The sequence below is a fragment of the Drosophila albomicans genome, chromosome 2R (genome assembly GCF_009650485.2).
Source record: "Drosophila albomicans strain 15112-1751.03 chromosome 2R, ASM965048v2, whole genome shotgun sequence".
Lineage (NCBI taxonomy): Eukaryota > Metazoa > Arthropoda > Insecta > Diptera > Drosophilidae > Drosophila > Drosophila albomicans.
In genome coordinates this window covers 22,507,656-22,739,051 of record NC_047631.2, presented here as the reverse complement: position 1 = coordinate 22,739,051, position 231,396 = coordinate 22,507,656, and the positions used below count along the sequence as shown (strand labels likewise).

The window sequence follows — 231,396 nt, the reverse complement described above, 5'->3', positions numbered from 1 at the left end:
GTCTGTGTATTTATCTAAGGCCATATCAGTTATTACAAGTAGTTGCCACACACACGCACATATTCACACCCGGTGGATGCAAACACGAGTGTGCACAAGATATATACGAAATACATTTAACGTTGCACAGTAATATTGCAATGTGGACAAACTTCAACAACATCAAAATTTGCCTAACCGCTGACTAATAAACATTTGACTTTGCTCTCGGTCAACGGCAACAATAATGTCAACAACTGCAATAACTACAACATCAATTGGTTTTGAGAAAAGTATCCAAGCTGCAGTAAGCATCACACACTCTTAGAGTATGGTATGATTTGTGGTAAGTGCAGGCATTTTGCAAGAGAGACGACACAAACAAACTTTAATTAATTAAAATTCATTGCCTGAGAGAGGCAGGTAAGGAGAAGGGAAAGGTACGACGTCTGGCATACAAATCACAACATTCAAATGGCATATTAACTTACTTAGATAAGCACAAGCAGTTGCCAGGATATGCTGGATATGAAGGATATGCTCGCATGTGTCTAGGCAACAGCGTTAAGTAGGTTCAACTATGTTTGGGCTGCAATTGTTGGTTTATGCATTGATGGGCCTCTCATATTGTCTGTGCTGAACACAAGTAAGAAGGACATACACAGACACATACACACAAACACACACACACACACACACACTCACATCGAAGTGGACGACCTACCGAATGGATAACTAATATTTGGCCAACTGACGACAGGACAACAACACGAACTGGGCAAGGCAAACACAGCAGCAACAACAACAACAACAACACTCTATGCCATCTGTGTATCTTTGGTCCTTTGAAGACTGACAAGCCTACAGCTACAGCTACCACTAGTTGTAGTAGTTGATTATTTGGTTTGTATTAACTTAGCCAGTTTACCAGTGCTTGACCCAACATCTGGGCATAAATATTTTTCGATTGCCAGCCTAATTATGTATCTAATGGCTTCTCGTTACAAATATCTATCTCCTAGCCTCAGTCTCGATGTTCAATATTCTCGATATTCAAATCACAATCATGGCAATTTTAATCAAATCTGTTTAACAGCTATCAAATGTTGAATGGAAATTTGTTCAATACTATTTCTCATGCTCGTTCTGTTCCGATTCAAATATCAATTTCAACAATTCAACAGCAATTTGAGAGTGCGATAACATGCCACATTAACTTCTATACACCTTCGCAAGGTATAACGACTTGCGCATTAAATATGTAACACATTAAAATAGGAACAGCTTCTGATATCATCACGCTATTGTTTAGTGCATTTCAAATTCGTCAATCAGAATATTTAGGTGAGGGCATTTCCCTTGGTTTTATGTGCCATTTACATTGAGCATTTATTATCATTTCGTTGACCCAAATACCGATATCCACAATACGAAAACTAATTGAAATAGTCTAAAAATTGTTTTATTTCAACACTAATTTGGGTTAAATTTTAATGATGATTTGCCGAAACCTTTTTGGAGTTGTATGAATGTGTGTGTGTTGACTCTGTTGATTTTCCAGTCCAACAAGTAAACAAAACAGATTTGAGTATTTGTGTGTGTGTGAGTGTGTTTGTGATTTTTGGCAAAATTTATAATTATTCATGCAGCTGTTTTTGGTTCCCACACACAATTAATCACGGGCTCAGCAAATCTTTTGGGTCTTTGCCACCCATAAAACTATAAAGAAAAAAATATATAAAAGTCGAGAACTTCTAACTTACGAGTAGATTGCTCGACACTTTCACATTACGCCCAGATTTCTTCACTCCTCTTTCCCCGTCCTCAGAGAAATATAAATTGTGGCAGGCAAAAGGTTGTTAGACTGTGGTTAGTCTAGGCATGGTGCTACATTTATGAGCCATGTGCGACAACTGTCGAAAATGCCAACAGGCGACGTGCCTCGCACCCAAGTCAAGTCAACGCTTGACATTTGATTGAAAACTTTGACTTTGCTGCATGTGGCAGCCTTCTCTCTAAAAGGATGGCTAAAAAATGCGAGGCAGGTTGCCATCCTCCTCAGGTTGTCAGGTTGTTGTTGGCAAAAAAGCAAGTACCAAGAGAGAGAGCATCACTCGGTTTTGCGGTTGTGTGAGAAAACTTGTCAAAGTCTCGAGTTTTGTGGCATTGGCAGCAACATTTGAGTGTGCACGTGTGTATAAGTGTGTATGTGTGTAGTACTTTGGTTAGTTTTTTTTATTAAAAATGCTTCTGTTTTATGACAAATTCTGCACAAAAAATAAAAGCAAGCAAGCAACATAAAAGAAAAAACTAATGAAAGTTTCCACTCTTAAAGTTAAGAAGAGTTTCTGAAGTGATTTCAAGTAAAGCTGTTATCAGATAGAATATATATAATATTATACCTTTTATGATTAAAGTAAACATCACAAGACCTAACAATTAATAACAAGATAAACAGTATTAACCTGAACCTGAATTGTGCAGTTCAAAAACCGAAATTAATAGCATATCAATTAGCGAATGCAATAAATCTTCCATTGTCCTACAATTTGATAAATACACAAATGCATTTCATATGTGTGTGTGAGCGTGTTTTGATTGGATTAAACAAAAGAGGTTGCAACAGTATTAAGTGTTATAAAAGGCATTCCACAATTTGTGTCAGCGACTTTAATCAAGTTGATTAAAGCGAACAAAAGGGACATGCAGATGAATTACATATTAAAAATGATTACAACAAAATTGTGTAATTACAATAAATGCGACATTTAACTGCCATGCTTATCGAGGCGCAATTACAATGACAACGATGTGCTCAGCAGCATCAGCATCAGCAACAGGAGCAGCAACAGCAACAGCAACAACAACAACATCAGAATGAGAGACGACATTGGTTGGCCAAGCGATTCGCATTAATGCGCATAAATATGAAATCATGCGTTAAGATCAACAATTCAACAATTAAAACTTAATTGCATTAACATGAAATGTGCATCATCAACAATGGAAGAGAACTATGCCACACGCATGCACACACACTCACTCACACTCACTCGCTACCCGAATCCGATCCATCGTCCAGTTCCAGAGCTCAGTTCCAGAGCAATCACTTGCGAAAAATTATGCGATAAGCTGGCGGCCAGACACTTGCAAAGAATTTTCAATTATGCAGCGAATGGAATAAATTGCCAGTCTGTTCGGAGTAGTTGTGCCCTGTCATAAAGGATATCTTGGTGAACACACCTTTATAGCAGCGTGGCAGCGAACAGAGGCGGAGGCGAAGGCGAAGGCAGTGGCAGCGCTGCTCTATTAGTTTAATTTATATAAAATTGTTTTGTGCAGCATTAAAGTCATAAAAAAGTTTGGCTCAAAAGGTAACACACACATACTAGGGGTATATATTAAAAGGGATCAGGGATACAATACACAGCTCCGCACACACACACAAACACACATGGAGTATGCGCTATAAAATTGTGAGGTTATACTCGTAAAATTCACCCTCCGCCCCATAACACGCCCCCTAAAGGTAAGTTAAGAAAAGCATCGCATCGCAGCGCTGCGCAGCTGACGTCGCTGACGGCGTCGCCAACCTCAAAATGCTTAAATGGCTTTTTTGTTACACGTAGCAAAATACTTTGTTGTCTGTATACGCTTGTATGTGTGTGTGTGTGTGTGTGTGTAAGTAAGTGTGTGCGGTAGTGTGCTGGTGATTGTGTTGGTAGCAGCGGGACATCAGGCCAGCGGGGCAGTGGGCCAAGGCGGAGGAGCCTTTCTACGTTTGCGTTTGGCATTGGCGTGCTGGTGTGAATTTATATTACAAACTATTACTGTCAAAAAACACGTTTACATAGCACAAATACACACACTCACCCACACACACTAATACTGCCTCACATGCCAGACAGTCATGTGCGGCGCCCCCTCGGGACAGTCTCCAAGCCGATGCCCCAACTCCGTGCCACTGGCAGAGGCAGCTTGTGGCTAGAGCTAGAGTTGAGGTCGGGGTTGGGTGTACTTGTAGAAGGTTGTGGCATCTTGGCGTTTGCAGCACACACAACAACAAGTAAAAACGCTGAAACTGTCAATAAAATCGACTACAACTTATCCTGCGGTGGATTAGAAATTACTTGCAAATTGTTGTTATTTTCGGACAAACATTGAATTCTATGTTGAATCAAATAAAAATTATGCAATCAAATAATATATACATATTTTTTAAATGCTAACAATGCAGATAGAATTACAAGTAAAATTAAATGTATTTTTAGTGCTAAACACATTATATTGAATTATGCTATATTCATAAATTTAAATATTTGTTAAACATAGAAGATAATAATAGTAATAACAATTATTATTAAATTAATTTAAATTCTATGTGTTAAATTTGATTACGAAAAAAATTAATACACAAAATAAAAATATTTCAGATTCTTTTTATTCACACATGTTTTTGTTGTTGGAAACTTTTATTTATTGCCTCTTTATTTTGTAAATTTGTGGTAAGAATTTTATTAATATTCTTAAGCTATACCATTCCGAAATTTGATTGAGTTTTAAATTATTACCCACACAAATTCTTAAGCTAAATTATCTTGCATTTCAAAACTCAATTCTGATCATTTTACTTTAATTTATCTACACTTTGGCATACCCCATGATAGCTTTTGTCATGTACAGGGTATAGAAATTGCTTTGCTGACACAGTTTGTGGCAATGGCTCTGAGCTTTGGCATTAGGCAATGTGGACGTGGCTGCTACAAGGTGTTAACGGGCGGCCTTATGGACTTGTCCGTAAGCTCCAGTCTAAGACTGTTTGTCACTCACCCTGCCGAACTTCAGCACTCCTCCTCTCTCTCTCTGGCACTCTTTCTTTGCCTCTTTCGCACTCCTCCTTCGCTGATATAGTTGGGCCAGCAGCTTGCGCTGCTCTCAGACGTCGCATCAGCATTAGTTTTAATGCGTCTTCTCGCTGGGGGCAACAAACTGCGCACCAGATGCACACATACACTACGCTAGAACAATGCTCATCTCATTTCACCTCGTTCGGTTTGAGTTGGAGCATGGCTTTTAAGCCTACTTACTATATATGCCACGCCTACGACGACCAGCTTGTGGGCAGTAATAATTTACATAAATTTCATTAGCACAGTTTGCAATCTGCATACGGCTCAGCATTCCATTCATTGTTGTGTTGGATGAGTGTGTTGGGTGTGCGTGTGTGTGAGTGTCTGTGTGTGCGTGTGTGTGAATATAAAATTTCATTTAATTTGCAAGTTGTTTAATTTATTGCATGTTTACAATTTGCAATTTGTACAATTCGATTTAAAATAACAACCAGAGCAATGAAGGCAACAAAAACACAAAAAAAAAAAGAAAACAGAGAGACAGAGAGGAGAACGCACGACAAAGTTGCTAAATGAAATTAAATGTGAAACAGAATTTCAGTCTGGCCAAAAACATGGCAGGCTTAAATGTATTTTGTGTTATTGTTGCTGTTGTCGTTGTTGTTGTTGTTGTTGCCGTGTTGCGTGTCAACGCTCAACGCTTTCACTTAACTGTCTGTGTCATTTGGGGTCACGCCCCCATTTCCCTCATTTCGCATTTACCAATGCCTTTGCCTCTGGTTTGTCTACCAAACAACTCCCCCCAGTCTCTTTGACTGCGACCTCAGATTACGTAGGCAAAACCCATACACATACACTTTAACTAGTTTGTCTGTTTGCTTCGCTTGTTTGACTCCTGCGTTGCCCAGCGTTTGTCCTTCTCCCTTCCCAAGCCCCAACACCTTGTCGCATGCAATTTTTGTGCATGTCCTCTTTATGGTAGCAACAAAATGTATTTACCTCATATTTAATTAAATTGCCAACGCAACTGAAATTTCAATGCTTTATTTGCATAGTTAAGTATTTGAGTGCGCATTTTGTGCTCTATGCACGCTACCCGAAAAGCCGCTTTCAGCAAATTCTCCGCATGCTTTCGACTTTTTCAAGTATTTGTTTCACAAACCCATCAGCAATTTATTCTTTGTTTTTGTCATATATATTTCACCAAAGTAATTATCAATGTAACTTTTAGTTTGTAGCACATTTTTGCTAACTCTAAAGCCGAATTATTTTAGTTTTAGTTTCGCATTATGGTTTTTGTAAATTATCGTTTGTTTTTGCTACACTTGTTTTGCAATATTTATGGTATTGTTATCCCTACAAAATGGTCATAAATTCAAAATGTTCCAACTGAAGGAGAAACAAGCAAATAATAATAAAACTTAATAAACAAAATGGGGACGAAAAGAAAAAAACAGCAGTGAAAAATGGACAGAAGTGACACATTGAAAAATTCATTGGATTCTTTTTAATGCGGCTGCAAACTAAGCAAATAAACCAAGAAATTCCATCTCATCGTAATTTGGCTAATTTAACGGCACATTCAGCACACAAATAGCTGCCAATCATGACCCACAGCAGCCCTTTCTCTCTTAATTTACTTCATTTTCCCGCTCTCTCCTTTCCGCTCTCGACTCTAACATACGCATAAATTGGACCCAGAGAGTTGTTCTTGTGTGTTGCTTTCTGTGTGAACTTTGGCATTGCTTGCTCAAAAATTTATGTGCACGTATACGTAATTTATTTATTAACCCCTTGAACGTTGAGTCAAAGTCGGAGTTTCAAGTCACAATGGGTGGGAAAGGGGCTGCTGGATATTTTAACCAGAGAAAGAGAGCAAACATGACAGAGGCCCAAAAATGTTTTTCTGCCTGCCACAGCATCTTGGCAAATTTACACGAATGAAATAAATTTAAATTAGTTTTAACACATTAAGCGTAAAAAGGCAGGCCCTAAAAGTCAGAAATCGACATTGTGCTTGTTCCCGTTTGTTACATTTGTGTTGCTCCCTCTGTCGTTATCTGTGCTCTCTGTCTCTGTCTTTCTTCCTCTCCCTCTCTCTCGCACGCTGCTCATATGAAAAAGAGGGGAAGAGGAGGAAACGCTGTAAAACTGTTGAAACATACGCAAACATAAACTTTAATGAATTTTAGCAAATCCAAACGCACACACACAACGACATCGTTGCCTACACACATGTGTGTATGTGTGTGTGTGTGTGTGGGTGTGCGTTGCTTTTGTTGTGCTCACGCGGCGCGTATGAAGTTATTTTGTTAACCTTTCGCCGCCATTTTGTTGCCATAGAGCTGCCAAATATTTGCATGAGCGCGAAGAAAAAACACACGTTTCTACCAAAAACATTTTAGTTTGGTGAGAAAATTAAACGCGAACTCGCACACACACACACACACACACACTCACACACAAGCTGGACAGTTATATTTTTCGGGTTGCCGTTGACTGCAACTTTTTGGCACTTCACTGCCGACGGCAACAGCGACAGCGACAGCGACGTTGACGTCGTTGCCAGGCCTCTTCAAAGTTGTAAGCCGCAGCGTCAGAGGTAGGCAACAACTTTCTCCGGGTAGAGGCGTGGCCGGAATGCCTGTGGATGGGCGGCTTGGGTAACGCCCTCACATTACGCATAAATTTTGCACTTTACAAATTTGCCACGCACACGTTTGCGGCATTTTGTGTTACATTTACACAACGTGTATGTTTGTGTGTGTGTGTGCGTGTGAGTGGGGCCCACACATCAAGCAGAAGAGGCTGAGATGGCAGGTGTGTGGTTGGTGGGTGGAGGGGGATCTGCGGACAACTACTATACTATACTGTACATATGTAAAACGTGCGCCATTTGTCACAATACAATCGCACAGGGTGACAGCGAACAAAGTTTGCCATGTGTCTGTGTCTGTGTGTGAGTCTTACATGCCATTAAAACAAGGCAAATCGAAAGGAGAATGATATTTCTATCTAGCAGTTAGTTTTCCCTTTCTAAGTTGAGTTTGTTCCCAAATGCTTTAAGTTTGATTTAAGTCTAGTTTTTACTCAGTACACTATTTACTTTATTAGATCAGGCAGCGCACCTCATTAACCCCTTGAAGTCTTTAAGCGTGGAAGTAAACTCATAGATATTACCTTCTAAGTTATTGTATTACCCAAAAAACATTGTTAGTTTTTGGCAACGAAAATTACTTAAATATGCATAATAGTCGAGTAAGGCAAACAGCAAACATAATAAGACCCTAATAACGCAGCAAGTACTCGGGAAAAGTTTATAACAACTCTCTAGCACAGTTTTCTATCTATACTAAAAACTTACTCCAACCCCAAATGGAAGACAGACACACAGACAGACAGACATATACACCTACATATAAACGTGTAGAGACGTCTCACCTCAGTTTTAGTGTTTTGGGGGCGCAGTTAAAATGTTGGCCTAATGCCCGTAAACAAATTAGAAACCAAGGCCCACTTTCCCCACCGCCGCCAATGCGGCGTATGCGTAATGTGAGAGCGTGTGTTGTTAGTGCTTGTAAACTTGCCGCGCTGTCAAAATGTCAAAATTCGCCTGGGTGGCCCGGAGCTGCTGCTTCTGACACCGACGCACAGAGCTGCAAACGCCGAGCAACGAGTAGAGAGCAGCGAGCACCGAACACTGAAACACGGCGCACGAGGAGCTAAAAAATTAAGCGAAAGTGTAATTGGGCGTCGCTGGGTTAATAGAGGTTGCAACGCGTTTTTCAACGCCCGCCACTTAGTTTTAATTAGTGGGTTACCTTTTTCCTCCCACTTCATCTCGCACACACACACTCACAGTCCATGGCGACCCATAACAAGATATAACGCAAAACGGTAACGCGGCTACCAGATTATAAAAGTTAAAGCAGTGCTGCCTGATTGGAATTGAGAGCGAGAGAGTAAGAGAGGGGAGAAGTCCTCCATTATCCATAAATAATAAGTGCAAGCCAGCAAAGCGGGGTCAAAAGTAATCAATTGCCCAATAACCCCGAAATGCAATTGCACAATTAATTTATTATTAGCTGCGCTTGTGTTAGATGCCATGCCAGCAGACTCGCCTCCTCCTCTCTCCGTCTCTCTCTTTATTCCCCACTCACACTTTTTGGTGCTGTGTTAAAGTGAATTATTGCCCTTTGTCGCCGGGTGCCCGATGCATTTTACTGGTGCGACCTAATTGGAAAAGTGTTGCGGCATTTGGCGGCTTAAAAATGTGCAGCTGACGCAGGCGCTGAAATAATAAGCGGCACTTCATCAATTTATTGGGTGCAATGCGCTATTTATTGGCATTTGATGCAGAAATACTTAATATGATAGATATAAACAAGAAGCTGCATTGATTTAATTAATAGCTTAGAAAATTGCTAAAATTCTCTTTCAACTATTTATGGAAACTAGAGAAATAAAAGGTGTTTTATGTTTATGTTAATCGCATTTTTATAAGCTGCAGTAATTGGTATAAATTTTACAACTGCTTTTTCCGCATATAATTTAAAATGCAATAAGATATTTTGTTAGCATATTATTTTTCAATTTATTGCAACACTCTGACAAGCCAGTGCTTGGCATTGTTAGCAAGCATCAATCAATGAGCGCCCCATGTTGTGGCAGCTGCGGCAAGCCGAGCTACACTTGTAATTACATGCGATTCATTCAAATTATAAATGCATATACTTTTACTTACGCAATGTGTGCGGCAAAAGATTGTTTATTAAAAAGGAGCGCAAAGAATGCTGAGAGAGCTGGAGGCAGCAACCACAGCCTGGCAGCAAATGGCAGCTATTACTTACCAGTGGCAGACAGACACGCCCACACCCTCGGCCAGCCGCAGCACAGACAACAAGGCATTTAAATTGTCATGGAAGGCAAGCGTGGTAGGCTGGCAGCGACAACAGCGACAGCAACAGCGACAGAGCAACAGGGGGACTACAAGGATATACCATAAGCACAAGGACACAACAGACAAACAGCAAAGGCTTGTCGCTAGACAGCGCAGACACGGTGCAAAAGCAAAAAAAAAAGGACTCGCAAAGGAGCAGCTACAACTGCTGCGATTGCGACAGCATGAGCAACTGTGGCTTGCTGTGCTTTTGCTTTTTGTAAGCGTTTTGCTGGGCATAATACAACGCAACACAGAAGAAAAAAAACGAACCGAAACGAAGCGAAAGAAAATATCACAACATGACGGCGGCAACCGTATTTACACCTTGTTGCTGCTGCGTCCTTGCCATATGCTTAATGAGTAGGCCGGATGAGGCATAGCCTGGGAACTGAGTTTGGGTTACGTTCAGCACCCGCAACAATTGTGTTCGCTTATTTTTTTCCCCCCATGTTTTCTTTATGTTGAATTAACACGTTGCCAACTGTTGCTAGTTGTCTGTTGGTTGTCGCAGGAAGTTGTCAACTTGGCGCCGTGGCATAAATTCAATTAGCAAAGTGTCCTCAAAGTTGCCGTACACGTCTAAAGCAACAGGAAAGGCAATCGGAGATGCCTCTGTTGACCCTCGGCAGTTGTCGAGAATCGTGAGATTGAGACTGCGACTGCGACTGCGAGTAAAGCAGTGTGTGTCCTTGGCCATTTCTATTATGTATACGAATATGGTCACATGGTATCGGTATTGGTATTTGTATTTTGTTAGCCTTTTCGACTCACAATCAGCGCACTGAAGCGCACATCCTGTCAGCCTGAATGATTGTCGAGATCTCGCACTAGGCAGCACCCAACAATAACGAACTGACTTTATTGTGGAGAGCACGCCGACGGGCGGTGGTGATGCCGATGGAATGAATATATCCAGCTCTTGATTTAAACACAAACTGAAATGCACACAAATGGAATTCGAGTTTGAGCGAAGCTTCTGTGACCCCTCACTCTCTGCTGTTTTTGCTCGGTTTCTATTATTACGCCAGCTTATTTATATATGATATCTAACCAAGTTGCTTATATGTATACCCTGGCAAAAGGAAGGTATCATACCCTGATAAGTTGTTCTAAAGGTTCATTCAATTTATTTTTGTTAGCTATGAAACGAACTTATTTCCCTTGCAGGGTATTTCTTGGTCACCTCTTGTTTGATTTTTTCCCTCTCATTTTGTTCAAGTCAATTTCGGTTTGGTTTACTTTGAAATGATTATGATTTGATGCGTGGCATTGCAAGCTAATGGACTCGGATATAGCAAATTGTATTTCTCTTCTACTTTGTTGTTGTTGTTGTTGTTATTGTTGCTGCTGCTGAAGTTGTTGCTGTTGCTCTTAGTCCGACAACATCTTTCGATTAGCACCTGCACTTTGCTGCAGGCAAACCACTAAAATGTGTCACTAAATGCTCTTCGCATGCAAAACGCAATTCCAAGAATTTTACATAGTATCACCAATCAGGCAACTAAACATGAAACAACACTCTACAACTGCAAAAGTTCTCTTGGGAATATGAAATGCATTAAATAGTATTGAGCAATTTATGAAGGAGTTTAATGTTTTTTCATTTTTCTTATTATCTAAATTATGTTTGATAGTGGTATAATATACATATATATACATATATATATTTTCATTTTTCATTTTCATTTAGCATTTATTTAATCATCAATTAAAAATGTAAATTGTTTTCTAGCTGAATAAAGTTACATATTGTATTCCATTTCTTTTATATGATGAATTCAAAATTAAAGTTAAGCGAGCTTAGTATATTTAAAGCGTCTACTATGCCCCAATTGTTTATGCATTTGCTAAGCTAGTGGCTAAAGAAACTGCGACTTGCAACTCGGAACTCTCGCAATTCTCACAGTGTTCGCACAGTTGAGCTCTTGGTTGGCTGGTGGTAAAGGAGATGTTGGTGGTGTTGGGTTGCTGAGTTGCAACCTTGGTGTACGACTACTTCGCCATAATTGCCAACTTTGTGCTGTTGTTGTCCTCGTAGCAGTTGTTTTTCGCTATTGCTCTAGATGTCGTTCAGTTAACGCTACTGCCCGCCCACTTACCCACTGATGTTGTTGTTGTTGTTGCTGTTGCTGTTACTGCTGCTGCCACTAAAAACAACCACAACACAAAACTATTTTGTTCACGCAATGCGAAAATGTTTTGTTGTTGTTTTTCTTGCTGTTGCCGTTGTTGTCGCTCTTGGCGCTGGCATTTGGTGTTACGTATACGCAACGTATGCCGGGTCGCAATTTGCATTTGTATGCACATTGTTGTTACAATGCACGAAGCAGCCATCCTAGCTGGCCAGGTTGGTGGTTAGCGCAGGCGAAGGCGGCGGATTGTGCTGCAGTTTCGCTTGGTCTCTTGTAATTGCTTTAAACGTCATCATCACTCTGGCTCTGACTTGTGCTATTGTTGTTGCTTGTGTCGCAACGCTTGTGTGTGTGTGTTTGGTTTTGTTTTGTTGCGCAAGTTTATTAAATTTCGAATATCATCAAAAGCCTTTGGCACTGATTTTCCAATCAAAATTCAATTTTATTGCAAATGCTTACAAATTTTTAAGAAATGCTTGATCCATGGATCGAATTTCGCAGCGACGGATCCAAGAGTAGCAAACTGAAGGAATTCCAGCAACTTCTAATAACGCAACAGAAACTGTTTGTGGAAAATCAAATAAAACTGCTGATGCTAAAATCGCGTATACAGGTTAAAAAAAGGATGATCAGAGAGCTGAAGAGGTCACTGAAAACTAAGAGAAAAAAAGCAAAGCGAAGAAGGAAATAGACGATCAGGAAACGTACATAATCAACGCGCACTCATGGCATAATCATATACAGCAGCCAACAAGTATGGGATTACGCTATAAGTGCACTTGAATATGGGGAATTGAGGGAAAGTAAAGCCACTTTAAGTAAATCTACAGTCGATAAAAATAATATGTAACTGCTATTATATGTAACACACTCACTCGCACACTCAAACTCTTCGCTGCTCTGCGCTTCCCCGTCGTTTTATTGATCTCTTTCACTCGCAATGCCATAAAAATCAGAGCTGCCCCCGGCAACAAATCGCATCTACTTAAACCCGAAAAACTTTCACGGCATTAATAAATATTTACAGGCACATCGCGTCCTCAATGCTGTCCGTTCACTGGCGAGAGGCGAAAGAATGGGGCGTGGTTGGCAATGAAATCAAATCAAATATGCACGCTGACGCTTTATATATATACTTCGTATATGTATATCGCATCGCGTCCAAATTCGTCTGGCGTCTGTCCATTTCGACTTGGCGTGCTCACAAGAATTTAAATCATGCGCTCTCCGGGCCGACTTACATGCTACTTACAAGCCAAAGCGCCTATATATGTAAGCCCATAAAATGTGAGTAGAAATGCGTTGGCCGACCAAAAAAAAAAAGGAGTCGCAGCTGAGACTGAGGACCGAAAATGAAATGGAATGGTCTCTGGCGGGCAGTTTCGGACGCAGGCCAGCATAGAATAGATAGATAGCCCCTTGTCTGTTGCAGCGGCAAAGGCAACGGCAACGGCAGCAACAACAAAGTTATTATTCAGACTGCTTTTGGCTGCTGGGTTTCTTGCGTTTATATGCACACGGAATTTTTATGAGTTAATTTAATTTATAGTTTTATTATTATGTTCAGCACATAATGCTAGGCACCCCATGGCCCCCATCATCATGGCCCATGGCATGCTCCATATGAAAATTGAGTGTCCTGCAGCCACAGTCGATCCGTCGGCGGCGGCGTCGGCTTAGCCATCCTTTTGACCTTAGCCATATTACTCAAGTGTGAATCTCTCTTTGAGTTTTTGGATGAGTCTCGAGTCTCTTCTCTGGACGTTTCACGCCCCGCAGCAATTGCATTAAGTTGGCATGGCTACTGATTCAAGTGCTGGCAACTTGTAAACAACTCGAAATGATGCATAAATTTAATTTAAACAGTCTGCCCAAGAGAAAGAGCAAGAGACGGCGCTGCAAAGTGTGCTAAGATTTTTGCACTGTTGATTTATACGCTAATAAAAGCAATTTTACTGAATGCCAAATGAAAGCAGTTTCCGACCTCTACGCTGACAAAGAAAGCAACATTAACTGAGGCTCTGGCAGTGGGACTGAGATGGAGAATTCGAGACTTTCAACTGGTGCCTGAGAGTCAAAAATTTTTGGTGGACGGGAGACTGTGGACTGAGACTGGGGCTGAGACTGGGAACTGGGAACTGGCAACGTCTGCTTTTGACATTGTAGACAAGCGATTCGAGTGTTGTTTCTGTTGTTATTTTGGTTGTCAGTTGTGCGCAGATGAGCAGCGGACAGTTGAGTCATGGCAAAAGGCGGCCACTTGAACTTTTATTTACGCAGCAAATTTAATTATTTACTTTGGGTTTTGGCCCTCAGATTGGACTTGATCTCCGGATTGCTGTTTTTCGGCCATCTCTTTGCTTAACTTGACTTGCTGCCAGCTTTCGCTTAAATTGTTCTCTGCAAATTCGGCGAAAAGCGCTTAAATTTTAAACAATCAATTGATTAACATTCAAATAAATTTGAATACACCATTTTATTAGCGCCCAAGGTGATTATTACGTGCAGTACAGAAAAATACAATATAGAAATATTTATTAGATTAAACTCGTTTTGGGGGCATAAATCATTTAAATATTCCCTCTACTGCATAATACAATTAGCTTTATAATAAAATTAACATTTTAAATGCACTTTGCATAATTCTATTGCGATTTTATTTAATGTATAGTGCTCGCAAATCATGAAAACTAACATGCACATTACAATTTGTAACAATAGAAAAGAACACACAGTAAAACATTCACACACATATTTTCACTTTTTATATTCACATTGACATTCGCACTGCATTTAGTATTCAGTGATAGAAATGTTTGGTTGTTTCAGCTAATTCAAAATGCGCTTTAAATGAATTGTTCAGGCGCTTAAAGCCGCATAAAATAACAGCCATACAAAAATGAAAGCAAACAACAGTAACAGCCAACAATGGAAATATGCGAGCGATGCTCGTTAATATTTCACCTGACAGACAGAGCAAGCGAGAGTGAGAGAGAGAGAGAGAGAGTCAGAAACATCGAATCATACTCACACATATGTACATATGCCTTTGGGTATTAAGCTTTAATGAAGCAATAAATTTAAAATACGCACTTTTTTATGTCCAAGTGTACAAGAAATAAAAAAAAAGTAAGTTAAAGAGCAGTTTGCAAAATGGCAACTGACTAGTAGATACTCTATAAAATGGTTAATTGAATAAGTAAGTAAAATAAAAATTAGATATGAATTCAAAGAAGTTTTTATTTATTTAAATGTTCTTAATTTATTTAGGTTGCCATTTGGTCAGTCTCTTATTTCCAGGGTATGTAAGCATCGCACTCTGTTGGCCCCTTTGGCCTGTGATCCGCATTTGTTCTCGCTCTAGACACACACATGTTTCGCTTGTTCGTTTGTATAAATACATAAACCTTTTTAAGCTGTCAAGTGATATGTCAAAATTGATATCCGAGTCATTTAAAATGCATGCAAATATGGCGCATCGACAACAGCAACAACAACAAGAAAAAAAAACAGGAGGCGAGTCACTCAGCCAGTCAGTTAGTGGGCAACAAGCATAACAACAGCAACAACAATGGCAATAAGGGCTTTACAACAATAACTCGTGGGAAGCAAAGTTCACAGCACATTTGCATAAATACGTTTATGTAATGTAAAATGTCAGCGACAGCGTCAAGAACTCCACGTTGCTACAGACTGAACTCATACACATACATGTAGGAAATATCAAGTTGCTGCTGCCTTTGCAACTTTTCCACTCAACAAAAAAGCAGCACAATGCATACAATTCTGCAGCGTCATCGCTGCTGTTGCTGTTGTGCATTGTTTTGCTTGCTTTCTGCAGATGAAATTGTATTGAAATTCATAACACATCTGATGCATAAAACGCCTGCAAGCAGCCAATGCAAATTTTACGCATTTTATTGATGCCCCCAGAAGCGGGTTGCAGTTACACTGCAGAGTGTCGTAGCTGTGTGTGTGTGTGCCTGATGGATTTATTAATTATAATTTCACTTTCGAATTGCTTTTTTTGCCCATCTGTGAATTGCATTTTTACACACGCTCTTAACTGACATGCCACCAAAAGATCATCAGCAGCCACTTGGTAGTTTATTTCTTGACTTCACTCCATCTGTGTCAGAATTTTTTTTCGGAGGGCAACAAGCAACAGCTAACTGACAAAGCTCGAGGAGTTGCATGTGGCTTGTTGCATGCTGCTTGATTTTGTTGTTTTTATTGTTATACCGACTACGCTTTGGGTAGAAGTGTATTATAAGTTTGTTCCTACAGAAAATTGTTGAACGGTTGAAACGGTTACTGCTGTCAGGTATAAAATGTTTTGGTTGACAATTTGCTATATTTTGCATTCGTTGGTATATGTTGAATGTATTAATATATTACAGTATTTTTCCGCATATTAAAGTGGTATATTTTTATAATAATACCGCACTGTTTTGCATTTACTGAAAGTAGATAGCGGGTATATCGCTGCCGAGAGCACTCGGCTCCAGCTTACTAACTTGTTGTTATTGTCTCTGCCGCTGGCTGGTTGCACAATTTTGATGCATTACTTTCGACTTAACGCGTTGATTGTGAAATATATAAAGCGCTCCAAACACACAACACAAACACCCACACTCACACATAGACAACATGATGCCATTGCAAAATGTTGCTTATGAATTATTATGAGGCATGCACGCATTTTGCAACATTAAATGGCACTAAGTTTGTTGTTGTCTGTGCGTCTATTTGCAAATTGCCAGCGCAAAAGTTTTCCTCCCACTCTGCACTTTTGTGCCCCTCCCGGCCCCAAAAATATGTGATGGCCCGTTTCAGCTGCAGCCCCATTCTGCAATGGTTGCCATATGCTCCGTTGGCCATTTATGAGTGATTTGCTGGCTGGTTTCGGTTTATGGCCATGGTTTGAGCATCAGCGCAACCACGGCGTTCCAATTTCACATCGCCAAACTTATTTCCAAGTGCATAATTCATTGTTTCGCCCACATTATTTTGCCTGTCATAAGTTGAAAAGCTGCTTCCACTGCTGTTAGCTGCTTTTTGCCGTTTCTTCTTCTTTAGCATTGTTGCGATTGCAAATTGTGCAACTAAATTTGGCTACAAGGCATATGAAATTAGTTCTGTTTTCTGACTTTAGTCGCAAGTTTTGCGCTTTGTCGCTGCGCAACTTGTCAACAGAGGAAAACAGTTGAAATGCAATTTTCCTGCATATTTAATTGAATTCATACCCGCAAACCATAAGCAAATGACAGGCTTCTTTGCAAACAGTTCTCTTCTCGCGTATCTGTGTTTGCCACGTGAGGTACGTCGCGCATTTAAAACTTTCGCCCGCATCGGTGACATTCTTAGCATATAATAATAAGAAAACTTGAATTCATCTGATTATTTAGTTATATGTTATATATGTAGTAAGGTGCAGGCATTAAGCCAATTTCTACAGCTACACCTGAGACTCTGGAGCACCTTTAAGCAAATGCAACAACTCGATTTGCACTCTAAACTAAATGTGTTTATCTTGCACTCGCCAACAAAAACTATTGACAACACGACAGACAGACAGACTGACAGACAGTCAGACAGACAGGCGTCGCAACCAATCTTCTTGGCAGCCTGAGGCTTGCTTTTGTTATTTACATATTACAGATACCCGTACCCCATTTTAGAATGCTGCAGTGGAAACCTGGGGCAACTATGCAATCCACTCAATTATCTACAATGTGCGCCATTTTGTGCACTTTTGAGCGCCGTGGGGCAATGTCAGAATACTCGCCTTGCAATAACAGCAGCAGCAGACTAAGCAGCTCCTCACCGACATCAATCACACGCAGAGCTACAGAAATAGAAAAGACAGCTAGCTGATTGTTTCGAGAGCATCCTTTCTCAACCAACTCTTTCCCTTCATCTTCCCTCTCCGTTGCACCTGCAACAGCATCTGCTTATTTCAATAGTAAATAAAAGTAAAAACAAGCAGTTCAGCTCTGCTGGAACTTTCACCCTATGCTCTGCTCTGTCTCCAATTAAATCGATTAATTTGAGAGCAACAAAAAGTTCTTATAAATGGCAGAAGATTCGGTTTCTTGATTAGCTACGATGCAATCAAACAACTACTAAGCAATCTGGAATTTTTCGCTCAATCGTTGCACTAGACTGCACATTTAAAACGTAAAAGAAAAAGTTTTCGGTATTTCGCTGCAAGTTTTGAATAGGTGCAATTTATATTTATTATTTATAAATATTTTGAATTATAATGAATAAGAAAATTAAATCTGTTTGAAGATTTTTCAGTAGTAAATATTTGTATTTATTAATTTAAAAATAACGTTTCCAAAAACCATTTTCACATGAGTTATACTTCAAAGCCAAAGCACACTTTGATATTTTCTGCGCAGTTGTTTACGTTATACGCGAGCCGTAGTCGATAAATATTTTAGTGTATTGACAGTTTTTTGGGCAATAAGCCAAGAGCATCCATTAGCATCGTTATTATTATTGTTGTGACGCAAATAAATTAAATGCAATTGACACAGTTGTTGAGCTTTGTTGCTGCTCTCGGTGCAAATGATGCTGCACAATGGCGTTAAATTGACTTTTTTTTCGAGATGTGAATGCTACTTAAAACTTTTAATAGTAGTCACTTTTAGCAAGATACATTTTTTAATAAAATATTTTAAAATTACAGCAGTTAAATTATCAAAATACAAATTTAGAATATTTCCGAAATTTTAAAGTTGATTTTTCAATTATTTTTAATAATTTGAAGAATTTCTCATAAAATCTCTAAGCATGCATATTTACCCCATTGTGAAAAGTTGAAATTTGTATAGGCTAATCACACTAGAGACAAAGCACGCACTCTCTCATTCTCGAACACACACATGCATATATTTAACGATAATTAAAGTCTTTCATGCGCATTACCAATACAATTAAGCGCATTAAATGCACACAAATGTGTATATAATAGATGCAGACTGTGTGCGTGTGAGTGTGTGTGTGAATGAAATAGGGTATACTAGAGTTTTAAATGGTGCACGTTGATCGCATTTCGATTGGAGATAGTCATTGAAAGCGGTTCAAATGACCTACAAAGTGGCCGTCCGTAAATGCGCCTAATTTTCTATTCCATTCTGTGCCACAAAGTGTGACTGCAACGCAGCATTCGCTGATCATGATGTCCATGATGCCGATGATGATGATGGCATTGCACAAATTTGTGGCTATTTTCACTGTTAATCTGTTGGGGCACTTGCAAATTTATGGCAATCGCATCGCTTTGGTACACACACACACACCCATAGTCATCTACTATGCCAATTGCCCAGAGTACCAACAAATTGGCCAACTGAAAATCTCAAATCGACTTAAAAGCACCACACAAATAATGCGAAAGCCTCACAAACTATATACAGACGTTCCTCAATCCAATCAAGGACATCTAAGCCTTATATTTATGTATATGTGTTGCATATGTACAGATGGTCCCTGATTTGATTTGAGCAACAATTTTAATTAAAACGAAGCATTTTTAAAAGAGAGAGAGAGATGACGAAAAAAGAAAGCTTTTAATCAAGCATCTAATTAAAATGCTTATGATAAAAAGCAAAGCAAAGCTGACCAAAATACACACATATTCTCACTCACACGCATACATTTCAATTTACTTAAATTGCAAAAACATTTGAACAACAAATGTGGCCCCAAGCAAAACACAACAAAAAAACGGCACACACAAAAAAAAAAGAAGACGAAAATTTTGTAGAGCATGTGAAATGGTCGACAACAACAACAACAAAATATCATGTAGCATGTAACCATAATTTCTGGCTTGAAGTTCAAGCTCATTGCTGCTGTTGTCGCTGCTGTTGCTGTTTGAGCCATGCGAACAAGTACTAATCTCATATTTAACTGAGAAATGAAAAAGGAATTGAGTTCTTGCTGTGCTTGCGGTTGCCGCGTCGAATTTGAAATGCGCTGCAAAGACTGATTGAAGAGCGACCAAGCAAAATGGTGACAGCCACAAAATCCATAGCTTAAGCTTATGCTATCTGTAAGCAATGATAAGATCGAAGAGATCAGTCGCCAAGATGCGAGCGAAAACCAATAAGCTCAACAGTTGAAATAAGCATGTGAAGTTGGAGCCATTAAATCACCTCAGTCGAAATAACACGAGCTAACAAATATGGGAATCTAAGCATACTTACTTATGGGAGTACGATGCTGTTGTGTGCTGTGTGTGCTTGCTATAGCTATGGCAAACAACATCGCACGATGAACGCAAAAAAGTATGCTACATAAAAGTCAACAAGAAGAAATCAGCAAAATATACATGAAAGTATATCCCCCCACACATATAAAGAAAGAGGAAAACAAAATCACACATACAACATACATACGCAAAGAAGAGCAGCTGCGGGGTTGGAAGTGGAAATAAAAGTAAAAACGAAAATCTTAGCTCACACACTACAAACTAACTTGACCCAAAACTACAAGAACAAATAGCAAGGCAAAGCCAAGCAACAACAGCTAGTATAGCGGTCAGCTTTTAGAAGCTGCCAGAAAGACTTTCTCAAAGCAACGGGGAGATGGAGAGGTGGATGAAAATGGCATGGACTTGGTAGGGAAAGCTGTTCATATTTTATGCGCATAGCGGCACATGTTTAAATTAACATAAAGCGAAATTGAGCCGCTGCCTGGGCGTGCCTTACGTTGACATTAGGCAGCATAAAATTCACACTCATACACACATACACAACTACACAGATACACACACACACACACACACACACACACACACACAGATACAGTCACACATAGAGAGGGAGATAGACTCAAAAATTCAGCACAAAAGTTGAATTTTATATGAAGGCAAAGAAGGGGAAGGGAAGTGGGAGATGTCGACGTAGATTGCCCGATTTGCCAGGCCAAAAAGGATTTTTACGCGGCCTTTTTACATATTTTTGGGTCAGGCACATAACTGTGCATGGCATAATAATGATGCGAGCCCAGTTTAAGTGGGTGTGGCAAAAGACCAAAAAACGACAGCCGGCGCAACAGACCACAGCACAGGCGGTCAAATAAAATACTACATATAAAAAATGTTTAACCTCGCATCCCCTTCCCCAGGCTAACCAACAAAAATCAAGTCGTAAGTTCAAATCAAAGCTGAGTAAAAGAGAAGTCAAAAGGAAATCCGATTGGAAATGCATATATAATGAATAAATACTAGCTAGCCAGCGGATTAGAGCACAGAACCCATATAAAGAATAATCCTATACGCTGTTTATTACATATAGTAGAAGAACTTTAATTAAACTTGATATTAAATTAGAAAATCCAAATATATCTCACATCGATTTAACTGCAACTTTAATAATACTGATTTTTTTTAAATAATATGGAAAAGCACTTCTCATATGTCTTTGGGAATTTATCTTTTGATTAGGCGTGCTTGAGCGACGACCAAATTGTGTGCCAGCCCGACAATTTCCGGGTCGGGGTAAAAAGGACAACACATCAAATTTATGTGCGTCGCCCGTTGGGCTCAATAATGAGCACAAATTTTTTCTTTTTTTTTTGTCGATAATTCGGTTTTTCAGCATTTTCTGCTGAGACTTTCATTTTGTGGCTGCGCTTCGCTGAACAGTCCCACTCATCTGTAATTCACTTTAACTGTCCTACTCTCTCACTATATACTAAATATATAAGTATATATACATCTACAATTTATTATGAAACACAAGGAAAATGAAATGCCAGCTCATTGGATTACCGCTTCGACTTTGATTTGCTTTAAGCTCTGCTCGCAAGGATGAGTCGAGCAAAAAAAAAAAAAAGAGGGAAAAAAAAGAAAAAGGCCATAAATGTTAATTGCATGCCAAGCACCATACCAAAGTACGAACACACCACAGCTTAGCCTAACCGCCTTTGGGCCAACAGCTGTGCAGAATGAGTTTGACAATTATGTGATATACAAACACACACACACACACACACATACACAGAGAGGCACACATGCACGCATATGACAATAACTGCCCCCGAAGCCAAGGCCAAAGAATTTTTTGGGGACATCAAATTCATTAGAGCCGCTTCAAAGTGCCAACGTGCAGAATATGTTCTCTGGCCCAACAGCTTCTTCTCGACAGCCTTCTCTACACTTGCTTGACCACTGTTGATGCCAATGCTGATGCTGATGCTGTTCCTGCATGCAAAACGATGTTTTAATATGAAATTAGTTGAGTCCTTTGGTTTTTGGCTTCGGTGCGTGCCCATTCTCGACTCTTGACTTTCTCTCTCTCTCTCTCTCTCTCTCTCTCTCCGTCTCTCTTTGCAACTCTGTTGGCTGTCGTTTCATTCGCTTCGCAAAAGTAAAACAAATACAAATTGCTTGCCATGTACTTATTTGGTCAACAAATGACAGGACATTTAAGCACACACACACACACACATGTTGAAGCTATGGTGCAGACATAAACGCTGAGTTAGAGAGGAGAAAACGGGAACGGGAACGGGATCAAGGAATGGAGACTCTCTGAGGGACATAGAGAAAACATATAGCCAACATTAACACAACATTGCGACTGTTGACTTACGCAACAAGAAACAGTTACTGCCACAGACTGCCAGCCAAATATCGTTACTCTAACCACTAACTCCTCCAGTCTGCAGCAAAGACAAATCAGAGACGGAGAGATAGAGAAAGAAAGAGAGACACACTCTATATGGATATGGAATTCCTTTTCTGCTGTACGACGCATTAAGGCAAATAATGCGTATTCCATTGACTTTTGAGCACAACTGACGTTAACTGGTGAACACACACATTTCGAAAGCCATGAAAGGGCAGCCTAACATAGTCGAGTGAAACATCAAAACCAATTACTGTGCTTTCAGCTGGAATTGGTTTTTGACAAAAGGATAATTATTCAATTAAAATTGAAACTGCTTTGTTAAGCGAAATCAAATCTATTGCATCAATTGACATTAAATAAATATTTGATTTGATCTGTTCAGTCTAACAATATTTCGAAGTAAATTATTGCTTTTTAAAGACTTTATGAATTTCTAGTAATTTAGCGAGAAAATGTTGAATATCAGTTGCGAATTTTTCTCGTTTCCTTATAGCTGCTGCCGCTCATTTTCAATCGACATAAATGTAACGGAGTTGCTCACGTTTATTCATACACTCGATGCTCTCGCCCACACAAACACAAATACATACCACATGTCAAATGCCAGCCTGCTGAAGTTTTTCAACTGTCAATTAAAAGCGAAACTAATTAAACTTTCCAAAAGAGCCGAGACGTGTAATTAATCGACACAGAGCGAGAGCGAGCGAGTGAAATGAGAGAATCGTGCCAATAGAGTGGGAAAGAGGTGCAAAGAAAATGAAAGAGAGAGAGAGAGAGAGAGAGAGAGAGAGAGAGAAGAGCGCGAGAATGAAATGTAACAAACGCTTAAAGTTTAATTAAACTTTTGTATAAACAAAAAATATATATATACACACACATACAAAGTGTTGACGATGACGATGACAACGATTATTAATCAATTTGTGATTGAATTAAATAAAACTCGATAGAGTTTCGCGCAAAAGGATAAACGAATTTAACCATCGAACAGCAGTCGTATGTGCGTGTGTGTGTGTGTGAGTCTGTGTGCGCACAGCCAAATGATGTGCCATTTGTTAACTTATTTGTGGCATTTCACAGCACTGCTTAGCAGCTGAGCCAATCGCATTGTCATCGTCAGATCGGCTTGGGCCGCGACAGCCGGCTGCCGCTTCCTCAGTAAATGACAAAAGCACTAAAAACAATATGGCGTCACTTCCGGCACGCATTAACAGCATGGCGTACGCCATTGTTTTGGTATCGTTCCCGTTGCAATCTCACGCTGTATACGGCAGCTTAACGTGTCATTGTCATTGTTCTCATTGTTGTTTATTGTTGCTGTTTGTGGTTGCTGCTGTTGTTGTTGTTGTTGTGTTTGGCAGTTAGGCATCATCATCATCATTAACAACAGCCGAACATTGGCGTTCGCGTTGGCGTTGGCTACAAAAATAATTTGATCGATGTACTTACACCTTGCAGTCATATACACATCCATTTTAAATTCGATTGGGCCTCGTTTTTTGGCGTGGGCCACAAATTAGATTAATGACCTGGGCGTTGCTGGGCAGCGTGCTCGGTTCAAGCCCCCTAGAAAAATGCCGAGCACTCATTATGCGGTGCACGAGTTCGATTTGATGCTCATTTAGTTGTTTGTCTGCCACTGATTCTTTTTTTGGTTTTCCCTTGGTCACTTTGGTTCGCTCGCTACCGTTTGCTCTCTTTCTCTGTTTCACTCACTCGGCGCACCGCAATAATTGGAAAAGTTTTCATTTGAGCGCCATCAACGACACCAACAAGAACAATGGGGCGTGTTACGGCAACAGCAACAACAACGAGAAGAGCATCAACAGAAATTGCGGTTTGCACCACCGACAACAGCCACAGCAGCAGTAGCAGCAGCAGCAGCAGCAGCAAGCAGAAGAAAAAGAGCAACGCTATCGTCGTCGTCGACGGCGAAAAGTCATCAAAAGGCTACTAAAGGTTGACGTTGCTCGTCCTGGCCATTCCCTGTCCAGGACAACTTTTTGCGGCCATCGCACGCTCATGGATTTGGCACGCAACGGACCACGAAAATGAAACGAAACGAAAACACTTTACAGCTTTGAGCTGGGCTCCCAAAAGAGGCAAATAGTGAGAGAGACAGGGAAAGGCAGAGGCGAAAGAGATCCAGCCAGTCAGCAGCTGCTCAGTTGCAACTCTATGCACTATCCACAAACAAGATTATATGCACTTGTCGACAGCATGTGCTACACATTTATAATGATAATAAAGTTTCATGAAAATGAATATTATATAAATCAAATAGTACATAGATATATTGCTGACATAATTTAATATTTACCCACCCTAGTGAGGAAGTGTATTTCACAGTCTGTTTGCATTTGGTGGAGCTTCATTTTGTTGGTGTTGCTGAGGCATGCAGTTTGCCTACAATGATTTAAGTTTTCATTATCGAGGCGAACTCCACACACCTCTTTCTCTCGTATCTCACGCAGCAATTGTCTGGCTTTCTTCTTGCCGTTGCATGTGTGCAGTTAAATGTGAAAAGTTCCATTTCAACTGGATTACATCGTTTATCCAAGCAAACAGGCACGCACACCGACAGATGCAGATGCAGATAGAGATAGTCGAGAGCAAGAGGAGATGGAGATAATGAAACTGGCTAGCCGACTGGGCTGGACTGGGTTGCCTGGGAAACGCTTTCGATCGCTGACGTCACCATCAACCGCGCTGCAAATGCATTTTCGACGCGCTTCAAATGCGACGCCAGCTCAACCAAGAAAACCAATGAAAATGTTTGCCAAGCTACCCACGACTGTTGGCCAGGTTTGCACTTGCTACTTCCTTGCCAACACACTCTGTTCTATGTATTCGGTATATCGAGAGTGTGTGTGGGTGCAACTGGTCGGCCATATATGGCTGACTTTCTGTGGTATTTGGCATAGCAAATGCTAATGAAAACTTGCCCCGTTGTGCGTTGCACGCTTGCCTGCTTGCCACTTTATCCAGTTGTCCAGTTGTCATGCTACCGTCCAAAAAACAGGAAAAAAAAATTTAAGGAAAAACCAAAAAGTTTGTCATTTGAATTTGTGTCTCTGTTGGCACATTGCAACAGTGCAACATTTGTTGACCCGCACCATCGGTCCATAGCTAATTTGAGCAAAAGCGTTGCCCAAATGATTCCATACTGCTGATTAGGAACTTGGGCAACTTTTATTCTCTGGACGCCACTGACAACGAGATAATAACAACAGTCTAGTCAATTTATAAGGCATCATCATTCATGTGCAGATGTGCATAAACACCTAGTTGTCAGCTTATTGCAGCCCTTAAAAAAGAAAGCAAAACCAATATAAATGTAAGAAATAAATGCAGAAATAATTTCTTCATCGATTCCAGTTTCAATTTCACTTGCACTGGATTATTTAGTTTAGATTGTATCCTTCAAACTAATGTTTTTTAAAGCTCTCTCTCAGTGTGACAGAGAAAAACTAAAAATATTATTGGAAATTAATTCTGTGGCAAAGAAATTTGTTTTCAGTTTGCATTGAGACGACAGCCGAGCAGGAGGTGGCCACAAGTTAACAAAACATGCTGTTCAGCACACCTTGTTGAAGGCGAACATTTTGTGTGGCAATAAAGCAGCTCAACTGCTGAACTCCAGGGAGTCGCTGCAGATTTGCTTATGCAACTTCAACTGCAACGGCAATGGGCAATGGGCAATGGGCAATGGCAAATGGCAACAGCAATGGCAGCAGCATGCAATTTAGTTGAATTACCAAGTGAAACAATGGCGACTGTTAATTGGTTTCCTTTGTCCTCAGAACCGGTGCCGGACCGGATGCCCGAGCTGGCGATGTTACAGTAACAGTAACAGTTACTGCAGCTGGCAATAGCTGGCCAGGGGCTTCAAGCTATAACTGTGTGGCAGTTGCAGTGGCAATCGTTGCTTCTGCTGCTGTTTGCCAATTGCTGGAAGAATTTGAAATTGTCTTTACCAAGGCAAATTTATTAAACAAACAAAGCCAACGCCAGCGTCACAGCCACAGCCATAGCCAAGACTTAAACGCACCAAAAGATTGTGAGAGCGAGACGAACTTTGAAGCCAGTGAAGAGCCAGAAGTAACATTACAACAATTTGCATACTGCACTAACTAAGCAGTGCTGTCAGCTAAAAGCTTGCCCAGTGCTAATGAATGAATATAGTATATAGTGTAGCAAAGCCAGTTCAGTTCAGTACAGACTTGTAGCAGAAACCTTCTCTTATCTTTATGATGTCGCATAACTAAATGGCCAATCAGTGAATCTGCAGCTGACAAATGAATTGCTTGTCTTTGTGCCACCCAACCTTCAAGAAGGTTAACTCTATGCGAATTCCTTGTCTCAACTGACAATATCATTGCTCACATCAAAATAATCCAACATTCTACATCTAGGTAATGCCCCTAAGCGCTTTCAAAACATTTCATGCAGTTGACCTTATAAACTAATGTTAATGCTTACCTTGGCTTACGTACAATGAAATGAATTAATTCATTTGATGAAGAGAATAGTTTGTTGTTGAGTTTAAAGACGTTGCTTAAGTTGTTTTAAATTTATTGAAAAGATTTTGCAAATACAACTTGTATTGCTTTCAATAGTAAAAAGTAATTAATATTTATTAATTTATTTTAAAATATTTTCTAAGTAACTCTAATATTATAAGGACGATTGATTTTTTTTTAATTTAAAATATATTTTAAATTTGCCGATCTTCATTCTAATATGACGTTCGATTATTATTTCAAATTTAGTCAAATATATGTGCAAACTAAATCTCTTTAAATAAATACCTAGTTCGATTGTGTGAACAACGGGCAACTTAGCCAGTGTTCGTAAGCCCTTAGTTATCGGTATCGATACTGCATACAGTATTGGTATCGCGATATTTGATAAAATACTTAAATATCTATCGATAATTAATACGAGTAGTATGAAGCACGCATTCGAGCAAGAAGCAAGTCACCGGAAAATATTATAATTTTAAAATGTTAAAACACATCAACTCAAATATCCAAATATACCTACAAATACACTCGAAGGCCTATTAATTCCTCTAAGCCCCCTCTCACAATTGTGAATAATGATTTTGAATTTATTTATAAATATATTTTCTAACTATCTCTTTTAACAAATATCCATTCTAATAACAGATATGCTATGTTTAGCCAGACAATACACTTTCGTCGTTGCCAAAACTAGCTGTGAGTCCATCTAAGACATATCAATAATGCAATTGATTTTAAACTGTTGTTAAATGCAGAAGACGACAAGTGGCAACAGGCTCGAATAAGTTACAATTGTTAAAAGTTTTTGAGCTGTTGAAAATATTTGCATATTTTGGCATTATTCTCCTCGCTTCGCAAAAACTTTTTGGCTTTTGTGCGAGGGCCATTTGTTCTATTCTGACTGCCAGCCATGGCTATAAGTCAATAAGCGTCGAGTGCTGAGCTGCAAAACGCCCAAAAGTTTTTTTTGTTTTTCAGTTGAGAGAGAGAGAGAGAGAGAGAGAGAGGGAGCGTTTCGGGGACGTAGTTTGAAAAATGAACTGTGCTGTCCAAGGCTGCGCGAAGGCATAATTTGTCTGAAGGAAGTTTATTGCAGCGCATAAATCGGCTGTGCGAGTTAACTGATGGATATTGTGATTGGAATTGGGGCTTTTGGCTGAATGGCATTGATGACAGACCCTGTGTGATGCAGTAGGAGGCATCGACATCGACATCGACATAGACATAGTAAATCAATTATGATTAAAGCTCATTACAACACAATGCACGCGCCCAATACTTAGTACTAAATACAAACTTATTGGCAAGCAGAAGCCACAAACTTGTGCGGAAATTGCTTTGCTCGCCCCCGTCCACTCGCCCACTCTCCCTTCATTCCTCATTCCTCTTCTTTCCACGTCTTCAATCTGTTACAATCTGTATGTATATATTTGTGTGTGTGTGTGTATGGGGTGTGCGTGCGGTTACGCCCACGTAATGACAATGATTTGCTTTACCATCGATTGTAAACGCTTACAGTTCAGTTTGTAATGATGCTGCCTGCTGCCTGCCTGCTGCTTGCTGCTAGCTGCCTGTTTGCAATTTCAATGCGTTGTAGCTACACACACATTTACACGCACCCACACCAATACACACACACATACACACAGAGAACGGTCCAAAAACAACACTTGAAGCTCTGGGGCGTTTAGCCACAGAATGATGGATTGAGGGGGTAAAGGAGCGCAGTTACGAGGATTTATAATTGAGAGAATAATTAGATGAGTGTACTGAGAGTGTACGTGTGTATGTTTCTGTGTGTATGTACATATAAGTGTGTGTGTGTGTATGAGCGCTTAGTGTTATTTGTATGCGTTTGCAGAATGTAATTGGGTTGTACTTAATGAAGAACTAAAGTCTTCAGAGTGGCAAATAAATTGTCTCTATACTGTGTAACAACAACAGCTGCTAAAAGTTGCAAGTTTTCATTTTGATTACGAAACTTGAAACCATTAAATTTGTTTTAAATTCTGTCATTACATACCAAAAAATAATTATATGAATAACTATAAATTTCATTTAATTCATTGAGTATTATGCCCTCAATTAGTTTTAGAATTTCGAAGAAGCAATAAATTAATAACCATTTCTGAATAAGAAAATGTGGAGTATTTATCTTAAAATATACCAACAGTGTTTTAAAATATACCAAATAACAGCACTATATTCAAAATATACCATACAAATTAACCCGATTGTCAGACAAAGCCCCCATTTCAAATCATAACAGTTTTCGTCTTATTTTTTAGTCAGATCAGAGATCGAATCTCAACATTCAAAATGATAATTATTTTTGCTTCGACAAAAATGATGAAAAAGATGCCTAAGAAACCCAATTAAAATAAATTTAAGTTGACAGCTTCTTAAGCATATTTGTGGTAAATCCAAATTGTAACAATATCTATGCGAACTTTGTTGAATGCGTGGCTAAAAAAAGGAATGACGTTGTATGTGTGGGAAAGGTCCATTGAACATAATGACGGCGTCAGCTTTCTTTAGCATCAGCGTATATGTATATCTGTGCATGTCTGTGTGCGTAGGTGTGAGCATGTGCATGTCAGCTTGAACTTCTTTATTTCTGTTGTATTATTTAGCTTGCGTTTATTTCTTTTTCAATATTTGTTTTGTGTGTGGCAAAAGACAAACTCCAGCACAAACAAAACGCAACTGAGACTAAGGTTGAGTTGAATTCAGTTGAGGTTGAAGCCAAGGCGGAGACTGACTTGCTGACTGTCGACAGTCGACTGGGTAAATGAATATGTGGCACATACTCATAGCATACAACATGTATAGAATATGTGTGTGTGCGAGTGTGTGTGTGTGAGTGTGTGTGGAAGGGCACTGTCTTGCGTTGTATATAAATGCCTACTTATAACGACATTTAATTTCAAGGCACGCGCGCACAGGACGAAGTAAGGCCGAGTTGCTGTTGTGTCTGCAATATTCAATATTGTAGAACGCACATACACACACACACACATGAGCACACATTATTGTGTAGCGGGCCACATTTGCACCTACACAAGTCTGCTTATTTAGTGTCAGCTCCTACGCCGCATTGTTTGCTCATCGTTCGCCTCCACAGGCAGTCAATTTATTTGCAACACATGCAGCACACCACAGTCAACGGCAATGGCAACGGCAACGGCAGAAGCAACAGCAATAGCTACGGCTGTAGAGATGGCAACGCCATCAACCGAAAATTCGTGTCCTGTCTTTTCACCTTAATCCAGGCCCAGTTCGACGAACACTGGTCGACGCTCGCTGGCTGCGCATAAATCTCGCACGCACCACATAATTATCCAGTCAACAAACGCTAAATAGCCTCCGAATGAATGGAATTGGCTCCCCATAAAAGCCATGGACAGTGAGTGCTTAGTGGTCGAAACCTGTCAAGTGCGACCCCGCCCACAAAACTTCCATAGCGCCGGCGATTGCGACAAGCCAAAGCACTGCCAAGGCATTGAAAAGCTAGCCACAACACAAATACATTTACTTACTGCCTTGTCTTTATCTTGCCATTAATATATAGAGAGAAAGAGAGTATAGTACAGTATAGTATTTTGTGTGAATATAAAAATGTATAAAAACAAATTCTATACCCTACGCCTTCGAGTGAAGAGCTTTTCAGTTCAAGTTACTAGAGCAGAAAATCACATAAACGCAAATGAAGTAAGTTTCATGCTTGCCAAATGCTTAAAAGCCTGCAAAAAGCAGCTAAACAACAACGAAACAACTAGCAAAACTGTTAAAAACAAGTAAGAGGGCACTTGTTGAGAATGATAGACTAGTAAATACTACAAAGCAGTTTAATTGAATATTGTTAGTTAAATGCGATTAATTCTAAAGCAATTTGTACTATGTTTTATTTATATTTACTTATATTTTATTTATCATATGCTTCCAATACTTCCCCATATTCCCTTCAGCCATTTTTAATGAGAGCAGGGTATGAAATCTACAACAACATAATGAAACAATTCAACTAAGGACTGTGCAAAAAATACAACAAAACGTGCAAAAACAAACTACAATAGCAATAAAAAAATGCAAGCAACAAACACAAAACAAAAAATTGCAAATGCATTGCGCGCAAGGTGAAGGTGGCAGAGTTTTTGCCATTGCCAAAGCAAATATGCAAATTGTTGATTACAAACTTTAGTTTCAACTGTTTTTTGCTTTTGTTGCTGCAGTGGCTGTTTTTGTTGTTGCTGCTGTCGTTGTTGTTGATGGTGCTGCAGCTCTTTATATAAATATTTAAGTATCTTCGCATTTTAGCTGCGAGTTTTTCATACAAAATGGCAGTTGCCAGGCAAAGCCCTCAGCACAATGGGTAACTGTCTAAATTAGACTTTTGAGTATTTTGCATATTTAATTGAAATTGCATTTCTTAAATAACTCACTGTCATTTGCACAACTCTCTCTCGTTCTCCCCCTTTCTACAGAGCAGCAGAAGCTAGATAGATAGATAGATAGATAGGCACGCCTGCTGTCAGCATTTGCTTTTTATTTGTGCATTTAACTACAGTTTGTCTTTGTGTGTATTTATTTAGTTTTATAAGAGTTTATTCAAGTGCATGTCTTACCCAAGGCTTTGTTTGTTTATTTTGGCCAACTCACATAATACAGAGCGACAACAACAAGAGCAACAACAACAACAGCAACAACTACAAAAAAACAACCGAAACTCATTTGCAATTTGTTTAATCAACACTCAACGCACAAGCAGCTGCTACAAATACAGACAAACACACACACACGCATACGTAGAAATTACACATACGTCCCGTATTCAGTCTCCGAGCCAGTCCCAAAAACTTTGCGCTCACTCGTACAGGCAAAGTCAAATAAACATGCTAATTAAAAGGCAGGCAGCAGGCAGAAGGCAGTAAGGCCCCCCAAAAAATCTCAGTCAAGCATTTGACCCAATTTATGGAAACGGGCACAATGAAAGCTCGTGTATAAAAGTAGGCTCGCTTTATTCTTGAACTATTGGTAACAGATTTTGGAATTGCCACTTTAAAGCATATTTTTGAACATCATCTAAACCTAACAAAATTCCACCTTTTGTGGACATTTTTTTGGGAAAAGCTCTTTAAGTTTTGCTGCCTTCCATTTCGGAATCACTGATGGCAATCTAAATGCAGCTAATGAATGTCATTAATTCGCTGGGAAATGCAATGCAGCACCTGGGACTTGCAAGTCGATTGAAATCGGATTAATAAATGAGCGAGGCGCTGAAAAATTCAATTAGACACGGCACTGGGATTCGGATTCGGATTGGGATTGGGATTGGGACAATGTAGGGCAGTAAAGCACAGTTGGAAGAGGCAGCTTGCAACCGGCAACTGGCAACTGGCAGCTGGCAGCTTAACTGCCAGCAATTTTTCTGGCTTTAATGCAATTACTTATTTTACCCCGGTGCGCCGGCGGATGCAGCCCGCTGACAAAACGGACACTTGGCTTAATGGGCAACGGAAGCAGCTGCAACGGCTCATTTTTAAGGCTGACATGTTGTGGTTATACACACACCAGTCCAGCGTGTGTTGCTGGCCATTTTGAGAGCTATTGATTTATGTCTGCTGCAGTTCAATTGACATCTGAAGGGTCATTGGCAACTGGCATTGGGCTACTGCACCAGCACTTATCCGCATTGGTCAAGTGCGGCTCTTGAAAGAAGCACATCGTTTGTAAGTTGCTCAAATTTACAGAAAATTGGTTACTCCAATGTTCAGCTACCCCAGCCATTCGGCTGTCGCAGAACTACTCGACGATGCGAAAGATACATTATGTTTGAGTGCAAGTCTTCAGCACTTAACTGCAAGCAATTGAAGTGAAGTATCAAAGCGACAAAGCACTGCATTTATTTTCATAATAAAGCACTCTACTTTTGCAATTGTTAACATAGTATGTTTATATGTGGATAAGAGTTGTTTAACAACTCTTTATGCTAATTGTGTGGGCTTAATCTTATTCTAATTAAGTGCGAATATTTTAAATGCCAAACTTTCCCAATCATATGCCCCGACTTATATCAGTTTTTGGCTATCCGCCTTCTGTGTTCATTCTGTTCGCACAGAAGCCATTGCCTTCTGGCAGAACTGCAATCAAGTGGATTCAGTATTAAGAAATTATCAGGCCAAAAAGTTGGCCAGGCACGCCAGCAATTCAGCCAGCTCAGCCAGCTCAGCTAGGCAGCCAAAAAGGTAATTAGAGGCCATGCAAAACTTGTTCAACTTTCCCGTTCAGGTCGCAGGTTTTTGGGGCAGGCAAAAATATGAAATACATTTTGTATGTTGTGATTGTATATACAAAATCGTATATAGTACTCGTAGGTAACCACGCCTGAAAGAATTGTTTTTTTTTTTAACTTGACTGGGGCGCTGTGCGTGCAACAATTGTGGCTGCAACTTGGCCATTCTGCCACAGCCACACGCAATGCAGCCAAATCCACAGCCATCGCTTGTTGCTGTTGCTGTTGTTGCTCGAATGAGTTCAAGGCTTCTTCTCTTTAGTCCTTTTTTGCAGACTTTAATTATAAAAAACACTCAGCCCCGTTCAAGTGGGGCAATTGCTGAAAATGTTGTTGCTCTTGTTGCCGCTAACCATCAAGTTCAAGCGGTTAAAAGTTTTAGCCCCGCAGCTACAAGACATTGCTTTATTGCCCAGCCATTTGAGTTAATGCGTCATGTGGCACGGTGGCACAGTGGCACGTTGGCAAAAGGTAAAAGAGGCAACGCCACAAAGCTGCACAAATCTATGCCAGACACAGAGCCATTATGCAGCAAATGCGTGTTAATGGCCAAGTTAAAACTTTTGCTGGCTAATTATCGACAGTTTGGCAGAAGCAGAGGCAGAGGCAGAGGCAGCTGAAGCTAAAGCTATTCCTCGTGATTTGGTTGTTTTGACTTAGTTTTCCTCATACATGGAGTACGTCTGCAGTGCTCCGATTACAATTTTCGTTGCTACTCCAAAAAGTTAAGCGTCGATTTTGCTTGGAGTTTAGCAAAATTAAAGGTTCACCTCACACACACTGCTAAGCAAATTTGCAAAGTTTAAGGTAATTAAGCCATACACCAGGCCGCATAACACTGATGCGCTAATGCGGATGAAAAAGGATTTTACTGAAGCTCGAGTGCAGCATGTGGCATATGCTTCATATTACTAGTTTTGATAACTGTGTGCTGTTCAAGGTGTTATCTAATTAGAATAAAACTGGTCATAAGCAGTAATGAATTCGTAGAAATGCAATAAAAACAAATTGCAGAATCAAAATTATTATACTAAGTTCTTCGTTGTACTAAAAACCCTTATTTTACATTGAACTGAATTTCAAAAGTATTCAATATATTTAATAAAAACACACCATTACATTTCTTGAATTTTTAATTAAGAAAAGTATCGAATCCGAAAGAATTATTAATACATTAATTTTATACAAGTAATTTTTACAAACTACATTTCACAATTTTAGATAATTATGGTTTTCTCATTAACCGCGTGATAGTTGATTAGCAAACCACATCTATAAAAGCTTTGATTCCACTCCATTGTGTTTCTCATCTTGCGCACTTTCGTGATATTTTTTCTACTTCCAATTTTAATTAAATTCCTTAATACCTTGCGTTGATTAGCTTGATTACCTTTGAAAGAAATCACCAGCAATGTCTCTATAAATGCTCATCATGCAATTTCTTGAACGTGTTTCTTTCCTCATTTCCCTCGAAGTCAGTCAGCAACTATGAGACCACTAAATTTTTATGCAAGCCGACAAAGTGCTGAGCAAATAGCCGGGCAGCCATTTTAATTGAAAAATATTTACCCACACTAAAGTTCGGCGCGTGTTTGACAATTTGACGCGTCTCCTTCGTGACTCTGCGACTCGCGCTACACTGTGCAAAATACTTGGTGGACGATTGGTAAAAGCGAACTCTATTTAATTAGTGACCAGGCCGCCTATTTTTGTCGCTGTGTAAACTTATATTAATAAGCGAATGAAATCCGCTTAGACAAAAAGCAGCAGCAGCAGCGGCAGCAACAGCAACGGCAACGGCGACTGGAAACAACGGCAATCAGGGCAAGAGCAAAAGGGCCAAAACTGCCAATCAAGCGAGCGAGACCCAGCGAAGTAACCGCCCCATTCCCTCCTCGATTGCCATGAAACCTCCCTCAGAGCAGCAGCCCCTTAGTGATTTGCGACATTTTGTTATTTTCGCTGATGCTGATGCTTGTGACGCTCGCTGCTGCTGCTGCTGATGCAAAGCCGACACTCGATTGAATGAACGAGAACATTCAAGTACACTAATTAAGATCAAACGTTTCGCTGCGAAATGAGATTCTATCGGTTGGTGGCATTGTTGTATACATATATACGTATATAGTATATATACTCATATTAAAATCACATAATGAAGTGTCAGCGAAACAGGCGCCTCACACTCTCAGCGCAAGATTAACGTCAAAACTTAAGATGCGAGTGTTCAATCAAAAACCTCGACTCTCAAATCGAGTACATACTCGTATACCCAATTCATCCAATACACCCCCGCAGTTGCTACATTGTATTGCTGCTGCTGCTGTTGTTGTTGTTGCTGTTGCTGTTGTGTGCTTTGTAAATTACTTGACACCGGGGGCCATCAAAAGGTAAGAAGCATCTTAAAGTGGTCGCTGGTTGCCCTGACAGCTCGGTAATTAATGAAAAGTAGGCACGTTTTTCTTTTCTCTCCGTTTTGCACTCCGTGGGCAGTCGCTTTTTTGTATATAAACTAATTAAAGCCTCTTAATAAACTTAATGGAATTCCCCCCACTTTTGGTCTCGGGGTCTCACAAGTACTTAGGATGCCATGCCATTCCATTCCATTCGATGTCCGCGGTGTCCAATGAGCTGGAATGCAGCTCAAGATTATGCACTATAAATATCTTTTGACATTTCATTGTCTCATTATTTCAAACGCATTTCTCGGTGAGAGTGTGTGTGTGTGTGCTCATTGGGTAATTAAATTAAGTGACGTTTGGCGATTGAAGTTTTCCTCTAATGGTAAGCAACGAATTTTCTGTAATTTAAAACTTTCCAATTAACGAAACGGGGCAAATTGAAAATTTCACTGTTACAAAATGCTAATTGGCTTCAGGTTTATTGTACATCTGCAAATACATTGGAAAATCACTTTGAAACTTTAATTCAAGCAGAACTTGAACTAGTTTTATTCAATCAAAACAAAACGTTTTGTAATTCTATGAATGACTTTTGCTCTCTGTCATCGTAAAAACATATCGTTTATTCTGGATTTTAATTAAAATTTTAAAAACCAATTAAGAGAAAGACAAGATTTAATAACCGCTACAAACTCCCGGGTGCGAAAAAATGGGTTAAAATTTCATAAATTTTGCAGAATATATGAACCAGCGTTGGACAAGCCAAAAACACAGAAAAAAAGCAGCAACAGCAGCAGCAGAAGCGAGTCAAAAATGGGAAACGAGGCGACATGGTTGCGTTTTGTGTGTATATGTGGAGCAAAAGACAAGGCAGCGTTTTACACTGAAATGTATGAGGAATGAAATTGTTGCGGCGACGCTTCACACACACAAACACACACACGGATAGATAGATAGACACACACACGCACACACGTTTGCAGGAGGAGGACCATCAATGTCATGGCATACAAGAAGATGGACAGGAGATGCAAGGAGAAAGGAAGTGACTGAAGAGAGAAAGAGTGGAAACTGAAAACTGGGAATAGGGGTTGTCAGTAACGTCGCTGAGTTGGCACCAGTTTGAGCTTTTCGTTTCCTGCAGTCACTCGACTGATTTAAAATGTTACCGTTATTTATACACGTAGCCAGGCTATATAAACAGCAGGAGCTGTTCCCCTATGCGTTTCTCTCAGTGTGTGTGCGTACGTCCTGTGTGTATCTCCGTGTATCGGTGTGTGTGTGTGTGTGTACAATTTTTGCACATTTTTCATCGTTTACTGTGGACGGCAACGATGTAGCTGCAGCTCGACAGCATCGTGCAAGTGACTGACTGCGACTTGGCAGCGCAGAAACAACAACAACAACAACAATAACATCAGCTGAAAAAACAACAACACAGCTGCGCCTTTTGGAAGAGCATCCCAGCACCGCTCCGCCCCGCCCCGCCCCGCCCCCTCAGCATATAACAGCCTCCTGTGCTACTACGGCTCACCCGCCGTGCACTGTCAAAAGAGATTTTTTCAAATTAACTTTTCATATATTTATGTATGTTTAAATTTCAGCTCAACCTTTTTTGTCAGTTTACAGCAACACACGCCACATAAGCATACAGCTACATATGTATGCGTATATGTTTACATGTAGTATATATGTATATATACATATGAGAGATCCTACATACTTTACGTTCACCAATAGTGTTAGCTTCGCAGAGTGTTCTTCAATTTGTTATTTTCTCGGGTGAAACCTTCTGGCGCCCGAATGAATGTGTCATAAACGTTTGAGTTGCTAGCAAAAAGCATCAAGATAAATACGTGGAAAAGGTCCAAGTTGGTTTTACAACACTTTGTAATACTCTCTCATTACTTCAAGAAAATTCACAAAAGTTTCCAAAATTATATTCCGAATTAAAAAATGTAATTATTGAATTTTAATAAAAGTTTATACTGCTTGCTTTCAATACATCTTCTCTTTCACCACTGTGAATGATGGTTTTTATAACATTTGGTTTTTTGTTAACACCTCGAAATATGAGATGAAAGTTGTCAAGATTCCACGAGAATATAGAAAAATGTTTTTGTAATGTCGGTAGTGCCCGTTTGCAGCTGTAACACGCAATTTCTTCACATTTGTTTTGGCCCCCCATAGAGTAAATTGAGAAAAAAGAGCGTAACGAAAATGGAACAAAAAAACAAAAATATAAGAGAAAAAATATTTTTGCATATGATTTGGCATGCTCCGGCATTCAGTGGAAAAGATGTAGGGAAAAAACTAAACTAAAGCTGACATTTGTGCGTTGCGAAAAGTCAACATGGTGTTTGCTATTTTTGCTGCTGTTGTTGCTGTCCCTCATGCATTTTTGAAGCGCTTAACAAAATTTCTGGCATAAATATTTGATAATGCGCTTGGCATGCGGCAAAAGTTTGGACCTTAGATTGCTTGGATGTTGGCTGCCATGTTGTTATAGCAAATTATGAAAATTTATAAACTCAAAAATCTGCTCCAATTATCTAACTGTCTAACTGAATGGGCAGAATGTCAGCAATTTAATGGAAACTGAATCTCCAGTTTTTGCAACGCTTTGCTATGCATTTCGTAACAAAGTGTATCTGAAATACTTACTTGATAATAATGTAGTTGAGAATAACTTTTTGACGTGTAACAATTGAAACTAGTTTGGAAATAAATGTACAACAAAGTATCCATGAACTATATATACAATTCTGATACATTTTTATAATTATAAATTGTTTTGATGTTCAAGTAAATAATTTGTTTTTTATTATTATTATTAGAATGTATGCCATGTAAGTTACGCATTGCTATTAAACTAAGACTATACTAATATTAATTCACAACAGAACTCGATATCTTAAAAGTCCCTTGCAGCGAAGTACTCAATTAATTCTGCATGGGAATCAACGTGTTTTATGTAGACCAATGTTATTACAGAGGGCTGATTATTCCAAATTCGTAGATGGTGATGAAGACAGGAAATCCTCAAAAAAATCTCGCAGCTTTGACGATGAAGAAGAGGAAGACTATGATGACGACAGTAAACGACATAGTAAGAAAGGCAAGAAGAATCGAAAAGGACCTACAGGACCGAAAATCGAATTGCGTATTATTCCTGCGCTTTATCCAAGACTGGGCTATGATGAGAAGAATATGAAGCTGGGTCGACAGTTGTCACCCCATCTGCGCATCTATAGGAAACAGTTGACTTCTGTGATGTCAATATTTCTGCGAATTAGTGGATTCATATTAGCCTTAGGCATTTGGATAATTGGTTTGTCGGGACTGTGTTGTAATTTGAAAGTCGATGCGTTAGTCGAAAAGATTGAGAAATGCGAATTCAAGAGAGCAGTATTTAATGTTGTCAAATTCTGCATAGTACTTCCATTTGCCTATCATATGGTAGCTGGAACGCGACATTTGATCTGGTATTTAAATGTCTTTCTCAGCAAGCCGGCGATTTATGCCACCGGCTACGTGGCTATTGCTCTAACCTTACTGCTTGCCGGCGGTTTGACAATCGTAAAACCTGGTGAAAACGATGATAATTACCCGAAGAAAGTGGATTATCAAGGTCAAGTTGAGAGACAAATTAAACATCTAATAAATGACAAAGGCGATCGATATGAATACATAGATCTATCTGAAGAAGATAAAGATGAACAAAAGAATTCCCCTGAGTCATAGTTATTTTGTCAAAGTGACGTTTAAAATTCTAGTGTAGAAACGAAATTTGCAATTGAATTGAAGTTGTGCTTACCGTTTTTCGATTTTACTATGTCACAATATATGTTTGCTATAAGCTGCATTTCGATGTTATTAAAGAAACGTTAAAGCTTATACTTGGAATGGGGTAAAAAAGTACATTCGAATTTAAAGCATCAGCAACTTCCAACTTCATTGGCTTAGCTTGTGCTGCAATGTGGAAAATTAGTTTCAGCTTTTTGCTTCATCCGACTGCTTCAACTGGACAGGTCTTTGCATATTCTGCACATAACAGAGCACGAATGTTGTTCTACCGATTGCCTCATAATGGAATTACCTGGCTGCGACAAGACAAGACTTCTCGAACCATAGTTGTCCTTTGCATATGTCATAAATTTATGCGACGATTGGCTGAGCTTATTTGATTAGATATCCTGCTGCTGTATGGATAGAGAGATACAAGCATTACTTGCCTCTTCATTATTAGATTTCCACTTATGATTTCTTTCGCCTCAAAGCGGATAATTTGAATAAGCAACGCTAAAAGCAATGCTACCATAAATGTTGTATTCCCCGAACAGAAGAACCTAAATTTTCCATTTGGTTCTGTTTGCCCAAAATTTGATTTGTGGCTTTCTCTTTTTGCGTGCGTCCTAAATTTGGCTAAATAAATACGCTGAATGCGACTAAAGCATTAAATAACACATACAGTAGAATTCGCTTGATATGCCACAAAGCATAACAATTTAATAAAATTTTATTCAACTTGAGTGTTTCGAGATTAAAATAACTTCTAACATATGTTTCGTATGTGCGAAACAAAAATTTCTGTGAGTTATCTAATTTTAAAAGTGTTTGTCAGAAAACTTCACGCCCAATTAGAAATGAAATCTTTGATTTCAACCAATGGCACATCAAAGACTTTTAATCATCAATTTTTTAGCATAAATTGTATATTTACAAACATCTCGAAGTAACTTCCAGCAAAGAAAAAAGATTGGGCACAACTGAGTTTTATTTCTTAATTTCCTAGGTCTTATATAAATAACAATAGTTTCGTATCTTTAACTGACTTCCTTCGCATAGAGGAAAACTTTTGTGTTCGGACAGACGCAGAAATAATTATGATATCTGTAAAAGATTCATAGAGAAAAAATCTTGATTACATAATTTTTTAAGATAATTAATCTTTTTATAAGATCGATAAGCTCTCCTAAGACAAGATTTTCAAATCTTGGAAGTGCGAATACTGGAATTTCCCTCACTTCAACACTTTATAACATTTAATCTTATTTTAAGAATTTGCCTTTTAGGTTCAATTTTAAGAATTTTCAATCTCGTAATAAAACTATAATGTTAGATATATTTTTATACCCGCTACCCATAGGGTAGAAGGGTATTATAACTTTGTCCCGACAGGAAATGTATGTAACAGGTAGAAGAAGGCATCTCCGACCCTATAAAGTATTTATATTCTTGATCAGCGTCCACAGCCGAGACAATCTAGCCATGTCCGTCTGTCCGTCTGTGTGTCTGTGCGTCTGTCCATATGAACACCTAGATCTCAGAGACTATTAGAGATAGAGCTATAATTTTTTTTCGACTGCATTTGTTATGTTTGCTCGCAGATAAAATTTGTTTCAATTATATTGTGCCGTCTATTGTATATTTTGAATGCGGTACTATATCGATATACCACATATACCATTCGGTATATTTTTAGTATTTTTTGCAGTATATTCGGTATATTTTGAGAATAATACCGCAAAATATATTGCTTTTATTCAAAATGGGTAGCGGGTATCTCACAGTCGAGTACTAAGTAACTTCCTTACTTGTTTTCCTTGTCTTAGAGACGATTTACCATCTAACGATTTAACTGCGCAACGAATTTTATATTCACATGAAAAGATTTAGTTGAACTATTAAGGATAGTTTGAAAAACAATGGCAAAGATGAGGATAGTGAATTAAGGCAAATAATTATAATATTATTATTCTTTGGTAGACTTTTCTTAGCAACAATTTAAGTGGAGTATTTATGAAGACTGAGGTATTGAGATCCAATTATCTAATTGATTGATATGTGATTAATGATTGGTTGATGTAATTTGATTTATTTGAAAAATGTTCAATATGATTTATATTTTTGTTTTTATACTTTGAAACTGTTCGTCAAGTGAGAGACTGTTTAAATAGAATTTTACGTTCCCTCTTTATAATATTATATAACATTGAGAATATTAGTTATATTGAAAAGTCAGAGATTTCTATGACAAACAGACAGAAGAATTTTAAGAAAATAATTGAAAATAAGCAACTCTTCACTATACTAAAGTTATAAAATGTTATGAGCAGAGTCCTTTTCTTATGGATTATGGATTATACTCTGAATTAATTAATTCCTAGAATTTGAATCAGAATAACAATCTTTATCCTCGATTAGTAAAAGTTTTCTCATAAGAAAGATCTACATAGGATAATATATAAAAGGAAATGCATTTCTCTATCAGCTGAATTGTCAATCAAATCGCAAACTTGAATAACAATGTAGTTAATTTACTTAAAGCGTCGTCAAGCTTTTATTAGATTATTTTCGACAGTTAAAGATGAACGTGATATGAATCGATCTACCATAAAAATTGATTAATCGCAAATATAACAAAATGAAATGAAATTATAATAAAAACCTGAGATTAACAATCTTGTTTCCTTAAATATGCATCATTTGAAATTCAATATCAAAACTGAGAAAATTTGATTGTGGTAAATAACCTTAGAAGTTCAAAGGTAATTATAAATTGATGGTTTTCTTGTTTGATGTTGTGAATTTTAGTTTTGAAATTCAAAAAAACTCAGCAATTACAATAATAACGCATGCTAAGTAATATTTCGAATCACTAAAAGAATGAATACAATAAGTGCAATAGGTTTTGACAAAATAAAATACAAAATTAAATTAGAAGTTCATTTAGGTTTCAAATTTTAAAATGCTGCTCGATTTTTGTATTTTATTTTATGTGTGCGTGCTATCTAATGCCCTCAGTTTTAATACTCTTCTACACTTTGAATATAGTGCATAAACATATAAATAAAAGAGTAGAGAGAGAGAGAGAGAGAGAGAGAGAGAGAGAGAAAGAGACAAAGACGGAGAGAGAGAGAGAGAAAGTGAGGGAATTGCAATAATAGAATATCTTTGTTTTGAGAGAAATGTTGCCTCTTCTTTAAAATATAAAATAAAATAGCAAATATTTTAAATTTATATAACAGAAGCTGTCATCTTAATGCTGATACATGGGGAATATATTGTTCTTGTATTGATAAGGTTCTTGTATTTATTGTTTTTTATTTATTCAACATGGAAGTACACTGTATATATTGGGAGACTAATTAATGACAATATAAGAAATATATAGAGCACACTAAGTAGGATCTGCATTTTGAAGACTCCAAGCTTTGAATCTTTTCTTAACAACACGAAAATAAATCCAATCACTTCTATGTTGTGACTATCAAAAACTGATAGACCAAGCCAGACTGACCTTTTTAACCTCTTGTGTCGGCTGCTTATATACATAAATGCCTAGATTTGATTGGTGTAGTTTCCAACACAAATTTGCAATTGGTAGAATAGTACAAAAAACACACATACTCTTAAGACTTCTCTTATGTAGTATATAGATAATCATAAGCTTAAATTCGTCTAGTTTATATTTTAAGCTTCATAAACTTAGAGAGTTTTTGATACGTATTTAGTATAGCACTAAGCTTCAGAATGAACAGAATTGCGATATATTCAGTCTTGATTCTGGTTGTTCAAGGAATATCCTTTGGAGGAGCAGCTATCAATCCAGAGGTGCGAATAAATATATTCGATAAAGATTATACAGTGTGTGTTAAAACTAAAATCATTTCCCATTCATCAGAAATGTCAACTTGCAGAACCAAATCAACATAATTATAACGTTGTGAAGTCCTTACTAAAATATGTGCGTCAAATTAAAATTGAACTTGAAAAAAATGAATTGCAGAATAGAAATAACGAAAGTATTATTAAAGAATTGAGAGGTCAGATAGACGATCTTAAAAGAAATATTGAATTTCAAAAAGAAACTATTCACAAACTAACTCAAAGTTCAAAAATAACAGACGATGTAATTTTGAAATTAAGTGACAGGGATGAAAGGCTATTCAAATGTGAAAATAATTTTAGCGAGCTTAATAGAACTAACGAAATGTTAAAGATAAATGAGAAAAGGATTTCACATAGTTTCACTTCGAGTATTCGTTCAATATATGTACCTAACTATGGTTCATTTGATGTGCTCTTCGATAAGCATGAAACAGGTGAAAAAGACTGGATAGTAATCCAACAGAGAGTAGATGGAAAAGAAAATTTCTTTCGCGATTGGAATACTTACGTAGCAGGCTTTGGATCTTTTGAGGGAGATTTCTTTCTAGGCCTAGAGAAGATTCATCGACTAACGTACTCGACACGCTATCAACTCCTGATTCGCATGGAATACTTCAATGGGACAATACGATATGCTGACTATGATAATTTCAAAGTTGACGGAAATGAAGCGGACTACACATTGAGCAGTTTGGGTGAATTTTTTGGCAATGAAGATGGTGAACTCTGGCGCGGCGACAATTTGCGATGGCATGAAGGCTTGAAATTCTCAACGTTCGATAATGAGCATGATCTGTGGAATAAGGAGTGTGCACAGATTCATAAAGGAGGATGGTGGTACAATCATTGCACAGCTAGGTAAATCTTCATAATAGTTTTATTAATTGGCTGAACTTTAATATTTGTTTCCTGTACAGCAATTTAAATGGATTATACTCAATGCACGGCAGCAAATACACACAAATGTATTGGACACACTATGTGCCTCTCAAAAGTGTTCAAATGATGATACGAAAATATCAACCAAAATAACAAAATAATGCTGTTGATTATAACTGTATCAGCTGTCTAACGCACTTTCCGTTTGGATCACAAAAAAGGTCAGCATGTTGACACTGGGCGTATACGTGATATGCTGATTATGAGCATTCAACCGATGACGTTTGCCTGGCAGATTACTTCATTGTCTACACTACAATAAATCAAATTATAATCGCGAGTAAGAGTAAAAATACAAATCTTTTATGAGGTTTATCGACTAGCTAGTTAATAAACAATTTGAAAGCTTCCGCTCTGTTTTGCTTTTATTCAAAATATGTATCGGGTATGCCATAGTCGAGCACACTCCACTGTAGCTTTCTTATTTGTTATATCGTATAATTATCAAAATTACGATAGCGATTTTGTTCTTGATTTATCTGTTCACGAAATTAATTCTTATGAAAGTTATCAGTTGTAGTGGGAGTGGTAGCACGCTCAATAATTTTGCTTATGCAAATCGTTCGTTTTTAAAAAGGAAGTTATTGTAAAAAAAATATTATTCTGAAAGAGAGAATTGTACGAACCTAAAATCACATACTCATGGCATTACAAGCTTTCCTTATATTCTCATTCAGGCATGTGCCCCGTTACTCGTTCCTCGTCGCATTTTCCACTTTCCACTTGGCAAAGTGAGTCAGAGTCAAACGAATGATTTTCCTTTCAAGGAACTCAATATGCGTGTCTGTGTTTAATTAAGATTGAGTTTATGTGTGCGAATGTGAATGGGATTGTGAATATGTGTACGAGAGTATATTCGTATTAAGCCATGAGTGAGTGTGTGTGTATGCGTGAGTGTATGAATAAATGTATGAGCGCATGCATTTAATTTAATTTTCATTTCAATTGATTCGATGACTTTACGTTTCATTTCACGTCTCGATGCGATTTCAATTACAATACTCACACACACAAACACATGTGAGCTCGAGAAGCATTCGACTACAGAAGAGCCAAGGACAAATACGCACCTAGCTTCGTTTGAGGTTGTTTGTCAGTCAACCAAGCTGAATCTCAACTTCAACTTGATTCACGGATTTGCATATTTATTTACCCAATTCGCCAGACTTCGCAGCGATAATCGAAAAACCAGACGGAAAAGGCGACACTCGCCACGAGAGAAGAGAAATGACGAACAAGCTCATTAAGTGGCTGTCAATACAGCGGCAGCTGTCGATGATGGTCGATATGTGAAGGTGCACTTAAGTAACAAGATATGTATACTATGTAGTATATATGGCCAACAACTCTACTCGACTTAACAACCATTTTTATGCACTGTATTCATTTAATTACGCTACAACATGAATGAAGTCTACTCAGTTTATTATAACTCTTTATGAGCAGAATTTTTTACAACATTGCTTCACTTTAATTATCATCTCTTTAAGGCTGAATCTTTAATCTCCCGCTACTGTAATTTATCCATCAGTTTAGGCTTTTTACTGACTAGAAGCTTTCCACAGTTTTTTGCATGGCTTCTACTCAGGGCCAGGCTTAAAAGTTTATCCACAACTTTCAGTGCTAAGTCCGTACTCCGAACGTGGCATGCCACAAAAAAGCAGCCACACAAGCTAGACACCGCTAAAACCACCCACAACCCACATATTTGCCACACAGATTCAGTTATTCAGTTCACTGCCACTCCCACTCCCACTCCCACTGACACTGACTGCACTGGGTGCATTTAGCATTGCATAGTTTTGGCTGACATTTAACTTTGTCGCTATTGTTACGCATTTTTTGCTGCTGCTGTCGCTGCTGCTTGCAAACGTGATTTGCCATCCTTCGCCATCTAGGCTTTCACTACAACAGTCCCAAATTTTTTTCTATGCGCTGCTTTTGGCAAGGACGTGCTCTGCCTAGCCCCCGAACTCTCTTCCCGCTCTCTGTACTTTTTTGGGTAACAAATGCAACGGAAAACCTATTTCCTTTGTAGGATATGAGAAGGAAAATGCTTGTTAGCGCCATACGAGTCACTCACTCTCCCTCTCTCACTCTCTCTCTTTCGTGTGTGAGTTTTGCCAATGTCTGTTTGCGGAATGCCATTTGCCATTTGCGATTTGCATGGCACTATTTGCACAACCTTGAACTTGCTGCTACTTCTATACTATACTAGATTACAGGAGGTCGGTCGGTCAGCGGTGAATGGGCGGGGGGCAGGTAATTTCAACTTGCAGTCACGTTAAGCTAACAGGGCTAATTTTGAAGCTGCAGCTGACACAAATGAGCACAGGGCCACACAATTTACAGTTAACAGTTGCTGTAGAAGATGACAATTAAAGTTGTCGTCCCGGCCACAGCGACGGCCAAGGGAGAGGAAGTAAAACTTTTAATTGCGCATACGACAGGTGGAACATCAGCAAACAACAAAAAACAATTTGTGTGCGATGTTATCCATGTCAATTAGTGAAGTGAAATAAATTCACAAATTTCTAGCATTTGCGATTGACAAGTCTTAAAAAAAATATCGTTACTAATTAATACAACATTTATTTACGTAAGAGTCAGCCCAGGCTATGTCGAACCTGTGGCCAATGCCTTGTCTCAGTTGTCAGTTGTAAAATTGAATTCAAGTCCCCGTTTCGTTTGGCTTTTCAAAGATTTATAACATAGCTCCGCACGGACACTGGCCATGGCATGCCAATGGCCTCGTATTGATAAGCACAATGCCCGCTGGCCGATCGACTTCGTTCTGTGTATGTGTGTGTGTTTGTGTGTGTGCTATGCGCTGTGTGTCAGTGACAGTTACCGATACATATAACGACCCACACACATAGCATATAGAGTATACTCTACACTCGGCACACAACGCTGGCGACAAACTTTTTAATCAAATTTTTTTAACGCAATTTCTTTTCCATACTTTTTTGTTCGACTCGCATACTGAGACATGCCGCTGTTGCATATGCATGCTCAATTGTGTTTGTATTGGCAAAGGACATGCTTTGTGATTTATACACACATCACACTCACCCACACACGAATACACTCATACAGACACAAAGCACACCCAGACATAGAGTGGGTGCGCCTGTAAGCAAACAACAGCTTTTTTTGATTTATGAGCGCTTTGGGTGCCGCCGCCGACGACGACAACAACAACGAACAAGAGCGTTCGAAACGACAACAACAACAACAACGACAACAACAAATAGCAAAAGAATCGAACCAACAATAAAGCGACAGCAAAATATATTGAACTCAGAACTTTTAAGCAAGTTCAAACGTGCAAGTCAATAACAAAAAAACAAAAATCTGTAGAAAAAACGGGAGAAATAAATGCTAAATACGGATAAACCATAAGATAGAGCTAAAAACAATTCATTTCGTTAAGCTGTAAATAAGCATTATATGCTTTGAACAATGCACTCGAATATTGTGAGGAAAACTGTTTTTGTTTTTACTTACTTTTCAGAACATTGAAAATAAATAAAATATATTTGTAATATACTGTAATTTAACACACATTTAAACTGAAGTATGCTTCGATATAAATTAATCCTCTGCACAATTTTTTTTTAGCATCAAACTTTATTTATTGCAAAAAAGAACATTCTTCAGTTACTGCCAGTTAGGTAATGTCTATTTTCTTAACGGAATCATCAAATTGTCTATCGATCTTTATGACTCCCACTTGACAAAGACACAAAATGTTATTTATATATATGATATAACGTAGCACATGAATTTTAATTAAGCATGCCCGCAATTGCTGGCCCAGCTTACCGATGGTCTGGACATGTTTGCTCTGGGTTTTGTGAATGTCAGTGGGAATGAGATTGGCGCAGGCATGCTATTGGACATATGAAATTTTGATTGATGGCTCCCAGAACAGCGAGTGCACTATGGCTTTATCTGACTATCGATTGTCGCTGTCATAAAAACGCTAAAAAACAGAATAAAGAAAGAGGAGAAAATCCAGAAGCGAGGCTTATGCAAATCAAGACATGCCGCATACATCACATTGTTTCCCCGACGCCTGTGTCGGTGTGTGTGTGTGTGTGTTTGCCCTTCTCCACCCCTCTCCATCCCTGGTCGTATCCACACAACTTGTCAAAACTTGTTGTGCCTTTGATTTTCTTTTTTCTCTTTGGTGTTTTAAAGAAACTACTAGTGGAAAAAATATTGCCAGTGCATATTGCTTTCCGTTGTTTGGCAGCCGAGCACTTGCGGCACTTGCAACAGCCGAGTTGATTTTTGCATATTTTTTGATAGTGACGGCATTAGTCTCCAGTGGGTTGGCACATAAAAGCGCAGTTATAGACTGATTGTCGACACATACATCCAAACCACGTTTGCCATATAAACAGAAACAGATGGCTTCGCACTCTACTAAAATACTAACATACTCACAAATACTCACTATACTATATACTCGTATATATGTCTGGAGGAAAGGAGGAAAGATTTATGTGAGTGACAGTTTCGAGTTTTCTAAATAACCTGTAATTGGTCTTTAATGTTTGTATGTAATGTAATGTATTTTAAATTTTATTGGTAAGTTACGAATGTTTCTTGAATGGAATATTTATGAAATTAAATGAACTTTTTTTTTGATTCGCTATTTAATTTAAATGTATTGTTAATATTCATGTTTTAATTTAATATTCCAATTATATTATTATGTCTACAATATATATATTTGCCATTAGTTACTTCTTATATTCGCCAAAGATTTTATTATACTGCAATCTGAGTATTTCGCACAATCAACTTGGCATAAGTTCGCTGGAGAAAACAATACGAGATGAGGGAGGACTTTTGCCGCATTGGTGTTGCCTGCAATAGAAACCACTGAAGTGGCAACTTTGAGAGGCGAGAGTGAACTGCACATTGTACACCTTGTGCATAGTTTTGGGTATAGCTATAGGTATAGGTCTAAAATAATTGCCTGCACTTTAAGTGTGCCATTAGTACTAAATTACAGACAGCAACCAGCCCAGCCAGCAGCTACCAACAGCTGCAGCAAGCCAGCTAACGGCACGGTCTAATTACGCGCCAAAACTGGAAAATGTGTAAAGCTGGTGGGAGAGAGAGCGAGAGAGAGAGAGAGAGTCTGGGGGGGAGAAAGGCGTTTACCTGCCTAGCACCCATTCATGCAATCCTCTCACTGCTTTTGCTCATCCCGCGTGGCATCAGCAGTAGCTGGAAAAGTAAAGTGCGCTAATGGCAATTAGAAGTTTACCGAGTGCAGTCAAAAATTGTAACGGCTGCCTCGCATAGCTGCATTATTGAACATTCTGCTAATTGCCGTATAATTATTGCAGTTAAAAAATTTAGCACGATTTCCAGCTGCCTCTTTGAGCTGGCAGAGACAGACATTGCCCCAAAAAGACCCGAAATACTTGACCGTATAAGCACACATTGAGCACAATTTGCAGCACAAACTCGCACATATTCATATATGTAAATTACGTATACGCAATGTTTGAGCCAAGCCACAAACATTTGCATTGACCCCAGATCGGACAATCCTGCAAACAGACAGCATTGCGTTCGTGCAGTAGCTTCAGCTAATCTAAATATTTTGGCAAAATCTTATAATTAAGAAAAGCATTTTGGTTGAGTGGTTTTAATGAAAAACAAATACGGGAGTTTACACATACATATATCTAAGCAATTCAGTTCCCGTGCCCTACAGACATTCAACTGAGGCTTATGACAATAACCACACCCTCTCTATTAATCTAATTTAATATTTAAATTCTTAAGGCTTTTTTAATTGCCGTATTAAGTATTCATTTAAAGTATTCGGTTGACAAAATGCAAAGTTACTACAAAGTCAATAAAGATTATATTTAAATATTAAATGTCAATTTTTATATTAATTTGCAAAAATTGTTTGGCTTGCAATTGAGGTCGATTAAAAAAAAATGCATTATGCGTAGCGATAATTGACTAAAGTTGACTGCAACATCAAATCCTTCAAGAAATGTGTCACGCCATAAAGTATGCAACGTTGTCGACTTTCGAGCTGCTTATAATTACGCCTTAATTGAACCATACCTTCGTCGTCGTCGTCCACGACTACGTCGTACTCTCCGTCGTTTTCTTCGTTACCTGCCACAACTCGCACGTAAGCAAGTTAATGATGCAATCGTTTACAAGCCTTTGACACGACATTCCCGGGTTACGCCCGATTGCACCCGGAACTTAATTTGCAATCTGTTAAAGTTTTGGACTCATTTTTCAGGCATTCAGCGAAGGGATTTCAGACTGAGACAGAGAGAGAGCGAGCGAGAGAGAGCTATAGATTATCTGCATGTGCATAATCTGGCACAAGTTTATTAAAACATTTGCATGGAACAGTTGCAGGTTTGAACCAAAGTGAGTAACTCCTAGCTTATAACTGGCAACTGGTAATTTAGAGCCATCTGTTTGGTCACGCCCACAAATTGTATTATATGAAATATTTTATTACAGTCAAAAAGTTGAATATATATGCAATTTTTTGGGTGGGCTGGGATGCACATTAACCCGTTTTGTTGGCCGGCTTCTAAAGTTACCTTTTTCAAACTATTTAGCATAACGATGGGGGCTCATTATGAGGCCATGGGTCCAACGGTCGGTCCTGACAGCCAGCCAACTTTATTTGCACCATGCATTTGGCTCAACCGATTCCAGGGCCTTCCTCCCAAAAACTGTTGGAGTTGGAGGTGAAAACTGAACGTTGGCGTCCTGGGCGCCAGGCACGTAAAATATGCGCAGTTGTACACGGGCAGTGTATGCCAGAGATCACTTGACTATAAACGAGATTAAAAATTCAATTACGTTGGAGTTGGAAGCTGAACCTGAAACTGCAGCTAGTGCACAGCACAGCGAATGGGAAAAAAAAAACGAAAAAATAAAAATAAAAATCTAACAAGCGAGCCAGAAGTTTTTCCGAACAAAAAAGACAAACGCCCTGGACCTGGCCAAGTGAGTTGCTTTCAAGTCAAAGCGTACGCCACACGGAGTATAGTATAGGAAGCTGGACGCAGGAGCACTAGAAGTGGTCAGTGCCGGCGACGTTGTCGCAGCCAACGGAAGTTGACAACAATTTATGTGCCTGAAACGGATACAATTTACAAGCCGGGCGCGGTGTATAGTACGTGTAACTAGAAGGCGGCCACCAGGTATATGCAACCATAGAGGAAACGATTCAAGAGGGAGAAAGAGCATATGGTGATGGGGCACATTGGCTCTGCAGGTGTGGCCGGTGCAAACTTCAAACGGAATTTTGTGTGTGAGTACTTAGTGCAAAGTGGCCAGTGCGACTTTTTCGGCCACCCGGTTGTTAGTGGCAACTCCCACACCCACTAACAGAGTGAGAGAGAACGAGAGAACCAAAAAGCGAGAGAGAGCGATACAGAAAAAAGCGAATGTAGCATTTGAATTCAGTTTCAAAGTTAAAGTTGATAAAAAGCCAGTGATTTAGGGGCACATGTTCTGGCAACAACCGACACATGTAGCACTGTCAACCAAGCGTAAGGTAAAAAAACGAATGAAAAGAAAAATAAATTCGATACAAAAACCTGTCTGCAATTAAGATAAAGTTTTGACTTGTTAATTTCCATCAACTTTCCCAGCTCAAACGAACTGTGAATAAATTCAGCAACAAGAATATAAACAAACGAGTGAGTGCTGTGTATAAATTCATTGCATTCGTTTAATATTTTTCAATGTCAATTCGATTAATGTTACGTATACGCACCAAACAAGCAACCGCTGTGGGCACTTTGCTTCAATTGCTTTTATTTTGTTTGTCGCAGAGCTATATGTGTTAAACATTTCCCACACATCCACCATCCAAATTAAGCGCGCTACTTCACAGTAATTCATAGAGTAGGTTGATTAGATTAAACGGGTTTTTAGCTTCAATATATATTTAGCTTGAATAATGAGTTAATTTATGACATGTTTTGACATAAAACTTGTTGTTGTTTATTTAAATTTTTAGATTGATTATTTGTTTTTTAAGAAATAACTTAATTCATTGTGTTTCATTACTTTTTTATTACTTCTAATTAGTGAATGTATTATGTTTATTCGTAGATAAGCAGTCGATAAGAACTATCTCATCTATTCTCGCAGCTTTGTACTACTTAGTGAAGGTCAATTACCTTTTATCTTGGTCTACAAAATTTCAGTATACAAACCCCTTTTCTATTCTGCTTATTTATAACAGTGCTTTTAAAGTTTTGTATTGTGAAAACATCTTATCAGACTGTATGGCCCCAATAAGTGACAGATAATTTCACAATACAGCAGTTCAATTTAATACGATTACTTAATTCGTAGCACTTACACAATTGATAACAAAATGATAATTTGATAGCTTTAAATGTCCCTAATGCTTCTTTTGCTTATCAGTTCGTTTTTGTTTAGTGGCAAAGACTTTGCTAAGCAGCCAACAGCTCAGCTTGACCAGCACAACAAGTGCTAGAAGTGGCAGCCCAACTAGCACCGCCGAGGTATCCCAGCCATGCAGTTGGAAGAAATTCAAATCTCGCGACGTCGCCCTCATATGTGGAGCTCCCTTGTGGCGGATCACGTATTCCGTCCACCAAACTGCACGTTCCAGCGATGATTCTGGCTGATCGCGATAGCGTTCTGAGATGAGGGCGGCAGCATTTCCATAGCTTGGCGTGGTCAGCAGAGTGTTGATGGTTTTCTCCAACTCGGCCTGATTTAGGTTTTGCAAATCTAATCCCAGACCAAAGCCCATGCGCTCGGCGCGTTTGACGTTCATGAACTGATCGTAGAAAAAGGGGATTCCCAAAATGGGCTTGCCAAAGAATACACTTTCAATGGTACTCAGAAGTCCACCATGACTGATGAAAAGCTTAACATTTTTGTGAGCCAGAATGTCGGGTTGCGGGAACCATTTGCTGAGGAACACATTGTCTGGCTTGTTGGGCATGTTGTCATCCTCAAATTTCCAAAGTACACGTTGCTTGAGACCTCCAAAAACTTTCAATAGAGTATCACGCGTTTCCTGTGGCAAATCTTTGCTCTTCACATTCGATCCCAATGAGAAATAAATGACACCATCACGTGAACTCTCAATAAACTGTTTGACATCCTCCGGCAGTGGCTTCGGCTTGTGAGCAATGTGAAGTCCGCCCACTTCAATCATGTTGGGCAAATAGGGTCGTGGATAACTCAGAGTAAAATGCTGGCCCAGCAACATGAGATCAAAACTATCCAACACTTCATCGAGGGTCTTCTTCGCATTGGGGAAGTATTTGGCATACTGCTTTTCCATAGCTGGCGAGTGAATCCAGTAATGAGCTGCTCTTTCTACCCAAACTTCCCATTTGTTACTAAGACGTTCCGAAAATGTCATTGGATTCGATAGTGACAAGGTGACAAGTGGATTATAGGAAAGCGGTGATATATTTCCCATATGAAGATCAATATGATAATCATTGCCATAGCTTGAGAAGCCAATGAGCGATGCATTGAAATGTTGTGCCAGTCCAAACAAAGATTCTGTCTGCACCATCTCGGCCAAGACAACATCGAACTTTTCGCCGGAATGCATCAGTTTCTGAACAGCTGGCTCAGAGAGAACACAATCAATTATATTTTCAAGCATCTCTGAGAAGAATTTCTGTTGTGCCCAAACGCCAGGAATATTCATACCCGCAAGCATTTCTATAAATGAATAGAATATTGTAGTATTATTTTAAATCAAAATCTTTGTTTATTACTTACCATCGTAATGATCATTAATTTTGGGAGCGAGTATGAATCTAACATTGGGAACAGGTTTGTTTACAAAGGGGCTGATGACGGTCACTTCATGTCCACGGGCTGCCAATGCTTTGAAGTACGACTCAACAAAAATATACTGGGAGCGACCCGGAAAACCCAAAGTCAGCAATATTTTCGCCCCCTGCGTCTGCGGCGCAAGGTGGAAAAGACCTAGCAAGGTCAGTAACAACAGCGGCAATAGTTTCATGATGAGCTTTTGTTTGTGTAACTCGTTTGATCTCACAACATTAACTGAGCTCTCATTCGCTACAAACGCAAGTTTTATAGCGAATAACTAGTTGTCTCTCTGGCTCGAGCTTTTCGTTGATAAGCAAGCTTTCGGTTTGACGAAAAAATATGTCTAATCACGCTTACGGAATCTACCCGCTAGCAAAGTTTGCTGATCAGCTTTTTACTTGCAATCATGATGTCAGCTATTTTTTCACGGCACGGGCTTTGGTTATTAAATAGGCAAGAGTATGAAAGAGAGCAAATTATTGTTATAGAGTGGGTGTTTCCCTTACTCTTACATACATTTTATTATTAATTATATTGTGGAATAAAATAAACATAATTAAGAATTAACGCAAATACTGAAAATATTTGGTTTAATAACCATCAAAAAGGGAATTTCCTTGCAATTCCACTCAATAAAGGAATTGTAGATAAGATAGTCTTAGCAAAGTTGCAAGATTGTGGTCAAACATTTCATCATTCATGAAAAAACTTAATCGGATAGTAACCTATCAGGCGTTCCTCTTCATCAGCTCTTATCACATCATTATTTACCTTATATTAGCAGTAATAAAAACAGCACAAGTTCTCCAAGTGGAAACATGTACAGAACACTTTAAATGTTAAATCAATCACTACGTGAACTAAAATATCAGTTTTGCCAAAAGTACATTTGAAATTAGCATTCAAGACGCTCACGCATTAGCCAGTTATTTACAAAGTAATTGCGAATAGTAATAAGGCAAGTTCTTAAAGTTGATCATATTTTTAAAGAGCTTCTGAAGACGAGGACAAAAGTGCTAGGTAAATTCCCCAAAGTGAGTGCGTGCGAAGTGCAGGCCAAACAAGCGAAGGCAAAGCAGGCAACTAAAAACAAAACGCAAAAACAGGAAACAGGACGACACAAATACCACACCAGACCACACCATAGGGACCATCGGATGGTCCAATGCAGCAGTAGGCGGCCATCTGGAAGTGGGCTGTGGCCAATGCGCGTGAAACTGGCCAAGCAGAAGAGCTGTTGCTGTTGCTAGAGCTGTAGCATCCAACGATGCCTAAGAAAAGAAATTATTTGCTTAAGCGACGGTAAAGGACCTTGTCCGGGTTTCCTTTCGCCAGCAATGCTAACAGGAAAAACGGAGCAAAAAAAAAACAGAGCACAAAATAACGAAGAACAGAAAAAAAAAAAATATTAAACTTTTATGCTCGCAAAAATGTTAAGTGTATGTCCGGCGGGAAAAATTGTTACTGTTAATTTATAAATAAGGTCGAGCTGTTGTGGGTTACTGATGGAACACCCACACACACACACACACAGCTCTTCCACCCTCATGCTCGTTCTTGGTCTTGTTCTCATCTTCATCTCAACCCCTGGCAGCGAACGGAGTGGTCTATTTGTTTTCACTTAAATTTTATTTGCCTTCTTGCGCACATTTTCACTCCTTTTTCACGAATTTTGTGTTTGCGTCTTGTTCCTGTCGTTGTTGTTGTTGCTGTTGCTGTTACCGCTGTTGCTGTGCTTTCATCTGGCCTTTTCTTTTGTCGCCTATTATGCTTTGCCTTGCCTTGTTACTTAATTCCATTAAGTTGCCTGATTATTTTCACCAAAAAAATAAAAATAAATATGAATACAAAGCGTACCACAAATTTAAAAGGGAATGAGTTCACCATCTTCTTATGTTTTGGTTTTTTTATTCTTCTTGTCCCAATTCGGTTTACAATTCTTTTTATTTTTTCCTTAAATGGAATCATTGTTGTAGACGAGCGCTCTACAAGTGCTTAGGGATGAGTTTTTGGTCCATTGTCGACTCTAAGTCACTTATATAAATATCCACAGTTAAAAAAGGTGTTTTTAGCCGCATGTGGCCAACTTCCTAGCAACAAGTTTAATCAAAAGAATAACTCAAAATAACAGGATGCTTTGAGGAATATAGAATGGAGAAATAGCGACTGCAAGTGCTGAATTTTATGATCAAGTGTCTGGACTATTATTAACCAGGCTTATGTTGCTAGGAGTCCAAGATAAAAGATATGGCTTCTACAGCTGCTCTGTTGACAAGGCTTTAAGTATTGTTTGCAACAAGCACTTGGCGCACATGTCTGTCCAAACACAAATAGCAATAGCAACAGCAAATAGCAAAGACAGCAAAGTCGGCAACTACTGGCAAAAACAACTTAGGATTTTCAAGGAAAATACCCAAATGGCATTGGAACAATTTGTGAATCAACGAAAATCATTTTTCATTTGTTTTCATTTCCGTTGTATGATGCATAGTTTGTCAGTTCTACCCAAGTGCGTGTGTGTGTGTGTCTTGTGTGACTTGACAAAATGTTAAGTGACAGTTGCGTGTTGCATAGTCTGCAGTTTCAGGTGTAACTGAAGCTGCATACTGGCAACTCGCTCAGGCAGATACAATTCTTGAAATTTCTGATAGGAACAGAAACTAAAGCAAAGAAGAAGATAGAGAACAGAAAAAAAAAACTAGAAAACGAAATGCCAGACAACACTGACAATTGACTTTTATTGCTGTTGACAGGCGAACGGATTGCACTGGGCATTGCATTGGTAAGATGCAAGTTCAGATTCCCCAGTAGCGACTTTGTCAATTCCCAGCTATTACGTTTTACTTAACATTTCAGCAAATTACGCACCATTGTCTATGGCCCGAGAGTTGAGCTCGCAGCCGTCCAGTTGCAATTTCTCGACATTTCCTTTTATGATTGCTCACTTTTTTTTTGCTTTTTGTCTTTTCCAATGCGGACGCATTGACATTTTTGAAGGGGCGTTGCCTTTTTGGCCGGATATGGACAAGCACCCGTGCACTTACGCCAATGACAATTGCATAAGCACAATTTCCGGATTTCACAAAAATATCTAGACCAAGATGATGGCATTGGTGTTGCCAGCAAAAGCTTCCGAATAGTTCAAGCTAAAAGCAGAAATTAACTTCATCAAGTCGCGCAAAGAATACTCTAATTTCGTTTGTAAAAATTATATTTTGATATTTTCCACAGTGAAATTAATTTTGTTATGTTTTTTAAAATAAATACTCGTTGCTTTATTAAATAAGAATTTTTAATAATATTTAAAGAAGAGTATACTTGTAATATAATTTTTCTTTTCAGAGAGAGCACACTTCAAGCAATATTAATATTAATCTAAATTATTTCTTTGCTTTGATATTCAGCACTTTATTGATATTGTTTCTTAGTGTTTTCTCTCAAGTAAGTTGTAAAACAAAGTCAGGTTACTCTCAAAGTAATTGGAATCACTTTTCTCTATATTACATGCAACAGGAAATTAAAAAGCGCTCTCGCTGTGCAATGACTATGACTATGTACTAGTCTGTGTGTATGTGCGTGTGTGTGTGTGTGTGTGTGTGTGTGTGTGTGTTTGTGTAAGACCTTCAGCCTGCAAGTATGCTACAAATTTATGCGTACGTCTTAATCAAGTGTGGATGGTACACACGGCGGCGGCCACAAGTATGCTGCAAATTTATGTGCATCGTGTTGAAGGTGAACTGAAAACAAGAAGTAAAAGATGCCGAACATGAGCCAAAGTAGCATACAACTATACTTGCTGCCTTTGGGGCGTGTAAGAGGCAGTTTGCTTGGCTTAAAGCAAGTATTTGCTAAAGCACAATTCGCCTCTCATTGTTTCTTATCCAATTTTGTTGCGCTCGACTGCGTCCGCACTTCAGAGACTGGTCTCCATATCGGACCTCAAGCTCAGGGAGTTCAACGGCGTTCAGCTACAGTTCAAGAATTTTTTACGCTCGTTCGTTTTGTGTTCACGTTATAATCCATCCGGGGAATAATTATTGTGTACATACTCGTATTATGATAGTGGCATAAAAACCAAGGGTTTATCGTTGACTTGATGGACATAGGGCGCCATTCAACGAATGAATCCGCCAGCCGCCGACGCCGCCGCCTTGAGTCGCAAGCCAGCAATGCGAAGATGGGCAATAAATTTGCGTATTTTTAAGTGCTGCTCACTGAAAGGTTATTTACGTTGGAAAGTAACTACCCAGAGCATGGAGCGCATTGGGTTTTTTCGTTTTTTTTCGGTGGATACTTCACTCAATAAACAAGCTTAAATCGCTAGCTAAAGGACGAGCGAATAACTGCGTTGAAAGAACTCTCAAGTATCTCTACTTAACAACTCTTTTGCTTTAATGCCCATAGATCATCATGAATTATATTTTTGCTACTCTTTAAGACTGACGCTCATAATTTTCTGGTCCACTAAATGGAGTCATTTACTTGCACGCAGTGGGGCCGCGGGCAATAGGCAGTAGGTAGGTATAGGAAACTGAAAAATTAAATCTAATTATGTGCGGCTAACAGCTTCAGCCACAACAGCAGCCAGCAGAGAATGGTGCAGTTTTCGCAGTTGGTCAACGTAGCCGACTTTGCTTTCTTTTTACTCAACTGACCCGCACAAATGCGGCTATTGACGGAAACAATGCGGATAAAAGCGACGCTGCATGCAATCAAACAGGCCAAACAGGGTCGGACCATTCCAGATGCCAGGTGGTAGGTGGTAGGTGGCGGTTGCCAGGTGCCAGGTGCGCCAGTTGACTAACAGTTGGCTCTAATGCAACGTCATCGGAGCGCAGCGATGGCAGTAAGTGAGAAACAAAAGAGCTTAGTGGATGGAAGGAAAAACAAAACAGAATTAAAACAAGAAGATGTAGATGGGAACTGAAACTGAAGCTGGAATTGTGTGGAAGGAGTCATGAGGCAGGAGCAAACTGTGGCCGAGTTATTGCCTGCAGTTAGACGCACTTGGTGGGGTGTGCAAAGCCGGTAGTGGGAAGAAAAAAAATCCATATTTATACACAAAAGGGGGCTCAGTTTCATTATGGTGATGCGGCTGAGCGTAGTGGGTGTGGCTCAGTTACTTACGGCTCAATGGCGCTGGAACTCGTGTGGCGCAATTGCGGTAAAATATGTTTGCACAAAAGGAAATCGCCAAAGCCATGTGTGCGGGAAATGCTGAATTTGTCTGCCGGGCACACTAAAACAAAGCTGCACTCGTGGGTGTCCTGGTCAATTGCATGGGCACCAACAATTGCCAAACGTTCAACACATTCCAGAAATCGTATTTACGGTTGAAGATTAACATTTTTCATTTTAGAAGCATTTAAATAACTTCCACAAATTTCTCTGAAATTATTTTTTTTTATACAAATATTTCAAAGTGTTATGTACAGATTAGTTGGGCATTTAATAAAGTTATTATTAAACTTAGAATCATAATAAGATGACATTTATATAACATATTTATAATAAAAATATTGTCTACAATAAATATTAATTCTTAATATTAATTATTATATTATCTTAGATCAAAATTAATAAACAGCTTTTTGAGCGAGAGTTTGTCTATCGGAATTCATATAAATGTGCACTATTTCTTTTCAAGTATTATGGCAATATGGCTGCCGGAACGCCAGAAACTATGCTATGCTATATGTCCAACTATGGCGGCACTTCCGTTGCCGCTGCCGTTACTGCTGCTGCAGTTGTCTCTTCGCATCCTTTTCGTTGTCCACATCGTCATCGCTGTCGTCGTCGTCGTCGTCGTTGTCGGCATCGTCGTCGACGTCTGGACTGGACTGGACTTTTGGGAATATTATTGAAAAGTTTAACCGCAAGCTGTGCTGAGGCTGCAGCAGCAACGGCGCAATGGCAGCAAAAAACAAACGTATTGTTCGCTAGCTTCTGCAAAAACGAGGATTAACATTCTTTTTTCTTGTTTTTTATTTTTTTTTTTTGTGTAGCGCAAAGTTTCAGTTTTGTTGCAACTTTGGCCACAGACACCACCGATACCACAGTGCCACAGCCAGCCGCATGCTCGTTCAGTTCTGCCCACCACACTCAACGGGGCAGTACATAAATTTTCTCAGCAATTTTCAAGCATTTTCCCACTGCAGCTGCATTTACTTTGCGCCCCAATCAGACAACAAGTCGACAAAGTAAAAACTTAAAATGACAAGAGCCAAACGAAACTCCAATGCGCTTCGCAGCAAATGAAGAACTCCCAAAACAAAATCTTATGGAACATATTTATTTTAATACAAAGTACCATCAAGCTAGCCCACTAATGTATAATACAATTATGTACTATAATAAAGTAAAAGATATAAGCTTGTGGTTTAAAGCGTAGCGTATATCTACGCATAGGTGTTTGTTTTAGGGCGAGCAGTTTTTTTACTATTTTCAGCTAGCAAGTTCAATCGCAGGCAATAAGTTTTCGGAATTTATGGGAAAAGTTTTTGAAGGCAATAATTTCAAAGCATACGAGGCGAAGGACAGTCTGTATCATATGATCTACAAGCTTTTGATGAAATTAGAAGCAAATATATTTAAGCTAATTGGATAGTTTTCATTTTGCGACTTGTGACCAATCAAATGAGTACACTAAATTGTCATTTTTGAAGTACAATATCCACAGCCTTGACATTTTATATCCCTCAATCAATGAAGGCTACAAATGGGTATGCCACTGGTAGTATAGCAGCAAAGGCAAATCTAGATTGATAAATATAGAAGAAATCATTTTGCTGGGTATCTCTATCAAGATTACAAAACGGCAAACCAGAATCGTGGCCAAATCCAATTGGTCGAGGGTCAACTATGCAATTTTGTGTGTTCCGTTTTTGGGGGCAAAATTGAATCCATCAATTATAGAAAATCATAGTCAACGTTGTGGCAAGTTCGATGCTTGGTTTGTCATATGAAATAAGTTTTCTGAGTTAAGCTAGTGTGTGTGTGTATAGTGTGCCAAGTAGTTGGCAATCAATTTTTGGCATTGTTACAGCCACTGCCTACTTACTAGTACAACAACCCTCTCCTGCCACCCCTTTTGGACAGGCGACCCTTGTCAACAGCATTGTGGCAAACAGGCACGTCAATTTCAATTGAATGTGGTGCAGCCAACTACCGGTCTGGCTGACCATTGTCCAACGTGTAGTGTGTCCAGCTCCATCCATTATGACACTCGGCACACTGTGGCAAACACAATCGCTGGCTGGCTGCAGAGCCACAGTTTCGTTGTGCATCTCTCACTTGCCGTTGACACTTTGTGCTCTCTCCATCTCCTGCCTTCACTGCACTATTCTGCTCGTCGCCCATCATAAGTAAATGACGTGTGTTGTCCAGCTCTTTGCCACTTGTATTGTAGGTGAACGACAGTTGGCCTCTGGCACATATGAATCCCGTCAGATTGTAGCTACCTGTGCTGCATGGGGCATGGCATTCGAGTAGTTTCAGCAGAGTTGCTTGTTGCAACATCAATTCCCTTGACATGTATGCAACCCTCAGGCACTCACACAGAATGCTGACTTTAACTTCGTGCAAGGATTGAATTTGGATTTCGCAGATGCTCATCATTACATTGTTCTTTCAAAGAAGCTTAAGCTGTCAAAATTTGACATTTTCTAACAGTTGCTAAACTCTATAGAACACAAGACCAACAAAATCACAATAACAAATAAATCACATATTAAAAAGGTGTTTGACCATGTCCACTATGATCTTCGCTCAAGCCGCAAAAACAGTGCCAAAACTCTGCAGAAAAGCTGTTGGTCCATTGATGAGCCAGCAATCGTACAAGAGTTCTAAATCCGACGCTGTTCCTATGGCAAACCTTGAACCAGATACTGTTTTACCTTACAAAAAACTCAATGAGAATCTGGAATGCATTAGGGACCGCTTAGATCATCCTTTGACTCTTTCCGAAAAGATCCTCTATTCTCATCTAGAAGATCCCTATGAACAGGAGATTGAACGAGGAAAATCATATTTATTGTTACGCCCAGATCGCGTGTCGATGCAAGACGCAACAGCTCAAATGGCGATGATGCAATTCATTTCATCTGGATTAAATAAGGTGGCTGTACCATCAACTATTCACTGTGATCACTTGATCGAAGCTCAAACATCTGGTGAGCTCGATTTACAACGCGCAATTGAAAATAACAAAGAAGTCTATGACTTTCTGCAAAGCTCAAGTGCCATGTATGGATTAGGCTTTTGGAAGCCAGGCAGTGGAATTATTCATCAAATTCTTCTTGAGAACTACGCTTTCCCAGGGCTATTGATGATAGGCACCGACTCTCACATTCCCAATGCGGGAGGCTTAGGTGGTGTCTGTGTGGGAGTAGGTGGAGCTGATGCTGTAGATGTCATGGCTGGAATGCCTTGGGAATTGAAGTGCCCAAATATAATTGGAGTTCATTTGACTGGCAAAATCAGTGGGTGGACTTCACCTAAAGATGTTATTTTAAAAGTAGCCGAGATACTTACAGTTAAGGGGGGAACGGGAGCAATAATTGAATACCATGGAGAGGGTTGTGAATCAATCTCTTGTACGGGCATGGCGACTATATGTAACATGGGTGCCGAGATAGGGGCAACAACGTCAGTGTTCCCTTTCAACGAGAGAATGGTGAAGTATCTGTGCGCTACCGGAAGAGGAGCCATTGCTGAAGAAGCCGAAAAGTATGAGGAGATGCTAATACCAGATGAAGGGTGTAAATACGATAAAGTTATTAAGATCGATCTGGATAAATTAGAGCCATTAGTAAATGGACCTTACACACCCGATTTGGCACATCCAATTAGTAAACTTGGGGAGAACTCTGAGAAGAACGGTTATCCGATGAATATAAAAGTCGCACTTATCGGCTCCTGCACCAATTCTTCATATGAGGACTTGGGACGTTGTGCCAGTATTGCTCAAGATGCAATTGATCATGGTCTGACAACTCAAGTACCATTTAATGTAACTCCAGGCTCAGAACAAATTCGAGCAACAATTGAACGTGATGGAATTTTGGACGTACTCCAAAAATTTGGTGGAACTGTTTTGGCTAATGCATGTGGACCATGCATTGGTCAATGGGATCGCAAGGACGTAAAGAAGGGAGAAAAGAACACCATTGTCACATCGTATAATCGAAATTTTACCGGTCGGAACGATGCGAATCCGGCGACACATTGCTTTGTGACTAGTCCTGAGATGGTAACCGCCCTCGCTATTGTTGGATGCTTAAGCTTTAATCCATTGAAAGATGAATTGACTGACAGTAAAGGAAAAAAGTTTAAGCTTAAAGAGCCTAAGGCTGATGAGCTTCCTTCTGATGGATTTGATCCTGGGCAAGATACTTATACAGCTCCTCCCAAAGGTAAAAGGAGCAAAGTTACAGTGAATCCTAAGTCAAAACGTTTGCAGCTTTTGCAGCCTTTTGAAAAATGGGATGGCAAAGATCTAACCGATCTCACAGTTTTGATAAAGGTGAAAGGAAAATGTACTACTGATCACATCTCAGCCGCCGGGCCCTGGCTCAAGTATCGTGGACATTTGGACAATATATCGAACAATATGTTTATTGGTGCTGTGAATGCTGAGAACAACGAGATGAATAAAGTGAAGAATCAGCGAAGTAATGATTGGGGAACAGTGCCCGATGTTGCTCGAGACTATAAAGCTAACAAAATTAAGTGGGTTGCAGTCGGAGAGGAGAACTACGGAGAGGGTTCTTCCCGAGAACACGCTGCACTAGAACCTCGACATCTTGGTGGAGTGGCAATCATAGTTAAGTCTTTTGCTCGAATTCACGAAACTAATCTGAAGAAACAAGGCCTACTTGCTTTAACATTTTCCAATGCCAGTGACTATGACAAGATCCAACCAAACAGCAAATTATCCCTACTCAATCTTGCTAAGTTGACACCTGGAGAACCAGTTGAATGCGAGATTAAAACCGGGGGCAATTCTGAGAAAATAAAACTAAATCATTCGTTTAATGCGGAACAGATTGAATGGTTTAAGGCTGGCAGCGCTCTTAATCGAATGAAGGAGACGCTAAGTAAATTAAAATAATAAGTAAAATTAAATGTAAATAAATTATATGTATAAAGTATTGATTGAAATCATAAAATACACATTAAAAATTGTTTATTTTTAATATAATCTCTTTGTTTAAATTAAGTAGAAATAAAACGTGAAGATAATAAAGAAATGTAATGTTGGAGTTCATTATCGCTTTTTTTAATATATATATATTTTAGAATTTGAAGTATCCAGCATTTTTGGTCAATTGTATAAACATATGAATGTGAGTATTTGTCAAATGTATTTGTAATATTCTAAAGCCCTTGTTCCCTACAGATTCAACAGTTATTATATTGACGTAAACTGTTGACTTGTTTACTTTTTCTAAAAATAATAGACTTTTCAAATAACTTCAAATTCCCCTATTCTTTATAAAGAGTTTTAGTTTTCATTCAACATTGTGACAAAATTAATACAAGTTTTTGATATCTCACATTTTGTATTTTATTTAAACAATATTATTTTTACTTACCATGTCTAAAAAGATAATTTCACAGACCGCCGAAAGGGTGCGCAGACTATGCCGAAAGGCTGTTAAACCCTTGATGAGTCCATGGAATATGTCAATGAGCTCGAAGGCTTCTGGTGTTGAAATGTGCAGGCTCGAAAAAGGAAATCCCTTGCCATATAGACTGTTAAGCCAGAAATTGGAATGCATAAAGAAACGTTTAGATGGTCCACTTACTTTATCGGAGAAAGTTCTATACTCTCATATTGAAGATCCTAGCGGGCAGGAAATTGAGCGAGGAAAATCATATTTGTTGTTACGTCCCGATCGAGTAGCACTGCAAGACGCAACAGCTCAAATGGCGTTGATGCAGTTCATCTCATCTGGATTAAGTAAGGTGGCTGTGCCGTCAACGGTGCATTGTGACCATTTGATTGAAGCACAAAAATGCGGCGAGCTGGACTTAAAGCGAGCGATTGATATGAATAAAGAAGTATACGATTTCCTAGCTAGTGCATGTGCCAAGTATGGATTGGGCTTCTGGAAACCTGGTAGTGGTATTATTCATCAGATTATATTGGAGAACTATGCTTTCCCAGGACTACTGATGATAGGAACAGACTCTCACACACCGAATGGGGGAGGTCTAGGTGGTCTCTGTGTTGGAGTAGGTGGAGCGGATGCTGTAGATGTGATGGCTGGAATGCCTTGGGAATTGAAGTGCCCAAAAGTGATTGGCGTTAATTTGACTGGCAAAATCAGTGGCTGGACTTCGCCTAAGGATGTTATTTTAAAAGTAGCCGAAATACTTACTGTTAAGGGAGGAACGGGAGCTATAATTGAGTACCATGGAAAGGGCTGTGAGTCCATCTCTTGCACGGGCATGGCAACAATTTGCAACATGGGCGCCGAGATAGGGGCAACAACATCAGTGTTCCCTTTCAACGAGAGAATGATAAGGTATCTATGTGCTACCGGAAGAGGAGCAATTGCTGAAGAAGCTCAAAAGTTTAAAAAGTTATTGGTACCAGATGAGGGGTGTAAATACGATCAAGTTATCGATATCGATTTGGATAAATTAGAGCCCTTAGTTAATGGACCTTACACACCGGATTTGGCTCATCCAATTAGTAAGCTTGGGGAGAACTCTGAGAAGAACGGCTATCCGATGGAAATTAAAGTCGGACTGATTGGATCATGCACAAATTCATCTTACGAGGATATGGGACGTTGTGCCAGCATTGCCCAGGATGCAATAGATCATGGACTTAAGACGAAAATACCATTCAATGTAACTCCAGGCTCAGAACAAGTTCGAGCAACGATTGAACGTGATGGAATTCTGGAAGTTTTTAACAAATTTGGTGGAACTGTTTTGGCTAATGCATGTGGACCATGCATTGGGCAGTGGGATCGCAAGGACGTGAAGATGGGAGAGAAGAACACCATTGTCACATCGTATAATCGAAACTTTACCGGACGAAACGATGCGAATCCGGCAACACATTGCTTTGTGACTAGTCCTGAGATGGTAACCGCCCTCTCTATTGTTGGATGTTTAAGTTTTAATCCATTGAAAGATGAATTGACTGACAGTAAAGGAAAAAAGTTTAAGCTTAAGGAACCCAAAGGCGAGGAGCTCCCAGCAAAGGGATTCGATCCCGGTCAGAATACTTACAGTCCTCCACCAAAGGATACCAGAAGCAGCAAGGTTGTCGTTGATCCTAAATCGGATCGCCTACAGCTTTTGCAGCCTTTTGAAAAATGGGATGGCAAAGATCTAACCGATCTCACAGTTTTGATAAAGGTGAAAGGAAAATGTACCACTGATCACATCTCAGCCGCCGGGCCCTGGCTCAAGTATCGTGGACATTTGGACAATATATCGAACAATATGTTTATTGGTGCTGTGAATGCTGAGAACAACGAGATGAATAAAGTGAAGAATCAGCGAAGTAATGATTGGGGAACAGTGCCCGATGTTGCTCGAGACTATAAAGCTAACAAAATTAAGTGGGTTGCAGTCGGAGAGGAGAACTACGGAGAGGGTTCTTCCCGAGAACATGCTGCACTAGAACCTCGTCATCTTGGTGGAGTGGCAATCATAGTAAAGTCTTTTGCTCGAATTCACGAAACTAATCTGAAGAAACAAGGCCTACTTGCTTTAACATTTGCCAATGCCAGTGACTATGACAAGATCCAACCAAACAGCAAATTATCCCTACTCAATCTTGCTAAGTTGACACCTGGAGAACCAGTCGAATGCGAGATTAAAACCGGGGGCAGTTCTGAGAAAATAAAACTAAATCATTCGTTTAATGCGGAACAGATTGAATGGTTTAAGGCTGGCAGCGCTCTAAATCGAATGAAGGAAACGTTGGCAAAATCAAAAAAGTAATTTGAAATTTACTTTTGTTAATGTGTTCCATGTAAATCGATTGTGTTTTCGTAATGCTGAAATATATTTGTTAATTTATTTTATTGCCAATTTGTTTAGCTTAATTTTTGTTTTTCACAATAATGGCCAAATGATTATTGAAAGCTAAAATAACACTTGCATTGGGTTTTTATGCGAACTGAAAAATTTGTGAGACCCAATTTGAAATTTAAAGAACTTCAATTATTAGCCTATAATAGTGGCAGGCGAAGAACATACAAGAAATATGTTTGCAGCCAAGGCTGATATTCATATCATAGAGTAAACATTTTCTGAAATTGAATTTAGTTGAAAAGACACAAAAACCAAGCACACATTCATAAGAGTGTTAGATTTCTAAACAGCAAACGGCAAACAGACAAGCCATGCAATTTGACTTAAACATATTTACGAATATTTTCTAGCTTTAGCTTCTCGAACTAAGCCAGATAGTTGAAGCATCTCTATCGTTGCTCGCCAACAATGTGAGTCTCTGTCATTTGCATACTTTGCACTTATATGAATTTAATCCTTGCGTCATTCTATTCGAATTCCCTGTGTAAGTGTGTTTGTTGCTTATACAGGAAAAGTTTATTATCTTTCATTCGTATAGATTTTTAATATTGTCTGTTATTTGATAGTCTTTGAATATGGACAATGTTTTTTTTCCTTTCAACTTTTTGTGTTACAATTTTAATTGCTTTTGGAATATTGAATTTTTTCTTGTAATATTTGTGCAAATATTTGAATTGTTATGAGAAATTGCAAAATTTTTAAGAGAACTGTACTCGTAATTAACATTTCAGTACATTTTTCTTTATTTTTGAACTTTTTGGCAAGAGCTGAACGACAATATTATTAAGTTTCATAAAGAATTTTATTCAGCTGACAAGCATCGAGAATTACTCACTTGGTTGCTACGCTATAAGCGTAAATCACGCAAATGACAAGTGGCAATAACATTGGATGAGCGTAAAAGAAAACTAAAATTGAACCCAAGCAGAAGAAAAAAAAACAAAAATCCAACGCACATAAATTGCATTTTAGCCGCTGGCGAGGTAAACAGCCGCAAATGCCACAGAATGAGAGAGGAAAAAAGCACAAGAAAGAAAATGGAAGGAGAAAAAACCAAAACTCAACAATAATCGAAAAATTATATCCACACACTGCGCTAGAGAGAGTGTGTGTGTATGGGTGAGAGAGAGAGTTCGAGTCTGATTCTGAGGAGGGGTAAATCAAAGAAACAAATAAAATGGGCAAATACAAGCGAAAAATCCATAATACACACACACATACATGCAGACGCTGCCACACACTTCGTGTGGGGGAAAAACGTTTTGAACAGCTCGAATTAAGTTAAGCACTTTTATTTATTATTAAAAAAGTTTCAAGCTGGCAGCGTGCAAAACAGAGCAAAAATCTGTGTGGGTAGAGAAATCAGCAAAATCTGCGCATAATGCAAAGAAAATCCCAAATTTATCGTATCACTTAGATGGAGTGTCATATGGGGAATGCCGGTGGCTCAACGTTGTTGGCCACAAACATTCTCTATCCTCTATCCCTCGACGAAAGGGGTTAAAATGCGCATTATGAGCACATCGCATATACTTTACTTTACTCTACTATACTATACTATGCATATGTATGTATGTACTTGTGTGTACTTGTCGATGTGTTTGTGCATTCATAATATAACTGTTGATTATTGCGCCAACACGCACTCAGTGTAAGTGAAGCAGCAGCAACAGCAGCCAAGGAGGTTTGGTGCCAGGCGCACAGCGCGTATGCGCAATATTATTAGATATTGAAAGCAGCCATCGATGGCAACGTTGATATCGTGCCAAAAGCAATTGAAAGCAGCAGAAATACCAACATATGAATTTTTTTTGCGTTTTCTCTGTCACAGCATAAACATCTATAAAAAGCATACATATATCCATACATATATATAGACACATAGTGCTTACTATGTGTTGGGTCGAGTAACGGTTTTAAGTGGGCGCATCTCTAGCCTTGATGCAGCAGAAGAAAACTCTGGCAACTCCTTCAATGAATGTATGCTATACATACATATATAAATGTGTGTGGCACAGTATTAAATCGATGGCAATGTGGCAAAAATTTGTGGCAGATTATTTATTAGCGTAATGGCTTTAAATTGCAATTGCTGGCAGATGGCCGAGTTGGGGTTATGTCAAATTATCCAATATGTCAACTTAAATGCTGGCAAATGTTAAACGAGAAATGCAACAATTTTTTGGCAAATTACAGCTTATGCATTTTTTAATCAAATTTAATACGAGCAAATCTTTAAGAATAAACATTGTACATATTTACCCGAGTTAATGTCTTTGCTTATCTAATACAGTGGATCTTTAGTAGGATCATTGCCTGAGCACACACTTACTCCACTACTATCTCAACATCTTGCTCCTTCATTCGTTATACGATTTGTTTTCTTTTCTGTTCCATTCGCTTTTCGTCTGGGCAATTTCAAAATCAAATCTCACAAATTCACAACTGGCAAAACTACCAACCAACTACGATGGACGACGGCACACGATGAAAAAATATAAAGCACAGAAAAAAAAAATAACGAAGAAAAAATGCAACGAAATTGCTAACGCCAAGCGAAAATCTAATAAAAGAATAGCTCAAAATCGGTGTGTAAAAATCAAATAAACGCTGCAACTGCAATGCCAAACCAAGCTGAGTTTTTCTTTTGGAGCAGCAAAAGTTTGTTTTTCGCCTTGTGCCCAAGTTTTGTGCGTTTTTAAATGGCAGAGCTGTTGGCGCAAAAACCATTGGAAACACATGTCCAGCAAACAGAGGACGACAAAAGGATGAGCAGCAAAAGCATCAGAAGGAGCTGTTAGGAAGGAGCATCACAAATGTTTGTGTTGGTTTGCTTTCTTGCTTCTTTTGGCCATTACATTAAGTTTGCTATCTCACAATGCGAATGTGTGTGCGAGGGGGAACTCCTCCCTTCTATTCCTTTTTTGCCTTTCGCTTGCCACATTCATACATATCAGCATTAAGTGGTTGCCTTAGTCGTCGTATCTGTATCTGTATCTGTAACTGCGTCTCTGCTTCTCTCTGTGTATCTGTGTCTGTTTGGCCAGCATCTGTGTAAAGATGTGTCTGTGGCTCTTCAACTGAAGAGCTCTGAGCAACGGCTGCCTTTAATGGCCAGCGATTCGTAATATTTTTAATATTTGCTCAATAAAATGTCTGACAATTTTTGTCGTTACCACTTAGACTCATTACATTTATTTGTTTGTTCGCCTGCTTGCCTTACTGCGATAATCCGATTTGGTCAGCACGAGAAACCAAACGAACCAAGTCATTTGCTTAACACTTTACCGTGCTCAGCTATAAAAATATCCTGTAAATAATAAAAAGAATTTTAACTAAATTTGTTAATATTAAAAATACAAACATATACTTTAAAATTCTTAAATGCAATTCAATATTTTAGTTTTAGTTTGTCTAATTATTTTATATTTAAAGTCTACTATACTCAGCTGCGAATTTTTTGGGGGTATGCGACAAGCCGGGTTATAACAATAACGCGAGAATCCACGCATTATTCTTCATATGACATGTAATCCTTTTTGTAGTTCTCGCAAATCCTTTTGCTGCTGTTGTTTTGTGCTGTGTGGCAAGTCATAAAGTTTAATTTAGTTTTAAGCTTTTGAACTGGAAAATTGCATGACCAGCCAACGCTGAGATCTGCAACAAAAGTGGAGTGGTGTTCACTTACTTTTTAGCAGTGCACACACACAATGTCGACTTGAGGCAGAGCAGCAACAACTACAAAAAAAAAAAAAAAAAAAAAACAAAATAGAACAACAACGAGTGGCAGTACACTGACTACCACAAATGTCAGTCAGAATGACGTTTCATGCGCCATTTGAAGAGGACGCGTTGACCGTCCCGCAAGCCCGCCATCCACTGCAATGAAAATTGACAGCGCCTTTGTGGAAAACGCACAGCTTTAGCCGCAGAAGGATGGGTGCAACAGAGGCAGGAGCAAAAGTTGAAGCTTGAGCATAGAGGGAGATGGCATCATGGCTGTTGGCTGCTCTAAAATTAACACACGTTTAATATGCAAGTCGTGCATAAATTTTCGTGCTGCCATTTTGCGCTCTCTCACTCACTCCTTCTCTCGCGCTCTCTCTTTCTCTGTCTGTCTGATGGCAGTTTCGCTTGTCCGAGAGCTTTATGCTTTTTAATTTACCGTCAGACGTCAGGCCAACAAGGACGACAAGGACCACGACATTGCGGGCGACATGTCAGCGCCACTGGAACGCCCGCGTTCGCAGTCAACGCCAGAGTCAGAGGCAATCATGGGCAATGCTTTCTTTTTTCTCTGTCTCTCAATTTTGATGCGACTTTTCTCTCTCGCTCCCTCTTGCACATCTGTTTTTGGTCTCTTTCTATAACCGCCATTGTTGTTGTTGGCATACGTGCAATGGTCGACGGCAGCTCGTTATCATCATTATTATCATGGCCAGCATTAATGTTGATGCGCTTTAATTGGCAATTGAGTTGATGCAAGTCGCCGACCCAGACTCAGACCCCAAGTCAGGCCCAGGACCAGGCTCATGTCCAAGTAGAGCTCACAGTGACCTCTGCCAAATAGCCTGACAAGTGCCACCTAGCGTAAATTTTATAATTTCATTATAAATTGCCTTTACGACCAGCAAGCAATCCCTGCATGCATCTATTAAAGCCACAAGCTGGCTACTTTCAAACTGTATTTAAGCCTTGCCATAACTCAACGAGTTGAATGCATTTATTTATCTCTAATTTTCTTACTAGAGGAATTTAATTAAAAATAAAATTAATGAGCCTATCAAAAGGTATTTCAAACTGAATTTATTAAATTAGCTAGTTGGCATAGTAATAAATGGATAATTTTATTTCTATCCGGAATATTTTCTACATTTTATATTTTGAAAAATAGTGCTGTAAACAAGTGAATTTATGTGTTTTGCACAATTATGCATATAGGCAAAAACTATTAGGCAAGATTTGCATTTTGCTTAAGCCAATTTCGAGCAAAATCCAAAAACTGCTGCTGCAGCCCTCAGTCCGAAATTCATTGCTCTGGCCAAAGCCTTAGATGTTGCCTGCCAAATTCCCTTTTGGCAACCATAAACGACAACTGTTGCCAAGGAAAGTGGCATAAAGCAAATCGGTATCCAGCATTCAGCATCCGGCGTCATCATCATCGTCGTCGTCGTCGTCGTCGTCGTCCGTCTCTGTCGAGGCAGCAGCATCTAATTAGATTGTTCTTGGCAGTCGAACAATATTCTTGAATTTGGTTGGGTTGAATTTGAGCCAACACAGGCTGACTGGCAGTCTAAAATTGTTAAATAATTTAAAAACAAATTAGCGCCAATTTTTGCGTGTATGTGAATGTGCGGACAACGCTACATAAAAAAATGCCGTAAAAATCGTTACCAATTTCAGACATAACAGTTAAATAAAATTTAATTTGGCAGAAAAATGAAATCATTGGGACTTAAAATGAGACCCGCAAATATGCAAACACAAAAAAAAACTCAACTGGAAAAGTGACTAAACGAAATAAAAATCTCAACTATTTAGTAAAGGAAGAGAGAATGCGCGTGGTTTGAATGCATTTGAATTAGACTCCAGAGAGTAAACATCACAAAATGCTTAGCTCATTATGAAGATTTCACTTTACTACATCAACAGCAGTAACAACGACAACAACAGTCAGCGGAAACACTAATACAAATGAAGGCCGTTAGCATTCATTATTAATTTTAATATTTCAAAGTGCGCAAGAGCCAAAAAAAATGAAATAAAATAAAAACAATAAAAAAAAAAAACTGGCAAAAACACATAGGCAACTTGGCACGCGCTTCACTCTTGGCTTGGAGTGAGCATTCTCACATTTGTTGCCGTTGTTGACCATCGGCTGCTGTTGGCCATAGGCCCTGAGACAATTTCGAAACTTTGGCTATATGCCCGTAGGCTAATTTGATGGCTTCTGCTCCCTGGCGCAATAGGAGGTCGCTCTGGGGACTGGCTCTAAAATACTTAATATGTCTTTGGCATTTAACCCCAGTGGGTGCATCTAGTGAACCTTGACGTGGGCCGTTTAAAGTTGTGGAAACTCGCTCCACTTTAAAAGACGATATTCGCTGAAATGGTTTATTGTAGAAATTGAGCAATCAAAGGAAGTCTATATTAATGTATTAAGTACAAAGCTAAATAGTATTATATAGTATTGTGTTACTTTTATTTATATTTATATAAAAAACTAATTCGATAAAATAGAAATTACTGGCATCATTAATTTAATTTAAAAAATGTAAATGATTAAAAATTCGAGTTCTTAAGTGGCAAATAAGAGTTTATTACAAGACCCATAGCTATGCAGTATAAGAGTGTAATTTTAACAGTTGCGGAAATCTATCTGTCATCTTGTAAATTGCGCGTGTTAAATGCAGAACCAAAAAAAAAAGAGAGAAAGAACTAAAAAGAACAATGTAAGAGATAAAACGAACTTAATTTAAACGGCTAACAAAAAATAAATGCTGACAAAATGTAAGAGCGGGGATGAGGAAATACACACAAAAAAAAAATATAACAATGAAACCCACAAAGCGCTGTTTTTGTTTGCGAGTGTCGCATGCAGTCACTGTTCATGTGTGTGTGTGTGTGTGTGTGAATATTTTGCCTGCCAATCAACTCAACAATCGCAATCAATTTGCTGCTGCTGGTGCTGGCGCTGCAGTCAATGGCCACCCCTTGCGGGCTGGAGCGCCCTGTAGCAGAGCTCACAGCTCGAGGATATTGTCATTGTGCAACTGCAACTGTCATTCCAAGCGCAATCTGGTATGAGAGGCAGTCAGTCTGTGTATGTGTGTGAGTGTCTCTGTGTAATATATCAGAAAAAAGAAATGAAAGTAAAAAGTGTTGTCGCCGCAATGCCTTTTTTAATTACGTTACTGCGCCATTAAGGACCGCAGTGTCTGGCCATGAATCACAATGAATAGGGAATGAGCTTAAGATTTGCGGCAAACGCTTCAAATGCGATGCCGCGACGCGACGTCCAAAGCAGATGCTCGCCACTGAAATTATTGTTGTCAAATGAGCAAATGAATTTCATATTCAGAAATTACGAAAAAAAATCGTATTGTGTGGGTGTGGGTATCTTTAAGATTGTGCGAAAATGTATGGGCATTATATTTAAATCATATACATAACATACATAACACGCATACGCCGCGCATGCGAGCGTATACAAATTGCAAAGTATTGTTATGCTAAATTTATTTGCACTCACATTGAAATGCTTAGGGCAAGCCACATGTGTTGTGAGGCATTTCAGTTGCTGCTGTTAGTCATAACTTCATCAGGCGCACACGATTGAAACGCAACTTCCGCTTCCGCTCGCAAAATGTCTACCGAATGCGGATGGCGATGGAGTGTATGTGTGTGGCTATGCTTGTGGCTGCTCTGACTTTGCCTGCAAACAAATCAGCTTGAACTTCCGTTTCATTTCGCATTTTTGTCATTTCATATTCTTTTGCAAGTTACTCTCACACTCTCCACCCACTCACACACCGTTGGAAATATCTTAAATTTTTTGCGCTGTGCATTTCAGCGACTTATGCGTAAATTTACTTTTCACTTTCAGCGCACCATCAAAAAGTTTTTTGCATAGCTAACTTTCAGCTCACATAACATACATTTTCATATTTTTTTTCGACTGCTTTTCAATGTCATTGCACACAGAGACAGAGAGAAGGACACAGTCAGATTGGTGCGGGCAACGGAAACTTTGTCTTTTTGGCATTTCATTTCCTTCAATTTCGAGCGTTTGCACCTCGAAGCGATGGCAGTCGATGAGCGTGTGTAAAGGTTTCAATGGAACTGTGATTCTGTTTAATTTAATGCTCTGTTGCTTATTTAAATTTTTTTTTCCATCTCCCTTGTCTGAATTTAAATATTGTTTATTTTCGTTGACATTCTATTTCGAAATCAATCAACGGGCACGTGTATTGTTTGCGGCTGAAAGCTTTCAGCATCAACAACAATAACAACAATAAGCATTACAATGTATTTACCATATAGACATATTGAGTTTTCAACATAGGGCCCCATAATGGTAGCTGCCATATAAATTAGCATCTATTTTTGGGCCTGCCAAGCGATGCGTAACCGAAATTGGCTTTGTATATAACGTTCAACAGCCAACCCAAAATATTCGCACAGACTCGCATAAAATATTATATTTGAATTTAAGCGCGTAATGGCTTTTTATGCATGCACGTCTATTTAATGTTTTTCGGATTTGTTCATATTTTATAAATATTTTGATCGAGTTAAGTTTTCTCTTCACACTTTCTCTTAATCAAAGAGTGACAATTAAAGAGTTGGTTTTTTTGATAGGGGAAATTTTACTCAATTTTGGGTTCTAATCTTTTTGACAATTGAAAAATCCCCAAGTGTTACTTCTTATCTCTTTAAATTCCCTCTTTACTTGAGTATATAAAATCGCATAACGGGTTTGATCGTCAGTTGTATGGTAGCTTTGTTACTGGAAATAATATCAAAATGCAGCTGCTCTATTTGTGCACTTTATTGTTGGCCAGTCTTGGCCATGTGTTTGGCTACTCCTACTTGATGGTTATGCCAACAACAGCCAAGTCGCATTTCTATGTTGGACAAGCTCTGGCCAAGGGATTGGTGGCTGCAGGACACGAAGTGACGGTGCTCTCGGCATTTCCACAAAGGAAACCTATTAAAAACTTATTGGATGTGCCCTTACCGGGCATAATACCCATTATGGATGGTAAGTAGCAAATGGATTTTACATTAAAGCCGGCACGTAGTTGTTATCACTGAAACGTCGACTGATATCGCAAGTACAATCAAATACGTGTGCTCAATTTGGAGTTTATTTCTATTAAGAGTTAAATAAATATTATTAATATAATAAATTCCTTTTTTCAGCGCACAAGGCGCGAATACTCGAGAACGCAAAAAAGCCTCTTATAAAACGTCTGCCTACTTTCCATGGAATGGGTCTGGACATAACCAGAGCTTTGCTGGAGGAACCAGCTGTTCAAACACTGCTCAAAGAGAATCGCACCTATGATGCAGTTATATGCGAGGTCTTCATAAATGAGGCACATTTTGGATTCGCAGAACATTTCAATGCACCACTCATCGGACTCAGCACATTTGGCGCCTCCTCGTGGACTACTGACATGGTTGGCACACCTTCGCCGCTCTCGTATGTGCCAAATGTTATGCTGCAGTTTAGTGATCGAATGAGTTTCTGGGAACGCACTCACAATTTCCTGTACTCAGCCTACGAGTTTGCCTATCAGCGATTGTTCTATCTGCCCAGGCAGGAGCAGCTCTATCGCAAATTCTTTCCGAACAACAAGCAAGACTTCTACAAGATGCGTGGAAATGCGTCACTTGTGCTGCTAAACAATCATGTGTCGCTCAGTTTTCCACGACCATATGCACCCAACATGATTGAAGTGGGTGGCATGCATGTGCAACGCCAACGCAAACCGTTGCCCCAAGACATCGAGGAGTTCATTAACGGTGCCAAAGACGGTGTCATCTACTTCTCCATGGGTTCCAATTTGAGGAGCGCCGACCTGCCAAAGCCCAAACGTGATGCGCTGATTGCCACATTCCGTGGACTAAAGCAGCGCGTGTTGTGGAAATTTGAGGATAAAAATTTACCCGACAAACCAGAGAATGTCTTCATCTCAACGTGGTTCCCCCAGGACGATGTATTGGCACATGAGAATGTCAAATTGTTCATCACTCATGGCGGTCTGCTGAGCACCACCGAATCGATTTATCATGGCACGCCTGTGCTGGGTATTCCCATGTTCGGTGATCAGTTCATGAATATGGCACGTGCCGAACAATCTGGCTACGGAGCTGCAGTCAGATTTGATCAACTAACAGCCGAAAAGCTACGCAGTGCAATAGATAAGATTATCGGAGATCCCAGCTATACGATTCAGGTGCGTGCCATGTCTGAGAGGTTCCGTGACCAGCACGAAACACCTTTGGAACGTGCTGTCTATTGGGTGGAACATGTGACTAGGCAAAAAGGTGCCAAGTACCTTCGTAGTGCCTCACAAGATTTATCGTTCATACAGTACAATAATTTGGATGTGCTAGCACTGATCTTTGGTGGGCTGATCCTAACTTTACTTACTATTATTGGCTTGTTGGTGTTCATAGTAAAATGCATTAAAAACAAGAAAAGTCAAAAAAAGGTAAAAAGAAATTAGAATAAATTATTTATTGATATTTTACATAATTAACTTAGTAAATTTTTGTTTTTAAAATTTCATAAATAAAAAATTATTTTAAAAAAGTTTTAAGAGCATTCAATGCTCCCACTTATTTTCGTTTTCAAATAGCATGTTTCTCTTTGAACACACAACATCTAAGAGAGAATGCCGCTCTTGAAGAGCTTGTAAAGTGCGAAGAGCGCATTTGAAAATAAAATATTTTGTTTACTTGTAATATATAATGATTATAAGAATCTTTTAGAAAACAAGAAATTAATCAAAGTACAATATGATCGTCTGGTTTGAGGCCGTCTGACTCTTTTTTATAGATTGTGTGAATTATTGCGTCAGAACCCAAACAAGCAATCTATTTATTTCGGTATAGAAAGCCGGCTGTGCACAGAAACACGAATGAGAACAAAACAAAATAAAGAAAGAAGAGAAACAAGATAAAGACGACAAAAAGCGCTACACATGGTTCCGTCTAGCCTGCTCCCAAAGGCACTTCTCATTCAAAATTCAAATAATTAAGTGTCCGACCCAAACGATAAGAATTAACCTAGTCATTGTGACTTTGACGACATAACATAACAAAACAAAAAAAAAAACGAGTTTGTAGCGCAAACTAACGTTCGGTATAGCCGAACAACCTCCATGAATAGCAGTTTCAATCCCTGGCATGTGTTTCACATACCGAATAAAATCACATATATATTTGCGTGACTTCTGAGAGAGTTTCGTCAGTTTACTGCGGAACGATCGTGCGTAAAGATCGCCGCCTGCAAGTGCTTTTAAGAATACAAGTGTTCTGCGTTCCAAAATCACAATAATTACACAAATTATTATTTTTATTGTTTATCGAAAAACAATAGTGAAATAGTGAAAAATGTCACGCAATAAAACCAGTTTGTACGCGCTCTTGCTGCTTGGGTTGCTGGGCTCCGTGACAGCTTACAACTATCTAATGGTGCTTCCAACTGGTGCTCGATCTCACTATAATGTCGGGTCAGCGTTGGCCAAAGGTTTGGCAGCCGCTGGTCATCAGGTGACTTTGATCTCGCCCTTCCCGCTAAAGAAACCAATTCAGAATATTAATGATGTGCCCGTTCCAAATATTTTGAAATCCATGGGAGGTAAATATTTTAATGCAGTCTTAATTCTGTAATATTGATAAGCAAAAAGCCGCGGGGCTTATCACATTTCTATATAATTTCAACTATGAACAAGTTTAAGTTTGTGTAGCAGAAAATACATGATGATGTGACCACTACCTACTTGTGAAAATTAAAGCCTTCATATTTAATTATATAGTAGCTTACATTTGTATTTATTACATAGAACTAACAGTTGCAATAACCTTCTCATGAAAAAATATCAAAGCTCAACTGTCAATTACCTTAATGAGTTTTCGCTAATAGTTTGATACTTACGCGTTTATATATATGTTTATTTTACAAACATTCAAACAATAATATTTATTCTTTACATTCCAGGTGACATAGATAATTTATTGAAAAAATCGGAACAGCCAATTATACAACAAATTGTTGGATTCTATGACATGGGTAAGATTTCGCAAGAATTGTTAATCTTAACTAAGCTTTGCTGATTATTATTCTCGGACTACATTTTAGGTATACGTCTGACCGATACGCTGCTTCAAGATCCAATTGTTAAGAAATTGAAAGATTCCAATCAGACTTTTGATGCAGTTATCAACGAAGTATTTCTGAACGAAGCGCATTTTGGATTTGCTGAGCATTTCAACGCACCACTTATTGGTCTCGGTACTTTTGGCGCCATCAGCTGGAACACTGATATGGTAATCATTAGAATTAAAATACTTTATTCAAATCGACTGACTTTATTTATTTTAGGTTGGCTCGCCATCGCCCGCCTCTTATGTGCCTCATGCACTGCTCAAATTCTCCGATCACATGTCGTTCGTCGAAAGAGTCATCAATTTGGCCTTCCTCACCTACGAGTATTTGTTCATGAAGTTTTACTACTTGCCACAACAGGAACAGCTCTTCAACAAGCACTTTCCCAATAACAAACAAGATTTCTATGAGACGCGCAGTAATGCTGCCTTGGTTCTGCTCAATCAGCATGTTTCACTGAGCTTCCCCCGGCCATATTCACCCAATATGATCGAAGTGGGTGGCATGCACATTCACCGTAATCGCAGTCCTCTGCCCAAGGACATCGAAGATTTCATCAAGGGTGCTAAACATGGTGTCATTTACTTCTCCATGGGTTCCAACCTAAAGAGCAAAAATCTACCACAAGAAAAGCGACAAGCTTTAATTGACACCTTCAGCCAGCTGAAGCAACGCGTGCTGTGGAAATTTGAAGAACCCAATTTGCCGGGTAAACCAGAGAATGTCTTTATCTCGGACTGGTTCCCACAGGACGATATATTGGCCCACGAGAATGTTAAATTATTCATCACACACGGTGGTCTGCTCAGCACCACAGAATCGATTTATCATGGCAAACCATTTGTGGGTATTCCCATTTTTGGTGATCAATTCCTTAATATGGCACGTGCTGAGCAAAATGGCTATGGCAAGACAGTTAACTACGAAGAGCTAACAACGGAAAGATTACTGGCGGCGATCAACAAGCTGCTTCAAGAGCCACAGGCCATTGAACTGGTCAAAGACATGTCCGCTCGCTATAGAGATCAGCCACAACTGCCACTGGAACGTGCAGTCTACTGGGTGGAACATGTAACCAGGCATAAGGGTGCCAAGTATTTGCGAAGTGCATCCCAGGATCTCGATTTTGTGCAATATCATAACCTGGATGCTATGCTGGTGCTCTATGGAGGCATCTTATTTGTGCTCTATTGTATTCTCTTGCTCATACGCCGGGCATGGGGAGGACTGCAGAATTTATTCTTGGGTCGCCAGACAGCGAAAGCAAAAGTGAAACGTAATTGAGATAAGGTTCAAGATTAAGTATTATAAGATAGTCTGCGTGTGTATATTGTCGATAAAATCCAGCCACACTTTAAGTGTTTGATTTTGCTAATAAAAATTGCAGCGAGATGTCGGTTTGGGTTGCCGCCGGCATTGAGATTGTAAAATAAAATGGGAAATATTTTTGTATAGCTATCGTCGATTTTAACTGCACCCAAGCCCAGTGTTTCTCTTGAACTTTTTGCCCATTCTTTTTGGGCTTTTTCTTTTTCTTCTACTTTTTTTTTGTTTGCTAGTTTCGCATAGTTAACGCTTCAGTTGTAAAAATGCCCATCAGCGCGTTCAAATTTTCAGCAGCGAGCCCAGCAAAAGCAACGCTAGTGGCAGTGCCATGGTCACGCCCATGTCCATACGTCCGCCCAACACTCAACGCTTTTGTTTTCTTCGTCTCGTTTTATTTTTGTTTTGTTATTTTTGTTTTTGTGTTTTTTTTTTCGACAATTGTTGTTGCTGGCAGCATAGTGAAAACTAGGCGGCGGGTGGTGGGTGGTAAAACGGTGGCCAAAGGGTCTCGTGCAAAAGGCGTATAAAAGTTTTTGCGCAACTTATTGCAACTGTTTTGGACCATGGCTGCAGTGGAAAATCAGCGTCCGCTCCGGAAATGTTGGCGGCTGTAATAGCGGCCATATTAAAAGTGAACAGCAAGAAATGTATATACCTAAGCAAACACAACAAAAAAAGACAAGCATGAAAAGCTATAGACGAATTTACTCGGCTACTCGAATTCAATATTGAATGTTGCGATTTATTTAGTTCTACTAATCGATTTGTTACTTATCTTGAAAAAGCTAAGCTTTTTATTTTATATATTATATTTAAAATATAAATTTTGATGTATAATATGCATGCATTAAATTAACAAAGATACTCAGACAGCTTTGCACATTTCATATCTCAGTATCTTTATTAATTTTATCTCATTGCAAGATTTGAATATAAATTATATGTGTCAAATCCCTGTCCAGGGGGCTTTTTCTTACAACCTGTATGTATAAAATGAAATTATAAAGATATTTTATTTTAAAGCCCATACTTAATGAAGTTAAGGCTTAGGAAATAACAAGATATTGTGCCTCAAATGAAAAATATTTTTCGAATTTTGAAAAAAACATGTATTTGTGATTTTCACATAATTAAAGTTAACGAGAAAGTGTTTAGAGCTAAACATGATTCCAAATGTTCAAGTGATATTTTAAGATACTTTCTTTGATACTCTTTTATCGCAGGAAATCATGAATACTTTATATAAATATCAACAGCAGCTTCAGCTTTTTATGCAAAATACCATTGCTAATAGTAACCAGCAGCCAGAAACCAGCAACCAACAACATCAACTTCAACAAATAGCATATTCAACTCATGAATTTTTGATTAAGCATTTGATGATGCGGCCAAATAAAACCGTTCGAATACAACGGAAATGGTACTGCAATTTAATATTATGCATACGAAACGTATGCAACTGATTGGACAGCGGTTAATGCATATTTTTCGTATATTCTTGTGTTATCCATACCATAATGAGCTGCATACAAATGAGTGATAAATATGTACAATCAATGCCAGACAGACAACCAACGATCAATACTTTCTACCATGTGTACAGGGATTATATAATAATTGCGACTCGAATAAAGTAAACGATTTATTACTGTAAGTCTTAATGATTTTATTGAAAGCATAAATTCCTATAATAAATTTCAGCATTATTTACTTTTTAATTTTATTTTACTGAATACTTTTGGACTATTGCCAATGCCCAAAAACTTGCGTACAATCACAACAAATGCGCAAACAATTATAATAAAAATACCGACGAACATTCCAATCACATCCAAATTATGATATTCCACAAAACTAAGATCCTGTGCCGCAACCCGCATGTGATGTGCTCCCTTATGTCGCAGAACATATTCAGTCCACCAAATAGCTGTTTCTTGCGGACTCATTGGCTGATCTTTATAGCGACCAGATAATTGTTGAGCTGTCTTCGCAAAACTGGACTCAGTCAGTAGTCGACGAATCGCAATTTTCAGTTCCTCGGATGTCATCTCTTTGTGATCGAGACCGAGTCCAAAACCAGCTCGTTTAGCACGTTCCACGTTAAGAAACTGATCGTAATGAAATGGTAATCCGAGCACAGGCTTGTCATGGTGAATACTCTCAATCGTACTCAGCAAGCCTCCATGAGTAATGAAAAGTTTCACATTAGGATGCGCTAGAATGTCGGGCTGTGGAAACCACTTGCTAAGAAAAACATTAGACGGTTTTTCAGGCAACTGATCATTTTCAAATTTCCACAGAACACGCTGTGGAAGACTTGCAAAAGTTCTGAGTAGCATCTGAGTTCGCTCTTCAGGTAAATCATTGCTATTGATATTTGAACCCAATGAGAAGTAGATGACACCAGCCGATCCAGCTCCCTCGATAAAGTCTTCAATATCTTTCGGCAATGGGGCAGGTTTGTGAGATATATGTAGTCCTCCCACCTCGATCATATTTGGCACATAAGGACGAGGGAAACTGAGCGAAAAGTGCTGATTAACTAAAATTAATGAAAAGTTCTTGGATAGCTCAACCAATGGAACTTTGTTGGCGACATGAGGAAAGAATTGCTCATACAGCTTGACGTGAAGTGGATGATATTTCAGTTTCCAATTGAGCCAAGCTACAGTTGTCTCAACAAAATTATGAACTCGCTCCCAGTAGGTCATATAATCACTTAGTGCAGTTGTCACCAATGGTATATAAGAGAGTGGAGCAGTATTGCCTACTAGCTCATCAATATTCCAGTCGGAACCAAATGTAGAAATTCCAATGATGGGCGCATTGAAATGTGCAGCAAATCCATAAAGTGCATCCTGGCGAAAAACTTCGACAATGATCAAATCATAGTGATCTTTAACGGGGCTTAGCAACTCAAGTTGAACGTCAGCATTGTGTAACACTGCCTTTGTAACACTGACAAAGAACTCGTTTCGTAAATCATTTATTTTCCACGAATTTGTAGCTCCACCAATCTTACTATTTATTTCTGAAAAAGACACCATCAACTATAGAAGTTCTAATGTCTGTAGGTTTGATTGATTTATTTACCGTCGTATGACTTAAATACTTCCGGAACGGCAATATCACGAAAGTTGTTCAGAGGTTTCTTTTGTGGAAATGCACTTACTGAAGTAATTTCATGACCTCGCGAGGAAAGTGTTTTTAAATATGGTAGCACATTAATATACTGCGAAGGACCTGGAAAGGGAAATATTGCCAGTATGCGAGCTCCTTCTAATAGGCTTGGCAAAACTATAATTATGGGAAGAAGACTGCACAATCCGAACGCGAACATTTTTGTACGACCGCATTATAGACACTAATTTTAATTCACGACAGAATTAAATAACTGAGCGAATCTGGTGTCGCGTTTGTGATTAAGAGATAAGATAGCTTCCCCGACGCATGCAGGCAATAACAATTGCCTCTGTAACAGCGTGCCAGAACAGCTGCTCGCACTTAAATCTAAGAGCGTGCGCAACATATGTATGTATGTTTGATAGCTACTTTAGCTACAATAATTTTTTCCACACATCCGCTGTAAAGAGTAAAAACTTTCAGATAAGAGTAAGCATTCGTCTTAGAAATTTTACAATGTTGTGTTTATTTATCAAATAAATTTTAAAAGGGTAAAAAACAAATACAGTAATAGATTAAAAAAAAATTTTAGCTGTTCTAGAATGTCGGGTTGAAAAAAACATTTCACATTTAATATATTCTATTTGAACTAGAGTTTAACTAATTTCAACACATTGTCGATAATATATTATTGATCCTTCAATTTTTTTCTATTGCACACCTTCTGACTTTTGCCCAAACCAAAGAGCTTACATACGATCAAAGTAGCTGCAACAAGTACTATAACAATAATACCTACGAACGTTCCGAGCACATCTAGATTATGATATTCCACAAAACTAAGATCCTGGGCCGCAACCCGCATGTGATGTGCTCCCTTATGTCGCAGAACATACTCTGTCCACCAAACAGCAGTCTCCTGAGGACTCATCGGCTGATCTCGATACCGAGCTGACATCTGTTGAGCTGTTGTCGCAAAACTGGACTCTGTCAGTAATCGTTGAATCGTATTTTTTAGTTCCTCGGATGTCATCTCCTTGTGATCGAGACCGAGGCCGAAACCAGCTCGCTTAGCACGTTCCACGTTAAGGAACTGGTCGTAAAAGAATGGCAAACCGAGCACAGGTTTGCCGTGGTGAATACTCTCAATCGTGCTCAGCAAGCCTCCGTGAGTAATGAAAAGTTTCACATTAGGATGCGCTAGAATGTCGGGCTGTGGAAACCACTTGCTAAGAAACACATTAGACGGTTTTCCCGGCAACTGATCATTCTCAAATTTCCACAGAACACGTTGTGGAAGACTTGCAAAAGTTTTAAGAAGCATTTGTCTGCGCTCTTCAGGTAAATCCTTGCTTTTAATATTTGATCCAAGTGAGAAGTAGATAACACCAGCTGATCCAGCTCCCTCGATAAAGTCTTCCAAATCCTTCGGCAATGGGGCAGGTTTGTGGGATATATGTAGTCCTCCCACCTCAATCATATTTGGAACATAGGGACGAGGGAAACTGAGCGAAAAGTGCTGATTGAGTAGAACTAATGAAAAATTCCTGGATAGCTCAACCAATGGAACTTTTTTTGCGACATGAGGAAAGTATTGCTCATACAGCTTGACCTGAACTGGGTGATATTTCAGTTTCCAATTGACCCAAGCTACGGATGTCTCAACAAAATTATGAACTCTCTCCCAGTAGGTCATTCGATCACTTAGACCAGCGGTGACCAGCGGTATGTAAGAAAGAGGAGCAGTATTGCCAACCAACTCATCAATATTCCAGTCGGTGCCAAATGTAGAAATTCCAATGATGGGCGCATTGAAATGTGCAGCAAATCCATAGAGTGCATCGGTTCGTAAAGCCTCTACAATGATTAAATCGTACTGAGCTTTACCATGTGGAAGGAGCTCGCGTTGTACTTCAGCATTGTTTAACACTGCCTTTGTTACACTGATAAAAAACTCGTTTATAAAATTGTTTTCATCCCACGAATTTTTGGCCTCACTCACTTCACTGATTATATCTGAAAGGGGGTGACAACATGTGTTAATATTTTTGAAGCTTGACAGTAGCGGAGATAAATCTATTCACCATCATAGGACTGAAATACTTCCAGAACGGCAATATCACGAAAGTTTTTTACAGGTTTCTTTTGAGGAAATGCATTCACTGAAGTAACTTCATGACCTCGCGAGGCAAGTGTCTTTAAATACGGAACAACATTAATGTACTGCGAAGGACCCGGATAGGGAAATATTGCCAGTATGCGAGCTCCTTCTAAGAGACTAGGCAAAGCCACAATTATTGGAAGAAGGCTGTACAGTCGTAACGCGAACATTTTATTAAAACCGTGTAATGCGCACTGAGTCCAATTCTCGACTGAATTTGAAAAAATTGAGATAGTTTTGAGGAGAACTTTGTGAGACGGAGGCTAGACCGTTTTACAGACGTGCATGCGATAACAATTGTCTCCAGCGATTACAGTCATTTATGAAATTTATAATAGTTTGCCAGTGTAGTCGGCCTTACCTCAATCAAATAGCGTATATACATATATACATATAGTACGATTATATTCACACCCACAAACACTCACACAGTAATACTATCACAGAAATAATGCCGGTCATGCTCGACTAATGACTTTTTCATCAAACATCTGATGTTGAGAACTGGGCCTCATCTTATCTGTAATGAATTTAGAGCAATTACAATATTGTGATTTTTCTAGAATGTCGAATAAAAAATAATCTACATATTATATATAATATAAAAACAAATATATTTATTAGTTAGTAATAGAGGTTTATGATAAACACCTTGATTTCACAAAAAAATAAATTAAAAGAAAACATTGATTAATTCTTTTCAGAATAAGTGAGTATTAGACTTTAAGTGTCAACAATGTATTAATTGTTTTAAGTTATAGTTCCTCAAATATTTTCTTTGTCCTTTTATGTTCTACTGCTTCTTTTGCTTATCTTCAGTTTTAAAAAATTTATGTAGAATGTATCGCAGTATTTGCAGAAGCAATGACAATGTAAACAGAATTGTCAATCCGATCAGCGAAGCAACACCGCAAATCAGTCCCCAAGTATCTATGCCGTGCAATTGCACAAAGTTCAAGTCGCGCGAAGCTGATCTCAAATGCTTAGCACCATTGTGACGGATGACATACTCTGTCCACCAGACGGCCCTCTCGAGTGGCGTATCCTTTTGGTCCTTGTAGAGTTTCGACTTTAGTTGCACAGCCTGCGCATAGCTAGGATTGGTGACCAACTCCACAATTTGATTCTCCAACTCGGTGCCATTCAAATTCGTCAGATCCAGCCCAAGCCCGTAGCCAGCTTGCTTAGCACGCTCGACATTCAAGTGTTGATCGTAGAATACGGGCAGACCCAGCACTGGCTTACCGAAATAAATGCTTTCTATGGTGCTCAAGAGACCGCCGTGAGTGATGAATAGCTTGACATTGGGATGGGCCAGAATATCGGGCTGAGGAAACCATTTGCTAATCAAAACATTCTCTGGCTGATCCTCGAGTTGTTCCAGCTCAAACTTCCATAATACGCGCTGCTTTAGATTGGCAAAAGTTTTCAGTAATATCTTTCGCGTAGCGACTGGCAAGTCGGAGCTTTTTATGTTCGATCCCATGGAAAAGTAGATGACACCATGTTTGGCGTTTTCCACAAATTTGGCAATCTCATCGGGCAACGGCTTTGCTTCTCGCTGCTGCTTCAAGTGCAATCCGCCAACCTCAATCATATTTGGTAGATAGGGACGTGGATAGCTGAGTGAAAAGTGCTGGCCGAGTAGCATCAGCGAAAAATTGTCGAGCACCTGCTCCAGTGTTTGGCTGGCATCAGGAAAGTATTGCTTATAAAGCCTTTGTTGGCTTGGCAAGTGAATCAAACGTTTATGTATCCAGGCGACACCTGCTTCCCAAATATTCCACAAACGCTGCTCATAATTCATATGCTCGGTGCGACTAGATAACAGCATTGGATTGTACGACAATGGCGAAATGTTTCCCATCAAATCATCGATATGCTGATCTGTGCCAAACGAAGAGATGCCAATGGTCAATGCCTTGAAGTGCTGAGCCAAGCCAAAGAGCGCTTCAGTCTGAACAGTTTCCAAGATAACCAAATCAAAAGTTTCCTCCGACTCGAACAGCTGTTTTACTCCGACATCGTCAAGCACATTCGCTGTGAGCAAGTTGAGAAATTCCGTCGTCATCGTCAGCATTGTCCACTGGCTGGCCGGTTGGAAAAAGTCCCCGCTGCCGAAAGCTATTTTATTGTAGTATGTACTCATATCTTATCATATGTATTAGCAACCACTTACAAGCCATTATCTCGTGAATTTTGGTAGCACCAATTACCCTAAAATTGGGTACAATTTCGTCGCTGCCAAAAGTATTTATTACTGTCACATTGTGATCTCTTCGTGCCAGTTCTTTCAGGTATTGCTCCGCAAATATGTACTGCGATTTACCCGGGAATGGAAACACTGCCAAGATCTTTGCACTTTGCACCCTGACTCCAATGTCAGTCAATAGCTGACAATAGAGCAGCGCCCACAGTAGCCAACGACAACGACGTAGTAGCTCCATTTCGTAGCCAACCACCGAATTGCTTCGCGTTTCGACAACAACTAAAAACACATTATCGAATAAATAACAATTCACTCATGAAATTGCCTTAATTATTGCCAAAAAATACAAAACAAAACACTCTTGATTATCAAAATGTGGACGGTTGTGAGAGAAATTCGCAATAAAACCATTGAAGCCTATCGCATTTTTCTTTATTCGATTTTATTTCTTTTATTTTTCTCTATTTGTTTTTGTTTTATTTATAAAACCGCTTAACTACGAGTAGTTTGTGCGTCGTCATTCCGGGCGCGTCTAACAAAACAATTTCATTTGTTTACTAATTCAACTAGTTGTTATGCAATTAAGAAGCTCGCGTTCTCATTTGTGTTCTCTTGGTTTTTATTCTCTCATTCTCTCTCTCTCTCTACTGAACAATCTATCTCATGTTCTCTTTATTTCACTATAACATGTCAAATTGAGCGTAAAAAGCGTGAGTTTGTAAACATAATACTCATACTCTCTGAAACTTAAGCTCTCTCAGATTGTACTACACTGTGCTACAAAATATTAGGTTAACAAGATTATATGAAAATATATGTTTGTCTTTAGAATGGATCTTTTAGTTTATTTAATTTACTAATATTCTTATATAATGTAATATGTATTATTTTACCTTTTTTGTGTTGATATTTAAAAATGTAAATTTATTTTCGAATATTAAAAACATTTCCTAGGTTTATATTTTTATGTAAATTCTATATAGTATCTCGCAGACCAAAACATTCGATAAGTATTTGTTTCGAATCTAAATTTAATTGACTTCCAGAAAATAATTGAAAGCAAAGAGTGCGATAAGATAAGAACTATAGTACTGATTTTTAATAAGTAATACACATAAGTAGATTAGATAATAAAATTTTAGTATAGCTTAAACGGTTACTTCATTAGTTTTGTTTTTCTCTCTTTTTATTTTTTAGAGTTCAAATTAACCTAAGGAGACGAGAGAATTTTTCACGGTACTGCAGCAATTTGCGAACAATATAAACAACTATACCAATACTGAAACTAAGACGTGCAATGATCATTAACAGTTTGTCCACGCAATAGTAATCTATGAACTTCATATTGGAGGGAGACACTCTCATATAAGGAGCACCTCTATGGCGTATGATATATTCGGTCCAAAATACTGCAGCGTCCAGTGGATGCATTGGCTGGTCACGAATTCTTTGAGATAATGTCTGAGCATTATGCCAATACTTAGGGTGATCAAGCAATTGCTTAATAGCTGATTCGAAATCATTCCTTGTCAACTTAAGAATATCCACAATAATAGCTGCACCCGCTTCATTCATTCGATCCATATTGCGGATCTGATCAAAAAATAGAGGCATGCCCAAGACTGGCTTGGCATAATAAGCTGCCTCGAGGGTACCCAGTATTCCACCGTGGCTGATGAACAATCGTACATTTGGATGCGCCAATAATGCTTGCACTGGAAGCCATTCGTTCATGTAAATATTACGACTAATATTTGGTCGTTTGTTGCCTTCAAATTTCCAAATTATCCGTTGCGGCAATGACTCAAAAGTTTTCAATATTATAGACAAGGTTTCCGTTGATAAATCGCTGCTGCGTAATTCTGTGCCGAGGGTCATCAATATAACACCATGTGGGGAGTCTTCAACAAACTTAGCAAGATCAGGTGGCAACTCAGGCCGCTTCTTGGGCACATGCATGCCACCAACTTCAATGAGGCTAGGCACATTTGGACGGGCATCGAATAAGCTGAAGTGTTGGTTCAACAATATCAGCGAAAAGTTCTGACGTATATCCTCAAAACTCTGTGTTAGATGACCAAAAAACTGATCATGTAGAGCTCGTAGACCTGGTAGAAAAAACAGTTTGTGCATCATCCATTCCTCAGATATAAGCATCCAATTGTAGAAGCGATCAATCAAAGTTATGCTACGTTTGAAGCCAATAGGCATAATAGGTTCAAATGTCGATGCAGCCGAATGTCCCACCAAAGAATCCAAGTTCCAATCGCCACCACACGTTGCAAGGCCCATCAAGGTGGCATTGAAATGTGCTGCCATGCCGAAGAGTGCGTCCGTGTGAGATGGTTCCATTACAATTAAATCGTAGCTAACATTGGAACGCATCAACATCTGAACTTCCGCATTGACTAACACATTCAGGTTGATTTTTACCATAAAGTTTCGTATAGACTGTAGTTCATTCCATTTGGAAAGGCTCCAAAAATCATCGTAATTTAATCCTGTTTAAAAATGCATTAGGCAAAAAAAATGACTATCAGGAGAAAAGAATCAAGACGTTGTTTCTTATCTTCAAAAAAAAAAAATTGTAGCTCAATACACGAGTAACTATTATCAATTGAAGATTGCAACTTACCTGTTTGATACTCATCATTTACGAAAATAGAGTGTATTTCTCTTGTGATTGGACAATTTGCAAACGCGTGTATTAAAGTCAATTCATGACCACGATCCCTCAGTGCCTGCAAAAATGGTGTCAAGAGACTGCACTGCGAATGCATATCGTAGGGAAATACAAGAAGTATTCTGGCAGCCCATGTTTGACCCACGGGAAGCAAGAGCACCGCAAGGCCAATCACCTCAAGGGGCAGGCGTTGCAAGCGCATTCTAAACTTAAATCACTTTTAGCGAAGTAGTTCCAATGCGAAGCAAATGTGAAATTCAACTGACTATATCAAGTGTTGGTACTCAAATCGCTCACCAATTCGCATTGATATACAAAAATGATAAGATTAGCACACTACGCTCTTTAACATTGGCAACATCAAGCTATCGGAGTAGTATCACAAATTTCAAAAATTAGTCTGTCTATTCCTTAGTGGGCGGTATGTGATAGAATTATGCGTGATCTGTTTTATAGATATTTAATAGGAAAATAATACTATTTTAAATTCTCCGATGGTTGTTTCAGTAACTAATGGGACATACTATCAGTAACCCAATCCATCATTTAGAACTGCAAATTGAGCGGATTTATAATGCGTATCAATCTTATAGCCCATAACCTTTACCAGGTGGTAATTCCTTACTTTAACTTTATTACCATCTCAAAAATACAAAATACTATTGACTATCAAACTACAAATGATCGTGAGAAATATTTTTATCAATTACATTCATATTTGTTTTATTTTTTTGTTTTGATTTTATTTATAGAATTGTTATTATTACGTTCGCCTCTGACAACAATTTCATTTGTTTACTAAATCTAATATGTTCTGATGCAAGCAAAAAATTAACTCTCACTTAAGCTCTCTTGAATTCTTCCACCCTCATTTTTTCTCTCTCTCTCTCTGTTAAACACACCATTACTTATTCTCTACATGCTTCACACAGCACTAACCTACTCAATGTATACTATAACTATATACCCACAGTGTTAGATTGAGCGTAAAAATAGCAATTTATGATAATAGAACTCACACTCTCTGAAACTTAAGCTCTCTCAGATTTCATTGCACTTTGATACAAACAATTGGATTAAGGATTGCTTTAAACTATATTTTCATTTGGAATATATAAATATTTTTGGAGAATTACTTGATTATTAATTAATTTTCCCATTCTAACTCTGATCTAACATCTAACTGATCAAACACTAAGATCTGAAGTTTTCATATGACTTATGACTTAGGCATTTCACATTGCAGTAAGGTGGTTCGATCACTGAAACATCCGGATATATCGGGAACAAATTATAAGTATGTAATGTAACATGAAATATTAAAAAAATTTAATAATAATATATGCAAAGATGTAAATTTGTTAACTTATAAAACTAAATAACAGATTTTATGTTATCATTTAATACGTTAAAAATAATATTTTATTAGGTAATGAAAATAATCCTTAGCAACTAATAGATTAATTTATATATAAGAGAGTAGTAGACTGAAACATTCGATAACTTTTCATTTACAATCTCAATTAAGTCGGTTGCCAGAAAAGAATTGAAAACAAAGAGTCCGATAAGATTAGCAAATAAACCGAGTTGTAGTACTCGTTTTGCGTATTTGTATGTACAATTATGGATATTCTACTAAAATTAATTGGTAATTATCATACACAAGATTAGATAAGAGAATTGAAGAGTAACTAAAATGGTAAATTCATCAACTTCCTAATTATACGTTTCCAGTTAATAGTCTGCAAATTGAAATATAGAGAAGAACAAATTTTTCACGGCACTGCAACAATTTGAGAATCACATATATCATGATGCCAATAATGAAACTTAGACGTGCAAATATCAGAAACAAACTGTCTACGGAATAGTAATCCATAATCTTCATATTGGAAGGAGACACTCTCATATATGGAGCACCTCTATGGCGCACAATATATTCAGTCCAATACACAGCCGTGTCCAGTGGATGCATTGGCTGGTCCCGAAACCTTTGTGATAATGTCTGAGCATTATGCCAATACTTAGGATGATCAAGCAATTGTTTAATAGCTGATTCAAAATCATTTCTTGTCATTTCAAGAGTGTCCATCATTATGGCTACACCTGCTTCCTTCATTCGCTCTACATTACGAATCTGATCAAAAAATAATGGCATGCCCAAGACTGGTTTGCCATAGTATGCTGCTTCTAAAGTTCCCAGCATTCCTCCATGACTGATAAATAGTCGTACATTGGGATGTGCCAATAATGCTTGCTGAGGCAGCCACTCGTCCATGTAGATATTCACACTTGTATTTGGTCGTTTGTTGCCTTCAAATTTCCAAATAATCCGTTGCGGCAATGTCTCAAAAGTATTCAATATTATGGACAAGGTTTCCATTGATAAATCACAGCTGCGTAATTCCGTGCCAAGGGACATCAAGATAACACCATGTGGGGAGTCTTCAACAAACTTAGCAAGATCAGGAGGCAACTCAGGCCGCTTCTTGGGCACATGCATGCCACCAACCTCAATGAGGCTGGGCACATTTGGACGGGCATCGAATAGGCTGAAGTGTTGGTTCAACAATATCAGCGAAAAGTTCTGACGTATATCCTCAAAACTCTCTGTTAGATGACCAAAGAAGTGATCATGCACTGCACGCAGTCCTGGAAGAAAAATGAGCTTGTGCATCAGCCATTCCTCAGATATAAGCATCCAATTGTAGAAGCGGTCCAAAAGAGTGAGGCTACGTTTAAAACCAATAGGTAACATGGGTTCAAATGTCGATGCAGCCGAATGTCCCACCAAAGAATCCAAGTTCCAGTCACCACCACACGTTGCAAGGCCCATCAAGGTGGCATTGAAATGTGCTGCCAAGCCGAAGAGTGCGTCTGTATTAGATGGTTCAATCACGAATAAATCATAGCTAATATTGGCGCGCATTAGATTCTGAACCTCTGCATTGACTAGCACATTCAGACAGACTTTCACTAAAAAGTTGCGTATAGAGTGCACTTCACCCCATTTGGTTAGGGTCCAGTAGTCATCGTAATGCAATTCTAATTATGGAATAAACAAAGCCAGAAAACAAAATTTTTTTTTCAATTACTCGTAAACACTGTAGCTTGATTATTTCTTATCTTGCACAAAATCGTATCGTACGTCGTCGTCTGAAGATTGGAACTTACCCTGCGCTGTTTCATATTGATCTTTTACGTGTATGGAGTGTAACTGTTTTGTGATTGGACAATTTGCAAACGCGTGTATTAAAGTCAAGTCATGACCACGATCCAGCAATGCTTGCAAATATTGCGTCAAGAGATTACACTGCGACTGCATTTCGTAGGGAAATACAAGTAGTATTCTGGCAGCCCATATTTGACCCACGGGTAACAAGAGCGCTGCAAGGCCAACCACCTCAAGCGGCGGGCGTTGCAGGCGCATTCTAAACTTAAATCGCCCTTAGCGAAGCAGAACCAAAGCGAAGCACATGTGGAATTCAACTGACTATATCAAGTGTTGGCACTCAAATCGCTCACCAACTGGCAATGGCATTGCAGAATGATAAGATTAGCGAACTACGCTCTTCAACATTAGCAGTCAAGCTATGGGAGTGGTATCAAAAATTTCAATAATTAACCTCAGTACACGAATGAGCTGTGAAATGTACGGACGTTGTGCAACATGGTAGGGCACATAGCCAGTGCTTTGGCAGTCCTTGGACTGTGCTTGTCATTGACTCATGCCGCTCATATATTGGCAGTGTTCTCATATAGTTTCCCAGCGCCTTTTCTGCTGGTGGCACCGTACATGAAGGCCCTTGTTCAGAATGGTCATCAGCTTACCATAGTCTCCTCATATAATCACTTGGAAGATATTGAGGGTGTGCGGCACATTCGAATTAAACTAATGGATCAGCTTTTAAATGGTAAGCAAATGGCTAATATATTTTTGTTGTAGATAACTCGAATTGAATATTTTATTTTAGATTTGCTTGACTTTGACTTTGAAGGGACTTATCCCTTATCGAAGTGGGGAAAATCATCAATCATATCGACGTTTTTCCGTAATTCTTCGTATTATATTTTAAGCGATCCCAAAGTTCAGGGATTGTTACGTGATCCTAATGAACATTTCGATATGATCATTGTACAGGCCTCTCATACAGATGCTCTTTACGGTTTCGCGCAACATTTTAAAGCACCTTTGGTGGGACTTTCGGCCTATGGCACAGCCTGGAACATCGACTATTTGGCCGGCAACAAAGCTCCCAGTGTGTACGAGCCAATGCAGCCCGAGGGATATTCAAATGGCATTAGCATGTTCGATAGATTCACAAATTGGGTATATATCACAGAGGAGTGGCTTATAGATAGCATGGTTTTTCTGCCCAAGCAAGTTCACCTGTACAAGCACTTCTTTAATCGACCTGCGGAGAGTCTCTATGAAATCCGGCACAATTTCTCACTGATGTTGATCAATCATCATTTTAGCTTAGGACGTGCAAGATCCAATGTACCCAACGTAATTGAAATTGCCGGTATGCATATGAACGGATTCATTGAAGATCTCGAGCCGGAGCTCCAACGTTTCATGGATGAGGCAGTTGATGGTGTCATTTACTTTTCCATGGGCTTGGAAATCGTAAACAAATGGCTTCCCCCGCACATGCTGAAAATATTAGAAGAAGCTTTCGAACAATTACCGTGGCACATCATTTGGAAATCAGAGCTAGAAAACCCTATCCATAAATCGGATAAAATTTATATGAAGCAGATGTTACCTCAGCGCAAGCTGCTTTCGCATCCGAATTTAAAGCTGTTCATTACACATGGAGGAATTCTAAGCATTATTGAGGCGGCGTTTAGTGGTGTACCAATGATTTGTGTGCCGATGTATTACGATCAATTTGGCAATGCGGAACGCATGAGACAAGCTGGCGTTGCCCAGGTTTTAGACATAGGCACAATGACTGTGGAGAGTACACTACAGGCAATCAAAGAGGTGATTGAGAATCCCACATATGCCCAGAAGGCCAAACAGATGGCCACGCGTCTTCGAGATCAGCCGATGACTCCTCTAGAAACTGCAGTTTGGTGGACAGAATATGTGATACGACATAAGGGAGCCCCACATATGCGTCTCTCCGATCAGGATATATCCTTTATGCAATATTACAGTTTGGATATTATTTCTATGCTCTTTGGTCGCATTGGATTGTCCATAATTCTACTTAGCTGCTTCAGTGTCAAATTATTTAAGTTATTGAAAAAGCCCTTTCAAATGCGACTGTATCACATTCCCTAAAGCAACTGCAAGTTTGCTTATCAAGCATGTTGTAAAATGACTAAGTAAACCGAATCGAAAGAGCATGATTAAAAAGCCACAAAGAGACAAAGAGAAAAAAATTAGAGAGTCAATATTTACTCTTTACTGATAAGGGTTCAATGAATTAATAGTTATCAAACAAAAAATAAAACATAGGTTTGTAGTGATTAAACAGTGAAGTCAAAAATTATTTTCTTTTTTAAAACAAAAAATTAAACTAGCAATGAAAAACATATTAAAATATTAATGATTTAATACTATAAATAATTTGAGAATGGTGTATGTAATTTTATCTATGTAAATGATGCTATTTAAATGCTGCTCGCTTAGTAATAAAATAATTATTAATAGATAAGTAAAGTTTATTTTACGTAATTTACATTAACTTATAAACCAATTTGTTAACCAGCTTGCGTTTCGAAAATAAATATTAAATGGTATTATGTAAAAACCATTGAAAAGTATATTAAACTGCAGTTCAACTATAATCAAAGAGTTAAAACATGTGAAATGGATTAAAGCTCTACAACAAGTAGTATTAAAAAAAAAAACCTTTTTAGTATTGTGGCCTTTTTATTGACATAAATACAAATTCTATGATTGCTTCTAATTGGTCCATTGAAGCCATTGCTAAATTAAAAAAAAAAGGTTGGACAACCTTCTAAGTACACTTGCAAACAGCCACGTATATTCTAATTAGGAAACTTTCCATCATCGGCCGGCCATTATCTGTCCATACCCAAAGCATAGCCCCTTCCCATAAGTATAACCGCACTCATTACGCATTTTACATCAATCAGCACGTGCCCAGCATGCTTTGAACTCTTTGCTAACCATTTTTTTTCATTCCACGGATTTTGCCACAGCAAAATAAAAACGGGAAAGGAAAAATTAAAAAAAGGGGGGGCCACATTAAAATGCGCAGCTCAAGTTGGCAACAATAAGTGCGCACAATTGCTTTTACAAATGCTGGGTAAAATACCCAGCGTGAAACGTGTCCGCGAAGTACACAGACAAGGACCTATTAAAGGTATAGAATTCCCGGACATTATGGCATTTTACAGCTTCTTCTCTTTCCTCATTTCTATTATTGTTTCCGTTCATAGGCTTCTCCTTCAATCAAATACAATAATACCCATGCTCAATGATAAAAAAAATTACAAATAAAATAAGTAATGATATAAATTTATTATTGGCAAACAAAGTTATATTAAAATTCTTAAAGTTTCACATAATTTACAACCAAAACTGGCACAAAAAATCAAACAATGTTTAATTATTTGTTCACATAAATTCAAAACGATTGTATTCTTAGATCAACCGGACGCAGAGCCAGCAAATGGTCGCAACGTGTTGTCAATTTGATGTTTATTGCAGATTTTTATTTGATTTTATGATGCAACATTTGAATTTATGTGCTGGCCATAAACTGGCCGAGTGTCTAATCCAAAAATTCTTGTGAATTTACGAAGTCGCGCGTCCCTTTTGGATTGTGTTTCGAGCTGAGCCAGTTTTATTGGCCATTTGGCAGGCCAACAAACTTTTTGGTCAATGCTCAAGTGGATGGCTTTCATTGGCGCTTAACTAACTGAAATTAAGTAAACTTTCTTTTGACTTTCATAAGCCTTTTAATAAGCCATAATCCCGCAGGCCTTCTCTGGATTGTGCGCACACACAAAGGAAACACATACTCACACACTGACATCATAAAAACTAATTAACATTCTAGCGGGCCATGAAAAACGCATGCAATAAATATCATCAATGGTAGCAAAAGAACTTTATTAAAAGTACTTTTAATCAAATTCCATCGGGGCGCTTCTGTTGCTCCAGCTTTGCACTGGGGATAACATTTGAGGCCTGATTAACTTTGTAACTCGCATGAAAAGCATGTTCACAACTGCGATGAAACTATTCTATGTTAGCTGATGATTCTTATACCTGATTTTACTAGGGGTCACTTTCTTATTAAAAGAGATATTTAGATATAGATATAGATATAGATATAGATATAGATATAGATATAGATATATAGATATAGATATAGATATAGATATAGATATAGATATAGATATAGATATAGATATAGATATAGATATAGATATAGATATAGATATAGATATAGATATAGATATAGATATAGATATAGATATAGATATTGATATAGATATAGATATAGATATAGATATAGATATAGATATAGATATAGATATAGATATAGATATAGATATAGATATAGATATAGATATAGATATAGATATAGATATAGATATAGATATAGATATAGATATAGATATAGATATAGATATAGATATAGATATAGATATAGATATAGATATAGATATAGATATAGATATAGATATAGATATAGATATAGATATAGATATAGATATAGATATAGATATAGATATAGATATAGATATAGATATAGATATAGATATAGATATAGATATAGATATAGATATAGATATAGATATAGATATAGATATAGATATAGATATAGATATAGATATAGATATAGATATAGATATAGATATAGATATAGATATAGATATAGATATAGATATAGATATAGATATAGATATAGATATAGATATAGATATAGATATAGATATAGATATAGATATAGATATAGATATAGATATAGATATAGATATAGATATAGATATAGATATAGATATAGATATAGATATAGATATAGATATAGATATAGATATAGATATAGATATAGATATAGATATAGATATAGATATAGATATAGATATAGATATAGATATAGATATAGATATAGATATAGATATAGATATAGATATAGATATAGATATAGATATAGATATAGATATAGATATAGATATAGATATAGATATAGATATAGATATAGATATAGATATAGATATAGATATAGATATAGATATAGATATAGATATAGATATAGATATAGATATAGATATAGATATAGATATAGATATAGATATAGATATAGATATAGATATAGATATATATATAGTGTATGTTTACTTCGCCTTCTTCATCACCTATTTTCTGTTACTTGTTTGCTAGCAAACTTGTGCGGCAGGCTTTTAATTAGCGTCTACCGCCTAAGTCCCAGTGCGCATTACGCATACGACGCGTTGGCTGCTGCTGGTGCTTGCTGTTGCTTCTGACGTTGCCGGTGCCGTTGCCGTTGCCGTCGGCGCGTTTGTCGCGTTGTCAGTGCTGCTGAGCGGCTCGAGCACGATTTTAATTAATTAGACTTTTATGAGGCGTGCATGCAGCTAGGCGTCGGGTTAAAGCCCAGTTATTGTTTTTGGCTTAATAAGCGACTTTGTCGTGTCCGCGTTTTGAGCTTTTACACCACCAATAGATGTAGTATTTACACACACACACACACACACACACACACACACGACGCATGAACACACAAAAATTCACATATAAAAGTGTAGCCCCATTTTTTGGTGTTCTTGTTGGTTTTAGTAGACATGTCCAAAGGGCTGTGTTCGCTGTGTGGTAATGAAAATTGTGGTCGCATTATGCTCAGCATTCGGCATAATTGCAGTCAGGATATGCGTTTATGCTCAGAGATTACTTTTTGTGGCCGGCCGTTGACCAACCGGGAACAGCAACAGCAATAACAACAACAACATCAGCGACAACGACAACAACATGGGGCACATAATATAATGCCACTGAGCTGAATGCCCATAATAAAAGCCAGACGATGTCGCATTTGTATAAAGAAATAAAAATAATACCCCCATTCTTTCTGTGTGTGTGGTAGTCGTTGGAGTTCTCTGATTCGCATTTCTGTCGCTGCCTTGCATGTAGCCAGGCAAATTAATTTCCACTTCTGTTGTCTTTTCTGATCTCGTTTTTTTCCTTGCTCCCTGACAAATTTGCAGATTTTTGTTTTTAAGGAAGTTAGGCGGTCGTTTGTTTGGCTTTGTTAGCCACACTAGCAGTGGTTGCGCTAGTGGTACATGAACCACTCTAAGAAGGGTCAAAATATTTGATGACCGCATAGCGTGAAGTATTAAAATTAAAATTAGTAAAAATTCATTTAAAATAGACACTCCAGAAGATATTAGAAGATATTTTCCAAACAATTCGTGATAAAAATCAATTTTTGTTTACGGTTTTTAAATTTTAACTAGTCACATCGAATTCATAATTCTATAATGATAAAAAGTTTTTTTTTAAGCAAATCTATTGTATTTATTTTGTTCCAATGTTCGTAAATTAATATAAAATAGAAAATTGTCTATTCATACCAAACACATTTCCATTCTTATAATTCAGTATGAGATGCATCCGTAGAAAACATGATTCCTGGTAGGGCAGTACCCATCAGATACAGAGAAAATTTAATTACCAGTATATTTACAAATAATTTTACAATATTTAATTTGGATATAATTACAAAGTTGTGTAAATGTCTCATTCATTGAGGTGCAAGCAGTTTTTGAAATCGCTTTGTAGTTGAAAACGGAATAGTGTGGAGAATGAAATATGATAGTCATAACTTTTGAAAACCAATCAGACAATTTTAATTGCCAATTAAAACAAATAATTCATTTACGAACAACTGCAGTATGTACACTCTTAACTCAACTTGAACTTATCTTATGACAATCGTATTTTCCATTTGAAACTCATGGAGAGCAGAATTTCATTTTAGACATGATGGTTGGGGTTGAAATTTAATTACGAGTACTTTTCGAATTTTAAATTCTGAAAAAAACACAAAACGCATAGAAAAAAATCAATGGAAACATTCTATTCAAATGCATAAAAATGCTTTTTAAATAATAATTAAAATGCACGCAAGAATTATGCGTTGAGAGCATAAAAAAACTTTCGCTCGACATAAAGAAAGGGGAATAAAAATAAAAGAAATTATTGTTATGATTATTATGCATTATGCTGGCAGCAACAAAAGAAATGAAAACGCGACCCAAGCACCGGCTCAAAGCTATTGCATAGAGACAGAGTTATAAAAAAAAAAATATTCAGTAACAACAACAACAACAACAAGACCAGCAACAACGTGGCAAAGAAGTAATCCGCTTGTTAAAAATAAACGAAAATAAAACGTAGCACAACGGAGGCAGAGACAGAACCGAGGTGGAAGCTTAGGGGTCTGAGGCCTTAGGGGGCAAGTGGATGTAGGGGGATGGCGGTGTGGTGGCGCACAAAACATAATCATCATAAACCGGAAATATCCCGACGGCGAAACATCCGCACATAAATTTCTTAAATAGTCTACAATTTTTCGTTGCCGTTCGGCATTTGCCGTTTGCTGTTTGCTGTTTGCCGCTTGCCGTGTTTGTTGCTTATTGTTTGTTATTGTTGTTGACCTTATTGCTCTTGCTGTTGTTGGTATTGTTGTTGTTGTTGTTGTATCGCGTGTAAATACATTTAAGTATCTGCTGGCCTCCCACGACGCGTCGCCCGAATACAAAACTCAAACGCAAAACTTGGCCAACTGCAATAAACACACAAATTAACCCCTAATACCAACAAACGGACCGACAGTCTGACCGAACAGCAACAGCAGCACCCAAATGACAATGTGCCAGGACAAATGTCCTGCCTCAGCAGTTATTGTGGTTCTTGTTGCTGGAGTAACGACAACAACACCAACAACAACAGTAACTGAAGCTACAACACAACTCACATAAATAAAATATTACAATTTTAATTTGTCTCTAATCCCAACGGAGCAGCAACAAAGTCGAGGGCGTGGCATTGGGCTCCTGGTTCATTGGGGCGCATTTTGTGGTTCGAGGTGTCCTTTCATCCACCCTCCCCCACCCTTCCCCTATCATGCGCTCAAACCTCACACAGCCCCAATGGCTTTCATAAATTGCATGAATGCCCTTAGTAGCACATATACTTAGCTCTGTTTATTTGTAGAATACTCATATTATACCCAACAACAACGCATAAATCAAACAAGAAATAAATAATTTCAGAGTCCGCTGACAGCGTTTACATGTTTTGGCCCCAGACAAAAGGTAAACTGAAGCCAGCTTCAGGTACTTGGATAATTTAGTCTGGGATATAAAGCCTGAGATGAATTTCAAAACAGAATCAGTGATACTTGTATCTATCAGATAAAAAGTGAATGCAAGTTTATCATTATTGCGAAACTTCAAAGAAAAGTGTATTGTATGTTGAACTCATTTTCGAGTACATTAGAATATATTTTTAAATATACAAATAAAAATAAAATATAAAGTATATTTAATTTCAGGTCATAATAAATGTTATTTAAGAAACTTAAGTAACTTATTGTTTGCGTCCTACTCTTAAGTAACATAATTAATAGAATAAATCCCTTTGTACAAGTTTTACAGGCAAGTGGAAGTCACAAAACAAAACCTGCCTTTATTTGATTTCCTTTCGTTTTGTCTCGCACTTCACTGCGTTTACGCAATATTCGCAGTCACTTACTGCTGCTGCTGCACACACTGCAAAGACATCAGGCACGCAAAAAGACGGAACTGAACTCAACTCAAGCTGACTCGACTGGGCCATGGCCTGCAGCATACCAAACAACTACAACGCGAACAACAGCAGCAGCAGCAACAACAATATCAACAACTACTGGGGCAATATCAGACAGCAAAACTCAACAGCCTTTGGGCTGTGTTGCCCATTGCCCATTGCTCGTTGCCCGCTGCTCGTTGCCAGTTGCGATTGCGATTGCCTGGTCGCTATTGCTTTCACGTCGCTTTTATTATTTCACGCCATTTCAACAGCCGTGAGGCAACAAGATTATTTATGCGTTTCTCACAGTAGACGACGTCGACGAAGTCCCAGGCACGCTTTAAAATTCCCCGGACGTGGCTCCGGACACGAACACAGACATAGGACACAGCACTGAAATCCGTATCCGTATCCGGGTGGAAGGGAGGATGCGGCGTGTGCCACGAGTGTGGCCAAACGCATTTTGTAGACGCGCGTGTTTGGACACAAGTTAGCGTATTGCGAAGCCTGGCACAGCATACGCGAAATATTCGTTAAGCTGCGCAAAAGGGAAATTGGTACGCTGGCACTTTATGCTGCCTACTTCGCGGGCACTGTAACAATGAGCCAAGCATCGAATATCATCGCAAGGCAACGCACAGAGCAGCGCAGCGCAGCGCAGTTATTGTGATTTTTGGCAATGAATACGAAATACGAACTGTTGCCCTCCCTTCGCCTTATTCTGAGCATCTTTTTGGGGGAAGCTGCTGCTGCTGTTGCTGCTTTTGACAAATGGCTTCGATGATGTTTTTTATTACACAGAGCTATCTGCTGAACTGTGTGTCTATAGCTTGTGACAGCCATATATATAGCTGACGACATATACACAAACGAACATAGAAGTCTATCACACACATATCTATCATATATATAAGATATATGTATATATATATGTATATGTAGCACGCATTGCGCATACGTAAATTTCGACTGTTCATCATTTGCGTCTGGTCTGACCAAATATTTGGTTTTTGTTTTGTTTTGTCTATCTGTCTGTCTGTTGCTTCTTTCACTTTCTGTTTGTATTTGTTTTGTTTTTGGTATATTCTTTTTTTATTGTTGTCATGTTGTTGCTTTGCCCGTAATGGCAGCTCGTAAAAATGTTTCATTTATGCTAAATTCATTTTTGTGCCTGCGAAATCTGTTGCCGCGCCAAAGTAATAAAAGGATTCCCTACATTTCTTGCCGTTTTCTTTTTTTTTTCTCTCATCTCGGATACTTGATTCTATTTTTGTCTCTTCCCCATACTTCCGCACTTCTTCTGTATGCTGTCTAGCTTGAATTTCTGCTGTATTTTTTGTGGCTTCCGCTTTCTTGGTCCCTGCTTATTTGCTAAGACCATGTTACAACAGCGGGCTATGGCTATGCGAGTAAATATAGCAAATTTATTGGGCTACAAATTATATTTGCTTTGTTCGCAGTTAATGAGTCTGTTAATGTTATGTGTTTGCATTTTGAGTGTTCATAAAACGAAAAGAGAATGGAAAGAGAAAACTGCTCTCTTTCGAGCTGAGGTAACTAGACAACCGTAATAATAAGTTTGCATTGACTGACTTGATGTCTGATGGGTGGATGATTTACCTTCTGATGCCGCATAATTACTCAATAATGTGCTGAAAAATCGTAAAAGACTGAAAGTGTGAAGGTAAGAATAGCGACTGCGAAAACGAGTTGCACTCGGCTAGGCCGTTAAATTAAAATCAGGTGAGTTTAATGTGCCAACGGGTTAATGTGCCAAACACTAAAATCTGTCTCAGCTGCCAATCAGCTACGTGACAATACTTAAAATAAATCTAGCACCAGATATACTCTGTAATTGAAGTTGTTAGTAACTTTATTTGTAGAAATTTGTTATCAAATTATAGTTCATCTTTAAAATATGTTTGCGTTATTATTCATTTAAATATTATATTTATATATATTATTATATTACTTATTTAAATAAAGCTTCTAAACTTTTTCTCCTCTATCTTTATATGTCACATTTTCGCAGCTCTTTGCTTTTTTAACAACATTTTTTACGTTAATCATTGAAATAGCTAAAAATCACAGCTGCATCAGTATTAGCTGAGTGCTATACCAACATTTTATAGCTTACTTTTATGCATAGATTTTCATATTTGACAATCTCAGTTTTGCGAAAGCCAGAGAGCTTCACAATGAGCTTATGGGGAAGTACACAAATCAGAAACCCAACAAGCTGTGCAGCAATTCACACCCTCTCGCCCTCTCTCTTCGGACGTGGACTACATAATCTTCAGCGAAGCGTTGACTTTGTGGGAGATGGAGAGAGTGAGGGCATTAAAACAGAGAAGCAAGAAGGACAATTGAGCTGAAGCTGTATGGCTCCTACAGAGAGTAGCTGACTGAGGCTGTAGTGATAGCTGGAAGGTGGAGCAGGCAGGAGGCAGCATGTCATTAAATGCGAGAATCCATTAAAAGCCGAAAATCAAACCAACTTTATTGAATATCAAATTAACATGTTCATAAAAATGCGCACATTAAATTAAAAGCCAGCAGCAAAAGCAGCAACAGCACCGAAGACGGCAAGAAGAGAGTGAAAAAGACTGGACAATGTCAATTTCATTGGCTGTAGCGCGCGAAGAGGAAATAATAAAAATTAACTATCGGCCCGTAGCTTTGGGTTGCTGCACACAAATACACTCATTTATACGCAATGTTTATGCGCCAAGTTATATCGTGAAAAGTCAATTCACGTAAGTAGTCCGTCAAGTGTTAAAGCAATAAAATATGCTCTTAATGAAATTTACCATTAATCAAAAAACTAGAATGAGAAATTGCTGTGTTTTTTATTCCACAAAATGCAGTTAATGTTAATGAGTAGATAATGTTGTTATTTAACGTTAGCAACCAGATTGAAACAAGACACAACGCATAAACCAAGTCAGAATTCATGTCTCTGGGGCGATTACAAGTTGCTCGTTGGGCTTGACTTTAGTGGCGTTGACATTTTATTTATTTATTTCGCTTAGGTGACAAGGACGCTAAGGACATTGCTACTTTTTCACAGTTGTAAGGCGACAAATATCGACACTCCCAACTCGACGTGGATGTGTGTGTGTGTGTGTGTGTGCGTGTAATTAAGTGAGGCATAAATAAAATGCCTTTTTAGTATTCATCACAATTTATGCTAAGCTCTCAAAGCGTCAAGTCATATAGTCCTGAGTCCCGAGTCCTGAGTTCTGAGTCCTCAGCGTTGCGGCTGTTTCTTGTTACTATTGCATAACTAAGTGCGCCAAGCGACAACAACAACATAAGCAACAACGACAACAACAAGGAGGTTGGCAAAGGACCTCAGTGTTGCGCCTAGCCAGCCAGCCAGCCATCCATTTGGCCGCTGCCTCGCAGCTCATCAAATATGCAATTAAATCAGTTTCCGTTTAATTAAACCGGAAGTGCGTTGGTTTGAGCGCACACGCACACGCAAACGCATAGCCATATTGGCTATGGATTGGTGGCTCACCCATACACACACACACACACACACTAACTCCAATTCCAATAGACTTCAACTGCGGGAGATGGAGTGCGATGCGCATTGTGGTTTTGCGTGTTTAAGTGCTGCGTGGGGTGCAAAAATTTTTACATTTTTATGAGGTTCTTCAACAGCGTTTTCTTCATTTGCCATGCAATATTTTTGCATTTTATTGAATCGAAAATGGCGCGATTTGCTGCCATTGTCTTGCCCACTCTATCTACAGCTATGTGTGAATCCAATGAGTAGTAGAAGCTTTTGGGCTTGGTTAATGGAAACGCAAATGGTATTCGGTCTGGGAGCGAAGGAGACCAGCAATTAGCTGGCCATGGCCATTTCCATTAAGCTGCAAAAGTGCTTTGCTTCTACGACTACAGCTACGGCTACGGCTTTAAGCTGAGGCAACAGCCAGCTGGCTAATTAAACCACGTGAATTGCCCGCCTAAAGTAATGCCACACTCTCAGCTGCAACAACGACAATGAGAACAACAACAATAACATTGTCGCCACTGCTGCCGGTTGTCATGCTTATTTCTTAATTAATAATTAAGAATGAAAACAAGCAAAAGTAAGTTGCAGGCGCGCACTTTCGCTGCACAAAAGTCTAGCGAAATTGCCACAATTTCCAGAGACGCCCGTAAGCATGCAACGAAAATTTTACCTACGTTATCAACTTTTCATGCGGGCATAGCAACTATAGCATTGAGTTTGTGTCACTATAGTAAATAGATTAATATGGTTAGACTGAATATTCTATACTACATTTTTATTAGTTATTAAATTGCAGATCAATTTAAAAAAAAGATTTAAAAAAATGTGAATAAATATGTGTTTAATGTTACAGAAAGTATGATATTTATGATTCCTGAGAATTCGATTGCGAAGTTATTTAAGAAACACTTTTGTATAGCAAATTACGCCTAATGCAATCGGGTCTTAGTTGCTTTGGCTGACAATTTGGTATATCATATTTTGCACTCTACGTTGTATTTTAAATGTCGCACATTATCAATATACCACTTGTAGTAAAGTTGTAGTATTTTTGCTGTATAATATAAAATTAATACTTTAATGTTTTGCTTTTATTCACAATATGTAGCGAGTATTTCACAGAACATAAACATTGTCTGTAGTTTTCTTCCTTGTTTTTTTGATAATTGAGTTATGACGTCTTAAGAAAATCTATCATATTTATCATGAAATGATTTATTGAATAACAATATCAAACTATAGAGCTGAACCGAAAATTAAGAAATACATATTTCATAAGTACTTTGCGTATGTTTTATATTTTAAATTTTCGTCTTTAAAAGAAAAATGATTTAATGGTTTTATTAAGTTTCTTTGAATTGTTATTTTACCTTTTAACTTTTAATTGAAAAATAAAATATAAATACAACAATTAAATTAAAACCTTCTCGTAATATTTTTGATTTAATTAAAGAAATTTATTTATAGAGCATTTGTCGTTTCGGTGATTCACGAATAGAATGTCTTGCTTATTGTTTGCTATTCAACTACTTGGCTGCATCGTCAAGGCATTTGTATAATAACTATGCCACTAGTATATATGTATGTACGTATGTAGGTATATGCATACATACCTAGCATACATTCATGGCGTATATAGCATACTGGCAGACTGGTATACCTAGCTATTATCCAGCATTCTCAACGGCAGGCAACGACAACAATGAAGGCGACGACACCGAAGATGATGAAGATGATGCTGAAGATGCTAAACCTGATAATGATGTTGGCGATGCCGATGACGATGACGATGATGTGGGCGATGCCTGAGATGCGCATTGTTGCCATAAGTTAATTTGCATCTCAGTTATGCATGTGTGTCAGTGCGAGAGTGTATCTGTGTGAGTGTGGTTTTTGCATTAAAACTTGCAAAACTTAAATGCCCCAAGTGATACATGCATCTTCAACTGCCTAACAAGTAGCTCGTCTCTAGATGTAGTAATTAGCATGAGCATAACTTTAAACAATTTTTCTTCAACAATCACACACAGAGAGAGCGAGACAAAAGCAGACGAAAAGAGTGAGAGAGAGAGGAACTATACTGTAGGTAATTGAAACAAATGCATATTTAATGGAATGCCATAACTGTTAATATGCCACATGTCAATAAAACAAACGCAGCATGGCCTAATAATTGATTTTGCGTATTTATCACTCAAATTACTGCTAATTGTCAACTAATATGCAATGGAATTTATCAATGCCCTCTGCAACTTATATACATATACATATATGTTCAACATATGATTGATGGACGTACCAAATTTCCTTGGGTTTTACTCACAAGTTTTGATTCCATTATGTGTGCGAGTGTGTGTGTGTGTGTGTGTCTTGGAAAATTGGTCAGGCAATTATGCTTCGCCTTGATAACTGCGGGCAATTACAAGTGGGTTGCCAAATAGGGGCTATCATCATTATGTCCGACATATGTTGTACAAACTATATAGTTAGTACTCTAGATATATGTATAAAGGGTGCTCCCAGTGTTTCCATTACTAAATGACGTTGAAAAGCTTCAATCATGCAGACAGAAAGAGAAAGAGAGAGAGAGAGAGCAATTGGTCAGAGTTCCCGGAAATGATTTAGCCACAATTGCGCCAATAAGCAACTGAAATATTTGCCAGAAATGAAAAGTTTTTTGCCAACAAATTTGTTGAATTTCATTGCAAGAACATTTCACTGATTGTCTTCCACACACACACACGAAGAGCGAGAAAACATTCTCCACTCCATTCGGGACGTATTTTTTGCTCTTGTTGCTGTATTTTCTTCAATTTTAATTATAAAACTTTTCATTTCGCCACGCTGCGCCTCGGTTTTTCGGGCAACGAATAAAGGAATGGGGTCTAGGCTTGATTACAGGGCGTGCTTATGCGCTGATTGCTTGGCTATGAGTTCCGCTTCTTCTCTCTCTCTCTCGCTCGCTTTTTGCTTTCTTTCATTGAGGAAACACACACACATATATGTACTATATATATATACATATATATAGAACTCAGAGTAGCCTGACTTTGCCATCATTATTGAGCAATGGCTCTTTTACTTTTTGTTTGATTTCGCTTTTGTTTTGTATTGTGCTCGCATAGTTGTCCTTTTTGTTATTAATTTTCTTTTGGTCAAAGTTTAATTTTTTTTTCTTCTTTTTTTGACTTTGGTTTTGTGTTTGTGGTGGACCGTTTACAACCTTTATCATTGGAGCAGAAAGCATTTCGGCGATGTTTTTATTACTTTATAAATACTTGTTTGTTGGGCCACGATTATTTGCGCAATGCCACAAGAAAATACTTTTAACAATCATCATAATGGATTTCATGACTGATTGCGCCAAAAGGGTTTTTTCTCGGCTACCTTTTTTACCTTTTCACAGTCGCAACTTTATCGCTAGATCCTTGTTTCGGCTTCAGCTTCAGCTTTGGCATGACTGGCATTCCAGGCGGCTTATTGATGCTCTCTCAAGTTTAATTTGCCAAATTAATTTGACAAAAGTAATGGCTACCTTTAGCCTCCATTTCTTCTTCCTCTCTCTCCCTCTCTTGCTTTCCCTCTCGTAGCTTTCTCTTTCTAGGTTGTACTGGAAAATGTAAAGCATACATATATTTGTTCTGAATGAAATGTTTCAAAAATGAAGGCAGCCGAAGGAAAATTTGCATATGTTATGGCAGAATATGCTGAATTTTGTAGTGCGGTTGTTTTTTGTGCCCAAGCGGATGGTCAGAGGGTGGGGGGATTGACAAAGAGTTGACAGTGCCTGATGCGAGTCAGACAGCTGCCATACACTCCACACACTCTTGTAGGAGCAAGGGAGAGAAAAAACAGTAGCAACAACAGCAGCAGCAGCAGACGACGAATTACAATTATGATGACACAAATTGGTTATGTTTTGCGTATGTGTTTTTGTTCCTGGGGTTCCTCATTTTTTGGGGACATTTTTCGTTTTCGTTCAGCATTTCTTTTTGCTGTTGCCGCTGCTGCTGCTGTTGTTGTTGTTGTTGCTGTTGCTGTTGTACTGGTTACCAAGCAACAACCCACAATGTCAGGCTACCTAGAGAGAAACAGGAAGAGAGGACATTGGACACATGGCATGTCAGGTTTGTCGTCATTCACTCCGTTGCCTTCCCATGTTATTTTATTTGTCTTGCTTCAAAAATTTTATGCAGCCCGAAACGAAGTTTGTGCTCTGTGTGTGTTTTGTATACCCTGCACGCATGCTGAATTCCAAAAGAGTTTAATAGGCAGAAGTGTGATGAAGAGTAGATTTTTATATGCAATTTCTAGAAGCTCACCACATAAAGTATCTCGCAGCATATCAACCTTAATTTCTCTTTGTTTTTTGTCGGTCAGGCTAAAGTAAATAAAAACAAAATCGTAAAAAATCATAAAGTATAATGCTAAAATATTTATGCAAAAATTGCTAGCTAACCGTCTAGCTACAGTAAGGCAAAGGCTACAGTGTGCCTTCAAAATGTTGGCCCAAAAAGCATAAAACATCAAATTACATATCATAAAAAATCAAGTCATAAAGTTCTGTTGCCGTTACATTTGCGCAATGTATTTTCTGTCTGTCTCTCAATCTCTGCGTGTGTGTGTTTGTGTCAACAGGCCTTTCCTTTTAGGGTTATATGCCAAGTCTGGGTCATATGCCAGATTTAGGGAAAGTAACTAGAACAAATTTGATTGTGATTGGATCACGTTGAATGCGGAAAAAAGGATGGGGCAACGACCCCACCTGCAAGGCAACAGGATTTTACATTTCCACAGAAATTTTAATAAGCGACAGAAACATGTGGAATACTTTTATATTTGCGCACAAATAGAATGTTTATCAGTTACTTATCTGTTTCTCAGTTTGAAGCTATTAGCCAATGGCTATGGCTGCAAACCGGGAGCGTTTGCCTGCATTTTCCCGCTGGGGAAAACCATTTAAACGCCAGCGCAAAAAATGCCACGTAAACGGTTATTACAACCTGCCCCGCAAAGTTTGCACCTGCTGCTGCTGGCCGCAAAAATACCAGAAGCAACAGCAACAGTGAACAGTGAACACATAAATAATATTGTGCGAGAATTGTTGTTGTTTTGAACAGCAAATGAAAATTGTTTACGCTACCAACGCGCAATTTTTGCCTTTGGCAAAACTGAAAAGAAAAGCAGCACAAAGAAGATGCTATGGGAGCAAAGTAGAAGAAGACATTAACTTATTAAATTATTGTTTCGACCATAATTTCAACGACACTAAAATTAAAAAACCATTACCCAGCCAAGAGCATTATTATACGAGTATTTGCTAAAAGGACCAAATGGAGCGAGACACCAACAACAACAACGAGAACAACAAGAAGAACAACAAGAAGAAGCAACCTCCCGGCAATGGCTGGGAAAATATATTTCCGCTTAATTTATTAACGATTTTTGTTAGCTATAAACTTTGCATGTATCTGTGTGTGTATGTGTGTGTGTGTGGGCGCCAAGCACACTAAGTGATTTTTATCTAAGGCACAAGAAGGTGGCGTCTCTTTCTCTCTTTTGCTTCGTTTTTTTTTTACGATTTGCACATAATTATAATTGAAATTGCGACGCATTGAGGCAGCCGCATGCCTCTCTGCCGCTGCTTTCCGCCCTCTATTCGAGTGCCAATAAATAATAGAATCAAGTCATAAACTGATAAATGATGTTGCCAGGACGCGGCGCGTCCTTGTTGCGTCTGCAAGCCACCACACAGCCTCGCAGTGTAATAAACAAAGTTAATCATTTAGGATAATTGAAATTTTTACGAGACACTCAATGTTATAGTAGATGCGAGTGTGTGTGTGTGTGTGTGTAGGATTTTTCTTTATTGTTGTTGGCTTCATTCTTTTTGGGGATTTTTTGTCGGCAGGTAGCTTTTTGGGCTCTCATTAGCGGGGTTGTTGGCCTCTTAATGTTATTTATTGATACAAACTGTTGATTGGAATTATGTGAAACATAAAAAATGCTAAACAATGGAGGCAATAAACAACTCACACACGCACACAGGTGCCACATCAAAGAATGTGTGTCAGCGAAATTGGGGCAAGCGAATGGCCATCGTCTACACTGTGCAACATTAAATATGCAACAAAGGTGAGTTGCTTAAGAGTAGCAAAATGTAACAGACGATTAGCAGAGACTTTAAAATTTACAAAATTTTAATAATTGTTGGAAGCTGCTGAAGCAGCGAAGTGTTTTAAATAAAAATATAAAAATGATCACAAATTTTTAGGATAAAATCTTAAGTTGATTTTGCTGGCCGGAGGTAAATTCAACAAATAATAATAAATAAATAAACTACACGCCCTTAATGCACATATATGCAGTGTCTTAAAATGTAATAGGTAATTGGCAAGACAATCAAACTTGAAAAATTGAGACAAAAGTAAGTTAACTTTAATAAATGAATTTGAAGGCTAAACTTTGTACCACAGAATTGTCTTCTACAAATAATTATAGATAATTCAATATCACATGTTTTTTCACCTTAGCAGTGTATCACAATATTCGCCTATGATTGCTTTATTTACCAACTTGACTTTTGTTTTATGCCATGGACATGTGGATACATTGTTTTTGCTGCTGCATTTGCCGTTGGCCAAAATACATTAAAATTAAATATTAAATTTAAGTGCATCATAAACAGCAGACAATGAACCCAGACAAACGTTGGATCTAAGCCATTATTACAGTGGAGGCCAAAAGTAACCTCCACTACCGAATACAGTACCTGCTAAAGTGTTGACGCTCCAATTTTCCATATGCAGTGAAAATGATAAAAGCAGTGCTAAAGTCAACTGACAATATGTTAAACAAAATGGCGTCAGCAGCGGCAGCAGGAAAACGGAAGAAGCTAAAAAAAAAATTGCAACGCGACACAAAAAAGAAGGAGCAAGGGGTGGGAGACGGACAGGGGCAGGGGGCTGAGACTGAGGCTGTCACAGCTGCACTGGCGACGACATCTCGTAATGCCGCACTCGCACTTGTCAGCCTAAAAGATGACAGTGATGGGGCAATGTTTTACTCTCTCTCTCTCTCCGTCTCTGTCTCTTTGGCCTTGTGTGTGGCGGGGTGTGAATTGGGTGGGGAAGGGGTTGGGTAAGTTAACACACATATTACCACCCTTAGGTATTGGTGTCGATCAAACCAATTTGCATGTGTGTGCGAGTGTGTGTGTGTGTGTGCCCAATGCAATTGAGGTCATGTCCATGCGGCATTCATTGTCGTTGGTATTGGTGATGTCGCTGGCGACGTCAGGCAAAGCATTAACTCGGCATTTGTTCCAAGCTGCTGTGGCACAAGAGCAGGAGGTGGGCAGTAAGTGAAGGAATGGGAAGAGGAGAGGAGAGGAAGGGGTGTGTTTTGGAAGATAACCCTGCTCGACAGATAGCGCAAAGTTGGGCCGAGAGTTGCGACATATTGAAAATCATTGGCAGCGCACTTGCACACAAACATGTTGAAAGCAAATGCCAAAAAGGGACACACAGATAAAGACAGAGAGAGAGGGAGACAAAGAGAGAAAGACAGACAAAGAAAGTGCGAGAGGGAGACAGGCAAAGAGAGAAAGGGAAAGACAATAGCGAGCGGGGCAAAGTGAAATGTATTGAAAGACAAACGGCATTGGCATCAATTTTTATTCGCCTCTCTGCTCGCATATGTGTGTGTGTGTGTGTGAACATGAAGAAATTTTTATTACATTGAAAATTTGCATAAAATATTTAAGTCAAATGGTCGATGGGTTTGGCGACTTGGCGGCTTGATGGGTTTCCATGGCTGTTCGACTGTTCGGCTGTTGCTTTTGCGGTGGCTGCAAAAGAAGGAGAAAAATATGAGAAAAAGAGATGGAAAAACGCTTGAATGGCTTTCTTAGAGTTCTCTGCTTAGGCTCTGATGTGATCGACTTGGCAGCCCTGACAGCCTAAGGCAACGGACGACCGACAGTTTGTGCTTAGCAAGCGACGTTCCACTGACATATTCTGAATGGATTTGTTGTTAAACCAAATATGCAAGAGGTAAGCATCTTTTCCAGCATCTGAGTATGCATATGAATGTGTGCGTGTGTGTGTGTGTGTATGTCTGTAGTGTGTATATATTATGAAATAGACAGATGAGTGCGATTATATCCACATTTATGCAAAAATCCTCATGTTATGTGAGTAGTAGAGGGGAAGTGGAATTAAATGGATTGATATTGTCAGTTCTTGATTAGGAAATGTTTATATATTGGAAAAAAGATGATTGTAAGTGTTGGCTATCAATACAACAATTTAACAGAAATATATTTTACTCATTATAGCTTAGGTAAGAGTTGAAAGAATCAAATGATATGTTAATAACTTTTAATGAAATATATTTGGTATTTAAAGAGCACGCCTCAAATCGTTTTCAACTCCTGTGCACCATTAAGCAAAAAGAGAGAGACGAATAAAGTGTGACCAGATCACAGAGAGAAAAATAGATAAACAGACAATAATAAAGTGTGATTTCATCTTTTTAAAAAGTGTGACCAGACTTCAAATCTTATAACATAATATACTTAATCCATGAAAATATTCAAAAATAAGTTTTCTATTTGAATATATGTATACTGTTTTTTGTTTTTCGAATGGAGATATTAATTAGTGATAATCATAAAGAGATACAATAAGTCAGTTGCGCCGTATTTACTAAAGAGAGAGAAGATTAATGTAACCCAATCAAAGAGAGATGTAGAGATAGAAATAAGAAAGATCCGATTTCCTGTCTTTAAAAGGTGCGACCAAACATTGAATCTTTAAAAATACTTAATCTATGAAAATATATAATGTTGTTTGTTTATTGAATGAGAATATTTTACTAGTTACTACAATGCATTACAAATACCTTCAATTAAATTATCAACTAAATTCCGCTTCAACATAATTCCTGCAAATTTATAATGACCATTTTGCCAGAAAACTAAACTGAAACTTGCAGCAGAAAGCAGAAAGTTACTTCAGCATGTTTTTTAGCCTCCACTCCATATACATATATAGTATACACTTTTTTGGGGGATCTGCTTGCCGCATTAAGCAACAACTGGCGGCCTACTTTTGCGACCGCTGCCGAGACACAGTGAGCGAGATAAATGTATGCCCAATGCTGATGTGCATGCAAATCTACAATTTTGGGGCGATTTTCAAGTGGAATGGTTAGACAGATGTCAAGACAGCAGACGGCATCTTGTGTACTCGTTTATGTATGTATATGAGTGTGAGTTTCTCTCTCTCGTTCTATGTGAGTGTGTGTAGTTGTGGCTATGGCATATGTGACTCGCCATTACAATGCCAGCAAACATGAGCGCATTACAGGCACTACACAACGGCAAAGATGTGGCAAAAGACGAGCGAAAATAAATGAAAGTTTATGTTATAAAATGCCAAAGTGTGGCATACAATCTATTGGCAACGACGAAAAAAGGCAACAGCAGCAGCAGCAGCAGCAACAACAGCAAAACTGTTAAAAAGAGACAGAGAGAGAGAGAAAAAAAGGGGAGTGCGAGTGTAGTTGTTGTTGCCAGCAGGCATAAAATAGCGCATATAAGATAAAGGATATACATATGTGAGTATGCATGTGTGTGTGTGTGTGTGTGTGTGCTTACAGCACGAAAATGTAGCTGCATATTGACATTAGTTTTTGCAACAGGCTGCTACACATATAATTTTGCTACCAACTGTTACCTTATTTCAGTCTCCTTAACTCTCCCACCCTCGCTCCCTCACTCTTCTTCACTCTGCAACGTCATCAAACGACACACAGAGTGAAGAACTTGAAATGAAATTGCCACAAATATTTGCATGGCATTGCAAATAGAATTGGAGTTCAGATTACAAACGAGCTGAGGTCGACTAATAAAAAATTGATTGATATGTGCAATGGGCGATATATAAAGCATTTTACAACATTTTATTGCACTACGGTAAATAGTAATATTCTATTTGCAAACGTGCTGGAATCTGACCAACAAAAAAATATCTATTCAAGGGTAAGGGGCAATAAATATTGTATATAAGATGCAGCCAGATTTGTTGACTTTTTATTGCTGTGGCAATAATACACTCACTTGCTGACGCTTTCGATATTTTTACATATTTATTTTGAATGCCAACTTGAAGAAGTTGATAAAAATGTGGTATAATGTGGTAATAATAAATTAATAATTTAATACAAATTTAATTATATTAATTTAAATATTAAATTCACAAAAATTCATAAGAAGCGCAGATAATAAATCAGAATAAAAAAACTTATTTTAAATGTGATTTTATCATATACGTATACTTAATATACTTTAACGAACTCGTATGAATGAGATCAAAGTTGTAAATTGTCGAAAATAATTTATAAAATTTGAATTGAAGATTAGTAAAAATATATTGCAGCTTCATAAGATAAATTTACAGCACTTCCTTGTACGTATACTTAATAAATTCACAGTTTAAGTAACACAAATGAACAGTTTAAAATAAATAGTCGAGATTAAAGACACATTGCTAAACAAGATTTAATATAATTATAATTGAAGAATAGTAAAACAATATTAATCCTACATACGTTAAATTTACAGCACTTGTACGTATATTTAATATATTCGCAGTTTAAAGCATCTGAGTCAACATATACATATATAATGTAGAGCATAAATAGTCGAGTTCAAAGTTCACTCGTTGTGTCGCTCAAACAAATCCAATCTCCAAATGTCAAACTTTTGCATATTATTGCAAATTTAATAAATCTGCAATAAATGTGAGGAAAATGTTAAAATAGTCTGTTGTTTAATTTACTATCAAAGCAACAGCCAATGGACATTATTGAGGTCAATATACATATGTACATACATATATGCATCCCTTTCAATAAAACCAAAAAAAAAAAAAAAGGAAAAATAAAAATTGCGAGAACGTTATTGCTATTTTGGTATTTAAATGGAATTTTAAATGCATTTCTCTGCACCCAATGATAAACTCAACACATGTTTGAATCTCTCTCTCTCTCTCTCTCTCTCTCTCTCTCTGTCTCTTTCTGATTCTTTGCGTGTATGCGAAGCCTTGTTTGGTCAAATTCTGAGGTAAGCTGTCACCTCTGGCCCAGTTCCCTGCCTGCGTGCGTTGCCAGCTTGTCATCTGCAATTTTATCAATAAACGTTGCTGGAAGCCAACGAACTTCAACAGGCAGGCGAAGACAATCAATTGTCCCGGCTGTAGATACGACGACCAGCTGTACTTCTCGGTCAAACAGGTGAGTCTAATCAATTTGCCATTTCTAGTGTTTCACACATTCAAAAGCAAGAATGCTCAGCACTCTACACAAATTATCGAGTATACGTCTCGAATACGTAATACCCTATACTTGGTAGATCTCTGATACCGATATCTGTAAGCACTTTAAAATCGTGATGTGTAGTATATATTTTTCGAATAGGAAATACGTAGTATGCTTTGTTCTACTTTTCCACAATCGAAATAAAATATTTAGGTTAGATAAAGATTGTGATTAAAAGTATTTATAGCACTTGCGATATCTTCATAATGATTGCTTGTAATATGATTTTAAGATAAACTTTATCATCAGTTGATTCGAATGGTTGCCAAGCAAAAAGTTGACTTCAGATTTTAATTGTGCCACAGAGAATACACCTCAGAAATTGCAATTTTCAAATTGAATTCAAATGATCTTAACTTTTACCAAAAATTCTTAAAATACTCGCACTTGAAGTTGTGTCGAGTATTTCCCCTATGTAGGCAAAAGCAGAGACAAATTAGAATTACATGACAACAATACGGCAATAAACGAATTTTCGTTATAACAATACGAGTTGGCCGAAAAAGCCCCAATCATACACACGCACACACACACACACACATCGAGTCGAGTGTGTCCAAAATGGGAGGCAAACTGCGTGGAACCGCATGCAATTTTGTTTTTCAGTCTGGGATGGGAGTAAGCTACCCGAGTTGCTGTTGGCAATGTTGGAACTGTGGAACAGTGTGTGTGCGTGGCATCAAGCTGGGCCAGGTCCAAGCGGGCCAAGAGGTGTTGGCCACATGGGACCCAGAGAGCTGGCGTTGGCTATTTGTATTTTGTTACAGGACATGTTGTCATTGGGTATATCCTCAAAGCATAGACAGTGTGCGACACATTTGTGGGGATTGGGTAGGGGAAGGGGAAGGGGAAGGGTAAGGGGATTGGGAGGTAGGAAATTCAGCTGTCTGCAGGCTGAAAATATTATTGAAAATTGTCTATGCTAAAAATTCATAACTGCAGCGTGCATTTGCACATTTAGGTTTCGGTTTTTTGGTCAGGGCCAGGACATTCACTGTCATTGCCTGAGGCCTCCAACACACACACACTCACACTCACTCACACACACACACGTGCTCACTGCAATATCAAATTATTGAATTTCTATGCTAACAACTGGGACTTGTCCGAAATTATTCAAATTTCGACTCAATTGCAATGAACATTGCCTAGTTAATTAGCCCATTTGATTTTTGTCAAATGGCCGAATCATTGTTGCGCACACTTTTCAACATTTAAAGTATTGACTATCATTTTTCAATTGCCTCAGCTTAGCCAATCTTATCAGCCAGAAAACAAGTGGCCAGCTTTCTGCCTCGTCTTGCCAATCACTTATTTTAGTCTTTGTCTGCCAACGGTCAACACAACATCAACATCGACATCATGTCGTCGTGGGCTGTTTCCACCATTGAGCTATGCGAAGGCGCGTCTAATGCCAAGAATGGAGCTGAGGCATCAAGTCATCGCGGATTGCTGCGTCTGGCGTGGCAAACGTTCTCCTCGAGGATTCAGCAGTTGGGCGGTTTTCTGCGAAGGGAAACGAATAAACCGCTTCCCAAGGAATTGCGTCGATCGTTGCGGCTAAATAAATCGGCAAAGCGGAAGGGCTATCAGTTTTATGAGAGTGCTGCAGATAAAAAGTAAGCATTGAATTTATTAGATAAGCCAGCTGCTATTGTTTACCTACTCCAAGGTGGCTAAATAATTGATTATTATTTACTTGCAGACGGAAAGAAGAATATTTGAATCAACCCATCAATATAAACATACGCGTGGGACCAGCCTATGAGTATAGGCCATCGAATTGCTAGGGGAATATAAATAATGTACTTAAAATAATTATCTAATAAGATAGCTTAGTAATTATAATGATTATAAAATTAGTTAATTAATTGCGAAATTGGCTTTCAAGTTTACTTTAGTTAGTTTAAGAATGTCTCTGCTAAAAGCTCAACAAGTTACAAAAGCTTTTGTATTGCTTTCGATTTAGTACATTTATAAACGTAAAAACTTTGCAACGATCTAAAGCTTTGTAAAGCTTGCATACTTAATGGCTCGACTCTTCGCTTACACAAACGTAGCTTTCAGTGTGTGTGCTCTTAAGTTTACAACAGCTTCACTCTCTTAAGTTCGCCCACACAAGAGTTTATTGCCCCGCTCCCAACAAGTGGAGACGTGACTGCATGCGCTACTTTGTCAGGTATATTTGTTAATGATAAACAAATTAAATAAACAAATTCCAAATTCCAAAACTTTACTAAATGCTCTCAACATAACTTTGACCTTTGGACTAGACCGGTTTTAAGAAATATATTTACTAACTCATATGCTATATAGGGTATTTAATATTGTGCAATGCTACTCGAAACTTGTTAGCCGAATCAACGTCTGTCAGCTTTTCCTTTCAGCGGCTCTCGCTCTCTCAGAAAGTACATGGCTCTCTCTTTCAACTTGTCTCTTTGCTTGTTTCCATGGCGCCACATACACATACAGCCAGAGTAAAGCGTAGTCCCTCATTTTTATGCCAGCTTAGTGTGAAAAACGTGTTCGACGCGGAAATGACATTGATAGTGAAAATTCAGTGGAGTGCATAAACTTTTCGGCAAATGAAAAAAAGAAAACTAAAAAAAAAAAAAACATTAGTACAAAAATAAATTACAAAATTTAAAGTTTTTACATTTTTGTAATTTATGCAACAGTAAGAAATTACAGTTTACCTCTGATATTGATATATTTAAATAGAACCTAATTAAAAGCAACGAAACAAACAAAAAGTAAAACTATTTAATTAGCTGCAGCATGAAGATAATCTCAACGCTAATCTACGTTGTGGTGGCATTTTATAAATTCTGCCGCAAATTCTTGTAAGTGGATTACCTAATACCCTGTTACTATTACGACTGCGAGTGTTTAGGGCGCGTCGCTTGTTAACCTGTGCCCGGCTTTGCAAAATTTATTGATAAAACAAAAAAAGCACAATATGCGCTACAAACAAGAAGAACAACAAAAACAATTTGCATGCTATTCGCTTTTTCCGCTTTTATGGTATCCCCCTTTCCCCCTTTTGCCTTGACCCAGCCCTTTTCCAATTATCCAATGTGTTGTGTCTTCTCTTTGTGCATCTATTAAGTCGTTTTAAATGGTCGCCTTCTTTGATTTGATTTTGTTTACTTTCTTTGTGTGTATGTATACGCTGTGCATGTGCGTGTGTGTGCGTGTGTAGTTTTTAATTTATTACAACAAATATTTTTGACTTTCAATGCGACCGCAAAGAGCCGCTGAGCCAATGTTGAAGAGTGAGTGAGCGAGAGAGCACATGCACAATGTGTGTAATAAACTGCTTATGTGAGAAGAGAGCGCGCTCACTCTCTCGCAATCTCACTGTCACTGTCACTCTCCCTCTCACTCGCTCTCACTCTCTGTGCAAAGTCATCAAACTGTTTGTTTGGGTTTGAGGCAGCTAGCAAATTGGCTGCTGTCCACCCTTGTCTCTCTCTCTTCGCCTCCTCCCGCTGTTCGTAGTGATGGCAGCTCTGATTCGAACCCCCCTTCAAGTACTTTAGTAAATGGAATTTGCTCGAGTGATGACAACAGAAATGGCCTTTTAATTGCTATAACGGCGCTTTGTGTATCGGTTCGCCAGTGTGTCCACAAGAGGCCTTGTGTGTGTGTGTATACTTATGTAGTGGCATTGTTGAAGGCGTTGTCGGAATAATTTAATACATATATCAAACACAAAAGATCTGATTATTGTTAAGCATGTTCATATGGAAATGGGTCCTTTTGTTATGGGGTCTGCAGTTGACTGAACTCTTGTCTGCAACTGAGATATTCCTAAGATTATTTCACAAGTATGTAGTGTATGCTAAAGCATAGCTGTTCTTGCTATAAACGGATAATTATTTTTCTCTAAATTCAATTATGTTTAAGGAAACAATATTAATGTACATTTAATTGTAGTCAAGGAGATTCTAAGTATATTGATATTAAAATTGAATACATATATGAAACACAAAAGATATGATTATTGTTAAGTATGGTCATATGGAAATGGATCAACTCTCTTGACTAGAGATATTCCTTAGATTATTTCTCAAAAACATTTGCTATTAACGAGTTGCTCTATTTAATATTCATAATGTGAAAATAATACCATGATCGTAGATTATGATGAATGACAAAATAATAATATACATTTATCGAAGTAATTCCTATTCCATTATTATTCGACTGTAATGTGATTCATATCTTCAATTAATCACAATGTGTTTACATTACCTTCCGCAAGACTCTCTGATCGACTTTATGCCTTCCTTACCTACCACAATCACATATAAAATGTTTGATTAAAATGCTTCCTGAAGAAATACCCCTTAAAACCCGTGTGAGCCGGTCGAACAAAGTTGTAATTTCTGATACCAAGTTGAGAGTGCTTAGTATAAAAAGTACGAGTACCCGAAGCTGTTGGTTGCTACTAGAAAATGCTTTCAGTGATAAGTGCCGCACACACAGCTCAAATTCCACATTAGACAGTAAACATATATACATACATTCCCATATGTATATATTTTGTATAGTGAGCTAATGGCACGCTTACGTTGCCCAAATTGATAAGGCAGCCAGCGGGTCGTCAACGTAAACAAAAAACAAAAAAATCGAAATCGAAATCACAGCAGCTCATGCACATAGAGATATAGTAATCGATTGTAGGCATTACAGACCATTAGAGATAGATTTGCTAATGTGCATAATGCCACGTACGATAAATAGAAATTTATTTGGACGCACTTTAGCCACAGCACTTGAACAAGGCCGTCGTCAGTAAAGCAACGTATCTAATCTCAATTGCCAGACCACTGGCTGTGAGCACTATAATAATCGTAAAACCATTGCAAGCACCTCTAATCAGCGCCCCCAGACCCAATACCCTTGATAGATTCGCATTTGTAGTTGGTTAGTCAAACATTCAGACAGACGGTCAGACAGTCAGACGGCCACCCGAGTACTAAATAGTATATATATGTATATAGTTTATGGATTCATAATTTACGGCGCATTAGCAACTGCTCCAAACTAATTGAAACCAATTTGATCCTGATTTCAACGTCACTTATTGCATGTGCCAAAAGGCAAAGGCTTATCGCAACTATGGATCATCTCCCGGTCTCATATATATTGCAAGGCCACTTTATGGCGATTTGTATATAATGCCGATGACAAATTCCATACGCACAACTTTTTGGTCGCTCGTGCGCCGCTGATAAGATACTACACCAGACATTTTTAGCGCTAGACCTGTCCAAACAAAAACAGGAACAACAATAAAGACGGGGAAAAAAAACACCTCCCAAGAATTGATATCAAGTGCGACCTACTGCGACAGACTTCTGTTTTGTAATACTCTGTAAAAGAATGACTCAGATGTTGCTGGTCATCAATACAAATTGGAAAATAATTTGAAATGGAAGCTTGAATAATTAGAAGTAGCTCTAAATGGATGACTTTTCAGCAGCTGGCTCTTACAGCATCTGTGTTTACCTAATGCTCTTACAGGTTGCTAAAGATCAAGCTGTAGACCTAAAATCGAATTTTTCAATTAGTTAGTTACACTAAAAGAGAGTCGAGAGTGTAAATAGAAAAGGGAGAACAGCGAGAGAGAATTGTAAACACAAAATTGATTGTGCAATAATAATACTAAAGTGCTCTCGTTCTCTCTCTTTTGGGGTTCCCGGGTGAGCTGAGAGCACAGCTGCTGGTGCTCTGACAGCATAACTGTATCCTTATCAGCCAGCAAAGCGAAAAGAGAACTCACTTCACTTCACTTCACTCACTTGTCCAATGTCGTGCTATAAATGGCGCAAAGCACCAATTGTCGCCTTTAGTTCTTTGCGGTTTGACGGCGCGTTTGAATCGCTGCCATTTCGCTACAATTTCTAGTTTCTACTTAAGGCCACGACAGAGCCTTAAACGTCCCTTAAACGCGTTAGTCAATTGTGAAGTTCGCGGAGCACTTGACTCCTTTAGCCTTGATTAAGCAATAAAAAGCAAAAAATCTTTGGATAATGTGTTGTGGCGTGGTGCAGGCATAAAAATGGTGAGTTGAAGATCACACAAAAAACTGTGCAAAACTAAACCAGCTGCCGAAACCAGAACCACTTGCAATGCCCCTTTGAACAAATGCAAATAGTTGAATAAAAAATCACACATAGAGTCGCACATCTCCAGGCGGACAATTTCAGTCCACGCCGGTATAGAACCAGTTATTTCCAAATGAAGCGATATGTGCGCCGGACCCGACCATGTGTCCCAATGCTGTTGTTGTATAACGAAATCTCCCCTGGTAATCGCAAAACAAAGCGTACTTATATTCACATATATAGTAAAGATGTTGAAACTGTAAAAAAAAAATACAGTCGTATCACTTTTGAAAAAGGGCATTCGAGTATATGAATTGTAGTAACATAATTCTAGTAATTTGGGTTTTTTATGGTATATAACATTTAGATAATAGAAAGAGATGATAGTTGAGATGCAAATAAAAGAAAACATTCTTAATAAATTCTTAAAGTATTAAAGTTCTTAAGTAAAAAGTATCTATTAAATATTTCATTTTACTGACCTTCAAAACTAAAAGTTAAAAACTAATCTTATCTATAATTGATATAAAAATTTAACGCATTGTCTCTGCTTAACCTTGCGTCTCGTGATGTCTTCATATTTAAAAGTTAGCAACAGTCTTTATTCACACAAAGTAAAACAGTGTTTCTTTCATCATTTAATTGAATTTCCCATCTGATTACTGCTTAATCTGCAGAGTGTTCCCACAAAATCGATTTGCTGATAAGCTGTTATCACAAAGTCTGTAAATTTGTATAGTACACACAAACAATTCGATAGAGTGTGAAGGACGAGCGATCACCTCTGGTTTGACGGGCGCCTCACAGGTGTCCAGTTAATGCTCCCACCCAATGATTTTTTATTGAGGTTGATTACGCTCACTGCCAAGTTCATGAAACATACATATGTGTTTGCAACGTGCTATAAACGAGACGAGACGAGAGTACTCGTCTCTAGGCATAAATACGTATACACAATGTGAGACATATAAATAAACCTCAATGACGGACGCTGATCTTGTTCATTCTGTTACGCTTTCCGTGCCAGTTTGCCAAAAAAACAAAACAAGAAAAATAAGTAAAGCACAATTTTCTATTAGCACCTGCATCTGAATAGATTCAGAGCTGAGTAATACAGCAGCTCTATAGAAGGAAGTAAACTGCTTGGCAATAATTAATACTGTTAAAAGATAATACTGCCTTGAGGTATGTATTGTTCAAGAAAAACCGTTGCTTTTGATTATCAGTCTGCCGCTTATCAACAGAGCAAACAATCAATTAATTTGCATTCGAATTTCGAGAGCAGCCGAAAAGTATGCAATGCTTTTTTCATTTGAATTTTTCAACTTTATTCAATCAACTTTCAATATGCAGTTTCTACTGTACGATTTGTTTAGTTTTGTTTTCTTCTATTTGCATATTACGGAAATAAATGTTTGTCATTTGTTGTGTTAGATAATAGAAATGGAATAGAAATTAAATGAAATGCAATTAATTTGTACTTGAACAGATGCTAATTTTGTGAGGCGAATGTGAAATGTATATAAAATTTATTAGCTTAAATTTAGTTTGGAGGTGAAAAGCATAAGACAGAAAGTGGGAAATTAGCTTGATACTGATTAATAGTATATCTATCATTTATATGAAGCTATTTAGTTGCTGCACTTGTGCAGTTTACAAAGTGGCAATTAATGAAATATTAATCATTCGCCCGGTACAACAAAGTTTTAACAGCTGTCAATCAGTTGTGATGCCAACGCAAGATAACTTAACAAATGCGATTAAGGCATGTACTAGAATTAATTGTAGCTACTAGTAGCATTCATTGAGCGTTCATGTTGTGTGCGTGTTGTCAACTGAACTTAGGGCTTAATGTCACCGAGGTGTCAAAGTCAATGGATGCCAGAGATTATCGCCCACTTTTCAAGCAGATATTGTTGCTGATGGTTGTTAAAGAAAGTCGACGATTTAATAACGAAATAACAAAGCATAAATCATTCAGCAATTTACAATTTTTATTTTAAATCTTGCTTTATTTGATTCGATTTGATTTTGTTTGCTAATTGTGTGTGTGTGTGTTTTGACATTTTGGAAAGTGTGCACGCAAAATCTCGTTTGCCTTAACTAGAGGAGCGCACAGAGCAGAGCAACAAAATCATTTACTTATGACTGTACAGCAACAATAATAACAAGCAAAAGCAACAGCAACAGTAACAACAACGGTGCTCAATTAATGAGCGGAGAGTGAAGGAACAGCAACAACAACGAGGCAACGAGACGACGAGGCGACGCGACAGCAGCGAGTCAGCGTCCACTTGATTGCCTCGATCTCGGCTAGAGCGGCCAAAGATATATAAATAAGGAAAAGCAACGCACGCGCGTATTAATACGTTGGATGTTCGTTCTAAACGCGCAACGGTTAAAATATATAAAAATATTGCGCATACGCCGCGTGGCCAATGAAAATAAAAGTGCTTAAAGTGCAACCATGGATAATCAGAGTGAGAAACAAGAGCAACATAAGAGTCTTGGCCATCGCAGACAGCCAGCTCTGGGCAAAGCGATGCCAGTGACAGCGTTGCTCTTAAATCTGCATCCAACACCGCAAAACAAAGCGAGCCATGCACGTGGCGCTGCTGTCGAGGATGAGGATGAGCCGCCGCCGCGTTACTTTAGTGTGGCCGATGAGCTGCAACAGCCGCCGTCGCCAAATGGCAACGAATCAAATGATGCACAATGCCAGCTCTTGGGCAACTCCAAAGGCTACACGCCTTGTCTCAACTGCAGCCAGACAGCTCCTCAGTTTGTGAGTGGCCCAAATGTGATCATCAATGAGATGTGTCGTCGTTTGTGCGGCGAAGAGTGTCGTCGGGGCTTGAGTTTGACTGGCCAGCTGGCCACAGAGGATGCGCAGCGGCAGCAGCTGCGCCAGGATTTCCTTAGGCAGTATGAGATTGCGGAAGCGCTGGCCAAGACCTCGGCAATGACCTCGACAACACAAATGAAACAGCGTCTCGCGGCGCGTAAACTGGAAATGGAAATCGAGACGAAGGGGGCGATGGCGGGTGGCAGAATGACCACACCCAATGACGAGGTTGATGCTGTCGATGTTGTTGCCACAGCTGCTGCTGCTGCTGCGGCTGGAGACATGTTGCCGCCAATCGTTGATTATGAGACGCCGCCACCGCCGCGTGATCTGTTGTTGTATCTGGTGAGGTGAGATATAAATTCGAGCAAGGCATTGAATGCCAAAAAAAACATGTTGCTGGTGTTGTTGTTGCTGTTGTTGTTGCTTGCCAGCGGCAAATTGCGTTTATAAATCAAGTTCATGGACAGCACGGACAGAGTGTCAAGTGTTCTTAAGCGCTGTCAGGCCTCAGGCTTCAATCAAAAAACATAACTAACCTTGCGCAATTTTTAGCTCAATTTATTCACACAAGGGCTCTTGTTCTTATCGATAATAGGCAGAGTAGAATACGAGTACCAAACAAAAAGCTACTGTATTTTGTAGTTGCTTTCAGGCCAATTGTTTAACTGTCACTTTTGATAAATGACCGAATCAATAGCTTACAAAATATTTATAGATTTCATATTCTCTTCAGTTTATTTCGGAGTAATTTCGTGAAATATTTAAGAGTATTTTCGAGTTGAATAAATTATGAAATTCAAAATGACTTGCGCAAATAAAGTGCGAAATGAATGGGAAACATTTTCATGCTACTTTTGAATTTTTAATTTAATTCAATCAATTTACTAATTATCATATGCTATTAGCATTTTCAAAGTGTTGCAGTTTTTTCCCACTTGTCAACTTCGCTTTAAATGCTCGAAACGCTTCTCAGAAACTAGTTGACTAGTTTGGATGAATGAAAAATGTGTCTTAATATTTTGTGTTGATTTCGTTGATTATAAAAATCATTGAATGAGAAAATCCTCTACCCAACCCTAGAAATTGTTTTCACCTTTAAGATAGTAAAAGATGACTTTAAAAATATTATATTTAAATTAAGATATCATTTCTTAATGTGCAGCTGCGTGTCGTGTAACCTAAACTATTTGCAAACGATTTGAATTTTAGTGCCTAAGCACGTGGCTAAATAATGATGATTGTGATGGCAACTGTTTTGTAATTATACTTCTCGGTGCATTGCAAGTGGTTCAATTGGTAGTGAAACCCGCCCAAAACTTAATCCCAACTAATGCTTAAACTTTTGCAACTCTCCCATTCTAGGAAATACAGCTTGAACCGCGTCTCTTTGACATTGCGATACTGACACTTAATATAGAATATTTCAAGTTAACCAGTTAAGTGGAAAGAAGCTCAAAGTTAATCCGCACACAAAAATCAATCAAATATTAATTTCGCATAAGTAGTGACGAAAGTAAAAGTGAGAAAAAGTTGTACGATTACGAGTAAAACTTACTTGCGAAAGAGTTTTAATTAAGTAAAGTACTTTGACAATTCGAAGCAAAATGGAGTTTCTAATGAAAACATCGCGTTTGATTGTCACATCGAAGACGTTTGCGCGGCGTGTGGCGGTGCCCATACCCAGGTAACACACACACCCATCAAAAAGATACAATATCTTTAGGTTGCAGATCGAGGCGACGGCGAGTGGACAGCTGTCTGTGTCTGCGTCTCATTACGCATGGAATTGCGTTGTTGTATAAATTGTACTCGCAGAATAGCTAAATACAAATTCGTATCTCAATCTCAGAATCGATATCTTCAGCCAGCATATGGGCGCAGATATGCTGAATATGCGCATTTTGGACCGACAGAAACTGTCTACGCAATTTGCATTTGGCAAAGTAACGAATAACTTTTGCTTAGGCATAAATCAATTGTCTGGGCGTTAGAGTCGCAATCTCACAGTCGCTGTGCCAAAAGATACTTTTGTTTTCATTACAATAAACGAAACGAAACGAAAGCGAGACAATGAAGCGTGCAGCTCCATGTGAATGTATCTACATACAGAATGCTACGCATAAATATTTAGTAAGCTGTCAGTTTCGATGTATCTCATTTTGTGGCTGTTATTGTTTTTGTTTTTTTTTTTCGTTGCTTAGCCAGTGAGCAACGCACGTGAGTAGAACGTATTGATCTCGTTCTGTATCTTGCAGATACATCTCACTTTGTGAGTGTGCGTTCGCTTTGTAAGTGTGTGAGTGCTGTTAAGCTGAAATACTCGTTTATGCGTAAGTCTGTGTGCTTGCTCTCTTTCTCTCTCTCTCTCTCTCTCTCTCTCTCTCTGTCTCTGACCGCCTCTGGCTGTTCTCTAATAAAACGCCGCATTTCAGTTGCCATTCAGTTTCGCAAATGTCGCTTACAAGCGCACTTCGCACAATTTTCGGCAAACAAAACCCCCAAAAAACAAAAACAAACAACCAAATCAAATCCCCCAAAACTGAAAGTGAATCCTAATCCTTGCCAAGCGTCAGAATGGAGCAAGCACTGCAACTGAAACGCGCCAATAAAGCGCCCTGCAAGAACGATCGCAAGGCTTACTTGCAAAGGGTGATGCTGACCAGGTGAGCGACTTCGCGTCATCTCTATTGATTGATTGCATTGACGATCTCTCAGAACTGGTTTCAATCGCACTCTTCAGAAATCGAACCGAAATAAAAACAAAAACAAAAACCAGCCAAACAGCTGTGAAGCTATTGACCGAGCGACATTTTTAATGCCGCGTGCGACATCTCACAATATCCGATATATAACATACGGTTCGTGTGGGTGGGCAGCAGCAACAGCAGCAGCAGCATTAAGTGCTATAAATCGAGTTCCCTAACCGATTGTGAAAGCCAACACACATTTTGAGAGTTTCAAGATTTATGCATAGTCTCGTTATTTATTGTTCAACTGAGCTGCGATAATTATCAATCTTAATTTATATTGCTCAAAGTAATAGAAACAGGAAAAATACGACGTTCATTCACATTCAATTTTCATAAATCATTTTTGCCAAAGGATTGTTGCAAGTGTTGCACATTATCTTTAATTATTTAATATCTCCTCTTTCACTTCATTATTTTAAATAAATTGATTGTTTTTCACTTTTTTCTATTCTCATCCAAACCCAAACGTTAGCTTTACATTATTTAGAACAAAAAATTGCAAAACTCTTCAAAAAAATTTCAAATTTCATCATTCAAACTTTCAAAATTCAAAATTACAACTCAAATATTCTTTTCAGCAGAGTTCAAATGACAATGTTCTATGCCAGTCGAAGATATAGTCATAGTTTGTTCATTTTCTCTATAATTCTACGAAAGATTCTTTATAAAAAACCAAATGCTTTGTGAGTATTTACAAAATTGTTGCACTGATTTTTTTTTTTGCTATTGACTTTGCCGATGCTGTAAACTTTGCTGTTGTTCTTGTTGTATTATTGTTATTGTTGCTGAATGGTGTTTTTTTGTTAGGCTTATAAAAAATGTTCCCACCGTGATTCACCGCTTAAGATTCGATTGCACTGCATGCCAATAAATCAAAACAAATTAAAAATTCCCCCAAAATACACATTGTTTATGCAATTCCGGAAATTTTTTAATTTGTTTTAAATAATGGCAGCAAATAGAATCGAATAAAGATATGTTGAGCACGTTTTGCAATTAATCTCTTCATCGATTTGCAAAGTGAATAAATTAAATGATTCGATGCGACATCTTTTAGAATGGGTTCGTTCAACTCGGCGCCCAAGATCAACAATATGGACTCACAGGACGATGGCTTGGAGCTGCCCAAAGGTCTGAGCACCGATGCCTTGTTGGATCATGTGCATCAGTTGCGTGGCAATGGCATCGATCGACCCTCGTTGCTCACCAGATCCTTCCTCAAGCCAGCGCTAATCAGCGAGGATGTGACTGATGGATTGCGATGTCTCAAGTTGAATGCGGTTTCGCGTGGTGAGTGCTATAACTACAATTGTATCTGACAGATACATTAATGCATTTCTATGCAGTTTGCAGTCCGCCGCTTGAGAACGAGGGCACGCAAAATATACGATTGCTGCAGTGGAATATTCTGTCGCAAAGTGAGTAAAGTTAAAGTTTTTAACTCTTAAGTATAACATTTTAATAGCCATTCGAATTTTTAAATAAAATGTTCAATTCACTTTCTAAATTTATCATTTTTATCGATTTGAATGTAAAATTAGTCACTTTTTTCAACATTTTTTTTAATTTATCTTTATTGAAATACTATTTTATTATTTTTTAAAATGCAGATATATTTTATTTAATCAAAATGGTATTTTTTTGTCTTTTTAAAACGTATATTTATTTTATTTATTTATTCTACATTTTAACATTTTTATTAAATATATTAAATACATATTTTTGTTAATCAATTCCTGTATTTTCTAGCTCTGGGACAGCACAACGATGGCTTTGTGCGTTGCCCTGAAGAGGCTTTGACCTGGCAGCATCGCAAGTATCTCATAGTCCAGGAGATACTCCAGAACCAGCCCGATGTTGTTTGTCTGCAAGTATTTATTTAACCCCCTCCCAAGTATAAAGCCAAACAGTCGCGCTTTAACATCGTCTTCTCACTTTTTGCAGGAGGTGGATCACTTCAAATTCCTGGAGACTGTGCTTGGCAGTCAAAACTATGCTGGCATCTTCTTCCCCAAGCCAGACTCTCCGTGTCTGTATATAGAGCAGAACAATGGACCCGATGGCTGTGCCATATTCTACAAACGGGATAAACTGCAGCTGTTGTGCTACGACACACGCATCCTTGAGGTGTGGCGTGTCCAGAGCAATCAGGTGGCCATTGCAGCTCGTCTGCAATTGAAGGCGACGGGCAAAGAGTTTTGTGTCTGCACCACACACTTGAAGGCCCGACATGGTGCGCTCTTGGCCAAATTGCGCAATGAGCAGGGACGCGATCTCATTCGGTTTGTGAAGCAATTTGCTGGCGAGAGTCCTTTGCTGATGTGTGGCGACTTTAATGCGGAGCCTATCGAGCCCATCTATGCCACAATTCTCAGTTGTGACATCTTGAAACTGGGCAGCGCTTATGCAGACATGAAGTTGGAGCGGGAAAGGGAAAAAGAGCGCTGCGAGGATGTCAATGAGTTAATCTCAGAGTCCATTAAAAGGGAACCGCCCTACACCACATGGAAGATTCGCGAGGATGGCGAAGAGTGTCACACCATTGACTATGTCTTCTATACGCCGCAGCAACTAAAGGTGAGTTAAGATCGCACTAATTCCTATTCAAGTATGATATCTAATTTGTTTTGCTTTTGCTTTGCAGATCAAAAACTGCTTAGAGTTTCCGGCTGGTGACCAAATTGGTAAAAATCGCACACCTTGTTTTCAATATCCATCGGATCATTTCTCACTGGTCTGTGACTTTGAGTTGCTGGATGAACCCAAATCGGAAGCAACCATTCAGTAGAGGATCAGTAAAGAGCACATACAAACAACAGCACTACATCACGCACACAGATACACATACACACACCAACACAAAGAAAAACACACATACTGCAATTACATAATAAATTGTGATATTAGTTATTAGATACATTTTAGCCTCATAAATGTTGCACAGCGTTTCACTGGCTTCACGAAACTCTCCAGAGATTTCACAATAAAAGAGTGTAACTTTTTAGCAACTGTTTTGTTTGATTTGGGTTGAAACGTACGTTTTGATTTGGAATAATAATTATTAATATTTAATGAGTAAGATGGAGGGCGAGGTTATCAACTAGGCCAGACTATTTATGATAAGAGAATTTAATATGGATTAATTTGATAAGGAAGATTTCATATCGATTAACTTCATTAGTTTAGTTATCTGAATTTCGCCTCTGAAAAAAGACCCTACTATTGAAAATGAGATTATTAAATTAATTTCGAAATTTCCCTATATATAATAATATAAATAAGAATTTATCCTAAAATACAATTTGGGGAAATAAGATTAACAGGAATGAATGTTTATAATATAGTTTATCGTTTGTCTATTTGAAGCTACTGTTTCAAATTTCTAACTAATGCAGAATACAGAGCCTCTGGATTGTAGAATAGCTAGCCTATCAAATATATTCTTATCAGTAGACGGAAAAGTGGGAGGTGGCTCTTTTAACAAATTACGGCTATCGAAAATGTAAAAGCTGCCAAAGAACCATGCATACGGAAGTCTCAGCAATTATTTACTTATTCGATTCGAAGCTGTATATTAAAAATTGTAATCACAGAATTGTTTAAGAATCACTAGAAAGTCCTCTATACTTATTATATTCAGCTACATTTGATTTAACAGAATTATGTTAAGAGCGTATGTTTGCTAACAGTTGCTTAACAGAATTGCCTGTAAGGGGGAGGTGGGTGGTTGACAAATTAAGTCTCCTATTAACATTATCTGGAGAATGCACAGTCACGATATAAAAAAAAAAAACGAAAATTAAACACGAATAGCAACAATTGGACAGTTTGTTGTTACATAACAGAGAGCGAAATAAACGCATTTGTCGAGTATAAATAAACTGTACATGTATTCTGCATTTTAACAAATTGTCAACATGTTCGCACTAGAATTTAATTTATAAGTTTACCATCATCATCCGTAGTATCATCCCGGGATTGTGGATTAGTTATTTAGATCAGTGCCAAGATGGCTGTGATGACAACGGAGGCGGCGACCATTGCATAACCGGTAGAGTAGACCTCTTTGATTTTGAGGAAACGACCGGTGTCCCACAGCAGATGACGAATACCGTTAGCGGAGTGATAACCCACAGGATAGGCGATGATGAATTTGATGGCGGTCAAGGCGCCGCCACTCAGCTGCAGACCCTCCACCATGGTCACATAGTGGCTGATGTCGTGCGACGAGATGAGGGCACCCAATCCCAGGCCCCAGACGCCAACGCCGAGAGCGAGGCCGGTGCCGCGATGCATGATCGACAGCATGGAGGTCAGCTGTGGCTTGTAGATGGTCAGATGGGGCGACATCTGGCGGCCCAGGCGTTCGTTCTTCTCGAAGAAACTCTCATCCTTCAGCGTGGAGCCAACGGAGACGACTTTCACAGAGACCTGGCGGTTAGCGGCGGCCACTTGGAGGCCCTGACGCAGCGCTGGAGAGCGCACAAGTGAACTGGTTAGTGCAAACCTAGTGGATGACAGTTAATTATCCATCGCAGTGGTGACAAAATCGTTAAATTACGTACATTCTCAACTTTTTCGCGCAAGACTTGTATGCAATGTGGCAGCAACTGACAAACAACGAAATGCCAAACACGATATATATCGATAATTATTGCTATCGTTACGTAACAGATTGGCTCTTTTTTGCGCTGCGCGTTAAGAGAGCAGTGCAAATGCTGTTAACAGGAGGAGCAAATTGCGTTCACATTGCGTGTGACTCATTTTTGCGTCAAACGTGCGTTGCGCAGATGCGCGGTAAATTCAAAAGCAATTTAAAATTGTTTAAAATCAATGCGACATTTTATTTGCCTCTGGCAGATTAAACGCTTACGGCAGCAATTAATGCTGCACCACGACCCGAACCATCTTCAGAAACAATCAATTCAAATTTTGCCGAGCCTTTGAGCAACTTATTCATGTTTTCCACTAGTAAGTTGTGATAATGCGGATGGTAGCGATAGACACCGCCATCGATACCCACCGAGCAATCCTTTGTATTCATTTTTTGTATAAGACAGGCAAGTACACACGACGTCAACTTAGCAGATCGCGTCGACACCGTTTGACAAATATAACGTAAACAAGCTAAATCTTTCTCCACATGCGTCCGTATGCCCATCTGATCCATAATCATGGCAGCTTGCCGATAGCTGCCCTCCGGATCGGACTCAATGTCCGAGATATAGCTGGTCTGGAAACGCCATTTCTCGTGAATGGCCTGCGAATCGAGGCCCTTGAACAACAGTCCCTTACCCATCAGCTCGACGACCACATGACGCACCAATTCACCCAGATACATACCAGAGATGCACTTCTCAAGGGTTTGTCGCTTCGGATTTATCGACTGCTTATCGACCGCATTATCGTAGGGTGTTCGAATGAAATCCAAGACTCCATTATCACCAAATGCGCCCAACTCGCAGTTGACAATCATGTTGGGCTTATTGCTGGTCTGATATCCCTCGAGCATTTCGGTGTTGCTCGTCTTCTCCACATAGCAGGCATTGCTGCCGGTGCCGACGATCAGACCAATCCGGCAATTCCGATTGCCAAAGGCGCAGGACATGAGGGTTCCCGTCGTGTCGTTAAGTATGGCCACAATGCGTACCTTGAGATCGCCACGTCGATTGATGGCATCCTGAAGAAGTTCGACGACATTTTTGCCAACGACACCATCGCACTTGAAGCCCTTGGTCCAGGTAATCATGATGCCCTTGTTGATGCCGACCTGTTTCAGGGGAAACGAGAATGTGAAGCCCAGCGGCAGGTTTTCCTTCTCGATGTGATAGTCCTTGCAAAAGCTGGACAAACATTCGGCGATGAAATCAAACAAATTCTTGCCGGGACCCTCCATTAGTGTATGGCTAATCACATAACTCTTGGACTCAATATCGATCTCGGTTTCACTTCGCAGCGTCACCAGCAACACACGGAAATTTGTGCCGCCCAAATCGAGAGCCAAATACTTGCCACGCTCCTTGCCCGTGGGCAGGTCCTGCACATAGGTGATGAAGCATTTGACCACAGCTCGCGGATGCGTATCCTTGGCCAGACCCATTTTGATCTCCTTGGTCAAGCGTTGAACGATCTCCTCCATGTTTGCATCGCTTATGTCGAACTTCTTGCAGAGCTCGTATGCCTCTGGAAAATCTCGTTGTGGGTTCGCCGCCATCTTCCAGAGACTTGGTCGCAAATTTAAAAATTGAAAATTTTGATATTCTCGATTTATGATCGAGTCGTCAGATAAATTCGAAACTAAATCCGAAACATTTTACATTTTTATGGCTTAGTTTAGGGTTTGACAATTGCTTCCAAAATGACTAGGATTCAATTTAATTTAAATATAATTAGTATAGGTTAAAACCCCCAACCCTCTGATATATGACAAAAAAAAGTATTGGCTAAAATGCGTGCTATGGTTTGTGTCTTAGCTTAATAATGAAATAAATATTAAATGCTTTATTCTAAAACCAATTTCCCATGTCTGTAAACTTTTAAATAGATTTGGAATGTTCTCCCTTCTTTTGGCATGATGAAGTGTTGTGTGGAAATTTTGCAAAAGCTTAATATATATCGAGCCATTTCGTCATTACAGCACAAATGGGTTAAAAACAATTCAATTCTTAAATTTTCGTTCACACTACATTAAAATTCATTTTGGAAATTCCCAATTCATTTCATAAAAGTCATCATTTATTCTGCGCTAAAGAAACAGCCAAGCCTGCCATGATGGCAGCTCCAACGCCTGGACTATCCTCGGCGACAACGATTTCAAATTTATTGTGAGGATTGGCCAACTGCTGCGTGTGACGATTGAGCACCTCCTGGTAACGGGGAAACAAGCGATAAATGCCTCCATCGACCGAAATGGAAATCTGGCTGTAGTTCATGCGATTGATCAAAGCCGCGAGACCAGCAGCCACAAGTTTGGCTGAACGATCGCAGACAACTTGGCAGATGTACTTCAACATGGCCAGATCTCGTTCCTGACAGTTGCGCATCTTGAATTTGTCCATCACCTCTTGGCCATGGACATAGACGCCCGGTGGATCAGAGACGATGCCAATCAGTGATTTCATTTCCATCTTCCAATGGATGCCAATGTAGTCCTGATTGTAATCGGTAAACATGACGCCCATGTCCATGAGACGCACCACAATCAGACGCACCAACTCGCCCAAATAAAGTGTACTAATGCACTTCTCGTAATATTTTTGACCCGGATGAGTGGAGTCCTCATCGACTAGCTTATCGAATTCGTTGCGCATAAAATCCAAATGACCATTCGCACCAAATTGCGCCCACTCCGTGTTAATGATCATCAGTGGCAACTCAGGAGAGCCCTCGTAGCGTTCACACTGTGAACTCAGCTCCACATAAGCAGCATTGGTGACGGTGCCAATAATGAGACCAATTTTCGTGTTGACGTGTGACCAGCAAAGTGCCATTAAGGAGCCCGCCGAGATGTTAATGATGCCCGCCAAATTCACCGAGATGTCCTTGTGCTTGGCTAGCGAATTGCGCAGCAACTGCACCACATCTTTGCCCACAACGCCCTGGGCGCCATAGCCCTTGGTCCAGGCCACCAACATGCCGACATCCAAGGCTAATTTATTGAGAGCAAAGGCAAAGGCAATTCCCATTGGCAGATTCTCTTTTTCCACCTTTTTCTCCTTCACAAAGATCGCAATGTTATCGGCAAGGAAATCAAACAACTGCGTGCCACGTGCTCCGGCAACTGTGTGTGGCACAATCACACACTTTGAGCTCATATAGATATCCTTCTCGCTGCTAAACTTGACCAACATAATCCGGCCATTGGTAGGCCACATTTCCAAGGCCAAAAAGCGACCACGTTCCTGTCCAGTGGGCAAATTCTGCACATAGCTGAGGAAACAGCGAATCGAGGAGCGTGCATGTGATTCTCTGCCCAGACCATTAATAATTTCTTTAGTCATGCCATTGCGGACGGTAATCAGATTTTCCTGAGTAAGATTGAAGAGTTTGCATAGCTTGTACGCTTCGGGAAAATCTGTTTCGGGATGCTCATACTTGGCCATCTTTTGTGTTGAAAAAACGTTAAATTTATATAGTTTAATCCTTTTCAGAGAATATATGTTATGTGTATAAACAACAATTCGATTTGAACAACATTTTTTGTGATTTATTTACATTTGGAAGAAAAAAAAAGATGAAATGATTGAGAAATGCTTAGTTGACTAATTTGGTTATTGGTCAAATTAAGAAACACATGGACATGGGCTGTCTGCTATGAACTGCATGCTGCGTGTGTGTGTGTTGCATGCTGATTGCTATGACACGATGAATTCCGATGTACGCTTTGTTTTGCTTTGTAATAATCTAATGTGAGGTTAGGTCTTGCAGCAATGGCGGCGCACTATCAAACTAGGTTAAACTTAAACGAACAAATGTAACAAATGTAATTGTAAATGTAAATGTAGATGTAAATGTACTCGTAATTTGTAATAATATCAATTTATCAATTAAATAATAACTAAACGCTCAGTCACGCCAGAAATATGTCCGGAAACTCGCCATGCAACAAATCGGCAAACGGATGAAAACTATCCAATGTGGCCAGAGGACTGATGCACGTCGATGGCTGCTGATCGCTGCCAAAGTCAAAGGAATCCCTCGAATGATCCAGCAGACGCAAACTCAACTCCACATCAGGTTTGTCCAGCGACGAATGCATCGAAATGGGCAAATCACCGCGAGCAGGCAACAAGGATTCGGCCGTGGCCAACAGACTCTGATAGCTGGGATCGAGGCAGTGCAGCGAATCGCTGTCGGATTCAAGCAGCAACGTATTCAGCTCACTCAGAGCCTGCTCATGCCGCATGCCCAGCAAACTGTCCGCATCCATGTTGCCAACATTGCTGCGGCTGCTGTTGCTGCTCGTGGAGGCGGCGGAGGAGAGCGAGGCATAAGCTGAGCTTGGCGAGCAGGCGGCAGCACAGAATGCTGGCGAACCCAACGAGGAGGAGGCATAACACGACTCTGGAGAACTGCTTGCCGTTGTTGCTATTGTTGTGGTTGCTGCTGCTGCTGCTGGTGACGTTGTGGTTGCTGCTGCCGATGCTGCTGCTGCCTTTGCCTGTTTGCTCTGTCGCTTCGTTGGCGTCTTTTTGTTGCTCGCCTTCGTTGGCTTCTTGGCCTTAACTGGCGGCAGTGGCTCTAACTCCATCTCATACAATGGCTCAGCATCGCCTTCACCATCAACATCGCTATCGAGACTGACATGCGCCTCACGATTGGCGCTCTCACGCAAACACTCGACAAGGAACTCACTCTCGTAGCTGGGATCCTGCAGCGATTCGCTGAGCATGCCAATGTACTTCATGGCCAGCCGCAGGGTGGTGATCTTGGTCAGCTTCTCGTTGGTGTTGGCCGCATCCTCGCCGGTTATTGACTGCGGCACACAATGACGCAGCTGCTCAAAGGCCATGTTGATCTCACGCATGCGTGTGCGCTCTCTGGCATTTGCCGTCTTTCGGCGATACTTGCTCAATGGCGGCGCTTTCGTTTTGGCCGCGTTCTTGGCCTTGGCAGCGGCTTTGACTGGCGTCGCCGTTACCATTGTCGCATCCAACTCCGTGGCCAGTTGTGTGGCAGGCAGCTCAGTTGGCAACGGTGTTGTTGAGGCCAACTCACCAGGAATGCGTTTCTGTCGCTTCTGACGCAACGAATACTTCTCGCCACGTCGACAACCAGTTGCATTGTTGGCTTTGCGTTTGCGCGTCTCCTTGACTCCCGTTGGCATCGATTGATCGGAGCTTTCCGGTTCCATGTCGAGTTCGGCGTAGTTGTGCAGCTCGTAAGTGTTCGATTTCATCTGCAACAGAAGAAGAAGTGAAAGTTTCGAGTTTAGACGTTTGTCTTCGTAATGGTTTCTTCACTGGCGTGGGCTGTGCCGCCCCAGCAATCAAAAGCAATTAACAATTTGTTTTCGAATTGCCCAAAAATGCCTCAGCTTCGGGTGTTCTATCAAAATCGACAAGCATTGAAGCGTATCTTTGGGTCTAACCCATCCGACAAACTTCCGTAAACGGTTCTAATTGGTTATACGTTATGTTATATGTGAACTGAAGTCGCTGCGGATGAAGTGCTGTCTGTGGTGTGGTGTGGTGTGGTGTGGGTGGTTCCTTCATGACGCTTTGCTTCCGTCATAAAACCCAGTGAAGCCGAAAAACGCATCAACCAAAAAGTCATAAACAAAATTCATTCTTACGAGGCAGAGGGTTGAGCAATCGAATTGGGACTTTATTAAACCAAAAAAAAAACAAAATCTAAAAAAAAAACTTGGCTGATCATACGACTGTTTGCACAATCCCAAGAAAATGCCAAACACACTCAGACGAGTAGCAAATGTAGTTTTCGACTGACTCATGCTGATCAAACTGATTGTTTTTCCAAACTAATCCTTAAATGGATAACTCAAGGTGCCACTTGCAACTCTTTAGTTTTTTTTAGCAAGCATCTAACACAAATCCACCTCAAAGATGTTAATCGATCTTCAACTTTAAGGCTACTGCGCAATTCTTGAATGCCTATCAAATTTATGCATTCAACTATCATCAATCTCCTCGGCAAATAAGTAAATACATTCGACTAAAGGCGTGGCCAAAACGCAATTGAGAATGCTTGAGTTGCGTTTGAAATTGGAGTTTCAAAATGTGTTTTATAACGATTATAAATATGCATTATTTTGAGACTATCTTTCATACATAGATTCATTTAATAGTGGTATGAATAATAATTATATTTTATTTTAAATATGCAAAAGCAAAAGATTGCAATCGATTGTCATATTTTAAATTGTGCTTTAAACGGAGTTTATACAATTTTATTAAAATAAATATTTACTCAATTCATTGCTTTAAAATGGGCTGCGAAAATGTAATATAAATACTTTATTGGTTATATTTTATCTCTTATTATTTGATCATTAACATATTTACCGGCAATTTAATTGCGTATACTTAAATTTAGCTTCCTATGACGTTTGCTGCTGTCGTAGTGATGATTAAATTGGCAAATTAAATTCCAATTAGAAAATTTGTTGGTTGCGTGAAGCCAACTAAATGTTTGAATATTTTTCGAAAAGTTATCTTTTTTGTTGTCTCAGTTTGTAACAATTGTTGATGTACATTTGTGGAAAGAAAGTTTTGCTTTTTTGTTGTATTTGTTTTTTGTTTTGTTTTGTTTTTTTTTTGTGGTAGGTCAACTGTACTAAATAGTTGGCATTACTTTTTCCACAAGTTGCAGTTGATTTTTTTCTGTTTGTATTTATTTTTTGCGGTTGCGGTTGAGTCTAACTAAGTAAAAAATAACAACATGCACAAACGGGCAACAGAGTAACGGCAAAAACGAATAGAAATTGTTAATGAATGCATTTTAATGCAAGAATTAAGTTACATGAAATGTAACTTGAAGCCGACACAACGTCATCAGCAGCAACAGCAGCAGCCAACAACAAGTTGCAGTCCGCCTAAGCAGAATGTCGAATGTTTTCTGCATCGATGCTAACGCCCTTGCCGTTGGTTGCATGGTTTGTGCCTTGGCCTCATAAACACAACAGCCAACAGCTAAGAGCTCTCTGTGTTTGTGTGCAGAGGTGTAAATATGAGGAGATTGATTGCAATCATTGTCGCGAGGAGAGAAGGGAGAAGCGTGTGGTGTCCATGTCAGGTTCACTTAAATGGACAATTTAGTGCAGATTGCCAAAATTGGCATCAGATTCTTGATGTTGCTGCTGCTGTTGCCCCACCTCATTGCTAGCCACTTGTTGCATAGCTTTGACCATTCCAAGACTTGAAACAAGTTGCTCTTGTTGTTGTCTGCACTTTTCATCGACAAACAGTTAATCGGGCTATAAGACACGTCCACAGAGTGAAAGACTGTCTTGTTGTTGCTTTCTTAAACTGCATTTAGCACAAACTTAAACTCAATTGATTGTCTGCTATATAATCTTAATGTTCAGTTTGCAACAAATGCTACTCAAAGCTGCCACTTTCAACACGTTCCACTGCAAATAAGAACAACAAAAAATCACTTTGTTCTGCATTCGTGACTGCTTTTCCTTCCTTGCTTCTCCTGATTTGCATTGCAATTAATTTTTGGCCACGCGACTTTAGTTGAATTGAATCATGAAATCTAAAAGGCGTCGACGAAACGAATTCAACGACTATTGGTTGATCTTTTTGAAGGTTTGAAGGAAATGATTAAATATAATTTAAGCGAAGCCAACAAAATATATTTTTGTTAATCTTGGGAGTTATTAAAGTTGAACATAATCTTTTTCACATTACATTTTATACAATTATTGACTGTTTAACTTATAAAAATAATATTATATAAAAAGAATCATTTCAATGAAGTAATAAAGGAATAAATTGAAGTTTATTTGGGTACAAATTTCTGCATTTTTGCTTTAGGAAATTCTTACTTTCTTTCTTGCTCTTCGATTCACTTGATGTAGTATTTTTGTAGAACTTAAGTAAAATTAAAATAAAAATAATTTTTCCATATAATTCTAATTTAATTTATATGTTATTTAATCACGAATTTGCTGAAGGGTTTTTATATTGTAATATTAAAATAATGAGTTTACTTTTTAAAATGAATTTTTAGATGCGAACTAATGAATCTCAATTCAACTGTTTTAAATGTGTTCTTCGTGTTCTTTAACGTAATGAAGTATTCATATAGACTTTATTGCTTTGCTTTGATTATCTTAAAATTAATTTGAAGTGCAAATCAAATTTGCTAGCTAATATGCCCTTTTAGGATCCCCATTTGAAGTGTATTGAGGTGCACAAAAAGTTTACGCGACATGCAAGAAACAAGGTGCAATTAAGAGCACTGAAATTTCACAGTTGCCCCTGCGGCACGAGACGCCTTCCTCGTTGCCTGCTCTTCCGCTACCCGATGAGGTTCGTCTTGGTTTGCGGTTTGGTTTTGCTTGTGGCGCCAAAATGACGTGAAAATTAGCAAGTTCCGTGTGCTGGGTCTACAAATTGTATGCGATTAAAGGTATTCGCGGCTAATAAATGTTGTTGAACAAACAGGCCGTCGGTATCAGAAGTGGGGCAAAGTGGCCAGCGTCGAAGGCGTGACTGGAGTCGTGGCCACAGGATGTGCAGGATGTGCAGGTAGCGCCACAGGATGCGGCGCAGGCTTTTTGCACTTTCTCGCCTTTTGCTGATTGGAAAATTTTGAAGCGGCGCTTCTGTTTTGGCTGGCTGCTTAAGTTTTCAATTACTCGACGGCACAATACGAAACCAATTGAAATGTGCAGACAACAAATGCACTCTTCCCCTTCCCTTTCCCCTTATCAACTTCTGTTACCCGCTCACCCGTTTAGCATTCTCATGCAACAACAACACCAACAACAACAACAATAAGAGCAGAGTAGACAAAAGGCGCGTCGTGCGTGCGTCGAGGCGTGAAGAGGGGCAGCAACAAGCTGCAAGAGGCAGACGCAGGGCGAGGTTCATTTTCAAATTTTTGTGTTTTGTTTTTGTTTTTGTTTTTGTGGATGTTCATTTTTTTTTTTGTTTTTTTTTTTTTTTTTAGGTACTGCAGGGAGTAGCTAGCTGTCTATCCAAAGTGCACTTGAAACTGCCGACGAGCAACATTTCCTCTCCTCTTTCCCCTCTGCCTCAACCCGGTTGCAGTCGCTGCATTTTTAGGTGTAGCCATTAAATTTAGAACTTTTTCTGCACGCTTGTCTGCACGCCACAAAGTGAGTTCTACGTATATGTGAGAGTCTGTGTATTTGTGTGTGTGTGTGTGTCAGAGTGGGGGTGTGCCTGAAGGGGGGCGGCAGGCGAATAGTCGGGTGCGGTTAAATGGAAAATGAAGCGTCTGCTGGAAAAAGTGTATGAAAAATGCGAGAAAAGCTGTGCAGAAAATAAGGGGGGAATAAGAGATGAGTGCTTCATACAAAGTCTGCTTGGCAACTGAATATTTTAGAAGATCATAAGAAGCGAAAAATACGAATAATATTCAAAATGCGATCTATTCTTTTGTTTTACTAAGAGAAGAATACAGTCCGTGTTTTACTAAAACATAGTTAACAATACTTCTTCTTTAAATTACAAAAAAGTTTTGCTGCCAAAAATTACAAATATTTACTTTATAATAGTTAAGAATAATATTTCAAATAATAATATTTTTGCTTATTTTATAAATAAAAACTAAAGCTTGCTTTGCAAAAATATTTATTAAAAAAATATAAAGAGTTTTCTAAATTAAATCGAGTTAATACACAAAAGCAACTGAATATTTTAGACTATGAGAAATAAGCGAAAGAAGATGCTGAAAATTAATGATTTCTTCACAAATATTTTCAATAATATTCACTACAATAAGTTAATTTTTTTTTCGCTGGTAATTCCAAAATATGAGATAAATAAAATAAAATTATTCAAAAAGAAATTCAATGTGTGATTTAGTAAGATGAAAAATATTCTATTAAGTTATAAAAAAGTCTAGATTGCTTAAGACTTTTTTTTTCCAGAATATTTAATTCTAACGTATATATTTTTGATTCAGAAACCTATTCCATTTCTAGTTTAAAAACTGCCCTCGCGTTGTGTGCATATCTCTATAGAGTCTGACTGACTCAGATTTTCTGTTTTTGCCACAGCTCTAAAATTAGTTTTTATTGTATGCAGGTTTTTCGTTCTTTCTCTCTTTTCGATTTGTGATTCTTAATTTTGCTTTTTGTGGAAAGCATCAAATTCAGCTTCTTCTTCCTGTGCTTCTTGATGCATCTTTTGTTGCTGCATTTGCCATTGTTGTTGTTGTTGTTTTATCTTGTCTCGTGCTGTTGCCAGTTGCCAGTTGCATGCTGCTGCTGCTGTTATTGTTGTTTTTGGGTACATCTGCGTCTCGTGTTGTTGCCGTTGGGCGGCTGCGCTTTTTTATTTTTAGGCAGCCAGCGGCAAAGTTCTGATTTTAATTCCTTCTCTTGCTTTTATTGTGTTTGATTCGTTTTTTTTTTTGTCTTTTGCTTTTGCATCTTTCAATTTTGATGTTGTTTCTGTATGCCTTTTGCTTTGTTTGCGCCTTTGTTGACTTGCTCCGCATGAGTTTGTTTGATTTTCCATTTAAGTTGAGTTTGTATATTAAAATTGGCACACGTTGCGTATGTGTGATATGTTTGTGTTTACATTCGACATGGCAATCTTCCACTCTCTATCTCTATCTCTCTCTCTCTCTATTTTGGTAGCTTCGTGCGGTTTTGTATTACCCATTAGCTTGTTGTTTTTGTCTCTGATTTTGATTTGCGTGATTTTTGACAGGTTTCCACCGTTTGCTTTTTGGCTAATTCCCTTTGTTTTTTTCCTATTCAACGTTTTGGGGATGTGTGACGTGACAACAGCTGTTCCCACATTTAAGCAGCATTTGGGTCAACGGGCCATGGACCAACTTTGGCAACAAAAACGAATAATTTCACAGGCAACACATATTTTAATTTTTAAATAGCTTCACAAATGTTTAGTTGATCTGATAAATGGTGAAAGGTTTGTTTACAAACGTAACAAAAAATCTAATAAAACTGTGCACTAAATCAAGCATAATAAATAAATAAATAGCAAAGCAAAAACAAATAAATTGTCTCTACAAGACAAAGATGAAGTTGAAGAGATATATTTAATTGTATTTATACAGAGATCTGGAATTCCGGTTTAAATAAAATGCCAAATATTTGTGCAGATCTTGAATCATTGTCTGACTCAGATTAATGCATTTGAACGCTTCTCCAGCCAAAAAATATCTCTAGACAAATTCATCGCCAGTTCATGTAGGGACAAACAAAGAGACTGGGACTGAGACAGAGACAGAGGCCTGTCTGGAAACCCAACCCCCAAAGGCATGGTGTGAAAACTGTTGACAAGTTGGATGTGCCTATGTGAGGGGAAGAAGCGAACCAAAAGTTTTCAACACCTTGGGCAAATAAATGCTTCGCTTTCCACTGTGTTGCGTCTCCCCATTTGCTGCTGCTGTTGCTGCTGCTACTTCTTATACTTATAATATACGCTCGATGCTTGTCTATTTTTATTGATACAACAACAGCAATAACAAGAGATCATAGCATATGAAATATGTAGATTTTGTATTTACCTTTTCGATTTCATAAATCCAAAAATGTGCGAGGTGCCAGGCTGATTGTAGTTTTTTTGTTGTTTTATTTTTAATTTATAATTTCATTTATAGCAGTTATCACTTATAATTTTTGAATTTTCAAGTTATTTTAAATATTCACACAGCACTTTAAATTGAAATTGTGTTTGCCTTCTTTTTTTTTAAATTTATTTGTTTTTTATTTATTTGTTGTGAATTAAAAACGAAACTGAATTCGATTTCGGATGTGATTTTCAATTAAAATTCCACAGCATCAGCTAATTAGTCATAGAATTTGTTGTTTTGTGTGACTCTATTTTAAATTAACGCTTGCCTCATGCATAAACTTGGCAGATTAACACAACCAAAATAAATTTTTTGTTTTGATTTTGGATTTTATTATTATTTTTATTTCCTCGACAGCAAACTAGTTTTTTTTTTTCTTTTAGTTTGTCTTTGATTTATTTTTAGTTTTTTGTTGTCATTTTCGCTGATTAGTTGATTGGGTTTTTAGTTGCCGAAAAAAAGAGAATTCGATTAGTATCCGTTGGATACGCACTGCAACTGAATGCGAGGGAAAGCCTCAAAGAACAGTATTTGTTTTCCAAAACGTGCGAGCCGCGTGTGTCAGCAATGCGCCTGCGATATGTATCTGTGTGTGTGTCAGTGTGTGAGGCCGGCTGCTAAAAATATCCGTGAGTACGCGCGCTGCGGATGCCGCTGTAGCTGTTGCTGCTGCTTCTGCTGCTGTTGCTGCTGCTGTGTATCTATGTATCTGTATCCAATAACCCGAGTTGGCGCACAAAAATACACGGCCCGCCGCTAAGTTGGTTTGCTTCTAGATTGTTGGAGAAAGGTGCGCGTTCTGCGTTCTGTGACTGCTTCTGCGTTTGCGACTTTTCAATCTGTGCGACCGTTTGCTGCGCCTGTCCGCTATGCACTGAGCAGTGTTTTGTCAACGTCGCTGTCTCGTTGCTGCCCGTTTTTGTGCCCGTCTCCCGTCAATGTCGTCCACTCAGCTGAAGTGTGTCTATGTTGGGGCAGCACCAGCAGCCAACAAGCGCTTGCTTGGCTTTGACTCCGTTACCGATCGAGTCGAGTAGGCTTATTGCTTTTGGGCCAGTTTTGTTGCCCACACAGCGAAACAATTGAGAACTGAGAACTGATCACAGAACTGCGACCCGGCACTTGTCTGTGTTGTGTTGTGTTGTGTTGTGCGCTAAGCGTGCGGTGCGCTATTGAAACGATCAATGAATGAAATGCGGCATTAAAAACGCAGCACTTTACGTTTGTATCTTACAGATACGACTGCGATTGCGATTGCGACGACTGGAAGCGAGCCTCGACAGCCGACCAATAAACCGCTAAACCCACTGCCACCGCTGTTTGGTTTGTTTTCTGTGACGAGATCGCAGCTCACACCGCCAACACACTCGCACACACACAAACACAGCGATCGTCATTGAAGGCAGAGCCGTAGACCCAAATCCCCGCTGAGCAAGAAAACCAGTTCTTATAGTGCTTAACGCTTATTGTTGCTCTCCATGCCATGCCATGCCACTTCACTCACTCACTCACCCACTCACCCACTCAATTCACTTGCCTTGTGTGGGTGTCTCTGCGTTGGCAGGCCGGTCGAACCGATCCGATCCGATGCGATGTGATGCGATCCGAAGTGAGGCGATCGCATCGTTTTGCTCGTTTCGCTCTTGAGTGACTTTTTTTTTTGGATATACATTGGAAATTGTGTTAAGTTTTCGTTTTCATTTCGAGTTGAGCACATTTCACACATAGTTCTCTTCGACTCACTCGCTCTCTCTCTCTCTCTGTCTCTCGGTATGATCTAATATTGCCAGGCAGTTATTTATTTAAATTTATTAGCAATTTTTTATTTATGTTGCTGCGCCGTTTGACATTCATTTATATCAGTCAAACATTGTTATGGCTTACAGTATGTTAATTTGTGACTACCTTCAAGATTTCTCAGCCAGATTTTTGAACATCATTTGAACAGTGGCCCAACGGATTCTAATCACAACTAGTAGTTGAAGCTCTATTCAGAATGATGATCGCATAGTTATAAGTATGTTTGTTCATCTCTAGTATGTTAATGAAATAACTTAATTGTGCTGAGCATTCTCGACTGCACAATGCCACACACTCGACTAAGACTTGAGTGACATAATAGAGAAGCAGCGGCTTAGAGTTGAAAATAACTTAGAATCTATTCAAAATGAAATTTAATAGCACTCGAACATTTGGAAATTCAATCTGCCTCCTTTTGAAATTTTCGAGTAGAAGGTTAATTTTAATTCTAAAGTGTTTCAGCCTCTTTAGTATTGTAGTTTGCAAAACTTGCGTGAATTGTGCTACTTTGATTTTAATGAAATAACTACTATCAAAACTCACGGAACAAGTCACACAGCACGTGTTCGGGTAACTTAAGTTGACAACACGAGATTGTTATTGTTATAAATTTTGCTTTGAAATCTCGTGTTTGTCAGCTTAACTTCCCTGACAGTAATTACTTTTTTGTGTGACGTGGGCATATTATTTATATGGGTTGTTAAATTGTTTTGGAACTCGGAGACACTGAAGTGTATTCTAAAAATATACAAACACTTCACACAATTTATTTTGCAATTGTTCAGATAAGAATTGAAGTTCACTGCAACTGAATTAGTATTCTTTTCAAAGTGTTCTAGTTAACGTGACACACCTGTTATAAAAGTTCACACCAGAGTTGCATTCTGATCTTATTTAAGGCTTCAAGGCGGAATTATAATACAAAGTGAAAATTGTTGCCAATTATCTGATAAAAATCTTACAAAAATCTGTATGAATATTATCGAAATAAATCAAATTTATAACATACAAATCGAACATTTTATTGTTGTGGTTTTTGCATTGTTTTGATATCAACTTGACATTCAAATTAGTTAAGCCGCTTTGCCGTTTCATTTTGTTATGGAACAATTGTGTTACGGTCATTTATTATTTATTTGGAAAATAATAATTATAATTAACTGGCAAGAGGCAAATAGTTAATTGCAAAATGAATTTACTCCTGCAGGCAAAACAACAAGTTGTATGACGACATTCGTGATACAGATATATGTATATATGTATATAAACAATATTCATACTCATGTATGAATATTTAGACAAATTGCTGGCTGACAGAGTCACTGACTGACTGAATGACAAAGCGACTGATCGAGCGATCGACAAGAGCAGCAGCTCTCCGTCTGACTGACTGACTGATCATTTGTCTGTCGATCAGCCTGTGATTGTTGTTGTTGTTGTCTTGGCGCTTTTGTTGTTCTGGCATAAATAAATAAATCATGATGACAACAGTTAAATTTGATTATAATTTATCAACAGCATCGTCAGCTGGTCAGCTGGTCAGCTCTGTCTCGCTGTAGAAGTACGCTTAAGTAGCATAAATTTGTTCATGTCGCAAGGTCATCGAGTGAAAAATTAAGGCATGCAACATTAATTTGATTTGCGTGCGAATCAAAATGCTTGTTTTGGGGAGTGTCTTGAAAAACACTATCATCATGCAGCAAGAGAGATACAAGCATATAAATACAAATTGGCCAATATTGTTGGCCATAATATGCTGACAACTTAATCTATTGCCAAGTCCAACGACAGGAACATGACCAAACGAGCCATAATTAAAAAACACAAACGTCACATGTATTTTTTATGCTTTTGTTTTATGCTCAAGATACGAGAACCCAGGGCCATTGCTAGAGGGGGCGTATCAGATCTTAAAGTTGTTTAGATAATTCAATTCCTCCACTCGAATGCTGTGAATTAACATAATGAAGTGGTGTCTTTTTTTGTAGTTGTAGATTCTCACTGATTGATCCCCCTTGGTAGGCGACGACTCTGCGTTTGTGAATTGTTTATGTAAATATTCTGAGCCGGCTCTATACGCATTTGAATATTTCTACTTTGGCTTTTAATTACCAGCCTGCAAATCGCATTTGCCTTAATATGGTCACAAAACGCGAGTCCAAGTCTATGACTCGATGGGGGTACTCGAATCGCGCTCTCCGTTGGCCCGAGCCCGCTTAGGAAGTTGGATTCGACTCGCCCGGCCTTTTATGGCTAGCTTTGGGAAAGCGGTGAGAAAGCAAAACTCTCAATCTCAGTCACGGTCTTGGTCTCAGTCTCTTTCTTTGTCTCAGTCTCTGGCTCAGTCTCAAGCTTAGCTTGTCTAATTGTGAGCATCGCTTTGGGCCAGCTTCATGACAAGTTGTTGGCGTCGCTGTTAACGGCGATCGCGTTGGCGTTGAGGGGGCGACGACGACGCTGATTTTATTTATATTTTTACGTAAATTTATTATTACAAATATTGTTATTGCCGCTTTCAAGCGGAAATACACTCAAAATACCAGCCAGCCAGCCAGTGAGCCACCCACGCATCAAGCCCAACTCAAAGCCATAACAACAACCACCTGCACTTTGTTGCGCCAACTCATTCGCTCGTTCATTCATTCATTCATGGGGAAGTGGAAGCTGGCAAAACGATCTTTGGCTAAGGCCAAGATAGCCACTTCAGTGGAATCGACCAGCGAATTGTCGAGCGGAAATGCCGAGCGATTAAGTTGTTGTTTTTAATTAATTTTATATGCATTTTCATTCAGTTTTTTTTGTTTTTTGTTTTTTCTTTTCAACATATAAGCGTAATTTGCATAGTTGACGGCCGCCTAGAAAGTGTCTGAAGTTTTTGGGAAGTGTGGGCGCTGGATAATATGAATAAATTGAATTTTTCATTTATGAATGGCATAGTAAAAATTGTTGTTAATCAAGGGGATTTTTTAATGATTCACCTACGTATGATTATAATCTTAGTTGAATAGAATGAAATACACTTTAACAAATAATTAACTACATTTTGTATAAGCTGAAGGCCGTGTTAATTTTAAATATATCTAACTATTATATAAATAATAAACCATTTTATATTTTCTTGTAAAACTTGTTTTTAATTTTAGATTTTTCAATTTATTTTAGAAATAATATTTTTGTTATTTGTATAACTTTATTTTAATGTACAAATGTTTTCTCAAGGCTGACTTTTGATAGATCACTTTAAATTAATAAATTAATAAGTTCTATTCGATATAGTTTTCTCACAAAAAGTAACGTATACGTATGCATCAATATTACTCATACGAATTGCTTAATATGTATCTCATGAGTCAGATTAGTGGGTTATAAAAGTTTGCTGACAGAAAATTGACTGACAACTTTAGAATTAATCCATGTCTGATATTTCCATGTCGACCCACAAAAAATAGAGATATACTATATATGCATTATAATCGAAAACTAATCGTGTGCTAAAATTAATACGCATTCACCGACTGGCTATCGCAGTGTCTGACAAAGCATAACAAATGATGACGAGGCAGGCTGGGAGAGGTGAAACTGTAAAAGTCAAAGCGCCAGCTGAGGCAGATCTTGGCCAAGTTAATCGTGAGCGATGGCTGTGGCGTCTGTTTGCGGTGTTTTGTCTGCTGTTCATTGAAACGTGATTTTGACTTGTGATTGCCCATTTTTTGTTGGCTTTTATTCTTCTTGTTGTTTTTGCTGCTGCTGCTGTTGATGTTGTTGTTGTTGTTGTTGTTGGCAATGTTGTTTTATTGGTTGGCCGTCAACATTTAAGTCATTTAACATTATGTATCAGTTGCGCTGCCAGTTGTAATCCCCTAGCAGGCGCTGTCGTCATCAGTTTGCCAGTCTTGCTTGCCTGTTTGTTTGTGTATTGTATGCGTTGTGTTGTGCTGCGTTGTGTTGTGTTGTGTGTTTATGCTGTTGCTTTTATTAATTTGGCTTCAATTAATTACGCTACAAATTGTCAACAAAACGCAACCGCAGACGCATACCTCATTCCCCCAATTGCCACCAGTTAATAACCCATGCAAATCTTGATGGGGGCCGCAATAGCAACATGTGCCACATGCTGCATGAGGTTCACACAAATGGACAACGAACATGACATTGGGTTATTGTGGGGATATACTGGATGCTGTGCTCTGTGCTATGCTGTGCTGAGCTGTGTTGTGCGGTGTGTGAGAGCTCATTGGCCCGGCTAATATCTGCTGGCGGCATTAACTCATCAACAGGAACACTGTGCAACACACACTTCGCAATGCAACAAAATTCATGAACGTCATTGGTAAATAAAATCAAAAAGTTTTTGTAATTAAAGCAAATAAGAAAGTAACAGTCGAGTGTGCTTTAGTTAGAGATACCCGCTAAACATTTTTAATAAATGGAAAGCATTTCCTTCTTATTCTAAAAAATATGCGGTATATTAATATTCTAAGAAATAATAAATTGATAAATCGGTTTATTGTATAACTTAACAAATATACTATAATGCGTTTTTTTTTTGCTTTATTTCTTGAATAACTTTAATTTCTATATCTTTCTATACTTCTACATATACCTCCTTCTGACTCTTACATGCATGTCCTGCAGTCACAAAGTTATATTACCTTTCTACCCTATGGGTGCGGGTATCAAAAGTTGCATTCTATGTATATTTACTCCAATTTAAAATAGTGTCTATTTGCTGTGCTTTAGTTGGCTGTTGACTAGTGTAATCAAAATCAGCCAAAAACGAGGCCCAAACACACATTGGATAAATATTGATTTTGAGCGATTGGAGCAGCAAGGCTCTACAGCTCTAGCTTCATTTGCCCAGCTGGCAGTTGGCTGCTGCCAATTATAATTGGAAATCAGTTTAAGAGAATGAGCTTTGGCTGACCCAATGAGGAGTGAATAAATGCGTATGCAAACTGACAGGCGACAATAATTTCAACAATATGTCAATGTTGATGCTCATCAAAGTGATTTTTATCGTTTTTCTCTGCTCTGTTTGGATTCTCTGTCAGCGTTCAGCCCAAAAAGTTGACAAAACGCCAACGTTAACGCCAACGCCAACGCCGGCGACAGCGGCCAGCCTCATTGTTGGCCAACATTTTATTATAGTATATAGTATATATAGTGTATACCACTTGTGTGTGCTTTAGGTGCGTGTCTGCTTTATAAATAAAGTGACTCAAATAAAGAGGTAAGTGCTGCTATCTGGCAGGGCAGGTGAGCTGGCCAACATGGGGGAGCTGTCGCCGACTGGGCGAAGGCGTTGCGAATTGGGTTAGCTTTGGGCATTGGGCTATAAATTCAACGATTTAATGCTTGGTACATATATTTGGTGGTCAAACATTGAGCACCTATGTCATCAGGCAGACAAAAGAGCACTGATACCATGATCTTTTAAATAGTTCAGAAAAGTTCTAAGGGAAATTTTATGGCTGGTTTGATTAGATGAGATGTATTCATAATTTGTAACACAAAGTTTCTTCAAATAAAATAAGATGCCTTTAGTTTTGTTTAATACTTCAAAATTTAAACTTCAGAGAATTCAAAAATCTTCAAAAAGTTCCGAAGACTTCTCAGAGCAATGTTGTGGATAATTTGATAAGTTGAGATAGGCATATATTTTCAAATAATTTTAGATTATTATTATACAAAAACCAAGTTGGAAGGGAAATGTTGTAGCTAGCCTGATATTCAAAAAGAAACAAGATCAAAGAGCAACTTTATCTCCTCAATCATACATTTCTTATGACTTTTACTAAACATAGAATACATGCATAAATTATGTATAGTACAACATGCATTTCCAAAAAAAAAAATATTGAAAAACTATAATTTTATGTACAGGCGACACGCTTTAAGGGGGTCAACATAGTGAAAAAGTAGCATCGTCAACATAGTGAAAAAGTAGCATCGTCTTTGATGTTTCCATGCATTTTGCATTTACACACATTAAAATTCAATCAAATGTGAAAAAACATATTAAAGGAGAGAAAAAACATTTTTTTGTTGAGTGTTAAGAGGGCTATTAGATTATGACAGCAGCTATTTTTATACCCAACTGGAGTCGGGTATTTATAGCAAAAAGATCGTTGAGTGTGGCATGTTGAGTCGGTGCTCAGGCGATGGATGTCACATCACGAATGTCGCCTTGGGTTTCGGCCACAGTTCCACAGTAATTGCGAATAATCAGCGTCAATTGGCGTGGCCAAAATGCCGCTCGAGGTTCACAGACGAGTGCCAGAGTTGTGGAGCCAGAGACAGGCCGAAGTGGAGTGCGGACAAGAGATGAAAAGCAAAAGGAAAGACGCCAAATAATGTGGCCTACGCACGGTATACACAATTTATACACAGTATTATTACGAATGGGAGAGAGAGAGGGAGACACCTACCTCTACCCCGGCGCAATAAAAACGCGTTTCAATTTCAAATTGATTGCCAGTCGCTTATTATTATTATTTGCTTTTTATTGTTATTTCGCTTTTTAATGATTGTCACTGTAGCTGTTGTTGTTGTTCATGTTGTGGTTGTTGTTGTTGTTACAATCACTTGCTGGGTGTTAAATACTCGTGCGAATTTTTTCGTTACTGGAGGCCACCAACGTCCAAACATTTTAGGCGCCACCCCCACAACAAAATAAATAACTAACAAAAAACAACGGTACACAGAAGTAAGCATTTTTTTGCTGTCTCGTTTATTTATTTGTTTTTCTTGCTTTTCCCGCCCAATAGCCTACGGCTATGGCTGAAACGAAGGCGTAGCCCCAATGGCAAAATAAAGTATATAAAAATATGAAATTAGTAAATAAACAAAGAATTCGTGATCTCAGGTCAGCGTTAAGAGTTGACCAAATCAATTATAGTTGCATGACCAAAATAAATATCTACTTAAATACAAACATATCTATACCACAATGATTATAATAATTAAGTAGCTTGGTTAACATCTTTGGAATTTTTATAACGTCATAAACACAAATCACACCTTTACGAAGGAAATTATTATTTTTTATTTTATAATCCCCGATTTAAGTGTACAAATCACGCTTCCTGACTTTGGAATTGACAGCTCATCATTTTTTTTGTTGCTTTTGACTTTTAGCACTTTGTGCGTTATTATTGAAATTTGTGTGGTATTTATTTCTAAGTGTTTATTGAGATTTGTGTTAGAAAAACAATTTAATTTATAGTAGTTTTCTTTGGGAATTCGTTCAAAGAAGTTTGCTTTGTTTCTTTCAGTTCTTTTGAGCATATTTTCCTTGTTCTTTTCGACTAGCAATATCCTGAGCTGCTGCCAATATTCCTTAGTCTCTGACTTTGTCTTTGACTGACTTGATTTTTTGTGTGTTGTGTGCCGCGTGGCCAATTGGCTACCTTGGGTTTGGAGTTTGAGTGCTTTCCCACAAGTCAAACACACACTTGAAATGAATCAATGCGGCGGCCGGTGCATTGCCCAGTTCTTATATTGCCTTGTAGTTACATATATGCGTTCGTGTAGTAGTACCTCGTAGTCGATGTTTGTTTTGAGTTGTTATACCCTTTCCTAATATGGGCACAGTCGCCATCACACACTTGTGTGTTTGTGAAGTGAGTAAGCGAGATTGTGAGATTGTGTGTGTGTGTGTGTGTTGTGCTTGTGCAACATACATCCAATTGGAAATGAAAAACTCTGACCTACTAATCACCGAGCCAAAAAGCCAATAAGAGTCAACAACAGCAACAGCAAAAGCAACAGCAAATGCAACAACAGCAGCAGCAAGTGCCACAAAGCAGACAACGACAGACATCGACAGCCCAAGAAATCAAAAGATGGACAATAACTTTAAACCAGTTTTGTGATGTCGAGCCTTGTTGCACGTTGCAAAGTTTTACAAACGCTTTTCGCTTGTACTGAGAGAGAACTGTTTGGCGCACAAATTTGTTTTGAATTTGATTATATGAACTATTTGGGCGCACAGGTTGTCCCACAGCAACAGAGAGTTGGAGTTGAAGTTGGAGACGAAGACGGAGACGGCGGCAGCCCAATTGACATTTTATGCTGTATTAAACGACAACTCGAACATGGGAGACAGACAGACAGACAGAGAGATAGACAGCGAGGCTGCCAGACAGCGACTGCAAATTGCGGCGTTTCACAAAAATTATTATGTTAAATTTAACTGGAAATAGCACACAAGGACATTGGCGCATGCGCCCCCAGACGGCGCCAACTGGTCGACGATGGCGTCGCCGATTGTTGGCTAAATTGATGATGACGATGTTTTTGTGGAGTGCGAGTGCTAGAGCGAGAGCGAGAGCGAGCGAGAGTTGAAGTGGGAGGGCCACAGAGAGATGTCGTAGTCACAGATTATCGCAGTGTTTTGTTTTGCTTTTGGCATAAATTTCAATTGCTCGCATTTAACAACAATTTAAAGCAAATTAAATTTTGTTGCAACCGTCTCTTGCGTTGTGTCGCGTCGTCGATTATTGGCTGCTGATAGGCGTGTGCATGTAGAAATGTTTTTACAGCGCCATCTATTGCTGGTTAGCGGCAGTTCCTGCCATGTGCATATAAAGCAATTTTCTGCTACATTAGGTTTTTGCGTTTTGCGCTCATTGCCTGTAAGAGCCACAAGATTGGCAATCCAAGCAACTACTATTTAATTGTCAGAGCTACGACTTTCGAATACACTGTCAAAGTTCATTGTTTGTTTATGTCAAGCTATAATATATGAGGTACTTATGTGATGCTTTGATCGATTTTGGGGTAAAGAACTAATAAACCATTTTTTTTTTAGAAGTTTTTATGGGTTATAATCGTAAAAGACAAATATGAATATTTTTGTGGTTTTGACCAAAACTGTCAAAGTTTATGTCTATTTCTCGTCAAGTTCTTAAATTCATACATCAATGATTCATTGGTGTTTAAAATAGTGATTTATCTAATCGACTAACATCAAAGCTTGACTCACAAACAAGTTGCTCAATCCGTTAGACACTGCTTTGTGTAGTGCATCAATTAAAAGAAATTATTATAGATTTGTTTGGAGCACTAGTAGCTGCTGCTGCTGCTTGTGTTCATTGGCTTCTTGGCTGCGTTCCATCGCCCACCAGACTGGCAACAGTTACGATGGCATCTCGGGCAATGGCATCGAGTAGCGAACAACATTGCGGGCAACCCACATCAAATGCTCCACTTAGACGCGCTCCATTGTTTCCGCATTCGATTAAAAATGATAAATGCCTCACTGCGCTCAAGTGAAAACAAAAACCGCAGACGGTTGACGGCAGAGCCATCGACTGGGCCCAGTTTGCCGAGTTAACTGCGTTGGCTTCGACTTCTTCTTGCGGCAATTGCCTCATTTTCTTGACCATTTTTAATGTCTCGTTTATAGATGCTGATAACTAAAGAGCATTATTTTTATCCATTGCCTTCTCTCCATCCACTGCACACTTCGATCTCTGGCTGCTTGGCTTAATTATTTGATTAATTTTATTGCCTGCTCAGTTGAATCTGTATGTTTGCGTGACTGTGTGTGTGTGTGTGTGTGTGTTTGTTGTGTCTGTGCTTTGACTTTTGGGGGAGGCGTTTGGAGTTGTCGATTAAATAAATCGTTTATGCTTTTGTTAAATTGCACGCATTAATTAACTGCGCACATTTTAGGCCCATGGGCGAAACCAAAGTCAAAGACATGCCCAAAACAGATGCCAACTCCCACTCCTTCAAGTTTTTGTGTTCTACTGCCTTTCTTTTCATGTATTTCTTTCAATTATTTCTATGCTGTGAAAATTAATCATTGTGCATAATTATTTTAATTATTGATTATGCGAAGTCATTGCCATAAATCTCGGTTAAAAGATATACTTAATATTAAGCATCAAGCCCAATTAATCCTAATACAATTTGCGGATGTATCTTGGGACTGGCAGCTATAGATTCCAATTTCAATTCCAATGAGCAGCAGTTGCAATTTGATCAAATGTTTGGCGTAGTTCACGGGCTGAAATTCAACAGACTGGCTGCAAATAGGCCAAATAGCCAAAATGCTGCCACTTCGATGCTGCTTTGCCAGCAGCTTCGAATATATGCGTTGAAGTTGATTTAATGATTGCGATGAGAAGTTAGAGTAGAGAACTTAGAGTAATTAAAGTTTTGGTTAAAGCAAAGTTACTTTTATTTTAAAATGTATTGTGAGTATGAAAATACTCAAGTAAACATAAATTGGCATTGTTATAAGAAAATTATTCTATAATATCAGAAATTTATTTCTGTTTATTAATAAATCTTGTTAAAAAAAAATCAAGCAACAGGCTTGCCTGCAAATGAATAAATTCATAATATATTCATTTAGATCTTCAAAGTAAACAGTTGGGATTGTTTTTAAGAAATCAATTTCATATTAACCATAAATAATAACAATAAAATAATGAAATGAAGTGTTTCGTCTGCTGGTCTATAAATTTACAGCAAATAACTTAATTAAGCTCTTTTTCTTAACTCGATTCATCAAGTTAAATCATTCACTTGAAGCATTTTTGAATACACTTCAAAAACGACTTAAGCATTTTTTCACTTTAAATGTGAAATTGAACTGTACCCTCAAAACATTAAATTCATTCTGTCAAGAAGTTCGCAAATCTTTTAAAGTGCTTATCATCTGCAGCAAAAACAAAATAAAATAAAAGTTGGCAGTTGATTTTACTGGTCATGACTTGGCAATTTTTCCTCATTGCAACTAATTTGCCACACTTACCGCATTTAAGGAGACAAAAAACAAAAAAAAATGACTTCATTTCGCTTGCAAGCTGCACTCGATTATTGTTGTTGTTCCTGTTGCCGTTGTTATCGTTGTTGTTGTTGTTGTTGCTGGCGTTGGCGGCTTTTGGTCATTTGGCCAGTGGGCGCTGGCACAGTGCACTAATAAACATAAAGAGTAAACAAGTCCATATTGGGTTATATCGGTCAGCAGTATTATATCTCCTCTGGCACTTTTTTTCACTTTACCATCATTGTTTCGACTTGATTTTCTTTATTTATTTCATATGCATTTTTTTTTTTTCATTTTCTGCTTGCATCACATGCATTTTTCATGGGACGAGTCCATCCTTGGCTTTTGCTTTCTGTCGTTGCGATTGGATGGATGGTCGTCGCCTTGCTCGTTTGCTCGATTGGAGACGCTGGGTTTGGGGGCATTGCAAATTGTCAAACCGCTATGTATGGGAGTATAGGTTATTTGGCATGGCATCGCAGCATCGCAGCGAGTGAGTGCAGTGAAAGTCCAAGCTGCCCTGAGGGCTTTGGCTGAACTTCAGCATTGAAATTGCGTTGGCGTTGACGTTGAGGTTCGTTCGTGTGGTTATTGTGAAATATTAAAATTATACAAGCATTTCCTTAACAAGACGGCGCGAGAAAATGAGCAATGCGATGAGATGTATCTGCATTTTATGCAGAAAAACTGCATTTCAAATCCCAACAGCAACCGAAGTCCCATTCCTCAATCCCAACTGCAAAGTCCCAGTGCGGTTATCGCCATGACAGCTGTCAATCACTTGCTCTTGGCATATATAGTATACACCAAGAAAAAAAAGAGGCAACAAAAAATTAAAGAAAAAAAAGGATGACTGATGCATCTGTGTTACGAGTTAAGTTTGCGACGAGAAAGTTGAAAACTTTAATTGTACCGTCGGTTCAATTAGCGGTACAAGTGATTTTATAGCGCCCGCATCCAATTCATTAAGTATCTTCTTAATAAATGGACTCAAGTTCCAGTTCCACGTAAAAACCCCAGTTGAATTGCTCCCCAAAAACCTGTCGCTGTCGTTGTCGCTGGGTGTTGGCCCAGAAATTAACAACCATAAATGGAGCGCTCCAAGTGACGTCGCTGTATAAATATGAGGCACATTTGGACAATTACTTTATTTACGCACTGTTCCTTTCGGTCTTTGATTTATGCAGTCAACAGTCTGCAGTCTGCAGTCCGCAGTCGTCCATCGCATTGTTAATTGCACCAAAATGCAGATTTTTACTCTCCTTTACTCTTCTTTCTCGCAATTCCTGTTTCAGTTTTTGGCCTGGCCAAAAACAAAGATAAACAGCGACAGTTTTTACACAGCCATCGATAAAGTGGGCGACTCTTTTTTTTTATTTTATACTTATTTGTGGCTCGTCGTTGGGAAAGGTTGCAACGTGGCTTGCTGCCTTGTCCTGCCAAACTCATTAAAACGAATCCTTTTAATGGCCAAAAGTTTGCCTCTGCTGCTGCTTGTTCCTCTGTTGCTGCTGTTGCTGCCGTTGCTGATTCTGCCATAATCAGTAAAATTAAGGCCGTGGCAGTTGAAGGCTGAAAGCTGCTCGTTGCCAATGTCGTTAGCATTTTGGGGCCAGAACATTACAGTAAAAAAACGACTATAAACAGTAGTTGGCTAGTTTTATTATTTGTTCTATTTTTTTTGTGCAAAGCTTTTCTACGACCTTCAAACTATTTTTTACAATCGACATTTTTTTTAATGTTAAAAGAACTAATTACCATAGATAAGGTTATCTTAATTGACTTTGATTTATTGTGTATTATGCATTAAATGACAAATGCTTCAATATTAATATTTAATGTTGTTTTGTTATTGAATGAAAATAATTACTAAATTATTAAATAATAATCGTATTTCATAATTACAAATGCTAACAAATAAAATCAAGCATTTTAGGAAAACCAGTCTTTAAAATTTAAATTAATTTTGAATAGGTTCTCTACACTTCTGTCTTTTACTCTCAAATTGTGTGTTGCGAGTTAAGCATGGATATTTGCAAGAGCTTAGTTAACTTTTCATAAGAAGTTGCCATACTCACACATGCACACTTGCCCACACACAAAAGCATAAAGGCGCATGCATGTAATGCGCTTGGATTTAATATTGGCAGCAAGTACTCAAAGGAGCAGCTTAGAGGCGACAACTTGTGTGTCATACGCGACGCAACTAACAACTTACTTAAACCAACAAATGCGCTCTACAAAAGACACACAAAGCCATGCATAGAAATACATACAAATACTCACACGCACACACACTCACATGGACATTGTCACATATGACACTCAAAAGGCCCAAGGCAGCAGCTAAGCGCGACATAGACGTGCAGTTTTCATCCATGGGGTGAACGGAGGGGGTGGTAGAGAGGGGGGAGGGGGACTGTGTTGAGATGGTTCCATTTCTGTCTGCTTCTTCTTCTTCGGCAAAGTGTCCCATGCCTCCGATTCGCCTCCTCTCCACGGTACGTGGCCATGCTGCAGTACGGCGCACTAATTACGAAAACTCAGCACGTTTCGCCATGCTGTGTGACTGCCCGGCTGTCCCACTGTGGGGGCACACACACACACACAAGTAAAGGCGGCCTGAGAGTGGTTAAATGCTGCAGTAATAGCGGCAACATGCAACGCGACAGTTTGGGTGGCAACGGCGACAGCGACGGAGGCGCAACAAAAGTTAAAACATTGCGGCAGCAATAAAAACAACATTTCGCTTTAGCATCGGCTACGACTTTGGCTCTGACCCGCCACCCAGCTGGGGGTGGCATCTGGCCATGGCTTTGTAACTGTATTACTGATGAATCCTCCCCCCCGTCCCCGAAGTGCCGCACAATTTCGCCAAAGTCAATGTCTGAGGTTGTCGCTAACCGCGTCCAGTGGTTGTGGCAAACATAAGCAACGTAATGAGAAATGCATCAATTGCACAAAATTGTTTTGGGTCTGCGGCAGCAACTTTGCTGCAGCAGTGGAGCAATGCAGCAGGACCTCAACTTGCCCTAAATAATATGCACTTAATTACAAAATGGGAAAGTTAACTAAAAGCTCATTTACGACTTTATAATTTAAAAAATTGTATAAAAGCAGAGGGTGCGTTTTATGAGGTAACTAAGATTGAAGTAAACTAATGTAAAAAGAGACGCAAAGATCTTGATCAAAGTAGTTTAATTAGTGTGAAAAACTAATTAATACTGCAATTACTATAATAAATACGGAAAATATAGATTTTATGGAAAACTATGAAAGAATATGAAGGCAAAATCTAAGCTAAAAATTCTAAGGGAAAAGTTAATCGCCGAGTTTTGGATTTTGAAAAGAACTCTTAAAGATTCACTAATGTTATTAAGAAAATAAAAAGAAATAATTATCAAATTTTACTTGCATTATGTATTGCTTTACATATTTTCACTACAAACTTTGCACTACAAAAGCTAATAGATATTTTCTTAAATTCTTGGTGAGCTTCGATAGCCACAGGGAAATAGTTGCTCAGTTCGTGAAATGTCCTTCACAGCGGCATTAAAACAAATCCACTGCTGGCAGACATGCAATTCTTTTTACACACACATACACACACACTCGCATATGTATCGAATATCCTGCACATCAACAAGCAAATAGGGTAGCTAACAAAGGGCAACAAGGCACTCACATTGGACGATGCCCCATTCCGGATGCCCCCGCTGCCCCATGTGCCACATGACAAGCATTTGATTTGCAACTAACGACACCAGGTTTTTATACGGCAAACGCCAACTACATATTTGCAATCTTTACGTCGACTACATGGCTATAAAAATAAATTACACAAAGCTTAAAACTTATGTGCATCAGGAAGAAAAATGGCTTATGGACGCGCATCGGAACAAACGAATAAACGAATGGAGCAAGCACCAAGCTCTTGGCGGTTGGTTCGAGGACGTGGGTGAAACGACAAAATGACCAATCGACCTGACCCTCAAATGGCAACGTTGATGAACGTGTATTGCTCCTTATACAACGTTCAATTGGAGCGATCGAATAGGAGAGTGAGAGATAGAGGTAGAAAGGAAGAAGAGTGAGGTGGCTGAGATGGCTAGGAGCTAACGGCTAACGGGCAACGGCAAAAGGTAAAGCTTTAAGCCGACAATGAAGACATTAACATGAGCAACGGCGACGACAAAACTCTATGCCATGGCTCATCACATTAATCTTCTTAATACGCCCATCAATAATTCAAAGCCAAGGCAAGGCATGACCATGCCAGACCATGTCAGAGCAATAGCCAAGTGTTGCCCAAAAGTTGAGCGGACACGCAACGCAACCATATTGGAGTACACAAGCATTGAAGTATTGTTTGGCCAAGTGTTGAGTGAATTATGAGGCACTGTTTAGCTACGGTTTGGTTTCGGTTTCGTTTCGAGTGGTGGCCACCTTCAAGAGGCAACTGTTTGTCGTACATCAAAATCAAACTATCCAACACTCAATGCACACACAATCACACACACAAACTCTTACAAAAAATATTGAACTCTATGGCAATCGACAATGAAGCTTTATGGCTCGTTACCATTTGATTTATGCGCAGCTGCCAAAAAAGCAGAAAAAAAAACGACAAGAAAAAAAAGAAGGTAGTGAAAATGATTTCATATCTCGCCCAAAGAGTCGGACAGTGAATGCCTCTGAATGTAATTGTATTTGAATGACATATGCATGGCCAGCGGAGTCCAGAGACCAGAGACACTGGGCCAGGCCAACAGTGGCATGTGTCCATTGTCAATGTGACAGCGTCCGCTTCAATGGCACTCTGCCAGTGACAAGCGGGCTCCAAAGGCGCCCCCAACCTGTCCATTGTTTTTTCGGGCCATCCACAATGTCCCATGTCCTTTACCTGATTCATCCGCAGCAACAGTAACAGCAGCAGCAGCGCTTACCCCTGACAATTTCGTACCGCTCATTGGAATTTTCGTATGCTGTCGCCGATTTTTACGCCTACTTCGACTCTCAAGTGAGAGTCCTCTCCGGTCACCGCCCACCCACCGGTCAACATGCAGACGAGGCTCCTTTTGTTCAGGCTCGTGAATTGCTGGCTCGATTGTCAACATTGTTGCAACATTTCAGCAAATGTGCCAAGCCTTCGAAACAGTTTTAGCTCTTTCTCTTTGGACAGATGCCTTCCTTATCAATGCGAGCTTAAATGCCACTGATTGTGTCAAAGGTTCGAAACACGTGATAAGATTAATACGCTTCACTGCCTATAAAAGAAGCCAACAGCTGGCGCAAGACATATTTTAGTTTCAACAATTGTCAAGCGACGTCGAAAAGTAAGTGAAAAGTGCCCAGTGTTCAGTGTCCAAGTACTTCGATTTTTGTGTAAAGGAATTCATATCAACGAAAAGTGTCCTTAAAAAAAAATTAACTCTGAAGTGCAAAGAAAGCCAACATATTAATTTAAAATATAAATTATTAACAATAGGAAGTGCACTTGGGGCAAGGCCTTTGGCAAAATCAAAAACATCTATCAATGACGTGTTTGCATATTTCAGTTTTTATTTTAGAGTAATTAATCAAAATTAATATAGCACGGAAATAATCAAATGAGCGAACTTATATTTTAAATAATTTCTTTAATTTACATTTTAAATAATTATATTCTGTAGTTTCCTGTGTTTTATATTAATTGAGAATTTTTTTTTTAAATACTTTCAGCTAATCAACAAACAAAATGAACTTCTCCTGGTTGGGTCTGCTCATCTTTGCCATGATTGCTGTCGTTGTCTCCGCTGGCGGATGCCCCGCACCATTCAAGCATGAGAAGAATCATTGTGTGACTGACCGTACCATTAGGGGAGAGTGTCCCCATGGATCTACCTATAAGATCAACGTCAACAAGTGCGTCTATGGAGCCTAAATAACCTACGCAAATAAATTTGTTTAAAATTAAATTGTGTGTACTTTTTATTTTGTACTTCATTATCAATTCAAACGTCATTCCCACAATACTTAGTTGACCTAAATAAGACTAGATGCGACCTTCTCTTAGTCAGAATTGAGAACAGCTGGCTGCTGTTGATAAGAAGCTCTAATGAGGCTTCTATACAGACTTCCGTTCGAGGAACCTGCAAACATGGATCTACATATCAATAAATGTACGCTGGACTGAGACAACAAACATAATCAAGAATTTCCCAGAAATCGTCAATGTATTTTAAATGAAAGTTCACATGAGAGAAATAAGCTGAAATAATTTAATGGCGTATATTTAAAATAATTTTATTAAAATTGGTTGCATGTTGAATGACACTAAGTGGCATAAACTTCTGAAAATGTTGAATGGCTTTTTGGAATTTCTGGGACTATCACAAATTTTTCCTTCTACTGAAATTTCTGAAATAAAAACTTGAATACTAACTTACTTAGCTAACATAATAGTTAATTCATATCTTCCTTCTTCTATCCGCTTTCACGTCCTTCCCAATCTATCAATTCTTATTCTATCTGCGATTTTTTTTTGTTTTGTCCAAATCTTTGTATATCAATATCAACAAATGCATCACCAATCACTATTAATTTGCGCAATTAAACTAAATTCAGACTTTTCTTATTTGATGTACGGCACATTTTTTATTATGCACTTTGTAATCAATTCGAGCGGCCTTCACTCAATAATCAACTAATCTACACAAAAGTATATATGATATTTAGTCAGAATTGAGCACAGCTGACTGTAGCTGATAAGTAGCGCTTAAAAGCTCATCTGTCTTCTCTATATAAACTTGCAACCGAATGCAATGCAGTAAATAGTTTCAATTTATACTCAATTAAGGTGAGTTCGTGAAAGAAAGGATTAATCGACCGAAGACAATTGCAATTTCTCAAACATTCGACAGTGAAAATCTTAAACAATGAACTGCAATTGGGCCTGGTTAATGGTGCTGCTGCTGTCAGTGATCGGTGGTGCCTTGGGTCTCAGCTGTCCCACCGGTTTCAATGCCGAGCAAAACAAGTGCGTGAGCGATCGCCCGATTCGTGGATCCTGCAAACCTGGATCGACATATCAACTGAGCGTCAATAAGTGTGTGCTGGATTAAATAAACATATACGAGTATAATCAAGTATTTCCCAGAAAAGTTTGTTTACTAAACTTGACCCAATCAGTGAACATATACAGAATCTTATCAATGTATTCAAAATTAAAGTCGGCTGAGTTCAGCTGAGAATTAACCAAAAATAAGCTGTACTATTCAAAAAAGTGTGATTGAAATAATATTAAATGTTGACTTGATTAAGGAAATGCGTTGTTTATTTAAATGCATATTTTACTTTTAAACCAGCTCAAAGTTGTTATTCTTAGCTATTGGTGATGCTCTAGAAAAATATCTAATTATATTACCTACTTTTATTTTAAACGAGCTGCAATTAATCACATATAAATGTGATAAATCAGAAATCCATATTTGCATTAACTTGCAATTTGTTCTTAAAATAAAAGAAATTTCATTATGGACTTGTAATTTTGTAATTGTTATTTAATCAGTCTCGTTTTGTGCCAGAACTATATTTATATATTCTTCTGTATATAAAGTTCAGTTTTAGGAAATACTTTGCCAGCGACATGCACGTTCACAATTTATAACAAAAGTCATGTCGCTTGAGCCAATTATTATTTGAGCCAAAAGAGCTGGTGGGCGCATGTTTTTGGCCAAAAGTTCAACAAGTGCTGCAAATTAACGAACATGTCACGCGGCTGCTGCTGCTGCTTTGTTGCTGCTTTTGATGCTGTTGATGGCCAGACAGACACAGATGTAGAGAGAGAATGAGAGACGAAGAGTCGCTTTTGCCATTAGTTTATTACCATGTAATTGACTCAACGCTTGTCAGGCAACATTGACGTCGACGTCGCTGTCGTTGTTGACGGCAGCTCCTGCGGCTTTAATGTGCTGCATTTAATGACCAGAGTGAAACCAACACCAACATAAACATCAACATCAACATCAACACCAACACCAATCAACACCAGCAACAGCAACAACAACATCAACAGCAGCGTTGACAGCGCATCAAAGTCAAAGCGGTTTGTGTCTACCGTCTCGCCATCTGTCTGTTCGTCAGTCAGTCAGTCTGGCGTGATTAGCGTGATTGGCTGCCTGCACTCTGGCCCCCTTATCAAACGGCATAGCCAAAACAATAACAGCAACAACTACAGCAACTAGCGACAACGGCAAACGCTTGGGCTTTGACTTACGTAATCGAACGCTTCACACAGCTTCATCTCGGAGTTGAGCTTAGTTCAGCTAAGTTTAGCTGTGATTGGTTCAGTGGTTCAGCGGCTGCTATAAAATTCATTAAAAACTTTGTCCCACTGCGAAAATGCCTACGAAAAAATAAAAAAAAAAGAATTGAAAGAAAAACGCCTGCAACATTTAACAGCAATAGCTGAGGGAAAAACTTTACCAAGTCCAAGCTGTCGACAGGATGTGCAGCAAACCCAATTGCATATGCCAATGTTACAAAACTTTTCCCAAGCAAAATGCCCTTGCTCATCCACTACTCCCCATCGCTTTGCTCACTGCCGCAGTGCTGACAACAAACTCAATTGCTTTGCAAAACATCAAAATCCTCAAGAGTTCAAGCTAAAATATTGCACTTCTAGCGTTTTTTTCTTTTTTGTCAAGAAATAAATTGTGATATTTTACTGTTCTTATAATTCAAAATTATAAAATGTTTTGAGAATATAAAAATCTATCTTATGAATTTAGCTTGAAACTAGCTAAATATCAAAACCCAAAATATAGGCCAATTGCAGCTAAAGCGACATAACTAAAGCCATAAACTAACATTCTTGTCACTGGGGCTTGTAAATTTCTATGACTTGCATAAAAATGGCCCCCGAATGCTTCCGCCGCTCGGGGGTTTCCTTTTGGCCTAAAAGTTTTCCGTGCCACGTTGGCAGGATGGCAGGAAATAAGGAAATGTTTTCAGCAGTATTTGCTGCCTGGGCAGCGACATTTATCAGTCAGTTGTTGCGGTAGTGTCCATGGTGGCTTGTTGGACAATTTTAAAACTGTCACAAGTGGCCGTTGCTGCCACCTTCTGATGCCACTACAATTGCCTTGCCATCGCATGACACAGGCAGCAGGCAGCAGGCAACTGTCAGTCGCTGCAGTTGCCTCAATAGCCGCATGTTTTCATGTACCCCGACTGAGATAGGAGCAGCAGCAGTTCCCTGCTGGGCGGCACTGCAACTCACGCGTAAATATGACAAACGTAAGCAGTAAAGTTCTGGCCAACTGATAGTCGACGCCAACACCAACAGCAGCAGGAGAAATGCACCCACTGTTGGCCAAAACTTTTCGCCAAGACGTTGTCGCAAGTTTATGGGCCACATTGCACTCGTTCCTTTCTCTCTCTCTCTCTCTCTCTCTCTCTTTCTCCCTCTCTTATGCCTGTCGTACATTCCACTTTCTTAGCTGTTGTTGGCTGCATTTCAAGAATGTTGCAATGCCGCGCTCTTATCGCGCTCGGCATTGTCCTGCGGCCGACTGCAAAAAAAAAAACGAAAGTGTGGCCATAATTTCTGTCTGTTCAGCTGTGTTGTTCTTGTTGCTGCTGTGGCTATTGTTGTCGCTGCCATTATTTTTGTTGTAGTTTGGTTGCTTTTGTTGGTTTTGTACTTAAACTTTTCGTGTGCCCGTCAAAGTTTATTGATGCCGACGTTGCAAACCTCTTTGAAATTATTTAAATACGCCCTTAAAGCATTCTCGAATGCGAGTCTAATTATGCTTAGCATTATCGTTAATGGGTTTCCCCTGACAACTTTCAAGTTTCGTTGCTTAATTACACTACGCAACAAGTTGCAAAAACAAAACAAAAGAAAAAAACGCATTTAAATAAGTAAACTCTTATTACAAATTATGCAAAATTCACACAATTTGCTAAACAATTTTTGGCTGTATGCGATATGTTTGTTTGAATAGTTTATTTCTATATTTAAATATTTGCTTTCGATTTGCTGTTCCAAATAGTTTGCTTTATTGTGTGCTGCCGAATAGCTCTGTGCGCTTGGTATTGCGAGAAAGACATGTTTTCTAGCTTGTTTTGTGTGAACATTCAACTTTTCCAAAAACTAAAAACAAGATGGCGGTTTCCGCTCTCTCTCGGCATATGTATGTATGTGTGGTATATGCGCTTGTGTGCGAGGAGAGTGGCCCACAGGCACAAAAACTTTAATTTGAGTTATTTGCACGAGTAGTAGTTGAAATTATATTATAATTTTACCGCTAGAGTAAAAACAAAAACTTCAACAGTGATAAGATGAGACAGACCACCGGAATATAGTGTGTGTGTCGCTCTCTCTCTCTCTCTGTGTCTCTATTTTCATCTCTGCCTGGCCTTAAATCCATCTAGCTGCACTGCTCACTCGTGTATCTATTGTGAATGCTTTTAATGTGACGTTCACTGGGCGAAGCTGTGGCAAAACTTCGCTCAAAAACGACAACTAAATCGGAAGCGAACATATGTTCCATGAATGCAAAAACGATGTATCTCAATCTGCAGTGTGTGCGGCCTGTGTGTGCATGTGTGTGTAAGCTTGCTTGTACGCTTTTCACGTGTATTTGGTTTTTGTGTGCTCTGAACTTTTGATTGCCAGCATTTTCCAGCGATGTGACAATATGAATGCGAATGCTTTGCACATCTTTAGGTCAAATTATTAAATATATTAAATATGGAATATATATTAAAATTGATATATGTATATTATAATTACTAAGCTTTGTTACACATTTTGCTGCAAATAATATTTGCTATTGCATTTGCTTTATTTTTCAGAAGTTCTCTTCAAATTGTAATGGCCCTCGAAAAGTCCTTCAGCGAATTGTGCACTGGCTAAGCAATTACGTAACTCTTTAAGTGGTTGACGTTAACGTTAATGCAATTTGGCAACCTTGTTTTATAGTCCTTAGCCACTTGAAGTTTTAGCGCATTTGTTCGTCCTCTCCTCCAGCTCCTCGATGCTGCCACCATTCAAGGTTATCGCGACACTATACTCTCGACAATCCAGCATCAGCTCTGCTATCGTATAGTGTACTATATATTTTTGGGGTGCTGTGTGTATGTCCTTAATCCAGCAAATCAGCAGCAGGTGCCTTTTAATTGCATTGCTGTTATTTCATTATTACTGCACTTTTGCTGCACTTGTTGTGCTCGTTGTCGACGTCGTCGTCGTTGTTGTTGCTGCTGCTACTTCGCCCTTCGCTGTGCTCTGTCGTGCACTTTTATGGAAACTTATTTCGGCTTAAGTTTTATCTTTATTTCTTGCTCTGCGGATTAAAAAACAAATGGTGAAAAGAAACAACGATGGAAGAGCAGCAGCACTGCACCAAGGCGAAGTGAAAAAGCAAAACTTTTTATTTGCTGTGACAAATTTTGAGCAGATAAAACTCAAAAACTTCTGCACGGGGTTGTGGCCAAAATAAATTCGGCATGCAGACCCCAGAACCCATTCTCCGCCCCATTTCCCCTTCGTTCTCAACCATCCTCCATGCCACACAGAGCAAATGTCTTGTCGGTTGCGGCAGGAACGTGCAACGTTAGAGCAAATGGCAACGGTAAAGCTAAATTAAGAAATTTTTGGCAGAACTAATGCGGCGCATTAGTCAAATGTCAAAATTATTTGGGGTAGAAAACAATTTCGACGCAAGTCAAACTTAAGAAATTACACTGGTCAGCAGGCATTTCGTTTTTTGTCTCAAGTCGAAAATGTTATTTTAAAGCAAGCAAATTTAAACTGAATGAATTTCTTTAACATGGACGACGCTTCAGTTTATCAGATAATTTGAATAAATCTTGTCTGCTTATCGCTGTAAAGAAGAATGTGAATTATATTCATGCTTGGCTTGAGAATTTCGTCTTGGTCTCAGGGCTGCACAGTGTTATCGATAAACTTTAAATTGGATTAGTAGCTAAAGTTGGTTGGGTATTCGCCTCTGGTATTTTGCCTTTGACTTTGCGTGCGTTTTGGCTCATTTGCTCGCATTTTGCATACGCCCCGTTGCACTCGCTGCTGCTGCCATGCAAATGCCGGAAGTTGCTAAGGAAGCGTTGAATTTATGGCCAATGGATCAAAAATGAACATTGCTACTGCCTCAACTGTTGCCTCTGTTGCTGTCAGTGAACAACGGCAAAGCACAGTGAGTGCAGGCTTTGATGAAACATGGCATGGGATTGGGGGGGTTTTTTGAGCATGAGTTATGGGTCTTTTGGGTCGTGTTGGTTTTGTCATTTGGCTAATTGTGCCCGTAGGCCATTTTTTTGACAGGCCAACATAAATTTGTTGCAATTAATTAAAGCCGCAGAAGTCACCAAATTTGAAAATGAAATAGAAATATCACAAATTTTCCGTGGCCCTCTGCCCGCAAGCAGAGGCTTTATTTTTTTTTGTGTGTGTGATTTATATTACACTAATTGATTTATTGACAGATTCTTATGGCCAATTGCGTTGACAACGTCTGAGCGTCTGCAGTTTGTCGCTTCGCTGCGGCCATTTATGGCGCCGTGGACATGAACATGGCGTTTCTTCTTTTTTGTTGTTGGTTTTTTTATTTCTCTCGCACCTTATTTGATTAACGTTCGATTTTCACAATTTATGAAACTTCATTAAAAAGCGCGAAATACGCGACCCACGTTGTCAATACGCACGTGCAGCATGCGAAAAATGTTAATAAAGTTTTTCCACCGGCACCTGTCCCTTTTACGCTTGAGTTTGGTGGCTTTGCCGGCGTCGGCATCGGCGTCGCCATCTTCATCATCAGATGCCATTTTTCATTGTAAATTGAATTTATTTGCTGTACATATAGCAATATCTATATAGCAGCGACTGCGTCTGCGACAGCCGCAACGAGTGCGTGTGATTGTGTATTTGTGCGTGCTCCTTTTGCTCACTTGGAAGTCAGCCTCGATCTCCGCCCCCCACACCTCACCCGGTCGATGTTTCATTCTGCGTACGTGCGGGCTTGTTTTTTTAATTTATGAATATTTTTTTAACTTTTCACTGCATACCCTGTGCCACTGGAATAGCCAACAGGGGTATCATAATTCTCTTAATTATTTAAACTTTCTGAAGCATTAAAATGCTAAAAAGAGTTCCATGCCTTGCTATTTGAAATATTTAAAAAGCTACTCTGGTCGGCATTAAGTATACGTCACATGGGCTGGGTAATTATGCAGCCCCTCTTCTTATGGGGGGTGGGCAAAGTGATGCAACACCAGCAGCAGCTGTCCAAGATGCTTGGAAAATGTCAGTTAACATTATTTAAATTGCAGATTTCTCATTGAATTTGTCGTCGCGCTGTGCGACTATAATTTATTTTATTTTTTTCATTCCTAAGTTTATGCTGTTTGTTTTTTATTTTGGTAATCACACACACAATGCTGCTGAAAAATTGCATAAAATTGCAACATGTCGGCGTGGTTTCTTGGCCTGTCAACATGCAACTTTGCCTAGCCACTGACTTAGACAGTCTAAGTGCCTTGTCAGCAAATGCAAAAGCCGCAAAAAAAGCGGGGGAAAAAATGAAGTTTTGTTTGTCAGCAGCATTTGTCAGAAATGTCGTGCGATTGTCAGGCAAACGCATCTCGAGGCAAATGCATCGAGTGAGGTCTTCCTACTCAATCATCGCTTGTCAGCTTAAACGCAGCTCAATCGATAGGCCATCTACAACATTAGAGAGATCAGAGATTTTCTTGCAAATTATTGATGCAATCGAACCGCGCCCCACTCTCAGCGTATTGCACAACGTATTGGAAGTGAAATAGACGTTGTGCAGGGGCATTTGCATAAAGGAAAAGTAAGCAAATGTAATATGCGACAGACAAACGAGCCTACACCTGACCAAACAAACAAACCCGGGACCATATCCATGGTGACGTTGTGTCCCAATTGAGTGACTGACTGAAACACGCCTCAATGTCTGACTGGCTGACTGTTTGTCTACTGGCTACTCGCAGTTACAGTCAATAGCCATAGTCATTTGTTTTTTAATTTTCCTTTTTTTTCCTGCTACTTTTATATTTTGTTTTATCTAGTGAATAATAAACATTTGGGCGGGCGAGCTACTGGCAAACTGACGGACATGAAGGCAAAGTCAAATGATTTCTCCTAAACGTTTTCGAATTGACATTTGACATTTTTGCAGTTGTGGCACTGCCTGGATCTAGGCGGGAGCCACCAAAAGCGCGAGTTGATGGAATGGCAACAGATGGCAGATGGCCAAATTATTATTTACATACTTTGTCGTCTGGTTCGCATATTAAAAATGTTTTAAATGTGCGCCACGTTCTAGGATGTCGTTTAATGTGCCTTAAAGAAACTTGCTCTAGCGCAAAGGCAAGTAAAATATGCACAAAATAAATAATATTTTTGTAAATTTAAACTTTGCTGCATATGAAATTATGTTAATTTCAATAGTTTTAAATTCTTGCTTTTTATTTCTCTTTCTCACATACAAAAACTTCATTAAATACACATTTTGTAAGTATAATAGCTTAAGCACATTGTGATTGATAACATTGACTTTAACTTGCTTTTAACATTCCATTTACACTAGCTGCTTTTCAGATCAAAGTTAAAGTGAAAAGCTTCAAGTTGAGCTGTGACACTTTATTATGTCATGCAAAGTGAGGGGGAAAAAAGAAAAACAAAACAACACAGAATAAGTTGGCTCCTTCGCTTTTTTGCTTTTTTGTTGGTGTCGGCGACAGCTGAACTGAGTTCAGTTGGTGGCCTGCCATTTGCTATTGTCCAAATTAGCATTTTAAACACCTCTTACTTTGGGCAAATGATATGGCAGATGGAAAGCGAATACTGCTTTGCCAGTTGCTAGTTGCCGGTTGGCTTTTGTTGTTGTTCGTTTTCTGCTCGCTTGGCTCCATTCCATGCCATTCTGAAGAGACGAGTCTCTCTGGCTCTCGGAACTGTTTGAATCTTTTGGCAGTTTCCCAGGCAGGTAACTTGGCGACGCGTGTGTGGCCTTTTATGGCTTGTTGGCAGCAAAAGTTTTTGGCTATCAGCAGACAACCAAATCGAACTCATATACGATGTGGCGGGAGTCAGTTTTTGGCTTTCCCACTTATATGGTCACTCAAAACTTTCAATTAACACACGGCGCATCCTCAGCTGTGGCGGCAAAACGTTTTCACGCTCCATGACCAAGTTTGGGTCAACTGTTGGCCAATGCAACAACTGAACATTAATTGGCGGACGTGGATTGGGACTGCCGAATGAACTGCAACTGTGCAATTGCGATTGAGCTGGACGGGAGACTGGGGCAGGATTTTTGCCGCCAAGCGTTATTAACACCAAATTAATCAACAAGCGTTTGACAGTTGAGTGATTTGTGCCAACCAGTTGACGTCCTCCCCTAACCTATGAGCACAGCTGTGGCGCCACAGTTCGATCGGCACAAAATGTTTCTAATTATGTCGTCGTTTTTTTTGCCTTGCCGTCCGAGTGCAGAGAGGGGCATGGCTCCACGCCCACTTGTCGCTGCGACTGCGATTTGTTTGCATTTTAAAACATGACCAAACGCCAAGCGTAAGTCCGAGCTCGTTAGCCGTGTCTTAGTTCCAAGTTCCAAGTTGTCGGCGTTTCGGTCTTTGATGTATTCGCAAAACAGTTTTCGGTCTTTAAACGCGTGCCGACGGCAAAAGCTGTGGGCTTGATCATTGCATTTGAGTTTGAAATGAGGCGATTGCTACAGCTTCAGCTACAACTACAGCTATTGGTATTGGGCTTTGTCTTGCCACATTAGCAGCCAGCACGCCCATAAATCTTCAGTGCCAAATTGAATTCGCTGACGAAGTAACCAGGAGCGGGGACTAGCGGAAATGGGGCGTGTGATGGAGAGCTGAGAACAACGTCGAACGACGCTGCATGTCATTAAAAAGCGCTGCTATAATTTGGCTTTAATTGGCTTGACGCGTTGCGTGCTGTTGAGCTGAGAGAGCTCAGTGGGCTGTGTGCCACATATTAAGCAAACATGAGCATAATAGCAATTTACACTCTCTCACACACACATACAGACAGAGTTACACATGTGCTCACACAATCGCACAACGACGCAATTAACATGACATGCTGCTCACGTTGGCCTGATTGGGCTACGGCGATTGGATTAACCACAAAACTCAGTTGTCGCACAGGCAAGCGTCAGGTGAAAACATGCAAGAAAGCATAAACACGGAGACGACTAGAAGGTATCCTGTAATGAGTAAACCAAAAATAAATAAAAGTCATGTTCATTTGCATTTGTATTTCCATTAATTTTCCCAAAACTCTTAACTGAAGTACATATTTCTTTCCGAGTTAACATCAAGTCAATTATAACCTCCAGCTTACACTGTGGGCAAATCAAACTGTGCGTGTCTGTTATGTTACGTAGCTGGCGATGAGATTGTCCATAACTTAGGCAGTGCTTTAATTTTAATTATTACTAGCCTCTCTCTTCTCTGTTTCTCAGTCACGTCTCTTGGTCCACAATGGGCAATGCGGGTCTGACTAATTTGCCAGCAACATGACACTGTGACGCCAGTGTTGGAGTGGAGTCGAGTCGAGGCGAGTCGAAGCTACCTGAGCTGAAGCATCGCCTGATTAAGTCGAACACTTGGCCACATGCTTAACATGCTCCATAGCCATTGGCTTGGCTTTTGGCATGCGCTCGCATTAATTAAGCTGCACTGTAGTGCTTGATGTAGAGTTGCCGTTGCTGTTGCTGTAGCTGCTACTGGAACGTTGGCCATGTGGCCGTCTGGTAATCTCCGTGGATTAATGCGACACTTGGCAGTTAACAGAAGTCGTGTTGGGCTGTTTGCTACTGTTGCTGCCACAGCACTTTGCTCTTTTGCACGCTTGTTAACAATATTGCCAGTTGTTGCATCGAACATCGAACATGCGGCCTGCGGCCAAGTGTCAGCTACATACGTATCTGAAGCCACAGTGGAGCAATTGACCAAATGAACTCACTGATACGAAGTTCCGTTTTTCTGATGTTATAATTGTATTCTTCGCACTTCCCAAGCTGATGAATTTTTATAGCTATTTGCTTCTTGTGACACATTTTAGAGTTCATTGCTATCGATTACTAATTTTTCACTGCCATACAAACTCTCAATGGAGCCGGGAACATATTTGCCAATGCTTGCCAAACTGTGGGCCTACAAATAAAACATTTAATAATCATTATAAAATACAGACTGTATGTTTTAAGCTCACCCTGGCGCGTTTTATAAGCTCCGCTTGAGCGTTCGACACATTATCCTTTTTACCGCCCCAAGAGCGCAATGCCGAGACTTGCATCGCACGTCCAAAAGCGAAGGTGAGTGCCCAAGGCTTGCACAATGGCACATTGTTGGTGGCATTCAAGTTAACCGAGGCTTCCTCTTCCGCTTGTCCACCAGATAAGAACAAAATGCCTGCCAATAAATTAAAATATATTGAAGCAATAAATTAACTTATCGATGTTATACTACAATACTTTATAGTGGTAAATCTAAAACAGTTTTGCTTCAACAAGCATCCAAAAAGAGCAAAAATTCAAGGGCAGAAAATGTGCGGCTGAGAAAATTAATATTACGCAATTGAGTGCGACCGTGAAGTGAAAATGAAAATCAATGGAATAATTAATCAAGAAATTTATATAATATTCTACGAACTTTTTAATTGAGATAACTTGTGAGATTAACTTTTCCTAATTTTAATTTTATCCCTTAATTTTAAATAACTTTATTAGCAAGTGTGACTTCAATATTTAATATTGATAACTTTACACGTTGTTTTCCCTCTTATACCTCAACCACTTCAATATTTAATTCTTGATTTCAATCACTTGAATTTAGAAATTATTATGTCACTCGATTGAATGCTTATTTCTTTAAAAATACTTTTCTGCCAAGTTGTTCGTAGTTAACTTATAATATTGTTAAGATAATTAGAACTTACCCGGGACAGCAGGCGGCACAGTGCGACGTAGAGCCAAGATAGTACTTAGGCCAATATCAGCGGGTGTGTTATTCTTATGGCTGCTCTGTCCAGGAGTCACCATATTGGGTCGCAGCAAAACACCTTCGAGGTAGACATGATGATCGCTCAACGCTTTAAAAATGGCAGCCAAAACGGTTTCGGTGACCTTCTGACAACGGTCCAAGTCATGATCGCCAATCATCAGCACTTCGCTCTCAATTACAGGAACCAGATGCTGTGACTGACAAATGGCTGCATAGCGAGCCAACACATTGGCATTTTCCATGATGGCGTGATACGAGGGCGTTGTCTTGTCGATTTTCATGACCACACGCCATTTGGCAAAATCACAGCCATCCTTTTTATACTGTGCACAACGTAGATGCAGATCATCCAAACCCTGTGAGGTAAATTCATCCATCGAGCAGAAAAGTGGCACGGAATTCTTGTCTACTTTAATGCCTGGAATAATGCCTTTTTTGCGCAGAACTTCTGCGAATGGAACACCAGCATCGGTTTTCTGGTAAAGCGTCTCGTGGAACATAATGAATCCAGAGATATTCTCAGATATTTTGGGATCAGTGGTAATTAACAATTGGCGATAGAGACGACGATTCTCCTCTGTGTTTTCCAGTCCAATCATTTGAAAGCGTTTTCCCATTGTCGTATTCGATTCATCTGCGGCAATTATGCCTTTTCCAGGAGCCACAAGAGCCTTGGCAATGCAGGATAATTCCTCCTGCAGCTCCTTGTTGGGATAGTAGAAGAACGTTGTCATATTTTTAACCACAAATTTTGATAGAAATCTAAATAGAAATTTTGAGTAATGAATTATCTGACAACAAAGTGAATGGTAGATCTAATGTCAAGGCTATTCTATAAGTCAAATTTAAAAATATTTATTTATGATTATATACGATTAGATCGAACTATAAATTATTTAGCACATGCTCTTTAAAATTTACGAGTTCATTATTAAGACATTGCAAATCTTATTAATCTTTTTTAAATTTGTCTTAATTTATGCCTTTTATATTTACCTGGACCTTTGGCGTTTATCACTTCTTAATTGTTGACCGCGCTTTAATGACATTCTAATTGGACTTTTAATTGCTTTCTTTGTTGTGGCTTTTTGTGAGGAGGAGGTTGAGGCTGTCTAGATTTCCATTTAAAATTTATACGTATTTGGATAGCGCCAGATTAGGGGGCACACGCTCTTTGGTGGACAGGCGGTCAAGAGATGGAGAACCAGGATAAACTTGCTTCACATTAATTATATTTTAGCCGCAATGAGAGTTTCGAAATGGCGTTAGCTGCTGCTGCCACAGCAGCTCCCATTTTATGGCTTTCACATACATTTTATGGGTAAAGTTTTGTTAGCACAAATTATACGCCGAAGCGTTGCCAATCTATGGGAACAAGCTGCTGCTGTTTCGCGTTTCAACTTTGTTATGAAAATTATAAGCGAGTCTCGTCGAGCAATTTACGCTGCATAAATTGAATTAAAAATTAAAAAAAAAATCGAAACACAAGTGTATAACAGATAGTATATAAACTGTTTTTGAAATTTCATTTCAGTCCAATTATTTTGCCATCGCAAAAGAAAATATCACTCATACGACTATAATTCTAATTGGCGTGGGAATCGCAGCAAGTGCTCAGCTTACAATACTCTAACAACGAGCATGTTGCTTTTCGTGTCAAAGATGAATACAAAATGATACTTGATAACATAAATCTTGATTATATTGTTCGAGAGTTGTTCAATATTGCTTTAGCGTGTCTGCAAGTGTATCATGTTGTCGACATATAAAAGATAAGACAAATAATTCTTGTTTTTTGTTGTTTGCTGAACTGGATTTGTTGATCTGCTAGTAGCTTTAAAAGGATAGCTGGCGAGACACTTGCCTAATTTTGTGTAAATTATCGCACGAATTATGAGTCTCGAATTTGAAATATTTTCCAAAAATAGTCAGCGTCTGCGTTGTCAGTAAACTGGCAACAGCAAAAATTAAACTCGATAAATATCAGACAACAACAATGCCAGCAATGATTGCATCGCATTGAATGAAGTCTATGGCATGAGATGATTATTGTGGGTACATGCGAGTGTGTGTGTGTGTGTTGTGCGAGTTGCTTGTCATAGATTGCCAGAGTATCAATATTCAAGCTGGGAGCAAGAGTTTGCCAGCTGAGTCGCCAATTAGGCCAGACACGCAGCGCAGAGCAGCACATGGAGTGCCATTGGCAGTGCTAACTACTCTCTGGCAGTGGCCAAATCGCCAATAGCCAATAAATCTACTGCAAATCTTCGTAACAACTCGATAGCGACTCGAAATGTCTTTGCACCTAATTGAGCGTAGCGCTGAGTCAGCCAACGGACAACGGCCAACGGCCAACGGCAGTGGCAACGCTGTCAAAGTAGCTTAAAAAATTATTAATTGATTATCTTTAAACGTTTTAATTGAAAAGAGCTGCAGCTAATATTCGCAGCTGGTGAAAACGACTAAGCAATGCTCTTTTGTCTTCGAATTGATTTGTTTTTAAGAAATACCAACTTTCACTTGTGATTTTCTCAATCAATGTACCAAAAAATTAAAAAGTATTTTTTAACAAAAAAATAGTTTTCTTATATAATAATTTTTTTTATCTAAACTAATTTAATTTTTGTTTTTGTTGCCTACCTAATATGATGATGACTTTTCCATAATTGAAACTGTCTATTTTTTTCTCATAGCTTTAGCTTTTTTCATGTCACCATATACGCCTCGCTACTTAGGGCATTCAATGGACCGTCAATTGGCTTACTCTTAACTGCAATATCAAATTGGCGGTTTATTTTTTGTGTAGCCACCGAAGCTGGTTGTTCGTCCAATGATGCCGCTGGTCAACGTTTAGTCAGTCAGGCGTAATTATTGTTATTACCAAATTAAGTAGCCAATTTTTTTCTTGTGCGACGACTCTTTATCAGGCTGTCCGTCCGTCTGTCTGTCTGTCCATCCGCAATTCGCCAACTACTTGCAGCCGCCTGAAGTGCGAGTATCATAAAAGTGGGTGTCCGTCTGACTTACTCACGCTGTGACTCTGGCTGCGTGGCATTATTTTTTTTTTACGATTTTGGTTTCCAATTTTGAGCTCAAAGTTGTTTTGACCAAATATAATGTATACACACACACTCACACACACACACACACACATACGGTAGCATAATTTTCAAGGAAAATCTCTTCATTTTTAATGTGCATGGCAGCAGCAGCAGCCACAAGCAAACTGGTCACATATGTTGCCTGACTATTGCGTTGTCGTTTGTTAAAATCAATACACAAGACATAAAAAAGGAAAATGGAAAAAACAAATAGGAAAATGATTAAAAAAAAAGAATACAAAGAAGTCCGTCGATGCCTGGCGACGCGTGGCCTGCGGGTGGGACTGGATGAAAGGAGGATGGAGGTGCTTATAAATCGACTGAGATTAAATCGAGCGCACATAATCATATTTAGCTTTTGGCGAGAGTTCAGTTAGTGGTTGTCAATCGCAGACAGGGGGCCAGCTCGACGTGGCCCCTCGAGGTGAGTTTGGCCCCTCGTCGTGGATCGTGCAATGCCTGACAAACATGGCCAAAAACAATGGCTAAGCGCCACCATCTATGAATTAATCACGTTCATAATTTTGCGTCGTGTTGTGCTGCATTGCACTATGCGCTGTGCGCTATGCCCTGTTGTGTTGTGTTGTGTTTTGTTGTTCATAATTTTTGTTGCTTTTTGCGCTTAATTTGACTAAAAAAGGATATGAGCCAATCGCAGCCAAATCAGACGATAAATCGCCAAGAGATTGGCTGGCACAATCTACGGGATGACAGTCTAGCTGTGAGAGAGGAGGAGAGAGGGAACTCATAACCATATTGCATAATTATGCAATATTGTTGTTTGTCTCTTGGCCTCATGTTTGCTTTGTTTTGTTGTTTTGTGCAGTGTCCGTTGGTGTTTTGGGTGTTTTTCTGGCATGTCTTGGCGCGAAAAGGCTTGTGTGTGGCCGTGTTGTAACAATGCATTGTTCATTGTGATGCTGTGGACATGTAGATGAGGTGTTTAATGTGACTAACATGCATTAACATTAACAAGACAACGATTTATAAAACTTTAATTAATCTAGGCAAATTTACAGTCGTGGATGATAATTTATATATGATAGAGATGTTAATTCCGGAAACTCTTCTTAATTTGTAGGACAAACTAACAACGCCTTATATTCTATTCATAATAAAGCTGGTTCAATTTTAAACTATAAGCCACTTGTGTGCTTTACCTTGTTGAAGATGAACACAATTAATCAGCTTTAAGTTCTGCACTTGTGTGAATGGTTTTGAGACTTAAAATCGCTGCAAGCGTTTGGCAAGTAAGACGGTTGAACTTGGTGTAAGGATGCTTGTATTGAGTGGATCAAAGGAGCGAGATCTTTGCACATGAATTGCCGCAGAGTAGATGAGGTCAACCTCAAGATGGAGCCATAACGCAGAGCATTGCAAATTAGCTGCTGGCATTTATTTTGGCACTATCGACTTGACAGCTCCCGGTATTGACTTGAACTATCTGTTCGTAAAGCCGACCCAGTCTCTACAGCACCTCAATTATGCAAAGCAATCGCCAAAAGCGACACAAATTCATTGAACTTGGATTTGCCAGCGGGAGTTGTTTGGGGTTTTAAATTGAACTTCCGACCTCTAAAGTTTATTGGAAGTTCGCAATAACCTGCAGCTCGCAGATTTGCATAGCATATTCGAAGATCTACAGGTTTACATCTCGAAAGAAATCCTCTTGTCGGTCTTGTCTCTGATATGGCGCATAATTTCCTAAGCTTTCCTTTTTTGGCCTTAGTCAGATACAAGCACTTAATTACGTGTGTGGCAGGAGGCATCGAGATGACTAGACAGCTCCGCACGTGCACACCACATAAATTCGCAGATTGCCACATGTCAGGCCACTGACACTGACGACATAACAACGACAACAACAAAAACAACGCCATTTTGTGAAATCTTCATTAAATCAACTTTCACGCGATTGCACAGAGTACGCACTCGGAGAATGTTCCATACTTTACGACAAGCCGCAAGAGCAAATGTTTTTCCATCTTTCCTTTTTCCGTCTTTTCTTTTTGCCAGATTTGTTGTTGTTGTTGTTGTTGTCGCTGTTCTTGTTTATTTTTTTTTCTGTGTTTTTCATTAAAATTTACGCATTATCGCATAAATACTTATGTATATGCCGGAGCCGAGTTGCTCGGCCGTCGTCCCAGATGCTTCCCATGCTTCCTCCCATGCTCTATTGTGGAGTTTGGCCAATTTTTGCCAATTAACAGAGTCGCAATCTCACGTACATCGGCCATGCGTTTGTCGCATTCGCTTTTGCTTTTGGCTCTCGGTTGTTGGCTGTGGTGTTGCCTGGGTTTCAATTTCGCGTCGCTTTTTATGGGTTTACGGCCAGCCAGCGTTACCATATCGCATCGCAGAGCTCAACGCTCTCAGCTCCCAGCTCTCAGCTTCGTGCTAAGGGATCGGAGGACACGCATATCAGTAGCAGTCGTTAAAATGCTTGTCATAATTCCGCTTATATGCCTGTGACATTTAGCTGGCGATGGCAATGGCGATGGCGATGGTGATGGCCATTCAAGATTCGCATCGAGGGCGCACTGGAGCACACACAACGTTTATGAGGTGATACGGTGTGGTATGCTTGACTGTGTGTGTGTGTGGCATGCCCACCCAGTGGCAATTATTTTAAACTGTGTGGTGTCTGTAAACAAAATGGTATCGCCACTTATGCACAGTGCTTGCAAAACACCATTTTCATTTTTGATGGTCTTGTATGTCACATTTTTGTGGCATGCTCGTCTTTCCATTAAAATATTTGCTTTTTTCGAAAACTGAAAATGATGAATTCTTTTTAATCAAAACTGCATTAATTCTGCACAAGGTTTATTGAATATTTATTACCAATGTGTGCTCGTCACAATAAGTCGCTTGGTTTTTTGCACATTTCAATTTATTTTTCACACTCGGTAATTTCCTTTGTTTGAATTTTTGCCTGGGCGTAACAGTGCGTATGCGTAATGCAATGGTATTTCTTTTTGTTATTTTTGTGCTGCTGCGGCATGCCAAATATTTGTGCGCGGCTCTGAGCCATAACCTTGTCAGCCAAGTCAAGCAGCCAGGCGGCCAGGCAGCCAGCAGCTGGCGATTGTCAATGGCGTTGGCGTTGGCGTCGCAGTCGCAGTCGACGTCGCCGTTGGCGTTGGCGTAGTTGGCGCACGTTTCGATTTGCAGTCAATGAATGTGCTCGTAAGTTGTGTAACACTTTTTTGCACTTGCATTTGGCTTTGACTTTTTAATTTGCATTTCGTGTTGGCGACCACCCACGCGACTTCCATTGCCTCCTGCTGTTGACTCAACTCAGTTCAGTTCAGTTCAGTTGAGTTCAGTTCAGTTTCCCATTCATAAAGTGAGAACAGGCAGCGCAAAAGTTGTTCAGGTGTTGAGCTGCCACATTTGGCTAACAAAGTGCAAAGCCAATCGAAGTTATTTTTGGCAAAAGTTCAAGCGAAAGACGTGCTGTTTCCGCCCACTAACGATCTACTACATAGCCCCATTTTATCGATGTGGTGCTCAAGAGACTGGGAGAGATAGAGAGAGGAAGAGTTCAACTGTTAGGTAAATTCAATTGGGCGTTTGCAAAATCTTATTTTGTTAATTACACATACCGGACACTTTTGTTAAGCGACAAAACATTTATCAAACGCTGCCTTGTGCTTGCTTTTAATGCTTGTTAATTGCCCAGGTGAAACACAAACAGTGTTGCCGCCCCCAGACACGCCCATCCCATGCACCTGCAAGACCAAGGACTGTGTCTGTGTCTGTCTCTGGCCCGAGACACTGTTGGCATTACGGCAAATGTAATCAGAGTGGAAGCACTTGGTGGTCAGCCCAACATTGCTCCGGACATTGCAGCCTCCTGCACCAGCGCCTCCCATTGCAGGTGCTAGCTGCAGTTTTGTGTAAACTTGAGATGCGCAAAGAGATGTTCAAATTACTATCGCATGCGAAATGAATTTGCTTCAATAGGGCACGAGCTGATCACGCACACATCGCTAATGCAAATATTTGCAGCTCAACGCTGTTATTACCTGACTGAAGGAAACTGCTCGGCTATAAGCTGTGGGCGTGGCAAATTTCGTTGTAAGCACAACACATTGCACATTTGCTTGTCCTGCATGCGAACCAAATGGTGACAAATAACTTCAATGCCTCTCTCGGGCGGGACTCGGTGTGTGTGTGTGTGTGTGGGAGTGTGTGTCCTTGACTGGATGCGTAACTGTATCTACAGCAATAACGAGTAGCGGCGTACTCGTGTTCGTGTGACTGCATTTTGTACGTTATGAGATTTATGCGCTATGACAGGAAGCTCTTGATTAATTGAACTTTAATGAAAAGATTTATGTGGCTGGCAATATTAAAACGCTTCATTGTTGCGGGCTCGGCTTTGGTTTTCGGGTTTTGGAACTAATTGCTTTAATTACTTTTTGCCTGCAAATTACTGTGGCAAACGCATTCGTACACTTGGGAATACATTGATTTTATAATTATGTTAATTAACACTGATTTCACATTGAAATTAGTGCTTAAATTCATTGAAAAATACTGAAACTTCAACAACTATAAGAAACAATTTAATATTAAAATTTTGTTGAAATGGATTTTGTGATGTTTTCGTTTTTAATCTAATTTCACATTAACTCAGTGCTTTAATTCATTGATACACTTAAAAAAACTAAACTATTAAATTGTGAAGTAAATTGCCATATTAAAATTGCTTCGACATATTCAGTTTTATTATCAAAAAAGTCACTTGAAAAATATTAAATATCCTAAATCGAATGTATTCGTTAACTCTGAATTCACATTAAAATTCATGCTTAAGCTATCTGACAAATATTTAAATTTTGAGCAATGTAAGATTAATTTATATATTTTCAATTGATTTAAAATATACTGCGTGATATATTCGTTTCATTCACTTGGACAATATATCATATATCAGTGAAATATCGAATGTGCTTAGACTCATTAACTATTCAAAACGCAAGTTAGAAATGCATCGTTAGCTTTTGCTCATAATTCATTCAATATAATCGCATGTGAATGACAATTCTATAACTCATTACTCGAGCTTGTGCTCCACATTAAACAATGACTTGGACAAACCATAGAAATGCTCAGACTTGCACTCACATTCACACTGACAATCAGTACGCGCATCTAATTGATATTCTTCAGCGATAATCATGGAAATTTATGCGACAATATGTAAAATATTTCTTTGGACGACTGCGACGATGGCGACAACGTCATCGTCATTGTTTCTTTAAGCGCTAACAACAAATTGCAATTGCAGCAGTTTCTGCATATTAATTTCCACAGTGTTGCTGACGTCGACAACATTGTTGTTGCTCTGGCACGAGCTGCAATTGCCGTCGTCGTCGTCGTCGTCGTCGCCGTTGTAGTAGCTTCGTGCTATGTAGTTGCCGCTGGTTGTGGCTGTGGCAGCCACTTGAGTGCCGCAACTGACAACTGTAACAATGCACTTTCAAATGATAATTGTTACAACTTTTATCGCTGATATTGCCAGCAACTGTTGCCGCTGTTGCAGCAGCAACATTGTGGCCTGCCTGCCCGCCTGCCTGCTTTTGGTTTGCAGTTGTTATTGTTATGATTATTGCATTGTTATTGGCCTTTTATTGCATCTGTTTGTTTGCCAGTTTTCTTGTCTTCTTCGGCCACCACCGGCAATCGCTTCAGATCGCTTTAATGCTTTAAGCCAGCCTCCGGTTGCTGCTGCCAATTGCTGCCCCAATGCAAAATAGCATCCCAGCATTAGTGGCGCCCATTTGGTTTGGCAATTGTTTACGTGCTGTGTTGTTGACAACAGGCCCTACAAATGTTCATCATAGATTTTGTTGCCGTTTGGTTTTGCTGTTTTTTTTGTTTTCTATTTCATTTTTTTCTGTTTCACTTTTGTTTGTTGTTCGTCGAAGTTCGAGCGACATTGTTGCAATATTGTCAGCGCATGCTAAAACACAAGCAACAACAATTTTGTTTGCACAAGCCTGGCGCGCAGCCTACCAACCAAGTTGGGGGCGTGACGCTGCATGTGGCAAGGGGCATGGCCCTAACAACAAGTAACAGCAGCCGCTGTTGCTGTTGCTGCCACCGCTGCTGTTGTCACAGTCACCTCCGCCCCGTCGTTTAGACGACGCCGAAACGTGGCACTCGAACACGACTCTTTTTTGTAGATATTTTATTTGGCTTTTGTTTTGTGGTTGTCAGTTTTTGTTGGCCACGTTTGTTGTTTGTGGCTTCATATTATATATATTTGGGCATTCATGTTTTTTTTTTTTTTACCTATATCATTTTGATTTTATTGATTTTCGATTTCATTTATTGCAATTGCCCTTTTTTGGTTAGTTCTGGCTGGCCGAAAATGAATTTCGTTTATTGCTCTACATATCATATGTTTGCAAATTATGTGAGTTCAACTCGGGGGCACGCACACAACAAACATTTGCTTTAATGGTTATGAGTTGAAGGATTTTCCCTTTTTATTTTGTTTTCCAAAGTTTGTTTTTTATTTTAATAACTTTGTGGTATGCTGGTATTTATGTGTTTCAACTTTTACCATTATTGTGCAAGATAACTTTTAATATTTAGAATTTATGTCCTTCGTTATAGGCACCGCTAAAGACTTCTTGTTAGTAAAATGTTATGCGAAATTGTAAATAATATTAATACTATTCAGCTGGTTAATTTCGTATGCATGGCGCTTGCTTGATGCCAACTAATTGACACTTAACATGGCTTGGAGTATTTTCAAGTTAATTGTGTGTCGACGTCAACAGCCATTGCATGGCCCAAAAGCTTCCCCTTGACAGATCCCCCTCCTCAGCTCCTCAGCTATTCCCATTTGCCTGAAAGCACTTGCTACCTCTATTCATTCATACACATGTTAGTATTTAAATTGCCATGTCGTTTGTTTTTCTCTGACTGTTTTTGCTACTACTGCTGCTGTTGCTGTTGTTGTTGTTTTGGTTGTTGTCTGTATTGACAATGTTGCTATTGCAGCTATTGCGTTTGACATTTTATCGATACACCTGCAACATTTTGTGGAATGCTACACTACGCACCGCACTGCACTGAGTGAGATTCATGCGATATGCAAATAAACAAAAAAATAAAAACACCAAACACAAAGAGACACAAATTTTTTGGTACCAATCTCTCTCTATCTCTCTCTTAGACAGGAAAGCATGTAGTGAAATTTTCGACACAACTCCGACAGTGTTGCTGACCACAAGAACGCAAAACAATAGGAAACAAAAATAAACTAGAATTCGATTCAAGTGGCAAATATTTCACAATATTTTGCATACAATACATAACATATTCTGGTTTCAGAAATCAAGTCTAAATCCACAGCTAAGGTTCACTTTACTACAGTGCATTTTTTATGGCAAATTGTGCGTTTAAGTTTGAGAAAAGATAGTTTACAATTTACAGTTTTAAATTGAAGGCAAAATGTATTTATTTCATAGCTGCTGTTGTTTAGTTTAATATTTTGTTGACAACAACAATTATTTTGATTATCAATGACGCTTTATGATTTTTATACAAATATAAAATTACTTTTTAGTGTTATGTGAACTCAATAGATTGACATAAATTAAAGTGTTTTGTTAATCTTTGGAATCTGTGCAAATAACATATATAAGCGCAAGAATGATGTTTAATTTTTGAGCCATACCAGATGTGCTATTAGTTCGTTTTGGGGCGTATAAGCATCTTCGTTTCGTTAAGTATCATGTCTATGTTCCAATTAAGATCCACTCCAATTGAATTTAAATTACTGCGTAAGAAATAGATATATTTATAGATTTGAAGTTTTACAAATAACATTTGCAATACTTACGAATCAAAACAATTTCTATACCACCAACCAGCAATGAAAACATCCGCACAATTATGGGTAGCTGCATCATTGTCGCGATCGAATGTTGAGAAAGGCATTCCTTCAGCATATTTCAGCGCATCACTAACATTTCCTGTGAAATTACCTAAACTCTTCAATATGAAATTATTGTTGTTATCTAATATTTGAAAGTTGTCATATTGAGCGTATTTGATTTCTCCATCTAATCCAACTAAGTGGACGTAAAGTTCTACGGGCTCGGATTGTGTTAGGCTATATATCTTATCCAATCCTAAGAAAAAATCTCCATCTAAAGAGCCAAATCCTTGACGATAAGACACCCAATCCCTATTAAAATTCGTCTCATTTTCACCTATCCGCTGTTGTATAACTATCCATCCCTTTCCTGCTGTTTTACTATCGCAAAGAACATTGAACGGATCAGCGTTAGGAACTGTTATTTGATGAACACCCGGATAATTTTCAAAGGGAATACAGCTAGAGATAGGATCTTCTTGTGATGACCCAATCAAATTATCAATAGCAGTTTGATATGATTTTTGGGCTTTCTCTGTCTTCACTAACTTTCTCTGAGTGTCCTCTAATTGTAACTGAATTGCTTTCTGGGTTTCTTTCTGATCGTTAAGTTGAAAATTTAATTTTTCAATTTCACTATCTTTTTCAATAATATTAGAACTGAGTACTTTTAGTTGACATTCACACTCTCCCCACTTTTTAACAAGTTCTACTGATTCATTTGTTTTTGTATTGTTGATTAGCTTACTAATAAGCTCCTTTTGGAAACTGATCTGAGAACGATATTCACTAATGAGAACTTCGTTGGTCCCTTTTTGAGAATCACTCGCTGATCGTAATTCATTAACTAGAGACTTAATAATTTCTTGATGAAATAACGTTTCGTTGAACACCTTTAGCTCTCTATCACTTAAATCACTTCTTTCTGACTCGTTGTTGGTAAGTTGGTAATATTCAAGCAGTGGTTTGACGATTTTCAAAGCGACAGAGCCGGGCTGCTCTTCAGTTCGTTGTTTAAATGGGAGACTCTAAAATGTACATATATTAATTATTTTTAGCAGTCACAGTACGAAGTTTTCATGTATCTATGTAGATTCTTACTGCATCTTCAGTTGTCGTGGATGCCAAAGAAATTTCAAACACCGTGCAAGTCAGGGCAACAAGGATTATAAATTTGCCCATATTAAATTTTGTGTCTGCTTTCAATCTATCAAAACTTAACACTAAATGTGTGGTAAAAAATATTGCGAATCTAAACTCAAAATACAGTTGATAAGGTCTCAAAGTTAATAAGTATTAGAGGTCTAAAGTTCATTTGGATGATTAAGTTCATAAAACTTAATCTCTATGAACAGCAAACAGTTCGCCGATTCTAAAAATTCTAATATTGTTTTTATTTAATTATTTTATTTTTGAACAGTTAAGTACACAAACACATGTACATTTAAATCGCGACATTGTGAGCTCCATCATTGTTGGACTGTGATTACGTAAACAATTATTTTGCTGCATGTCTGGACGCATAAATAATTAAAATACTGGCATTAGTTTTGCATGAAGCTCGCATGTTGTCAGCCAAACGGGCGGCGCTTGAAATTTCAATAAGCACTCTAATTGTTTTTAAGTGTTTTCCACATCGCAAATGAGTCGTAATTGCATAATTCTAATTTGGCGTCAAGTTCTGAGCACCAATAACATGTTCGGGTTCGTTTTACGATGCACGTTGCAACGCGTTGTGGCACGTTCAGAGTGGGTGCAATTTCAGAGGCTTTTCAACACGTTTCGCTTATTTTTCTCAACCCATAACTGAGTTGCCAGCCAGCCTGCCAGCAGTCTAACAAGCTTAATTGAGCAGGAGCTTACATATAAACTTTACGAAATGTGTTCCTGAAACTTAACACAGGTGGCAAAAAGCACAGGTTAATTTTGAGCTTCAAGGCTTATTTCAATTTGAATGTGTTTGCAAACTATGTTATTTCTAACAGGCTATAACGTAAATCTCAGTTCAATTCTTAAGTTACTCCGGTTGCTGAAGTTAGATTGTATTGAATTTTGACAAATTTGTCGCCTGTTCAAGCAATAACAACATGCAACAAAGTCAGCACGCGGTGGCCATTTGTTCATTGTCCGTACTCGAGTGCATTTTAATTTATAAACCCGGCACAATGGAGTTGATCCAGTCAGTATGGACTTGACTTTGAATAGAGAAATGTAAAGTCGGAAAAAATGGCACATCCTCTTGGAGATTCAAATCCTAAGCTCTCATGGCGTGAGAGGTTCAGAGCATTTTTTGAATACTTAAAAGAATATTGCGGAAATTGTAGCTTAGTTGGATTCTCATATATTGCTAATCACAAGTGAGTACAAGATGGGATTCAAAATTGTTTTACTTTCGTTAAATATTTCTCTTTATTAGCTTGCATTGGTCAGAGCGCATATTCTGGCTATTGTGTGTGCTGCTCTCGATTGGTGGCGTTTCCTATCTGATTGTTGAGTATCAACAAGACTTTTCTAAGCATGCCGTGAGTGTTATCTACGAAAGTATTTCATCATTTGCCCCCATCCGATTTCCCTCAATCAGCGTTTGTCAACTTCCACCGAAGTACGATTTTGGCGGTGGATTTGAGGAATACATTCAGAGGTTTGTCCATGAATGCAAAACTGATAATATGGAATAAATACTTAATAGATTTATTTCCACAGTTTGGGTGTTGGCATAGGTGAGACTTACAACTTTGATGTGCACTCACAGATGGTCTTCATACTCTTTCCTGATCGATATTCCCCGAATACAATAACGAAGCGTTGTAAACCCTACGAAGATTGTGAAGAATGCGCAAAATGTCCAAAGAAAGATTTCCGGGAGTTGGCTGAAAGAGTAAGAGACATTTTCAGAAACTTAAATTTCTATTAACAGTTTCTCTCATGCACAGTTAGGACTGAATTGCAGTGGTATATTCAATTCCTGTAGTCTCTCAGGCAAATCTTTTGATTGTTGTCAGTACTTTCTGCCCATGGTGACGCCTTCTGGCACCTGTTTCTTGCTCAACTCACTGCAGAACAATTATAAAGGCTCCGAGCACTGGTTTCCCGCGACCCTGGATCGAAATAATCCCCCTGAATTTCATATGTATCTGAAAAGAGCTGCGGTGCTCAGTTTGTTCAATGAGGAGGATCTACCAACTCTATCATTGCCAGCTGTTACTACCACCGCCTTGTTGGGCATTCACAAGATTTTCAAGTTCTATACAGAAGCCTTGGTAAACGATCCCGAAATTGTGGACATTGCACCGGAAGCTCGAGACTGTTATTTTCCCTTTGAAGTACCGCCGTGGAGTGTGCACAAAGCGTACAGTTTTAGTGCCTGCATCAGCGATTGCACCAGATTGGCTCAAATGGACAAATGCAACTGCACGCTTTACATCTTCAATCCGTTTAACGATACACGATTTCCCGACTGTGACTTTGAGGGCTTGTTGTGCCTGGAGCGAAATGGAGTGGTCAAGCCGAATATTGCTTGGATGATGAATTATCGACATCCAGTGGCAAATTGTGATTGTTTGCCAGCCTGTACAGAGTCCAATATTCAAGCCATCTATTCGCAAGAGCAAGTCGAGTAAGTTAATGACGAGTATTTCTACCTGACATTATTAATTGCCCCCTTTTTTAACTATTTAATAGATATCCCGGTGCTAAGGATGCCAATATTACTGTTTCGATGACAATGTGGCCCACTTATCAATTTCATCGCATAGCACTTCGCACTAAACTCGATATTGTGGTCACACTTGGAGGAATTCTGGGACTGTTTCTCGGAGCCAGCATTCTCAGCGTTATCGAGATTATTTACTACTTTACAATTCGAGCTGCAAATTCATATCGTTTGGCCCACAGATCAAATTAAAAGAGATTTGAATTATTACATATTTTGTAGACACCTTTTCGATATTAATAAAGTACACATTAACTAGTTAAAGTCTTAAAGTCTGTAAATTTGTTTTGCAAAATTAAATAATTCTGGTAATGTAGAGCGCTCAGGTCAATCGTGATTCGGCCAACATGTGGCCAAGTGACTGCAGTGCGCATTAAAAATGCAGGCCAAGGATGTGGATAAGCACACTGCCCAAGAGGAAAATCAATGAAAATCACAAACTGTGGAGTCAGCAAAAGACTTTATTTCTCTCTCTCTCTTTTTTTTCAGTCCCCACTTGCTTTGCAGGCATAATAGAAATTTCATTTGCTGTGAACTATGGCGTGAATTTCCATTTTTTTTTTTAAATTAAGATATTTTTCATATTATATTGCTATGATATTTACTGCAATTGTTAAGCAAAAGTCTAAGAATAGACTTAACAAATATATTAAAAAAAAATAATTGTAGATCGTAGCAAACACAGCAAATGAATATCCACAATATTGTAGTGGATTTACCCCATTGTGTGTTGATTTCATTTAGATTGTTTAAATATTAAAATGTATCTACAATAAAAGTACCTAGTTTTAGCAAAATATCTTAATTTAATGATATTTACGTTAAAAAATCATGATATGGTTTCTTGCTTTTAGCAAGAAACAATTACAGCAATGCAATTCTAAAATGTATTTTAACATACGTTATATTGAACTTAAATTTGGAAAACTTCATTACCGTGGATAGAGAGAACAATAATTGTCTGCATTGTGAAAATATAATTTTAAATTGAGAGATTGACAACTTAACACATTTGTGTTGTGTGTTTTAGCTTTTAAGTACATTAATAAATAATACAAAAAGTTTGACATGTTTACACAGATAAACACGAGTGTCGTTTATTGCTGAACAAAAAGGCAATTAATGAAATTTTCATTAAGCGACTGCTGCTAATAAATTCTCGCTTTGAGATTATCAGGATTCAGTTGCACTTCAAATAAGTTATAAAAGCAACGCAATCCTCGAATATAGTTTAGTTTATATTTAACATCGATCAACGTTTAGTTCAACTTGACAAAGATGGCATTAGAAAATAATAATTCATCATGGAAAGAAAAGTTAGAAAGATTTATAGACTACATCAAGGAATATTGTTCATCTTGTAGTTTGGTTGGATTTTCCTATATGGCCAATCATAAGTGAGTATTCTTTAAATTCTAAATTGTGTTTTACTAATTGAAAGAAACAGATTGCATTTTTCTGAGCGCATATTTTGGCTCATTTGCATTATTGTGTCCGTCTTTGGGGTCACGTATTTGATCAACCAGTACAGTCAGGATTTTGCCAATCGGTCAGTTAATGTCGTCTATGAGAGCATATCACCATTTGAGCCTATAACATATCCAAGCATTAGTGTTTGTCAGCTGCCTTCGGACGTGGGAAATAAACTTTTGAATTATGTGCAGAGGTGGGTTAAATATTTCAGAGAAAGTATATTTTGTAACCATTTATGGCACTTACTTTAAGTTTGGGACGAGATTCAAGTGACCTTAATGTGCGTGATCATTTGGCATTCATCGTGTTCCCGGAACGATATTCAGTTCATAAACTCACATCAAACTGTCAAAGTGAAAACAAATGTGACGACTGTGTGAAATGTCCAACTGATGGTTATCGTCAACTGGCCTCTTGGGTGAACATAGAACTTGTCTTACTCAATCTATATCACTTTAAAATTATCTTTCATCTCTCAGTTCAGCTTAAATTGTTCTGACATATTTGATGAGTGCAGTTTCAAGGGTGAAAAATTCAATTGCTGCGATTATTTCCTTTCCTTGTGGACACCTTATGGACGCTGTTTCCTTCTCAACTCGCTACAAAACAACAATCACAGTTCCCCACATTGGCTGCCAGCATCTTATATTCGCAGTGAAAAGCAAGAGTTAAAGCTCGAAGTTCATCACGATGTACGAGTTGAAATACTGAATGAGGAAGATCTACCAAATCAATCGTTATCTTCTGTTAATTTTGTCACCGTGTTGGGTATGAAGAAAACTATTAAGTTTTACAAAGAAGCCCTTGTGAATGACCCCGAGGTTCGTGACATGCCGCCAGAGTCCAGAGATTGCTTATTCGCTGATGAGGTCCCATCAAGGAGTATCTTCAAGGCATACAGCTACAGTGCATGTATTAGCGACTGCACGAGAATCATTCAAATGGAGTATTGCAATTGTTCCCTTTACAATTTTAACCCATTCGACAATAAACAGTTTCCCGATTGTGACTATAAAGGTTATCTATGTGTAGAACAAATTGGACTTATAAGTTCCGATTTCCAAGAGCTGATGAAGTACAAAGGTAAATGCGATTGTTTGCCCTCGTGCACGGAATCCGATTTGATGGACATTTATTCATCTGAGGAACGCAAGTAAGATGTTTGGAAATTATGTTTTAGAAAATTCTACAACGTCTGATTTTTTAGTACTCCAGGAAAGCTTACTATAAGCATCTCGATGTCGATTGCGCCAGAATATCAATTTAGACGACAAGTGCTACGCACAAAATTGGATGTTATTGTATCCTTGGGCGGCATACTGGGACTTTTCCTTGGTGCCAGCATCCTCAGCATTATCGAGTTTATCTACTATTTTACATTTCGTGCAGTTAATAATTTAAGAAATTAATTTAAATGTTAAAATATTTAAAAAGTCAAAAAGTTCATATTTACTCACGTTTATATATTTTGTAGTGCACCAATTTCTTGCAACAATATTAAATTAACTTATTGCTTAATTTAAAATGAACTTAACATGAGATTTGAGCCTCAGAGAGTTAAGATCTGCATATCTGAATAATTGTAAGTACGCCATGTGGGGAGATGTATTTTAACGAAATGTATTAACCCGGAATTGATATTCTTATTTGCTTGACTGACTGCAGTGCACATTAAATATGTATGTAGTTGTGGCATTCTGGAGCCAACGAAGGATGCGGCATGTTGATATGCATGGCAGCTCTCCAAAGTGTGAGATGAAATCAATGAAACAACCAGCTATGCCGGGCGATCCTTTATCTGTCAGCTTGTATATCCATTTTCCTTGATACTGCCTCTCCTTTTGGGTCGTTGCAGCCTTAATACGAATTTCATTTGCTGTGTTTTCAGTATTTAAGATGCAGCAATAATGAAAATGGTCCCAAAAGCAGACACAGAAAAAGTGAAAACATTAATTCTTGTTGTTTTGACCCTTTTCTTTGTGGGTCACTAAAAACAATGGTTAATTAGTAATGCCACGAAATGGTCAACTGAGTGTTGTAAGAATTTTAAAGTGCTGAAGGGTATACTTCTATACATGCGGAGTTGAATTGCACCTCAATTTGTATAAATTTGGGCTAAGAATTTTATCAAATAATCTATTTAACAATCATGTATCCAAGATTACTAAAAGTTGATTTGCTTATATTGCAGTGTATGCGAATGTTAGCAGAGAAAATTGTAAATTCTTTAAATTCACACCAAAGCCACAAAGTCATAAATAATAATCTCGCCATTTCATTTTTTATATACTGTGTTTTGCATTGTTTTCTTTTTTATTTGCTTTATTCTTTGCCATTTGGCTGGGGATTCCATTTCATTTCATTTTCCTTTTCGTTTGGCCCTTTGCTTGGCTCGCATTCAGAGTCTTATTCATATTCATTGTGCATTTGTTCTCGCATTTGGAGGTGTTGGCGTATTTATGCCGGAAATCCCTCTTATTCACTCAAAAACGTTTGTCTACAAAAGATGGAAAGTAAAAAATGAAAACGTCGTCGCAGAGAAAGTGTAACTCGGCAAAGGCAGCGAAAAAAACTATAGAGGGCAACAAAGTGAGGTCCAGCTCAACTTTTTAGGGATGTGCTGTCAACTTTGTAAAGTTGTTGCTCCTGTTGTACTTGTCTGCCGTATCATTTATCAAGCTCAGCGCACAAAAAAAAAAAACGAAGAACGAAAAAGAACATTTTTGTCATGTTAAACTGTCAGAGTGCGCATTTAGTCATTACTTACATTTTGCTAGCTTTGTAGTCCACGCTCACTCCCTCTCGCTCTATCTATCTTTCTTAGTGCATATCTCTGTCTCGCTCTGTCCTTCGTTGTGTGTCAGTCACTTGGCTTGTCATACACACACACATGCAAATGCAGTTGACGCACACTGACACACCTACGCATGTCACACGCTTGCAAAATGTAATTAAAAGTTACCATGCAAGTCTGCGGTCGAGTTTCGCTTTCATTATCATGTTCGTTTCCGTTTCCTTTTCCGTTTCTGCTTCTACTTCTGCTTCTGCTCTGCTTCTTTGCCTCGCTTAGCATAACGCTTAAAAGTATGCAACACATTAATGAATCGCCCCAATGCCATTTATCAAACTCGGACAGGCGTCGCCAATGTTAATTATTTTGTTTTATTACTCTACGAACCATTCCATTTTGTGAATTTCACTGTGATTTGCTCGAAACAGAAATATGAGCACGGCATGTGGCTTCAACTGAAAAGTTCATAAATTGTGGTCAAGCGACATATCAAAAGCAAATATGTAATTACATTGCAAATATGGTTGGAAAATAAGTGATTCATTGCTTATGTTAAACTTCGACCCCTTAAAGCGTAACAATAGTTAGTGTTGGAAGATGGAAATAGAGAGTAAGCAAATTCAAACGCAATTGCCAATTGCCAAAGAAACACTCAAACTGGGGAAATGTAAATGGCAATAGGAAACGGAAACTATTTTTCAATTACCTTTTTCGCACGCACGTTTGCTTAGCATTTTACCTTTGTGAAAGACTTTGCCTTAACAGTTTGCCTGCATCGCAATGAGCGTCTTTCTACGTTCGACGCTTTGGCATTTAAGTTCTATAAGAAACGTGAATTAGCAATTCATTAAATGATAATTTGCACTCAATTAAATGTGCATAATAAGTATAACAAATAATGTATTATGAATTTCATACTCCATTGTTATATAGGCAAATAATTAACTAAGCTAATCTTGTCGATTAAAGTGTATTGTTCATTCTTTCATAACTTTAGCCTAGATAAGTTTGAAAGGGAATCTAGATTTCGTTTTAATTCAAGTGCCTTAAGACATGCCGTTTTCCTTTTCCGTTTTCCTCTCATTTCAATGCATGACTGTTGCAATACCTTTCTCATACTCGTGTGCGTTATTCGTATACTAAGTGTATGTAGTTAGCAGTTTTTCAATCAACTTGGCGCATACATTTGCACACATACACTCACTCCATGCGAAGAAGAGAGAGAGAGAGATGGAATACAGATACAACAGCAGCCCAGTTTGCGTTAACAATTGCCTTTTACTGCACTTTTTTAAATTTCCTCTAAGCGGAAATCTATTTAAATTGAATTCTATTCTTCGGCTGGCAATTCATGCTCAAGGGGTGGGGGAGAGAGATGCATATTCGTCTCAGTTTGAGTTTGAGGATACAGCTGCCTTCACAACTTCTGCTTCTTCTTCTTCTTAGCTTTTTCTAGTTGGTCGTCTCCTTATGCAACTGCAGTGAGAAAAGTTTTCACAGCGCACTTCACGCATTGGGAATTATATTAAATCCTTGGCTGGCATTTCCATTTCAATGGATAATCATTATGAGTGTAGCTACAGACGGCACTAGCTCATGTCCTTGTTGTTGCTATTTGCTATAGTTGTTGCTATGACAGCAGCCATTTTGTTGCAAACACACACATGCACATACGCAAATACATGTGCACACAGAAGGAGAGAGATTCATAAAGATATTTATGCATATTATGCATTTTTCACACATTTGTGTTGCATTTGATTGTGTTTGCCATCTGCATTGTAGGTGTAAATACTTGCCTCTGGCATCTCGCATTGTTGCACAACAGCTCGTATGAGTAATATTTATTCACGCTCAGCTTTTGTCTGCCTTGTTACACACACACACGCACACCAAGGCAAAGGCAAGTGCAACCAAGTTGAGTGAAGCATTCAACATATGCCAGGCATAAACATAAGCAGGAAATTCATTTTTCATTTGTTTGTTCAAAGTTCTGAGTTCTGAGTTCTGAGCTGTGCCATAAAGATGCTGTTGGATCGTGGCTGGCGGCGGCTGCTGCTTCTGCTGCTGTTGCTGTGGCGTTTGTAATATGAATATTCATCATACGCCAGCGTGACCGAGCAGAGCACTTATTATGCTCAAATTAAGGCACCGTTTTCGGGGCATACATGAATACGAATATGTTCATGAAGGTCTCTAACCCTGGCCCAGCACAGCCTAGCCGAAAAAAATACGCCACACAAACACACGCTCACAAAAATTTTTTGCCCAAGCAAGTGCCAAAGGAAAATTTGAAATTCCAACTAGGAAAAGTTGAGTGAGAAGAAAAAAAGCCAAGAATGCAATGCAATTTACTCGCTGCCAGACAGTTCGACGGCCTTTCCCAAGCGTCCAGCGCACCATAAAACATCAGCTGCTTAACGCACGGCATTTTGCAGATTTATGCCTTGAAAATTGTTGCACACACACATAGTACCTAAGACGACCAAGCAATTTTAAGTCATATCTGAAGAGAGGCTAAAGTTGTTTTGGCAACTATTTTGTGGGCTCGTCCTTGTTGTTGTACACAGAACAGTTGCACACTTGGCTCTACTTGGGGTCACAGAATTTAATGGATGTGGGGTGAAATAAAATGAATGACTTGGCAGCATTTAGTTTTTTCCAGCAGATCGATGCCAAACATTTTTCAGCATGAAAGATTCAATAAATGGCTCAAAAGATATGATATATAAAGATCTTAAATGTGAATCAATTTAAATACAGTATCAATACACTTAAACTTAAGGAAGTTTAACAAATACTATTCTCTATTGCTACATTAAGTTGTTCGCCTCAGAGAAATATCGAAGAGATAAGCAAGACAAAAAACGAGCTGTTAGTCGGTGTAAAGTCAAGTCTTATCGGCCGACTATTAACGCAACAATCCAAAAAAAGCTAAGTTAAGGCCAAGTGAGCGAACACGTGGCCAATGGTGGTGACTGTCGGCATTATCAGTGAGAGTCCTGGCCCATCATCAGCAGCAGCAGCAGGTTGTAAACTACAAGACAGAGCGATTCAAATCCAAACGAAATAACCACGACAAATGTTTGCACGTGCTTACCTTGTGCCATAAACCAGAGCAGAGCAGCAAAAAAACAGGAGACAGGAGAGAACCACACAAATCCCTAGCAGGCGACAGACTAAAGTTGACTGTCGTCTGTCGAGCTGTCTACGAGCAACATTGGCCAATGTCATCCTGGCATTTAAGTTGCGCAAAAAGTTGAGCGCATGAATATAAACGCAAAAGTGGTTTTTAGGCCTTAAATTGGTTGTCCAATTTATGCGTTCCCTCGGGTAAAAGGCCAGACAAGACGAGACGAGAGCAGAGACCAGAGTCTGAGACATGAGAACTGAGAACTGAGACAAGCACAAGTATAGTATCCAATGAAAGAGTAGTGGCTGCAAAATGTTGCGACTGATATTGGTGATATTGTGCCCATCCCCTTTTATGCTGCTTTTGCCGACCTCTTGAAGTGGTAACAAGTAAGCAACATTTCTCATGGCCAGCCTGCTGATAGCTGCCATGGTCGACGATGTCTGTTGCGATGCGCTTACAAAACTTTTGGGATTAGAAATGATTTCTTATGGTTTCTTTTTACTCCACAACCGGGCAGAGCAGAGCAGACCAGTTTCTGCCTGCCATTGCCGTTTGATTTATGCTGACATCCTGTGGTTGCTCTCTATGTTGTTGTAGCTGTAACTGTAGCCGTAGCTGCTGCTTTCGCGCCGACAACGTTCGATTGCCGTGCCCAAGTGCACGCCTCAATGGTCAGGTGGTTGGCCGGCAAAAACCTAACCAAACATTTCTTGGCAAACACTTGGCCATTTTTCATGGGGTTCATTTCATTTGAGTTGCTTTTTATTGCCAAGCAGCAGGTCACAGTGGTCGCTGTTATATCAGAACAGATGTTAATTCGAATCAAAAAGGATCTTGATAGATATTACAATAAATAAATATGCTATTGAGCTGATCTCCAATTGAAATAAAATAATTATTTAATAGCTTTGTCATTTGCCTTAATTATTATTTTGTTTATGTATTACTCATTATCTTTATAGAAAAACGCATTTCTTTGCGCACTGTGCACTGAACTTCCAGTTAAGTTTTACGGGGCGTTTGCTGGCACTGCGAGTGCCTCGGAATTTGTCACACAACAACGCCGGCAGTTGCACAAGGACAAGTCAAAATGGCGACCGGATGTGGGCAACATTGTTGCCAGTCACAAGTTGAAGCAATGCTTCTTATGGCTGTTGTTGCCCTTGTGGTTGTTGTTGTCAATCGTAACCGCATTACATGTCAATTACCGAATACTAAACTGTAAGTGTGCTTACGCCAAGTGCGTCCTGTATATATGGCGCCTGCCCTTTTCGTTTCCATATATAATAGTCTCTTTTCACTTTGAAGTTTTCGACAAACACTCTCACACACACACACCGACACACAGGCGGACTGAAATAAATTTGTGGCACATGAGTTTAATTTATGGCGCTCGCAGCTATTTTGGCTGCCAAAGCGGAAGTGCTGCTGTCAATAAGGATTGGCAGCCAGCATGCGGACACACGGCGCGGCGTTCTCGGCTCAGTTTTTGGGGTTTTGCTCCTGAAATTCTTTGTGTTATTTTTTCTGCATTTTTCTTCTTTTTTTCGTTTTTTTCTTTTTTTTTTTGGTTGGTAGCCTTGCTTGATTCCTTTGGCAATCCCCTTTTTCATAGAGATTGACAAATGCGTGAGTGTTGGTGACTTTTAAAAAATGTTTAAGCTTCAACAAAAAGTGAAATGAAACTTTGAGGGGGCATGAATAAAGGCTTGACTCCCAAAATTGGTTGGTTAGGATGTGTGTGTGCTTGGGTTGTTTGGCGTGCGTGTGGTTGGCCGACAGAGAAGGCCAAAAAAACCCGTAAATAATGCGCAAAATTTGTTAAAAGGACAAGCGTAATAAATCCTTTCAATGGCACACAATTTCTTGATAACTTTTTAGTGTCTAATATTTTGTAGTTGGACGCTCGAGGAGCTTGAAGCTTGGTTGGCTGCGTGCTGGGTTCAGGATAAATTAAAATTTATATCTGTTGTTATTTGCTGATGCCTTCCTTAACAAATTCATACCGGTTATGATACGTGATTTGAGTGATGGCTGCTAACAGTGCAATTTCCCCTTTTTGCCAACGCAAACGCAATCGCACAACTGTCATAAAAACGAGTTAAGAGCCATAAAATATTTTATGAGCTCTTTGCCAGCTCTTCCAACATTTTTATTTTATTTCGACAAGTTTTCATTTTTATTTGCCCATCAACGAAGCATCGCAAATATGCTTCGAAGTAGTTATTATTTCCCTTGTTTTATGTGTGTGAACTACAGTTTTAAATAGCTATATTTATGTATTTACTGACTGAATGCATTTACAACACTGTAATGAAGTGTTTAAAGTTTTCAATTTGCCAACTTTGTTATTTAATTCAAATATTTGCTTATATATTGTACTTAGTTTAAGCAGCTTTAAATCCTTAACTTTGGCTGTAATCGAATTTGTCTTATAATGCCATGGCGCACATGTTTTCACAAATTTGCTGCACCAATATTTACACAACTTTAGAAGTTGGTCTGCCTCGCATGCAGCATGCAGGACATTTTCCAGGTTGTCAGTCAGGCAGTCAGTCAGTTAGTCTGTTAGTCAGTTAGCAAATAATGCAACTATCGGGAAGCTGCCAATTTCACTCAACGTTCGACACTGTTCATCAACGTCATGGCTCCGTTCAGTGCTCATTTCACAGCCAGGGCACATCGCATCATCGAACGAAGGCGGAGACGGTGGAGGAGGGTCACACAGATGGGTCACAGGTGGGGGACGGCAGGTGAGAGGTTAACGCTGGATTGGCACATGCAATTTGCGTACTTGGCCAAAAATATGAGGTTTTTATGTCAGGAGCCACAAAATTTGAGGGCGAACTTGGTCAACTAACTAACTGACTGACTGTCTAATGCATAATTTGTCTGAACTTTTATGTGGACTAAGGCGGGGACTATGACAGCTTAACACACCAAGAGATATACACACACACACATACATACATACACTCGTAGATGCTATAGTTACTATATTGCTACAGCTTTTGTCCAGGTGCGGTAAGCCAAACGAAACTTTTGCATTGAATTCATTGCACTCTGTGGCTTGGGCTTGAGTCCTGGATGTGTTCATTTGATTTGAATGGTAAAACCAAAAGCAAAGGCAATGCCAATGTGACTGAGTCTACGTCTGAGATAGACACGACCAAAGCCAGGAAAATGGCATAAAAGTTTCCACATGAACTTTGAGGGGCGAAGGGTATTAAAAACTGCTAACCGTAAATCCAGCTTGGAGCAGAAAGAGAGCGGTGTGTGTGCCGTCAGATTGAAGCCACAACGTGCCTTAATTTATGCGTATTTAATAGAGTTTTTATTGTTGTTTGCAGTTTGCAGGAACAACGGCAATCAAAACCAAGTTTTGTGTCTTTAGTTTGAGATTTGATTGAATATTTATACGATGTCCTCTTATATTTCTGCAGCAGTCCCCAGATATACGGTTCGGATGGTAGAAGACTTTCAGTGCTTGGGGTTGCAAAAGTTTCTGATAAGTCTTTTGATATGTATGCAGTGATAAATGTAAAATATTCCACAACTTCATAAACTAAATGAAAGAATTCTGAATCCTAAAAATTATTGCTTTTAAAAACACTCCATAGATTGTCAGTTGATTTAATTAGCTTTGGCACTCAAAACTTTTCACATTTGTATGCCAACTCTATAAGGTCACAATATTTAATTGAAAATTCCACAATGTAAAGTAAATATACTCTGACACAATGATGTTCTCATTATCTTGGGTGGGGAGGAAATTGCGAAAATGCGTTGGAAAAATTAAATTTGCTTCAGCGCAAATATTTGAAACTAATTATGCCCAATAGAGCGAGTGTGGAACACTTTTGGCTCGCATTTTGGGCTGGCACGTAGCACATCCGTTCGTGATTTACGCGCCAGGCGTTCTTTTGGATGCGACTAGGCCACACGTCTGCCACTGGGGGATGGCGACGGAGGTGGCAAAGGTGATGATGTTTTACCAGCTACATCTACTTCTACTTCTTCCACAGATTTAGCTTCAACAACAAGAACAACAACAATATAGCAATGCTAAGGGCATTAAGTTTAAACATTAGACGTAGTTGGAAATGGGAGCCAGGACTCAGGTTATAAACAAAATACGCGTGACTTCCTTTTGGAGCCATTAAAGCGGCATATCCGGTTGCGCAAAGAGTCCACATGAGCGTGCTCTCGCGCGTCCGTGTGTGTGTGTGTGTGTGTGTGTGTCGCAGCTTTGAATGATGAGCAGCCGAGCAAATTACCAGCGCCGACAACATCAGGCTACCGACAAAACAGGCTGGCAGGGAGCTCCGGAAAATGGATTTAAATTGTTGATTAGTGCCGTCAACGATGAAGACAACAACGGCAACGGCAACTTGAGCTCAAAATGGCGCCACCTGTATACGATCCTGTGTATGTATGTGTGTGTGTGCGAGTCGTGCGCGTGTGTATATGTGATTTTGAAAAATAATCATAATAATGACAGGCATTGTTATGAAAATTGTAATGCAGCAAAGCAAACGGCACTGAAACTACAACAACAGAACACACAACAAACACAAAAGTAATTTGTAACAGTGTCTGCAGATGCCTGACTCGCTCACTCATCTTCTCTCTTTCACGCACTTTGCCTCACTTTCACTCACTCGCTGTCTCACTCCGACTCGTGACCCTGACAGCAGCACTTATGCCACGCATTATGCTTAAGCTTTATGTTACTTACGCACTTAAAAACTCACGCGCATTGTTTTGTTTTGAATCTCTACCCTGCAAAGAATGTTTCAAAAAAGTTTGTTCTCCCTATTTAGTGGCCTTCATTCAGATGATGTTATAACTCACTTGTATAACAACAATTCCAGGGCATTTCTACGTCTGGCAGCCTAAAACGTGGAGAAGTCACAATTGTTTGCTGCTGTTTTGTTTTACGTTTTAAAATTTTCATGAACTCTGAACTGAGTTCAGCGGAATTGTGAAAATGTGTGAAAAGGTAGCAATCGTCATTTGCTTGTAAGGTAATCCTGTTTTTCGGGGTCGAGCCAAAGGCGGCACAAAGATCAAAAGAATGACAGAGAGAGAGAGTAAGAGACAGACCGAGAGGGAAAGAAAGGCAGAGTACTAAGCAAATTGTGCTAAAAATGAATTATTAGCGCTCAAAAGTACGAAATGAAAAATGTTGGCAGACGGCCGTTTGCCTAAATTGCACCAACAAAAACCAAGTAACCAACCTACCAACCTACCAAACCAACCAAGCAACCAATCTTTTTTGCGCTTTGTTAAGAATTATGGCTTTGAGAAATGAAAATTTACCAGTAATGGCTGCGCTACCAAATGCCGTAAGAAGAGAACATATTGCATTATTGTTTCTGAAGAAAAAGTTCTAGCAAAGTAATTGATATATGCATATGAAAACACAAAATTAACTAATGCGAAAGAAAAAGTTTAAGTAGGTTTTCAAAAATTTGATGAGAAAGTGAAACAACACACATGAAATTTGTAGTGTATAATAAGAAAAGTTTCGTTTCTCTCTTAGCGCCTCATATTAGGGGTAATATTGTACGAATTTTTGACAGAAACAAATGAAAATACTGATGATGTCATTTACTAAATTGAATTTTAACAAAATGTGCGCTCACACTTTCACATCCAAACTCACATATTCACATACATACATATACATCTACTTAAGCAATTGCCACACGCACACACACACAAACGTCGAGGTGCAGAATCTTTCTCTTGGTCTTGACATAATTTCCAATTTGAAAGCAAATTGAATGCATTTTAAATTTTTTGCACAAAATATGCAGTAAAGCTGGAGCTGGAAGACATGGAAAAATGCTGCGCTGCAAAGTATGTAATATGAAAATGTCAAAAAAATGATATACAATATTTTCATTGCATACTTTTAGGTGGCCAAAGAATATTAACGACAAAAGACCGCCTCAATTGCATTATCTGCTGATGAAGTTGCAAACGCTTCCTCCCTCTCTTTCTCTGTTCATAAATTTCTCCCCACTTGGCTGCCACAGTCTCTTTCTAATTGTGTGGAGAACACTCAAGGAACGAAGCGGCAAAATCGAGTGAGAAAATACTGGGAAATTTTACAAAGAGAGATGGAGAGAGCAATACAATGTATATATATATAGAGAGAGAGCGAGAGAGCGTTTGACACAATTCGCTCATTTCGCCGCAATTTCCTGATTCGATACTGTGGCGTCTACTCCTGTTCCTGTTTCTGGTTTCTGTGTCAGTCGGTTAGCAGTCAATGTGCGCGGCTGTCGTCTGTTGGCCGTCGCGTTGCTGCCGACGACGCCTTCTTGCCTGCAAATTAAAATGATACACGCCGCACACTTTGCTGCTACTGCTGCTCCGTGTTGTAGTCGATGCTCTTCTTGTTGTTGTTGGGCTGAAACTGTCGCATATTAATGACACGCTAGGCAAATGTGTCATTTTGACATTTTAACAGTCTGTCATGCAGTCACCAAAACCACACACCATTTATATACAAATGTGTATATAAATATATATTGTTTATGTGTATCTTTCTCTCTCTCTCTTTCTGCCTGGGATGCTGCAGCTGTATCATTGCCACATATGGAGGGTACAACAAAAAGAAAAAAAAAAAATGAAAAGAAAGAAACACAAACAAAAAAATGGCGAAATGGCGCCGGCAACTTAAATTTGTGCCATTTGCTTATCACACCCTCAACGCACAAACATACACATGCAAACACGCATACATATAGAGGCATAAATACATACATACATTTGTATTCACATGCCGGCTGACAGTTTTGTGGCGCACAGATTTGTCATGCATGGATTTATGTTTATGTTTGTGCATAGTTTTGGCTGACATTTTGCTATTTTTTCTGTTCATTTCCTACACAGCTGACAGCAACATGTAATTGTTGGCAAAATGGATTAAAAAGGCATTTGTCAAGTGGTTGGGCAAGACACATCAACCTTACACCACATGGCATTTAATTAAACCACCATTTAAACAAATGAAGCCAAGCATTGCAATTGACACATTGCCCAAACTACACTTAAATAAAAGCACTGTAGCATATGCAAAGAAGATACAATATGTGACCGATTGCCTGTCTCACATTGGGTTAGCCAACCATTTATGATGGCGTTGCTAGACCCACGATTGAGCGCCAAAAAATTCCTAAGAATAGTCAGCCCCGGATGTGAGGAGACGGTTGCAAATATCATTCACAACCATCTCGCGTGCAAGCATATAGCGGAGCGGGACCCATTGAACCCTTAGCTCTTTCGGGATTGTGGGGTGGGTTTTTGCTATACTTTACACGAAGCCACGAAAACTTTATTATTATAGAGTCCTTCCTGATTCAAAAAAAAAAAAACAAACACATGAGTCGATCCTCTTGTCAATAATCTAACCCGACTCGAATCTACAATACAACTCGATCGGAGTACTACCAATATCTAATAAACAAAACAAATGCAGGCACACTGTTGAAATTCGGACAAAATTTAAGAAAAGCAGGGGTGGTCTTATAAGATGTTAACTGCCACACCCTGGTCTATACCCACCCAACCATGGTCATAAGATGAAACGTTTTTATGACCCCAAGACTATTCCAACTCCCCCTTTATTTTATGCTCCCATGTCTCCGGAAATCAGAACAAAATCTAGAATTTCATTATTAAAGTCCAATGACTCAAAGTATTTATTTATAACAAAAACAAAACCATTTGTCCAAAATGAATTAGAATTATGACGCTATAATTATTTCCATAATTTTCTTTATAGGGCAGTTATTTTAATCAATACAATATTCTTTTTTTATTAGCAACGGCTACTACTCATTTACAATAATAACTAAAAAGAAGCAGATGTAATGACTAATAATATTTAATAAACAATTAATAATTCATAAGCAAACAAATTTTGGCAACTATTTTTGGATGCGCGCTTTAGCAAACAGATTCATGAAGTTTTTCTATTAAAATTACTATTTTTACTTTAAAATTTTTATTTTCTTCTCCAATCGTTTTTTTTTTTTTTTTATTTTTAAAATTTATTTTATTTTAATTTTATTGTGAAACATTTTTTTTTTTATTTAATTATTGTAGATATTTATTTTTTTTTTATTTATTGATTTTTAATATCTCAACCACTTTTATAATTTTTTATTTATTGATTTATTTTATTTTTTTAATTTAATTATTTTGCAATATTTTAATCATATTTAAACAAAAAAAAATTGTATTGAATTTATTTTTATTTTTGGTTTAATATTTTTACTCATGTTTAATATTTATTTTATTGTATTTATTATTGAATCATATTTATTATTTAATTTTTATTTATTTTATTTATAAGTTTTATTATTTTATTTTTAATTGTTATTATTTTATTTATATTTACTTTTTATATTTTATTTATCCAAAATTAATATTGACTTTTATTAATTTATTTGTAAATCATGTTCAAACCACTGTGCTGTACCAACAAACAATAATAATAGTGACAATACAAGCGGAAGCAAATCAGTACTAAAAAGGTATAGGCCTGACCCAAAAGTTAGGGTATCAGCCGACAGCTCATATGCTGTTTGGGAGCTTTCGCAACTGCGAAGAAGTATAAAAAACACAATGCAAGCAAAACTGTGGGCAGCTGCTGCGTGGCCGAACAGGCACCAACATATGTATGTATGTATGTATGTAATTACATATGTACGAATATTTATGTTATAAAACTTCTTTTATGTATTTTTATTTCGGACACTCGGACTTAAAACTTACCCGACAGAACTCCACGACGAAGGCCTTCATGATGTTGTTGCTGTTGGTAATGATGATGTTGATGATGATAATGATTTTAATGATGATGATAATAATGATTGTTTATATACCTTAAAAGGTATATACTTTTGTTTGGTTGTTCACATACACACACATTGTCATAATTATTATTGTTGTGCACAGGGTTTTATGGTGGCTTGTTATTATGTACGAGATTATATTTGCATTATTTATTTATTTATATATTTTTTAATTATTGTGTTTCACGTTGGATATACCCTTTAATGCCTAGGGCAATAATGGTAAACAAAGCAAAGCAAACCAAAAAAAATAGCGCAAAAAAAAATAAGTGCCAAATTACAATTGATATTTCTCTTTACTTTTCGTTATCTTTTTCGTTACTTATTATTTTATATGTATGGCAACTAAATTGTTGTTGTCAATATATTAATTGACGGCAAATGCAAATCTTGTTGCTTTTTATTTGGGCTTTTACCCCTTTTCTTATTGCCTCTGTGTACAACTATTGTATGACCTTTTAATTTTAACAAACTTATTTTTGTCATACTATTATTCACAAACTTGCACTACACATCTTCACTAGCACTGGCACTGGCACTGCACTGCTGCTGAGGCTGCTGCTGCGGAGTGGAGACGGCGACAATAGAAGCGGCAAACGAGAGAAGTGACGATTCTGGTACAAGAGCCTTGCGCGGCTCGGCACAGTGGTGCAAGAGTGATCTGCCCAGAGATGCACTGCACTTCACTGTTGTTGCTTTTTGGTTCTGCAGGCGGCAGACCAGAAATATAAAAAGGCTTCCGGCACGAAATAGTCGGCCTCCGCTGACTAACATGCGCCGGAATCGTGGACAAATCCACTATAGGTGTAGAATTTTGTCTATCCGTATTATTTAATAGAAAATAATGACGGCTTAGACGAATTTTCACAATCTACATATGAGAAAAATACGAAGTTAGGACCAATGTAAAATTTCATTATTTCCTAGAAATAATTACCTTTGCGTAGCATGCGTAATGAGCTGGTGTATTTATTTTGCTCAAGGCAAAAAAGCATCGATGGATGCTGAGGATAAAGACAGATTATGTTTGTCTTCTTTTCTGGTGATGCATGTGTTTTAGTTTTGTTTTAAAACACCATCAACCAAGAATGCATCCGTCTCTGATCGTAGTCCAATAAGAAAAGAATGAGAGCTGTCGTTGCCAAAGTGACAAAGCTCGTCTCCTTCTCCTACGATCTTTCGCTAGACAATTCACCACGGAGAGGAAATTTAATTTGCAGAGGTGTATTGTCCCTTTATCGTGCCATGGTTTGTGTCTTCGCTAACTTTGCGCGGCAAATTTAAAATCTCAAAAAGAAAGAGATTTTACGCCCAATTTTTTTTATTTGCGACCATTACACCCACCAGATAATCTCACGAGTCATACAAAGGCAGATTAGATGGGAATTAGATTCGAATATCTTTCGCATGATACACTCCTAATTCTCTACCTTGTAGATTTTCCAATAGATAAAAAGAATTACCAATTTTCTTCTTTATCCGACATTTTGAGAACTGATGTCCTAGCTTTTTATTATAATTCTGACTGAAATCACTAAGATGGAAATTCCGTTTAAATACTTCTTGGCCTTCTTTATAAATGACAGGACTGGATCGAAGATTGTATTGTCTGGCGTTACGCTCGTAGGCTTCTCTACTACTTTTCTTAATGTCTTCTCGCAACAAAGCTAATTGATCACCTCTTTCTAAATATGGAGACTCCTCCAGCAAGGACAATTTTTTTAAGAGCTTGTAATCATCTCCGTGATTAATCATATTTACGCCAAATAATGCTTTGTAAGGGGAACAACCTATCGATTGATGAAGCGACGAACGTAAGGCAGATGAAATACTTGGCAAATACATATCCCATTCAGTTTGATCCGACTTAAGATAAGCACGAATAGCGGCTAATAAGGAACGATTCACTCGCTCCGCTGCATTGCTCTGAGGCGAATATAATGCAGTAAAAACATGACGAATACCGAATTTTGTCATAAACGCTTCAAATTCGTTTGATTTAAATTGTGAACCATTATCTGATACTATAATTTCAGGAACTCCAAATTCGGCAAAGATCCTTTGTGACAAAAACTCAGTTATTAACGACGTAGTGAACTTTTTCAATGGACATAGCCAATGGTAGCGACTAAAATGGTCAAGAACTATTAGTAAACCAATGTTTCCTTTGCGACTTCGTGGATAAGGACCCAAGATATCTATATAAAGCTTTTGAAATGGTCGACTAGAGACGCTTTGCTCTCCCATAGGCGGACGTAGTGTCATATTTGGAGCTTTAGTTTGCTTACACATATCACACTGCCTAATATAGTCTCTAATGTCTTTTGATAAACCTGGCCAAAATAAATTACGACGCACTCTTTCGATCGTCTTTTGCATTCCACCATGTGCAGAGCTTAGACTATCATGTGCTTGACAAATCACAGCTTCTCGCAGTCTCTCCGGTACCCAAAGCTTCCAACAATGAGAATCTTGAAGATTAACTCCTGTTGATGGCTCCGTTCGTATGTATACGAATTTGTCTACAACTTTAAGATCTGGAAATTTTTCACCATGAGATTCAACTTTCAATCTTAGATCTAGATAATCAGGTTCGAGAAACGCTGACGATTCTAAATCGATTTCCGGTCCCACAAGTTCTAAACTATCTATATCACCTTCACCTATCCGTGACAACGCGTCAGGAATAATATGATCTTTTCCTTTCCGATGAGAAATTGTGAATTTAAAAGCCTGTAATCGAAAAATCCAACGAGCTAATCGACCAGATACATTTTGCTGTCTCATAAGCCAGACGAGGCTAGAATGATCAGTGATTATCTCAAAGGGCTGTAATTCAAGGTAACATCTGAATTTCTCTACTGCTAAAATGACGGCTAAACATTCTCGTTCCGTGACACTGTAGTTACGCTGAGATTTAGATAATTTCTTTGACATGTATGCTATAGGCTTTTCTTCTCCAGAAGTTGACAGTTGAATGAGCACCGCTCCAATTCCATAGTCACTAGCATCGCAATGCACATAGAATTTTCGACTAAAATCGGCATTTTGCAAAACCGGGGCTGATGTTAAAAGATTTTTTAACGTATCCATTGCAGACTGAGCTGCCGGGGTCCAATTAAAAGTTTTCTTAGTGGACAACACTTCAGTGATGGGAAAGGTAATTTCCGCAAAATTTTGTATGAAGCGCCGGTACCATCCGCAAACTCCAAGGAAACCTCGTACTTGTTTTAAGTTTTTGGGTGTGGGCCAATTTTGGACACAGGATATTTTCTCTGGATCTGGAGAAATTCCATCGCTTCCAATAACGTATCCTAAATAGTTTACTGTTGTAACACAAAATTTGCTTTTTGAAATATTTAATGTGAGATTAGCCTTTTTAAATTGATCAGCTATACGCACTAAAACTGCCAAATGTGACTCAAAATCTCCTGAGACAATACATAAGTCATCAAGATAACCAAAAACACAATAACGTAAGTCTGGTGGAATTAAGTCATCCATCAATCGACACATTGTGGATGGAGCATTACATAACCCAAAAGGCATGACGGTAAACTGAAACAGCGAACGACCGGGAACAGTAAAAGCTGTTAACGGTTTGGCTTCATCAGACAACTCAATTTGCCAATAAGCGTCTTTAAGATCCAACTTCGTAATTAAGTTAGCTTTTGGTAAACGAGAAAATATTCCTTCAATGCTCTGTAGGGGATAAGCATCCTTTTTCGTTACTTCGTTAAGTTTTCGCGCATCAAGACATAATCGGACCTTATTTGGTTTCACCACAAGATGAATAGGTGAGCTCCATGCTGACTGTGACGGTTCAATGACTCCTAGCTCTAACATACGATCAATCTCTTTGTACATCAACTTCTCTACAGCTGGACTAATTGGATAGTTTCGTTGCTTCACCGCTTTAGCATCAGAAATATCTATATGATGTTTAATTAACGCAGTTCGTCCGAGACCTTGCTTTTCGAAATTCGGAAATAATGCTTTGACCGCTTCCAGTTGACGAGATTGTAATTCGGACAATGGATAGTGATCTTCAAAGTCGATATTTTCAGTTTCTTCTTCAGAAATAGAGCTAATAATTCCAGGTGCTAATGCAAAAATACGCCAAAAATCTATGCCAAGAATTAATCGCTGAGCTATAGAAGGTATGACATACAAGTCAATATCTTCTTGCTGCTTCTTATATTGCATGCTCACTCTCAGAATTCCGAGTACCTGATGTGGTTTGGCATCGGCGGTACGCACTTGCGATTTAATGGGTTTAAAATTTGGTAAATCAGAAAAATTTTCTAATGCTAGCGACGATCCAATGCAACTAATGTTGGCTCCGGTGTCGAGCAAACCAAATTCGCTAAAAGTTAGGAACGCGACTTTCGCGTAACTACGTCGATCCGACTCATTTTGAAAAACTGTTGAGATAACCAGTTTCTTTTGTTTCTTTATTTTTCTATAATATTTTCGCATACGTAAGGTATTACGACGGCTCTTAACTAAATGTGTTCTAAAAATTCTATCTCTTACTAAATTATAATTCCTTAATCTTTCATGGTAAGGTAAAAATCTTAACATCGTGCGTTCATCACCGATGTATCCTTCATTTTCTCTAATCTTAGGTTCAATTTTATTGTCTATCTCTACTGTCGGGACATCCTTCCTGCATTGAATGCCCCGGATTGACGGTTTTCCGACCTCTGTTTACAGGTTTGACAATTCGGCTTGTATACCTGAGGAGTACCGCATCCGTAACAAAAAACTCTACGCTCATTTAAGCAATTCTCCCAGATGTGTCCGGGGATTTCACAGTTCCAACAAACTAATTTAGAAGCAGTTCCTCGCTTTAATTCAGCTATCTCTGCCTCGACCTCAGAACTAGACTCTTCTTCGGGAGCAGTTTCTTCAACAGCATAAACTCGAGAAGTTTCTTTGGCCTTAAAAGATACTGACCGATTTTTTCCAACTTCCTGTAGAAAATTTTCGCGTTTTTGTACCAGACGACGTAAAGCGGATATAGAAGAGACTTTCTCAAACAATAACCTGTCTTTCATATCTGTTAGCAGATTACCTTGAATCATTTCCACGAATTCGTCTTCTGGAAAACTGACCGACAACTTATCCATAAGCTTACATATGTTTTCATAAAACGAATCAAAGGATTCGCCAACTTTTTGTTTACGAGCTCTTATCTGTTCTCGAAGTTCAGTGACAGAACGGCTCTCGCGATATTGCTCTCTTAACTCTTCACAAAACTCTTCCCAAGTGAAGGTTTGAACTCTTCGATGGAAACGCCAAAACCAACTACTGGCTTTTCCATTCAGTAATAAGTGAATATGTTTGTTCAATAATTGAAAATCATTGTTTAAGTTTTCTCGAGTGAGAATGTTCACTCTATACAAAAATCCTTCAACCGATAAACCTTCCGACGAACCATCAAAACGAACACCCCACTTTTGTAACATATCAGCAATTTTATGTGTAGTCAATAATGGACCCAAATTGGTGTTACGTGAGCTTCTCTGGCTGGACGATAACCCTTCCACGGTTTGATCTGCTGCTGCTGCAGTTGCTACTATCAAACCTGAACTATTCATAGAAGCGATTACTCGACTCACCGTTTCTCTTACGATTGATTCTATATCTGGTTCTGGAGTTTGTATATTACGACGACCATTATTTGGCCTCGAAGGCTGTACTGGTCTAAATGGTCTTCCTCTTCTTCTAGGTGCATTTCCTCTTTCGTACGCAGGCACTTTTGGTCTGGCCCCCTGATTGTTGGGCGTACTACGAAGTGGAGGATTCCTCTCAGTACTTGTACTGTGTGATTGATCGATATTACTTCTCGCTTCTTCATCGGCAGCCGACAACGCTTGCGCGGCGTCAAATTGACGTTGCAATGAACGTGTAACGATTTGCGAGACTACGGGTGGATTTGGTTGCGTAGACAATTGCGATTGCTGTTTGGAATTAGGCGAATGATTTCCTACAACCACTTTCCATTCGTTATGACTAACCTTTTTCAAACAACTTGGACACTCTTTATTAATTTTGATTCGATTTTCTAGACAATTTTTGTGAAACACATGACCACAATTAGTTATCGCACAAGGTTGTGTATCCGACATGTGTTCACTGCAAATAAGACAAATATTTTCAGCCGCTTCTGCTGGTGGCAGTGGCTGAGGTTCTTCAAAACTACGTGTAACGGGCATATTTCAAATTTAGATTTCCATCGACATTTTTGGGAGACATAAATAAAAAGGAATTTAAACTTTGTTCCGACTCAACAGTGGAGGATTATTAATATGAGCTATTGAAACTAAACTTTGTCATTTTTGATACCTGATTACATCGAAGGCTTCTTCGTATTCTTCGGACAACGATACGCCTATGCATATACTATTGTATTCCAGAAGAAAGCGGAGTTACAATCGATCTTCATCAATGCGATACCAAAAAAGAGCAAAAGTTACTAGAAACTAATAAATTATTTGAACTATTAAGCAATCTCAATACCGATAATTTTGGTCGATAATATTCAAAGATTCAAATATTCGAATTCCGAAAATGTATAAAGAGGTATTACTTAAATTGCTCCAACAATTTATAAGACCTAGCGAAAACAAACGAGCTTGGTATTGAAGGATGTAAGGCTCTCGATAATCGATAACAGAATTACACAAGATAATCCTTAAGAGATGCAAAGTGCGATTCGGTCGAGTAATTTCACATACGTAAGATTAGTCAAAGTCCAGAATCGAAGACACTTTACTCCTTCTGCCCTACTTCCATCAAAGTAGGCCAACAACAACCTGTATCGGATCTTCCGATGCTGTTACAAGTTTCACGATGCTAAAGTTGTTGCGGCCCCACGTTGGGCGCCAAAAATTTATGTGACGTTGCCAGTCTCACATTGGGTTAGCCAACCATTTATGATGGCGTTGCTAGACCCACGATTGAGCGCCAAAAAATTCCTAAGAATAGTCAGCCCCGGATGTGAGGAGACGGTTGCAAATATCATTCACAACCATCTCGCGTGCAAGCATATAGCGGAGCGGGACCCATTGAACCCTTAGCTCTTTCGGGATTGTGGGGTGGGTTTTTGCTATACTTTACACGAAGCCACGAAAACTTTATTATTATAGAGTCCTTCCTGATTCAAAAAAAAAAAACAAACACATGAGTCGATCCTCTTGTCAATAATCTAACCCGACTCGAATCTACAATACAACTCGATCGGAGTACTACCAATATCTAATAAACAAAACAAATGCAGGCACACTGTTGAAATTCGGACAAAATTTAAGAAAAGCAGGGGTGGTCTTATAAGATGTTAACTGCCACACCCTGGTCTATACCCACCCAACCATGGTCATAAGATGAAACGTTTTTATGACCCCAAGACTATTCCAACTCCCCCTTTATTTTATGCTCCCATGTCTCCGGAAATCAGAACAAAATCTAGAATTTCATTATTAAAGTCCAATGACTCAAAGTATTTATTTATAACAAAAACAAAACCATTTGTCCAAAATGAATTAGAATTATGACGCTATAATTATTTCCATAATTTTCTTTATAGGGCAGTTATTTTAATCAATACAATATTCTTTTTTTTATTAGCAACGGCTACTACTCATTTACAATAATAACTAAAAAAGAAGCAGATGTAATGACTAATAATATTTAATAAACAATTAATAATTCATAAGCAAACAAATTTTGGCAACTATTTTTGGATGCGCGCTTTAGCAAACAGATTCATGAAGTTTTTCTATTAAAATTACTATTTTTACTTTAAAATTTTTATTTTCTTCTCCAATCGTTTTTTTTTTTTTTTTTTTTTTAAAATTTATTTTATTTTAATTTTATTGTGAAACATTTTTTTTTTTATTTAATTATTGTAGATATTTATTTTTTTTTTTTATTTATTGATTTTTAATATCTCAACCACTTTTATAATTTTTTATTTATTGATTTATTTTATTTTTTTTAATTTAATTATTTTGCAATATTTTAATCATATTTAAACAAAAAAAAATTGTATTGAATTTATTTTTATTTTTGGTTTAATATTTTTACTCATGTTTAATATTTATTTTATTGTATTTATTATTGAATCATATTTATTATTTAATTTTTATTTATTTTATTTATAAGTTTTATTATTTTATTTTTAATTGTTATTATTTTATTTATATTTACTTTTTATATTTTATTTATCCAAAATTAATATTGACTTTTTATTAATTTATTTGTAAATCATGTTCAAACCACTGTGCTGTACCAACAAACAATAATAATAGTGACAATACAAGCGGAAGCAAATCAGTACTAAAAAGGTATAGGCCTGACCCAAAAGTTAGGGTATCAGCCGACAGCTCATATGCTGTTTGGGAGCTTTCGCAACTGCGAAGAAGTATAAAAAACACAATGCAAGCAAAACTGTGGGCAGCTGCTGCGTGGCCGAACAGGCACCAACATATGTATGTATGTATGTATGTAATTACATATGTACGAATATTTATGTTATAAAACTTCTTTTATGTATTTTTATTTCGGACACTCGGACTTAAAACTTACCCGACAGAACTCCACGACGAAGGCCTTCATGATGTTGTTGCTGTTGGTAATGATGATGTTGATGATGATAATGATTTTAATGATGATGATAATAATGATTGTTTATATACCTTAAAAGGTATATACTTTTGTTTGGTTGTTCACATACACACACATTGTCATAATTATTATTGTTGTGCACAGGGTTTTATGGTGGCTTGTTATTATGTACGAGATTATATTTGCATTATTTATTTATTTATATATTTTTTAATTATTGTGTTTCACGTTGGATATACCCTTTAATGCCTAGGGCAATAATGGTAAACAAAGCAAAGCAAACCAAAAAAAATAGCGCAAAAAAAAATAAGTGCCAAATTACAATTGATATTTCTCTTTACTTTTCGTTATCTTTTTCGTTACTTATTATTTTATATGTATGGCAACTAAATTGTTGTTGTCAATATATTAATTGACGGCAAATGCAAATCTTGTTGCTTTTTATTTGGGCTTTTACCCCTTTTCTTATTGCCTCTGTGTACAACTATTGTATGACCTTTTAATTTTAACAAACTTATTTTTGTCATACTATTATTCACAAACTTGCACTACACATCTTCACTAGCACTGGCACTGGCACTGCACTGCTGCTGAGGCTGCTGCTGCGGAGTGGAGACGGCGACAATAGAAGCGGCAAACGAGAGAAGTGACGATTCTGGTACAAGAGCCTTGCGCGGCTCGGCACAGTGGTGCAAGAGTGATCTGCCCAGAGATGCACTGCACTTCACTGTTGTTGCTTTTTGGTTCTGCAGGCGGCAGACCAGAAATATAAAAAGGCTTCCGGCACGAAATAGTCGGCCTCCGCTGACTAACATGCGCCGGAATCGTGGACAAATCCACTATAGGTGTAGAATTTTGTCTATCCGTATTATTTAATAGAAAATAATGACGGCTTAGACGAATTTTCACAATCTAAATATGAGAAAAATACGAAGTTAGGACCAATGTAAAATTTCATTATTTCCTAGAAATAATTACCTTTGCGTAGCAAGCGTAATGAGCTGGTGTATTTATTTTGCTCAAGGCAAAAAAGCATCGATGGATGCTGAGGATAAAGACAGATTATGTTTGTCTTCTTTTCTGGTGATGCATGTGTTTTAGTTTTGTTTTAAAACACCATCAACCAAGAATGCATCCGTCTCTGATCGTAGTCCAATAAGAAAAGAATGAGAGCTGTCGTTGCCAAAGTGACAAAGCTCGTCTCCTTCTCCTACGATCTTTCGCTAGACAATTCACCACGGAGAGGAAATTTAATTTGCAGAGGTGTATTGTCCCTTTATCGTGCCATGGTTTGTGTCTTCGCTAACTTTGCGCGGCAAATTTAAAATCTCAAAAAGAAAGAGATTTTACGCCCAATTTTTTTTATTTGCGACCATTACAAATAATATGGAAAACAAAATTTATAAGTGCAAACTATTTTATTTAGAACTTGGAGAACAGTACTTGACTTTAATTAAAAAATTTGAATTCATAAAATTTTATTTCTTTTATGATTTATCGTCTTAGGAATTATATATTTAAATTCCATAATTTATGATAACATGCCTCTATACTTTAAAACATCTGTTCTACTACAACAAACGTCCCGACAAAGTCAAGATGCTCTTTGTTAGACCCAGCAACATAGGCTTTACCGAAAACCCAACACGCGTTGGAAATGACATCCATGGCCGAAAAATTTGAGCAGCTGTTTCCTTTTAGGATCCGAAGGGCCGAAGACCGCAAGTGTAGCCTATTTTTTGGGGTCATGGCTTATCGCTAATTGTGGAGCACGAAGGGTGCACGGAGGTCTAAGGACCTTTCATGTTAATTGCTCTCCTTGCGCAAGCTACTTGCGGTCCACGAAAAATTATGCACTCGGCAGCGTTTCAGACGGAGGCGGCTTCCAGGCATCAGGTTTCGCTTTCGGTTTTGGTTTCGGTTTTGCAGTATTCGGTTGTCGGTTTTTTGGCGCCTGCCTAATTCGAAATTAATTTCAGCCTTTATCTGACAGTGGTTTGAGTTTTCTTTATCTGGCTAATTAATTTATGCAGACGAAATTTCGGGCATGGGCACGCTAATGCGTATTAGTTATAAATTCATAACTTTTGCATTAGTCTCTGTATACTTGCGACCCCGGTTTACCTTTGACAAATTTCACAAAAATTATTTAACTTGAGTGTCGCCGTGTTGCTCTTCTTGTTGTTCCTCATTTAGATGGGTGTTGCTGTTGGTGTTGGTCTTGTTGTTGGCATTGTTGTTTTCTGGCAAAGTGCAACAAAATAATAAGGGCGCCAAAAGGCAAATAAAAACAAAAGGCAAAACGCAAAACGAGAAACGAAAAATGAAAAAACCAACCAAGTACAAAATGTACAGCACAAAGCAAACAGCGAAAAGCACAAAAACGAAACAAAACAAAACAAAAAGTAAAGCAAAAAAAAAGACAAACTGAAGGACACAAAACTAACTAACTGAACAGACGCCAGGACGATAACTCAGCGCCCAGCCGAGCCCGGCAGCATAAACTGCCACCTGGTTGGGTCAGCGGGTGGTTGAGTGGCATCCTTAAAGCTTAGGCTGGGGTCGAGGCAGAAGCAGACCGCCGCTTTGTTTGCGGAAAGTGCCAAAACACTAATTTACTTTTTTCTCACACTGATCTCTCTCACTCTCACGCTCACTTTTTTCGGTGTATCTCTTTCTATCTATATATATGTATGTATATGCGAGTGGCAATAGGCAGACTAGTTTTTAGCGGTGCTCTCCAAGGTCCACCTTTGTCTTCATAGATGCCTTTTACAGGGTTCAGTGTTGCTTCGTTTTTGTTGGTTTTCGGCTCGATTATAAAACGCAGATGTGCCCTAGCACATTGCAAATTTACTTGGGTCGCAATTCCCGTACTCATCGCCATCGCCATCGCCATCGCCATCCAGTCGACACTCACAAAGAGGTGCCCCACGGCGGGGCGGAGCGGAGCGGAATGGAATGGGACGCAAAAGAGGCCATCGAAAATGGCTCAGAGAACGCAAAGGGCGTTGAGCTGTGAGTGGAGGCCTCAACTGCGTCTTTATGCGTATGTTGCCGCCGCCATTGACAAAGGACCATTTTTTTTTTCTTTTGGGTGTTTTTGTTTTGTTTATTTCCTCTTTACCTAGAAAGTGCGCGACTTCCGAGTTGGGTATATTAGTTCAATACTAATGAAAGGAATTACTGAATCTATCTAGGATATCTCTTAGTTCATATTCCAGCATGTCTTGTATCTTATTTTTTCTTATTGCTTTGTACTCTTCGCCGGAATGTGTTTACAAGCATAAACAAAAATGGGCGTCGCGTCGCAGGCAACTACTTGAAATTGTTGAGATGCCATAAATGGTCGTCGCTGCGCTGTTAAGCGCGGGTGGGCAATGTGAGGGGCTATTGCGGTGAGGTGGTGATGCGGTCTGTGGCTTCAACAGAGGCTGTTAACACTTCCACTTTCAAATAGTAGGGGGCAACAATTAAGTGCATCAATTATTTAATTGTGCGCATTGAGTTGGAAGTGCATGTAGTTGATGTAATTGGATTTAGATTATAATTTACATACGAGAGTGGATTAATGGAGTTGCGCAACACAAAAAGAATTTCGTAGTAATCTTCATTTGCCACATTTGCAAAAGCGTATGAATAACATTCTAAAAATATGCTTATTCCTTTCAATGCCAATTATAGAATTGTAAAATGGTCTTTCATTCAAAACGTCAAAGGTTTACAGCCCTTTTTAAATTTGTTGTTTTTCGTACATAATTCTTTTTTGTTTTTTGTTGTTAGCATATCCTTAGAAATCTGCACGCGCCTGTCTGACAAGTATTAAATTCATTAAAATTTCATTCACATTTTCAACGAAAAGCATATTTAAAATTCTAATAAAAGGCAAAGCAAATGTTTTCGCTGCACGCAGAAAACTTCCATTGCTAGAGCTACAAAAGATGGAAGCCGACGCTCAACATAGATAACAATTAGGACTAGGGCACGAAAACAAAAAACGTGCAAAAAACAAATGAGAATTTTCGTAGATTGGTCTAGCTGATACCCTGTACTTATGTTATGATTTTATTACTTTCATGGCAGCGCAAAGGTTCTCAATTATCTTTTGAATAGGACAGTAATATTACTAGTTAACTACAGAAGCTTAAAGACTGGTTACGATTGTCTTCTTCAAAATAAACAAATTCCAAGAATCTTATCTTAAATACGGCCGTGACATCCCCGTGAACGCTTCGGAAAACAACAGCAGGCAAATGAAAATGCTACGCAATGTTCCAAAGGGAACAACTGGCATTCTGAGCTTAAATTGGCATAAATTCTTGTTCTCGGTAAATTTAAATATTCGTTGTGTCTTTTTGGCCTCGCGAGCTGCCAAAATTTATGCAGCGAAAGTGAAAATATTTTAGAAAATTATAAACCAATTTTTAGTAAATTACAAAGAGGCAGGCAGATGCCGATTTTAGACGCTTTCTCTCTCTCTGTGGGCGCTGGGTTTAATTAGGTTAAAGAGCCTGGCGTGGAATGGGCTACAACGGATGTCAATGGCCCTGGCTTTAATTGCCAATCGCAGGCGCAGTTTGTTTAACACACGCACATACACAAGCAAATAGTATGCACAGACGTTTATGGTGGCAGACAGATACGAGTTGCGAGAGCAAGTACAAAGCCACAAAGGGGAAATGCCACTGTGGGCAAACAAATTACGCGGCTTTAAAGCTGAACGTGCTTTGTCCTTGTCGTCCTGCCGGGCCAACAAACTGCCACCAGAGACCATTCGTAAATGGTGCTAGTTGTGGGCCGCTCCTCTCGCAATGGCATATTTATTTTTGACTCAAACAGAAGCAAACGTAAATACAGTCAAAGCGATAATGTGCGACAGTTGCTTATCCCTTATCCCTTTTATCCTGCCGGCTCCCGGCTGCTTGCTGATGGCTCCTTAAACCCTTACCGCATACAAATCACACGAAATTCGAGTGTTTACCCATGCCCAAGATTGCATCTCTGTTTTGTGGCCTCCTTTACCAGACATTTTTCAATTGCGGTCCAATGCTAAAGCAGCCTCAGTCTAGCTGTGGTTTTGCCGAAGACAAAGTGCTAAGAGTTGTGGTTATGGGTTAAACTGATAAGGGACTGCAAATGATCCATCAAATAAGACATGAAAGTAATACGCAATTTTGTATGGTGAAAATAATAATCATTCTACAAAAATAGAAAGTAATAGATATTTTTCGTTATCGATTTACGTTGCTATTGGGCTAATGGCTTTTACCTACTTATGGTCCTGGTCAACTGTGTAAGTGGCTGGTTAGAACGAAAGAACAGCAATTTCTTATGCTGCAACCCCCATATTAGCCGGGGTATGAAGCATAACGTTGGGGTGGCAATGTGGGGCACAGTCAATGGCCGTGCGAGGCAAGTGGACATACGACAAACAAGTCAAGTGGCGCAAGGGGTGTCGCTTGGCCAAGCGTAGAATTGCCATTAAGCTGCAAATTTAAAGCAACTAAAATGGCAGCAAATAAACAGTCAAGCAACTAGGAGGACAGCAGCTGCAGCAGCTATTGGAGCATTTCCCGTGTCCGTGTGCTCAGGCGACGAGCGTTTGCTGGTATTACACATACGCCACGTAAGCCGGACAAGAGAGTTGAGCTGTCGATGGCGACGCCTGCTGCTGGTGCTGCTGCTATTGCTGCTAGTTGTACCAGAAGGCAGGCAGCATGCTGCCATTATTTGTCCATGTGTACAGGGAACGTTTGAACGTGTGTTTGCCGGAGTCATAAGCAAATGTGTGTGCAGGGATGTGCTCGGATTATGCTTGTTCCATGTGCTGGCTTATGTGCGCTGCCAAGTTTACAACGAAACGTGTCAATAGTAGTAGCCAAGTCCAAGCGCAAGCCCAAGCACTGAAATTTAAGCTACTCCGCCACGCCAATACTCCACGTATATATGAAAGAGTGTGTGTGTGTGTGTGTATGTAAGTGTCCTGACCGAATATAACAAGCACGTCCAATGGCGCGTCGACATGCTTGTTACCTGGTCAAGGGGTGACTCATATTAATGCCCGGCAACCGAAGAAGGATGACCAACGATGCCTGGCGACAGAGAACACATTAAACTGATGAGCTTAATTGGAGGTTACCTGCACAGTGAACCCAGCGAACTCCGGCGACACCTCGTCATTAAAGCACGTGCCCAGCAGCATTCCGAGTTCACAAATATGGGCGCAATCATTGAACCGATGCCTAGATGCTCTGGCTTTTGTTTGCACTTCACTACTGATCTGCTGTCATTAGATCGCCCTTTCGTACTTGCCAGTTAATCAGAAATCAGTGCACTGCAGTCCTAACCAAGTTCTCTCGAAAAAACAAACAAAACTCAAATAATGTTGCCTACTTTCGTGCTGCACAACTTGAGCACTGAAATTAGAGCAACTGACACTCTCCAGTTTTTATTTCCGTTTCATGAGGCTTTCTCCTAGCCTGCGTCTGTGACTGTGACTGTGACTCTGCCTGTGCTTGTCATGCGTTTGCGTTTGCGTACCTTCACGTGCGTTGGATTTTCCCTTTTGTGCCCATCTGCGCTCCGGTTTCCTAGAGTTGTTTGAGTGTTGTCACAAACGAAATTGCTGAGGGGACGCTTAGGGCGCTTAGCTCGACGTCGGCTTCCGTGTTGTTTGTGTAACGCTCACGAAACACAGTCACTTAATTAAGAACATAATTTATAACAAATATTTAGTTGCCGGGCAAACAACTGGGACACAATTGCAAGCGGATAGCGGACAGCGGACAGCGGGTCACTGGGCTCGACGCTGGGCTTAAACATTTCCGTTGCGACAATTTCTCTTTTATACTTACATATAAATATGCTATGTACAGCATATACATGCTATATACAGTTTTTTTCTACTTTTAGCTTTGTGCCGACTTCATTAAGCGTACCAAATAAAAACGAAATGAAGCAGAGGACTACGGGAAAAAAATATGCAAATTTGTTGGGACTATGAAAAACTAGTGTCGAATATGTAAATATAAAATATTTACTTCCGCTCTCGTGTGATATTCACATTTTTAATGACACACACACACACTAGCGCACACTAACAAAGTTCACAGCAGGTGTTCCAGTTTTGAGTGCAATTATAAAGCTGCCAAAAACCAAAAGGCCAAAAGGCTCCAGGCAAACATGTAAAAATGTCAACGAAACACTAGCAAACAAAATGTTGGCTAATTCCTGCTGCTTTGTAGGCCAACTTCATTAAGTATCGCTGTTGTACTCAATGCCGTTTGTATACACAACACACACACACACATATACGTTTCACTCTCGTATATTTAAGTTTTGTGGTTGTTGTTGTGCATTCGTGTATGCCGCCTGCAAAAAGGTGTGTGGCTTAATGAATTATAGCATTTAACAGCTCTTGCTTGAAGTGCCAAAGCATTTGTTCAAATTAAAAGCACAATTTGGATTCACCTTGGATCAACGAGTGTTTAAGTGTTTGCCGGGTTAAGTGAAAAGCAATTATTGACTAGCCTCAATGTGTGTGTGGTCAGATAAGAAATTGTTGAATGAATAATGCATACAAATTGCTATTCGTTGGTTTTATTTATTTATTGAAATTTGTGTGACATTTCACGGAAAAAACTATCAAAAGCCTCATAAATTCAGCAATAGCATTTAATAAATCTCGGAAATAAAAACTAAATCAAAATATTTCTGTATTTTGTATTTTACTATAAATTTATTGAGCAATTTATTTGAAATTAAAGTAAGAAATAAATTCTTAGAATTTGAAGGTCAATTTAAATCTTTTAATATAAATAGAACACAGTGAATTAAATGTATTAATAAGTTATTTTAAATTAGAATCTGCAATAAATTCTAAGAGTTTACAGTTGATACTAATTTAAGCTATTAATTCAACAGCATTGCTCAGTCACATCCATTTGATGGCATCTAAATTTGCCTATTAAATCATTGTTCTGTCGCCATGTCAACGCATGTTTGGCATTTTAAATGCGCGCCTAATTGCACACATAAATAAATTGTTACTAATTTGTGCCACATCATTGCTGCGGCACCATCAGTGACAACGACGGCAGGAAAACTTTTGCACACAACAAGCTTTAAAAAGAGAGAACGGGAGACAAAAAGAGCTAGGAGTACGAGAGAGAAGGAGAATCTGTTGGGAAAATGAAAATGGGTTGCGGCTTAGCATGACATTAATGGCTACAGCTGCCATATGTTGGTACGCAGAATGAATGAATTGATATGTTAAGGGGATTGCGAGACAAAGCCCGGTAAGGTTTCATAAAAGGTGTTAAAAATACCATGACGATTTTCACAAATTAAGGTCTTTTATTCGATTGTATGTTTTTTCAAAAGCAAAGACTGAGTTAAATCTTCTATCGAACAAGCAAATTAATTTACTGCGGCATATATTACTCGTGTCACATTACGTATACGCATCAGTCGCCAGTCAACTTTCTTGTCACACATGACTGGCTGGCAGCTCGCTAGTCGCCAGTCAGCCGATGCTTTTTAGTTGAAAGCTTTTCATAATGCATTTGTTGTCGTTTCATTGTGTGGAAGTAACGAATAATTAAAAATGCAGTTAGTTTTTACTGGCACGCGCTCACAATGTTCAGTGGCATTGTTTATTGTTTGGCTGCCAGCTTATGGCAAACTTTTCAGAAACTGATGAAAACATTTTGCTGTTGCTGCTGCTGCTGCAAAAAAAGGATCGTGCAGCCATAACGACAACATGTCTAACAAAGGAATACCAACTGAATTCACTGACTAACTGAGAAACTGACTGACTGAATGATGTTGAAAGTCATTCATTTCCTCGCTTAGGTGCTTAAAAGTTTAGCGACTTTTCATATTTTTTTTGTTTTGGCCTTTGCAAACTGATTCGCAATCATGTTTATGGTATGTATATATTGGTAAGCCATAAGCAACTTTTAAAGCATCTTACTTTCTGATTTTCAGCTTGTAAATATTTCTAGTAATTTTCGATAATATCATTAAAATAAAACCAATTATATATTTTCTAATTGTTTTTGTCAATTACTTGTCAACTAATCAATATATCCAGGACTAAGAAAGTCCTTGTAAATTAGTTTTTGCATAGCACATATTTGTAGTAATTATTGTTAATAACATTTACATCAAACACTCTTTTATTAAATTATTGTTTTTCTTATTACAGCACAAAGAAAGATTTTTTAAATTCAAATTACAGCATTATGTCTTGGGATAAAATAATTTCCGAGAATTTTTCTTTATAAATATGATCAAAAGAAAGCGATGCTGTAAGCCGATTAATATTGTTTGTTATTCAAACGCGCTTTTAATTAATTTTTTTGACTTATGTCGACTCTGTTTTGAGTAATCGCAAGTGAAGGGTATTTCATCTTCATGCAGACTCACGTTGCACCCGTACTTCACTTAACTTTCTCTCTTTTTTTCCTTCTCTTGCGTTTCCTAAGGTCTTTTTGTGGATGTAAGTCAACGCGATATGCGCGCTAATCTTGCCAACTTCAAAGCTACTTAACTTTTATCCATTTAAGCCATCAACGCAGGCAGAGGCAGCTGAAAACAAATGGCAAGGAAAAAGAAAAAGGCTGTCAGTGCATAGACTGAGACAAAGAATTGAGAAGAAGGCATCAGAGAAAAAGGGAACTGAGAGTAAGGGCAAAAGATTGAACGAGTGGGAGCAGCGCTGCGTTTTTGTATTGTCTGTGTGTGGCCTGGCGACATTTTCGCTTGACTGCACAAGGCTTAAAATGTCTCGGTCGGTTTTGGTTTCGGACCGCTGCTGTGATTCTGATTGCGGCAGCTGTTTATGACATTACTCATACGCCTCGTTGACCTTCGCCCGAGGACAGGGCGTGCCGCCTCTCTTATTCTCTCTCTCTCTCTCCCTCGCTCTCTAACAGTTCAGTGTGGCTATTGTCTGGGGCCAGTACTTGGAAGTGCAAGCAGTGCAAGCTACAAACATATGCAGGCTTACTCGACTGATGAACAAGTTGCTGTTGCTGCACATGTTAATGTTGTTGGTAGTTTGTTGTTGTTGTTGTTGTTGGAGCTGTACGGCACTTCCGTTTCCGTTGCGTCGCAAAACAACAGCAACTGCAATGCCCTTTTTGCTCATCTCTCTCTCGCATTCGCATCCCTTTCACATTTGCCACAACGTCAACAATGTTGTGCACACTGCCTGACTGCCTCACTGCCTGCCAGCCTGATTCCTTGCCTCTTTTCTTTTGCCTGACTCCCTGCTGCTTAGAAATGCAAAGCAGTGCACGAAGCAGCAGCGCGGCAAACACAACACACAAAGTGATTTTTATATTAAGACCACAAGTGCCTCATCCCTCATGCCTCACGCCTCGTGCCTTGTGCCTCATGCCTGCTGCTGCCTTGCAACCACCAACCATAACCATACCCAATGATGTTCTGGCCGACGCTTTGTTGCCATTATGATGACTACCCAGGCACGTTGATTGCTGCAGCGCCTCTGAGAGCTGCAGCACAATCTGCTTCTTTTTGTGGGTGTATGAATATATACGTATGTGTGTGTGTGTGTGTGAGCTTATGTGTGCGCGTGTGTTTGGAATGCGCGTAGCATGAGATAATCTCTTGCAATGTGCGTGCTGCACGCCAGACAACCATCGTCCTGGTTGTGGCCGGAACTTAACTACTACTGCTACTTGGTTCATCTGGGCTGACGCCAGCATAGAAAGCGAGCGAGAAAGAGTGTTAGAGAAAGAACGAGCACGCGGATTTTTGATGGTTAATAAAAATTCCAACATTGTCTTGTGCAGTTCATCATAGTCACATATGAGCAACGGGAGGCTGCCGCGAGGCTCCAACAAATGCTGACAACATTACAACACTTGGAAAAAAAACTTTCTGACAGTTATATTGTGTTTATATTGCGCAGCCGAAATAAATGCCTTGACATGGCCTTAAGGGTAAATTCTTGATTGCACATTTGCTTGGTAGTTTGGACTGGTCATAAAACCTTGACAGGTACTTCATTAAATTACATTAGCTGTCATATAGAAAGAAATAATGCACTTACTTTAATTTCTTATTTATAACAATACTTAAATTTTTCTCTAATTTTTTGGGTGCAGTGTAAATGACACGGTCGTAATCTTATTGGCTTGGATGTGTATAAATGTAGCAATGCAACAACTTCAGCACTTTACAACTCGTCTTAGGCGCCGAGAAGCTGAACGCTTCACGTTGAATGTTGAACGTAGAACGTTGAACCGTTGTTCGTTGAATGCTCAAAGCTCACGCTCGTTGGCTGCCTCATAAATGACACGAATTTCAAATTATGTGCCAGAGCTCAAGTTTTATTCACGCGTCGCGTTGAATGAAATAATAACAAAGCTTTATAGCCTTCGTCGCGAGTGTTGACGGGTTGACTTTCAAGAATGGAATCTTATCAGCATTTCACACTGCACTGTGACAGATAGACATAGACTAAGAGAAGCAAAAAGCCTGAAAGAATCAAGAACGATATGATTTTCAGTTCAGTCTTGCTGGCAACGTTTAATTAAAATGCCATGATGTTTTGTGTGAGTTTGTGCTATTTGCTCATTGGAAGCGATTGCAATTGATGGCAATACGTAAACATGGTTCATAAATGAAAAAAAAGCCAAGCAATCACCTACAGGCATTTTCCAATCAAGCGACAGCGTTGACTTTACCAAACAAAATCCTTCGCCATTGAGCTGAGCTTACCTTTATGACCAAAAAAAAAAAAGAAAAAAAGAGAACAATCGACTAGCATCGAGTTTAACCTGCTGCCACCAGCTGCATTCGCATCCACACCATCGTCATAATCATAATCATCATCAGGTAGGGGAGCAGCAGCCATCAGAATTTAGATTTTCAATAATCAGCCATCATTGAAAAACAAATACGCGCTGGATTTTCAACTTGAATTGAATTGCTGTCGCTACTGCAGAGGTCGACAGAGAGCGAAGAACCAGACGATGAAGCAGTGTATATATGTTATGTTTAGTCGGGGATTTGGAGCAGAGGACGTGATTGGCTTCACTGAATGCGTAAAATGCGCAGGTGAGTAACCGAATATATGAGAGAACCTTGCATCCGCATCACTGAAATGTGCGTGTAATGCAGCGTGGCAGCTTAAGGATTTGAAACTTGATGCGAAGCCAAGTTTTTCAACAATCGTGAATTTGGCATCGGGATAAACAACTTCTGTTTGCTAGCATATTAGTTAAGGAATTGAATCATACTTTATCGCCAACAAAGCAAACTCAACTCAATTGCTAAGCAAATTCGATGCGCTGTCAATAAAAATAAAACAGCACATCATCATGATCAACATTGATGTCGCTGTTGTCGTCGTCATTGAGGACATTCTTAAATGATGGCCACAAATCCATGTTTGACAAGTGAAATCCCAATAAAATGCTTGCCCAATGACAGTTCATAGTTAAATGTGTTGACTAATCGGCTTTAGATGATAAAAGGACACGCCTCACAAAGCCAAGCAAAACTAAAACATGCTGAATACAAGAAAATCGATTGACTTTCACTCTGCATCATTTTCCTTTGGTGGGGCAAAATAATATTTGTGAGTCGCTTTATGCAGGACACATCTGCATTGACAATTTGCACAGCATTTGCATAATTCAATGGGCACAGTCTCTCTCTCTCTTTCGCTCGAAGAAATCAATTGCTGTCACACAAAATTATTAGCTCGCGTTTGCCACAAGGAGTTGAAATTCTGGTCATTGAATTTGCGAGGCTAGAGGATTCCATTCAAGCAATTTGGTGCGATTAACTGCTCAATTATTTAGGCATCCCGTGGCGCAGTACAACAACAGCAGAAAAAAAGAAGAAAACACAAGGAGAAATAGTGGAAAAAAATAAGGAAAATCAGCGGCAGCGTGCCACACGCTCGACTTGCTTTCAAATGAAATGGGAGCAACAGCGACTCTCCTGGTCAACACACAAAACACTTAGCCGAGTCTGGCACTCAAACTGTGTTCAGCAGCAGCAGCAACAGCAACAGCAGCAACAACAGCACTCGTTGACTCGTTGCGGCATAGTGTCGAGGCTGAAAGGGTTGCAATCAATTGACATTGATGTGTGCCAGACCAAAAACTATTTCAATGCCCAGCTGGGGAGCTCACTCACTGACTGACTGACTGACAGTCGAACGGACGGTGTTAGATGGGGAGCAACGGACAAGGTTCTGCGCAACTTAGCTATCTGTGCATCTCCTGCCGCTGGGTCGCTGGGTCATAAAAACTAACATTTATTGGTGCGGCCGATGTTGACTTTGGTTGCCTTCAGCCTTCAGCTTCAGCCTTCAGCTTCAGCTCTGCAGCCTTCAGCTCTGCCTACTTCACGGCTAGTTTGGCTTACTTTTAACGGCCTGCCAGTGTCTATGGCTGTTGCCACCCATCTAACTCACTGTCTGTCTGTTTGTCCGACGCGTGTGTGTCTGTGTGTGTGTGTGTGCGTCATTATAATCCGTGCCCATTTAGTGGCGCTATTTGTCCTAGAGATGACTCCCTTTATAGGTTGGCATCTTTGGGGGCCGTGCTGCATGCAAAGTGCGCGCTCCACACGAATGCTAGGATCATAAAAATACGTTTTATTGCTCGAGAGGATGTGCCTCAAGACATGTCCTCACAGTCGTCGCTTTAATATCATTCATGTGGGTGGGTGTGACTCTGACTGTGACTGTGACTGTGTGTGTGTGTTTGTGTGTGTATGGGTGCCTTTGGGGTGTGCGAATGGCAACTAATTTATATTGAGCGCATGGGCGTGGGCGTGGCAACCTGCTCGTTAATTCGCAGCATGAAAACTAAAGTGCAAATACAACCAACAACAAGAGCAGAGAGAGAACTCACGCAGATGGCCATCAAATTTAATGTTTATGTCAACACTTACAAATACACACGGCCAGGTCGTTTTACAACACTGCCTGTGACCCTTTAAAGTTGTTACCAACTCAACTCGTTGTCGATGTCGTTGTCGTTCACTCTGTCGTTGTCGTTCTTACTGCTTCATTGATTTTTATATCAATTTTCACACTAATATCTTGTAATATGTAATTTTTATGCATGAGACGAACACTCACAGATAACATACACGCGCACACCATCACACACACACAAACACACACTCTTGTATTGGCCTTGATTGTCATGTATGTTTCGCATACATTGCGTATACGTTATATTTGATTTTTATTACTATTTGTCTTCTCGTTGTGTTGTTCTCTTTCCTTTTTGTGGTTGTTCTTGTTGTTTTGTCGGCAAACAAATTTCAATAAAATGTTCAACGCCATTTTTGTGTCGTTAATTAAGTTAATTTTTGATTACATTTTAATAATCAAAGTTTTTTAAGTGGTTGGCTCGTTGGCACGTCCTTCAGCGTACACGTTGAGTGAGCCTGATTGAAAGTATCTATGTGTTCGGAAGTGTTGTGTGTGTGTACACGTGTTGCCTTTATATTAATTCCTGATGATAATTTAAAAGTGCTTTGCATGCGCATCATGTGCATCGATAATCGTCATCATTTCACCGGTTTGCATGCCTTCTGCGTCTCCCTCCCCTCTCGTTTTTGTAGCTCTTTCCCCGTACTCTTACCTCTCTTAACTGTTGAGAGGTGGCAATTAAATCGCATTTATAAATGGCATAAAAAATTAAAATGCATGTCGGTCGAGGCAGCAGTTTGGAGGCTCAACAATGGAGTAGCGCATAGCCGGGCCATATATCCATTCATTTCACGCTTAAATGTTAAATATTTATTTCATTCATTTATACCCAGAGCACCGAAAGGGATTTGCGTTGCATTCGCATTCGCATTCTGGAATCTGCCGATTCCAAAGCTCTTCCAGATATTAAACTCGTACGCATACGTAAATATTTGCTTCTACTCTCGTCAGCGTTTGCTATCCATTATTTTTATTGAAGCCCAAATTCAGACCTTAAATTATTAAATAATATTTAAAGTTATGTAGGGTATCTGATTGCCCTATGTTCCTTAACATATTTACAATCGTAATACTTCAAAGTAATTTATTTTTTTTATTCAGCTCTCAAAATGACAGCCAACAAACTGGCCATCCTTGGCGGCACTTTGCTTGTATGGTATTATAATTAATTATTTTATTTCATCGCCGATCCATGTACAATTGATTAAAAAATATGTTCATAAAAATACGCTCAAATAAATTTGATAAGATTTCTCATTTGCCTTGGCTAATAAAGCATATTGCTGTATATTTTCTTTGTGCCTCCAAATGATTGCGTAATGGCATTAAGACACTTGACGTTTATGGATCTGAAAGCATATTCAAGGCATAAAAATTGCTATATGTGCGGCTTAAGAATTTATTTTGAATAATGCTTATTAATGGGAATATTTTTGGACAACAAACATCTTCAGACGCCTCAAGTATGAACAGGAACAACATTATTCGAAAACAAATAAAAAAACATTCAATTACAACGAATACGAAATACACTACATAAACATTGATTGAGTTTTTTAATACAATTTAATAAAAATATAAATTTTATTCGAAGACATTTTTATTCTATAGGCAATTATTTTCGTATATAGTAACAAGAAGTTAATGTTAAAGCTGTTTCACATTTTATGCTCGTCTTCATGCTCTACCAGTGCTATAAAAATGCGGAGTTCCAAGTGTGCTTTGGCATTT

The 231,396-nt window shown here is 38.8% G+C and overlaps 24 protein-coding genes across 32 annotated transcripts; 13 read left to right on the top strand and 11 right to left on the bottom strand.

Annotated features, from left to right (window-relative positions):
- The first annotated feature begins 38,481 nt into the window (after window positions 1-38,481).
- On the top strand, window positions 38,482-39,671 carry LOC117574351 (uncharacterized). Its single transcript, XM_034258172.2, has 2 exons — window positions 38,482-38,621; window positions 38,676-39,671. Exons 1-2 carry the CDS (start codon window positions 38,611-38,613, stop codon window positions 39,514-39,516), a joined length of 852 nt encoding a protein of 283 aa, XP_034114063.1. The 5' UTR covers window positions 38,482-38,610; the 3' UTR covers window positions 39,517-39,671.
- Window positions 39,672-43,896: 4,225 nt separating this feature from the next.
- On the top strand, window positions 43,897-44,720 carry LOC117575329 (angiopoietin-related protein 2-like). Its single transcript, XM_034259486.2, has 2 exons — window positions 43,897-44,304; window positions 44,364-44,720. Exons 1-2 carry the CDS (start codon window positions 44,051-44,053, stop codon window positions 44,476-44,478), a joined length of 369 nt encoding a protein of 122 aa, XP_034115377.1. The 5' UTR covers window positions 43,897-44,050; the 3' UTR covers window positions 44,479-44,720.
- Window positions 44,721-52,621: 7,901 nt separating this feature from the next.
- Window positions 52,622-54,472, bottom strand: LOC117574208 (UDP-glucosyltransferase 2). Its single transcript, XM_034257912.2, has 2 exons — window positions 54,187-54,472; window positions 52,622-54,126 (listed from the first exon to the last, which is right to left on the bottom strand). The coding sequence occupies exons 1-2, from the start codon at window positions 54,431-54,433 to the stop codon at window positions 52,817-52,819; spliced, it is 1,557 nt and encodes a 518-aa protein (XP_034113803.1). The 5' UTR covers window positions 54,434-54,472; the 3' UTR covers window positions 52,622-52,816.
- A 7,435-nt stretch (window positions 54,473-61,907) lies between these two features.
- LOC117574207 (probable aconitate hydratase, mitochondrial) lies at window positions 61,908-64,444 on the top strand. Its single transcript, XM_034257911.2, has one exon. The coding sequence runs from the start codon at window positions 61,991-61,993 to the stop codon at window positions 64,352-64,354; it is 2,364 nt and encodes a 787-aa protein (XP_034113802.1). The 5' UTR covers window positions 61,908-61,990; the 3' UTR covers window positions 64,355-64,444.
- A 284-nt stretch (window positions 64,445-64,728) lies between these two features.
- LOC117574206 (probable aconitate hydratase, mitochondrial) lies at window positions 64,729-67,295 on the top strand. The gene has a single exon (XM_034257910.2). The coding sequence runs from the start codon at window positions 64,840-64,842 to the stop codon at window positions 67,210-67,212; it is 2,373 nt and encodes a 790-aa protein (XP_034113801.2). The 5' UTR covers window positions 64,729-64,839; the 3' UTR covers window positions 67,213-67,295.
- An 8,512-nt stretch (window positions 67,296-75,807) lies between these two features.
- LOC117574639 (UDP-glycosyltransferase UGT5-like) lies at window positions 75,808-77,516 on the top strand (the record flags this gene model as incomplete). Its single annotated transcript, XM_034258537.2, has 2 exons — window positions 75,808-76,069; window positions 76,231-77,516. Coding segments are annotated over exons 1-2 (1,524 nt in total), but the record flags the coding sequence as incomplete, so codon positions are not given.
- An 839-nt stretch (window positions 77,517-78,355) lies between these two features.
- Window positions 78,356-80,649, top strand: LOC117574637 (UDP-glycosyltransferase UGT5-like). Its single transcript, XM_034258534.2, has 4 exons — window positions 78,356-78,679; window positions 79,040-79,111; window positions 79,181-79,368; window positions 79,424-80,649. Exons 1-4 carry the CDS (start codon window positions 78,433-78,435, stop codon window positions 80,489-80,491), a joined length of 1,575 nt encoding a protein of 524 aa, XP_034114425.1. The 5' UTR covers window positions 78,356-78,432; the 3' UTR covers window positions 80,492-80,649.
- A 1,193-nt stretch (window positions 80,650-81,842) lies between these two features.
- On the bottom strand, window positions 81,843-83,882 carry LOC117574638 (UDP-glucosyltransferase 2-like). The gene is made up of 2 exons (XM_034258536.2): window positions 83,627-83,882; window positions 81,843-83,564 (listed from the first exon to the last, which is right to left on the bottom strand). The coding sequence occupies exons 1-2, from the start codon at window positions 83,871-83,873 to the stop codon at window positions 82,237-82,239; spliced, it is 1,575 nt and encodes a 524-aa protein (XP_034114427.1). The 5' UTR covers window positions 83,874-83,882; the 3' UTR covers window positions 81,843-82,236.
- A 282-nt stretch (window positions 83,883-84,164) lies between these two features.
- LOC117575797 (UDP-glycosyltransferase UGT5-like) lies at window positions 84,165-86,048 on the bottom strand. The gene is made up of 2 exons (XM_034260175.2): window positions 85,741-86,048; window positions 84,165-85,672 (listed from the first exon to the last, which is right to left on the bottom strand). The coding sequence occupies exons 1-2, from the start codon at window positions 85,985-85,987 to the stop codon at window positions 84,345-84,347; spliced, it is 1,575 nt and encodes a 524-aa protein (XP_034116066.1). The 5' UTR covers window positions 85,988-86,048; the 3' UTR covers window positions 84,165-84,344.
- A 359-nt stretch (window positions 86,049-86,407) lies between these two features.
- On the bottom strand, window positions 86,408-88,550 carry LOC117574536 (UDP-glucosyltransferase 2). Its single transcript, XM_034258400.2, has 2 exons — window positions 87,997-88,550; window positions 86,408-87,941 (listed from the first exon to the last, which is right to left on the bottom strand). The coding sequence occupies exons 1-2, from the start codon at window positions 88,262-88,264 to the stop codon at window positions 86,611-86,613; spliced, it is 1,599 nt and encodes a 532-aa protein (XP_034114291.1). The 5' UTR covers window positions 88,265-88,550; the 3' UTR covers window positions 86,408-86,610.
- A 408-nt stretch (window positions 88,551-88,958) lies between these two features.
- LOC117574537 (UDP-glycosyltransferase UGT5) lies at window positions 88,959-94,229 on the bottom strand. 4 transcript variants are annotated; one of them, XM_052006598.1, is made up of 3 exons: window positions 93,884-94,194; window positions 93,179-93,754; window positions 88,962-89,951 (listed from the first exon to the last, which is right to left on the bottom strand). In XM_052006598.1, the coding sequence occupies exons 1-3, from the start codon at window positions 94,137-94,139 to the stop codon at window positions 89,227-89,229; spliced, it is 1,557 nt and encodes a 518-aa protein (XP_051862558.1). In that variant the 5' UTR covers window positions 94,140-94,194; the 3' UTR covers window positions 88,962-89,226. The 4 variants fall into 4 exon arrangements, with proteins under 4 accessions (XP_034114294.1, XP_051862558.1, XP_051862557.1 ...); XM_052006597.1 differs by having other exon boundaries at window positions 88,967-89,473; window positions 92,701-93,754; window positions 93,884-94,229; XM_034258403.2 differs by lacking the exons at window positions 93,179-93,754; window positions 93,884-94,194 and adding an exon at window positions 90,662-91,082 and having other exon boundaries at window positions 88,959-90,527.
- A 150-nt stretch (window positions 94,230-94,379) lies between these two features.
- On the top strand, window positions 94,380-96,317 carry LOC117574538 (UDP-glucosyltransferase 2). The gene is made up of 2 exons (XM_034258402.2): window positions 94,380-94,623; window positions 94,684-96,317. Exons 1-2 carry the CDS (start codon window positions 94,380-94,382, stop codon window positions 96,000-96,002), a joined length of 1,563 nt encoding a protein of 520 aa, XP_034114293.1. The 3' UTR covers window positions 96,003-96,317.
- Window positions 96,318-118,756: 22,439 nt separating this feature from the next.
- LOC117575096 (uncharacterized) lies at window positions 118,757-119,293 on the top strand. Its single transcript, XM_034259196.2, has 2 exons — window positions 118,757-119,042; window positions 119,129-119,293. The coding sequence occupies exons 1-2, from the start codon at window positions 118,786-118,788 to the stop codon at window positions 119,211-119,213; spliced, it is 342 nt and encodes a 113-aa protein (XP_034115087.1). The 5' UTR covers window positions 118,757-118,785; the 3' UTR covers window positions 119,214-119,293.
- A 644-nt stretch (window positions 119,294-119,937) lies between these two features.
- On the top strand, window positions 119,938-132,139 carry LOC117574888 (nocturnin). 6 transcript variants are annotated; one of them, XM_034258922.2, is made up of 8 exons: window positions 123,299-123,496; window positions 127,750-128,071; window positions 129,719-129,820; window positions 130,195-130,427; window positions 130,484-130,555; window positions 130,887-131,008; window positions 131,082-131,714; window positions 131,782-132,139. In XM_034258922.2, exons 2-8 carry the CDS (start codon window positions 127,992-127,994, stop codon window positions 131,923-131,925), a joined length of 1,386 nt encoding a protein of 461 aa, XP_034114813.1. In that variant the 5' UTR covers window positions 123,299-123,496; window positions 127,750-127,991; the 3' UTR covers window positions 131,926-132,139. The 6 variants fall into 6 exon arrangements, with proteins under 6 accessions (XP_034114816.1, XP_034114813.1, XP_034114815.1 ...); XM_034258924.2 differs by lacking the exon at window positions 129,719-129,820 and having other exon boundaries at window positions 123,301-123,496; XM_034258925.2 differs by lacking the exons at window positions 123,299-123,496; window positions 127,750-128,071; window positions 129,719-129,820 and adding an exon at window positions 119,938-120,266.
- An 869-nt stretch (window positions 132,140-133,008) lies between these two features.
- LOC117574556 (succinate dehydrogenase cytochrome b560 subunit, mitochondrial) lies at window positions 133,009-133,855 on the bottom strand. The gene is made up of 2 exons (XM_034258428.2): window positions 133,703-133,855; window positions 133,009-133,644 (listed from the first exon to the last, which is right to left on the bottom strand). Coding segments are annotated over exons 1-2 (516 nt in total). The 5' UTR covers window positions 133,705-133,855; the 3' UTR covers window positions 133,009-133,130.
- Window positions 133,856-133,983: 128 nt separating this feature from the next.
- On the bottom strand, window positions 133,984-135,466 carry LOC117574554 (hexokinase type 2). The gene has a single exon (XM_034258426.2). The coding sequence runs from the start codon at window positions 135,349-135,351 to the stop codon at window positions 133,999-134,001; it is 1,353 nt and encodes a 450-aa protein (XP_034114317.1). The 5' UTR covers window positions 135,352-135,466; the 3' UTR covers window positions 133,984-133,998.
- Window positions 135,467-135,839: 373 nt separating this feature from the next.
- LOC117574553 (hexokinase type 1) lies at window positions 135,840-137,335 on the bottom strand. Its single transcript, XM_034258424.2, has one exon. It carries the CDS (start codon window positions 137,237-137,239, stop codon window positions 135,869-135,871), a length of 1,371 nt encoding a protein of 456 aa, XP_034114315.1. The 5' UTR covers window positions 137,240-137,335; the 3' UTR covers window positions 135,840-135,868.
- A 175-nt stretch (window positions 137,336-137,510) lies between these two features.
- LOC117574555 (helix-loop-helix protein delilah) lies at window positions 137,511-145,748 on the bottom strand. Its single transcript, XM_034258427.2, has 2 exons — window positions 145,335-145,748; window positions 137,511-139,035 (listed from the first exon to the last, which is right to left on the bottom strand). The coding sequence occupies exon 2, from the start codon at window positions 139,033-139,035 to the stop codon at window positions 137,707-137,709; it is 1,329 nt and encodes a 442-aa protein (XP_034114318.1). The 5' UTR covers window positions 145,335-145,748; the 3' UTR covers window positions 137,511-137,706.
- A 17,515-nt stretch (window positions 145,749-163,263) lies between these two features.
- Window positions 163,264-163,940, top strand: LOC117574846 (uncharacterized). The gene is made up of 2 exons (XM_034258843.2): window positions 163,264-163,319; window positions 163,705-163,940. The coding sequence occupies exon 2, from the start codon at window positions 163,721-163,723 to the stop codon at window positions 163,904-163,906; it is 186 nt and encodes a 61-aa protein (XP_034114734.1). The 5' UTR covers window positions 163,264-163,319; window positions 163,705-163,720; the 3' UTR covers window positions 163,907-163,940.
- A 789-nt stretch (window positions 163,941-164,729) lies between these two features.
- LOC117576120 (uncharacterized) lies at window positions 164,730-165,287 on the top strand. Its single transcript, XM_034260678.2, has 2 exons — window positions 164,730-164,821; window positions 164,886-165,287. Exon 2 carries the CDS (start codon window positions 164,901-164,903, stop codon window positions 165,084-165,086), a length of 186 nt encoding a protein of 61 aa, XP_034116569.1. The 5' UTR covers window positions 164,730-164,821; window positions 164,886-164,900; the 3' UTR covers window positions 165,087-165,287.
- Window positions 165,288-174,292: 9,005 nt separating this feature from the next.
- LOC117575661 (fructose-bisphosphate aldolase) lies at window positions 174,293-176,874 on the bottom strand. The gene is made up of 3 exons (XM_034259949.2): window positions 175,991-176,874; window positions 175,265-175,464; window positions 174,293-175,206 (listed from the first exon to the last, which is right to left on the bottom strand). Exons 1-3 carry the CDS (start codon window positions 176,787-176,789, stop codon window positions 175,111-175,113), a joined length of 1,095 nt encoding a protein of 364 aa, XP_034115840.1. The 5' UTR covers window positions 176,790-176,874; the 3' UTR covers window positions 174,293-175,110.
- Window positions 176,875-186,824: 9,950 nt separating this feature from the next.
- Window positions 186,825-188,294, bottom strand: LOC117575909 (angiopoietin-related protein 7-like). Its single transcript, XM_034260355.2, has 3 exons — window positions 188,161-188,294; window positions 187,024-188,087; window positions 186,825-186,960 (listed from the first exon to the last, which is right to left on the bottom strand). The coding sequence occupies exons 1-3, from the start codon at window positions 188,239-188,241 to the stop codon at window positions 186,870-186,872; spliced, it is 1,236 nt and encodes a 411-aa protein (XP_034116246.1). The 5' UTR covers window positions 188,242-188,294; the 3' UTR covers window positions 186,825-186,869.
- A 1,029-nt stretch (window positions 188,295-189,323) lies between these two features.
- LOC117575908 (sodium channel protein Nach) lies at window positions 189,324-191,013 on the top strand. Its single transcript, XM_052006885.1, has 5 exons — window positions 189,324-189,328; window positions 189,476-189,700; window positions 189,763-189,937; window positions 189,993-190,675; window positions 190,741-191,013. The coding sequence occupies exons 1-5, from the start codon at window positions 189,324-189,326 to the stop codon at window positions 190,961-190,963; spliced, it is 1,311 nt and encodes a 436-aa protein (XP_051862845.1). The 3' UTR covers window positions 190,964-191,013.
- A 1,906-nt stretch (window positions 191,014-192,919) lies between these two features.
- LOC117574367 (sodium channel protein Nach-like) lies at window positions 192,920-193,653 on the top strand. Its single transcript, XM_034258201.2, has 2 exons — window positions 192,920-193,397; window positions 193,452-193,653. The coding sequence occupies exons 1-2, from the start codon at window positions 193,015-193,017 to the stop codon at window positions 193,651-193,653; spliced, it is 585 nt and encodes a 194-aa protein (XP_034114092.1). The 5' UTR covers window positions 192,920-193,014.
- The last annotated feature ends 37,743 nt before the right edge of the window (window positions 193,654-231,396 follow it).

Bases quoted from the DNA above. Each gene is read 5' to 3' on its own strand.
- LOC117575329 (XM_034259486.2), top strand. From the start codon at position 44,051: ATGGAATACTTCAATGGGACAATACGATATGCTGACTATGATAATTTC. The intron at 44,305-44,363 runs GTAAATCTTCAT...TTTCCTGTACAG, and splicing joins TACAATCATTGCACAGCTAG to CAATTTAAATGGATTATACT.
- LOC117574208 (XM_034257912.2), bottom strand. From the start codon at position 54,433: ATGAAACTATTGCCGCTGTTGTTACTGACCTTGCTAGGTCTTTTCCAC. The intron at 54,127-54,186 runs GTAAGTAATAAA...ATTCATTTATAG, and splicing joins AATTAATGATCATTACGATG to AAATGCTTGCGGGTATGAAT.
- LOC117574207 (XM_034257911.2), top strand. From the start codon at position 61,991: ATGTCCACTATGATCTTCGCTCAAGCCGCAAAAACAGTGCCAAAACTC.
- LOC117574206 (XM_034257910.2), top strand. From the start codon at position 64,840: ATGTCTAAAAAGATAATTTCACAGACCGCCGAAAGGGTGCGCAGACTA.
- LOC117574637 (XM_034258534.2), top strand. From the start codon at position 78,433: ATGTCACGCAATAAAACCAGTTTGTACGCGCTCTTGCTGCTTGGGTTG. The intron at 78,680-79,039 runs GTAAATATTTTA...TTTACATTCCAG, and splicing joins TATTTTGAAATCCATGGGAG to GTGACATAGATAATTTATTG. The intron at 79,112-79,180 runs GTAAGATTTCGC...ACTACATTTTAG, and splicing joins TGTTGGATTCTATGACATGG to GTATACGTCTGACCGATACG.
- LOC117574638 (XM_034258536.2), bottom strand. From the start codon at position 83,873: ATGTTCGCGTTCGGATTGTGCAGTCTTCTTCCCATAATTATAGTTTTG. The intron at 83,565-83,626 runs GTAAATAAATCA...TGTCTTTTTCAG, and splicing joins AGTATTTAAGTCATACGACG to AAATAAATAGTAAGATTGGT.
- LOC117575797 (XM_034260175.2), bottom strand. From the start codon at position 85,987: ATGTTCGCGTTACGACTGTACAGCCTTCTTCCAATAATTGTGGCTTTG. The intron at 85,673-85,740 runs GTGAATAGATTT...ACCCCCTTTCAG, and splicing joins AGTATTTCAGTCCTATGATG to ATATAATCAGTGAAGTGAGT.
- LOC117574536 (XM_034258400.2), bottom strand. From the start codon at position 88,264: ATGGAGCTACTACGTCGTTGTCGTTGGCTACTGTGGGCGCTGCTCTAT. The intron at 87,942-87,996 runs GTAAGTGGTTGC...ACAATAAAATAG, and splicing joins AATTCACGAGATAATGGCTT to CTTTCGGCAGCGGGGACTTT.
- LOC117574537 (XM_034258401.2), bottom strand. From the start codon at position 94,139: ATGCGCCTGCAACGCCCGCCGCTTGAGGTGGTTGGCCTTGCAGCGCTC. The intron at 93,755-93,883 runs GTAAGTTCCAAT...TTCCATAATTAG, and splicing joins TCAATATGAAACAGCGCAGG to AATTGCATTACGATGACTAC.
- LOC117574538 (XM_034258402.2), top strand. From the start codon at position 94,380: ATGGTAGGGCACATAGCCAGTGCTTTGGCAGTCCTTGGACTGTGCTTG. The intron at 94,624-94,683 runs GTAAGCAAATGG...ATTTTATTTTAG, and splicing joins AATGGATCAGCTTTTAAATG to ATTTGCTTGACTTTGACTTT.
- LOC117575096 (XM_034259196.2), top strand. From the start codon at position 118,786: ATGTCGTCGTGGGCTGTTTCCACCATTGAGCTATGCGAAGGCGCGTCT. The intron at 119,043-119,128 runs GTAAGCATTGAA...ATTTACTTGCAG, and splicing joins GAGAGTGCTGCAGATAAAAA to ACGGAAAGAAGAATATTTGA.
- LOC117574888 (XM_034258921.2), top strand. From the start codon at position 126,007: ATGGATAATCAGAGTGAGAAACAAGAGCAACATAAGAGTCTTGGCCAT. The intron at 126,735-130,194 runs GTGAGATATAAA...GACATCTTTTAG, and splicing joins CTGTTGTTGTATCTGGTGAG to AATGGGTTCGTTCAACTCGG. The intron at 130,428-130,483 runs GTGAGTGCTATA...ATTTCTATGCAG, and splicing joins GTTGAATGCGGTTTCGCGTG to TTTGCAGTCCGCCGCTTGAG.
- LOC117574554 (XM_034258426.2), bottom strand. From the start codon at position 135,351: ATGGCGGCGAACCCACAACGAGATTTTCCAGAGGCATACGAGCTCTGC.
- LOC117574553 (XM_034258424.2), bottom strand. From the start codon at position 137,239: ATGGCCAAGTATGAGCATCCCGAAACAGATTTTCCCGAAGCGTACAAG.
- LOC117574555 (XM_034258427.2), bottom strand. From the start codon at position 139,035: ATGAAATCGAACACTTACGAGCTGCACAACTACGCCGAACTCGACATG.
- LOC117574846 (XM_034258843.2), top strand. From the start codon at position 163,721: ATGAACTTCTCCTGGTTGGGTCTGCTCATCTTTGCCATGATTGCTGTC.
- LOC117576120 (XM_034260678.2), top strand. From the start codon at position 164,901: ATGAACTGCAATTGGGCCTGGTTAATGGTGCTGCTGCTGTCAGTGATC.
- LOC117575661 (XM_034259949.2), bottom strand. From the start codon at position 176,789: ATGACAACGTTCTTCTACTATCCCAACAAGGAGCTGCAGGAGGAATTA. The intron at 175,465-175,990 runs GTAAGTTCTAAT...ATTTATTGGCAG, and splicing joins TGTGCCGCCTGCTGTCCCGG to GCATTTTGTTCTTATCTGGT. The intron at 175,207-175,264 runs GTGAGCTTAAAA...TTTTATTTGTAG, and splicing joins AGCTTATAAAACGCGCCAGG to GCCCACAGTTTGGCAAGCAT.
- LOC117575909 (XM_034260355.2), bottom strand. From the start codon at position 188,241: ATGGGCAAATTTATAATCCTTGTTGCCCTGACTTGCACGGTGTTTGAA. The intron at 188,088-188,160 runs GTAAGAATCTAC...TGTACATTTTAG, and splicing joins CCACGACAACTGAAGATGCA to AGTCTCCCATTTAAACAACG. The intron at 186,961-187,023 runs GTAAGTATTGCA...TTTCTTACGCAG, and splicing joins TATAGAAATTGTTTTGATTC to TAATTTAAATTCAATTGGAG.
- LOC117575908 (XM_052006885.1), top strand. The intron at 189,701-189,762 runs GTTTGTCCATGA...TTATTTCCACAG, and splicing joins TTTGAGGAATACATTCAGAG to TTTGGGTGTTGGCATAGGTG. The intron at 190,676-190,740 runs GTAAGTTAATGA...ACTATTTAATAG, and splicing joins TATTCGCAAGAGCAAGTCGA to ATATCCCGGTGCTAAGGATG.
- LOC117574367 (XM_034258201.2), top strand. From the start codon at position 193,015: ATGAAGAAAACTATTAAGTTTTACAAAGAAGCCCTTGTGAATGACCCC. The intron at 193,398-193,451 runs GTAAGATGTTTG...CTGATTTTTTAG, and splicing joins TATTCATCTGAGGAACGCAA to TACTCCAGGAAAGCTTACTA.